The sequence below is a fragment of the Polypterus senegalus genome, chromosome 2 (assembly GCF_016835505.1).
Source record: "Polypterus senegalus isolate Bchr_013 chromosome 2, ASM1683550v1, whole genome shotgun sequence".
Classification (NCBI taxonomy): Eukaryota; Metazoa; Chordata; class Cladistia; order Polypteriformes; family Polypteridae; genus Polypterus; species Polypterus senegalus.
The window spans coordinates 206,603,340-206,891,697 of record NC_053155.1 but is presented as its reverse complement, the minus strand read 5'-3'; the positions used below and the strand labels follow the sequence as shown (position 1 = coordinate 206,891,697).

The following is a 288,358-nucleotide window of genomic DNA, read 5'->3' as shown; positions in this document are numbered from 1 at the left end:
TAAATAAAATGTGTTCCTTTCAGCAATAACAAATCAAATCATTCAGTTGTCTTTGCTCATATGTCATTTTAGAGCTGGACGCCTGGCATCTTTTTTTGGCCACAGGTTCTTTCTGTTTGCTGTGAGGTTCTGTGTTGTGGAGATTCTCAGGATGGATTGCAGGTGCTCATCAGTGAGGCGACTCCTGTGTGCTGTTTTGTTAGTCTTTATCACTGAGAAGAGCTTCTCACACAGATATGTGCTACCAAACATGCACAAGGTTCGAGCCGCATGTAGGCGGACTTTTTTTGTTCTTCAAAGTCACCAAAGCGCCGTGCAAACTCAGTGCGCAGTCGCTCAGTTTATCAGCAAAGTGCGTATTTGGGAACACCGTAGTGACGACTTGGTTTAACATTACTTGGCAACAGGGAAAGTGGGGCAAGGTGAACTGGTGCATTTGTGTCTCCCATAAAAGCAGCTTCACTTGAAATCACTTTGTGATTGTGCACGGGTTAAAGCGTCCGCTGAAGTGTCAGATTCTTATTTAATTATGCTGCTTTCTGTATCTTCTGCATTGCATTCAGGTTACCCTGATGTTTTGTCTCATAGTGCCGTCTTAGATTAAATTCTGTAATTACAGCCACATTAGCTCCACAAATGAGACACACGGGTTCAGTAAACATATACTCAGCCTCCCATCGGTTTTAAAGGCTCTATTTTCAGAATCAACTTTTCTCTTCAGCATCGTGTGAGCTAGCCGCAATAACTTGCAGCATCATAAGCTAGACTTGATTAACGCGGTAAGTGTTGGCAAGGCAGCTGAAGCGCTGCATTATGGGATCTGTAGTTTATTGTGTTACCAGCGCTTCATATACCGGGCTTTAATAACAATAATACAGTATATAAAATGATCTCGGTCGGATATAATTACGCCGGGCGGATGTGGCCCGCGGCCCTTGAGTTTGACACATATGGACTAAATAGAACTTGAAAAGATAGATAGAGTTGACGCGCACTACAGCCTGCATGCCTCAATAAGTCATCCTCCCCTCGCTCTTACTTTTTTACCGTTCATCTAATGAATACACTGAGTATGGCTTTACCAAAACAATCATTGATGGCGAATAAAGTATCCATTATTCGAGTATGTAGATCGGGATATATATATATACATATATATATATATATACCAGCGTTCGCAGCGAGAAGTAGTGTGTTAAAAAGCTAGAAAAGAAAAGGGAACATTTTAAAATAACATAACATGACTGTCAATATACAGTATTTGTTTTGTGAGTGTTACTGAGTGTTGCTGTCATCAAGGATTTGATTATCATTATTTCTTTCAATCAGGTTCGTATTTGTAGGATGTGTTGTGTTCAAGTTACATTCCGTGTTTGTCAATCGTTGTAAAGATGACAGGTTTCATTCATCGATTCGTTTCTTACTGCATCAATAAACAGCTCGTCTTCTTCTTTATCTGAGACCTGACACACTGCATGCACGGGTTTTTACACTGTCTTCCTTTAGCGGGACATTGACTTTTTCCAACGTGTGCTTTGTTTCCGCAGTAGTTGGATTTATGAATATGCTTATATGTATCAGGCGCTTCATATTTTTGCTGCCTTTTCAATTGTGTAATTCGGTTTTGTTCAGCGCTCTTTGGAACTGTTGCTTTTTATCTGTGCACGCGTCAGTTCACGTGAGCCGCTCGGTGTACATGCATCGAAGGTTCCCAGCTGTGCTGGTGCCATCTCGTGCTATGTCCATGGCTGTATTTAATGTTACCTTAGTCCTGGCACTTAAAACTTTCTCTCGCAGTTTCGCTGAGTTTGTGTCAAACACCACCCTGACCATCTCATCTTCCTCTCCATAAGCACAGTCCTTCACCCGTGAATATTTACCTGTGGCAGTTTGCTATTGGATTGCCGCTGACGGACGGCCTTATATGGGCAGGCACTAAATTACAAACGCCAGCGGCAGCCTGTCTATGAACTTAATTTAAAGTGTAGGTTTACATCGTGCTTTGTTTAAGTAGCAGAACTCATGAATATGGTTGTATATGTCACTCGCTCGCTTCTTATTGTTTCGCTGCCTTCTCAATTATATAATGCATGTTTTCTTCAGCACTTTTTGAGGTCTTCCTGGTTTTCTATGTACTGCGTGATTACGTGGGAGGCGTGATGATGTCACACGAAACTCCGCCCCATGGCGTTGAAGCTCATCTCCATTACAGTAAATGGAGAAAAACTGCTTCCAGTTATGACCATTACGCGTAGAATTTCGATATAAAACCTGCCCAACTTTTGTAAGGAAGCTGTAAGGAATGAACCTGCCAAATTTCAGCCTTCCACCCACACGGGAAGTTGGAGAATTAGTGGTGAGTGAGTGAGTGAGTGAGTGAGTGAGTGAGGGCTTTGCCTTTTATTAGTATAGATGTATGTATATGTATATATATGTTTATATATGTGTGTATGTATGTATGTATGTATGTATGTATGTATGTGTGTGTGTGTGTATATGTATGTGTATATATGTATATGTATATATGTGTATATGTATAGATATGTATATATATATATATATATATATATATGTTTATGTGTGTGTGTGTAAATATATATATATATATATATATATATAATGACAACAACACTCATCACTCACAACAGTGACAAAACAATTACATTGACAATCATGATACGTTATTTTCAAAATGTTTCCTTTTCTTTTCATTGCTTCTTTAACACACTACTTCTCCATGTAAACGCTGGTATTTTGCTAGTATATATATATATATATATATAGATATAGATATATATATAGATATATATAGATATATATATATAGATAGATATATATATATATAGATATGACAACAACACTCATATCAATGACAAAACAATTACATTAACAATCATCTTACGTTATTTTTAAAATATTTCCTTTTCTTTTTCATAACTTCTTTAACACACTACTTCTCCGCTGCAAAGCGCGGATATTCTGCCATATATATATATATATATATATAGATATATAGATATATATATATATATATATATAGATATATATATATATATATATATAGATATATATATATATATATATATAGATATATATATATATATGCCAGCAACACTCATGACAATGACAACACAATTACATTGACAGTCATGTTACGTTATTTTCAAAATGTTTCCTTTTCTTTTCATTACTTCTTTAACACACTCCTTCTCCGCTGTGAAGCTGGTATTTTGAGATATATATATATATATATATATATATATATATATATATATATATATATATATATAGATAGATAGATATGACAACAACACTCATATCGATGACAAAACAATCATGTTACATTATTTTAAAAATTTTTCCTTTTCTTTTTCATAACTTCTTTAACACACTCCTTCTCCGCTGTGAAGCGCGGGTATTTTGAGATATATATATATATATATATATATAGATATAGATATAGATAGATAGATATGACAACAACACTCATATCGATGACAAAACAATCATGTTACATTATTTTAAAAATTTTTCCTTTTCTTTTTCATAACTTCTTTAACACACTCCTTCTCCGCTGTGAAGCGCGGGTATTCTGCTAGTGTGTGTAATAAATATATATATATATATATATATATATATATATATATTAAAGTTGATTCATCCATTTCTTCAGCATCTCATCTCACTCATCTCACTATTATTTTTAGATTTTTTTTATGGCCCAATTTAGATCCAGAAATCTGTTGAAATTGAAAATATTACAAGGGCATAGTTATACAGTCCAGTACAACGTGACTTTGTGGGAATTGGGAATAGCATGCCTTTTCTATGTTTTATTTTATCTTGCATAGAATAGCAATGATACTGTGATAAACTGGCCAGTTTTCACTACAATCAGTGATCAGTAAATTGGCTAATCACAAGAACAGATTTTTTTTTCCATCAGCTGTTTTAAGCTTTCCAGTAATTTGGTTGTAATGCGCCTTTACGTGAGGTATTACAGTAGTTGAGATAGTGCACATTTCTGTTGCTTGTGAAAGTTCAACAGCTCACATTTCCAATTAGAAAAAGAAGAGATAAAGAACAATTAGAAGTTGGTACTTGCTAAACAATAGACTTAACAACCTGTTTATCCATTTTACTTGTAAACTTGTTAAGTGTGTTAGCCTTTTATCTTCTTGATAAACATCTTATTAACATTTAATTGATTTGCAGCTTTTTAAGGGTTTGTACTGTTTTATTATTTGTTTTCATGTGTCATAAAGTATAAGCTTTTGTAAAAAAAAACCAATAAATGCATAATTGAAGTGGTAATCCATATTTATAATTACACCTCAAGAATTTGGTATGTCTGGCCAGCAGGCTTCAAAAAAAATAGTAATTAAATGAAAAAAACACCTGTATAACTACAGTAAATGTATATTTTAACAGTAAAAAAGATGTAGTACAATTTTTTAAAAGGGATTAAAATATAATTGCATGTATATTTACAGTTTTTTTTACAGTGTTTAACTGCAGATATCAATTAATTGCATCAATGTATGAGAATATATTTTTATGTTGGACAAATGGCGAAAACTACTTTTTTTTTTTTAATTATAGCAAGCATTATTTCAGATAAGTATATTGCAGAAGAAATTAAACATATGACAGCTTGTAAATATGAGAAGCATTTTATTTTCTTCAATGTCATATGTATATTTTCTGTACATATTTTATTAGTTTAAAAAGTATGTATTTTAAACAAATTTTATTTATTTTAGTACTACAGAATTTCATTTTGTCAGTGAAAAATTAACAGGTAATGCCTGTAGTCTATTCTTTAATATAGAACATAAGGCTCCACCACATCTGGTTATGCAGGAGGTTAGTGTACATGTTTTTTAAACAGACAAGGGGTATCCAGTCAAATAATATTGGAGATTGGTATCAGCCCTAAAAAAACAGATTGGAAAAAAGTATCAATTACGGGAATTGTTTTTTGTTGTTGTTCTTTTATTGAAGACTTTTTAAACTCTGCCATTATTTAATTTAGTCAGTTAGATTTAAGATAAGATTTAAAATAGTATCTCAAAGTCATATGATTTAATTATTTAATCCATCCATTCTTCCACCCGTTCATTTTCATATCTGGCTTTTTCCATGGCGTAAATTATCGCTTAATGGATTAAAAGTTAACTATAGCCTTATTTCTATTTTATGAGTATGCATTATCCATTATACATTTGAGGGAATGACAACCAGCATAAACAATAACAGTTACTGCCTGTGAAAACTGTACCCTGGACCCTGGATACATGGGATTGCAGCAGTAACTTCTGTGCCACTGTGCTACCTACCTAGTTGTTACAGTATGTTGAAAATAAAAAAAAAAAACTCTCTTCATACCAGTTTTCTTCACTTTTTTAAAAGGATATGAGAAAATCTTCTTTTTTCTGGAGCAACTCCAAGGTACATTACAAACCAGGATAATGTTTTTACAGAATATCATGAAAGAAGCAGCCAGGTATGTAAGCTCTTCTTTATTATATGATTACATTTTCATTGCTAATACTGTATATACAGTGCTGTAAAATGTTACTCCCATCTAATCTTTAGACAAAATGTTGCATTAGATGAAGGGAACCCGAGTAAACATGTAACACAGTTTCAAAGTTGCTAAGATGTGTATTTAGGTAATAAAGAGATCCAACACCTGCATTTACCATAAGAAACGGTAATCGTCCCCTTAGCTACTTACTCAACACAAGGTCAGAGTTACTTGATAATGAATTTCAGCTGCCTGAACACAGCCAGGCTTTATTACTGCCAGAGTTGTTAAATCTAAACGTTATATTGACTGTTCCAATGAGAGTTAAATAGTCACCACAAATTTTCTAGATGAACACTGTTTCTGAATCAAAGGAAATTCCAGAGAAAATGAGGGAAAAAAGGTGTTGAAATTTACAGATGAATGACTATCTGTAAGACTCAAGGTGAGGCGTTTTCTCCAAATGGAGAACATTTAGAGCAGTGGTAAATCTTCCCAGGAAAAATAACCTCTAGCACATTAATAACTCATGCAGGAATTCACAGAGGATTCCAAAAGAACATCAAAAGAGCTCAGACCTGACTGTCCTTGGCTAAGGTTTGTGGTGATGACTCCACAATGAGAGAAGAAGTAAAAATGGGAGTAATGGGAAAGCAGCAGAGCAAAAACTTCTGCTGTCCATGAGTAACAACAGTACTCATGTCATATTTGCAAAAAACACTTGGGTGATCCTCGAGCCTTTTGGAGTAATGTTCAATGGACAGACGATCTAAAAGTAAATTGAATTACACAGGTCCAAATATCTAAAACAGTGTTCCAAACATAGGGGTCATCATATGCTGTGGGGATGCTTTGGTGTCACAAAACCGGACCCATGAGTTCATCGCTTTACCAAAATATTCTTAAGGAGAATGTCTGGTCATCTGTCCATAGCCTGAAGCTGAAGTTTAACTGAATTATATAGCAGGACTGTGACCTAAAACACAAATGCAAGTCTACAACTGAATTGCTCAAAAGAAAGAAAATTTAAGTTTTGAACCAAATAGGGAGCGGTCCACACAACCTGAGAAGAGACTCCCCAACTTCCCATTTTGTCTGAATTATATACGTTTTTCAAAGAGTGGGCTAAAATCCTTTAACACTGATGTGAAAAACTGGTATCAAGTTATAGGAAGTGCTTAGTTGTAAATATAGGTTCTAAAGGTGCTGCAACCAATTATTGAAACAATGAAGGCAATTACTTTTTTATTGTTGGAAGTATTTGATAATGTTGTTTTTTTAATAAACAATTAACCATTTACAAACTGTACTGTGTGTTTTCTTAGGTTCTATTTTTCTAATATTGTAATGCCAGGCTGAAGAGAGGCAGAAAGTAAAGGCAATTTGAAAGTAAAGTGGTAGCCGCAATGGATAGATGCAGACACAATAGAACATGTTTCTGATCGCTAGTGGGTAGTTCAAATACGCATAGCAGAGCATTCTGCCGTTAGTCTAGTTGAAGCCAAGGTTAAATGAACATGGATGCTCCAATGTGGAAATGCAGCATTGTTAAACAACGGGCTGTAGTGAGAATTCTTTGGGCAGAGGGAGTAAAACCTGCCTTTTGATTTACCCTCGTATATACGAGGGATCAAGAAGACAAAATCGTAGTCAGTAAACATCCAAACTGAAAGTTAAAACTAAATAAAATGCTTGTACCAGAATGTGAAACAAGGTCAAAGTCAAGTAGAGAGCAAGTTTCTTTCACCATTAAGCAACCTAAAAATACACAAGCAATTGTTATAGTATGATTATCTGGAATCTCAGATACAGACATGCTGTGTGAACCCATTAACATGTCCCTGACAACCAGCTGCTGCTTGTGGCCACTGGATGGCAAATATAGTAGAGCACATACCAAAACAAAAGCAATATTGCAGTATATATTAAAACAAGAAATTAAACAAAATAAACTTATTCAGAATCAACGTTATACCAAAGACAACTAACTTAAAATGTTATTTGAAATTAAAAAAAATAATAATCAGGAATCGGAACCAGAAAGAATTTACAGAGGCAGGAATAAAAATGTAAACAAATGCCAATCATGGCTTATATTGCATTTTGTTTAACGGTCTGAGGTTATTCATTGTGTAAAATATGCAAAAAAAGCAGATAATAGGAAGGGGCAAAAACTTTTTCACAGCAAGGTACGTTCAGAAAGCTTACCAGGCTAAAATTAATTAAACACCTTAATTTAACATTGTCTTGACTACTCTTCACATGGGCTGTGAACTTAGGAAGGGTCACAAAGAGGACCAGAAGGCTACCTTATATCTGCACCTGAAAATATATGAAATGCTAAGAAAATAAAAGTGGGTTGTATTAAATACTCCTGTAATCAGCTACTTGCGCTGTGATTGTGAGCATCTTAACAGCAAAGTTTAATAGTACCTCAACAGCAGTTTGTGTGAAGGTGGTGAGAGTGATGAAGTGGTGTGAAAGTAAAAGCAAAGCAAAAAGGATTCAGAACTGAACTGCCATTCATTTCAATGTTTAAAGACATTAGTGGTAAAAATTATGCATTGTCACAGTTTTTTTGTCTGGTTTCTGTTATTCATTTATAACAATAATGTAGGAGTTAAGGAACCACTAGCTTTGTTAATAAAAATATGAATTGCAAAATATGCATTTGAAGTAAATGATGTCAAAAGAGTTAATCATGAAGAGCCACAGGAGATGCAGATACTCAAAACATCCAAATCTGTAAATGTGCCCAACAACACCAGTAGAACAACAGACATGGCTGCACAGCATCCACCTTCTGACTGCACATCTAAATGAATAACTAAATACAGCTGTACCACATGCACTTCAGAACAGGTAATTCACCTGAAGCCAAGCATGTTCAGGCCCTGTCAGTATTTGGATGAGAGATCATCTAGGGTTGCTGCTCTAAGAGGTGTTGCTGTGCCCAGTAGGGGGTGCTTACCCTGTGGTCTGAATGTGGATCCAATCTCTGGATGAGATGTAAAATCGAGGTCCTCACTGTCTGTGGTCATAAAAGCTCCCTGGGCATCCTTCGTAAAGAGTAGGCTGTATCCCGATGTCCAGGCTAAATTGCCCACCACAGCCTAGTCATTTTGGCCTCATAATCATCCACTGTCTCTAATTGACTATCTCTAACCACTTCACCACCTAACAGCTAATGGCGGTGAGTGTACGAGCGCAAAAATGGCTGCTGTCCCATCATCCAGGTGGATGCTACACATTAGTCTGTGGTTGAAGTGGCTGTCCATTCATTGAAGTGCTTTGTGTAGTGAGGAAAATGTAAAGAATTATTATTATTAAAGTAAGTTAACATTGCTGTCTAAATAGAAATGCAAACATACGATGCAAGAATATTGCTGCAGCATTTTAAAACATAGTATACACATAGACAACAATGCTTCTCTAAACTCTGTTTATTGTTGTTCTGTCATTGAGTGATGCAGCAGTCAAAATGGCAGAAAAATATTGTATCAGACAGAAGCACATATCCATCACATGGAGCCAAGTAGCTCCATTGGTGTACGTTTGTGTGTGTCTTCTGCCACCATGCTCATTACAATGTACAAATCAATCATTACCCTTCATTTATATTGTCCTGCTGAATTGATGACAGCTACTTTAGCTTTTTTATTTTCTCCCCGTGTCAAGTCTTTTCAGTTTCTTTTGCTCTTTCTGTAAAACACCAGAGTTTTAAAGTGTACAGATTGGAGGAATTAATAGCGGGTGTTTTAGGAATAAACCCTGTAGGCTTAGCCTTTTCAGTGGTGGTGTTCAGTACAAGCTTTCTAAACAAGATTTCCCCTGACATATTCTCGTTTCGAGAACCACGTATGGCCCTGCAGGACTACAGTTGGACGGAAAGGGTGAAATGCAAAGGGCTGGGAGTAATCGATTAGAGGCAAACCAATTACTTTATGTGCTAGTTTAAAAGCAATCATGTCATTAAAATTGTTTTTCCCTTTATAAAGGGAAAGCCCGAATATTTTTCAGTAATCAAAATCTTTTCTGGCTCCCCTAAACTCATTACTGGAACAGCAAACAAGTCATTTACAAAACCAATTATTAATTATATATTAATATTAGTGATATTGCTATGGTTAACATCTTTTTTTTGTCTTTTTTTTTCTCTATTCAGGTTTAAAAAGAAAGTCCTGATAGAGCAGTTGGAAGGTTTCTTGGAAGAAGTCCACCAGCGGTACAGTCAAATAAACCATGTGGGAAATACTAAATAAGTGACTTGTGTAACGCTTCACTCACTGCATTTTTGTAGCAGTACGATTATTTCTGTTAAATTCCACTGTAAGAATCTACCACAGCCTGAATTCAATGTCCACCTCTATAGAATCCTATGGTCGCATTTTACTCCTATATATATTATTTATCCATGAGTTTACTCTTTACCTGTTGGAAAAGTTTATGAGGAAACTTGTGCAAAGCAAAAAATGCAAGCCATTATTAAGATTACTTAAGTTGTATATGGTTATATTTTTATTGATGTATGTAGCTCTAATCTCTAAATGATGGAAAAATTTAAACAAACTTAGAAGATTGTACCAATAGTCAGGAAAATAGTTGTACAGGTATGTGGAACTGAATAGATTATTCAAGTGCATCAGGCCAACATACACTTTTGTGAACAGCGACAGTTTCTCAACTGAAGTCTAAGCATTCTCTATTCTTGTGCAGTCTAAGTGCGGCAGTTGTGGGGCCATTGTCTAATTTTTGCTGAGTGTCCATCAGGTTAGTGTCAGCATTGTAACAAAAAAAAAATATATATATATATATATATATATATGTATGTGTGTGTGTGTGTGTGTGTGTGTGTGTGTGTGTGTATGTATGTATATATATATATATATATATATATATATATATATATATATATATATATATATATATATATATATATATATATGTGTATGTGTATATATATATATATGTGTATGTATATCTATATATCTGTATGTGTGTGTGTGTGTGTATATATGTAATCATTTTTATTAGAGCCTGGCAGCAGTTTTGTTTATTTTTTATCTGGTTTAACAGTTCTTTTGAAAGGACTACATATTTAATGTTATGCCAGAGCCCCTCGGGTTTTACTGATGTGGCCAAAATAATCTTTTCTACTGACAGTGACCTTTGTCTTAAAACTTTGTAATTAGTGAGCAACAGGAGAAAATTGTTACACAGTTATTTAAAGGTATTTTGAATATATTGTAAAACTGTAAATAACATTTTGGAAACTATTTAAATAAGGAAACATCATTTTGTAATTATTTACATCAATAAAGCCTCTATTTTATACCTTGTATATATATTCGCCTAATATTCATAATGAGAATGTATTTTATAAGATTAATATAAGTATGTTACAGATTCATCCAGTGAACTTGTATGTATATTATACTGTACAATAATATATTTTATACTCTGAGAATTTTAAATGTACAAAAAGTAATTTTTCAAATTCTGGATGCTTCCTTTTGAGTGACCTGTATGTTTGGAGACTTTTTTTCTATTGCCAGTTACATATTTTCATATTCAGTGTCAGATAAATAATTTATTGCACTTTTCTTGCACTCATTTTAAAGTAGAACAGTAGTGCGAACTACAGCTTAGCAGCTTGCGAGGTAACTGTCTGTGTGGCGTGTGCATGTTCTTCCCATGTCTCCAAGTATTTTTCTCCTATTTTCCTCCCACACCCCAAACATGTACATGTTAACTTAACTGGTGTAATTGAGAGTAGGTGTGCCATGCAGTCGCTCCCACCCAGCGTCACTTATTGCACTGAGAGAGGCTTCAGCACTCTGTGACCCAGAGCTAGGTCGAATCGGAAAGCAGATGGAAGTATTTGGTGAAATAAGCCTTTTACATCTATTTAATTATTCGAAATATGCAACTTAGAACACCATGTTGTTTTAAATGCTTGCCATATTGCACATTTTTCTCTTTTTCTTAGGTTTAATAATTGTACAATTATAATTACTTGGCCAACAGAAGATAATTATTAAACTGAATCAATTGTGAACTTTATTTGCTAGGAGTTTCAAGAGAATATCCAAAAATTAAGCAAAAAACATTTGTCACTTTTTCTTCCTAGTGACACCTGTAAAGTTTCTCCATTGAAAAGCGGTTACAAAATATAACCCAAGCATTTGTACACATAAATCTGTTTAAGGAAAAATAGGTAACAGTTGTACCCCAGATGGCACCAGATATTCCGGTCCAAAAAAGGCTTTTGTTTGTTTGTTTTAAAATATAGACTATAAAATTAAAATAATGAAACTTGTCAACACAACTAACACTACCTAAAAGTCTTTGTCTCTTCCTAAAATGTAGCTGGCTTATCCATTAGCACACCCACAGTGATCCACTTTTCTTAATTTTCATGTACTTTCTTCTGCATCTCTGTTATACTGTTTCTTTAAATATGCTGTTACTGGGTCAGATATTTCATACAGGCTTGCTAAAGGAGTGTTAATCTGTGACATTTGGATATTTTCTGGTTGTTCCAGATGTTATCACAAGACCATCTAGTAAAATACCACTGCTGACTATTTTATTGAATTCTATAAGAAGAGACCCATGATGTAATCTTAGCAGGCAGTAAGAAGCATCTAGAAGGTGGTGTAATGACTTGTTTCAGCGAGTGCCCTAAAAGTAATTTTTAAAGGGGAAGTGGGCCAAAGTTGGGAGCAGTGTTGCCGCACCCACCATATGACAACCCACCTGGATTGGGAACTGACTACCTGGAAAAGCATCAGCTTTAGTTTCCATGACCACTCCTATGTAGCAGTACTGGGGTCCTGCTGACTAGGATATAGAACAGGTAAGTAATACTTGGCATGCCTGGCTCTTTCAGAGGTCTAGAGACCAAGAATGTTTTGTATCGCCCAAGATACTTTCTAGAATTGGGAAACTCAACCCTCCAAGATTGGACACTTCTAAAATAAGTGTGATCTCAGAAGTGGTCCTTGGAGCAAACTGTACTTGAGCTGTAGATGGCCAATACTGTATTAGGCTGTATTTTACACCAGCTCATTGAATTACATGAGCTACTGTCAAGGTAGAAGTTTGACCAGACTTTAAAATCTGGTCGACGCACTGTGATTAATTTAGCAAGTGTGATATGTTAATGTGTGTTCAAGTGAATATTAAAAGTATTTAATGATAGCACTAAATGAAATATAGACCAAAATTGTAATTTAGGTAATATGTATCAAATACAGCATAAACTCCTTACCAGTCCTTTGGAAAAATTACTTTAAATAATACCATAGTTTCTTTATATTTGAGAAGTGCCTCTTTTGTAGAAATTTTAATTTTTCATCTTTTTTTAATCCTATATGCTTAAAAGGCATTGCTGGAGCCATAGAGAATAGTCAGTTTTCGGCTAATTCAGACTATTGACAGGGCCTGAATTTTAACATAACTAGTGGTAACAGTTCTAACCTGATGTTCTGTCTTCTCAGTCTGGTCTCACCAGTGACTTAAATGTTGATGAAATTCCTTCTTGTTTTACAAAAATCTGAATCAACTGCTTCTGGCAAAAAAACAATCCCTCAGTCGTGGCACTCAAAATACTCAGCCATTCCTGTTAATTTTAGTTTAGAAGTTTTTCCAGGTGTCTTCTAATGGCAGTCCCTCATCATACACTTAACAATTGTCACCAAGTGTCCTACATGTAATATTTGTAGTAGATACATTTTATTGGTGCAACAATTAATTACTGCATTCTGTTATTCAAAACTGGGCAGTCAAACATTTTGTACTGAAACAATATTAAAGCTCATTTTTCTACTACATAATATAAGTGACGTTTTAGTAAAATGGAAGTAATCCCACTAAAACTGGTTAAAACCATCATCCTGGCACCCTGAAGAGCCACACATCTCTATTTTTTATTATTGATAATTTTAAATAAAAGCAAATAATAATCCATACATTCACATGAAATGTAACAAAAACAAACTTTCAACCCCCACCCAAAAGAAAGAGAAGAAAGCCAGCCAAAAAAGCAAATCTTTAAAAGCAGCAAGGAAGGAAGAGTATTCTTTTCTCAAATATGGAACCTTATTCTAAAATATTACTGATTAGATCCTGCCATATTTTTAAAAAATTTTGAACAGATCCTCTGAATGAGAATTACATTTTTTCCAAGTTCAAATAGTACAGAGCATTAATTACCTACTGACTTAAAAGCAGTGTAGTGGAATTCTTCCAGATGAGCAAGATAAGTTTATGTGCTAATAGTGAAGTAAAGGGAATTACAGTTTGTTTGTTCATCTCCACTTTAAGCCCATCTGTGAATACACCAAACACAGCTGTAAATGGATTAGGAGTGACTGTGACACCAAGGCTGTCTGATAGAAATTCAAATTTTTTTGTCCAAAATGACGTTCATTTGGTGCACGCTCAAAACATGTGACCCTGTGAGGCTGGGTCTAGATTGCAACATTCACAGGTTGAATATTGCCCTGGAAACATTATGGATAGTTTTAGTGGAGATAAATGCGCTCGATAGAAAAGTTGAATAATTGAGTTTTTTGCACAAATGGGGCTAGAGTGAATTCTGTGTATGGCTGCCTTCCACTGCTTTTATGACATATTAAATTAAAGTGCCTTTCCCCATTGTACCTGGGATCTTTAAAAAGAGGGGACTTTAAAATGTTTTTATAAATTGTTGAGATGCTATCTGATTCTTCAAGACTGATCAATATTTCGTCTAAAATAGAAATAGGTAGAAAGTGAGGAAAATTAGGCAGGTTCTGTTTAGCAAAGTTTCTAGCTCGAAAATAGTGGAAAAATTGTGTCAATGAGATGTTAATTTTGAAGCTTAATTGTTTGTAGGATACAAAAACATTATCTGTGTACAAGTTTCTAAATGTTTTAATCCCTGAAATTTTCCAAACATGAAATACTTGTGTATGTTTGCTAGGGTGGAAAAACAGTGGTTGTCGTGTAGAGGTGCAACAGATAAGAGCCTCTTTGTCTTAGTGCTTCCTACATTGGTTCCATATTCTGAATGAATGAAGGACAATTGAATTATTAGAGTATTGATGATAATTTGTATTTACTGGGGCACAGAACAGGGAATATAAAGAAGTATTGCAAGATTTTATTGCAGGCTTGTACATGTTCATCAATTTGTGTCGATGTCCAGGTGTTTATGGCCTATATATTTGCTACCCAGTAATAAAATTGAAAGTTAGGTAGTGCAGTGTCCTCTTCTGATTTAGGTCATTGTAGACTTGCACTTTGGATGTGTGGATGTTTAGAATTCCAAATAAATGAGGTTATGAACGTTATGAGAACATTCATCTTAACAGTGTTGATTCTCCCTGCTAACGTGAGATGGAGGGTGGACCGTCTATTCAGATCTTGTTTAATTTTTTTCATGCAGGCAGCAAAATTTTGTTGAAAAAGAGCTTTATATTCACTTGTGATATTTATCCACTAGATATTTAAGCTGATATGTTAAGATAAATGGGAAGGTGTCCAGTCTAGTATTATGTGCTAGAGAGTTGGAAAAATCACACTTTTATTCAAATCAATTTTGAGTCCAGATATCTTTTGAAATTCTGCTAGTGCTTTTAGGACTGCTGCCATTGAATTTTGTGGGTCAGTTATATATCATATCATCTGCTTATGTGATATTTTCAGTTCAAGTCCTTCTCTGAAAATCCCCTTTATCTTTGATGCAATTCAAAAATAAACAGCCAGTGGCTGAAGGAAGCACATTCTCATGCCTTCTAGTTAGAACTTTGTATCTTAACGTTATTATTCAAGAGTGAGGTGGGTCTGAATGATGCACATTGTAGTAAGTCCTTATTTTAGTAGAATTTTATTGTCTTTAGCTTCTGTAAACATTGCTATTAATAGTGGAGCTAACTTATTTTATTTGTATTTTTTTTGTAAAATTCCACTGAGTCTTCATCAGGGCCAGCCACTTTCCCACTTTGGAGTTTATAGGGTCTAGTAATTCTGAGAGTGTCAGAGGTTTATCCAGTTCCTCAGCACTGAGAGTATCTAACTGTGTTATCTGTAATGAGTCAAAAAAAAAAAACTCATTACATTTTGTCTTATCTTCTTTAGACTGGGCAGAATATAAGGACTTATAATACTCAATGTTCATATTAATGATGATGCGGTTTAAAGATGGGCTGTTTCATTTCGTTAGTAGTCAAGAGGTTAAATTCTGATTGCAGAGCCTGTCTTTTCCTATAAAGAGCCTCATTTGGAGACTTGGTATAGTCTAGATCTATTCTGGTAATTTTGCAGATTAGCTCAGATGGCTCCTTGGTTTTCAATTTATTTTTGTGAGAAAAATATGTAATAATCTGCCCTCTTAAAATTGCCTTCAGAGTTTCCCAAAGTATGCCTGCAGAGACCTCAGCGGATGCATCTGTCTCCAGAAAATAATCAGTTTGTTTGGATATGAATTCTGTGCAATGCTAATCAGCTAATGACAGGGGGTTAAGCACTTTGAGCTACTGTTTGTATGAAAATGTGCTATATAAATAAATGTTGTTGTTGTTGTTGTTAAGACACCAGTTACAAGATGAGTGTGTAGGACATTGTAAGTTAAGCTCCATGATCAGAGGGATGTGATAAGAGATAACAGTAGCATCATAATTACACGATTTGATAATGAGCAAAAAATTATTGTCTATAAAGAATTAATCAATTCTTGAGTAATGATGAACTTGTGAGAAAAAGGAATATGCTCTTGGGTTAGGATTTAAGTTCTGATCCATTACAAACTGCTTACAGTAGACCCCCTCAAAGTCACTTCAGAGTTCGCGGCCTCAGTCGTTCACAGATTTTTCCTTAGAACCTAACTAATAATAATTGTTAGCGGAAACCGCAAATATCCTCCGCAATTTTTGTGGCTTCTTTCGTGGCAATACCTTACTGTAGGGAGAACAGGAAGCAACTGTAGAGGAAAATGCGGCTTGGAATGGTGAAAGTAGCCAATAGAATTTGAAGCTCAACTCCCAGCAATCCCTGCAGTGGCTCCGATTGGTCTTCTGCTGAGGGTGCAGGGGCTGTTGGGGTCAAAGAATGTCAGTGCGGCTTTTAAAAAGGGGGCCGGTGACCAAAAGCAAAAAAAGTTTTTGTAATTTGTGTTTCAAGTCTGTCTGTCTGCCTTCTGTTGGGTTACCTGTACTTATTCGTTTTGCCCTGGATCATTTTGTGGTTGGCATCTGGATTGTCTGACATCTGCCTGTGTACATTGGACTGTAAGTGGATTCATGGCCATCTTGCGAAGAAAGTAGCGCTCCTGAACCCGTCCCCCGTCTTCACCATTTCAGGAACTAACGGTAGGACTATCTTTACATTCCCATTTAACGTGCGGATCTCTGGACTATCTATTTTCATCATTACATTTCATCTGTTGCTGTTTTTCATGATTTGCTGTTTGTTTTGTTTGTGCTTTGTTGAATGAAGGGGAACAGGGGTGGTATTGTTTTCATTTATTTAATTTGTTTTCATTACATTCTTTATTTGCTGTTTGATTAGGCCTACTGGTTTGCTTTGTTTTTGTCTCTGTTTATGAGTGTGTGCAGGTCGGGCCAAGGCTGGGTGCATCCCTGGAATCTCCACCACCGGACTGCTACAGCGTTATTCATTTCTCCTTGCTGCTGATTGACTGCTGCCCTGTGACGCATCTCCAGCTGAGTGTTCGTGTGTTTTCCGGTTTGTTCTTCTTAACCCTGAAACCTCTGCAACCGGCTATAGTCATTTCCAAGTGCCATTTGCGAGCACGTAGGAGCTGAGTGTACTCGGCAACATACATTCATTGAATGCTGCAACTGGCTATAGTCAGTTCCCAGTGCAATTTACCAGCATGCCGGAGCTGATCAGTCAGTGCCGTACATTCGTTGAGCAGCCAGCTCATGACCACTGACGCTGCCTGCAGCACTGCAGCCTCACTGTCCCTGGGATTCAGCCGCTGCTCTAGACTAGCCTGCAGGCATCAGTGTTTATTTCTGTGTGCTTGCATTCAGCCAGTTTAAGCGCAGTTGACTTGGTGATTTACTGAATTTCATCAATGGTGTCAGTTGCCCCTTATTGTTCCAGTAGTTTTTTAAATTGTTTTTATAGTTCATTGGCAGTGTGTAAAATGATCAGTGTTGCAGTAATTGTGATGGTCTTTGCTTGAAAAACAATGTGTTCCATTAAAATTTCACTTTTTCTTTGTGAATTGTGACGTTTACTTAAAAAGTGCAGCAAAAAAGTATTTGGCGCCCAGGGATACATTAACCCCCAAGTATGTGGCAGTTTAAGGGTTAAAGCCCCAGGATGCCTTTGAAACACCCTGCACCTTCTAAGACTTCTGGCAATGAAAACACACTTGCATGAATTGCAGTGCATATAGCGGTAACATCGGTATATTACATCCTAGCACTGCGGGAGACATACCAGTACATTATACAGGTTAACCTTTAAATTCTTTTTTTTAGGTAATGTATTAAGCTGAGTTTGAAATTAAAGAGTTTTGGGGGCATATTTAGTGTTTAAATTATAAAAAGAGGTATTTTTTGTAACCACATCCAAAATTTGCAGTTTTGCAGTTTACTCTAGGAACGTAACCCCGCAAATTTTGGGGGTGTACTGTAATTATTTTTGTAGTATTAGATATTATGCAGGTCACGATTTAAAACAATTAAAAGTCTCTGGCCATTATAATTTTTGAATGTTCACATTAGGAACAGATGTGAATACATTTTGGATGAAATCTCTATCATCCACGTTACTTACAAAAACATTCATCAGAATCACTTTAATATTAAATAAATTGCCCATTACCTCGACATATTGCCTTTTAGTATCACATTATGTCTGACAGTACAAATGAGATAGTTTTGTGTATTAAGATTCCCACACGTCTAGTTTTCTTTGTATAGATGGAATGAAAAATTTGGCCAATCCAATCTCTTTGTAGCTGAAACTGGACCTTACTTATCATGTTGAGTCTCCTGTAAAAATATTATCTTGGCATTTAAACCTGTTAAGTGATTGAATGCTTTTTTCTGTTTAATTCCTGATTGAGACCTTTGTCATTTCAGCTCACGAAGTTCACTGTTTAGTCATAAAAACCTTGCTTCTGAACTTTTGTTGACATTTTGTACTCTTATGGAATTACATTTTTACATATGATAGCTTTGACCTGATATCCTATTATTGCAGAGTGTTATGGCTATGAAGCCTATTTTTGTGTTTGTGTTGGCATTAACGGTTATTGGAGTAGAAAGAATAAATTAGAAATAGCAAAGTTATCTTTCTTTATCTACACAACCCCCCACCCCTTTTTTTGCCTTTATGAGTGGGGCAGACCACAGACTAGTCCTCTAACATACTAAAATGAACCCCCTGCAGTGGTGTAGAAAAGTTAATATTGAGGTGTCTTTTGAAAGTACAGTCTCAATACAATAAACATAGGGAATGATGTTAAACAGAGACTGAGTTAATTTATAATAGCACATTTCTAATACAATAAGCTAAGACTGTGAAATGGTAAAAAAAACTGTAAATAGCCAGCTACTTTGTAGTTACCAAAAAGTACATATATTCAATGAAAGAAATTTCAATATAATGTAATAATTGAAGTTACAAAAAGGGAAAGGTAGCTGAAAAGAAAACAGAATGTATAGTTATTGCAAATGTCACATAACAAATGTTCCAAGAAGAGGCTTCTTTGCCTTGTCAGAACGTTGAATGACTCATGATTGTGTTTCAAAATGATGTTTGGATCGGTCTGCTTAGCTTTCTCTGCTTTGTTCAGAGAGCTAAAATGTAAAACTGACTTTAAATATTCACTTTTAATTTGCCCGGGCACAAGATGCTGTATCCAAAATCAGTACGGCATAGACACTGTTTAATACTGTAGTATGTGGCGAGTTTAGCAGCTGTTGTAAGAGAAGAATCTAGGAGAATATGAATGTGGTTATTTTCATATATAATCTCTTCCTTCTATCTAAGAAGGGACATGAAGTTTTGTTTGGCCTGTAGTTTGTCGAAATAGACAATAAGGTTTCTCAGTTTTGAGGCATTTGATCCACATATAGGTAGGCTGCTGAGATTTCAGTGTACGATTTGAAGTCTTCTTGTGTTATCTTGGAGAATAGCTCAGCTGTGAATTTCACTGGGTTTGGACTATCACATTTTTCAGGGAGACCTTTGATTCTGATGTTGTTCCTTCTATAACTTACCAGCACAGCCAGTTTGTTATCGAACACTTTGCATTCTGATTTTGCAGCCATTGCCTTTTCGTCAGCTATTTGAATACAAGTCATAAATATTTCTTTAACATCTTCAAGCGGAACAGCAAGTACTCTTAATTTTACTCTCTAACTTTATTTTCTTGTATTTTTTTTCATCAATTTTTCCTAGAATTTCTGTAAAGACTGTAGTAAGCTAATTACTTAAATGTTTCTCCAGGTCTTTTATATCTTGATGTTGTTTCTTGTTCTTCTTGTTTATATCCATTATTTCTTTATTTATATCCTTGTTTATATCACTGTTTATATTATGTATGTTCCAGAGTGCAGCAATCATTTCTACACATCTCTAAATGTAGCAGGCAACTGTCCTACATAACAAGTTGCAGGCAAAACAGAAATACTGCTTGCAGCTGTATATGTAAAAACAAAAATATAAAAAATAATAATACATAGGAATAGGCATTAACTAAGCTTATTGTATGCACAGGTTTGTACTCACCTGTGAGACCAGTGCTTGTTGTTGAATTACAGTCTTCACAAATCCATTAATATAGATATGGCATATACACTTTGCTGGCTAGAGTAATAATCAAAGCCCAGTTGTTATCCATGATAGACATGTACTGTATTACTTCTTAGAATTGCAGTTTTGAGCACCGTGCCTTATGCAGTATAGTCTGCTCTGCACGTAGTTTATTATTCTATTTTTGAATATCCCAATAAAAACTAATTTTACATCATTGCTTCTGCATAAAGTTTAAAAATAACCAAATGAAGTCAAACTATAAAATATTGTGTAAAAAAGTGTAATCAAAATTTATTTACAAATATATACAATATATCCTATTGTCCATATTCCTTAGTTGCCAAAATAAATAATGTTTTAGAATTTCACACCAACAGTCCATTAATTTTGTTACAATGATGGTTGTGCTTCACAATCTGGATTCCACTGGATTTTGAACCCTCCCAATAAAGAGAATAGAACCTGCAGGGAAATGACAATGTTAATATATAAAATATTCTGATATTTTAACTGTGTTTTAGCAAGTAGTATTATCTGCTACTTGGTTTACCACTTGAAAAGTAAAATATAACGTACTAGGGCAACATATAATGTATGTAGTTGTTTCCTTAAGTTTTTACATTCTGCTTTAATGCATTATAAAGTGTTGTCTTCAGTCACTGAACAAGTCTGGGGGCTCAGTGAAACCATTTAAAGTCCTGAAAATCATCATTAATCAGGCAGTGTGGTGTTGTAGTTAGGAACTGGGCTGTAAGCCACAAGGCTTCTGATTCAGTGTCTGCCACTGGATTGTAGGTAACGCTAAACAAGTCATTTAACCTTCCTGTGCTTTGAATATTAAAATGCGGACAAATTTACAGTAACTGATAAGCTTTCCAGTCTGGGTATTTATTTTTACAAACATGTCACTAAAGTAGTTCTCTGAATTTTGGCCTGCATAGCATGTGTATACAGTATGTGCACTGTACACATTACTGTGTCTACTCAGCATGGTGTTAGTGTGATACAAGCACAGATACAGTGAAGTCAGTTTACTTCAAATGTCTTGTTCTCGTAAGTGTTAGGTTTTTTTTGTATACTTTGTATGCATTTGCCTATATTAAACACATTTCCTTTCTGAGTTTATCGTAAGCATTATTTTGAAAAGTTAGTTGTCATTATTTACCAATGCTTTTATTTATACGTATTTTTTAACATTTTTACACATTACTTTATAAACAGGAATGCCTGATGTCATATTAAATGGTATACAGTATCTGGCATCCTGTCATTCAAATGCACTTCTGTTTTCTGATTTACACATGAAAGCATGTTATTTCAAATAAAGTGCCAAAACAGTTATAAAAACAAAAGCATGTTTTCACCAAAACATATAAAACTTTAAAAATGTAAAAAACATAATGATGAATTATTTTATGGTACTGTGTACTTTTTAACAAGGTATGAATTATAAAATGATACTCCCAAAATTTTGCTTTTTTTTTTGTACTAGTTTTTACTTTATTTTTTTCTTCTAGCATCCTAATATTGATTTTAATTTGATCAAAGTGTTTTCCCTTCATGTCTGGCAGTTTAGTTCAGGTGACTGATCTGAGCATTTAAAGTATCTTAACTCACACTTTCTGTTTCATGGAATATCCATGTAATGTGTTTTAAAGATAAACTTGGGCTTTGCAAAGGCTATTGTTGGTTGGTCTACTTTTTGGTTATTATTATTCTTATTTCAGTGTATTATATAGTTTAGTTTGCAGTGTTTTTTTTTTTTGGTAAACTACGAGGGAGCCCAAATGTGTAGTTTCTAAGCTAAAATATTTCTTAATTCAAAATGTGTCAGAATACACTTTAAAAGGGTAGTTCATCCATCCAACCCGCTATATCCTAACACAGGGTCACGGGGGTCTGGGTAGTTCATTGTTATCCAATTACATGCTTCAGCGTTACTGTCATTTAAGGCTACACATTGGTAATGTTTGGGAGCAAATGTGATTTTACAAGTTCAAATGCAGGATCCTTATTTACTTCATTTGTGGAAATTTCAGTGAAAGCAAAAATCAATCTAAGTGTACTCTTTAACAGCTTTTACTTCAGTATTTTCAGATTGTTGCAGCATACATTATATAACGTCCCATAAAATATAGGGCGCTGTTGCAAGGCTGAAAATTATACAAACACACATTGTTCATTGGTATTAAAAATTCAAGCAAACAGACAGTATTTTTTAAAAATCCCAGTACATTACTTAAAGTTGCTTTATTTATATCACCTTGCTCCCATCTCTTGTCTTTGATTTTCTATAAGTATATGCGATAATTCAACTTTTCTTTCACACTAATGGACTTCAGTTGGCTTAACTGTATCCAGTCAGCCTTCAAAGACTAGAGTTACAAATTCAGCAGTTACATTTTTACTGAACTGAATGATGCTGTTGTAGTGCTGATAGATCAGTGAATTACAGTTTCTCCCACGTATTTCTTAAGATATTATTATACATCCACAACTGATCTCCTTACACTACACATCGAGGCTTCCTTCTACTACTGAATAGGCATAAAATATTTACAAACTACAAAGTATATTAAGAACTCACCTGTACTTGCATGTCTCAAAAGGAAGAAGAATGGTCGATCTGCTTTAAATAAAGGAGCCCTTGATCTTTTTAATAACACCATGGCTGCAAGCAGTACCAGAAATAAATGTAAGTTCTAATTCATAATCAAAATACTACTGTATAATATCTGTCTTTGAAACATAATACAGACTCTAAATGCTTATGTGTTATTCAGCTCTTCTTAATAAAACAAAATATATTTTGGATGTTACTGTTAGATACCAATTTAAAATCTCCCTAAATCTCTTCAAATCCACCTTCCATTTGCTAAAACAGGGTAGAACAGGTTTAGGGCTACAGGGAGTTGGAGCATATCCTTACAGAACTGGGCACAAGTCACAATCCCAACAACTCACATCTAACATGTACATCTTTGGCAGGTGGATAGAAAGTCCCCAAAGACATTGACCAGGTTGGTATTTTTTTTTTAGTATAGTCTATAGCTCATCATGGCTTGTTCACATTATATTATTCAAAACTTGTGGCCCAATGAGCCTGGAGATCGATTGCAATGTTCACAGGTTGGATCTTGCCTTGGAAACATTTTGGACAATTTTAAACAAGACAGATGTGCTCGATAAAAGATTTTAAGTTGAATAATTGTATGCTTTGCGCATATGGAGCTAGAGTGAATTCTGTGCATGGCTGCCTTCACCCCTTTTCTGAAATGTTTAAGAGATCCTTTTCCCACTGTATTCTGGGATCTTTGAAAGGAAGGGACTTTTAAACTGTGTTTTTATATACAGTTATCCCTCGCTACATCGTGCTTCAACTTTCGCGGCTTCACTCTATTGCAGATTTTAAATGTAAGCATATCTAAATATATATCACAGATTTTTCCCTGGTTCGCGGATTTCTGCGGACAGTGGGTCTTTTAATTTATGGTACATGCTTCTTCAGTTTGTTTGCCCAGTTGATTTCATACAAGGGACACTATTGGCGGATGGCTTAGAAGCTACCCACTCAGAGCATGTATTAAATATTAACTAAAACTCCTCAATGATATAAGATATGCTTCCCGCGCGGTGCTTGATTGTTTGCTTTTCTCTCTCTCTGACATTCTCTGCCTGACGGAGGGGGTGTGAGCAGAGGGGCTGTTTGCACAGAGGCTGTTTGCTTAGAAGATACGGATGCTCCTCTAAAAAATGCCACCTTCGGCATACTTAAAAGCCCAAAAGCACGTATTGATTTTTTGACTGTTTGCTTTTCTGTTGCGCTCTCTCTCTCTGACATTCTCTGCTCCTGACACGCATTCTTTGAAGAGGAAGATATGTTTGCATTCTTATAATTGTGAGAAAGAACCGTCATCTCTGTCCTGTCATGGAGCACAGTTTAAACTTGCTCCAGAACAGAAGTAGGTGGGAGGTGAGGAAAATTGGGCAGATTTTGTTGAACAAAGTTTCTAATTTGGAAATAGTGGAGGAATTGTGTTGATGGAAAATTTAATTTGAAGTGTAATTGTTTATAGGATGCAAAGACGTTATCTATGTACAAATCTCTTAAGTGATTTAATCCTGTATGTTTTCCAAACATGAAATACTGTGTACGTTTGACAGGGTGGAAGAAGGTGGTTACATGCAGAAATGCCACAAATAAAAGCTTCTCTGTCTTGAAGTACTTCCCTCATTGGTTCCATATTCTGAGTGATGAAGCACAATTGGTTTGTTAGTATATGATAACTTGTATTTACTGGGGTACAAAGCAAGGAATATAAAGACGTACTGCAGGATTTTACTTCTATTGCGGACCAAGCCTGTGTGTGTTCATCTGCTTGTTGCAATGTCCAGGTTTTTTTATAGCTTGTATATTTGCTGCCCATTAATCAAACTGAAAGTTAGGTAGAGCCATGGTACCTTCTGCCTTGGGTCTTTGTAGGGCCGTCCTTTGGACGCGTGGATATTTTGAATTCCAAATAAGAGGTTATGATTGAATCTAACTTCTTAAAAAAGGATTTGTTTATGTATATGGGAATGTTTTGAAAAGGAAACAGAAGCTTACAAAAGATATTCATCTTGACAATGTTAATTCTCCCAGCTAAAGTTAGATGAAAGGTAGACTAAGCAAGTCTTGCTTAGGTTTTTCCATGCAGATAGCAAAATCTTCTTGATAAAGATTACTTGTGATGTTTACCCTTAGGTATTTAAACTGATATGTGATGATAAAAGCGAAGGTGTCCAATCTAATATTGTGTGCTAGAGAGTTCACTGGAAAGAGCACACCTTTATTCAAATTAATTTTAAGTCCAGAAATCTTTTGAAATTCTGTTAGTGCTGTTAGGACTGCAGGTGCAGCATTTTGTGGATCTGATATATATAGTACCATATCATCTGCACATAGTGATATTTTCTGTTCAAGTCCTTCTCTTATAATCCCATTTATTTCATAAGCATTTAAAAAGTGAACTGCCAGTGACTCAATGGCAATTGCAAATAGCAGTGGTGACAGGGGGCATCCTTGTCTAGTACCACATTCTAGTTTGAAGTAGTCTGAAATAATGTTGTTAATACAAACTGAACCTTCTGGACTGGTATATAGTAGTCTGGTCCATACATATATATTCCGACCAAACCCAAATTTCACCAATGTAGTGAAAACGTAGTCCAGTTCATCCATATGAAATGCTTTTTCTGCATGCAACGATAATATCATCTCCGAGAGCTAAATTAATTGAACATTTTTTTATAAAATCCGGCAGGGTAGTTATCAGAGCCTGCTGTTTTCTCACTCTGAAGTGAGTTTATAGCATCTAGTAATTCTGAGAGTGCAAGAGGTTTATCCAGTTCCTCCGCACTGAGAGTATCTAGTTGTGGTATCTGTAATGCATCCAAAAACACATTAGGTTGTGTCTTGTCTTCTTTAATCTAAGTAGAATATAAGGACTTATAGTGGTCTCTAAATGCATGTATTATATTTTTATTTTAATGATTTTGTCTCCATCTGTGTTGGTAATTACTGGTATTGCATTGCGAACTATCTGCTAATGGATTTGTTGAGCTAAGATCTTATTAGTCTTCTCTTTGTGTTCATAATAATGATGTGATTTAAAAATGAGTTGTTCTGTTTCTGTTGTTGTCGAGAGGTTGAGTTTTAAATGCAAAACCTGTCTTTTCCTATAAAGTGCCTAATTTGGAAACATGGCATATTCTTGATCTATTCTGGTAATTTCACTCATTAACTCTGATGCCTTCTTGGTTTCTGATTTATTTTTGTGGGAGAGATATGAAATAATCTGCCCTCTTAAGAAAGCCTTTAGAGTTTCCCAGAGTATTCCTGAGAGACCTCTGAGGATGTATTTGTCTCTCAAAAAAAAAAAAATCCATTTGCTTGGATATAAATGCAGTAAAGTTCTCGCCTGCTAATAAAAGTGGGTTAAATTGGCAGCTGCAAGATGAGTATGTGGGGCATCATGATTTGAGCTCCATGGTCAAAGGGGCGTGGTTAGAGATAACAATAGCGTTGTACTTGCAAGATTTAATGGTGGGCAAGAAATTGTTATCTATAAAGAAGTAATCAATTCTTGAGTAACAGTGATGTACTGGTGAGAAAAAGGAATACGCTCTTTTTGGGTTTAGAAATCTCCAGGTGTCTGATAAGCTGTGATCAATTAAAAACTGTATAATTGTGTTTGCAGTGTTAGATGATGCAGGAGACCTATCCAGGTCTGGATTTAAAACACAATTAAAGTCTCCAGCCATTATAATTTTATGAGTGTTCACATTAGGAATGGCAGCAAATACATTTTCGATGAAGTTCCTGTCATCCACATTGGGTGCATAGATATTTAGCAAAATCACTTTACATTTAAATAAATTACCCATAATGATCACATATTGCCCTATAGAATCAGATACTACATCTGATACTACAAATGAAATTGTTCTATGTATAAGAATTTCCATACCTTTAGTTTTCTTTGTAGAGCTGGAATGGAATATTTGTCCATTCCAATCTCTGTGCAAGGAAACTGATCCTTGCATAATAGTTGGGTCACCTATTAAGCGTACTATTGTAGAGTTTAGACATGTTAGGTGTGAGAATACTTTTTCTCTTTAATTCTTGAATGAGACCTTTAACATTCTAGCTTACAAAGATATCTGTTTGGTCATGGAGACATTGCTTCTGAACTTTTTTTTAACATTTTGTAGTCTTAAATTAAGCTTTGACCTTAACTTCCAGTTTTTCCAGGAGTTATTGGCATGGAGTCTATTGTTACATTGGCACTTACAATTGTAAGGATTAAAAGGATAGATTAGAAGTAACAGTATGTTTAATTTAGATTGTAATTTGTCAAAACATGCAATGACGCTTTCCGATTTTGAGGTATTCGATCCACATATGTGCGATAAGCTGCTGATACTGTATCTCAGTGTCTGATTTGAAGTCCTTCCCAAGTAATTAAGAGAATAGTTCAACAGTGAATTTTCACTGGGTTTGGGCTTTCACGGTTTTCATGGGAGACCTTCGATTCTGATATATTCTTTCTGTATTCTTCATCCAGTGCTAGTCTGTCTCCAAGCACTTTGCTTTCAGAATTTGCAGAGTTGTTGCTTTTGCGTCAGCAGTAGATGCCAGTTGTTCAGCTATTTCAATACGAGTCGTAAATGTTTGCTTAATGTCTTCAAACTGAGCACCAAGTTTTCTGACTTTATTCTCAGACTTAACTCATTTTCCTGTATTTTCTTCCTCATGTTTTTCTAGCATGCCTTTAAAGGATGCCTCAAAGTGATTACTTAAATGTTTCTCCTGGTCTTTAATATCCTGAAGCAGCTTCTTGTTTCTCTTGTGTATGGCCCTTATGTCTATCCTTATATCATTTGTAACCTTCTTTATATTTAGCTCCTTTAGAGACAAGATCACTGCGGTGATCATTATCTTCTGCTTGGACGGTCTTCTCCATGCTCCGTGGATGCATTAGAAAGCCCAGTTGGAGTTGGTGTTGCTGGCTTGCAGGGGGGTTGTTGACAGCACAGAAAGTAAGTGCCAGGTGCACATATGGACAACCCATGCCTGAACATGGTGTTCGTTATGGACAATCTGTGACGAGCACAGAAGTCCAATAACAAAACACCACGCGGCTTCAGATCAGGGGGCCATTCTTCCCAATCACGCCCTTCCAGGTCTCACTGTCATTGCCCACGTGAGCATTGAAGTCTCCCAGCAGAACGAGGGTCCCCAGAGGTGTGCTCTCTAGCACCCCCCTCCAAGGACTCCAAAAAAGGGTGGGTACTCCAGACTGCAGTTTGGCGCAAACAACAATTAGGACCTGTCCCCCCACCCGGAGGCGGAGGGAGGCTACCCACTCGTCTACTGGGGTGAACCCCAATGAATAGGCTCCAAGTCGGGGAGCAATAAGTATGCCCACCCCCGCTCGATGCCTCGCACCGGGGGCAATTCCATAGGGGTAGCATGTCCAGCCCCTCTTAAGAAGATTGGTTCTAGAGTCCACGCTGTGAGTCGAGGTGAGCACGACTATATCTAGCCGGAATCTTTCGACCTTGCGCACCAGCTCAGGCTCCTTCCCCTTCAGAGAGGTGACATTCCATGTCCCCAGAGCCAGCTTCTGTAACCAAGGATTGGACCACCAAGGTCCCTGCCTTCAGCCACCACCCGACTCACACTGCATCCAACCTCCTTGGCCCCTCCTACAGGTGGTGAGCCCATGGGAAGGGGGTCCCACGTTGCCTCTAGAGGGGGGCCCTGGTGACTCGCGTCCGGGCTAGGGAAAACGCCATCCAAAGTTTTTCTTCGTCATAAGAGGTTTTCTGAACTGCTCTTTGTCCCGTTCCTCACCTAGGACCAGTTTGCCTTGGGTGGCCCTACTAGGGGCATAAAGCCCCCGACAACAGAGCTCCTAGGATCATTGGGACACTCAAACCCCTCAAAAACGATAAGATAGCGGCTCGTGGAGGAGCCTTTCATTAAAATGGTTGTTAATTTAGTCTGTTAAAATGGTTAAGAAAAAATGAAGGAAACGTGTGGAAATATATAAGGAATTAGAATTCTTTCAGAAAAAAGAAGAAAAAAAGTTATTCTATGCTTCAAAGTACATAGTTGGCACCAAATGTAATATACATGGATGAAGATCATATCTTCTGTATTCTGGAAAACATTATGTATGTTTGGAAAACTTAATGGAATTAAGGATTTCATGTGTGTAGAGATTATATGCTAGTGTTATAAAACATAGGGCTACGATTAGTAAATAAAAGATAGTAAACATGTAGCGGCAAAATTGTTTTGTTAAATCAAAATATAACTGGAAGTGTGTGATGACATGTGCATGAGTTTGTTGTGAAGTGGATGGTGTCTTACCCAGGGTTGGTTCCTGCCTAATGCCCATGGCTGATGAGGAAACAATGTGTCAAAGACACTTTCAAGATATTCTAGAACTAAAAGCACCACGAGTATAAAGGTGCTGTCATAATATACTACAATCAACAAGTCACTGTAAAAAAAAAAAAAAAAAAAATTCAAAAATCCAACAAAACAAGATACTAATTCAGATCATTATTTTCACTTTACAAATTTAAATCATATAGCATATTTAATTTTTCAGCACACCCTCAAAAACATTTAATTTAATTTTAAATTGTTACGATTATGTAATAACCTGTAGCAGATGATGCTTTGGTTCCATGTTCTGTTATTTCAATTTCTGCTTCATGTATAGCTTCTGACACGTAAAGGCTGTCTTGTTCTGCAAGACACAGATATGTGTGTGTTGTTTTTTTTTATTTTTTTAAAGAAACAATTAAGTAAATTAAGCAAACCGTTAAATAAAAAATAGTGTACCTGAAATTCCTCCAAAGTCAGCTTTATTGGGATCAAAAAGGTCTTTGATTCCTAGAGCAAATAAGGCTGTCTTTAGGTTGAATTTATTTTTTATTATAAACCTGAGAAGAAAACACATGAAATTCTTAATCATCTTTAATTCCATTTAGTTACAGGCTATCTGTTTTACATGTTATCACTATACACTAATGATATGCAGATTGGAAAATTTTACTGCTCCTGTAACAGCACTAATTTCCCCCTGAACAGCAAGTACTTTTTTAATAAACATTTTAAGGGTTCTACAGTCCTTATTTACAGTTTACACCAACAAAATTGTCTTTGTCTCTATGAAAGTCAGCAGGGTGTGGAGATGGCGCTGCAGGTTTTTTTGTGCGGTCAGAGATCTGGTTGGTAAAGCCAATATGCCATCCGAGAGCTCATTGGGAATGCTTTCCTGAAGGTAGGTCAATGTACAATCCACAGTTTTGGTGGGAACTCTGCCTAGTCAGGTAGAGTAATGAAGGTGGCCAGAGGAGGACTAAACTCTTTCTATCAGTCCTCCAGGCCATAAGAGAGCATCAGAAAGCTAATTCCAGGTTTCAGCCAAATTTAGGTGAGCCTGGCTGTTTAAGTAGATGGCTGCATGCTTCCCAAAGATTCAGGGATGATCTGGAACTGTTGGTCAGCCAATTGGCCATGACTCTGGAAGTAGTCAAGGGCTATGGGCAGGTGAGCTTGGAATTGCGAGTGAAGTGTTAGGCAAGGGCTCACCTGGCAGGGAAGTGGAGAAACAGGAGAGAAATCTGTCAGTATCACTGTTGGGACAGAAGAGCGGAGGAGAAAGGCAGGCCAGGGGCACAGTATTATGTATTGTGGATACAGGTCATGAGGTGGCAAGTGTTTATTGTTTTAACTTTATGTAAACCTGTGCCCTTAATCTGCCTGGAACCCTTTTGTTCAATAAATAAAAACAACCCTTTTGTTCTATAAATAAAAAGCCTTGTGACTTGATTGGGTGGTGTCTGTGGGTCATTTCAAGTCAGGGATTGGCTCACAAGAACCCTCCATTAGTCACATCTCATATATTTTAATCTCCAAATTTAGTTTTTTGAAATTGTGTATTTAGATGTTCGTCAGCTTCTGCTGAATATTATTCTGCAGTGTCAGAATTTATTTACAGCATAAAGTATATTGTACTTGTATTAATAACTCAACAACCTAGGAGGATAACAACCACTCATTTGTTCATCTTACTTTTTTTTTCAAAATATTTCATTAAAAGCAGTTCACTTTAAATATGAGACCACATATAAGTGCAAATGGCAACAATTTAAGTTATTAGAGACTATTGTATTTTTTTATTTGCAATTCAAGATCATCTGCTGTCTGGCTTAAAAAAACCTCAAATCTTAACATTTTTAACAAGATACTGAATTAACATGAAGCAAACAAAAAAAATATCAGACTTTTGTGTGCTAAAGGTCAGGGCAGCATTATCGTTCATAATTTCAAACAGAAGTTAAAGTCAGATTATAATGATGGGCAGAGTGAGTCGTCTGATTAAATAAGGAGTGCAGTCAACAACAGGATTGACATAAAATTAAGAAATTGTTTTGAACAAAAGCCTGTAGCCACTATAGTCCTCTAGGATGAGGATCTTTCACCCAGGAATTAAAGAGCAATGATTTAATAGTGACAAACTAGTTATCAATGCATCATTTAAACACTTTAAAGAAAGGATGTTACATAGTCATCTTTGAAGTATATCCACTAAAGCTTAAAAGTATTTTGACTTTAACATAAGAGTTGAAAAACCTGTCTGTCTCCTAATCCCTTGTCTTCCATTTTTATTTCAGAGATGTAGGCAATTTTGAATCTATCTGAATAATTTCTGAAAGTATGTATGTATGTATATGTAATGTTTTGCAGGTAAGCAAACTGTGTTATAAAGTGATTATTATTACTTATTAGTAACCTGAAAATGCTGTTTTCCCAAGTTAACCATCTTTTCTTTAAACAATTATTGGCTATTGAAAGATTTTTGCCGTCATTATTCAAATGTGCAATTTTCCTCTAAAAGCATGTTCTGTCTTATTAGGTGGTTATATTACCATATCTTAACAACTAGCATGATACCAGAATTGATTTTGCTGCCTTAAAAGGAACTTGTAGTTCATCTTCCTATGCATCTAATACCCCATTTTTATATTTATGAACATCAAATTTTCTCAGATCAAGTAATTGATATTCATTGATTTTATGCAATTGACTGTCCTTTCTTTCTCTCAGGTAGGGGTTGAATTATAATTTTGTTATGTTTTGTTGTTTCTCTTTTTTATTTGTTTTTTTATTTGTTGTATTTGTTCTGCAAATTTTATATGCTTGAATGTAAACTATAAAACTCTGAAATAAAATATTAATAATAAAATAACAATATAGAGACATTTAGTTTAAGAAAAAAGTCAAAATAATACTTTTATGTTTTTTTACCAGATGCTTTATCATATTAACCTCTTATTTGAAGACCAATTGTTAAACAGTTTTCCTCAGTATCTGAAAAGTGAGGCATTTGAATATAATAGATTCACACTAATCTTTCTATTATATAAAAAAACTCCTGGGATGAGACGAGACTTTTTCAGAGAGATTTCACCTCCCAAGAGACAAGACTTTGTGCCAAGAGAGTTAACCACGGCCGGGGCTGGAATTAAAAGACAAAGAGTAGATGACAAAGTAGAATGTTGCAAAGAGGTTCAAAAACATTGGCACGATACACATGCAGAGCAGGTTAGAGATAATGAAAATACTAAAATTCGAAAGTCTCAAAAAAAACGATAGTAAAGATTGCATAAGCACAAACAAATGTAAATTATTACTCTGTGAAATAACAGAGCAGCGAAAGAGATTGAATATATGGACATCAGTGATATGACAGAAGTATGCAGATATTATTCAGATTTAAACTTTTAAGTCAAAGATTTGTAGATAGTCTAATTCGTGTTGCCATCAGGGAAAAGTAGTGTTTCTTCCCAATGAAGAGGCGTATCCGTGAGAATGAAAAGTTTTGTTGTTTGGTGAAAGTGAAATCTATATACGCGAGCGGCAGAGACGCGAAGTGGCTGTTGTGTAGCGCACGTGAGCGGGGGGTGAAGTCCCCAAGTATTTAATGAAAGATGACCTATAAATATATTTTAATTATAAATACATATATTATTTTAAAAAGTAATTGCTTTTTTCTGCTAATGATACTAACCTTGGCAGGAAGACATCCAACTTAATTTTACTCAGGCCACTTGTCCATTGTGAAATTGCTCGCGCTGTGATGCAAGGTTCAATAAGAGCAAGGGAGATTTTCCTATCAGTGGGAAGCACTAAAAACAGACTGACTTCATTTGCAAGAAAGGGAAGCTCCAAGACTGTCAGTCTCTGCTCTGCTGGAGTTTTAAATTGACCTGCAAATGACCAAGAGAAATTTTAGGCTTGCTATCATTAGTGAGTTTTCACATTTCATTTTCATTAATGAGTTTTCACATAGTTTTCTTTTATTAAGGCATTTTCTAAAATACATATGTACTAATGGCATGGTGACGCAGTGGTAGCTTTGCTTCCTTATAGTAAGGAGAACAGGGTTCAAGTTCCAGGTCATCCCTGCATGGTGTTTGCGTGTCTTCCCCGTGGGTTTTTTTTCCAGGTGCTCTGGTTTCCTCCTACAGTCCAAAAACATGCAGGTTTGGTGAATTGGAAATCCTAAATTGTTCCTAGTGTGTGTGTTTCTTCGCCCTGCAATGGACTGGCACCCTGTCTGGGGTTTGTTCCTGCCTTGCACCCTGTGTCAAGTTGTAAAATGACTGACTGTATGTACTGCCAGCTTCTAAAGAAAGATTACATGCACACACAAAACTGGGATGAAGTGAATAACCGGGTTAAGGCAGAAACCTAGTTCCTTTAAAAAACAGTTTACATGTGTAAGGCTACTTATGGAGTCCTTCTTTGGTAAAACACTCCACTGTCAAAAAAATGTGCTAAAAAGATTCAACATCATTAATGGCTTCCATGAATCCAAAAACAAGCATGGAATCTGTGTCTCCTGACATTGTGCTGCTGATCTTAGAACTATGTTCAGTTCATCAACATAGTTATCAATTTTTGAAAAATTCAGACAGATTACATAAGCCTGGAGAAGGAATAATGTGATTGCCCAGACAATTTATCTTTGTGGACGCTTCCACCCTTTTCTCCCTATTGCTGCTAGATGTATGTGCTAAACAAACACAAACGCAAACTAACAGAGTGAAATGAACAAGTGCATCTACGGTATTCTTAACTGCAACCTGGTGAAAGGTTTACATGTCCACATAACCGCGTAACTCACAGAGAAGTTTGTGTGTTAACCCTGTTTCTCAGTGACCAATATCCCATTTTCTCCAACTGGAATAAGGGTATACATGACATTTTATAAACTTAATAACAAATTATTAAACCATATGTGAATGCAATGATTTTATTGAAGAGAGAACTGTTATTAATGAATAACATCCTACTGTGTGTGTCATGACTTCCAAGGTTGTCCTCAAAGGCAGCTTGTGGACTACAGCAAATGTGTTATCCATAGACCTGTCAACTTTTTGAGCTAATTGAAGTGGGACAAGGACAACTGTAACTGAGCTGTTAATGTGTACAAAATTATAAACCTGTTTAAGTACTTTATGGTGATTAAGTCTTTCAGGCATAGTTTCTTAATCAATTGCACTATGTTTGTTTGTATTTTTTAATGTACACATGTATGGCAGAAATGAAAATCTATCCATTTTCTGAACAATTTAGTCCAAAGCACCGAGTATAATGGGACAACCAATCCATTGTTTGGCACTCTCACTGAATGTCACCATTTACCCTAACTTGTAGTTCCTGTGTAGGCTTCACAAGGGCACTGTCCGAGCCTAGATCTTTGCATGGTATCGGTATGCACTTACAGGATCGCAGTATGTTGGCAAACGTTCGTGGATGTAGAGTTTCATAGATAAGCAAAGGTTTTAAGTGTGCAGGACATAGCACTACCTGGGCTAGATGCTTTGCTTGTCTTAAGTATACAGAATACAACACATTCACTAAACTGTAGCATAAATGTTTCTGTGAGCCTTCAAATAAGTATCTGTAGTTTGACCTTTAAAAACAGTGAAATCTACTCCCCTTGTAGTAATGGCTTTAATGGCATTACTTTTATATTAATAAATATATAAATCAGGAGGCCACAACGGCAGGCTTTTACTTCAGCCATCTTTATTCAGAGGCTCCTGTATGTCCTGCTTTTAATTTAAGTCCTTGTTCAACTATACCTATTCATTTTAAGTTCACCCGAGAAGTGCAATGGTAAGTGCAATTAAACAAACCATTTAAGAAATGTCAGGAGTAAACTTCTTAGAAGTTGATAGTAGTGAAAAACCTGCTGCCAATAAACAGCTGTGCAATTTGGTTGTGGGCATATGTTAACAGTTTAGAGTTAGTTATTCTATTTGTACTTCAAAAAAGTCAACACATAAAAAAGAGTACTTTTGTATTATTAATCCTGTATTAAAAGCATTTGTTTTTACCAAAGTTGACTTCTGCTGCTTGGTACATCATTGGAACTTTAATGGTTGATCCATCTGCAGTGATGAAAGGCAGGTTCTGAGTGTTTGTGAAAGAGAACTGTTTCCGCCAAGTACTTTTGAAGTGCAAAGCACTGACTATAGCAATCTGTGCAAGAGCTGAACCTATGTGTTCACAAGATATGACATCTGTTACTTCACCTGCAACGTAAAAATAAAAATACCAAATTAGCTACTAAGCACTTCAGGAAGGAGAAGTACATTTACAATGCATTACTCTGCTTAAACAGAAAATTAGATACTTTTAAGATGTTCTTTAAAATAAAAAATAAATGCCAAGAATAATGTGATTGAAATGAGAACTTTTCTTAATTGATGAAGTGTATTGGTTATTAAGGAATCAAAGTAATTTGTGCCAAAAAGTTTTCTTTATCTAGTATGTTTCCCTCTGAATTGCACAGCAATGAGTCACATCAGTGAAAATGCCACATCACAGACAAAGGCAAAGAGTGCATTCCACTGCATGCAGAGTTCTTCACTTGAACTCCGAGCAAAGACTCACAGCACCCATCCTTTAAAGGCTTGGTTTCATATAAATATTGATCTGAACTGTAAGTAGCTGGTAAACAGCCAACAGAGGACCTGCTTTCTCTTGTTTGGTTGTTACTGTGTAATAAGCTAATGATCAACTATAGTAGGTATTTGGGAGAAAAATAGCCTTGAGTCACAACATTGCAGTTTAGCTCTCTATCACCAAGATCAACACACTCCAGATTGGAAGCAGAATAAAAGCTCAATGCTACACTTCAAAATCTGGAATTGAGACTCCACCCTATAATTTATCATTAATTAGTGTGGATATATATATATATATATATATATATATATATATATATATATATTAATATATATATATTAATATATTGCATTCTGTTTCTTAAAATAAGTGCACTTCAATACCTAATAGCTCTGATATGTAAAATAATGTGGAAACCTTACCTATTTGTTTGAATAATTATTGCCATTGCCAAAAGCAAAACTGACAATTATTTGATTAACATCAATCTATTCCTCTTTTCCCACATCTCCTACAACAGTAGAAGGTAATGTCTAACATAAAGTCACAGAATGACTTAAATTACAAAAGGCAAAGTTCAGTCTGTTAAAATTAGGAATACACTTTAAATAATAAAATAAGTACATGACACTTTAATGAATTAACATGATAATTATTTGTAATGCATTAAAATTTTCAGTGTTCTCCTCATCTTTGTTTCTAAGTAAGTTGCATTAAGGAGTAAGCCATTGTGCGGTCTCTTTCTAATTTTTATGTGATGATGCTTACCTCCAGTATGACTCTTCACCCATTGGTTGATCTGTCTGTGTGTCTGGTCAGGTTGACTGAAATCTGTACGCTGAAGACTACTGTTTGCCCAGGATGACAGCTGCTGAACAAAGGCAGGTGAGATCACAGCATCCCTGTGAATGAAGACAGCAGAGAGCAGTTGTAGGATCCCCGCTTGACTTGAGTTATTCAAGCCATCATACATCTTTTGCAGGTAGTCTAGTACTCTGTGATCTGGTAAAAAAAGAAACTATTACAGTTAATTTAAAGCAATATTTACTAGAGATTGCCTTTATACTTTATCCTAATTTCAATATATTTTGTTGCTGCTCTTCACTTATGGGAAATATTATTAATTGATCAACATGCTGCCAAGTACCTTCCTGTTTTATATCTGTTAAACAAAGAAGTAAAGCATCTTGCCAAACTTGCCAATCAAAAAGTAATACCATACACAATACTCATGTTTTGCTTTATAATAAAAAAGCTCCAAGAATAGACAACAGTAAACTGCTTAGTAACAGTAATCCAAGGGATTCTGACACATACATTACATCAAGAACAAGAAGTATAGAAAGATAATGTGTAAAAGAATAGATCATGTGTAAAAGCTCATTCTTACCATTAATATTATAGCCTAGAACATCTTCCAGCTGTGAGAATGTATTTCGTTTTGCCCCAATTTGTAAAAGCCCCATTGAGACAGAAATCCCAGCTGGAGAAATAATTACATTGGAGTTGTTCTTGGTTTCTTTTAACATTTGATAGAAGTTGATTGCGAATTCTATATTCATTTCTTTAAATTTCTCCTGGAGGTCTCCAGTTGCCTTCTTGAATATGCAGAGGTACAAAATTAGTCTTGTCATAGTTGTTTGCCACATCACAAACCTAATGAATGTTCAAAGTTAATAAGCAGGCAGTCTCTGTAAAAAAAAAAAACAAGAATGTGAATTAAAACCGAGGGCTGAAAATATATTATTTTAAAAGATTATAATGTTAGAAAAAAAAAAACTGCACAACTGTAAACCTTTCTTTGTATTAAATTATTAAAACTAATTAGTATACCATACTGCCCTTCAGAGGACTTAAATTAAGTCATCACCACTGTTTTTCTTCTCTTCATGTTAAAGCAAAATTAGCACTCATGCCCAATATTTAGTAGTTTTATTTCTGAAAATTCTGATCACATTTAGTGTAGCTAATTAGTTAATAATAAATAACAAATGAGCAAATAAAGGTCTTATGGTACCCGGGCCAAAAAAACTGCCTCAAATATAAATGTATAATGAGAAAATATGAAAACAAATGGGTGCTCTCCTGTCATTCCTGAACCCAGAATGAATACCAAGAATACAAATAATTAATAGGGAGGGTTAAACAAAGAAAGGGAAATTATATATTCAAACATTAAGGAAACTAAAACCTGCTGCCCTCTGGACCTACCTAAAAATGTATTCAACACTGACTAAAAAGTAATGTGACCTGCCACCTGGAAGTACCACCCTACAAGGACCTCCTTCTCTTCCACTCAACTGTTATGCCCTTGTTATTCCCCTCTACCCAACCTACCATCTCCAGTGATCTTTACAGAAGGAGTTTTTAAGATCTAGCCAGGGATCATTCATGCACTGGGAATACTTTGTTGAACCCTTGATGCAGTCCTGCTAGATCTCCCTTTGGTGTTTCAGGTGCCCCTGCAGTCCTAAGCCCCAGCTCCCATTTAAATGGACTAGCAGTTTTGCCCAATAATCAGCAGAGTCCCCCATATGCAGTGTGGTGTGGCCCCTGCTGTCTGTACTTTAAGGTATAACCTAGATTCCCTCTACAGGCAGCAAAAAAAAAAATAGAACAAAACTGCACATCATAAAGAAATGACTTGAAGTATGAACTGTCCTTAAAATGAGACTTCAAAAACAATTATGAAAGAAAGTGTTGTATGCTATCAATGAATTCTGTCATGGACAATGAAGGCAAAGCATGTCTGCATTTACTTAGTTTGCCAGTGAGGAAGAGGATGGATGTTATCCTGCAGTATACTGCGCACTAAGTATACATTATAATTAAACAAAAAACAGAACTGCCATGCTATATTGAAGCAAATGCACCGTTTAATTTCCACTGTGCTTTTTTCATTGTTCTATTCATGTTACTGCACAATATGCTTTCTACTTAAAATAATTCTTTACATTTATATATCGCTTTTCTCAGTACTCAAAGCACTTTACATAGAGAGTGGGGAGCTACTTCAACAACCACCAATGTGCAGCATCCACCTGGATGATGCAACAGCAACCATTTTGCACCAGCATGCTTACCACACATTAGCTAATAAGGGGTTAAGGGGTGTGAGAGAGAGGGGATGATTAGGGGGCCAGAATGACTAGGCCATGGAAGGCAATTTAGCCTGGCCATCAGGATACACTCTACTCTTTATGAAGGATGACCAAGGATATTTAATGACAACAGAAAGTCAGGACCTCGGTTTTATGTCTCATCATAAGGATGGTGTCATTTGTACAGTACAGTGTCCCTGTCACTGCACTGGGGCATTGGGACCCACACACAGACCACAGGGTAAGTGCGCTCTGCTGGCCTCGACATCAACTCAAGTACTTTATGTTCACTTCTTATTCTAATTATTAATTTCAATAGAGTTTATTATTTTAAGATGACGTTTGTAAGTGTTCACTATTAAAACTAAAATAGTTTAATCACCAATTCTGTTATTTTCTTATTTTACACTTCTATGTATACCATGTACTTGGCATTATATCTTGGTTTGCTAGCAATAAAAACTGACTGTACATGAGAGGTGCATAACCATGCTTTTGGATTTATGTCATGTGCTGGTTTATTATGGTGGATACCATATAGTTAGGCTGTTTGTATTGATAACTGGACTCCTTATTTTAGAGAATAATTTGATTAACTATTGTCTTTTCTCTTAATGGTTTTTCGTTTCAAAATTAGCATACAATAATCATGTGGACTGCTCAGTACTGTATTAATACTGTTTCAAGTTTTTTAACAGTTCTTAAACAGAAGGAAAACTTTAATACATAGATAAAATTAAAAATAACAAGGTATCCTGCAAAACACAACCTAATATGGTGCACTGTGTGCCTGCTCATTGCAGATTACCTCATTTTAAAAGCTAATTAGAAATAAATGAGAGACACATATTGAAAATTAAATTAAGCAGTAAATGCATTTTTTTTCTCTGTAAGCCTTTAATGGAAAACTGTATTTATATATAGCTGGAAGTATTCTTGCATGAAAAAGTTATCTGTAACTCATCCTGCATCCTATTAGTCAACTAGTAAATTACACAGAATTCACTAAATCACAGTTTTTTAAAGCAAGTGTACCTACAAGCTGCTGTAAGTTCAGAAGGAAGATGACAAACTGTTCAGGAAGGATTTGGAAACTTAATAGCAATTCAGCATTTGGGGGTCACGATTCTGTAAAACAATCAGACCTTCAAACATGATATGCTTTTGATGTAGGTAAACATTAGTATGTTTTATAACTGTACATGTTCTACAATTGTAAGTGAAGCCATCTTTGGGATGATTTGAAAATTAATCCTTATATTCTGTAACCTGCTTTGCTAATTTAAATTTTGGGTTCAAAAACAACTGCCAACTTAAATTTATTTTCAAAGAAAACATATATGCTAACAGATAATCAAATGTCACTGAAATTTTGGGCATCATTGACAAATTTTTTCACTCAGAAATTACTAATTTATGCATACATCTCTTGGTATTTTACAACTGAGGAATTGCCTTCTACATGTAATTTAACCTATAGGGATTTCTTATTTTATTATGCATAGCATTGACTTTTCTCAGATTAGACAGTATAAATATAATTTATTAACTTCATATTAAAAACTGCAAAATATTAATTACCTGCACTTGACCTAACCTAACACAAACTGTTTACAATGCTGGAGTGTTAAAAATGAAGTCCTAGAGAACAAAGCAATGCTGCTTACCTTATGTGCTCCCGCGGTGCAAAGAAGATCTTGTGAAGCTCTGAATCCAGACTTCAATGCCCTACTCTAGTTGAAGGCTTTTTCAGTGAAGTGACACCCCTCCCCATTTGTGCAGGACGCTCCTTGGCCCACTCCAAGCCAAAGTCCCGCCTCTTCTCCAAAAGAATTTGAAAGTCTTGCTTTTCATCCCCAATCTTTGATACAATGTAGTATCTATCAACAAAATTTGTTTATGATTCATACGGATGACTTTACAGTAGTACCTAAAACTTGTCAAACTGTATCAATGCTTGTAATGCATTGTGCTTTATAATATCGAGCATTAATTATCTTGTAAATCATATACTGTAAGTTCAGTCATCAAAACTTGCTTGTTCTGTTCAATACTACTACAAAAGTAACAGGCTGAAAATATGAGTATATGCATGTCAGTCATTGTACACTTCTGTGTATCTATAACTTCACAAAGTGTGAAAATTACAGTATTGACTTGTTTTAATTAATTTGTCACCAGGGCTGAAATATCTTAGCCTGTATATCTGACAAAAAAGAAAAGATGCAGCACTTTATTAAGTACTATAATATTGGGCTTTGGGCTGGCACCCTGTCGCTGTGTTGGCTGGGATTGGCTCCTGCAGACCCCTGTGCCCCTGTAGTTAGGATATAACTGGTTGTATGATGGATGGAGATATATATATATATATATATATATATATATATATATATATATATATAATAAGTGTGGGGAAAAAGGTTTAGATAGTTACAGTTGTTTGTATGGAAAAAGACAAGCAGGTTATGATTAATACAATATCTTTATTAACTCAATAGTATGTCACAATGGCACAGTGCATTTAGGTATATTCTCATAAGTGTTCAAATTGCCTGACTTCATTATTTACACATTCTTGTAGTCTTCTTGCGAAGTAAGGTTGCCTCTCTCTAACTATCTATCTATGTATCATATATATATATATATATATATATACACACATACACACACACACATACAATGCCCATAAAAGGTACAGTGAATTTAAATTGGCATTGATCAACAGAAAAATACTTTTTAAAGCAAAGTGGTCCAAATTAATTGCAAAATATATATATATATATATATATATATATATATATATATATATATATATATATATATATATATATATACAGAATACAGAAGATACTAACTAATGAAACTAAGGAATAATGTATTAATTATTTAGTATTTAAAATCTTTAAGATCCATCCACTTTCTAAACCGCTTATCCAGAGAGAGAGAGAAGGTGGAGTCTATCCCAGTAAACATAATGACTTAAACTGGAGTTTATGAATAAATTCCAAAGTAGTGTGGTAGAGAGTGGCACTTTCAAAACTCGAGTCGATGCTCTTTTACAATGAATGTACAGTTTTCATGTATGCGTGCATTGTTTGGTTCATTCGGAAAATCTATATTGACATTAACATGCCAAAAGCGTCATTTCAGATGAGCTATCAGCTGTAAATGTTGCCGTCTGTTTCACTTTCAACTCTTTTGCAAGAAACTGAATCGGCTCCATTTCAATTACCGTTCGACTAGAAACCTTTCTCTGTTTTTAGGGAATGATTGAGTAATTAATAATCGCAACTTTCAAGACAGTCCGTCGATTTTCAAAGGCAGGTTGCTTACCGCTTAAATGCCCAACCTTCCACCCATCCTCAATATGCGTTTTGCTCAGTCAGAAATCCTAGCGACCGGAGCCTATACCCGGCAGCATTGATCGTGAAGAAGCATCCAACGCAGCGCACATACTCGCATACCTGGTACATTTAGCGCCCAAAAAAGGCATTTAAATACACGAAATCGTTTTAAAGTGGTTCAAGAACGCTCCACAAGAAAAGCATGTCGAGGCTTTGGTGTGTTTGAGATTATGATTACTACATTATTTTCCCAGTACAGTACGTGATGTTTTCTAACGTTAGAAAGTTACTAAAAGGCATTTGACCCGTGCAGTGTTCAGTCTTATTAATACAAGGACTGTAATCTGCTACAGAAAACATTGTACGCATCACTTCTGGCGTTGTTACTCTCACAATTAACAGTCTAGTAAAATGATTTATAAGTGAAAATCGCCTGACGGGTACAAGTCACGTGCCTTTGAAGAGCTGCGTGGGCTTCCCCAGTCTCGCGAGCGCGCGCCGCAAACTCCAATGCCAAATCTGTGGCGGTCGGTCTTTTCTTCAACAGGTATGCCAGTGTCTGTCTTTTTCTTACTGTGTTAATAGTGCAGCGTCCTTGTTTGTCGCTGTCTCTTTCAATGTGCTGCATCACAAAGAGTTTTAGCCGTAAGACGTCGTCTAAAGCGGACAGTTTTCTCTCTGTTATGTACGTTCGACACGATCCTCTCTTGCACTGCTTTGACAAATACCGCCATACTTTGTAATATGCGGGTGCAGAAAATTAGAGGGTTGGAAGTTTACGTCGGGCATCTTACAGTTTTTCTTGACTGATGAGATAAGTTGGTCAGACCCGCTATGCATGTAATCGGGTGCACACACGCCAGATGAACAAATCCACATTTTGTTTTGCACAAGAGTGACCGTTTCACATTGTATGTACGTACGCACGCCCCAAATGCTAATGAATCTTTGCACCACGCTAGGTACACTAGACACCTGATGATAGAAACATCCAATGCAAGTATCCATTAAAGCAATTCATCATACAATTCCCTCAAGTGTTAACACAGATTGGCCTGGTCATGCAATGAATTATCCACTTGCATGTCCTGTGCATTGCACTGCAGTAAGAAACGGGCACCGCCATGTGAAACTGAGCACTGCTTGTGAGGGCCATGCTTAGTGTTTCTCCTCTGATTACCCAATGAATGGTTGTATGTACTACTGTTTGAGGGGATTATGCAGTTTAGCAGCATGTATTTATACTTATGATTGGAGAAGCCAATTAAGCTGTGAAAATTAAGAGTTTAGCAAAACACCTCATGGTTTTGCATGTTGTGTTATTGACTGTTGTTTTGACCACTGTGTTTAAGCAAACACTGTAATTCCAAAAAAAACAAAAAGAAACAGAACACCAGAATAGTTAAAGAAAGCATGAAGACCACCATGATAAAATGACAACTGAGGAAACATAAGAGTAACTGTATTTTATTTAACAAAGGCAACTTCTATGTGACACGTAAATTGTATAATTCAATTATATTGACAGTACCTTACAAAAATATCAAGACCCATGACTAGTTCTTCAATTTGTACAGAATAAAAAAAAATCCTGAAGTGAAATTTTGTGCTTTGTCATATTTTATTTCAAACTGCTGAAACTCAGATATTTAACAAGACATTGTTTTATTTTACAAAAACATATTTGAAGAGGAAAAATATTGTGTTTGTATAAGTATTCGATGTATTGGAAACTCTTAAGTTTACACAAATTAAAAAAATTGTACCCTCCAGAAATGACCATCTATCTGCTGCAGCCAGGGGTTACATGGGAGTCCACTTGTCCTGGTCCAGCTGCTCAAGTCCTCAACAAGGAGGATCCTGTGAGCCGGATCACCCTCATGAGGAGAATTGCGCCACATGGCCGCAGTGCTGTAACTGATACTCCCTCACAATGCAGGTAATGTGTGCCTCATTTGGGACTCTATTAGCAACTGCCCGTTTGACACAAAGTCCAACCAACTGTACCCAAGGATTCTCTAAAGAGACAGGGTACCAAAGGAGTCCAGTCTTCGTCTCAGGTCACTGGATAGTGTCCATGTCTCACAATCATATAGCAAGACAGGAAGCACTAGCACTCTAGAGACTTGGACCGTCGTCCTTTTGCATAGATATTGGGAGTACCACACACCCCTTTCCAGTGACCCCATGACCCCCCAGCCTCTCCCAATCCATCTACTGACTTCATAGGAAGAGTCACCAGAGACATGAATTTCGCTGCCAAGGGAAGCAAACCTCTCAACACGGTCGACAATCTCTCTGCAAACAGACACACTGCTGATGGCTGTGCCCAAGAGGTCATTAAAGGCCTGGATCTTGATTTTTATCCAGGATACTCGCAAGCCCAGACACTCAGACTCTTCACTCAGTCTCTCAAGCGCCCCAGTCAGAGCCTCCATTGACTCCGCGTCAACAACCTGTGCAGGAGCTATTGACATAGTACTAGGCTGAGGCATCTGAGGCCTTATATGAGCCAGCTGCAGCATCAGGGATCCCTGTGCCCTTAGGCTCAACATACAATAAGAAGACAATAAGTAATACAATTTGAAGACAGAAAATAATGAATAACAAAAAAGAAAATACTAATTAGAATATATTATATAAAAAGATCAAAAATAGAAACTGTTTCAATAAAAAAACAACAATACCCAGGAATTAACAGTAAAGAACCTAAAGCCAAGAACAGGGCCCTAGTCAACAATGACACACCAGGTTTCATTTAATTTTAGTATAGATTCATGTACATATTCATACTCATTCACACAGGAAAAATTTTGAAAGGATATCCTCATAATAAACTGGAGCTCACTTATGGTCTGTAAATCCTGTCTGTTAGTTCAGCATAAATTGTGCTTCTTCACTAGTAGCTGTGTGTCAGAATAGACATTACCTAAATAAAAAAATGCAAGTATTCTACAATGTTCTTAAATTATTTAAACACCATAAAGTATTAATATTTTTGGGTAAGCATTTAAATTAACATTCATTTATTTATTAAACCAGCTTGACCAATTTAGATAAGATTAGATAAACTTTATTAGTTCCAAAGGGGAAATTTTGATGTATACAGCAGCAGAAACCTAAAAAAAAAAAGGATACAGACTCGGAGAAGAAATGATGCATTTCCATACATCAAAAGACCTGAGTCTCCTTGAGAAGTGCAGTCTGCTCTCGCCCAATTTGATCAATATCACTGTGTTGTCAAACCAGTTTGTTTTGTTTGTTTTTTATGTGTACACCCATGTATTTTAAGCTCTGCACCACTTCCATGTCCTGTCCCTGGATGGTGACTGGTCTCAGTGTCTGCTTGGCTCGCCTGAAGTCCACCATTAGCTCATTTGTCTTGCTGATGTTGAGTTGCAAGTGGTTCTCCCTGCACCACAACATAAAGTCCTCAACAACCATCCTTCACTCTGACTTATCTCCATTATTAATTCAACCTGTGATGGAGAAGTTATCTGATAATTTCTGTAGGTGGCAAGTGCTGGTACTGTACTGGATGTTTTGTCGTGTAGAGGGTAAACAGGAAGGGAAACAGGACACTTCCCCAAGGTGCTCCAGTATTACACACTACCATTTGTGACAGTTCCTGAGCCTCACAAACTGCTGTCTGTAGGTCAGATAGCACATGATTCATGAGACTGTGGGAGCTTGAAGATGCAAAGCCTTGAGATTTTTCCCCTGTCAATGAGGCAGAATGGTGTTAAAGGCACTGGACATAATCACTGAACATTATTCTGACTGTGGTGCCGGCTTTGTCCAAGTGGGAGTAGGTTTAGCGGAGCATGTAGATGAGAGCATCCTTCATACCTATATGTATCTGATAGTCAAAGTGCAGAAGATTCAGATGTTCTAAAAGCTGATGTTGTAGCAGCTTCAACATGTAGCCTCTCAAAGGTCTTCATGATGTTTGAAGTAAAAGCAACTGGTCTGACGTCCTTGAGATCACTTTAATTCCCTTTCATTGGCACTGGGACCACATGGGATGTTTTTCCACAGCTGTGGAACCATCTGCAAATTCAGGGAAAGGGAGAACAAGTACTGAATGACCCTGCAGAGATGGCTGGCACATTTTTCAGTACCCTGAGGCCGATTCCATTCAGCACTGAAGCCTTGTTTATGCAGAATTTTTCCAGCTCTCTTCACAGGGAATCTGAACCCTAAACACAACATAGAAATCCTCTAGATGATGTATTGTGCCACTGCAGGGCACACTCATATATACATCTGTGCTAACATGTACTGACTAGTCCACAATGGTAGCTTTAAAAGGCCCCTAACATTATTCCAGATTTCTGGGTGTTATTGCTTTGTAGTGTTTCTAATTTTTTTGTGAGTTTCCTTTAGGGGTGTTCTTCCCATATTTCAAAGAAGTGCAGCAAACTTGATCGATAATTCAAAATTTGCCAAATGAAAATGAGCATGCCTTGCAGTGGAGAGCCATCCTATGATGGGCTTATTGCTCCATAGAGGATGCAGGAAAAGACTCTCTGACTTTCCACTAGTCTTTCCAGGATAAGCAGATCAGAATGAAAGCGATTAGGAAGTATGAAGCAGAACAAACACTAGTGACTGCCAGAATTTATATTAAAATGACAAACAATACCGTATAAAGTAAAATTTTCAAAAAAAGTAACTATTACGCACAATGTTTGAACATTTAAGATTATATCAGAATAGATTTATAAAACGCTGTCTGTCAGGATAGGAAACAGAAGAACTACTGTAAGTCAAACGTCAAAACTGATATGACTTTATCATAATACTACTCTTAAGTAGTTTTGGTCTCCTCATTATCCTGTGCTGTGAGGTTCTAAAAGTTTGTGGTGGTTTATTACTGTAGTCCAATTGTTATCATGCAGGTTTCCTGGACACAATATATAGAAGTAAATGTTGACTTCTAAAAATGTTACGTAAGCTGCAGAGTGAGAGGAAAAAAAAGAAAATATTCAAATTAAACCATGGCATCACAGAGCTGCTAATAAACCTATCCTGCGTAAAAAAAACAAAAAAATGAGTACCTGAAGAAAAACAATTTTGGTTATGGATCCTTGACGATAAAAAGAAATGTAATATATTAAGGTTTCATAGTGTAACATGCTAAATGGTCAAAGGAGGTAAATGTTTGACGATCCTGTCATAATGATACATCATGTAACACTTAACATCAGAAGTAGGAACCAGTGCTGTAGAAATGTCCTGAAATGTTCAGATTTTGATCTTTTTAGTTTTTGATTTATAACGTTAATTGCCTGCGGTGGGCTGGCGCCCTGCCTGGGGTTTGTTTCATGCTTTGCACCCTGTGTTGGCTGGGATTGGCTCCAGCAGACCCCCGTGACCCTGTGGTTAAGTTATACCGGGTTGGATAATGGATGGATGGACATTTATTGCTTTTGTTATTGAATTGCAATAGAAGAATTTACATTAAAATGCCAGACAGTTTATAAACTTTTCCTTTTTTCAGGCAGAAAGATATTCAATAATTAAAGTCAGTCATTTAATTAAACAGATTTTTAAAGCCAAGTACACTTTTGTGCTATGCTGTAATTTAAACTATTGTCCTTGTCCATTTACCAGAAACATTCTTTTAATTGTTTTTATCACAGTTGGAATTCCTCAATGAAACAATAATACTATAGTATGTAACATCTTCATTTACCCTGGTTATTTGCTTCTAATTAAGCTACCCAGGGAAGGAAAAATGAAATTACTCAGAAAGCACATATGAGGATACCTGATTCCAGTCTGCCTTCAAAAGTTTAGCCTGGGAAAGGCTGCAATACTAAATCTGAATTCCTGTGCATATTTAGGCTCTCACAATATTTATCATAAGATTGGCAGCATAGACGAGCATACATCAGAGAGGTGCTACAAAGCTTTAATTAAAGAGAACATTTCCTCATTTATTGTTCAAGCCCACTGACATTGAATGGAATGTTTATGGTGGTGCTTTTTATCGAGTACCCCTTTAATTATAAAATACCTGAACTTCATTAAAGAAGCAGACAAAATCTTTGTTCAAACTGTCAGTGTTGACAGTGCTAAGTCATTTTGACTAGATTTTGTTGTGCAAGTGTTATTAACATACAGACATTTATTGTTCATCCTAGTGGATGGTAAAAGAATGTATTCTGTATGAACATGTATTGAAATGCACAGCATTGCATACCAATGCCATTACTAGTTAGCTAAAAAATACCTGTTTGTCAGAGAGAGAGAGTTAGATTCAAATCCTCCCTGAACAGGATTATGGGATGAGTTGAAGACAGAGCTCAGTTTGTATTTTGAAAAAATTGGTTTCTGAATTGAGAAACATAACTCAAAGTTAGCAATTTTTGCTTTGAATATTTTTACTTTTGAATTTGGTTGTTGTAAAACGTTGCTCACATGAATAATCAAAATGATCTGGAAAGAAAGATCTCTGTGTAATGAATGCACTAGAAGGTAACAGGAGCATCAACGAATGTAGAGAGAATCAAAAACCAACGAGGATCAAGAAACAGGGTCACATCAAAAGACTTGAATCATTGTCACTGCACCATCAAAGCGGCAGAAAGAGCCTCAAGAAGGCTGTGCCTCAGGAGAGGAGACATAGGGTCAGCATAGCTAGCAGTCTGGACACACCCTGGGGTCTTATCAAGCCAGGTGGAGGTCACCAGGAGGAGACTGAATGATGTTGAAAGACCGAAAACACTCAATGATCCTAAGAGCATCACTGATGAAATGTCAATACTGAGTCATCAGTTGAGGTACTGTATAATCCCAGTCAGAAAACAGAAAGTAATTCATAATCAGGAATGTAATACAAGCATTAAATTTTAAATTGTTTGACAAATCCACTAACTTTGAAAAACAGTGTGTGTAACGATGACCTTTATACCATTCTGGTAATAAAGTCACACATTGCACATTCCTAGTCAACAGGCTGGCAACACTATATCACAAATAGACATAAATTGTAAGCACCCATAAAACATACACAAATTTCATAAATAACATCTTCAAAAATATCTTACATAAATCAAAAACTGATCTGACAATTAAATTCCTTCCTATTAAACCCACCGAACAATACCTCCATTGTTTTCAGAAGCCAAGAAAATGGCTATAAAAATTTAAAATTTTGTTAAATTTTTCAAGGATGAATATGAGCCCTGCTGTTATTGTAAAAGATCCAATTTTGGCTAAACAGCATTTCTTTTGGGTAACCAGTAGATTCCATAATGTTTTTTCATGTGCAGTGCTCTACATTTACTGCAATGCATTTTTTTTTCAGAAAAGACATACAGGTGTTCATATGAGAGCACTGCCAATATGGTCTTTGCTTTTTATGGCAGCATTGTTCTTAGGAGGAAACCAACCCTTGGCATGGCACCAGCTGATTGATTGATTGATTGATAGACAGATAGATAGAAATGTTGGAAGTTTGAAAATTATACTAGGGAATGAGGAATTTGCCATATTTAGTCAGTTACTAATATAACTAAATTAGTGAAATAGCTACTTAACTGTCTGTTAGTCCGATAAACAAATTATTCAAATGTAATTTTTTCATTATGTTTATATTATTGGCTATCATAAACTATTTCTATAGATTAATATGACATAAACTACATAAAATACAGTGGGAATCAGAAAATCCATATGTGCTAACATTTACCTGTAAAATGGCCTGGACATTTTTTGTTAATAGAGTTGGAATGTTATAAATAGCCTCAAAATAATAAAAAAAATACATGATTCACTCTAGGTGTTAAAACCTGGTATTTTATTGCACCATGTACAAACACTTGAGAACTTTTAAAACTATTTATATAAATATACATGAGATTTGTGTTTGCACTTAATGGCAAAATCAGTGTTTTTTTTTAAATAATTCATTAAATGAGATGTGTAGCTTTTATTCTTTGCCAGCTATATTTACTCTTAATTCTTATGTCATTAGTCAAAAGACTTTCAAAACCTTAACATATAAACTAAGAATATTAATAGTAAGACAGATTTAATTGTGACAAGTATTAAGCAGTACATGTGTTTTTTTAACGTGCCCCAGCATAATGCTGTCTGGCATCCACAAGATGGCTGCAATGTTCGATGAATAAAGGCAACAAGAAGCACAAAGAAAGAACAATGTAAAGGGTAGAACAGACCTGTGGCCTCATGTATAACACTGTGTGTAGAATTCACACTAAAAATGGCATACAGGCCAAAATACAAATTTGTGTATTCGCAAAATAATCCAGGTGCATAAAACTGTGTGTACTCCAAGTTCCACGCACTTCCCCTTTATAATCCTAATGAACGTGAAATTTAATGCACATGCACGTGAAAAGCCCCACCCTGACTCCTCCCAGAATTTTGCATATTTTTAATATGCAAATCAATATAAATAACACCTTCCATTAAAAGACAATGGCAAATTCACGTAGAAAAATGAAGAATTTCATCAGATGCAAAGTGGAGGCAAGGAAAAATGTACTATTTGTTGGCTTAAGCAGTGGTATAAGCAAGAAAAGGAAGTTATGGAGTGATACAGCCTGGCAGAGACACTCGAAAGTTCAAGCTCAGAAATTCACAAGTTCCCACAATAAAAAAGAAGCGATCAGATATCAAAGTCGATGTGAAAAGTCGAATCGCAGCTCACCATCTGTTTAATATTGTCTCTGAAACAGAATACAAACACTGACCCCCGCGTGCTGATGGCATGACTCCATGCGGTGATGATGCTGCTGTGCCCAGCACATCTTCAGACGCTCGCTGCCTCGGAAATCACTGGGTGACCATCTGGCTGTATGCTGACGTACACTGTTCTGGAGTCACAAAATCTAATACTGGATGCTGTAAGAGATGTGGCAAATGAACTAAGGAATATAAGGGCTATACTTATGTGGGCACAATTTAAATGAATTGGTTAAAGTGGCGGTTCTCAACCTGTGGTGCGCGAAGTAACAAAAAAAGGGGAGCGAAGATGTGAAAAAAGAAAACAAGAATCGAAAATATGAAAAATACATCTATTGAAACCAAAACAAATTAACTTAAACTACATTCTGATACTAGAAAAATAAATATAAAGTTATATAAATGTTGATAAAAGTTAAGTAGGTATAATAAAACTTGTAGCGGTGTTTCAGCAGGAAAAATATACTGTAGGAATACATTTTATTAAGGTTTCAAAAAAACATTAGGGGGGCGCGATTAAAACTGTTATGAAAACTTGGGTTGCAAATACTTAAAGGTTGAGAAACGCTGGGTTAAAAAATAAATGCTGCATCTGATTACCCGTTTTTACATGCCGCTAATTGCATTCAAACGAAGTTGTAACACTGTCCGATTTGGCTGATCATTAGGTGGGTCATGTTCATCATGCCACATCTCTTCAAGTACGGGCAAGCCATGATTATGTGGCACATTAAGCAGGATGCTATATGCCTGCACAATGCGACACACTTTCTGTGGACTATAGACCAGTACATTAATAGAGTGAAAATGCATTCTATTTACATAAGCAAATTCATTCTCTGATAGCGGCTTTCTAGTGTAGCATCGGTGCAGAGTGATGCAGCAGAATGGTTCACTTCTCTTTACATGGCTATTTGAGGTGACTCGAAAAAGAAAAGAAAGAACTGCTTGCCTTTTGCCACACTATTTGGAAAAAGCAACTGCGACTGCATAGAGCTGCAGTTTTTATAGGTTCTCCAGTTATATATGATGTAATGCCATCTCGTTGTTTTGGTGATTCATCCCTGGCTGATGTAACTTGTCCAGCGTCATTGCAATAGCAATGTACATGCAGCTGACCACTCCGATTACATTTGGAAAACCGGACATTGCTGCAAATTGCTCTTTGATTTTTCTCAGTTCAAGCACAGTGTAAGGAAATCTTATATATCTGGATGACAAGTGGATAACACCATCCTATACAGCTGGCATGGTGCGACTTGTTGATATTTGTAAAATAGCCGATCAATAAGCAAGTTCACGCTAAAAATCTGAGAGTAGATAAAACTTGCAAAGGAGCAGGTAGAGCACAGTTCCTCAAAGTCTGCCTTTGTAAAGCCAGCACCAGTTCAGAACACAGTTCCAAGAGGATAGCTCTTGGAAATCGAAATCAACTTAAAAGCCAGTCATCATCTATAAATATGCACTCTCTTCTAATTCTTCCATTTACAATGTCTTCTAACAATGCTAAAGCAGCTATGGTAGTTGAAATAGTTTGGCCATTCCATGCACCATTATATTGTTACAGAATGATTACAATCAAATTAATTAAATTTGTAAACGATATACAATTAATTTTGGTGTATTTGACAAATCTTAAGTCATTGATGCGAATATGAAAAAGAAAAGTAAATGACACAGAAACTGACACAGCACTGCTTTGCCATCAGTTTGCAAAATTGAGCAGAAACGTGTACGCAAGGTAGAGAGGTTACAGTGAAAATTTATGTGGCTTTACACCAAGTTTAGTTTTTATACATCTCAAAGTGTGCAAGGAAACGGGTGTACGTAACATTTTTGTATGTACACAAAGTTTAATCATGAGGCCCCTGGGCATTGCATGGCCTGTGGTCTGGTTATGTCTGGCACATGGAAGGTGCGGACGGCATGTACTTGCCTGGGTGTGTGAGTCTGCATCACAGCTAGATACGACAGTGCAGATGCAGATCAAAATTGATACTTAAGGGACATTGCGGGAGTTTGATCAGAAAGGATAGTATATGAAAGGGACAGACTACAGGCGAATGCATCATTGAGAGGGGTGGTACAGAGAGTGTTCTGGTTATATTGACCTATTGTTAATCTACATCAGGGGTGCCCAAGACGACAATCGCGATCGACCGGTAGATCACAAAGGTAGTGCAGGTAGATCACGTTGCATTCAAAAAAAAAAAAATTATATTATATATCCTCCCTATGGCATTTGCCACTTGATTGACATACAGGGTGGCCAGTCTTAGATCTCTTTTCTTCTAACACATTGGTCATCCCGCATGCACGATCAAACGTGCGAGCTACTCCAAAACTCCGGCTGTGATCTAGTTAGCCTTCCAATTTATATCGGCTATATGTGGAATTGGAAGAAGATTTTTTTCTCACAATGTTACAATCAAAGTGCGCTTGTCTGATCTGTCAATCTATCATTGCTATTCCAAAGAAGGAAAATGTGGAAAGGCACTTTCGAACTGTTCATAAAAACTACGAAACTGACTTCCTTCCGAAAAGCGATCTGAGAAAGGAGAGGGAACTAAAATCGCAGTTAATTGGACAGCCGTCATTTTTTTACTCGGCTGAATTCAAAAGGAAAGGCAGACACACCAAGGCATCGTTCTAGGTGAGTCACTCAAGCATAAGAAGTCCTGCCAAGAGCTACCTCCTTGACTGCATTATTCGACTCTACTTATTTATGCGAGTCAGCCTTTTCCTACAGAAAGATTATTAAATCTAAATAATGTAGTGACCATAAATGTATTGAATTCTTATTGTGCCGTAAAGGTTATTCAGTTATGCAAGGTACAACAACATACATTTTATATATATATATAAACTGCTCAAAAAAATTAAAGGAACACTTTGAAAACACATCAGATCTCAATGGGAAAAAGAAATCCTCCTGGATATCTATACTGATATAGACTGGGTAATGTGTTAGGAACGAAAGGATGCCACATCGTTTGATGGAAATGAAAATGATCAACCTACAGAGCCCTGAAGTCAAAGACGCCCCAAAAATCAGAGTGAAAAAATTATGTGGCAGGCTAGTCCATTTTGCCAAAATTTAATTGCAGCAACTCAAAATTGTACGCAGCACTTTGTATGGCCCCTGTGTTCTTGTATACATGCCTGACAACATCGGTGCATGCTTCTAATGAGATGACAGATGGTGTTGTGGGGGATCTCCTCCCAGATCTGGACCAGGGCATCACTGAGCTCCTGGACAGTCTGAGGTGCAACCTGGTGGCATTGGATGGACCAAAACAAAATGTCCCAGAGGTGTTCTATTGGATTTAGGTCAGGAAAGTGTGGTGGCCAGTCAATGGTATCAATTCCTTCATCCTCCAGGAACTGCCTGCATACTCTCACCACATGAGGCCAGGAATTGTCGTGCACCTGGAGCCATTGTACCAGCATAGGGTCTGACAATGGGTCCAAGGATTTCATCCTGATACCTAATGGCAGCCAAGGTGCCTTTGTCAAGCCTGTAGCGGTCTGTGTGACCTTCCATGGATATGCCTCTCCAGACAATCATTAACCCACCACCAAACTGCTCATGCTGAATGATGTTACAGGCAGCATAATGTTCTCCATGGCTTCTCCAGACCCTTTCACTTCTGTCACGTGCTCAGGGTGAACCTGCTCTCATCTGTAAAAGCACAGGGCACCAGTGGTGCATCTGCCAATTCTGGTATTCTATGGCGAATGCCAATCGAGCTGCATGCTGCTGGGCAGTGAGCTCAGGGCCCATTAGAGGACATGGGGCCCTTGGGTCACCCTCATGAAGTCTTTCTGGTTGTTTGGTCAGAGACATTCACACCAGTGGCCTGCTGGAGGTCATTTTGTAGGGCTCTGGCAGTGCTCATCCTGTTCCTCCTTGCCCAAAGGAGCAGATACTGGTCCTGCTGATGGGTTATGGACCTTCTATGACCCTCTCCAGCTCTCCTAGAATCTGCTCCATGCCCTTGAGACTGTGCAGGGAGACACAGCAAACCTTCTGGCAATGACACGTATTGATGTGCCATCCTGGAGAAGTTGGACTACCTGTGCAACCTCTGTAGGATCCAGGTATCGCCTCATGCTACCAGTAGTGACACTGACTGTAGCCAAATGCAAAACTAGTGAAGAAACAGTCAGAAAAGATGAGGAGGGAAAAATGTCAGTGGCCTCCACCTGTTAAACCATTCCTGTTTTGGGGGTCATCTCATTGTTGCCCCTCTAGTGCATCTGTTGTTAATTTCATTAACACCACAGCAGCTGAAACTGATTAACTTTATGCTATACTCTGATTAAAAAGTGTTCCTTTAATTCTTTTAAGCAGTGTGTGTGTGTATATATATATATATATATATATATAATGTAGGTAGATCACTTCGACCTGGTCATTTTAAAAGTAGCTTGCAAGCCGAAAAATTGTGGGCACCCTGATCTATATCCTGTCCACATTTTGTGCAGACACAACAAAAATGAGCAGTAAAAAACTAAAAGTTGATGCAGAAAACAGATCATTCAACAAATCCTGGACTCCTAAGTATTTTTTCATGGAGGTTAACAGTAAATCAGTTTGTTTGGTATGCAAAGAGTACATTGCTACATTTAAAGACTATAACTTGAACCATTACTTCGAGACCAAGCATGCCGAAAAATGCAAAAATTTACCTGAAGAGGAGAAGGTGAGGACTACAGAGAAATTTTTAGCTAAACTAAAAAAAAAACAGCAAAGTCTTTTTAGAAAGCATCATACAGGAAAGGAAGGAAGGAAGAGTAAAATCCAATTACATACTGTATTACCTCACAAAATTGACAAAAGAAGCAAATCACTTTCTGATGGAGAATTTGTTAAAGAGTGCTTATTGGAGTCAGCAGCAATCCTCTGCCCAGAGAAGATGGATGCGAATGGTTACAAGATGGATTAAGGAAATTACAGAGATTGTGTTAGTATAACTGAAATGCATGGTAGAAAATATTGGCTTCTTCTCCTTGACCTTGGATGAGAGTTATGATGTTCATGACACAGTGCAGCTGCTGATTTTTGTGAAAGGAGTAATGAAAGACTTTGAAATGACAGAGGAACTGGCTTCTATGCAGTCAGTGAAATGGAAAACAACTGGCAAGAATTTATTTACTGAAGTCAGTACGTGCATGCAAAAGTTAAGACTGCAGTGGGAAAAGTTTGTTGGTGTGACAATTGATGGTTCTCCTAAGTTGTCAGATAGAAATGTTGGACTTTTAAAAAGGATACAGGAAAAAGTGGCTGAGATTAACCCAGCCCTAAAACTCATATTTTTACATTGTGTTACTGACCAAGAAGTGTTATGTAAATCAGTGCTGAAAATTAATGATGTGCTTGATGTTGTAATAAATACTATAAATTTCATCATCGCTAGGGCATTTAATCGCAGATTTTTTGTTAGACTGTTAAAAGCGCAGGAGACTCATCACGCTGATCTGGGCTACCACACAGCTGTCAGGCGGCAAGCTTGGGCAAAGTCCTCAAACAGGTCTGGGATCTAAAATCAGACATTCTGAAGTTTTGACAAATGAAAGGCAAATCCATCCCTGAACTAAGCAGCATTGAGTGACTATCAGATTTAACATTTGCTGTTGATGTGACTACAGTTGTGAATGAACTAAATACAAAATTGAAAGTCAGATGTCTTTTTGCACATGATATGCACAGCCTAGTCAAGGCCTTCAGGAGGAAGCTGCTGCAAATTGAGAGGAGCACATTGACACACCTAACCACACTAAAAGGGAGAAATCTATCTGCTGGTCAGCATAACAGATATGCAACCATGTTCCAGACACTGCATGGTGGTGATTTGAAGACTTCAAAGCAGTTGAAACTGAAATGTTCGCAGTCTCGTCTCCTTTCACAGGTGTTGTGGACAGTGCCCCAGTGAGATAAAATTTGAACTTATAGACTTGCAGTCTGATGCATTCCTGGCAGAACAATTCAAGTCAGTGCCATTACTGACACACTTTAACGTACTAGTAGAAGCTCATCAAAGATTTAATTCTTCCCACTAAGTTGTCAAAGGTACAGATACAGTAAAATACTTTATCAGTGATTAATGCAATAAAATATATTTCTTATTTTGTTTTTTATTTTACACATTTAGGTATTGTAGATTGTGTTAGAAAGCATGCTATAGTGTGTGTATGTTCCATGGTTAAATAAATCAAACAGAATCTGTGAATATGTGGTCTGTATTAATTTTATTATGGTGAAAAAAGAAATGTACTGTACTGTAACAGTTGACAGCATGTGTTTGTCTCTCGTCAACAAGCTGGTTTTCTCATGTGGCCCCCCATAAAAAATAGTAACCTTCCTTTGGGCTAGAATATCCTGTGAACAAAGGCAACAAAATGCACAAAGAAAGTGGGTCGTAAAGGCTAGCATATACCGTTCCTGAATGCATGACATGATCGAAACTGATGGAACTTACCATTGTAATATTATGCCTGTTTTATTAAACAGCCTTTTTGCTATGCTAGGTTTATATATACATAGATTAATACATATAAATTGTGTTATGTTTAAAATGTAAAGAGACAACTAATAATATTTTGACACTAAGTATTCATTTATTTATTTGAAAGCTGAGAGCTGATCTGATTTCCCTCTGGTGAATTTAAAAAAAAACAAACATATCTGAAATCCAACAAGGATAATATTTAACTACATTGGCTGTGAGTGTAGTAACACTTTTATTTTAATACATTTAAATTTGTTAGATTTCACTGTGTAATATTCTAGAATTCACAAAAAAAATAGGAATGCATTGCTTCTCAATGTTCGATATTGTCAGAAAAATTAGTATTACGTTCATACGCCTGGTACCATTGAAGCTCAGAAGGTTTTTAACACGGTTTCAATGGGCTTAAGTTAAAGCTGGTGCCAGTCACCTCTCCCACTAGCTTTTTGAGTATGAGCTACAAATGTTTGTCCCCATGGAGATTTCCACTTAACTTTGATAGATTTGCCATCGCTGTAACCCCTATTAGCTTTGGGTTTAGACTCAATAGATAGTTCAGCCCTGCAGTACTATCCAGGAATGTTAGTATCTATCCTTCATTATGTTCATATCTGCACATTTGTTTGCTTCTTTCTCTTTCCCATAATTTATACCATATTCACCTTTACTTCATCTGAATTATTTCATTGTAACAAGGAACTGACAAAATGCCTTATGTTTTAGTCCTGATAACAGTATTGAATGTTTACATCTGTATGACTAGTGATTGGTACACAGCATTGCCAAGGAAAGTAAAAACAAACTAATAGTTTTATCCTAAGTAATAATAGTAGGAGGTAATAAAAGCTCAATAACTTAATGTGAATAAACTAAACCTTCAAAATACAATTTAATAATTCTGTGTATACCAGTGGTCCCCAGACACCTAGGGACCCACTGTGGCTACAGGTTTTTATGCCAACTAATCTCACAATCAGTAATAATAGTTTATCTGATTTATTTAGCTAGTCCTTTTTTCTCTTCTCTTATTCTACATTCAGAAAAGTATAGTGGTATAATTTGTACATTTTAAGGCATTTAGAAACATTTCTGTTTTTGCTATAGCTTTATATGCCTCTTTCTCTTTTGTTGTTTTCCTATTGTTTTGTTTATTTACAGTTATTTACAGTAATAAAGTGATCAACACGCACACCCCAGTGCCACAGCACCAATCACCCTTAAGTCCAGGCCCTCAACAATTCCTTTCTTCTTCTCCTGACTGCCTCCACTCCTCTCCTCCGAGCTCTGTCTTTCTCCTCTCTCGACTCCAGCCATTGTACAAAGGGAGGCGGCCACTTAAATACACACCCGGATGTGCTCCAGGTGCTTCCTAACACTCTTCTGCCGGCACTCCCCTGTGTGGTGGAAGTGCCGGCTGCGCACCCAGAAGTACTCCGGGTTTCCCTGGGCCTCTTCCCCCCCGGCACTTACAGGTGTGGCGGAAGTGCTGAGGTCCAGGGCTCCAAAGGCAGTGGGGCGCCCCCTGGCAGTGACCACAGGCCCCTACAGGGTTGAGCTTCAAAGCTCTGTACCCGTGGCCCCCAAAGCAACCAAGGCGGCCGCCCCCTCACGGTCTGGAGGAGGCGCAAGTCCTCTTCCGGTCCTCCTTGGCGTCCCAGCTGGGTACCACCCCCAGCCGCTCGCCACAACATATATTACTGCCTATTGCATTTCATTAAAAAAAAAAAAATTTACCAAACTTAGTTTTGTACTTTCTATATTGGCTCTAATCCATAGTAACTGGGAAATAACAGACCACTTAATTAAGCTAGGAGTCCGATTAAAAACGGAAGAAAAAATTGAAACGTGGAACAAAAAATTCTTTAGACACAGTGGGTCCCCAGGGCTGAGTTTGGGAACCACTGGTCTATAATACTAAATATAATTCCCAACCATCAGTATTAAAAACTAGAACATGAATCACAAATAAAGAAACATAACTCGGAACAAAGTAAATTCTATAAATGATAAATTCCAAAGGAGGTTGCAAAGGTCAAGGTACAAATCATAACATAATTCTTGAGTAATGCTTAATGGTGTTACATTCCTTTTAAGTTTGCCACCATCACTGAATATGTAATTAATTTTTAACTGATATGATAAATTACACTAAAAATGGGTGCAGATAGGAATAAGTAGCAGCTAAACTAAATCACAATTTATGTCTAAATTAATAAATAAAATCTTAGTGGAATAAGCTTAACTAGAGCCTACACAAATCTTTAACCAAGAAAAGGTAGGAGAAAGACCAAACTTATTTAATGATCATTAGTAGAGCCCAAACCAAAATCTGAAATTATTGCGACACTGTCTATGTTTTCTACAACATTTAGTTAGTGTAACTGTACTATAGGTTTATTAGATGTGATGTAGTGGTACAAAGTTTTAGCTGGCAGAAGTTAGTTTCATGCTGTATACATCAAACCAACAGTTGTTTTTAGTAGTTTATCATTTAGTTTGCCTTTGCCCTTCCTTCATAGCCATATTTTACAGTTTACACAATGCAGACTTTTTGTTTAAAAAAAAAAAATGCTTGCAGATACTTGAAGACTTATATTGTAAAGCAAAGATTACTTATGCATTTGTCAAATCTTCACAAACTATTTATTATAAATAAAGTGACAGAAAAGCATTAAATAGTTTTTTTAAGATGTCATCTTACTAAGTTAAATGTTTGAAAGAAAGATACTTTGTAAAATAAAACTATCCATTTTCTAAACATGATTTTTCTATTATAAGGTTGCAGAATCTGGTGCCAGTCACACAAGACTTTGCACTAACCGTAAAGTAAGTCCATCACAGAGTATGCTGTTGCATTAGGGAGTGTATATGTGTGTCCCACACTTATTAATACTGGGCCAATTTAGACTCACCAGTTGAACTAAGATGCCTATAATTGGAATATGAGAGGATATCAGAGAAATTCCGCAGACAGTGATTGGATTGAGTAGTGGATTCAGGGTAAATGCAGCTAAGAGGAGGTAGTAGCAACACAGTACTATAATAATAGGTAAATTGATTATTTTAATAAAGGTTACAAACATAAATTATATTACAAAAGCACCAGTAAGGTTTGTATTTAATTACCTGTTTACATGGCTTGTTCTAAATAAATAATTTCAAAGTTACTCGAAAAGCAACATCTACCCATTAAAAATAATGTTTGTAAATGAATACATGCTATTTTAAACTAGAAACATATATGGCTAATGGTAGCTAATTTGCAGAACCTTTACTGCTGTCTTGTCTCATTCTTTCAAATCCTCAAAGGCAGCTTAAAAAATAAACTCTCTAAAATACCGTACATAACAAATCAAAATTCACAGTGAAAACTGAGCAGAAATGCACCTCTGTTTAAGCAGATGATGTTGGCAACCTGGAAGAAACTGTTTGGTTATGTTGTAGTAGTTCATCAAAATGAAATGTGTAGAAAATAACATTTCATCCAATTACGAATGTTTACATTTACAGCACAAGAAAGATGTTTGTAAGATATGTTTTATTAATAAATAAATAAATAAATAAAAAGACCTGGCATGTTTGGACAATAATTTTGTAGCCTTCTGATTTATTTATCAGAATGGAATCTCTTTCAATGCATCCTTATGTTTGCTTGTTTGGATTCACATTACAGTATTTTAGTCTAAGAACACAATGCACACATTTTTGATTAAAACACATAACATACATACAGTATTATCATATATTCTTCTTAAACAGGTGTTGAAGCCAAATATCCAAAGTGCTGGATTCTAAACACAAGTATTCACTATTGACTTGTTCTGTGACATGGAGAAAGTTAAATAATCCATAGGTGCTAACTGTAGAATTGTACAAATTTGTACTATGCATTTGAAATAAAATGTCCAGTAAAGAAGTCAGTATGTTTTCTATAATTGTTTGATGTAATTTCTGTTATAAAAATATTAATTTGTTCATTTCTGATTTTTTTGTTAAAAGTTGCAGAATATTTGCTGTACTTATGTGAACAAAATTAAACACTATATCACTTTTGTTTTGTTTCATTGTGTTTGCCTAGGGTGCAATAGTAGAGATAGTTAGCACCTCAGCCTTACATGGATGTAAATCCCTTGTCTGGTCATTGTCTGTATGGATTTTGCATGTTCTCCTAATATCTCTTATGAGTATTACAGTTGTCCTCCCACATTCTAAGAAGACATGCATCATATGTTAATTTGGTAGCTCTAAAGCGTGGTTGTTTGGTGCCAGTAGGTCTTGTGATGAGCTGGTGTTCTGTTCAGGACTTTTTTACTGTCTTGCCTCACAATGTTTTTAAAATGTGTCTCTAGCATCCCACATCTAGCCGTGAATTGGATTAAAAGATTTTGAGCATCCATCCATTATCCAACCCGCTATATCCTAACTACAGGGTCACAGGGGTCTGCTGGAGCCAATCCCAGCCAACACAGGGTGCAAGGCAGGAACAAACCCCGGGCAGGACGCCAGCCTACCGCAGGGCACACGCACACACTAGGGACAATTTAGGATCGCCAATGCACCTAACCTGCATGTCTTTGGACTGAGAGGAAACCCACACAGACACGGGGAGAACATGCAAACTCCACGCAGGGAGGATTTTGAGCATGTTATGCTATACTTGTGCTCACTATTTGAAAATTATTAATAGCTCAAGAATGATACATTATGAGAACAGAGCATAATGTGATATAATGGTTAGTGCTGCTGCTGCTTCAGACTTTCAGACGTCTGGTTTCAAATCCTGCCCGAGTCACTGTCTGTATGAAATCTACCTGTTTTCCCATTGTTCACTTGGGTCTTTCCTGCATACTCCACAATGCAGTAATGTGCATGTTGGGTTAATCAGCTTCTCAACATCTTCCCAGTAAGGAGCATGAATCTGCTCTGTCGTGGACTGACATCCTGTCTAGGGTTGGTTTGTGTCTTACACCCATTGCAGCCAAGTTAGGTTTCACATTCCCATGATCATTTATTGAGGAAGACCGCACATTAATCAGTATAATCACAATAATCAGTAAAATTAATGCAATTGTATTTATAAATCACTTTGAATCAACACTATATCTTCTAATAAGTTAAGATGTATGAACAAGAAGTCATATAAGATTTGTGGTTCTTGCAGAAAGACCATAAATATCTGCATCACATGTAAATACCAGCTGCCTGATTTTAACTTTGCACAACCAAGTATGCAAAGTCTTTATACTTTTTTCTCTAACCTCCAGTGCCCTATTTGCACTGGGAAAAAAGGGCAGTCAGCAAGGATTAAACTTATCCTAATTAACTGCAAAGGGTTGTGATATTTGCTCAATGCACAGTAGCGTGCTGCCAGGTACACAGAGGTAACCCAATCTGGATTAGTGGTGAGGGCATGTGCTGTCGGTGTCAGATGTGACCAGTTGCATCACTTGGTGACAGCTTGTTTAAAATGGGATATACTGCCAAACGTTAAGGAGATGAAATAGCTTCCCCAAAGAAATTTTTATGACAAGAATGTTTGAGTTAGCACTGTGGGAAACTTAATTTGGAGCACAAATTTTTCAAGCATATGTCCTGTAAAATCTGAATGGCCAAAAAAGCTAGTATTTTTTTTTTTCTTTTTATTTACATTTTCTTATGAGAAAAATATCAACAAATTAACAACAACAACATTTATTAATATAGCACATTTTCATACAAATAATGCAGCTCAAAGTGCTTTATCAAAATTAGATAATCAAAAAATCAAAGAAGTTGTATTTTGTTCATTTTTGGAACACTGAACCTTGTGATAAATTGGTAACCTGCCTTGGGATTAGTAGACATTGGGCCTCCTGTGACCATAAAATAGTTTGAGTGGTTTTGGACATACTGTATTTTATCTGTTATGTAGTACTGCATCATTATATAATAAAATGCTTATTTTCTAAAAGCTAAAATAGAATTTTTACAAATCACGGCAGAGTATTTGATACTAACTTGAATCTACTACCCCTCTTAGGGCATAGGCTGCTTAAAAGAGTCCTCCCACCATCTCTGTCCTGGGTTCTTCTTCCAGCTGGTTCAATACAGTGTTTTAATGTCTGCCAGCAAGTCTCGGCATGAGGTATCATGTCTTGTCCTTAGGATTTCAGGTGAGGCTTGCCTGGTGATATTTGTAGTGGGGTTGCAGAATGTATGGAATAATTCATCCCCAGTGTCTCCTCTTTATCACTTCTTCTACTGTCTGCTGATTTATCCTTTGACACAGATCTTCACATCATCTTCTATGTCTCTGCTCCATTGGGCAGGACTGATGTGATGTTAGTGTTAAAACACTTTGGCCTTAATGCAGAAAATTAGTTCCCTAGAGTTCCAGATGTTCTTTAGTTGTTTAATGGCTGCTCTTTGTTCACTCGTACTCACCTTAACATTGATGTCTGTACCTGCCTGTGCGTTGAAGAAACTACCCACATATGAGAATTCTTCGACCGCTTCTATCACCTCACCCTACAGAGCGACTGACTCATTGTTGGCATTGAGTATATTAGTCTATATCTTGTGAATGTTAAGGTCAACTGTGCAGATTTGACTTCTACAGTATTGGTCTTCTCATGCATCTAATGACACATGTGGGACATAAACGCCAAAGTCAAGTTCATCTAGTTGCATCCAAGGTGTCCATTGGATTCTATTCTTCTTCTGTGCTGCGGACATTTTCATAATCTTGTCAGTCATGAGAAGGAAGAGGAATGGTGACGGGACCACCTGCCTAACTCAGGCCCTTAAATCAAATGCACTACTGAGCCATCCTTCATGGACTACCATACAGGTCAATTCCTCATATGAGTGCCACATGATGTCGACAAGCTTCACTGGTATATCATAATTCTGGAGAAGCTTTCAAAGGACTGTTGAGTTGACAATGTCAAAGCCCTTTTCATAGTCAACAAAGCAGATATAGAGTAGGTAATTCGGTTCCATTAGCTGATCAATAATAATGTGCAGCATGGCTGCCTGGTCTGTGCAGGATCTGCCTCTGCCGAATCCTTCTTGATAATTGCAAAGCTAAGTGCCTATTTCTGAATTGGTTCAATTGAAAACGTACCCAGAGATGCACAGAACTGTAATCCCTCCTATAAATCACACAGTTACTTAAAATCCGCTATCCATTTCCTTTGCTGTTGGGTATCTCCTGTTACTGGTTTTCCTTCCCTGCATTTCATTGGTCTCTCTGGCTTACTATACTTCTCTAAAAACATATTTATAATGTTACATAATTTATGCAAATTCCTTATCTTTCTGCTTCTGTTGCTAGACCATTGATGAAACTTGTTATTCCCAATACCTTTCTTTGCTGCTCTGTTCATTTCTCCATATTTGTTTTGTGCTTTTACCTTCCCTAATCTTGTTTACAGCTGCTTTCATTTCTTTATGTTGGTTAATCTTTTGTTGTGCCTGCTAAAATCCACTCTTCATGTTGGAACTCGCCACAGCCAATCTCAAGCCTGTGGGGGATTTTGATAACATGATTGGAAGGTGATGAAATGTCATAGGCTTTATGATATGAATGAAAATGGCAAATATTTACAGATTTGTGTGCTCTCAACAATGTGGTTATTGGTGGCAGTATTTCCTGCATAGGATGATGTGCAAGTGAGGAGGCAGACAAACATTGCATTTGACCATCATCTTTTCAAAATGGCTAAGATATAACACAGGACTTTTAAGGGATCCACAGAAGATGGAGGAATGCAAAATAGCCTTGAACAACAAGTTCCAAATCCTGCAGGAAGTGGTGGAAAAAGAGACTCTAGAAAACTGATGGATAAACATAAAAAGATGGTAATAGTATCATGACTAGAAGTATTACACCATAAGAAACGCAGTAGTTGATAGTTCTGTCTAATTTAGGGTCTTGGATTGCCAGTTTTAACCTGATAAAACACTATAACAGGGAGCACTTGAACACCGCCACTCACAATAGTGCAATTTAAAAGTGCAAGTGTTATTAACTGTGGGATGATGCAGGAGTCTGCACAGGAAATGCACATTAATATGTAGGAGAGTGTATATATTTGTAACCCCATATATAAGAGCTTCTCATCCTGTACTCTGAATTAAATACCAGGTCGAAGCACTACAAACATACACCACTACCACTGTAATAGTAAGCAGTAGTGCTTATAAGTAATTATACCGTAACTGTTATTTCCACTTTGAATACCTTTACAGACATATACTGTATGCTCTGTATCTACTATATAAATTGTAACACTCTTGTAATGGTCCTTCTACCCAGTATAGTATGATATACCAAGACATATAAGGACAGATGGCTTACTAATGTCATACACAGAACAAACAGTAAATATCAAATAGTAATAAAATAAGAAAACCTATAATCTCTAGGAGCTTAGTCATTTGTTTCAAACCCCTGTGTATTAAGTAAGCGTTCCACCAAGTGTCATCTTCCTCCTTAGTCTCTCTCTCTCAAACATGGGCTTTTTCCTCCCATAAGGCAAGCATTTGTCCAACTCACCTCTTAACACCAGTGAGGTTCAGTGAGTCTGTGGGCTTAAGATATGTCTAACCCCCTGATACTAAAGTAGAGTTCTCTCCTGATGCAGCTGTTGTCCATGCGTTATTGATCCACACGGCCACTTTTGGTACCTTAGTACTCATGATGGTAAATTAGGTCTAACTCTCCCAGTCTGGGAGCATGTGTTGGCCTCTGTCAGCAATTGTTTTTCTAGTTCTTTGCCAGCACTCAGTAACCTTGCTCTCTTTTTCTGAGGACAGCAACTGCTAAGTCACCTATCTTCTAACATCCTGATTTCATGTCAATTCTGACATCAGTTGCAGGCCTCATCTCATTCTCTAGCTCCCAGGTGCTAAAGAATTATTTTTGTTTCCTGCCTTTTTATCAATATGTTTCTTCGATTCTTGGATTTCCTGGTTTTGACGCCTGCAGTTATTTTAAGTACTGTTTTGGCTGGTGTGGATTTAAATTCACATTATTCATTTTGCTCCATTTTTTATTTTACTTTGCTTTTCTTATTTAAATTGTGCAATCCATTAAAAAATCTTTAAATATAAAAGAAACAGTTTGTCCTTGGACTAGAGGTTTTATAATTTTCCTATTCTTCTTTAGTGGACATTTTGAACTTTAAAAGCCTTTGCCAGATTTTTGAGCCTGTGCAGGGTGCAAGCCTGCCATTTGAGTTTGGGGCTAGGCTGCCTGAGGCTCCTTTATTGCAGACCTCTGCAGAGAGCATGTCTGGATTTTGTTTGTTGTACCTGCAACTCCCTTTTTGATATTTTCGAGTGGCAGGATAAAAACAGCAGATGCGTACACTGGCACTGTTAAGGGGTACACTTGATCAACAACAATGTTTAGAAATTCTGCTTGCATTAATGAAGACAATGTGTGCCACCAACGCCCATATTTTGTGACATGTCTGGTAGAATCCAAAGACTAGTATGATTTTTGCATATTCTGGTGCTCTCATTAGTTTTAGTCAGCAGGAATGGGTATATTTACTTTAGATGCTATTTCCCACTATGCCAATGTCTAGAGTAGGAGCTGTTTAGCTTATTACAAGTGCACACACATATCTGTTTCACTTACAGGAGTAGGGTATAATATGTGTTGTGTTTCATTATACATTTTTGTATACTTTTATTGCACTCATGGCTGTTCTTTTAGACATTTCCTTGCATGTGGAGGAGGTGCCATCTTCTGTTGTGGATGTATCGAGAACCAATGTCTGTTAAATAGTCTGATGTGTTTTAGAAATACATTTAATTTTATCCTCTTCATATTTCACATTTTTGCTTTGTTATTTTTGATTTCAGCTTTGAAACTTTGTTAAAAAAAAATGGTTATCTTTTTCTTTGAGTGGAATCATTTGGAGTGCATATTCAGGAGTCCAGTGTCCATTTGTTATTTAACTAACCACATAGTGAATTACTCCCCAACTCTTACTGTGACTCAGGTTCACCAAACGACGGGTTATGTATAGCAGTGTACATGAGCTTCAATGTGCAGTAGAAACTAGGGCTGTCATCTGATTTTAAACTGTAATATTCTTTATGTCGGGTTTCCATGTTCTTCTAGGATGTCTGTGTTTCTGCCAGTGGTCTGGTTTTCTTCCCACATCTCAAGACACTTGTGATTTGATTGCCTGATCTGTTCATTGGCCAACACTGATTATGTATGCTGCGTTATTTGTGTTATTTTATGATTGACATATCAACGGTGATTATATGCATTTATAATTTACTCGTTATCCGATTTTTCTTGTAATTATCAATATAGTTTTTAGAATGTTGCTGTTGACTTTCAATGCATTACTTATTGGTCCTCATCAACATAGGTGTTTATTGCACTACTGATCCTACTCTCTGGAAGACATGCAAGTATGAATTTTATTTTATTATTTTGCACATGACAATAAATTTCAGCTTGAACTAGAAATACCTAATTAGATGAAATTATTATAAATTACTACCGTGTTCTTATTGTTGTTTCACTGTTTGAGATTACAAGTGTTTAAATAAACTGACGCTTCGTTAACATATTTATAAAAGTACTGAAATATGGATATAGTTGTATTATGCTATTTAACATTCATTCATGTATTAATGTCTAGTATAACCAACAGTTTCCAGATTGTACCAATATTTTCTGACCTAAACCAACTGCTATTTTCTTCAAAACATTTGGGTTGATAAAAAAACTCACATTCTCAAATATTTTGTTTGTAGAAAAACACAACCCTGTAAGGCTCAACTTTCAAAAACCACTTGCTTCTTGTAATGGGAATGAGCGCCCTCTTGAGGAATATATTGGAACTTTGCAATGGAGATTCTTCATTTTATATGTAGAACATGTCACTAACACAAACCCGAGGACTTGCACCCATAATATCTTTAGCAAAATAAAATTTTCTGTAAATTGAAAAGACTGACAATTATTAAAAATTGTATGAATGAAAAAAATCCTCTTGATAAATAGGAAAAATTAGTTATTACAATAAAACAGTAAAACTAAATGGTTCTGTAAGTTCTACAATGAATTCATGCATTAGGACAAACCTAACAGTCATCTAGTTTTTACCAAGCCCTAAAATTATATAAATCTAAATTCAGGAGGCAAACTATACATAACAGATTTGTCTTTGTCCTTATTTTTTCAATATATCCATCTAGGAAAGGTTAGATGGCAAATTCCAAACAATCAGAAGTCCATCCCTCTGCAGTGAGAAGAGTTATCGGTATTTACAAATGGAGATCTTTCAAGACAGTTTATAGTTTTCCCAAGAGTGTGCATTGCAGCCTGTTATCATTCATAATTTTGGTGCATCTTTATTCTACTTAATAAATTGTTATCTTAAGTATTTGTATTTTCCTTTATAGATGTTCACCCTCACCATATTCAGTTTATTTTCATTTTGTTAGTATATTCTGTTTTGAGACATTAAGTTAATTTCATCATTTTGAATTTTGGTGTACCACAACACCATGTTGTTTTTAGGGGGTGCCAACATTTTGTGTTCTTGTCTTAAAGATATGAGTTCTGTCAGGGAATGTGGTCCTGGAAGTAATGCTCAATGACATCGTCAGCATGACAGTATATAAACTGATGTCAGCAGTAAGTCTTTGTCTAAGATTGTGGATTTAAAACTAAAAACATATTATGCGTGCTTTGCTTTCTAAAACCTCAGTATTCTGACTTTTTTGCTTTGTTTCTTTTGTTATTATTTCAGTGTTACACATTTAGCTCTGTTGCAAGGTAAATTGTCCTTATCTTTACAACCCTTGCTAGTCTTTTTATTATGATTTTTTGGACCAGTTTCAGAGCTCTATCACTTACTTTGGGAGTTTTGGAGTTTTAGATTATGATTCTAGCATTTATCTTTGATTTCATCTATCACGTTAAGTTTTAATTTTTCTGTTGCAGTTTGGCCACTATTTTGCTTTTCATGATCATTGCCATTTTTAGGTCTCCTGTCTCTTTTGTTAGGGGCATGTTCTTGGAGGCCATAATCTCTAGATAAGGAAGCTATGGGTTAAAAGATTGACCGATTGATCATTTCCTTATCCAAGCTTTGGATAACAAAACTATTTTTCAAATCACTTACTATTGCCTCTTTTCTTCATTTGGCTTTGAATTTTACTCAAATAAATTTTGATTATGTATTTTGTCCACTGCTTTGGATTTGACGCATGTATCTCCTGGTTTTGAGCCTTCTGTCTCTGGACATCTGATACCCGGTTGCCTCTCAAATTCTTGTCAGTTTGCTGACATGACATTTCCATCTCCTGGGGCTTCGTGTATAAAAGGTGCGTATGCACAAAAATGTTGCGTACTCCCGTTTCCACGTTCAAATCGCAATGTATAAAACTTTTTATAAATTTTTTTTTAACCTTGGTGTAAAGCCACACACATTTTCATGGTAGCTCAAACCCTGGCATACGCAAGTTCTCTGCTCGGTTTTGCAAACTGGCGGCACCCAGCGTCAAAGTAGTGCTACTGTTCCTGTGTGGTTTCCCTTTCTTTTTAGATCCACATCCCCGACGTGGCTTTATCGAATACACTGAAATTAACCGCATATTGTTTATTAGTTTAATGCATCTGATTGTAATTAACCTGTAACAATATGATGGTCCACGGATTGGCCAAACTATTCCAAATACCATAGCTGCTTTAGCGTTGTTACCCTCACTGCACCTTCTTCTTCTACTTTCAGCTGCTCCTGTTAGAGATTGCCACAGCGGATCATCTTTTTCCATATTACTCTCACTGCACCACTTGGAGCAGCTGATCGGAAGGAGAATTATTGGTATACAGCATCAAGCACACGCTGCCTCAGCTATGCTGTCTATTGAACTGCTGTCATCTGATAAACGCTTCAGAGCCTTTCCTGCAGGGACCTCGCGGTTCAGAAACAGTTTCATCCTAAGACCTATAAACGCACTCAATCAGTCCATCAAGTGCTCCTGGTAGAACTGTTTGTACTTATAAGTACAATCACCTCACTGTAAACTTGCGATACAGTTATAATATTGCACAACCTGCACCACTTTATAAAGTGTGTATTTACATATGATGACAATATCATTTTTAAGATGAAATGCAGCAAAGTATGTTTATTACATTATACACATAAAATATTAACATCATTTAAATAATCTGTATTGTTAATAATTAAACCTGTGAGGACACTGTATCGCAGCGCTAGCAACGAGCTGGCGTCCAGCTTGTTCCTGCCTCACACTGTATTCTTGCTGGGGCTAGCGCAACACTGGAAGGATAGATGAATAGAATAATTGTATTATGTATTATGTACTATGCAGATATTTCAATGTTGCTTAAAAGTTTTGAAGAATCAGCGTTCTAAGCTTACAGATGGTTTAACGTCTATTACAGAGCGGATTGCGTGGCGATTGGGTATTTGGAGAAAGAAAAGGAAGGACAGGAATTGGGGGTTAGTACATTTGAAAGAGACAGTACTGCTACAATAAATTATTTCATCGAAGGTCGTGCACGGCGCCCTAAGCATCTTGCGTGAGACAGGAACAATCTGTGGACGAGGCGCCAGCTTGTCACTATCACTGCGCCAACGTGTATCCATTAGGGATGTAAAGGTATTGTATATACCGTCGTACTGCAATAGCAATTTTTTTTGATACTACCGTGGTCGCATGACTCGATAAAACGGTAGGTCTTCTGAGAAAAGTTTGCTCAGGCGAATGAGCCTCAAGCAAGCAGAGTGCATCTCAATCACCACAGATGGGTGGACTTCACGAGCTACTCAGAGCTATGTTACCATCACAGCACATGCTATTACAAGTGAATGGGAGATAAAAACTTTTGTCCTACAGACACGGGTACTCTTTGAGTCACACACTGGACACAACATAGGCGAGGTGTTAAAATCTGCTGTTTCAGAGTGGGAGCTTGACATGATTTACAACAATCACAAGGGCATCGCTGTGGTTACTGACAACGCAAGAAACATGGGTGTAGCGGTGAAAGAGGCTGGTCTGTCCCCACATCTAAAGTGTTTTGCTCACACCTTAAACCTTGCGTCCCAGGCAGGTTTTAAGGTAAACCATGTCAGTCATCTGCTTGGCAGAGTGAGGCGTGTAGCAGCGTTTTTTCACAGCAGTTCAACTGCAACAGCTGTGCTGACCTCCAAGCAGCAAATGTTAAACCTGTCAGTACATAAACTGATAATGGATGTAGTAACTAGGTGGAACAGCTCACTTGACATGATTAAGCGCTACCTGGAGCAACAACAGGCAATAGCTGCAGTCCTACTGATTTCTGAAGTCAGGAGCAATGCACGTGAAATAAACACTCTAGACGCAGCTGACATCGCAGATGCTGAGGACATTGTTAAACTTCTCACATCCTTGAAAAAATCAACCACTGTGCCGTGCGACAAATCTCGACCAACAATCTCTCTTATCATGCCTCTCAAACACATGATTCAAGTGAGCATGGCACCGTGCGATGTAGACTCAAACACCATCTCTCAAATGAAGGCAGCAATACTGAATGATTTGGCAGACCATTACCAAGGGGAGCAAGCAGAGTTTCTGTATGAGAACAGTGCGTTGGACCCCCGGTTCCGGGCCCTCCCCCATCTGAATAACAGCAAAAGGGATGAAATTTTCAACAGGCTCAAGTTAAAAGAAACACAGATGCAGAACCAGGTATTTGTTTAAAAATACTTTGTGTGTGTGACTTTTTTTAGAGTTCCCAATATTTACAAAAATTACCTGTGCGTGTCTAACATTTAAAATTTTTGTAACTCTGCTTGCTTCTGCAGAACCCTAGTGAAGAGGAAGGTGCAGCACCAGGCAGCCATGAACATGTAGCTGGACACTCAAAAACTGACCTGCCACAAAAAGCACATGCTGTGGGAGGTGTCTCTCCTCCATCCAAAAAGACTGCTCTTGAAGATCTCCTTGGGGATTCTTTTAGTCAAGGGGAACACAGCACACTGCTCAGATTGATGCAGACATTGACTTGTACCGCATAGAGACCTCTATCTCACTCATGGCTTGTCCTCTCGAGTGGTGGAAAGACAATGCACAACGTTACCCACTGCTGTCAACCTTGGCCAAGTCATATCTCTCTGTCCCAGCAACCTCAGTCCCAAGTGAGAGAGTTTTTTTCTGTTGCAGGGGACATTGTAAATGCCCAGAGATCCCAGCTTTTACCAGATAATGTTGATCTGCTAATTTTCCTTAAAAAAAAAACCCTGTCTCTGTCTGAATAAGTGAGTGTGTGAGTGAATGAGGTGAGTGTTCTCAAATACTCATTCAGCACATGGGCTAGCTGCAATAAGTAGGCTGCTATTTTTATTTTTTCTGAGTTTTCAAGAATACTAAATTGAAACTTTATTTTTTTACATGGTTTAATAATTTTTTGTTATTAAAATTGAAAAATTGAAGTTCCTGTTTCAAAGTTTACAGATAGATGGCTAATTTGTATGCCATTGATATGTTCAGTGTTCATGTAAACTGTTTAATAAACACTTCTGGCACTTTTTTCGAGTCTCTTCATTAGTTTTGTTTTTCCTGTAAATGATTCAATAAATACCGTACCGTGTCATTCATACCGAGGTATTACCGTACCGTGAAGTTTTGATACCGTTACATCCCTAGTATCCATGTTTAATAACATGCTTTAACTCCTATCATCATGAAAATTATATCAAGTATACATCTCAGTATTTGTCCTGTTGGAGGAAGAGAAAGCCCATTTAAGAAGCACGTAGTGATTCACACACACAGAGCACATAGAAGGTCAAATACAAAACAAAGCATTTAATGTGCTACTTTAGTTACGATGGTATTTGAGAATCTAGTAAATTAAATGACTTAAAGATGAAGTTTATGATGTTCTACTTTAATGACAAAATAAACTACGTGATTAAAGTGCAAATTTCGAAATTAAAGTTGGCATTTTGAAATTTTTTCTCACTGTGTCCCTATTGTTTTTTTTTCTTTCTCTGTACCCTAATAAGCTTTCATATGACACTCAGATGGTGGACCACAACTCACCTTTTCACAGCGACTTTGATATCTGACAACTTCTTTTTTATTTCGGGCACTCTGTGACTTTGTGAACTTGAGCTTTCGAGTTTCTCCGACACTCTGTGTCACTCGATCAACTTCCTTTTGTTGATTACACCACTGTTTAAACCAACAAAAATTTTTTCCTTGCCTCCACTTGGTATTCACTGAAATTCTTCTATTTTCCCTCTTGCTTTTGCCATTGTCTTTTCACAGAAGGCTGAGCTTAAAGGCTATTTATATTGATTTGCATATTCAAAGAGGCGTAATTCTGGGAGGAGTTGGGGTGGGGCAGCAGACGTGCGCATGTGCATTACTTTTCACGCTAACCAGGATTTACATAGCTGAAGAACATGGAAGTTGGCATTCACACAGATTTATGCAACTGGATTTTTTTGTCCGTACGAACATTTCCACTTTTGTCCATACGCCATGTTATAGTGTGAATTCTACGCATGGCGTTATGCATGAGGCTCCTGGTCTTTTCTTCACTTGCCCACATCTGTTGGTAGCATATGGTCAATTCACTCAAAGTTCAGACTTCATCATCCTCAAAGAAGTCACAAAGAATCCTAAAACCTATGAGTACATCCAAGGAAACACACTTATATAGTACATATGTTTTGAATATAAAGTGCATTTTACACTACTGTTACAGATGGAATGAGATTAATTTGTATACTGTAATCATGAGGATGCCAGGGAAGAGTTTTTCCAAAAATGTAATATCTGCAGATTTGTGACTGAAGTTTTTGGATACCTATATCCAAAGCTTATCTATAGCTTGGATAAGGAAATGATTTCTTGGTCAAACATTTAACCTGTAGCTTCCTTATTTAAAGGTTATGAAAGGCCTTTTCACCATTTGCGAGGGATGGGGAGGCGGTTCTTGCCCCAGTTCTACAACAAGTGCCTTTTTATTTGCATTTTGTGTTTTCTAGCAGACACATTTTCAGCAGTAAATATATCTAAACTAAAACAAACTGTTCTATTTCCGTTTTACCTAAAAACTCCTGCAACAGTACGACTGTATCCTAATTAAAACAACTGAAACATATATCAGGAAATAACTTTACACATTATAGGTTTAGTCAGTTTTCCTAAACTGTTCAACACAACCTCTTCACCTAATGCCCTGCCCATCATAGCCCCAGCACAGTGGACCTTTCTCTGTTATAAAGAGTAGACTTAACAGAAATGCTGAAATAAAATTGCACTGCCTTCCTTTGCATCCCAGGAAGATTGTTTTTGAGCGGCCGAGCTAATCTGCAGCTCTCCATTAAACCAACATCTGACCATCTTTCTTTCTGAGTTTCATATGATAATAAGTAAATCAAAGAGGAGCACTAAGCTGACCCCAGTCTGAGATCTATATTCCAAGCTTAAGCTTTATGCTAGTGATTCAGATTTAGAGAAGGGCACTTCGGCATTTAAACTCTTATGCTAGAAGGAGTCATTCTTTCCCCTACAAAATGGCAGCAGATGTGGCAAAGATCAGAGGAAGGCAACACTGCATCATAGCACTCTACTGCAAAAATACCTCATTTGAAACTGATACCTAACTCCATACAGCACTGCACATGATCCTTAAAGGCTGTGTATTGTGCCTTACTTAGCGCTAGGTAGCTAGTATACAGCAAGCTAAAGACATGGCTTCTTGTATTTGATTGGTACTGTATAACAACTTTTTGATTAACTATGTTAGATAAACTGTTACCCATTTTAACTAGTGATGCTCTGATCGAGCAACTTCTAATTGAGATCGGACGATTGTCACTCCATATGACTCAATCATTGATTGATAAATTAAAATTTTTTTTTCATGAACCTACTTTTGTAAGCTTTGTACTAATTTATTTGTAGTGCTCCTTTATGCAAAGTACTACAGGAATTGCACATGTCATTTTGCTGCTGAAGTTCTTGTAAACGGAGAGCAGCTAGGCAGACGTTAGGAGAGAGTCAAGGCAGGAATGTTAGCTTTTACACTAAAGTAAGTGGAGTAATAAATTGTGAAAATCGAATCTGCACAGACACCCGGAGCATGGTGAGAAACAACGAGTGTAAGAAAAGAGAGGTGCATCTAAGGTAGAAATTAAAATGAGAATAAATTCATTTAGTTCTGTTGTTAAAAATGAGTACTTCTTGTGTTACTGTGGATGGGGAGGGAGCTTGTGTTTAGTATAACAGATCACATTTTTAATTAGAAAAAGAACCTATAAAGAATAATTTCCTCTGGAAAAAAAGCCTATAAAATTTCCATCCATCCATCCATCCATCCATCCATTATCCAACCCGCTATATCCTAACTACAGGGTCACGGGGGTCTGCTGGAGCCAATCCCAGCCAACACAGGGCACAAGGCAGGAAACAAACACCGGGCAGGGCGCCAGCCCACCGCAGGCATATAAAATTTATTTTTTGTTAATAGAAAATGAACAGGTTGCTTTACACCTTTAACAAAGAACATAAGGCTTCTACATGGCTGGTTATGCAGGAGCTGAATGTAAAAAAAAATAAATAGTAAAGTATAAAATAAACAAATTGTAATCAGTATTGCAATTGGCCAGCTTGAATATCATGAGACCGGTGATTGTTATCGGCCCTAAAGAAATCTGTTTGGAGCATCCCTAGTTTGAACTCATTTGGAGACAAAAGCCTCAAGTTGCAACTTAACAGTGTTGTCGTTAGTCACCCACGGCTGTGCTTTTGAGCAAGTGAGTTGTGGCATATAAACTGCTAAGAGCAAAAGCACTAAACAGAAAAGTGTGTAAAGTCAAGAATCTCAAGAAAACCTCTAAAGTAGAAGATTTTTGTTAAAAGATGTTTGAGTACATCATCTGTCCTGTGTCGCACCTTTTGTTTTTTACACTGCATTAATCCCCGAGGGGAAATTTCCTTTTCACTTGACCTTTTAAGTTGACATATAAGCAGCTATCATATTTCTATAATCTTGTGTTTATCAATAAATATTATTCTAATCCTTACAATTAATGTGATTTATTTACACTCATATAAAGTCTGTTGGCCAGAACACATATCTACAGAGAAAGGGAAGGAAAATAAAAGGAAATCTTACTAAAATGTCTTATTTCTTGTATGCATCATCAAAAGCAAAACTGGTAATTGATTAATCGGTTGCTTTATGGGTGGCATGGTGGCGCAGTGGGTAGTGCTGCTGCCTCGCAGTAAGGAGACCCGGGTTCGCTTCCCGGGTTCTCCCTGCGTGGAGTTTGAATGTTCTTTCTGTCTGTGTGGGTTTCCTTTCAGGTGCTCCTGTTTCCTCCCACAGTCCAAAGATATGCAATTCAGGTGCATTAGTGATCCTAAATTGTCCTGTGTGTGTGTGTGTGTGTGTTTCCTGCTGTGCGCCCTGTGTTGGCTGGGATTGGCTCCAGCAGACCCCTATGACCCTGTAGTTAGGATATAGCAGGTTGGATAATGGATGGATGGTTGCTTCATTAATACCACTCAATCCAGTTTCCCTTCTTCTCTGTCTTCAATGTTATCTCTGCATCAGTGTGGATTTTTCCTCCCACTCACCCACACATGTAAGTGTTATGGTACTGGCCCTGTGTGAGAGTGGGTGAGTGTGATGGATGGTCAATGTGTCAAGGATTGCTTCCTTTCTTTTAGCTAATGCCGCCAGATAGATTATGGCCGTTTTGAGAATGATGCATTATGTTCTATAATGTGTAAATCTTTATTTTAGAAGAGTTTTTAGTCCCTCTCTTTTGCTTATTCAGCATTCAAAAATCCAATACAGGAGCCTATAAAATTGTTTATTCTATTTCAAATCTGTGACATAAGCAAGAAATACATTCTTTAAAGAAACAAGTGGCTTTTATTGCCACACAGTTAATTCCATCTACTGTACACATGAATAAAACAATTGTATATACACAAGGAAAAAAAAGCACAACAGAGCAACAATACATTACGTACAAGATAAGCACATACGAATATGAGGTGACATCTTTCATGAGCACTGCTTCTAAAGTTCTGATGCCACTCAGATTATCTCAATACCAGTAGCAATGTAAACGCCCGTGGAATGCACAATTGGGAATGGTTCTCGTGTTTTACTTTGATAATAGTTAAGGTCTTATTTTTGTTCATGTGACAGTTTTGTACTTAAGTTGCCTCCACCAATACTGTGTTTATGTTATGAAGTGACTATTTATTATGAATATTTATTTTGAATCTTTTCAGACACCATTTTGGGTTTTTACAGGCGTTGCTATTTTGTCCACCAGTTACTGGGTCATTTCAGTGGTTGCCAGGCCGGGCTTGGAAGTCACGATCCTCACAGTCATCATGCAGTGGGTTTAAAAGTCAGCCTTTAGTATTTTTCCTCATCCAAGATTGATCATTCTGTTTTTTTCAAAAAAGCTGATATGGCTATTGACTCGCACTTGTGTTTTGAGTTTGATTTCCTTATTTTGGGTTTGGCTGTAGTGCAGCAGATCTCTCAGTTTTTGATCATTTTTTTTCCTTGTTACCTTTCAAATATCCTTGCTAGTCGTCTAACATTAACAGTTTATTCATCCATCCATTATCCAACCCACTATATCCTAACTACAGGGTCATGGGGGGTCTGCTGGAGCCAATCCCAGCCAACACAGGGCACAAGGCAGGAAACAAACCTTGGGCAGGGCGCCAGCCCACCGCAGAGCACACACACCCACACACCAAGCACAAACTAGGGACAATTTATGATCACCAGTGCACCTAACCTGCATGTCTTTGGACAGTGGGAGGAAACCGGAGCACCCAGAGGAAACCCACGCAGGCACAGGGAGAACATGCAAACTCCACACAGGGAGGACTACTGCGAGGCAGCAGCGCGACCCACTGCGCCACCGTGCCGCCCTTAACAGTTTACTGTATTTCAGTCTTAAAATATTAATATGAATCCATTGATGTTTTTGAGGCCACTTCTTCCAATAGAGGTTCGTGAAGTGCAACAGTCTAGTCTGGCAGCAATGAGTATCAAGTCTTAAACTCCCCCAAGCTATCGCACTTCACACATCCAGACACACTCACTTATACAGGACCAATTTAATATTTCCAATCAGTGACCATTCACACACATAGTGCTTAGAATTTGGATTTTGAGTTGTGAACTATACTGTACAGTACGCAGTAAACACTGCTGTGGATTTTATTGACAGTTTTTTTGTATTTAAAATGCACAACTTATATTTTACAAACAAGTAAGATATACCCCCCCAGTTACCCAACTGATGCATTGTAATGGTGCACATCGTGAAAGGTTGATTATGGAGGAATATTTCGGACAAAATGAAATAAATAAATAAATGCGTAAATAAATAAAAGTACTGTGAAATGTGAGCATAAATAAATAAATGTGTCATGAAATGACAGCCTTAATAAATAAATATGTCATGAAATGAGAGCATAAATAAATAAATGTGTCACGAAATATGTTTTTTGTTGCTTATTTATTTATTTCATTTTGTCCGTAACATTCCTGCAAACCGTCATGAAATACGGCTTGAAATAAAACTGTCACTTTCACTCATCAAAGTTGAGAGGGTGGGCTCTAACACGCCCTCTAGTTACTGATTGGTGAATCGATAGCACAAGAATTAATTAGAAAAATGCTTACTACTGCAGATGAAATGGATTCTGCCGAAGATATTACGTATTTCAGAGAGAGAATTGAAGATTTATCGGAAGAAATTACAATGTTGGCGGCCCTTTTAGAATTGTAGTATAGTATTTGACCCTTGTTTTACGAGTAGAAAGTCAGTTGCATATTCGCAGCTACTTTTTCAAACAACTGTACAGCTCTGATCAGTGGTAAAGTTGTTCAGTTCAAAATATTAGGTGGAGCTGCTTTGGGCATTCCATGTCAAAGTACCTAAACTAATACAGCCATTGCAGCTTACCGTATATCAAACTGGCTCATTCGTCTTGTGATCGTCTTCTCTGATACATCATACAGATCTGCAATCTGTTGTACTTTTAAACCGCATAACAGAAGGTGTTCTATTGACTCAGCTGGAATGTCAAAGGATGGACGTCCAGAGCAGGGAACTGCATCACCTGAACTGGAGTGTAGTAGTCTGTTCCACCTGTTCTTCGATAATTTCAAAAACAGTTTCATCTATATCGGAGTCTAAAAGGGCCGCCAACATTGTAATTTCTTCCGATAAATCTTCAATTCTCTCTCTGAAATACGTAATATCTTCGGCAGAATCCATTTCATCGGCAGTAGTAAGCATTTTTCTAATTAATTCTTGTGCTATCGATTCACCAATCAGTAACTAGAGGGCGTGTTAGAGCCCACCCTCTCAACTTTGATGAGTGAAAGTGACAGTTTTATTTCAAGCCGTATTTCATGACGGTTTGCAGGAATGTTACGGACAAAATGAAATAAATAAATAAGCAACGAAAAACATATTTCGTGACACATTTATTTATTTATGCTCTCATTTCATGACATATTTATTTATTAAGGCTGTCATTTCATGACACATTTATTTATTTATGCTCACATTTCACAGTACTTTTATTTATTTACGCATTTATTTATTTATTTATTTATTTCATTTTGTCCGAAATATTCCTCCATAGTTGATAGCAGGACATCTCTAACAACAAAGACACCACAAAATATCTGAAAATATTAAGCCTATTTTTTTAAAGATCATCAGACAAGGTAATAATGCTGCGGAAGCGTAACCATTCTATCTGCTTCAGTTATACTCTCTTCTTGTTCAGTATTTACAGGAAATCTTTTAATTGTCTGTACTAAGTATACTTCTATTCAAAGGCATAAGTAATCATTATTATTTTGTAAAGTTATGACAAATTAGAAAGGTTTTCTGGAATATCTGGTGAAATAATGGAACAAAATACAAAGTCATTTGATATAATGCTCTTGTGTTTATATGAGTTCTCACAGCTAATGAGTACAGATAGTTTTATAAAGTTTATACTACACATCTCCTTGTTACTTTGAGTCAGCTGTTTCACTATTGAGGATATTCCTATTTAACTACTTCAGTGATTTTTATTTAGAAACCGACTCATACAACAGCCAGTTAGAAATAATTATTCCTCTGTTTTGCTTGATTTTTTGAAAGCCTTACTTAGAAAAGGCAAACTGTGATATGAATAAAAAAATTCCTGCTGACGTGGCAGAACTTGTCTACGGTGTGACTATGAATCCTCCAAGGATCCTAGAAATCTGTCTATGCCATATCAAGTAATAAATACATTTTGCATAGGAAAAAGAATACAGTAAGTGGTATTTGGTAGGTAAGGAAATAAGATAATCACTAAATTTGCTAAAAGACAAAGTTGAGGCTAATGAATATGAAAAAACACAGTTTCATTTTGTATTTCCAAATTGTATAGCTCAGTGTGGAATTCCTCAATCTTTTACACAATCAATTAACACATCAAAATGAACGTAAGCTAACGAGAGATTGTATTTAGTTTGCTGCACACTAGTTTCTTTAAACTGATTTGGTGTTCAAAATACAATTTTAGATGAGGTCAGTTTTCTACCTTAAGCTAACCGTTTGCAGCAGCAAGGCTTCAATTAAGCGTATCTCAGTATGTTTAAACAGTAAAGGTTTCTCTGCTATACTCTTATGTTTTCTGTGTATTTACTAATAATGTATATAATGTAGAGCAAAATACAAAATTCTGGATTAATGGCATTATGTGTTAAGTACCTGTAAAAATGTAATTTCCTAAACTTTCATTTATACACTATATAAAGTTAGTAAAGAAGAAGATTTATTATTCATTTTAATTTGAGTCAAGTTTACACATGGAATGTAATTTGTATAGGTTAATAATTGATGTGTTTTATTTCGTTTCAAACTATCCAGCTCCTGGCCCGTGGTGCTTCAAGTAATCCCGAATCCCTTCCTCAGTTTGCTGTCTGGAGCCTCGCTGGCTTTTGCACATCCAACACAAATTCCAGGTAATGTTGCTAATTCTTGCAGGCATCTTTTATAAAAGAGCAGCACTTTTGTTGGAAAGGCTAAACAAAGGCAGCTGCAAAAATGCAAACTCATAAGGGTGATGCTACTGGAACAGGTGGACATTCGGCATCACATACAGCCGATACCTGATACATACTTTCCAAAAATGAAGATGGTAAAGCCTTGAGTAGTACATACATGTCAGATAACTTAGATATAAAACTCCAGTTCAAGGTCCTCCTGTGGTAAATTTGCGGAAATTGTCGTGATATAAGAAAGAGGTAGTGTCTGTCTTTTTGGAGTGTCTATGGTCTTTGGGATGGCGTTGTGTGACTGAAGTGGTCAGCTTGTGCTGGTAAACGCTAGCAGGCCACAGGTCTCTGGAAGAAGATGAGGCATGCAGGATGTCAGTGAGGGACGGGAGTGAACCACATGACAACTGAGAAAAAGAAGGGACTGGATTCTTCATCATGGACTGTAAACGAGCCTGACTGGGAAGAGTTTTACTGGAGTATGTCTGGCAAATCTTTTCGGAGGAAGACCTACAGCCCTGGAAAGGATCACCTAGCCTGGAATAGCCAGATACCACTGTCATATCAGAGCTTCTCATCTTCAATCCAGTGTCCACATCTGTCTCATCTGCATCATCCAGGTCATCAGTGAAGACACTGAACGAAATGTTCCTGTCTGAAACTGCTCGGGAAAGCACTGAGGATGTGAACGAGGAGGAGTCAACGGCAGATGGCAAACAGTAAAGGGATCGACTACGTTGTGCTGACAGTGATGTTTCAGAAGAGCTACTGCTTCTGCGACTGGTGCTGTCACCTTGGCAGTAACTTGATAGGTCCTGCTGAGAATGCCTTAGGTGCTGTCGAGATCGCGAAGAAGTGGTTCCTCCCTTCTGATAACGTCTGTTGCGATATGACACTGGTCCTCGGCCGTGGTGAATGCACACAAGAGGTGAACTTAATGAGGACTCTTGCTCCAGATTGTACTGTGAGACTGTGTGCCTTCGGTGAAAGTTCCTGGATGGCTTTCTGACCTACAATGACAGAATTCAATAATTTTCATCAGAATGTGATTCACCTACTTCCCAAAAATATTTTTTATTTTGCATATTTTTTACATTCAAATCATTATCAGCTCACCAAATAACAAAAGTGACTGCGATGCACATGGAATTATACTGTGGAGGTTAAAATGTTAAAAATGGCATGCATTTATTAATAAATGTAGACATGGATAAATAGGTAGAACAGAAGATACCAACAAGAAAATAAAATTCTACTGTCATTCCTGCCTTAACTATTATAGGTCTTGAATCCCATTCTGGCTACTGAGGGGGCTTGCCCACGTGCTCACCTGACAAATACACTTTACCAAAGTACTCACCTTCTCCATTACTGTCACTCTCTCTGCTTTCACTCTCAACACTGGCTTATTCCTCCCAGTGCTTGAGATTTCACACCAAACTCTCCTTTCTGAGCACTGAGATACCTCTAAATCTGTTTCTTACATCACTTTTAGTCAGGTTCTGGCTACCCTATCTTTGCTACAGGAACTCCAGCCTAGAGCTCTGGGTGAAGCATCTGCACAGATAGATTGGACTCAAAGCGCTGTGCTGCATGACTTCAAAAAATGATGGTGGCTCCGTGCCCCACATGTTGGAACTCAGTAAAAAATGATAAATGTAGATATCTATTTTTACTTACTGCTAGTTTGTGACCATTTGTTTTATTTTGTTGGTGGTTACTGTACTATCTGTGTCTGTTGTTGCTTGATGTCTGGTGGTGCAGTGGTTTGCACTGCTTCCTCACAGTTCAGGCCACATTTCTGACCACATAGCTGGCAGAAGTTTCCCTAGCCCTCATGGACATTTAAAAGACCATTACACCAGTATAATCCACTCAAAACTAGTTCAGTTCCTCCTTTCCCATTGACCTCAATGCATTTTGCAGAGTTTGATGAAGTTCTAGTGTCTTTCCGCAATTTCAACAAACCTGTGGCAAAGCAGACTGCACAGGTTTCACTCATCACTACTTAAAATATGTACAATTTACTAATATACTATTATTCCCTTAGGGTTTTTGCCAAAAATACAAGCATGTCTCCCTTTTGTTACTCTTTCAAAAACATTTCAAAAGAATTCTCAGTATGAGTTGTTTGAATTTTGTATCTGACAATGCATTAGTGACATATCGGGGCGGCACGGTGGCGCAGTGGTAGCGCTGCTGCCTCGCAGTTAGGAGACCCGGGTTCGCTTCCCGGGTCCTCCCTGCATGGAGTTTGCATGTTCTCCCCGTGTCTGCGTGGGTTTCCTCCGGGCGCTCCGGTTTCCTCACACAGTCCAAAGACATGCACGTTAGGTGGACTGGCGATTCTAAATTGGCTTGGTGTGTGGGTGTGTTTGTGTGTGTCCTGCGGTGGGTTGGCACCCTGCCCGGGATTGGTTCCTGCCTTGTGCCCTGTGTTGGCTGGGATTGGCTCCAGCAGATCCCCGTGACCCTGTTCGGATTCAGCGGGTTGGAAAATGGATGGATGGATTAGTGACATATCACTGCAACAGCATGGATCAAAAACTACTGTGACTTACAGCAATTCTTCCTCAAGTTGTTTCAGGATTGCACTTTTTGTATCTTATTTCAGTTATTTATCCTGCAGGGATGTTTCAGAAAATATTACTTTTAAAATAGCGAAACAGTGGGTGAACCAGAGACACTGTAGCATAATTCTACCCACAACATGGCTTCAGAGAAGTTACCTGCAGTTCACTGCCTCCCATATGCTGATGTCTTGCTAAGTAAGCTTTGGATAGGGGAGTCAAGTAATGGGGCTTATACTCCAATATACGTATGACCATTTTTTATTTTGACCTCCAAAAAGTAGCATAATCCTGTTACTAAAAAATTACATTAGCTTTCTGGAGGTCCCTCTGAAAACTCCTTAACATCCTCCTTGTGTGGTTTTCATTAGATACAATATGGCCAAGTTTATCTAAGCTATGACCATCTCTAAAGTCTGTCTTACTGGTAATATTTTTTTTGTGCTTCTGGTCATTATCCTTTCTAAAAACAAAGTACTGACGTCACTCTTTTTGGAGTGCTGAGCTGAGAATTGTGTGCTGTTTCTGTGTAATTTTTGTTGCAAGTTGAATTAAATGAAGATGTTTGCTGCAAAAAAAAAAGCTATACGCATATTTTTTATTAAAACTTGAAATATACTTTGCATAATGGAAAAACAAAAGGTAAAATTTATAAATAATGGGATTCTTGGAGTTAAATGTTTATTGCAAATATATTGCTTTAACATTATCATATGCAAATAAAGATGAGGTACTTACTCATACATGTATTATTTGTAATTAATATGAATTAATTTAATACATTAAGCACAGTTTATTTTTAATGAACATAGCCAATAGTTATATAGTCCCTTGCTTGTCTCTTTTGTTTTCTACTTTCCAGAAGCGTATGTGTAATCCCAGCACAACAAACAGTGGGGATTAACTTTATGTAGTCTACATTCCACAATGTACTCTTATAATTTTAATAAAACAGGCTTCTAGTACACCTCAGCATTAAACAATATGTGAGAAGATGCTATTCTGATACAAAGGTGAGAACTGTTAATCCCTTTAATTTTGAAACTGCATGCCTTTACAGGTCCTAAAGTTTCAAGGCACTCTGCCACTAGTTGTTATAAAAAGCTTATTACTGGTACGTTAATGCCAGCAGAGGGCAAGCAAGAGTCAGGTTAGTGGCATGTAAAGAAGTCCACTATTATAAAAGGCATTTAATTACAAGTACCGTTTCTTTATAAATTGTATTTTAAGTATATACGTATAATAATATGAATGTAGCTGTACCAAGGCAAAATGACTCCAGTAGTTAAGATGCATATTTAAAAGTATCAAGGCTACAGTACTTCAACCCTGGCTATGCAAAAATTCTTGTGGCTTAAAATTAAACTTTGCACTGTTTGTCTTTTACTTTTAAATAAGCAAAATGTTCTAAGTATTATTGCTTAAAAATGCAAGCATTTCAGTAAAACAAATTCCCAAAAGATTACAGCTTTGCAAAACAAAGCCTCACATTATTGCATACCTCATGCTGTGAAGCATCACCACTTAACACTTGTCTCTGTTCTTATGAAATATTTCAAGGTAAGAACTTACCACTGAAGCAATGAAATTTAAATACGTGTTTAACAGAAAACTTAAAGAATGGAAAGTAATCATTATGGCATTTCACTATTGTTAGCGATTATTTTTATTCTGAGGCGGGAGACCTTAAATCAGAATTTGCTGAAAGTTAAGACATCTTCCTCAAAAGACCTTTTCCACCAGCATTACTCCCCAATGTTTCTTGTCATGATGGCACCACCAGGGATCAAGACCACAAGTTACAAAAAAGCATACACAATACAGTTGGGCCTGTAATGAGCCTGCCTCTAAAAAAACATCACCTACATAGCTTCTCCAACATGTTCAGATGAACATTTCACTGATGTTTTTTCCTTCCCCTTCAAATAATCTGTAAAGTAACGAAATATTAAATTGTGGTGACTATAACTTAAGTTACTAAGCCTCAGAAGCACTTCACATCCTGGTGCATCCAGTCTCCTGTATGGATTCTGTTATTTAAAATTACTGCATAATTGTGTTACATTGCTGCATAGATTGTAATATTAACCCAAACCTCAAAGCATGTCTTGTTACTGTACTGCACAACGAAATGTGTCCACTTTGATATACTCAAACAAAGCTCCATCTTGTCTCTACCCATATTTAAAAAAAATTAACCTAATACAGACTCCACTTTGAGAAGTTGTATCTTAGCCCTCTGTTGGGTATGCAAGTATGGTGATCCATATATAGCTTACGAAATAAAGTTTGGATTTGCAAGGCAAGTATGAACATTTTAGACATCAATGATGAAAACATGAAGAGTCTGGTAGCACTTCACGTTGCACAACATGGTCTATGTGTCTCAATCCCATTTTCCTGTTTTGTTACCTTTACTGTACATCTCAACTGTAACCATGTTGATGGATTTGCAATAGTGCTCACTATGTAAAGTACTATATAAGCAAACATATTTTGGGATTTAGTTGCTTAATTTTTTTAATGTATTTCTCAAACAGCAAACATTTTTATAAGGCAAATAATGTTTCTAGCTTGTAGAAGATATGGTTTTCAACACTACAACTTGAATGAAGACATACAGAAATTAACAAATTTAAGACGTTCAGTAGCTCTTATGCTTACCGCTCAGTTCAGTAATAGAACACAGCACAGGCTCACATGTGACAGCTTATTGCTTAAAATCCAAAAACAACCAGCCATGTCTACCAATGCACACAGTTTTGTAGATAGCTGCCACAGATAGATACTTTATTAATCCCAAGGGGAAATTTACATTCTCCAGTAGCAGCATACTGATAAAAACAATATTAAATTAAAGATTGATAACAATGAAAGTATAACAGACAGGCAATAATTTTGTATAATATTAACATTTACCCCCCTGGGTGGAATTGAAGAATCGCATAGTGTGGGGGAGGAAATACCTGGGAGTGCAGCTGGATGATAAATTGGACTGGACTGCCAATACTGATGCGCTGTGTAAGAGAGGACAGAGATGACTAGACTTCCTTAGAAGGCAGGTGTCTTTTAACATCTGCAATAAGATGCCGCAGACGTTCTATCAGGCTGTTGTGTGTGTGTATATATATATATATATATACATATATATATATATATACATATATATACATATATATATATATATATATATACATATATATACACATACATACAAAGATACAAAAATACAAAGATACACACAGGTATATATATATGTGTATATAAATGTATGTGTCTAAATGTGTGTGTATAGCTTTGGTCACTGAGTGCAAGGGAAAAATAATAAAATATAGTCTATAACTTATTAAACAGTAAAACATTAACGTTTTAAGAAGTACAGGTACATTGAGCACTACTGGAGTGGTTGCGGGTAAACTATATTTTAAAGACGGTATAACACAACAGGTAAGTAGTACTAACAGCAGCTAAAATGTATATGGATCATCTCTCGGTAGTAGATCCCTTTTGAAAGGCGCTAATCAACAGCTGTGGTATAGAAATTATATTTTCTATGTGAACGTCCAAATTTCTTCCTGTGGTAATAATATTAGTTTGCCGCGGTCTAGAAAAGGGATCCCGTGTTTGCAGTTGTCTGGGCTACAGCTCAGGGGAAGGAGTAAAAAATTAAAAGTGCTTACTTTCATTTAAGGCAGAAGCGCAGTCAGCGTCTCAAACGCCGGCACAGCTACGCGAGCGCCGGTTAAACTACATTTTAAAGACGGTATAACACAACAGGTAAGTAGTACTAACAGCAGCTAAAATGTATATGGATCATCTCTCGGTAGTAGATCCCTTTTGAAAGGCGCTACACAACGGCTGTGGTATAGAAATTACATTTTCTATGTAAACTTCCAAATTTCTGCCTCTGGTAATGTGCCTTACCGGCATTACCAGCAATTAAAGAAAATTAGTTTTATGTCCTCTGCAGTGTTAAGAGATAAAGGCTTTGGTTTGGGATAAAAGGAAAAAAGGTGTAAAGAAGGGAAAGTTGCCTTTTTCTTTTATATAGTATAGAGAGATGTGTTCGCTGATGATATGATCGCCTTTTGGGGACAGTCGCGGTGGGTCTTGTGTAGACTGGTGAGACGTCCCTGCCATTAATCGGCTATGATGACACTGTCAGTCCTCCACTCGTATGCGTGTCTTCATAATCCGAGCTGACGACCTCATAATCGTATACGTGCAAAAGAAAGTGCGAATCGCCTTAATATTAGTTTGCTGCGGTGTTGAAAAGGGGTCCCGTGTTTGCACTTGTTTGGGCTATAGCTCAGGGGGAGGATGAAAAAAATTAAAAGTGCTCACTTTGACTTAAGGCAGAAGCGCAGTCAGCATCTCAAAGGCCGGCACAGCTATGCGCGCACACCGGCTGCTCGACTTTTACTGGGCAGGAGACCCCAGTTTTTGCAGACACGTTCACGATATCAAAAGTCTCAGCGCTCTTTGGAGGTCATTTATATATATATATACAGTATATATATATATATATAGCAAAATACCTGTGCCTCGCAGCGGAGAAGTAGTGTGTTAAAGAAGTAATGAAAAGAAAAGGAAACATTTTAATAATAACGTAACATAATTGACATTGTCATGAGTGTTGCTGTCATATATATGCCTGCCTAAATAAGTCACCCTCGCTCTTACTTTTTACCGTTCATTTAATCATGGCTTGTGGCGGAAAAATTATAAAATGGAAGGAGGATTACACTGAGTATGGCTTTACCAAAACAATTATTGATGGCGAATCAATTATTCATAAAGCTTGAATTGGTGATCTGTTTTCTGTGTTAACCTCATATTTTTCATACTTCTTCTCAAACCAAGGTGCGAGGGTAAAATGAATCAGGAAGCGCTGATCAATGTAATCGGTGTACCAGGAAATCATGCATTGACAAAAGTTCCCCTTTGCTTGTAATGCAAAGTGTGATTAAATGCATGATTTTTAGCGTTATGGAGCACATGCATCGAAGCTTCTCAGCTGTGCTTGTGCTAAGAAAAAAACATTTTAAAAATAGCGTAACACGATTGTCAATGTAACCTTTTGTTAGTAGTGCCTGGAGGATTCAGTGTGGAGAAACTCTAGAGAGAGCGTGTGTATTAACTTGTGGATTTTTCTGTGAGTATTTGGTGGCAGTGTGATGAAGTTGCTTCGGAAGACGGTGTTAGCCGGAGCTCAGCTCAGAGCGAAATGAGGTAAATGGGAGGGGAGATGATGACGTGACTTCCCCACCCACCTTAACTGTCAATCCCCCACAAACACAGTCTCTCGGAATTTGCATAAGCACACCCCTTCACCTGCAATTTTAATCTAGTTACAAAGTGATCAAAACCCTCGTTTATATCCTGCGTCCTCTCATTAAACTTGTATCCCGCATTACCCGTGGGCATGTGAAACGCCAGCGGTAGCCTGTCTATGAACTTAATTTAAAGTTTAGGTTTACACCGTGCTTTCTTTCCGAAGTAGCAGCACTCATGAATATGGTTGTATATGTCACTCGCTTCGCTTCTTATTGTTTCACTGCCTTCTCAATTATATAATGCATGTTTTCTTCAGCGCTTTTTGGAGCTCTTCCTGGTTTTCTACGCACTGCGTTGACAGTCAGTTCACGTGATTACGTGGGAGGCGTGATGATGTCACACGAAACTCTGCCCCCCACGGCTTTCGAGCTCAACTCCATTACAGTAAATGGAGAAAAATACCTTCCAGTTATGACCATTATGCGTAGAATTTCGAAATGAAACCTGCCCAACTTTTGTAAGTAAGCTGTAAGGAATGAGACTGCCAAATTTCAGCCTTCTACCCACACGGGAACTTGGAGAATTAGTGATGAGTCAGTCAGTGAGGGCTTTGCCTTTTATTAGTATAGATACGTTTATTTTTTGATCCCTTATTTACATTTTACTTATGTGATCTCTCCATTTCTTACATTTAGCTTAACAAAAAATTTTGAAAGTTTTCTTTCTTGTAAACATATTGCAATGCTTCTGAGCCCTTTTTTTAGACCGTCCCCAACACCAAACCACTATTGACGCATCTGTCGAGGACTGCTTATCCATTGCCGAGGCAACCACAGGTTTGCAGCACCACAAAGGCAATTGCAAGTTCGCAGCCTCCCCGAATAATGCATCTGTCACCCGATGGATGATGCAGGATACATTATAACCTGGCCCCATCCCTGTTCATTTACTGTGTCTGTGTATAGGGAAGTGGTAGCTCCCATTTGAATAAATAACCTTGCTGTTCTTGTTTGGATTGCAATAATACTGGTTTTCCTGAAGCCCTTCAACTCAGTCTCTTCTTTAGGGTGCAAGACAGTGGCTCACGCATTACAATATGTAAGCTTGTTTGATAATAGCCATCACCAGCATTAACATATGAAACACAGTAAAGGTCAAGGCAGAAGAAGCACTAGAAGGCACTAGACATCGCCAAACTGCACCAATGCAAGTTTACCTGTCTATCAATATTCAGAACTTGAGTATTCCACTACAGGATTGAAAATTAAAAGATTCAACATGAGACACACTCTATCAAAAACCCACACCCTTACTCATACAACACCAATTTAGCCACCATTATATTTACTTGAGTGACAATGTGTTGCATGTTTGTCAGACATGCAAGTAATAGTTTATCTGTACTCTTTATGAATGACCTGAAATTTGATTGTGGGAAGAATCCAGATTTCCAGAAGAGAACCCACAAGAATGTGACATTTCTACACAACTTTTAAATATAAGCTTCTAACATGACAAAGCAGCAGTCTTTTTACTATCCCAAAACATAAGTCAATGCTGTTAACTTTTTATCTAGGAAATACTTTCTGTATTCTGTTCAAAAATGCCTAACAGAAAAGGTTTTTTTTTCCCTCAGTACTTACTAATTTAAATTTTTTAAAAAGTAGTTTTTTTTGTCTCCAAAAGACATTTCTAAAGACACATTTTTCTTTTCTTGTAAACATTTCATTTTAGGGTCAAAGACCATTTATTACAAGCTACACATGTATCTGTTTAATTGAGAAGAGGTACAGAAGGATGGGTTTGTTACAATGTTTGCAAAAGTTTGACCATGAAGAGAGTTAACATCAGATAGACAACAGGTAGGAGAAACACACAGGGGTCAGAAATACCAGGAAGACAGTCAGAAAATAATCATCAAAGGCAGAAAAGCAAAACATAGAAACTGTGGTCAAAACTTATTTTTAGCAAAAGGATTCAACACTATATTGTATTATTTACCCCTACCTTTTACTAAAATCTTTGTTATTTCATAGGGAACCCAAAGTATGACATGAAGCAATGTCTTTTATAATGAAGCTAAGGATGATATCACTGGTCGCAAACCGCATGAATGGCAGCAGAGGTCATTGATACTAGCAATATGGCAGTCCCAACGAAACCCAACTCATGAAATGGTAGCAACTTCAAAAGAAAAACACAAAATGGGGACAGTGGTAGAAAACAATAAATGGCAAAAAATGACATAGCCAACATAAATATATAAAAATAAATATAATAAAAAAAGAAAAATAAACAGCATATGTGCCCACACTAGAAAAATGTAAAACTCTAAATGCCAAACAGAGATTTGTAACAGCAGAGTTTTATTAAAATCTGCAAAACTTATTTTTTTCTTCTAGGTAAAGACACCTATCATCCATCCATCCATTTCCCAACCTGCTATATCTTAACACAGGATCATGGGGTTCTGCTGGAGCCAATCCCAGCCAGCACAGGGGGCAAGGCAGGAAGAAATCCCGGGCAGGGCACCAGCCCAGAGCAAGACACACACACCCACGCACCAAGCACACACTAGGGACAATTTAGGATCGCCAAGGCACCTAACCTGCATGTCTTTGGACTGTGGGATGAAACCCTGAGAAAACCCACGCAGACACAGGGAGAACATGCAAACTCCACACAGGGAGGACATGGGAAGCAAACCCAGGTCTCCTTACTGTGAGGCAGCAGCGCTACCACTGCACCACCATGCTGCCCGACACTTATCAGTCACCTACCCAATCATTTTTATGATTGTCTTTAAGCAAACAAATCTTTACTTTATGAGTTTTAGTCAAACAAATTTACATTTTATGGAAATGTTATTTTCAGAGTAATACTATAATATTGTACATCTGATTGTATTGCAGTTATGCAGTTTTATTTTTTATTACTTTGTGAAAACATCACATTTTTGGCTTCCTAATGTTTAGTTACATCTGCCAAAGAAGACAGATCAGAAAACAGATTTTAGCTGTTCCCCTTGGCCTAGATCTTAAGGCTGTGGTTTCTTACTATCACGTGGTATGCCTTGCCTGTTATACACTAAATTGTCAAACAGAGAGAGAGACACACAAAACCAGTTTAGTGTAATTGAGTCTTAGTTTACTACAGAATATGTGGAGCTTGTTCTTCGGATTAACATACACTTATGATGGATAAATAGTCATTACGCAAGGAGAGAATTTAAAAACAGGCCTGCACTATAATTTAGCATGGAGTTATGTCACTACTGTTTGCATGTACATAAAAAATGTATATATTTTTATTGCATGTAATGTCACTGGCTTAAAATGTAGCTCTTATAACAATAAGGCAGTGACTTTTCTTGGTTAACTTTTATGCCACTCAAAGTACTAAACTTCAATGATAATTTCATAAGGCTCGGGGAGAATCTGGTTGCATATTCAGTCTGAATGAACACAAATTCCTAATGGACCACCAGTGGAAAAAAAATCCTTTTTTTTTTTTTTTTTTTTTACACTGTTTTGTATTTTTTTTCTTTTATCAAGCTATCCTGTCAATCATTTATGAAATCTGAGACTCAAAGTTTAGAATTCCATTCTGCCTAAACAATTAAAAGAATAAACTCTTAAACCGGAGAGGTCAAACTCGTGAGTAAAAAGAGCAAGCACCCCACAGACAATCCCAGCAGGGTTGGAGACACGCTGGTTCTTAATCAGTGCAGCATTTGAGTTTGCATACCATGACAAACTGCATTCCTGATGAAATGTTCAGTACTGGCAGAGATTCACTCATTAAAGATGCCATTAAGCCTCCAAAATTTAAAACAGGTAACAGTCTGGCAGCTATGATCTCTGCCAGTCAGTTAAGTGCATTGAAGAAGCAACAGCCAGAGACTACCTGCTCGTGAAATGCATTGCTTTCCAAAGCACACCTCATCTAATTTCCTGGAATCCCCGCAATTTACTCCCATGCTTCATTTTATATATAAAGTTCCTATTTTGATGACGCTCTGCAAAATTAAAGGTTTGCAGCACAGCACCACCAATCATTGTCTTTCAGTTGCTGTATGGATAAAACAGTCTAATTAGTTGCATTTTATGATAATTGTACTTTAGGTAGCAGGTTTCATTATGAATTCCATTTTCTAGAACTGGCAGCACAACACAAGTTATTGTACATATTGTTTAGATCAGAGAACAAGTAGCTTTATTTTATTTTCTTAGAAGCTAAAAGTTTCATACTGTAAAGATCAGGTGAAGTTGAATGTTACTAGATAAAGTGTACTAAGGTTAAACTTTATAAGTAAAAATAAATCAGCCATTTTCACATAGCCAACAAACTGGCCTTCTGCTGTTAAAAAGGTAAGGGCATCTGGAGTCAGGACTATTTATAATCACTAGATTGAGTTTAACTCACAAGATGTTCTTTGTTTTAACTTCAATATTGCATTGGACACAATTAAAAATCATTTAAGAAAAAAAACAAGCTATACTGTGTGGGGTATGGGCAGAACAATACCATAGAGGTTTGCACTTCACCACCATGGCCCCAGCATCCTAGGCTTGAACTCTACACCTGGTTATTGTCCATGTCAAGTTTGTATGTTTTCCTTTAGGTACTTCAGATCTCCTCACATTCCAAAATGTGCACGTGTTAGGTTTAATGCCTTTTCTGTCTTGACTCAGTGTGCATGCCTGTGTGTGTGAGTGTGTGTGAGTGAGACTTCCTGCCTTGCACCTAGTGATATTCTCTGGCTCCCTATGATGCTGTATTGGATTAAGTCAGCTTGTTAACACACACAGCACTCCAAGCTTGTCAATATAAAATGCACTGCATCTAAATTAATTTTTCTTCATTAACCTGATCAAAGCTAAATATGAATTTTCTAACACAGCAGATTCTCTGGTCTAAAGTAGCTTTTAGTTACCACACAATTTCTGAATCTGCTTTATCTAATATATAGTTGCAGCAAGGCTGGACCTATTTCAGCAGCAACAAGCACAAGGTAAAAATGAGCACCACTCCACCTCACTATACACTAATGCACATTTACCAGTTATCAAATATTCTTTCATTTGTATAATTAATTTTTTGTCCATTCACTATGTCAAAAATTCAGAAGTACTGCTATGCTATATATTAATGGTAATATCACATTTGTAGACATTTGTGCACATTTTCCCAGCTCAGATGAGACAACCAAGAAACAACTGGATTGTTAACACATAAGAAGTTTAACCTACTGATGCTGTTCTCTGCTGGATGCTGTTATCAGCATTTTTTGTCATCATTTTGCCCCCCGGCCCCTACATTCTGCTAGTCAAAGCTTGGCATTTTTCAGATGCTTAATTCACAAAGGAAGGACAAAGCTGCTAAACACTGCTATACGAGCTAACAAAGGCCGTCCCTGTGCATTGGTGACAAGCTGTTCATGCTTAACAGGAAGCACACTAATTTACAGCCAACATACCAGGCACAGTCAATAATGAGAGTACCAGCAAGATCGGGTGGATCTTCAGTAAATCTGTAATATGATAAAATATCTGTAAAGCATAAAAAATAGGATTAGTAAGGTAAGGTGACAAACAATACATGTGGGTTTTCATCAAGCAGGAAAAATTGTACAGTAGTCCCCCATTAACACTCTCTGAAAGCTATGAAGTTGTATTCTTATTTTTTTCTACGTACGCACAAAAAAATTCAACATTTTCTTTGTCTTCAAATTAATGGGTGCAGTGCCCTATAGTATTATGCTAAACAAAGGTTGTCTGCTGCCACAAAAGAAACAATAATTTTATATGAGTTTTTTTACATTTTCCTAGTGTATTATGATATTAACAGTACCCTAATATATATATATATATATATATATATATATATATATATATATATATATATATATATATATATATATATATACTAATAAAAGGCAAAGCCCTCACTCACTGACTCACTGACTCACTCACTGACTCATCACTAATTCTCCAACTTCCCGTGTAGGTAGAAGGCTGAAATTTGGCAGGCTCATTCCTTACACCTTACTTACAAAAGTTGGGCAGGTTTCATTTCGAAATTCTACGCCTAATGGTCATAACTGGAAGGTATTTTTCTCCATTAACTGTAATGGAGTTGAGCTGGAATGGCGTGGGGGGGAGTTTGTGTGACATCATCACGCCTCCCCGTAATCCGTGAACTGATTGTCAACGCAGTGCGTAGAAAACCAGGAAGACCTCCAAAAAGCGCTTAAGAAAACATGCATTATATAATTGAGAAGACAGCGAAAAACAATAAGAAGCGAGCGAGTGACATATACTACCATATTCATGACTGCTGCTACCTCGGAAAGAAAGCAAAGTGTAAACCTAAACTTTAAATTAAGTTCATAGACAGGCTACGCTGGCGTTTCACATGCCCACAGGTAATGCGGGATACAAGTTTAATGAGAGGGCGGGATATAAGCGAGTTTTGATCACTTTGTAACTAAGTTAAAATTGTAGGTGAAGGGGTGTGCTTATGCAAATTCCGAGACTGTGTTTGTGGGGATTGACGGATAAAGGCGGTGGGGAGTCCGTCATCATATCCCCTCCCATTTACCTCATTTCGCTCTGAGCTGAGCTCCGCGCCGCCGTCTTCCGAAGCAACTTTGTCACACTGCCACCAAATACTCCCAGAAAAATCCACAAGTTAATACACACGCTGTCTCTAGAGTTTCTACACACTGAATCCTCCAGGCACTACTTACAAAAGGTTACATTGACAATCGTGTTACGTTATTTTTAAAATCTTTCCTTTTCTTAGCACAAGCACAGCTGAGAAGCTTGATGCATGTGCTCCATAAGCGTTAAAAATAATGCATTTAATCACACTTTGCATTACAAGCAAAGGGAGCTTTTGTCAATGCATGATTTCCTGGTACACGGATTACATTGATCAGTGCATCGATTCATTTTACCCTCGCACCACCTTAGTTTGAGAAGAAGTATGAAAAAATATGAGGTTAACACAGAAAAACAGATCACCAATTCAAGCTTTATGAATAATCGATTAAGCCATCAATAATTGTTTTGGTAAAGCCATCCTCCTTCCATTTTATAATTTTTCCGCCACTAGCCATGATTAAATGAACGGTAAATAAAGTAAGAGCAAAGCGAGGGTGACTTATTTAGGCAGGCATATATATGACAGCAACACTCATGACAATGTCAATCATGTTACGTTATTATTAAAATGTTTCCTTTTCTTTTCATTACTTCTTTAACACACTACTTCTCGCTCGTAGCGGGTATTTTGCTATATATAATATATGAATGACCTCCAAAGATCGCTGAGACTTTTGATATCATGAACGAGTCTGCAAAAACTGTGGTCTCCTACCCAGCAAAAGTCGAGCAGCCAGCGCGTGCATAGCTGTGCCGGCCTTTGAGATGCTGACTGCGCTTCTGCCTTAAGTCAAAGTGAGCACTTTTAATTTTTTTCATCCTCCCCCTGCGCTATAGCCCAGACAAGTGCAAACACGGGACCCCTTTTCTACACCGCAGCAAACTAATATTAAGGCGATTCGCACTTTCTTTTGCACGTATACGATTATGAGATTGTCAGCTCGGATTATGAAGACACGCATACAGTGGAGGACTGACAGTGCCATCACAGCCGATTAATGGCGGGGCGTCTCACCAGTCTACACAAGACCCACCCAAGACTGTCCCAAAAGGCGATCATAGCGTCAGCGAACACATCTCTCTATACTATATAAAAGAAAAGGCAACTTTCCTTTCTTTACACCTTTTTTCCTTTTATCCCAAACCAAAGCCTTTCTCTCTTAACACTGCAGAAGACACAAAACTAATTTTCTTGAAATGCCGGTAAGGCACATTACCAGAGGCACAAATTTGAGCGTTCACATAGAAAATGTAATTTCTATACCACAGCCGTCGTGTAGCGCCTTTCAAAAGGGATCAACTACCGAGAGATGATCCATATACATTTTAGCTGCTGTTAGTTACTTACCTGTTGTGTTACACCGTCTTTAAAATGTAGTTTACCCAACCACTCCAGTAGTGCTCAATGTACCTGTACTTCTTAAAAGCGTTAATGTTTTACTGTTTAATAACTTATAGACTATATTTTGTTATTTTTCCCTTGCACTCAGTGACCAAAGCTATACACACACATATAGACACATACAAACATACACACAAGTATATGTATGTGTATATATATTCATGTATGTATATATATGTATATATATATATATATATATATATATATATATATATATACACACACACACACCCCATCTACATTTTATATATATATGTATATATATATACATATACACATACACACACACACACATACATACATACACACATATATATAATTTGTGTGTGTGTATGTATGTGTGTGTATATATGATGTAGATAGGTATGTATATATATAAGTGTATATGTAGATATGTATATAGATATGAAGATATGTATGTGTACTGTATATATATGTATATATATATATATGTATGTGTGTGTGTGTGTGTATATGACAGCAACAATCAAGCTGTGAGAAAGCGGTAAAAGGAGGCGTGTCAGGCGTGTGCTACATTTTCTGATGCAGCTAGATGAAAAAACTTTGTGACGCTGCCGCCAAATACACAAAACAATTACTTTGACAATCATGTTACGTTATTTTCAAAATGTTTCCTTTTCTTTCTCTTTCCTTCTTTAACACACTACTTCTCTGCTGCCAATATATATATATATATATATATATATATATATATATAGATATAGATAGATAGATAGATATGAGAACAACACTCATATCAATGACAAAACAATTACATTAACAATCATGTTACGTTATTTTTAAAATTTTTCCTTTTCTTTTTCGTACCTTCTTTAACACACTACTTCTCCGCTGCAAAGCGCGGGTATTCTGCTAGTATATAATAAAAGGCAAAGCCCTCACTCACTCACTCATCACTAATTCTCGAACTTCCCATGTAGGTAGAAGGCTGACATTTGGCAGGCTTATTACTTACAGCTTACTTACAAAAGTTAAGCAGGTTTCATTTCGAAATTCTACACGTAGAAGGCTGTCCCCATCTTCACGAAATTTGGTAGGCGGCATCCCTGCACTAACTGAAACCGATGTGTGTACTTATTTCAGTGGTATGACGCCACTGTCGGCCGCCATATTGAACTTTCCAACGTCACTAATTCTCCAACTTCCCGTGTAGGTAGAAGGCTGAAATTTGGCAGGCTCATTCCTTACAGCTTACTTACAGAAGTTAAGCAGGTTTCATTTCGAAATTCTATGCGTAACGGTCATAATGGTCGACAACGTCCGCCATGTTGAACTTTCTTATTTATGGCCCCATCTTCACGAAATTTGTTAGGTGGCTTCCCTGCGCTAACTGAAACCAATGTATGTACTTATTTCGGTGGTATGATGCCACTGTCAGCCACTATATTGAACTTTTCAACGGTCTTTGTTACTTATGGGCCCATCTTCAAGAAATTTGGTACGTGGGTTCCTAACGCTAACTGAATCCTACTTAGGCACATATATACGTCCATAGCCTGCAGCTCGGTCTCCGTGTGAGGCGGCATTGGGTCCCCTATCCCCACGCCTTCCATGTTGTTGGCTGCCTGCCTATATCGCTCCGGCCTCTACATTCCCTTCCTTACTTCGCCACGGGATTCACGTCTCCCTGCTGATAACTACAGCCTTTTTATTTAATCCACGGCTTCTCTGCTGTTTTACTGTTCGTTTATTACGATTATAGTTATTGTGTAGGTATTTTAGACTTACTTTACATTGTTCAGGTACCCATTTCCTTTATCATTCCAACCATACCCCCGTTAACATGTCCATCGAAGTGATCACCATCGATCAAAGAACTGTCACTTACCAAGTGGTTTCCATGCCCACCTGCCATTTCCATTCTCTTTGTTACATATTGCACGGCCATATCAGGCTCACTCTTGATATCCAGAGGAACATTGTGTCTTATGTATTGAAAGACTGGGACAGGTTCAAGGTGTGGACTGATGACGGTACAGGAGATAATTATACTACACAGGAGCACTATAAGAGTGAAATGCTTAAGCCCTTCACCTATGGTTCTGCATGTGAGTTGATGGCTGCCGCTGAATTGTTCGGTTGTCGCTTTCAAGTGTACCGAAATGGCCAAATATTTTACGCCTTTCGACAACCGCCAATGCCTCTTAAACATCTTAGATTCACAGGTGATGATTTCAGTAGTGGACACTTTGATGTTTATGAATGTTTAAACTCTCAAAAGCTGGATGTGAAGTTATCGATGAAACCGGTTGTATGCTTACAACGCTTGACAGATGCCGAATGTCACTTCAACACAACAAGTCCTGCAAATATTGTCGTAATTGAAACAAACCATGAAACTCAAACCGATTATGTCAGCAGCAATCCAAGCTGTGAGATTTCAGACAAGATTGCTTTTCACATGGCCAACTGTACGTTGCATGCTTAAGAGTAAGCTTAGCGCACAGCTTGGTCATATTACAACCGCAGGGCTGAACTCACAATGTGGTATACAAAGAGATCCTTAACAAATAATTATTGGTATATTTTCCCTCAGTTTAAAAAGTTTTAATTTTCTTAATAAAAATTTTAAGGCAGTACTTCACCGCTGCGAAGCGTGGGTATTTTGCTAGTATATATATATAATTCATGACAACATTTATTGATGTTCACAATTTTAACACAGAATACAGACATTGTTATAATGATGAGTTTGCTTATCTTGACATTTGTATAGTTGAAATGCGTAACACTAGAATTACCAGAGCCTACGAAAAAACTCGTAAATCCATCCCACCTTAAATCGCTTCTTAAAATCGTTCACAGCTCTCCACCAGCGTCTTTTGTCATCTAAATGTGCTGATAAAAATCAGGCTGCAAGCAGCCGGCTATTCCATCCCCCTACCGACTTAGAACGTGCACAAACTTCTCTCAGCTCATGCCTTGATTGATTTTCTGGGAGTGAAGTGGAGTTTTAGAGTGAAAATAATAGATTGTTGTTTGGAACACACGCATTTCATGTCTGTTCCGTTTCTACAGTAATCTGTGTAAACACATTGTTAAAACAGAAACGTTTTTTATATTCTACTAGTAGATAACAAAATGTAGGTATAAACTATATAATGTATGAAGTTTGAAGTATCACACAAATACTTTCACAAAAGCTACAAATCTAACACAGCAATTGCGCTTTTATTCAAAAATATAACTGCAGAAACAAAAAGCCGCCTTAACATGCGACATTGACACCCTTTTATTATGACTGCCTCCGTGGCGCAATAGCATCAGCTGCCGCCTGGGAATCAAAAGGTCGCGAGTTCGATCCTGTACCACTCCGTTTTGATAAGTAAACTGGTCTTAGTCTTAGTGATTTCTTCTAAACGTCGAATGTTATTTATTTGGCACGGACATGTCTGCATGCACTTTTTGTGGCATTACACACATTTTTTGAGCATGTCAGTGCCTATTAAATAACATTCGACGTTTTGAAGAAATCATTTTATGACACGATTTACCTTTATTTATTTACTTACTTCCTAAAGCCTAAAGTCACAAGTAATGTGCAGAGGGCATGCTCAAAACTGTGTGTAATGCCACTAAAGTGCCTGCTGACACTTTAGTATGCAAGCAATGGTATGTGCATTTTTGCTCCGATGTAGAAGGGAGCTGAGTTTACCTCTGTTACAGCGCGTCTATGTGAAAACAGCAGCGTCAGATGAAGGGGTGGTGTGTGTTTGGGCTCGTGAACGCAGCTGAGATAATAAAACTGACAAAAAAAAAAAAACCAAAGCTAACCTTTACAAGTATCATAAATCACACCGGCTGTTACAGACTGAAATCAAATGTATGTTTTTAGTCTAAAATAGTAAAACCAAGAGCAGTTTACTTCTCAAAACGGAGTGGTGCAGGATCGAACTCGCGACCTTTTGATTCCCAGTCGGCAGCTGATTCTATTGCGCTACGGAGGCAGTCATAATAAATGGGTGTCAATGTCGCATGTTAAGGCGGCTTTTTGTTTCTGCAGTTATATTTTTGAATAAAAGTGTAATTGCTATGTTAGATTTGTAGCTTTTGTGAAAGTATTTGTGTGATACTTCAGGCTTCATACATTATATAGTTTATGCCTACATTTTGTCATCTACTAGTAGAATATAAAAAACGTTTCTGTTTTAACAATGTGTTTACACAGATTACTGTAGAAACGGAACAGACATGAAATGCGTGTGTTCCAAACAACAATCTATTATTTCCACTCTAAAACTCCACTTCACTCCCAGAAAATCAATCAAGGCATGAGCTGGGAGAAGTTTGTGCACGTTCTAAGTCGGTGGGGGGATGGAATAGCCGGCTGCTTGCAGCCTGATTTTATCAGCACATTTAGATGACAAAAGACGCTGGAGGAGAGCTGTGAACGATTTTAAGAAGCGATTTAAGGTGGGACGGATTTACGAGTTTTTTCGTAGGCTCTGGTAATTCTAGTGTTAATTAACAGTTGTAATTTAGGACTGGACAAATAACATTAAAAGTATTCAGATGAAATCCAGATTAAAAAACAAAGACCACAGAAAGCTCATGTGAACAAAGAAAGAAAGTGTAAACTTCAAACAGAATTTAATCAGGTCCATGATGCAGGACTAGTAACACTACGCCACTATGCTGAGCCGCATTACAATGTAACTTTACACTCTCGAACCCACCTAATCCAAGTAAGCGTCATGGGGAGCCAAGCCTATACTGGCAAAAGACAGGAACCATTCCTGGATGGGGCGCCAGTCCATTGCAGTGAACAAACACTAACGCTCACACACACACTCAAAGAGGGACACATGGCAATTAACCTAATCTTTGTGGAAGTGAGAGGAAAACTAGAGTATCCAAAAGAAAAACCCATGCAGACAGAGAAAGAATATGCAAAATGCTAACGATGGTATTCATACATTTTAAGGCACTTTCCTCTGCTCTGATAAAATATCTATTAGCAAACAGTACTAATACATTTTATTTAATATACAAAATGTTTGTGAAGCTCTCAAATCTAAAATATCAGCAATAATTACTCACTACTGCCCAGTCTTCAATGTGAAATATTATCATTATTTTTTTAGACATACCAAACCAAGTTTGTGATTAGTTTGTAACATGAGACATATACTGTATACTTCACTTTAATACTGAAATTCATCTCCTTTTCATGCCATTTGAACAATATGTCACTGAAAAAAAATGCTTTGATAATAAGACTAAAAAAAATCCTGTCATCTTTCAGAACTATGTTGTGCAAAAACCACACAATAATCTTTTTAGTCTTGGCCTACCTGCATGAGTGCAAGAAATAGAAGTCTAGAAGGTGCTAAGAAATTTTTACTAGTTTGTGGTAGATAACATGAATCTACACCAATATACATACATCTATTTTCTATTGCCTCTAGTTGTATAAAAGTCTGTCTTTATTTACATGTAAACATGAAGATCTGTTATCTTGTTCCTCAAGTATCTCTCAATAATGGAAGTTTGTTGGAAACTGACCAGAAATTTATGAAAATGCTAACGGATACTAATCAACTGGCTACATTACAAGTTAGCTGCGATTATAACTTTATTGTAATAACAATCTTGTATAAAAATCATCTATTTTTAATGTACTAATATGTTTTCGGTAACACAGCAAGACATGAAGGAGAGTGATGCCTCATATTTTCATTCTATCTTACATTTTAGCATTTTACAGATCCAATAGTAGGTGATGCAGTGAAAAGTTCTGACACGTCACAGACCCATGTCTGGACTTTGAATGCCATAGCTGGAGGTTGTCTCTGTAGTTACCCCTGATTCCCACCCACTACCCCAAAGATATGCAGTTTAGCTTGACTGGCTATTCTAAATTGGCCCAGTCCATGGCTGTTTCCTGGTTTGCTCCTAGTACTTCTCGGATAGACTTGGTCTCTACAATCCTGATATTGTGGAAAATATTAAAATCCTGTAGATTTCACGTAGTTTACCTCCAACTCCATCCTTTCTGTACTTGGATACTCTTTACCTTAAATATCATACAACAGCAGTTTGATTAATTAGCTGTGTTACTAGGCTTCCTTGTGGGAATTTTGCAAGACGATCACCCTTGGTTATAGTGCCTTCAGTTAGTCAGGTATATCATAAGTACTATGTAACAAAATGCTTTTCTGTATGCAATATTTATAGGGCTTTTACTAAAGTCTAATATTATTGTCAGACAATGTGGTGTAGCAATTAAGGCTTTGTACCTAGCACTTAAAACCTTTTGTCTATAGGTTCAAAACTGCTACTGACACTGTGTGGCCATTAGCAAGTCACTTCACCTGCTTGTTCTCTAATTGGGAAAACAAAAGAAATGGAGCCAATTGTTTTTCAAATTTCGCCTTAGAAAAAGGCATCAGTCAAATAATCTATATATATAATTGACTAAGTCGCCCGACCATGGTATACGCACGACAGAGCCCCGCCTGCCAACTCTAACCGTCCTCCCGTGTCATGGGATATGCACGACAGAGCCCTGCCCACCAACTCTAACCCTCCTTCCGCGTCCATCCTCGCTCTCAAGGCATGCGCACTGCCTTCTCATGTGCACGCCCCCAACACCTCACCAAACACATGTTTATACGCTGCATACAGCGATTCTCATCCGCGACAAACATGCTTCTTCTTAGATGGTCCTGCAGGAACAGGGAGAACCTTTATCTACAAAACCCTGATTCATACCATCAGAGCTAGGAATTTCTTGGCAACCTTCTGCAGTACGCTTACAAAATAAAGCAAACTCTACATGCAGTGAAAATTTACTTCTCCAGCTAGATTCCATGCTCAGAACCATCAAACCCTTCGCTAAATCATACAAACACATGCATGAAATAGCTCAGTCCAATCCAACAGCATCTGTACGAATGCTTTTCGAGGAAAACCCTAGGCAGGATTTACGACGATACAATGAAATGTCACACCAATGTTGCAGCAATTTTTGTTGGAGAAGATGGCGAACCGCCTGCCGAAAGGGACATTTGCATCTGTCCCATAGGCAACTCCTGTAAACAGATTTCCACGCTCAATATGAATTGCGATCCTATGGTTTACCCACTTTTATTCCCTTCCGGAGACATTGGCTGGCACAAAGATTTACAACATGTTCATGATAAAAGAACCACCAAGCAAAGAAAGCTTACTCAATGCCAATTTTACGCGTACAGATTAGCAATGAGGAATACATTTAGTATTTTGCACTCCAGCGGCGAACTATTCCAACAGTACGTCATACATGCGTATGTTAAAACAGAGGGCGCGCGTCTCAACTATCTCAGATTATATCAACAAGATTTGCGTGTGGAAAAATACAAAGGACTGTCAGACGCACTGCAAGCAAACGCTGAAAATAACAACGTACGTGTAGGCAAAATGATCATATTACCGTCCACATTTCCAGGAAGTTCAAGATACATGCAACAAAGCTAGTAGGATGCCATGGCCATAGTACCTAAATTCGGACAGCCTCATTTATTTATCACTTTCACATGTAATCCTGCTTGGCCGGAAATTCTACATGCACTGTCGGATACCCAAAGACCAGAGCACAGACCTGATATTGTAGTACGAGTCTTTTGGATTAAGCTGCAGGAATTACTTAGAGACATTCTACAACAACATCTTTTTCAGGTTTTTATTGATTATATTTACGTAATCGAATTTCAGAAGCGTGGCCTTTCTCATACCCACATGCTGTTTACTCTTCACAATAATTCTAACAACCAGTCTTCAGCTACGGTCAGTTGTACGTGACTTTTCCTAGGGTTAGATCTTTCGACTCATTATCTATCGTCACCACCAAATCACCTATTCACAACTGCGTCTTTCAAGAAGTATTTATTTCTTCTTGATTTCTGAATTCTTTTCTCACCGTTTTTCATTTCTTTTCTTACACCACTGTATGCTACGGCGGGCTTCGGCTACTAATAATATAATATTAGGTCACTGGATCTGCTTACTCCTGAACATTCTATATACAACTGCATATGAGCAAAACAGTCCTGCTTTTCCTAGTGACCTGTCGTTTGTTGATTTTACAGGGAAGTGCAATGTTCTGAACTGAAACAGGTTATCAGTAGGCATAATGTGAAATGTAAGTATATATTATTATCACAATTATAGGTTTACAATTTTCACTTTTTATGTTGTTTTAATTTTGTTGTCATAAGAATTTCTTTTTTTGTTTTTCATCCGTTGCATAGTCAAGCTTGTATTTTTTGCCATAGCAATAGGCAAAAAATCATTCTAACACTGAATCAATTTTTACCTTAACTTATTACCAACAGAAATTTCACTTACAGGCTGCACATTAAGTGAATGAATATGTATAGAATTTTGGTGAGCTGGGGTGGGGTGGCATCACTGTTCAAAGGTTATAGTGTGTTTGCTAAACACTGTGCTTTGCATCTTCCTTGAGCTTCACTGAGCGTTCACTTTCCTTTTCATCCCTTTCCTGGTTGAAACCGAATAACAATGCTAGTGACATTTAAGCTAAACAGTATCCATGCTAAATGTGATTACATATGCTTTTTCCTGTCCAGGACACTGTCTCTTCTTAAATTGACTGTTCATCCTGATTGTTAGTGCTGCTGCTAATCTTTTCTGCTGCATCGTTTGCTTGCATAAATCTACCTCTAAGCATTGCGCAGAGCATCTGAGTTAGCATAATATTAATAAATGTTGACAAAAAATAAAAAAAGGTGTTGGCTAAGTTCCTTTCTTCTGTAACTTAACAAAATTTCAATCAAATCACTCAAAGCATATCTGACATTTTGAGGTATTTACAGTATATTTTTATTTTGGGGTTGGGGGATTTACCCCTAAATACTGGTTTATCAAAATGCCCTTTCTTAATGGATACCTACTGACCTATATGTACAATCCTGCCAAATGTCATCTTTTTAACTAATTGGAAAAGTGTTTTTATTGAGGTGTGAGTGATTGAGAGAGTCAATCAATCAACTTTGTATATATATATATATATATATATATATATATATATATATATATATATACACTTCGCTCACGCTTCGCTCGCCAACCCCGTGTTTTGTTTACCGGATATACAATACAATACAATTTATTTTTTGTATAGCCCAAAATCTCACAAGAAGTGCTACAATGGACTTTAACAGGCCCTGACTCCTGACAGCCTGAACAGAATAAATCCTCGATACAGTATAAAAATAAAAATTCTAGAATTACGGAGTAGAATTTCACATTAGATGATATCATATAATATGATATTAGGCAGGCAATATAAAATTTAAATAGATTGTTATTTTCTTGGGAATTGTTACATATGCATTATTTTCACTTTTACCTTAAAAATGTTTGTAAAAACAATACTTGTCCTTTATTTTCAGCCCCGTGCGTGATTACATCTCTTCCTCGCCAGATATATAATGTTGTGCGCGTTGTGAAGGGGAGGTGTGGCTGAAGTACACTAAGGATATGCTGTCGCATCATCTGTCTTCCTGCTGTTGGTAAGCTGCTCGTTTTGCTTGTCTCTTGTTGTTGTTTTAAGAGCTGGGAGCACATGCTTGTCTGACAGATGCAATCCAACAACTGCTAGGGTTAGATGTCTGTGGACTTGTTTTAAATGATGGCTCACTGGCTGGTCTCGTGTGATGTTCTAAAAACAATATTTGTCCCTTTATTTACGGCCCCGGGCGTGGTTAAATTCTTTCTTGCAGAACATATAACACTGCTTGCTCGCGGCGGGGATGGGGGCTGCCATCGTGCTGCCCTTCGATCTTTTTAAAGCCTGTACAGCCCCTGTCCTTTTTCCTACTTAGTGTTTCTGCTGCTCGCGTTGTGATCGCTACTCCGTCATCATAAATATACACATGACCGAATTGTGTTTTCTTTGAAATTAAACTTGTTGCTTTAACTGTTGCGGGTCCACATATTTTCATAGTGTATGTTCCATTATTGTGTAAATCTAGGTTTTGTACATTGAATGATGTGCACTGAGACACCTGTATCTGTGTGTGCTGCTTCCCTTTACATCACTTGTTCTGGGCTGATTATCACTTTCCTTATTTTCTAAGTTTTCACCTAGATTATTGTTTTTCTTTTTAGCATTTTTTTCTCTCAAACGCTTTTGGGTCTCTTTTCTCCGCGCTTTTCTTTCCTCTTCGTTTAGTCGTCAACGTTTCATTTCTACCCTATTCATTTCATTTCTACCGTATTGTTCTTATACACTTTATATGCACTGAGAGCCCTGGAGCTGTGTGTGCTGCGTGACTGCCTTTACACTACTGATTTGTTGATATTACTTGTAAGTAGGGCGTGTCTTACAAGAATCTCGTTCTATGTTCCCATGAGACGCACCATGGCAAGTTTCTTTCGTCTCGCAGGTCTTTTAAATGTCTTCCGAGAAGATCACGTATAGTAGCCTTGCTTTTGCTTTCCAGGACAGGATTTATATATATATATATATATATATATATATATATATATATATATATATATATATATATATATATATATATATATATATATATATACAGTAGGACCTCGGTTCACGACCATAATTCGTTCCAAAACTCTGGTCGTAAACCGATTTGGTCGTGAACCGAAGCAACTTCCCCCCACAGGATTGTATGTAAATACAATTAATCCGTTCCAGACCATACAAACTGTATGTAAATATATATATTTTTTAAGTTTTTAAGCACAAATATAGTTAATTAAACCATAGAATGCACAGCATAATAGTAAACTAAATGTAAAAATATTGAATAACACTGAGAAAACCTTGAACAACAGAGAAAACTAACACTGCAGTAGTTTGCGCTATAGCGTTATCAACCGCCGGCTAAAAGCACTTTTTAAATGAGTTTTAAGCACAGGGAAAAAAATTAACATTTGAAAAAATCCGTAATTTAATAAACCACCAAGAAAAATAACATTGCAACAATGCACGCTACGAACAGATCGCTGGAAACAGAAGTGAAAACAAAATCAAGCCCAGTGCATTCTTTAACTGCCTTCCTACCTTAATGCGTCCAGCTCTCTCTCGCCTGCCTGTGTGTGCATGCGCCTCTCTCGCGCTGCCTGTGTGCGCGTGCGCGTGCGCTCTCTCTCGCGCTGCCTGTGTGTGTGTGTGTGTGTGTGTGTGTGTGCGCGTGTGTGTCTGTATGTCACGCTCTCTCGCTCTCTCTATTGCTCTCTCTCTCGTGCTCGCTGCACAGGAAATGCACGGTGAGAGACTGAACTTGTACAAATCGAAAGGGAAACTGGCTTGCTTGTATACTGAGTGTGTGGTCGTGAACCGAGGCAAAAGTTTGGCGAACTTATTGGTCGTAAACCGAGTTTTACGTGTAACGAGACGTTCGTGAACCAAGGTATACCAGTAACGGCACACTGCACGATCGTGCATTATCATGCAGTGAATACACTTCACTTGAGCTGTTATAGTTTTCATACTCTTTCTCTGTATGTTTACCATTCGTTTGCTCAGAGGTTCCTGAACAGCTCTTATTTTCTCCACCCTAGCGGCCCGCTTCTTCTCTTCTTTCGTCAACATTTTTTCAAGTTAAAACTGATTAAGTCAGTGTTTGTGTTGCAATTACTTAGTATGTTTTGTTTAATTTTTCACTTAAGCTGGCACTTAAGTCTTTAATCTGTCTCAAGAATGATTTAAGATATGAAGAGGTAGGGGAAGTGACAGCAAAGGTGGTAGGAAATGAGAACGGCGCCTGTACACATGCGCCGCACGGCCACCCTGCTAGCTGCTGCCAAGAGTTGATTCTATAGTAAAATAAAATAAAAATAAAAAGAGGAGTAACCTTGGATGTCAATCATCACACCGAAAGCAGATAGTAGACGTCACATAGTATATGTGTACAAAATTTCAGGTCAATAGTTCAAACAGTTTGTGAGCTACAGGTGATTAAAAATCCTGGACAGACAAACAAACAGACATGGTAGTGTATTATATAAGAAGATATATATATATATGTGTATATATGTGTGTGTATGTATATATATATGAGTTGGGAACATATCCTACCCGGATGGGAAGCCCCGAGTGGACAGAAAGGCTTCCCAAATGAACGAACGGACATTCCAACCAATGCAGAAGATGGTTCCCTACACTGGTGTGAAGCCCCAGATAAGTGGACAGCTGTCCTGACCGGAAATATGTGTAGCACCATCCCTGGCCAGGATAGAACAGGAGGTCCAGGAAGGACTGTCTCTGTGGGATGTTTATTCCCCCCAGTCGCTAGATAACAGCAGCCCTCAATATTGGCACCCATTCAGGAACCAGCAGGGAATGCTGGGAATTGTAGTCCAGCTGCAGGGAGATGTACTCCTTGTTATGTGGGACTTGACTCGGAAGTACTTCCAACAGGCAACAGCCCTGGCACCTGAAGTACTCCTTGGTCCTCAATGAAAGGGACCATACTGCCTTATCCAGGCAACCCGGAGCTGGGAAGAAGGAAGGCAACACTCAACTGAAGAAGAGTAGTGTGATGGAGAGAGAGAGAAAGGAAGGAGAGATGACTTATTGTATTTTTGCTTGTGTATACAAGGTATTTGTGTATTAAACACCCTTTATTTGAATCTGGGACTGTTTTGAGTGGAAAGGCTACAGGAACCAGTAAAACAGGACAGCAGGGAGCAGTTCACCCCCGTATAAGAGGTGCCAGTGTCACTCATATAGTGTCCCAGTTTGGACACCCATAGGGCTGTATGGGAGTTGGAATCCGGAAGTGTAGCCCTGTAGGAGTCCCTGGCAGATGATAGAGGGCATTGCCAGGGGAGGATCCATCTGGTTTTCTTATGACTCAGAAGTTGCTTCCAACTAGCCATGTCACATCACCAGAAGTGCCCCCAAGTCCAATATAAAAGGAGCCCACTGCCACACATGGATGAGCCAGAATTGGAAGACAGTGGGCCATACTCTTGGAGGAGAGAAGAGAAAACTGTAATTGGATTGAGCTGGCTGGATTAAAAATCCTAAAATTTACACCCAAAGTTGTGTTGTGTCTTGTTTTTCTAGGGTTTGGGGGCTAGGTGAACTTGACAGATTTATATGAACATGTGTGCTCTGCATAGTTTAAGGAGTTATGCAGTGCCTCTGTTCATATTGGAAAAATCAGTACATACTACAGTGATTGCAATAATAAAGAAGACCTCTCACACTGAACAAGGTTCAAAGTTCTGACCACTGTTCATACAGTGCAAACTTCACCACATTCTCAAAAAACAGTTGGAAGGTTAGAAATCATGACAAATATGGGTTTAAAACTGCATAGTGACTGGCTGGCTTTCAAATTGTGAATTTCCCCTTGGGATTAATAAAGTATCTATCTATCTATCTATCTATCTATCTATCTATCTATCTATCTATCTATCTATCTATCTATCTATCTATCTGTCTATCTAAATTTAAAATTGTATGGGCACTCATGCTCATTCTTCCTGTTTTATGGATTAATAATATACATTTTTATCAGCAGATTATGTAAGTGCTGTATGTACATTTCATTAAGCTATTTCTTTATTTTAATGGTCACTCTCATGGGAAAACTTTCGCTACAGACCAAGCAGCTAGAAAGCATTAGGCAGAAAAAAAATGATATGATACTAGAAGAATCCATAGTGCCTTTAATATATGGAGAGAGATTTTACTACAGAGTTAAAAAAGGCCCTGCTGGTAACGCTTAGACTTAGTACTGTGCAATAACCATGGATAACTTTACCCTCCTTGTATTATAAATATATATATTTTTACATAGTAGTGTTTGTTGTATACATGTCAGGTACAAAAATGCTGAAATACTCAGAATTAGTTTTAAACTGTGGTCCTGTAGAAATCATAAAATCTATTGTGGAATAAGAGGCCTCCCACTTGTACAAATGGGAATTTCCACTTTTTTCCTGCATACCCCCTTTTAATGTTTCTTCCCAGGTCAGCTATTTTTTTTTTTTTTTTAAAACTTCATTCTGCTTTGAGAACATCTGAAAAAGCTATAAGCAGAAAAGCAAGAACAATATACTGCAAAAGTATTTTTACTTGTGCTTAGAGAAAAATTTAAATTCATGGTTTACAACTACATTACTCTCTAACAAATTGTGCATGTAAAAGCAATGCCGTTTACTGTACTGAAAAACCTATCGCACCGTAAATATGAATATCAATGCTAAAATTCACATTGACTATTAAAAAATATGTCTAAACATTAGATGCTTTGTCATATGTAATTAGAACTTTTAAAATCTTTATGAAATTATTTGTAACTGGTCTTCATTATGTGGCTAAATGTTTCTAGCTTGTAAGAGATTAGTTACCAATTTGTACATTTTTATAATATAATTTGAATAAATAACAGCATGCTTACTTTTCTCAGAAAAAGTGTGGTTTAGCAAGAGGTCTGAAATTCCTAATTAAACTGTCCATTGGTCCATCCATTTTCTTTAACTACCTTTGTGACCTGTGGGGTCAGTTATGCTAGCATTATCAACATTTAACAAAAAAAGGTAAATTAAGTTTCATATGTATTTAAATTTAAATGTTTTGGCAGTTTTTATGATAACATTGTATATAATCAGCCTAGTTGTCAAGGCTGAAGTCAGACTTTTTCATTATATGTATTCATCCATCCATCCATTATCCAACCCGCTATATCCTAACTACAGGGTCACAGGGGTCTCCTGTAGCCAATCCCAGCCAACACGGCGCGCAAGGCAGGAAACAAACCCCGGGCATGGCACCAACCCACCGCATATATGTATTCAGTGGATTCAAAAAAAGAATTCTGGCCTCCCACTTCACTTTTTTCACATTTAGTTATGTTGCAGCCTTGTGGTAAAATAGTTTAAATTCATTTTTTGCCACAATAAGCAACACTCAATACTCTAGAAAGACAAAGCAAAAACAGGATTTTATAACTTTTTGAAAATTTATATGGGGAAAAATATAACAAATGATTTAAGAGAAGACTGCAAAATAGCAAAATGTAAAGGGATTGAACACTTATTAAATAAACTGTACAAGCAGTATTCATTAGTCATCATGGATGTGCATCTACTGTATGTGTGTGCTTACTGTATGCAGTTGAGTATGGTATGACGGATGAAAGTGCTGTATTTTTAAAATGCAAGCTATAATTCTGCCTTATAAAAGTAAATTGTACACTTAGTGACCACTTTATATCATTCACCTGCCCTTCCTAATTAAATCAGTGACCACACCAGTGATAGAAGGTAGACTGGTACCACTTGCTTATGTGTGTGTGTGTGTACTTCAGAAGGGGATCCAGGTAAAGTTAAAGGTTTCAGAGACTTTGAATGTAGCATGGTAATGGACACACATATACTGCATGAGTGTACCAGCAAAAGCAGCGCTGCTGCCATTTTCATGTACAACAAAGCCACTGATATATTGAAAATAGACCATCACCCAGGAATCATCTAGCCAGTGGTGGCCCTGCACTTGGAGGGCAACCACTGTTGGAAGGTGTCAACAGAGTCAAGCAAAACTTGGCTACAGAATGGGGACAGTTTGCAAATCAGAAAGTAAACCCATTCCAACATTCTTAAGAATTGGTGCATCATAACCAATGACTGCAGATGTAACTACAGATGCCCATGGCTTTCAGTGGAAAAATAAAAAGCATTTACAATAGGTCAATGTTTACAAATACTTTAAAATTAGGAAGGTATCTCATGCATCTTAATCATCCCTGTTTATCTAGACTGATGTCTACCCCATGACTCCATAGATCCTTCCATGCAAATGTCATCAATAGAGGCTAATGTTTGCTATAGAATTTTATATAGAATATAGTGCACACTGTGGATCCCTTGACTTGAGTAGAATACTGTTTGAATTCCACAAGAAATATGAGACTGTTTTGTATCCATGGGCAAATGGCCTTTGGGGTGGAGTGGTGGCTCTGAGGCTAGAGATCTGGACTGGCAATCAGAAGGTTGCCGGTTCGAATCCCGTATATGCCAAAAGGGATTCTGCTCTGTTGGGCCCTTGAGCAAGGCCCTTAACCTACAATTGCTGAGCGCTTTGAGTAGTGAGAAAAGCGCTATATAAATGCAAAGAATTATTATTATTTCAGTTGAATATGGACGCATGACACAAGACAGATTAAGCTAGTTTCTGATTGCATTACAATAAATGGTATTTGCATTGTGCAACCTGCCACTTCTAAGAATATTGTGAAAAGAGAACTATGGAGGATAGAGGCCGTACATTTAGTAGGAAAAAAACGAATATCTAAAGTTTATGGGACAAAAACAAGATGGAGATGTTAACTTCCAGGAAGAAAGGCTTAAAAGGGTTCATCAGTCAGTCATTATCCAACCCGCTACTTCGTAACACAGAGTCACGGGGCTCTGCTGGAGCCAATCCCAGTAACACAGGGCGCAAGGCAGGAACAAATCCCGGGCAGGGCACCAGCCCACCACAGACCTTAAAAGGGTGTAATAGTTTAAATATCTAAGATCAATAATAACAGAGACATCGTGCAATTTTCAGAAATAAACCACAGAATGCATTCCAATTGGAAAAACAGGTATTGGGAGAAGTTTACATGATTGAAGATGTACTGGTGGTGGATTTTAGGAGGCCCAGGCCCCTCATGGACCCCGTGATCATCAGAGGTGACTGTGTGCAGAGGGTACAGACCTATAAATACCTGGGAGTGCAGCTGGATGATAAATTGGACTGGACTGCCAATACTGATGCTCTGTGTAAGAAAGGTCAGAGCCGACTACACTTCCTTAGAAGGTTGGCGTCCTTCAACATCTGCAATAAGATGCTGCAGATGTTCTACCAGACGGTTGTGGCGAGCGCCCTCTTCTATGCGTTGGTGTGCTGGGGAGGCAGCATAAAGAAGAAGGACGCCTCACACCTGGACAAACTTGTGAGGAAGGCAGGCTTTACGGGCACTGAGCAGGCTTCTGTCAATAATTGAAAATCCACTACATCCACTGAATAGGATCATCTCCAGACAGAGGAGCAGCCTCAGCGAAAGAATGCTGTCAACGTCCTGCTCCACTGACAGACTGAGGAGATCGTTCTTACCCCACACTATGCGACTCTTCAATTCCACCCAGGGGGGTCAACGTTAATATTATACAAAATTATTGTCTGTCTGTTATACTTTCATTGTTATCAATCTTTAATTTAATATTGTTTTTTGTATCAGTATGCTGCTGCTAGATTATGTGAATTTCCCCTTGGGATTAATAAAGCTATCTATCTATCTATCTATCTATCTATCTATCTATCTATCTATCTATCTATCTATCTATCTATCTATCTATCTATCTATCTATCTGTCTGTCTGCAAGAGTGAAGGGTAAAGTGTATAAAACAGTAGTCAGACTAGCGCTGTTGTATGGATCCGAAACCTGGGTGATTAAAAAGGTGAATGAAAGGAAAATACATGCTAAAGAAATGAGAATACTGAAATGTATCGAACGACTAAGCTAGATAAGATTGGGGATGAGAGAATCAAAGTTATAGTTAAGTTGGGGAAATTTCTAATAAAATACAGGAAGGAAGGCTCATATGATACAAGCATGTAATAAGAAGAGAGATGAACAATTTGATGAGGTCTGGAAGGAGGAGAAGAGAATAATCAAAGAGAAAGTGGATGGACTATGTGAAAGATAATCTAAGGGAGAAAGAGCTATCAGGCAAGGATAAAACAGATGATAAAATAGTTGATAAAGTAGATCCAGTAACATTCTTTTGGCTTAAGGCCGGGTTTATACTTAATGCACCGCAACGTGTGCTCTGGCAGACACTACAGCTAAGCAAACGGTTTACTGTTTACTGTTTATACTTCTGCACATACTAAAAAAATCTGGAAGATTACAGCAGGGGGCAGTGGGGATATCATCATGGTGAGAAAACATTTTGGTTTCCCTATGTTGTGAATTTTCTGAAACATTCATTAAATTCCCAGGACACCTTGCCACAATATCTCTGAAAAGTATGGCTGTTTAATGATTACATCTATCAATCCAAGGATGTGCCTATTCCAGCATGCATTGGGTGTGAGGCAGAAACAATCCCTGGATGGGGCATCAACTCATCGTAAGGTTAAGCACACACATACACTAGTATTATTTTAGCATCACCATATTCCCAAAACCGCATATCTTTGGAAGGAAACTGGAGCACACTGTGGGAACCCACCAGGAAAACATGCAAACAACAGGAACAGAAGGGATATGACTTCCTGCGAGGCAGCAGCCCTACTGCTTTGCCACCATGCCGCCCCTACACATGTAATTATTAACAGTATGGATTATTTAAATGAAGTTAATGACTTATCTTTAAAATGTAACATACATGCATTAATGCATTTCATTATGAAAGTGATATCAAGTATACAGTAAATCTAAGGATTTTAAATGTCCAGAGAGCTGGAATATCATACAGTATATTTAATGTATTCTGTGTGGCAATTGCTGCCTGCCGCCGCTGTCAGTTCAGGCAGAAGCCACATAAGCACGTAGTGATTAACAACTGGGTCGGTTTTAAGATGACATTTACGACTGTCTACTTTAATGACAAAATAAACTACGAGATTAAACCTGAAATTTCCACATTAATCACAAAAGAGAACTTTTTTTGTGAATTCTCTGTAGCTCAAATACACTATCGTACATTCTAATACTGTTGCATCATTATGATGGGGAATATGCGACACTAGAATATAAAAGCACCACAAATGCATTTGTATGTCGGCGTTTTGCTTCACCACATCAAACCGTTCATCAAACGTTCAAGCACGCACATTCAACCTGTAGGGTATGCAAAGTGTCTTGCTATCACAGTTGATAGTAAACAGAGACTCTGATGTCACGTTCCAACTTAAACACACTGCACCCTCTGATTTTTTGCTGTTACTGCAACTCGTGTTAATTCCTGAGGACGTGCTCAAAGAACATGTCAGATGAATGCTAGGAACACATGGCAGCCATGATGCGTTCTGAGTGTGAAGTATAAACCGGTCCTAAGGGTGAATCACATACTTGGGGACATCAGTGAAAATTAAGGGGATGTACTTTAAAACTGAAGCCAGGAAGCACTTCTTTAAGAATTGTGGGACTCTGGGACAAACTACCAAGACATGTAATTTCAGAAGAAACCTCAACAACCTTTAAGAAATATCTGGATGAGGTATTGGGACAGCTTAGCCATTAGCTAAACAGATGGGTTTGACAGACTGAGTGGTCTCCTCTCCTTTGTTAAAATTGTTATGTTTTTATTGTACAATAGATGAGAATGAGGACTGCTCAAACATAGTGATTCCACATTAAATTGGGAAAGGCTTTGGAAGAAGAAGATTCTAATAATTACCTGCAGAAGAATTCGGTTTCCATCGTAGTCCACAGTTTGCCATCTGACATCACTAATAGGGGTGCAAGGATTGGGCAACATAGGAACAAGCTCACCGATACTCTTTACTCGAAATTCAACAATTGCATACTCAGTAGGAGTAGGATATTGGCCTTTCGGGAGCCTCTTCAGAGAAAGTTGTATTTCTGTGTCTATGTTGGAGTAGACAATAAAGAAACAGAAGTCTCCCTTCTTTTGGGATACACTCCTTTTGAGAATAAGCTGATACATTTTTACCATGTCCAAAAAGTTATTGTGGCTGCAGTAAATAGTGAAACGAACAATCTCCTTTCCATAGTGTACCTGCCGGATTGCCCATAAAGGAGTGCCAGAGGACAAAATAAAGTAATCTTGATTGCAAGCCATGTAGGGCAGCATGTGACCATTGACACTCTCAGTGTGGTGGTACTGCCATGGTGGCTTTTGAAGAGACTGGTGTAGTTTTAGGATCTGCTGCTCTCCATAGTCCTCTTGCAAAAACAAGATGACAGCCAGCGCAGGCTGAATCACAATTTCATATCTGGATTTTTTGGGTTTCTTCCAGTAGCCCCTTTCAGATACTCGAAAGAGTTTTAGGTCAGGGTGGATCCAAGCCAATATACTATCAATGGCTTTTTGCAGCACTTGCCCATTTCCCAAATCGGTGATTATGTGAACACTAACCAGAAAGGGGTCCTGTATATCACTCATGGACAGTTCACCTGTAAATGAAGGGGAAAAAAAAGATTATTTGCATGATCAGCTCCTTGTGGAAGCTGTACAGGGCTATTTTACTGCTTGCTTGCAACTCTTTACTAACGCCAAAGGCGAAACCTGACTATTCATATTATATTTTGCACAACCTGTTGCACAATACAGCATATCAAGGATATGTATCTAGATAAAAATTCACATAGAGGCAAAAATGTGAAAACTACATCCAGTGTGTTTATACAGTAAATGATTACAATATGCAAGCTTTCGAGGCAACTCAGGCCCCTTCTTCAGGCAAGATGCTTTACATGGTAAGCTTTTCTGTCCTCCAATCCAGCCTCTCCAGCACAAGGTTAGGGATTTAGAATGGCTTCTTCATTATATCACAGCACTAAACCTATTCTGTCTACTCCATTTATATCCAGAGTTAGACTTGCTGAAATACTAAATGTAATTATAATATGCCATTTCCTTGGAAGTGTTCATTAAAAAGAAAACAAGATAAAACATGCCATTAGCCTTGATATGCAGGCAGTTTCTGATAAAATATTGCAAGATGTGGAAGTGGGGCTCATTCAGTTAAAGATCCCAAGGAGCTATTTTTATGGGTTTTTTTTCCTAGAGTAAAGGCTAAACCAGAACTGTCCTTAAATGATTAACGGATTTACTATGTAGAAGCTCTCAGTGGAGTGTTAATAAGCTTCTAATCTGTAAATCTGACACTTTCCTGTCCTACAACACATTCTATGCTATTTTACAAACCCAGCTAAAAAAGGAAGGGTCTTTAAGCAGACGTTGGACAAAATTAGTAAATTTCTACAGGATTTATCAATCATTGATTTGATCTTCACATCCCATTATCATAGTGTGCCGAGGTAAGTGTTTATTTCAAATTCAGGGCAGTTTGACTCAGTCCTTCACAATATGCAATACAGAAACAATCATCCAATTGTAACATGCACCATTAAATCAAGCTGCATGCGAGAATGCATATTTTTACTATACATTTTTCATCATATAATCAAAAAATAAGCAATATGGAGCATGTTTAATTTGAAATTAGTCTAATCAAGCTCTAGGGAAATAAGCTTGATGCAGTAGGCAAACAGTTGGGTCAAACAGTTAATTAGTTAATCTTCAAAGCACAGGGCGAAGAAGCAAATCCCACTTGAGGAGGTTCACTGTAAGGCTACCATTCAATCTAAACCACATGCACTCTAACTGGTATCAAATGAGTTTGGTGATACTGTTCCCAAAGAATGATTTTCTACTAATCAGAAAAGACACTATATACTAAAACTACATGTGACTTTTTCTAGGATAACTTCATATTCATAGTTTTAACACGGTGCAAAATTCAATATAGTATGGGCTAGGAGACAAAACTTCATTCTCTCAAAGAATGTAATGAAGAAGCAGACTCAGTAATAAAATGTCAGTTACAGTATACCCTACAGTTAAAAAACTCTACAAACACACAGATATTTTAGGTTCCAAATTGCACATTCTGAGAACGTGTTGTTAATTTTGCAGAAGACAGGATAACCATAGATTTAGGACAAATGTAGTATATTTATTTGGATTAACCATAGCATTCCCAGCACATGGTTTCCAGAATCAGTAAAATGCAAATAACAGCTGAATTTTTGTGAATTTCCCCTTGGGATTAATAAAGTATCTATCTATCTATCTATCTATCTATCTATCTATCTATCTATCTATCTATCTATCTATCTATCTATCTAATTATTCTGAGATTTAATGGTAAATGGACTGTTAAAGCACTGATGCATAAAGCTGGGTCTGCTAAGAATTTGATGGGTGTAAGTTTTAAATATCAAATCTGCAATTAAAAGCACTGACTGATATATTTGTTGTTTTAATAGGTGGACCTTTTTTAAAAAGTAATTTTACGTACCAAATTCTATGAACTTTTCAGCCCATCTCGGTATATAACCTAGATTGCATTGCAAGACCAAATCCATGTCAAATTCAAGATAACCTTAAAGTTCAGTATTTTTTCAAGGCAAACTTATTATTTTACAGTAATGTGTTCCATATATAATTGTGTTCTGAAGTGAAGCATTTTTATACATTTTAAAAATACCTTGTCTGTTTGTGCAGCTTACAGTGGGACTAATGAGGATATGGGGCCAAAGGTGACCACACAAGAGTTTCATTGTACTCTGTACAAATAGCAATCAATCAGTAAATGCATGGGGAGAACATGCAAAACTTATCCAGACCCTGTTGCTGTGAGGCAGAAATAACAGCTCTGTGCTATGTGCAGAAGCCAGTATAAAGTGAGTGCTCTGAAGGCAGCTGCGGCAGCACCAAGCATCAGGGGGTGAAGGTGCAGACTGCAGAAATGGTTCTTGCTCAGCCTGTAAACTATCACCTTGTCTGGAGGCTCTTTTAGGCATGTCTCATATGATATTTTAGTAACATTTTAGTAGAAAAATGCCGACTGAGATTGTACTCCTGATGCATAGCCGACAATGAAGATCAGGGGAAACAATGACATATTGGTGAGTTGGTGGGAACATGTGTCACTGTATGGTTTTGAAACAGCCACTGAAATAATGAAATAAATGCAATAAAGTGACTTTTTCAATTATTATTTCCAAGTTGTCTAAAGAACACAATTCACTTCTGGAAATCAACATTCAGTGTCGGCAGCGGTGCATGGTGATGACTTTCTGAGGTGTATCCATGTATCTGGCGCTGAACAATGACACGGAAGAAGAGAATTGGCAGAGTGAATTGCACTGTCTCATTTTAAAAATGGCTGAATGTCATAACAATGTTTGCTTTGTGCCTTTCTTTCCTTCTGAAATTGACATGGATATGCTGTTTTCACATATATTTGCAATCTCAAGACACAGATCAATACTCTGTAACATTTGTAGCTTGAAAAATTAATGTATTTGGTAAGTTTTAAGGCTTTTTTATTAACCTTTGTATCCATTTTCAACACTGTAAGCTGCAAGAACAAACAAGGACATTTTTTAAAGTTATACAAATGCTTTACTTTAGAACAATGTTTAATGTGGCAAATTAATATATTCCATGATTGTAAAGAAATAACTTTGACTTGAAAAATACCAAACTTATTTTTTAAGTAAACTTTAGCTAATAGAAAAGTGACATTGCACTGAACTTCTGGACAGAACCTGCGTATTTTAACTCCATCATTTATTTGGCACTGTTTTTGGACTCTTTTGTCTTTATTTTTTTTATGTAGTTGTTTATGTTTTTTAACCATTTTACTAGAGATGTTTTCTCAGTGCCATTTTGCAGTATTGTATCTTTATTGTCACTGCCATTTTATGTTGATCCTTGCATTGTCTCAGCAATATTGTCTGCTGTCACTATGCCTGTTGCCAGTGATGTGATATTGAAGTCATGTGTCATAGAGCAGATAGAACAAGCTAATTAAATAGATAGACAGATAGATAGATGATTTATACACACACACATACACCCACACACCAGAATGACTAAAAAAAAAGGAAAACATCAGACTTGACAGTCATTGTCATAGTGAGGGATTATGCAGGTGTATTGCTGTTAGTATAAAGGAGCCCCAGTAGCTTTTTTTGACAAACTGAATAATTAATTGGCTGAAAGTAATTAGTGTTGGTTTATTAGAGGCTGGATGTGCAGCATTGTTTATAATGGCATTCAGTTTTGTATTAATTCTCCCCTTTGCTACTACCTCCAGTGAGTCCAGAGGGTGTCTCATAACTGAGCCTGCCATTTTAATTAGCATGTTGATTCAGTGGGCCTCTCTTGAAATCATGTTACCAGCCAGCACACCACAGAGTAGAAAATCACAGAGTAAAAAAAGAATATGTGAAGGATATCATTACCCACAATAAAGGACTGCAGTCTTCAAAGAAAAAAGTCTGCTATGCCATTTCTTATATATTTCTGTGTTACAAGACCAGTCCAACCTGTTATTGATGTGGACCCCCAAGTACTTGTAGGAGTGCACCACCTCTACATCCAGTCCCTGAACAGTGACCAGACATAGAGGATCTTTGGTGCGGTGAATTTCAATAGCCACTTCCTTGGTTTTGTTGATGTTTATTTGCAGACAATTCTTTCTGCACCAGAAAGGATTCCACTTGACTCCTATACTCTTGTCTTATCCCCCTTATGGGTACACCACATAAGTGCACAATCTTCTGAGAATTTCTGACATAACCTGATGTAATATTTATAGTCACAGGTGTACATAGTAAAGAGAAAAGGAGACAGGACTGTTCCTTGTGATGCTCCAGTGTTGCTCACATCCATATCATATATACAGTCCTTGAATTTCACAAACTGGAGTCTGCCCAACAGATTGTCCATTATCCAGGACACCATAGGCTCATCTACCTGTATATCTGTAAGCTTACACCTTAACAGGGATGGCTGGATGGTATTAAAACACTGTAGCAAACAAAAAACATAATCCTCACAGTGCCATCAGTTTTGTCCAGGTGAAAATGTGTTTTGCGGAGCACATAGATAATTGCACAATTCACTCCAATCTTTGTCCAATAGGCAAACTGCAGTGGGTCCACGTGGTCACCACAATAGGAGTCATATAGTCCAGGACCATCCTCTGAAAGGTTTTCATGATGTGATGTCTAAGTGCCACTGGTCTGTAGTCATTAGGTGAATGGAATCCTACCTTTTTAGGAACAGGAACAATGGATGTTTTCCACAGAGGTTGCACTTTCTAGAGCCTTAAGGACACATTATATAGGTGATAGAGGATACCACAAAGTTAGTCAGCACAGGCCTTAAAAACTCAAGGACTGACTCTCTCTGGTCCTGTGGATCTTTCTGTATGCAGCTTCCTCAGTTTTCTCCTTATTTTGTCTTCAGTTATGGACAGCCCATACTGATGATCCGAGGTGTACTTATCATTGGCCATTCCAGTAAATGTATTAGGAGTTATTAATGGAAAGCAATGTATTGTCTTTGAGGGTTCTACAGTGTCAACTCCTAAGTTCATTTTGTCTTTGATGCAGTGACTGGGTCCCTCAATATCATCCACATGTGACTCACACATCATTTGCCCGAATGTCATTTCTAAGAGCCATTTCAGCATCCATGCTCCACTTCCTCACTATACTGGTGTTAACACATTGCCATCTAATAATAGACTTGTAGCTAGGAAGAAATAGGAATCAGGTTGTGGTCATATTTGTCCAAAAGTGACACAGTAATTTACACTTAAAAAATGTTTTTAATATCTGAATAGAGCAGATCAGGCTTGTTATTTTCTCAAATTGAACAAAACACACACTGATAGAAGTTTGTCATGGTTCCTTCCAAAGTCATATGGTTGAATTCACCACATATAACAATGTAAAATGAGTTATCATTAACCTCCTTAGTGTTAGACACGAGTGTCACTCGGGCAATGGTATAGGCGCAGCTCGCATAAGACCAGAGGTTTACTCAGGCTGTAGAAGTACCAACAGAGTTAGTGCCGAGCATTACTTGAACAATGATATAGGTGTGCTCAGGCAACAGTGTAAATGTGCCTTCTCCTAGCCTCAAAATGGCGTCTTGTAAGAAAAGTCTCTCAGCAGTGATGACGAAGTGAATCTGTCTTCAGGAATTTAAATTGAAAAGGTCAGTGAAACCAAAAGTGATTCTGGTGAATCCAAAAGTGGCACTTATGTCACTCACACTAGATAGATAGATAGATAGATAGACTGTTTATCTTTATGATTATTATCTGTATCATTATTATACTTTTTACACTTCTGACTTTGTACTTTTAGTGTTTTACACATTTTAAAGTAGAAAGATGAGATTTAATAAAAAATTAATTTTTCAATCCAAAATATGTAATGCTTTTTACATATTTTTTGAGAAACAATGTAACGCTAAGGAGGTTAAACTGCTGGTGACAGATTGAATCATTTCCATTGCTGAGTACCCAATTGCAGAAGGAGGGATATAAACATTAGTAAGAATGTCTCCTTGAATAAGATGAAGTCAGTCCAGTATTAAAACAGTGTCAGGTATATCAGGTTTACGTCTGCTCTCCATAAAACATAAAATGCCACTGTACATGTGTTCTCCATGACTCTCTATAACAGTAGACAGTTCATCTATATTATCTGACAGCAATCAAATATCTCCCACTACAATGGATGGCAGACTAGTTCTAAATTCTTTTCGCCTTGGTTTTATTGTCATGCCAGCACATAATCCTCTCCAACTTCACTGAAACAGCTCTTGAGGTACAATGAAATTGAGCTGTTTAGGTGCTCGCAATCTCAGCCTAAGTAGCTGATTATAGGAGTATTTAATACAACCCACTTTTATTTCTCAGTGTCTTTTATGTCTCCAGGTGTTCCAAACATAAAGTAGCCTTCAGGTCCTCTTCACAACCCCTACTAAGTAAGATGCAGCCCATCTGAAGTGCAGTCAAGACAATTTGGCACCTGGGTTTGCATTGAGGCAGATCATCAGTAAATTGAAAATTCATTTATCCAAGTTCTAGTGGCTGCTAGCATGAAACCTTATCAAATCTAATCTTAATAAAGACTAGTAACTAGGAAAACAAGTTCAAAAATAAAAAGAAACAACAGAGAGAACATGGAGTGTCTGTAGAAAGGGTGCTAGTATGCACATGCTATAAAATATGGGGACATCCTTTACTTACTGTTCAAACTTTGGGTTCTTATTTATTCAGTCAGTCATTACCCAACCCACTATATCCTAATACAGGGTCACGGGGGTCTGCTGGAGCCAATCAGGGTGCAAAGCAGGAACAAATCCCCGGGCAAGGTGCCAGCCCACTGCAGGGAACACACACACACACATACCAAGCACACACGCCAGGAACCATTTAAGATCGCCAGTGCACCTAACCTGCATGTCTTTGGACTGTGGGAGGAAACCCACACAGACAAGGGGAGAACCCATGGGTTCTTATTATTAACATAAGAATTTTAGCAACAGTTAGTGTCCCACTAATCAATTTAGTATCAAAATGTTTCTTTTGAATGTTTGGTTAGATTAACAATTCTGGTACAGTATTTGGTGTTTTGATTCTTGTTTGTTTCTGTAGCTGTGATGGTGTGGGTCTGCTCCATGCTCCCTCTTCCATTTTGGGAGCCTCTTGAGCTGATGAGCTAAGCAAATGAGGACAAACACACCAAGCAAGGGGATGGTGAAAAGTGCACAGTGCTTTTAACTAAATAAATCAAAACAAAAGTTTTCAAAAAGTGCAGTGTTCCTCTTATAATAAATAAATAATTCATAAAAACAAAGTGCAAATACATAAATCTATTAAAATGAGGTTAAAACTCAGGGAGGAAACTATATTTTTATCAGTCAGCCTGCCTTGGTGCCTCTTTAAAAATTGGACTCCTCTTCAGCTTGCCCTCTCCGGACTGAGGAGAAGTCCTCCAGCAGGTGGAGACAACCTTCTTCTCCTGGCCTGTGTCCCCATTGCCCAATCCTACAGCATCTATGGGGAGCCAACCGTGCCCTGCTTCGTGCCCACCTCAGCTTTTCCAGTCTCCACCTTGCAAAAGCACGCTTTGTCCTCTCATCACTGCCGATCCGTTGGCTCCTCATTGGCGAAAGCACACTCCTGAGCCTTGTGGCCACTCCTGCTACTTAGGCATTTAACAGGAGTGATTCCTAAGCCCTCTCCTGAGCGCCAGCCACATGTTCCTTCCTGGGGCTCCACACCCGTTTGCCTGTTTCCTCTCATTACAGCTGCTCACTCTCTCACACTCCTGTCTCTCTTCTTCCTTTCTTTAAACTCCCTTCTCTCTTCTTCTTTTTTTTCCTTCTGCTCTTCTTCTTTTCCTTTTTTCCCCTCTTGCACTCGTGCTTTCCTTCTTAAAACGGGGACGTGGCACATCTACGACAATCAGCAGCTCACAGTGCCAGTTAGGGTCACGGGCGATCCTGCACCTGTACAATAAGTGCAGGGCCACCCACTCCCACATCATGCATGAGAACTGCTCTCGCAACACTACCATGCCCCCTAGCATTTAACAACCCCCACCCCAAACACGCAAGACGGCAATTATTTATTTAAAAGATGCCAATCAGCTGCGGACTTCAGTTTACCACAGTGGCTTTTCGTACTCTTGCTGGTTTAGCATTTATAATCTACTACACTCATTTAATCCTTCCAAGTAATGGTCTTTTCCTCCATTCTTTGGCCACTTGCTCTCTTCCATTATTCAGATCATAAGAAAGGTTTGGACCATATCATGAGAATTCCTTGAATGGAAGTTGTGTTAGCTAATATCATGCAGCTTCAAAATGCACAAAAAAATCTAAGCCAAAAGATTACCATGAACATTTTGCATATTTTTGATGAGGTTGTTGCTCTGAGAGTTGAACTAAAAAAATTAAGTTAAGGTAAGAACTTTCTAATGTAAAATCATCTTTAACAGCATAAGGTTAAGGTTACTGGAGCACCAAAGACATTTAAGAGGTTTATGCCTTTATTGTGGTAACTCTAGATATGGTTTTACTAAATGCCCTAAATTGGAAAGAAAACAAATGAACCTTCCATATGTTGGGGTTGTATTGTCTAAAAAATAATTTAACAGTGTCCATTAAATTTAGCAATGTATGCGATTACCAAGCAAGGATTGATTTTGTGTCTGCAAATTTTTTACCTAAAAATTCTATTTTATATTTTCTGATGTTTAGATTTCTCAGATTTGTTATTTCTTACATTTTTTTGAGATTTTTACCAGCCATACACTACCGGTCAAAAGTTTTAGAACACCTCACTCTTTCCAGTTCTTCTCCAAATTTAACAAGTTGAAATGTAATGAATGACTTAAAATGATGAAAAGGTAAGCAGTAAACTACCAGGTGTTTAAATTTAAAGTATAGTTTAGCAAAAGTTGAAAAAAAATTAAAAATCAGAATATTACAAATGAGCCTTCTTCAGGGAACAACTAACAGATGTTCTGAAGCAATTAAAGCAAATTAAGCCTTGTGGGATGAACGAAACAATTTGCACAAGTGTCCCAATTTATGCTGATTGCTTAAAATCCCCCCATACCTGTCATAAAACAGAGTTGGAATGAACCGTGTTACTATACCCTCTGAAGTTCTAGTTGGACAATATTACACTGTAGAAAGTTGTAAATTCAAGTGATAATGGCAAGAAAACAGCAATTGACAAATGAAATGAGACAATTTTATTACCCTTAAAAGCGTAGGTCTTTCAATTAGAGAAATTACAAAAAAACAATCAAAGTGTCAGTGAATACAGCGTCCTACACAATCCAAAGACAATTGGAAACTGGAAAAAAACTCTGATAGGAAGAGATCTGTCAGACCCAAAGTTAGAACACAGTCAGGAGACAAGTTTCTGAGGGTCACCAGCTAGGCGCCTCACAGCACAACAACTTCAAGCACAGCTTAACTGTGTTCGTAAAAAACAAGTCTCAGTTTCAACTGTGAAGTGGAGACTTTGTGCTGCAGGTTTGACAGGGTGGGTGGCAGTAAGAAAGTCATTCCTTAAAGGACAAACAGGACCTTGAAATACTGGCTGTGCACTACTGCAGACTGGACAAAATCTTCTCTTCATAGTAGAAACTGAGACTTGCTTTTTTATGAGTGACTTCCGGTTCATTCCAGCTTTTGACACTTGAGCCTTGTGAACTACCAATGGTCATGGCTAGAGCTGCAGCTTTGTTTGTACCTACTCACAGGTGTTAATAAGATGGCATCTTTAGCAGCATCAGAGCCTTCACCAGCACACTTAATTGACAAAGTGGGTAGCCGGAGTGGCATCTGGAAATGCTTTGATTTTGTGCCAAATAGGGACAGAAAACCACAAAATACATGATTTATTTGATGTATTATTTCTACACATTTTGCTAGCAGATTCATTATAATTAATAATAATAATCCAAACTGTGCCTGTATACCTACAGTATGTCAAACTAGATGTTACAGATCAGGCAAGTGATATACATCAGGACATTTGCTTAAATTAAAATTTAAAAATAAAAATATCTTAAAAATGTTTACATTAGCAGTGCAATATAATTATGTGCTGAAACATGTATTTATGCTCGGTAGCTAGACAAATTGAGTGATTAGCACGGCTTTATGTATTAAGTCAGTGGCTGGGACTGAATCAGCAGCAACTTGGTCCCTGTGATTGTTCATTACAATTAGTCAATAACTCCAAGTATTACATTTACAAAGTATTTAAGGCAAACAAATTTAGGTAAGTTGTTTTGGTAACGTCACACAATTTACAGAGCTGAATGTCTCAATAAGATGGTCTCTAACATAAGCACTCACTGCAATCCTGAAAACTAAAATATCTTAAAATGTTAAGGACAAGCAAATGAAAAAGTCCCATAGTTTGTGGCAATCTTGTTAAAAAAGAATAACCTGTGGCTGTACAGAACACAGAAGGCTGTATTATTTAATGGATTTATCTGCTGACAAGCCTGCCTATTTTACAGACACTGCTGACCCCAAGTGCCAGCAGTAAATGGCAGCACATTTACAGAATATACAACACTTGCAATTATATTGTATTAGAATAGGATTTCTTAAGCTAATAGTGTTCATTTCGGCATGCTCTATTTACTGTAAACTAATTGAATTGGTGCAATAAAGCTGTCCACACATCTGCAAATAATAACAGCTCTTATTGCCTTACATTTCACAAGAAATACAATCTAAGTGACTAGCAGAGAACTGCAAAGTGCAGCCACACAGCACAAAAGAGGAACGCCAGGGCCGTGCAGAAGAAACAAACCCCAATAGTTCCTATTTCTGATTTTAGCTTCCTGTGCTATAGTTAGGCTAATGCCTTTTCCTAAAGCAGAGATTAGTGATCTAATAGGAGACATAATCCCCACATTGTGATGAAACCTCACAGCCGCAAGAAGGCTGTAGAGCTCAAGTTGCTGTTTTCAGCTCTGCTTAGATTGCTCATTCACATTTATAATACAGTACTTCACACTTGGAAAGTTACAAATACAGGAAACTGTCTGTAATCATTAGAAACTGGAAACAAAAGAAACATGTCAATGCAGGACACACAGACAAAAAAGTAATATCGGGGCATAGTGCCCTTGTGATGATTCCCCACAACCTGAATCATCCCAAGGGAACTACAAGTACTAAAAATGGTGTGGTCATTATTTTTAGAAAACACACAGAGGTTGTTGTTAAAATATCATCAGATGTCATGATTTCTGGGTTTGGGTAATGTAATTATACATTTTTTCCTAGGAGCCAAATTATTATTGTATTGTATTTGGATTTCAGCTAATGCCATTTTGGATATATTGCAAGCATGCTGTTTATTGTTGTCATGATTACTGTTGGTCATGTAATCACTAACCATATGATGTGTGATGTCGTCTAAGGATGCCTACATAAGATGCTGTGTGTGTTTAGCCTACTTTCAAGTATTTGAGTAACAAACTTTATTACTTTATCATCATATTTGCCTGTTGAGGTTTTGACCCATTTAGCTAAACTTACTGATTTTGTGTATTGGTTTTTATTTTGTTACTATTGCTCTCTTTTGACATCTGCTTTGGTCGCCTTTTGGCCATTTTTAAACTGTCATTTTCAGGACAAATGTCTGTTTTGTTCATCCAGGCTCTTCATCACTTGTTAGGAATTGTTTATTTCAAACTGGCCTGGGCTGTCTTAACCACGTCTTAGTAACAGCAAAGTACTCACTTGTTACCACCTATCTCACTCTCTCCTGCCAATGGTTTGATAGTTTAATCCTTGGCTCGTATTTCTTTATTTGATTTTTTAGGTGTTTTAAAATATTAATTTGTTATTAAACACATATTTGTTGTTGGTTTTGTGAATATTATTTCACTCATTATTTTATATTATCATATGAAATATGGTATTATTATGGTTTCAGTATTGTTCCGTCCTGTGTTTCTTGTTGCAGTTGAGCGACTGCCCCCACCCCATTTTGAGTGATTAGCAGGGTGTAAGCTGGCTACGTATCATTAGTTATTGTATTTTGTCTCAAATCCTTGGATTTCTTTTGCTTCATATACACTTGTTTTTGATATTTCTGGTTTTGATCTCTCTGTCCTTGCTTTTGGTTTTTATTTTAGATTTTTGATTTGAATTTCATTTGCTTTGTAGTTTTTTGAGGCTTCTTTTTTGTATTTCTGAAATTAATTTTTGTTCAACTGGGCTGTCTAATGGTTCTAATGATCAATATACGCCTGTCAGACTTCCATAGCCCACATGTTCCTCAAAAGGCCTCTTCTTCACAGTAAGGAATCTTACACTGCCACGTAATAGCCTGAACTCTATGTAACCACTGGCCCACCATCCATACTGTCACACGGTCTTTGAGAACAAAGTTGGCCACTCCTGTCACTTCCTTTTTAGCCTGCCTACCAATATCCTGAGGTGTCCACTGCAGGTTTGTAGCCTGCGCCATTCTCAGTATGTTGCTCTGATGTCCCTAAAAGTTCTCCTTGTCAGAGACATACTTTTTATACAGTTTGCATGTTTATCCATGGTTTCACACGTTTTGTTGGTTTTGTCCCATTTTATGCAAGTTTTTATATTTTATTTTGGTTACGGGACTTTTGCGAATATGTTAATTGCCATGTTCAAAGTCATTTTTGTGTAGCAATAGGGACCATTTGTTGTAGCAATGGTGCTCATTACAATCATATGAATACCAAGCAGTGTGATATTGTCAGCTTGTGCCTATTTAAAGCAGTGGTTAAGCTCATTACTCTCCAAGTTTATCAGCAAAGTACCTCCCAGTACTTTTTTGTTTATTTAAAGATATTTTTTGATTACACCCTCTCTTTTTTCTGCTTCATCTTCTGGTTTCTGCACTGGCTTTTAGTACTCTGGTCTCTATCTAGGATTCCTGGTTGCTGATTTTTTGGCCCATCTTTCTGGTTTTTATTTTCTGATTTTCTCATTTCAATTATTTCAGCACCAGAAATAATAAGAGCTGTAACCCATAGCTGACTCCTACTTTGCCACACCAGTACACAAATACCTCTCCTTTTGCCAAGACATTTTGTGTGAAATTCTCCTCTGCTCAGTTGACTGCAGTGATGAGTATGTCATCAAAAAATGGACATTGATAGAAAGACTGTTAATGATAAGAATACAACAAAAAAGGAGATTGAGATTAAAGTCAGCTTTCTTAAAAAGAAAAGAACATCCTGTGTGCCAGATGCTACATGGTAAAGTTTAACAGTATTAAGCAAATCAAGGGAGTATAGGATAAAAACATAAAGCCTACTTACTGCCAGCAGAAGACATGGGGCTACAATCAGACCTGCAGTAATGAAAGAGAAAAAAAATAACAGGCAGATTTTAGTAGTTATTAAAAAGAATTAAAACAAATACACAAACCTCCAACACAGTACACAAACATAAGTCCTACAGTTTACTGAGACTCGTGTAACTGATCATATGTACACACAACTACATATTGCTTACCTAAGAATATAATGCATTACTATTATGTGTGTATAAACCAGGCATGTCAAACTCACTACCATTGGTGGGCCACTTTGACTGCTATATGTGCGTCAGCAGGCCACACTGTAACAAATACTATTATACAAAGTTACTGTAGCTTTCTTTCCAATACTGAAAACTTTAAAAAATTTAACACTTAAACTTTAAAGAAAAGCAATTTATTTCCATACAATCTCTGTACAACAGTGTACAATTAGAGTTTTAGCCTCTTAGCTAGGTCCTTATATAGGAGTCTTACAGTATGAGACTTATTTCTTTTGTCCAGACACTTGGCATCTCTTGTTAGTAACCAGTTCGTCAATATCAGGCTTGAAATCTTGTGCAGCTGCAACTTTTATGAGGGATGAAAGGTGCTCGACAGTAAATCTTGAGTGATGTGGGGTTTTGGTAGCTTTCATTAACGAAAACAATTGTCATAAAGTTAAGTGCTTCCGAACATAGACAGTACTCTCGATGCCAACTTACGGATCTGCACATACGAGGGTGGAAAGTAAGCATACAAGCCTGGCACACCAACTTCATTATATTTTGCCTTCAGAATAGAATCTGACTGCAGTTCAATCATTTCCATTTGGATATTCTCAGGCACATTGAAAACGTTGTCAGAGTATGGAGCTGTAAACAGCGCAAAGTCCTGTTCATGTGAACTGAAATCGCGAAAATGCTCACTGAATTCATTACTCAGTAATTCAAGTTGCAAATCCTCCAAAAATCTAATTTTACTTTACTAAGTTTACTTCAAAGTTTATATTGTAAAATAAGCCGATATGCAAAAAGCCCCCGACCTACACTAATTTTACAAACTCAAAATCACAAACAATTGTTAATAAGCAACTCACCAACATCTCGCATCCACTTCAGATCTTCAGCTGTAGTCTGCACTAACTGTTTGTTACAATACTATCACAAAATTACATAAAACTACAGCAAAAAAACATCCATCCTCTTCCGCTTATCCGAGATTGGGTTGCAGGGGCAACAGCTTGAGCAGAGATGCCCAGACTTCCCTCTCCCCAGCCACTTCTACTAGCTCTCCCAGGGGAATCCTGAGGCGTTCCCAGGGTAGCCGAGAGACATAGTCCCTCCAGTGTGTCCTGGGTCTTCCCCTCACCAGGGAGGCATCCAGGAGGCATCCTGATCGATGCCTGAGCCACCTCATCTGAATCCTCTCGATGCGGAGGAGCAGTTCCTCTCGGATGACTGAGCTTCTCACCCTATCTTTAAGGGTGTAGCGACCCCGACTGAGTGATGGTCAACTCTCAGACTGATGGTTTATGAATTTTATTATTGTTTCTATGACCTTGTTCCATAAACACACCGTAAGAACTATAAAAGGCAAAGTACAAAATAAAAAGCATCTAAATAACTTAACATAAACATTCGTAACCTTGGTTTTACATATAACACAGTGAAATTAATACCTTGTTCACTTTTCTGTGAGGTGCTTGATTGTTAACCCCATATGTCACCATTTTCCTTTCCTATTCCCGGCAAAACTGCACAATTAATTATGCAAACTAAAGACACCCAATAACTTTTCAAAATAAAAGTCACGCAAATGCTGTGATTCAAGCCCAGCTGAAGCATCGTGTGTCCTTTACAAAGGGAAAGCCCAGACACTCTGCGGAGGAAACTCATTTCAGCCGCTTGTATTCACAATCTCGTTCTTTCGGTCACTACCCAAAGCTCATGACCATAGGGTAGGAACGTAGATTGACCGGTAAATTGAGAGCTTTGCCTAATGGCTCAGCTCCATTTTCACCACGAAAGACCGATCCGCCTGACGATCTCCCGCTCCATTACATGAAAATATGCAAGCTATTACTACTCATGAAGGTCAGTTCTGCCCAGTGCCCAGTCTCAGCAGCCAAGCCAGTAGTGTAGCCCGTCAGGCTGCTGCAGCCTAGCACTTCAGTTGTGACATCGCGGCTAAATTAACTTTGGTCAAGGGGGGGCTGTGTCATGCCTAGGATATTGAGGAACTGACGCCACAGCTGAAACTGTACTAGCAGATGATGTTTCCAGTACCGTAATGCCATGGGAAAATGCGCTTTTGTCAGATGGCGGAAGAAAGTAAAGTCAATAAGTAACGCCGAAGATGCAGAATGATTCAATCACAAATGACAGTAATCATTTTGTACAAGTTTAGTGCTAACTGGGATCTGTCATGCGGGCTGCACAGATTTCTGTTGAGGGCCGCATGTGGCCCACGGGCTGCGTGCTTGACATGCCTGGTATAAGGGATGCTCCAATCAGGTTTTTAAGGCCAATATTGATCACTGATCTCATGTCATTTGTTTGGCTGATTCCAAGTTTTTTTTCTTTATCCATTTAAAAAACTTTTTATCCTAAGATCCTGCATAACCAGTCACATAGAAACCATTTGTCCTATATTAAAGTGTATTTTTATAATTAAACTATACACCATATGTGATAGCTGTTCATTTTCTATTAACAAAATTAAATTTTGAAGGCTTATTATTCAATGACAATATAAATACTACAATTATACAAAGTTTCCTTAAAATACATAAAAAATAAAATACAAAAATATTTATCCATAATACATATGGCATAACACAAAATCAAATGCTTCTCATATATATATAAATAAAGAAATAATAAGAGAAGTATACAGTAAAATGCAGCTCACTGAAGAGCCTGTACTGTGCAATTAAATTAAAAGGTATACAATAAAAATAGATATAAAATATCAAAAGGTGCAGAAATTGGTATAATATTTGTTAAATATTAAGTAATATTTAAAAATATAAATAATAGATGACTATTTTACAATTTTGAGGAATGAGAGACAAGATGAACATTAGTTATTTTTGTTGCCTGGGAAATGAATCCGTTTCTTAGTCTTTCTGTTCTTGATTTGAGGACTTGAGATCTTAACTATTTAAACTGGCTGTAGAAAGGGTGAGATGATTCTTTCATGATCTTGGCTACCTTGGTAGTGCGCCTGTTTGTACAGGTCCTGTAGGGATGGTATTGATATCTCCATGATGTTTGCAGCCAAGTGCACCACTCTGCAGCAGTTTTAACAGCCAAGTGATAGGAGGTCTTCATGACTTTTTTTAACACTGTGAATTTCTTCCGTTATTTGAGATGATACAGACATTGTGTTCTCTTTCTCACCAGAATGTCTGTGTGTGTGAACCATTTCATATTAAAGAATCTTTTTTTCTGTTATCAGTGTCAAAAAAGCAAAACGTAATCATCTAAGGTCTATGGTTCAATGGTGTATGAGAATAAAATGTGAAAACATCCAAGGAGGTAACCTGTAATATCTCATATTTCTTTTGACAGAAAGCACCTAGATGATCCACAACCTTTTAGGAAAGTGTTATATGAATAGATGAGATAAAAGTGGAACTTTCTAAGCAACATGGATCCTCTGTACATATTGTAAAGAAAACAGCCTTCCAGAGTCTGAGCATCATACCACCAAAACAAAACTGGTAATATAATGATGTGGGGAGGTGTTGCTTCCTCAGGACCTGGATGACATGGCATACATCAAGGAAACATGAATTCTACTCTGTATAAGAAAATATTTGAGGAGAATATTATGGTGGTAGCAGGGGCTGAGCTGAAGCTGTTACACAGCTAGTTAATGCACCAAGACAGTAATCCAAAACAAAATAAGTCCATATCAGCATAACTGAAAAGAAACAACATTAAAGTTTAGGACTGGGCTAATCAAAGGAAATGAAAGTTGGGAGTATGCCACAACACGACAAATCACCCAAGTGATCTGCAAGCAAGAAAAGCCTTCTCCACAGCAGTGTAAGAGACTGACATTTCATTGCATGACAGGTATGGTTGTAGTCATTTTTAGAAATACGTTTACCGGTGGCACAGCCAATTATTGAGTATAAGTGGTGTCAATAAGCTTGAGATAGGTTTGTTCATTCAACAAATGACATAACTAAAAACATGTTATTTGTTCTCTTAGGTGCCCTTTACCTAATAATAGATTTGTCTGTAGACGTGCAATGACAGAAGCTTCCAGGAAGCGGGAGAATACTTTTATACAACATTATGCACTAAATCGTAAGATAAATTTTTTTCATATCAAAGATGTTTTCATTTTAATATATAACATGTTTCAATGAGAGGGAACTTAAATTGGAAATCACAAGATGGTTTGTTCAAATCACTTCCATCATGAAATGCCTTATACAGGCTGAAGATTGATTGCATTGGAAGAATTTTTTGTAATGTGAAAACTTTGACATAACGAGAGATGCCATGAGAGGATTATTGCAGTTAGAGAGGACTGTACTGTCTGCCCATACCTATAACCCAAATTAAAGCAATCCATTGTGAAAAACCGCTGCATACTTACACATTACTCAGAACGGCTTCTGCTGAGGTTGGCTCTCTGTGAGTCTAGAATCGAGTTACTAGACTTAGGTTTGTGCTTAAATAAATAATATCCTTCCCCAAAGCACTGCCCTTGCATACAGTCTTGTTCTGCTAAAACATTTACAAAGAAAGGAACCAAGCTTTCTCTAAACCTAAACTGAACTAAGAAGGTTTTAGCATGAATGAAATGATGGATGGAAGGAATCAAAACTTTGAAGTGAGACTGCTCGTTTTATGTTGCAAACTAGAATTGTGTCAGACAAGTTAAAAGCATAAGAACAAAATGATTCACAAACAAGAGGCGATCATTCAGCCAATCAAGATAATGGCTAAACTAATCCAGCAACTTATAACAATTACTATAATAAATTCATGTTGACAAAGTATACATTTCCTGGGCAACAACTAGGTTGTGCTTCTGGCTGCCAAAGCAATTTCCATTTATTCTCTGCTTGCAAGATGGCATGCAATCAAGAATTACCTAAAGATAAGGAATGACATTCTTGTTCATCAGTAGAAGCTGCTAGCTAAGCAGACTGTACTGCATTTCTTATTGGTATAGCAGGTACGGCCTTCTATGATTCCTGTATTAATGTTTTTATTTTGGGCATCGGATATATAAAAACTAAACTAGGGTTAGGAAATTAATCAATAAATGAAAGAGATATCTCTGTAGCATTCCAGCCGGACTTTATTCAGACGATGCACTCAATAATCATGACGAATGGACCATGGTGGGATATTCCAACATATTTATTCACAAATTACCATAGATACATCGTAAGAGCTGTTCGCCTTCCAGCTAGATGCTAATTTAAAGAAAAAATGTAAAACGATAACTTTTTCATTAACCTTTTTCTGGCGAGCAAACAGTAACAGTTCGAACTTCCTTCCCGGAAGTTGCCCGTTCCCCATTTCAAAATAAGAGTCTAATGAACATAACGTATAATTTGTTCAGGGATCTAAAAAAAAAAAAAATCAAATAGAACAAATAATCTGGGTCATTTAAACTCCCACCAAATCATTAGTGTTTCAAATATCATAACATCATAACCATAGGAAGAGAGAACACAAATGATTTCCTAATACAAAGAATGACCAACCAACAAAAGCATAGTATGCAAGGAATGAACTAGTCATTTTCCAATAATAAGACTAATTTTTGCACTGGCCGTTCAAGCACTGACCGCTTGATGAGACGTTCACCATTTTTGCCAGGTTTCCTGTCACCTAGACATAGCTTTACTCTCCTAACCAGTCCATCTCTGTCCATCGTAGTTTCTATGACTCTGCCCAACCTCCATTCATTTCTGGGTAAGTCTTCATCCTTCATTATGACTATATCTCCTGTCTGCAGGTTTCTCTTTGGGGTGTGCCAGCGTTGTCTGAAGGCAATGTTGGTCAAATACTCTTTGCGCCAACGGCTCCAGAACTGCTTGGCCAAGTATTGTACTTGGCGCCATCTCTTTCTCTCGTACATATCTTCCCTTATGAACTTGCCGGGGGGAGGAAGGGTAATGGTAGACTTCAGGGTAAGTAAGTGGTTTGGTGTCAGTGGCTCAAGACTTTTGGGATCGTGTAGGTTTTCAACAGTGAGAGGACGACTGTTAACTATCGTCATTGCTTCATAAAAGAATGCTCGGAGTGCAGCATCAGATAGGTTTCCAGGTGAGAGTGCGAGGGTCGCGTTGAGAACACTCCTGACTGTTCTAATTTGATGCTCCCACACTCCACCAACATGACTTGAACCAGGAGCATTTAGGATGAAGTCACACTGCTTCTTAGAAAGGAAGCTCGTCAGTTTATCACCATCTAGTTCCGTGAGGGCTTCCTCTAGTTTATTCTTGGCTCCTAGGAAGTTACTGCCTAGGTCAGCTTTGATCTGGCGCACGGCTCCACGTATAGCAATGAAGCAGCACAGTCCAATTATGAATGAGTCTGTAGATAGGTCCTCGAGCATTTCAATATGGATGGCTCTAGAGGAGAAGCAGGTGAAAAGGAGACCGTATCGTTTTCGCACACTACGTCCTTGCTTGCTATAGAAGGGTCCAAAGCAATCCATTCCACAGTAGGTAAAGGGTGGAGATGGATTTACTTGCTCTGGAGGGAGATCAGCCATTTTCTGTTCTTCTGTCCGTCTCCGAAGCTTTCGACAAACTACACATTGGCAAAGATAAGATGCAACCGTCCTACCAATTCCTGGTATCCAGTAACCCCTTGTCCTGATCGCACTGAGAGTCATCCCCTTGCCTTGATGCTTGACTTCTTCATGATAGTATGCTATGATCATCCTTGTAGCATGATGTTCCTTTGGAATGATGGTAGGGTGTTTGACTGAGAGAGGAAGATTTGAATCACGGAGTCGACCTCCCACCTTAATCACACTATCGTTGTCCAAGAAGGGGTTGAGGCGATGTAGCTGGTTATGAGGTGGCAGCTGACAACCTTTCTTCAACAGCCGCACTTCCTCCGAGTATGTTTGTCTCTGCAGATCTTTGATGATGAGGCGCTCTGCTTCTTCTCTTTCCTGCACTGTAGAGAGACCATTTGACTTATCCTTGTTGATTCTTCGAAGAATGCGAGCCACTGCACAAACGACACGAGTCCAGGACGAGAACCTTGTCAGACGATTGGCAAGAGAGTCTTTTTCTCTAGTTTCCGTTTTTAGAGTCCGTGTTTCTTTAACTTCTGGATCTCCGACTGACAGTTCCGGAGCCACCTCTTCTGAGAGGTCAACTCCCTTTTCCCATAGAAATGCAGGGCCGGTAAACCAGTTCAATGATATTAGCTCATTGACGAAACAACCTGTAGAAGCACGATCTGCAGGATTCTGGTCGGTAGGGACATATCTCCATTGCCTTTGATTCGTGTAGAGATGTATCTTCTGGATATGGTTGGCTACAAATGTGTGAAAACATCGAGCCTCGTTATTGATGTACCCTAGTACAACCTTGGAATCGGTCCAAAAATGCTCTTCAATGTCCGCATATCCAAGTTCTTCCTTCAAAACATTGCTGGTTTTCACAGAGATGACTGCAGCCGTCAACTCTAATCTTGGGATCGTGGTGACCTTTGTTGGGGCGACACGAGATTTGGCCATGACTAGTGCACAGTGGATGTCTCCTTCTTCAATGCTAAGCCTCAGATATGAACACTGTCCATAGCCGGTTGTGCTTGCGTCTGAGAAGTGATGTAACTCACGTTTGATAACCTTTCCGAAATCTGCTGGTGCATAACTTCGGGGTATATTTATCCTCTCCAAGTTGTTGAGGTCGTTTTTCCATTTCTCCCACCGTGGGCGAAGTTCGTTGGTGAGAGGGTCGTCCCAACCTGTTCCATGGCAGTACATCTGCTGCAGCACTTCCTTTCCAATGAGCAAAAAAGGGGCTACGAGATCCAAGGGATCGTACAGGGATGCAACAATGGACAATATGCCTCGACGTGTTGCAGGCTGTTCCTTAAGATTGTTGCTGATCTTTAGGCTGTCTGATTCAACATGCTATTGGATACCCAACGCTCTCTCCGAAGGTAAGTTGTCAAAGGTAAGGTTGAGGTCTTTAATGTCTGATGCACTTTCAGTTGCTGGTATGCTTTCCAGGACAGCTTTGTCATTGGACACAAACTTGTGGAGCCCAAGACCACCCAGGGCACAAAGTCTTCTGGCTTCTTCTGCCAACTTAATAGCCTTCTCTGAGCTGTCTGTACTTGTGACTCCATCGTCGACATAGAAATTTCTCAGAATGAACTGAGAGCCTAATGGGTATCGGTCTTTATTTTCTGTAGCCAAATGCTTCAATCCGTAGTTCGCACAACCAGGCGATGAGGCTGCGCCAAAGATATGCACCCTCATACAGTATTCTTGGAGCTGTGCACCGAGATCTCCTTTCTTCCACCAAAGGAAGCGCAGGTAATCCTGATCCAACTTCCTCACATAAAATTGATGAAACATAGCCTGTTCCTTGACTTTGATTTTTTTAATATTATTTTTGGCAAGATGAAAGATAGGCTTGATTGTTTTGGTTTTCACCCCTGCTTTGTTTTCAGCTACATTAAATCTCCGGACCCTTCCCATTTCTTCCTGTACAACCTTGAGTGCGTCAGAACACAACCTGCCTTTCTTGTACAGTATATAGCAATTTGCATAACAGATTTTATGCAAAAGCCTTGATGTTTTGTTTCTACTTTATTTTCCAGAAAACTGCATATTTACAGTCACAAATAGTATTAACTTTAATCATCCACATCTTACAATTTGCCATCTTAAAGCCTTTCACTTTCACATTAGGACTATGCACCACAATTTATGGCACTTTATCCTAATTATTGATATACAGAATGTTGACTGCTCTTCTAAACAACTGGAACATATGAGACTATTAAAATAAAAAAATATTTTTCCAGGTGCCTTGAGATGCGCACTCTCCAAGGTTAGTCTTCAACACCTGTGACCCTGAGTTGGATTAGGTAGGTTGAAGAATGTTCTGTTGTTAATAGTAGTTGGAGTGTCACTGCCACGTGCATAAACCTTACTTAGTTTCATACTGTGTATTTTTAGACGCAAATAACAAAGAAATTCTTATTTTTAACAAGTGCATACTCTGGTCCTGAATTACAAGTGTGATGAGTCTGAGACCTTGTTCAATGACTTGTACTGGCAAAGCTGAACAGTCGGCATTTTGACATTATTTAATTGTTTTGTCCACTAACACTGTAATAAAGCAAAATGAAACTGAATTTAGCCAGGTCCACCTTAAGTCTATTCAGGGTTACACAGAATCATCCATTCATTCTATCAGTCATACCCATTTTCTAACTGTCTTATCTAGTTCAGGGTTGTGGAGAGCTAATGCCTATAGTGGTGGGACTGGATATGCAGCAGAAACCACATTTGACACAAACTTGCAGGTATGGAGCCAATTTCAAGTTATCATGAAACAATAAATCAGAGGGATTTCGACATATAGTTTAGAAACAATGATATGATAATCATTAATTATTTCATTTATCTTAGATAAATGTATATACTAAATGTATTGACATTTCACTTTTAGTAATTGATCAATAACAATAATACTAATACTTCTTCAAAATTAAGAATGGAGATTATCGTACAACATTATCTTTTTTAATATTTTATTTTCAAAAACCAGAACAATGCAATAGCATTCTATTAATCAAACAAATTATAGCATACTAGATGCAACTATTTATTTCGAATTAAATAAAATAAAAGCAAATGAAAAATAATAAACAAAAGAAACCAAAGCAGAATGAGATTCAACTCCCACCAAAAGAATGAGAAACAGAATAAAGACACAGGTAAAAAAAAAAATGATAAAACAATTAATAACATAAGTTAAACGCAGGCCCCGCATACTTTTTCTAAAATAATATTAACAAATACTTGCCATGTTTAAAGAAAGGTTTTGGACATATCATTTACATTTTTTTCTAATTTGAGATAATATAGCACATTGCTTGCCCACTTAGTTATAGAAGGTGGGTTAGGATTCTTTCAGTTGAGTGAGGTAAGTCTGCATGCCAGTAGTGGGCATGAGTTCTCTGGAAAGGGGTGTGTGGTGGTCCCAATATCTATGCAAAAAGACGAAGGTCCAAGTGTTTAGAGTCCAGGTGCTTCTTGTCTTGCTATATGGTTGCGAGGCATGGACACTATCCAGTGACCTGAGACAAAGACTGGACTTCTTTGGTACTGTGTCTCTCTAGAAAATCCTTGGGTACCACTGGTTTGACTTTGTGTCGAATGAGCGGCTGCTCATGGAGCCCTGAATGAGGCACATGACCTGCATTGAGATGGAGCATTGGTTACAGCACTACAGCCATGTGGCATGATTCCCAGAGGGTGATCTGGCTCGCAAGATCCTCATTGTTGAGGACCCAAGAAGCTGGACCAGGCCAAGGGGACACCTATGTAACACCTGGCTGCGGCAGGTAGAGGGTCATTTCCGGAGGGTGGGACTAGACCACGTATCTGCCTTGGGAGTTACCAACCAGGATCCTGAGCTGATTTGTCATGTGGTGTGTGCAGCAACACACTGTGCCAGTGGATACTCCCCAACCTGACCTGACCTGGTCAGATCAAGGCATAAACAATTTCATAATGCAATAGTATATTACTGTTTTTTTTTTCCTTTTTTGTAGTGCATTGTTTTTCATCCCTTTTCTTTGATACCTCCACAATTACTTAGTACATGCTGGAAACTATGCCCAGCTCTAACAATGTTTGTGGAGCGTGGAGGAAAAAAATATCTGTTGCTCTGTTCTGTAATAAAAAAGCTACTCCTGTACGAGCCAGTATATTCTATATTGGGCCATGTTTTCCCAAAATGATTACAGAAACATACTACCCGATGTTGTGAAGAAAAAAACTAGCTGTTAGAAAATATCAGATAATTTGTAACTCATCATGGGTTTAGTGAAATGTGTGAGTACACCTTGGTTCCATGATTGACTGAAAAATGTGTTGTAAAACTATGCTTGTTTATGAAAGCAACAAAATAGATACACAGCTAATAAAATATGTCTCATTATTTGAAACATTATTTTTATTCTTAGTTTGACTGTAATTAGTCTTCACATATTTTCATATCACTTTTACCGTGCCACAATGTCTGATGTCACTCTATTTTAGTCCCTTTTCTAGATAACTGATGACCACTGAAAAGTTAAAATACTGTTATCTATCCAAAGTAACATAAAATGATACAGTAATATGTTGTTTTTGCAAAAATAATAATAAAGAAACACACAGAAAAAGGAAAAGATCTGTTTATAGAAAACACTTGGTACATTATGGAAGGAGGTGTCTGTGTGAACATAAAAAAACATTAAGTAGTCAATGACAGAAGGAAAGGCAATGCATAACAGAACCAAAAATGTCTGGGGAAGGTAAAAAAAGGTCGTAAAAAATTATTTACCTGAACAGACAATTCTAAGCATGTGGAAAATTTGTCAAGAGAATAGGAAAAGCACGCAACACAGCAAGGGTGAGGAACTCAAGTACAAATTCAAACAATGTGTCTGCAAGTCCATATCATGCAGAAAGGCCAATGTGATATGGATGAAGCAGCATGAATGTCAAATGAGTTCAAGTTGCTAAGTCATGATTATTGAAGAAGAAACAGGATATAAGAAAGAGTTTTCAAGATGTTTATTTCAGCAAAACACAAGCGGAGGTAATTTATTTGGGTACTGAGGAGTATAGATCATATGTGCATGATTAGTTCAGTGCATAACTTATTCTTCTATACATAACCAGCACCACTCTCACAGACAGCAATTATTCCATGTATCCTGTGAACACTATGAACAGCTTCCGCACATAATATGCTTGAGGAAGGCTGGACAGGGCACTAGTTCATTGCAGAAAACATGGGTATGAAACATGAAAGTTGATTGCATATGCTTACTTGGATGTTACCTTTGAAAAACAATGTGTGATCTTTTATTCTTCTGCTAGCACTTGCAGCTGTAACCATTAGCACTCCTGCTTCTCATGAATAGTTAAATGCACTCTTTTCTAAATAGTTAAGTTCATCAGAAAAATGGAGTATGTCTCTGAGTGAAGAGTGAAGTGTTCAGATATCTTTTATATATCATGTCCTGATATTATTCAAAGTACTTTTCATATTTACACTTCCTAGTCCATTGATGTAAACTACCTACATCAGTTCCACATGTGTAGGGCTCCTACAGTAATTTTTCCAAACATGACATTATATGTATTAGATGTTCAAACATTTTTATAAATGTACCCACGGGGCTGTGGTCATCTTTGTAAAATACCAATGGAACCACAGATAAAAACACACTGTGCACATATTACCACGGTGCCTTGAAATGTTTTGAAATAGTATGTCATTATTTTTCTCCAATACAGTCACATGCCTGCTCTCTTTGTTCTTGTACAACCCCATTTCCAAAAACAAGCAGGGACAGGATGTAAAATATACAGTGGTGTAAAAAACTATTTGCCCCCTTCCTGATTTCTTATTCTTTTGCATGTTTGTCACACAAAATGTTTCTGATCATCAAACACATTTAACCATTAGTCAAATATAACACAAGTAAACACAAAATGCAGTTTTAAATGATGGTTTTATTATTTAGGAGAAAAAATCCAAACCTACATGGCCCTGTGTGAAAAAGTAATTGCCCCCTGAACCTAATAACTGGTTGGGCCACCCTTAGCAGCAATAACTGCAATCAAGCGTTTGCGATAACTTGCAATGAGTCTTTTACAGCGCTCTGGAGGAATTTTGGCCCACTCATCTTTGCAGAATTGTTGTAATTCAGCTTTACTTGAGGGTTTTCTAGCATGAACCGACTTTTTAAGGTCATGCCATAGCATCTCAATTGGATTCAGGTCAGGACTTTGACTAGGCCACTCCAAAGTCTTCATTTTGTTTTTCTTCAGCCATTCAGAGGTGGATTTGCTGGTGTGTTTTGGGTCATTGTCCTGTTGCAGCACCCAAGATCGCTTCAGCTTGAGTTGACGAACAGATGGCTGGACATTCTCCTTCAGGATTTTTTGGTAGACAGTAGAATTCATGGTTCCATTTATCACAGCAAGCCTTCCAGGTCCTGAAGCAGCAAAACAACCCCAGACCATCACACTACCACCACCATATTTTACTGTTGGTATGATGTTCTTTTTCTGAAATGCTGTGTTCCTTTTACGCCAGATGTAACGGGACATTTGCCTTCCGAAAAGTTCCAATCAGTCCACAAGGTATTTTCCCAAAAGTCTTGGCAATCATTGAGATGTTTCTTAGCAAAATTGAGACGAGCCCTAATGTTCTTTTTGCTTAACAGTGGTTTGCGTCTTGGAAATCTGCCATGCAGGCCGTTTTTGCCCAGTCTCTTTCTTATGGTGGAGTCATGAACACTGACCTTAATTGAGGCAAGTGAGGCCTGCAGTTCTTTAGACGTTGTCCTGGGGTCTTTTGTGACTTCTCGGATGAGTCGTCTCTGCGCTCTTGGGGTAATTTTGGTCGGCCGGCCACTCCTGGGAAGGTTCACCACTATTCCATGTTTTTGCCATTTGTGGATAATGGCTCTCACTTTGGTTCGCTGGAGTCCCAAAGCTTTAGAAATGGCTTTATAACCTTTACCAGACTGATAGATCTCAATTACTTCTGTTCTCATTTGTTCCTGAATTTCTTTGGATCTTGGCATGATGTCTAGCTTTTGAGGTGCTTTTGGTCTACTTCTCTGTGTCAGGCAGCTCCTATTTAAGTGATTTCTTGATTGAAACAGGTGTGGCAGTAATCAGGCCTGGGGTGGCTACGAAATTGAACTCAGGTGTGATACACCACAGTTAGGTTATTTTTAACAAGGGGCAATTACTTTTCACACAGGGCCATGTAGGTTTGGATTTTTTCTCCCTAAATAATAAAAACCATCATTTAAAAACTGCATTTTGTGTTTACTTGTGTTATATTTGACTAATGGTTAAATGTGTTTGATGATCAGAAACATTTTGTGTGACAAACATGCAAAAGAATAGGAAATCAGGAAGGGGGCAAATAGTTTTTCACACCACTGTATATAAAAATAGTGATTAGAAAATACTCCTTTACTCATATTTAATTGAAAACAGTCAAAGGCAATATTTGTAAAGTTTAAACTACTAAATTTTATTGATTTTGGTAAATAAACAATCATTATAAATGTGAAACCTACAACAATTTCCAAAAACGTTGGGACAGTAGTGTGTTTACCAACTGTGTTATAATACCTTTCCTTTTAATAAAATTCAACAATCATTAAATTGCTCATTAAACAATTCAGTTTGGAACTAAAGATACCAATTGTTGTAATGCTGAAAATATTTCTTGTTCATTGTTGCTTGTTGCAGTACTTCAGCTGCTCAACAGGCCTAGGCCTCCTTTGGCATATTTTGTGCTTCATATTGCACCACATTAGCTCAATAGGCAGGCAGGTCTAGCATCCACATTCCCGACTGTGAAGTCATATTGTTGTAATATAAGCTGAATGTAGCATGGCAGTGTCTCTGAAAAAGACGTCTAGATGGCAGCATAATTTGCTCCAAAATACCTATACAGTATATCCTTTAGCATTAAAGGTGACTTCGTAAGTTTAGCAATTCATGGGCATACGGATGGGAACTGGCACACCATAAAATGACAGAAGGTGGTTTTTGAACTTGGTTGTTGATAACACAGGAGGATCCTTATCCTTTTTGGCAGGGAGGACACAGTGTTCATTTTCTCTAAAATTAAGTTGAAAGGTGGACTTGTCAGACCACAGCACACATGTCCACTTTGCCTCAGTTCATCTTAGACAAGGTTTAGCCCAAAGAAGTCACTGGCATTTCTGGATGTTGAATGATGTATGGCTTGTGCAGTCATTAGTATTAGTTTTATTTTGTAGATGTGGTGACAAACTGTTTTTACTGACTATGGTTGTCTAAGTACCACCAACCCGATGTGTTACATTCATTACAGAAGAGTGTTAGTTTATTATGCAGTTCTGTGCCCTTTATACACACTAATTTCACAGACTGTTTTTCTAAACTGTCAATTATTTGCTCACCAAGTTTAGCACACAATGATGAGCCTCAACCCATCCTTGTGTGTTAATGCCAGAGCCTTTCAGGGATGCTTCTTTTATACACAATCATGATAGCATCTCCTGTTACCTAATGTTTGTTTAAAACAGGATTTTTTAACACATTCTAAAGGTACATAATGGCCTGTCCCAACTTTTGTGGAATATTGTAATTGGATTAGCTTACAGTTGTGCTTGAAGATTTGTGAACCCCTTTGAATTTTCTATATTTCTACATAAATATGACCTAAAACATCATCAGATTTTCACTCAAGTCCTAAAAGTAGATAAAGAGAAACAAGTTAAACAAATGAGACAAAAATATTATACCTGGTCATTTATTTATTGAGGAAAATGATCGAATATTACATATTTATGAGTGGCAAAAGTATGTGAACCTCTAGGATTAGCAGTTAGTTTGAAGGTGAAATTAGAGTCAGGTGTTTTCAATCAAAGGCATGACAATCAGGTGTGAGTGGGCACCCTGTGGTATTTAAAGAGCAGGGATCTATCAAAGTCTGCTCTTCACAACACGTTTGTGAAAGTATATCATGGCACGAACAAAGGAGATTTCTGAGGACCTCAGAAAAAGAGCTTATGATGCTCATCAGGCTGGAAAAGGTTACAAAACCATCTGTAAAGAGTTTGGACTCCACCAATCCATAGTCAGACAGATTGTGTACAAATGGAGGAAATTCAAGACATTTGCCTCCCTAGGAGTGGTCAACCAACAAAGATCACTCCAAGAGCAAGGTGTGTAATAGTCGGCGAGGTCACAAAGGACCCCAGGGTAACCTCTAAGCAACTGGAGGCCTCTCTCACATTGGTTAATGTTCATGTTCATGAGTCCACCATCAGGAGAACACTGAACAACAATGGTGTGCATGGCAGGGTTGCAAGGAGAAAGCCACTGCTCTCCAAAAAAAGCATTGCTACTTGTTTGCAGTTTGCTAAAGATCACGTGGACAAACCTGAAGGCTATTGGAAGAATGTTTTGTGGACGGATGAGACCAAAATAGAACTTTTGGGTTTAAATGAAAAGCGTTATGTTTGGAGAAAGGAAAACCGTGCATTCCAGCATAAGAACCTTATCCCATCTGTGAAACGTGGTGGTGGTAGTATCATGGTTTGGGCCTGTTTTACTGCATCTGGGCCAGGACAGCTTGCCTTAATTGATGGAACAATTCAGGACATCTGTCCATGAACTGAACCTCATGAGAAGCTAGGTCATGCAGCAAGACAACAACCCTAAGCACACAAGTCGTTCTACCAAAGAATGGTTAAAGAAGAATAAAGTTAATGTTTTGGAATGGCCAAGTCAAAGTCCTGACCTTAATCCAATGAAAATGTTGTGGAAGGACCTAAGCGAGCAGTTAATGTGAGGAAACCCACCAACACCCCAGAGTTGAAGCTGTTCTGTACGGAGGAATGGGCTAAAATTCCTCCAAGCTGGTGTGCAGGAATGATCAAAAGTTACCGGAAATGTTTATTTGCAGTTATTGCTGCAAAAGGGGGTCACACCAGATACTGAAGGCAAAGGTTCACATAGTTTTGCCACTCACAAATATGTAATATTCGATCATTTTCCTTAATAAATAAATGACCAAGTATAATATTTTTGTCTCATTTGTTTAACTGGTTTCTCTTTATCTACTTTTAGGACTTATGTGAAAACCTGATGATGTTTAGGTCATGTTTATGCAGAAATATACAAAATTCTAAAGGGTTCACAAACTTTCAAGCACCACTGTATATGTACAATTTTATTTTAGTTTTGCGAGGTAAAAATATTACCTGTCTTCTCTTTGTACTGTTTTCAATTAAATATAAGTAAAAGAGAATTTATAAATCTCTGCTTTCTGTTTTTATTTTATTTTATTGGTCTGACAGATGGCACTCAGCATTGCAGGATCATCATATATACTTGAATCACAGCAAAATCACAATTTATAATATAAGGAAAAGTACAAAGCATGTAAATTCAACACTAGTTCAAAACAATACCAGATAAATAAATGATTTATTATTTAGTAGCCACTGAAACACTGCACAAAGGCATTTTTCAATAAAAACCTGAATATAGTGTCACACACGTGTGCAAAGGAGGCAGCTGAAGGGCTTAGAGAGGACTGATTATACATCTGCCAGGAGGGGGCGGGGTACGCTGACGCTCTTTCTAAGTTCCCTACAGGTCTTTCCCGGGAAATCCCACCAGGAGCCACCACCTCAAAGCGGGACACATCATTTCCGGTCCCGGCCCCGAGGATGACGTCACTCCCGCCCTTGCTCTGGGAGGCAGTTCTGTTTTGGACTCTGTCGTGTAAACTTGTCTTACATGAATCATTTGCTTTTGCAGCCAGGAAACTGCATTAAACGGGTGGCTGCCCCAAACCTTGCCATGCCTCGTGTCTCTTCTTATTACAGTAGTAACTTTTTTGATCACAACTTATGCAGAATGCTTGTTTCTTTAATTACTGAGCAGCTAAAACAGTTACTGCAACTCAAAGAGATATGTAATCAGGGAATTAAGCTTAGAATATAAGCAAGTATAGTTTTACATTAGGCTTTTTATACATTGACAGATTATTGAAGTTACTGTGAAAAAATTTTAGATTCTCCTGAAACAATATAGAACAGAGTCTAATTTTAGGTGAAAATAAAATGTATATACATCTATTTTGCCTAAACAAAAATGAGACCAATAACTGAAACAACAATCAATTTTCAGTCAGTTTGTTAGCCTATGTTACAAACATGTCAAATGTTCACTAAAATTGCTAGTTCTTCTCAACATTTTGGCATATTTCAAGTTCAGGTTTAATGAACATGTTTATTGCACTTATTTTAATGTCCAGTTTACTATCAAATGCTATGAAATGGTGCTGGCAAACAAGCAGAATGGTCACAGCCCTAGGTATCTTGGATATGAATTATGTATCTCCTACAGTATATGGTTATACCGATAATGATGCTGCGGACTACTGGGGGCACCTGTGACTATACTCTTTTTTATTTTATTGATTTAATTAGAAGTAAATAACAATTCATACAATCAAATCAGTCTTAACAAAACCAAAATTCATTGCTCACCCAAAAGAAATGGAGGAGAGACAGCCAACAAAGCAAATATTTGAAAGCAGCAAGTAAGGAGGTGTCTCCTTTTCCCCAATATAGAAGCTTATTCTAAAATGTTACTGATTAGATCCTGCCACATTTTAAAAAAGGTTTGAAAAGATCCTCTGAGTGAGAATATGATTTTTTCCAATTTCAAATAGTATAGGACATCAGTTACCTACTGACTTACATGTCTACGTGTCTACATGCTAGTAGTGAGGTAAAGACAATTCGTTTGTCCTTCATCACTTTAAGCCCATCTGGGAGTACACCAAACACGGGTGTTAATGGGTTAGCAGTGATTGTGACACCCTGCCTATCCGATAGGCATTCAAAGATTTTTGTCCAAAATAATCTTAATTTGGTACATGCCCAAAATATGTGACCCAGTGAGGTTGGAGCCAGATTGCAACATTCACAGGTTGAATCTTACTCTGGAAACATTTTAGTTTTAATTGAGATAAATGCATTTGTTAGAAGATTATAATTTGAGTAATTGAGTGCTGTGCACAAATGGAACTAGAGTGTATTCTGTGCATGGCTGCCTTCCACTCCTTTTCTGAAATACTAAGTGAAAGATCCTTTTCCCCATTATACCCTGGGATCTTTGAAGGGAAGTGTCTTTAAAATGTTTTTATAAATTGTACTTATGCTATCTGATTCTTTAAGACTGATCAATATTTCTTCTGAAATAGAAATAGGTAGAAAGTGAGGAAAATTGAGCAGGTTCCGTTTAGCCAAGTTTCTAGCTTGAAAATAGTGGAAAACTTGTGTTGATGAGATGTTAAAGTTGAAGCTTAATTGCTCGTAGGATGCAAAAACATTATCTATGTACAAGTCTCTATATGTTTTAATCTCAGACATTTTCCAAATCTTAAATACTATGCATATTTGAGAGGGTGAAAAAGAGTGGTTGTCATATATTTTCTTAAAGTGCTTCCTACATTGGTTCCATATTCTGAGTGAATGAAGGGCAATTGGATTATTAGTGTATTGGAGATAGTTTGTATTTACTGGAGCATGGAGCAGGGTATATAAAGAACTACTGCATGATTTTAATTCTATTGTAGACCATTCTTGTGTATGTTTGTCAATTTGTGTCTTTATTTTTTTATGGTCTTCAGGTCTTTATGGCCTGTATATTTGTAACCCAGAAATAAAACTGAAAGTTAGGTAGTGCCACACCCTTTTCTGCTTCAGGTCGTGGTAGAGTTGTACTTTGACTGCATTGATGTTTCAAATTCCAAATAAATTAGGTTATGATTGAAATTAATTTCTTAAAAAAAGATTTGTTAATATATTTGGGATGGTTTGAAATAGAAAAAGAAGCTTGGGAAGGACATTCATCTTAACAGTGTTGATTCTCCCTGCTAATGTGAGATGGAGGGTGGACCGTCTATTCACATCTTGTTTAATTTTTACCATGCAGACAGCAAATTTTTAGTGAAAAACAGCTTTATATTTACTTGTGATATTTACCCCTAGATATTTAAACTGATCTGATAAGATAAATGGGAAAGTGTCCAGTCTAATATTGTGTGCTAGAGAGTTTACTGGGAAAAACACACTTTTATTTAAATTAATTTTGAACCCAGATACCTTTTGAAAAACTGCTAGTGCTTTTAGGACTGTTAGCACAGAATGTTGTGGGTCTGATATACAGTATATAATACCATATCATCTGCATAATACAGTAATCCCTTGCTATATTGCGCTTCAACTTTCGCGGCTTCACTCTATCGCGGATTTTATATGTAAGCATATCTAAATATATAATGTGGATTTTTCGCTGCTTCGCGGGTTCTGAGGACAATGGGTCTTTTTACTTCCTGTACATGCTTCCTCAGTTGGTTTGCCCAGTTGATTTCATACAAGGGACACTATTGGCAGATGACTGAGAAGCTAACCAATCAGAGCACGCAGTTAAGTTCCTGTGTGTTGAATGGCTCAGCGACGGAGTGCTGAATTTGATTCCGTGGCGTTAACCAGGAAGTCTCGTCTCGCTCATTCAGCATCAACGTGTTTCGTTGTGTAAAGAGTTAACTTTTGTGCTCTTCTGTGTTTATTTTTGTGTGTAGTCAAGCCCTTCATTATGGCTCCAAAACGATCTGCTTCTGCTACTGCTTCAGGGGCCATGCCCAAGCGCAAACGGAAGATGTTAATGATTGCCGAAAAGGTAAACGTTTTGGATATGTTGAAGGAAGGGAAAAGCTACACCGCTGTAGGACGCCATTACAGCATCAATGAGGCTACGAGTCGTTTTATTTAAAAAGTAGGAAAGGAATATAAGATCTAGAGCCGCAGTGTCCTTTTAAACAGGGTGCAAAACAAGTTGTAAGTGGATGTAATAAGGCAGTAGTCAGGATGGAATCTGCTTTAGGGATTTGGATTGAAGTCTGCTGGAAGAAGAACAACGGCGGTGCTACACAGTTGCCTGAAGAGGCTTCTTTAGAAGGGCTGTAACGCTCTCCTTTGTTGTGCAGTAAAATTAAACTCATCGTTATTGGACAAGTTATCGTGTCATTGTTGGTGAGTAACTATAATTAATTTTCTACTTACAGTACTTAGTACATGTACGTACGTTTATTGTCACTGTACACACATTTACTATATACAATTTTTCTTGCATTGTATGTATTTATTGCTGGTGGCCTGTCTATCGTAATGGCTGTAACATATGTGATATCGGAGACACTCGATATCTTTAAAATAATATTTAGGTTTTACTGTATATAAACAGTGTGTTTACATACATAATTTCAATTAATCTTACCTAATATCTAAGAGAATACAAAAGGTTTATGCTGTATAACTGTGCAGGGAATATTTATAAACAGTGTGGGAGAGTTTATAAGGGCTTAAAATATATAAAAATAACCATACAAACATGTGGTTTCTACTTCGCGGATTTTCACCTATCGCTGGGGGGTCTGGAACGCAACCCCCGCGATCGAGGAGGGATTACTGTATTGATATTTTCTGTTCAAGTCCTTCTCTGAATGTCCCCTTTATCTTTGATGCTTTTCAAAAGTAAACTCAATGGCGGCTGCAAAGAGCAATGGTGATAGGGGACATCCTTGTTGAGTACCTCGTACTAGTTTGGAGTAGTCCAAAATAATGTTGTTGATACGAACTGAGGCTCTGGACTAGTATTGATTAGTTATGCACATATGTTTAGGCCGAACCCGAATGTGTGCAATGTAGTGAACAGGGAGTCCCATTCAACCATGTCAAATGCTTTTTCTGCATCCAAAGATAGCAGAATGACACTGGTCAGTTGCTACACAGCTCACTGTGAAGAGCTGTGTTGTAAAAACTTGAAACATTGGTCTTCTGATTTCAAAATGGACATAGACATTTGTTATAAGAAAATAGGGCTTCCATCAGAGAATGATATAGCAGATTATGGCAGAAATGTTTACATGTCTTTATAGTTTAGGACTGCTGTACCTGATTTATACCCTTTTTACCTCATAGATAAACAGACAGAAATAGATTTACAAGTTAGGAGCCTGAGATTTTTCCTCAATTCTAAATTTAGCTGGTGTCACGCACGTGCGCATGGGAACCAGCTGAAGGGCCTAAACACTAGTAATTCTACGCCAGGCCAGGGGGTGGCAGAGTGTACTGACAATCTCTCTCAGTCCCTTGCAGACCTTTCCCGGGAAATCCCGCCTGTTGCTGGCCCCAAGGATGACGTCACTTCCAGGCACAAGGACACCACTCCCAGTTCCGGCATACATGACGTCACTTCCCTTCCAGCCCTTTAAAACTGCCATCTTGCCTCAGTACAGGCAGTTCTGTTCTGGACTCCGAACTAAGCACATCGTGCTATTTACAACTACTTTTGCAGCCGATTCATTTATACGGGTGGCTGCCCCAAATCTTTATGATGTCTCCGACTCATTCTTATCACACTGGTTTACTCAAATAAAAAGAAACAAAAAAGACTGTGCAAATAGTAATAAAAGGTAAAGTACCACTTCCGGTTAACGTAAATAGCCCAAAAGTTGATAGAAATCTACGTTTTGTACCTAATACTTTTATGCAAAATTTGGTTGATCTAAGTGAAAACGTACTAAAGTTATTGTGTTTACATACACACACACACAGACATAATTCCAGAAATGGCACTTTTGGACTCGGGGAGGTCTAAAACGTTGGGATTCATCAAAATCTCAAAATTGAATTTTTGGACAAATACAATACTTTCCCTATACTTTGTATAAGAGAAAGTAAAAAAACAGACTCAACTAAAACTTAAAGCACCAACCAACATAAATTGTATGATATAAAAATCTAAAAGTAAGACTAACCTTAAAAGGCAATCTGCTACAGGATTTGCTCTGTGTAAACAAAGTTGACGAATGGATTAAAAGCTGTACATGAAGAAAAAGTGAGTGGTAATGCCCAGTATATGTTTGGTTACTATTACTGACTTATGCAGACATAGAGCTTTACCAGAATTTTTCTTCTCCACCAAACCCCATAATAAAGCACTGAGGTTCAAAGTAAAAAGAACTTCATGAGCTTTTTTTTTCTGTGAATATCTCTTATTTGTCTTCTGCTTAATCCTTCCTCCTCCTCAGTATTGGAATGCTTTAATACAGTAGCTATCAGTAGAAAAAGAATAAAATTAAGTGCTTTTTAAGAAACAGGCTACTAATCTTTAGTTCCTGTGGTTGTCAGGTTTAATATTAACAAAGGCTAGCTACTCCATATGCTGCAAATGCTTCTGTTTAAGATCTAGAAGACAATAAACCTAAATGGTCATATGTTACTCTGTATTTGTTGAATGTGAGGCAAATAGTTTGAAAGTCTACAATATGATCATGAACTAACAAGAATGAAGAGTGTTTTTCCAATATGTACAGTCACCTTAAACCCTCAACTTCACTGTCTGAGTACTGAAATACATGCCCAACAGATTATCAGAACAGTATAAAAAAGAATAAAAATGATATGTGCTTAATACAGTACAAGTGAAGAAATATAACCAAAGCCGCAATAACACTTATTGACATGTTCCAACACCGAATAAAATTTTCATAGAGTCACTGGTGTCACTTGCTGTCGAGGTATGATTTGAACCTCTTGTTGCCACAAACCTACAGTGAATTAAGCTTACAGTGTCAGGTAAAGTAGATTAAGCAGTGCAAATTAAAGAATGGGTGTTAAATGTACCATCCTATAGTGCCCTGAGACTTAAGGAAACAAAACTGTAACAAAAAAACTTTAAATTGAGACAACCTTTGTCCTGCATTTACTATACACTACGTGCTTTAACTCAATAAATTGTAATACACATTTTCAATTATTTTCTATTAGATTGCAGATTTATCAGTGCTCATCAATAATATCAATATACTGGTAATTCATTGCTAGACAGAAATTACACACAAGTAAGTATTCTGAACATGTAACCTGTGGACCTTCATACTGTCATATTCAATGGTTTCAGGCTATAAACTGTATTTGTAACTCGGCAAAATGAATAAAGGAGTAACAGATTTCCATCTTATCTGAATTCAAAAATTTGTATGTTTTTTAACACATTGAAAGCCACATTTGTTTCTAACAGGTTAACACAGCAAAAGAGTCGAAAATTTACTTTAGACCCACTGAAAACTGTATAGTACCTCATGAATCTGGGTAAAGTAATACCAAAAACAGACTATAGTATATTGTGGGCTAATGGCAAGGGCTGCCTTTTCTGGGTATATGATAACATCTGACAGCTCCTTAGAATAAAGAGGATAAAGATGTAAGTAAGGGATCATGGCAGAAACTAGAAGTCAAAAGCAGTCCAACAGAATCCAGCCTTAATCAAAGAAGGCAGAAAGATTGTCTTAGCTCATAAGTAGATGGACAAGGGGATTATCTGTGAGCCAGTGATTAAGTTCTAGGAGCAAGTAAAAATAAACACACAACCTCACTATGCAGTCATCCAACAAATGAGCAGCTCTTTAGGCCAAAGCACATGCCAGATTGAAATCTTCTGCAAGGCTTGCGTCCAGACCACGGTCTAGCAGTTGAGTCAGTGTAAAAATGGCAATATAGTAGTCTGACTTATGCTTGAATGCACTATCAAGCTTTTGAGAATTACACCTTTCCTGATACACTCTGTATTCTAGGGTTTTTAAACACCACACTTGAGTTTAATTCTTGCTATAGGTAATTAACCCATTTTCCTATTTTCATTTATAATTATTATTATTTGGGTTTTCACGGTGCTGCCTTGCAGTAGGGAGACCAATGTTAGCACCCCAGGTCTTCTTCATGTGGAGTTTGCATGTTCTCCCTGTGTCTGCATTGTTTTCCTTCTACAGTACGCAGACAAGCAGGATAGGTGGATTGGCAAAGCTAAACTGGCCATGGTGTAGGCATGCATGTGTGTGTGTTCAGCCTGCAACAGGATGGTGCAATGTCCAGTGATTGTTCCTTCGTTGGGTCCTATGTTTGCTGGGTTAGGCTCCAGTTCCCCCATTACCCTGCTCAGGATTAAGCCAGCTTCAAAAATGGTATGGTATGGTATTATTTTTGGCTATTTAGTATTTTGGCTAACTTTTTAATTAAATATTGTGTACTGTATTGTTTGTTAGTATTTTACAATCCTGGAAGGCAAAGGAAGGAGGCGAACATGAGAATCATAGTTTAAACTGGTAAAGAGTATATATTCTCAGACCTCTTTAATCCAACCTAGGGTCACTGTGGCTCTTAAGTCTATTTTAGCCGTATCAGATCCAAATCAGAGCACAGCCTTAAAAACAGGTTAGCAGTTCATTATGTGGCACACTTATGCATAGACCTATGCTCATGTTGGGTTAATTTGGAATCACCAGTTAACCTAAGCAGCACATCTTTGGGTATTTGGGAAAACAACTACTGTAGCTGGAGAAAAACCTGTGCAGACAAGGGGAGAACATGCGTGACCAGAAATTGAACTTAGGATGCCAGATCTGTGTGGCAGCAGCACAAACCATATTTAAAATACACCAAGCTGCCATTTGACAGCTACTGTTTTCTGCAAGACATAATACAGAAAAAGTATATAGCACATAGTTAAATATTAATACTCTAATTTACACAGTAAAAACACATTTTAAATTTTAAAATGAATGATCTTAAAGATAAAGACCATCACCATACAATGTATACATATACTGTATACATAACAATAACATGAAAAAGAGTTCAATAAATGATAGAAAAATGAAGCAAGAATGGAACATGGAAATCACATTCAAAAGATACCTTCCACCTTTAAATGAAACCATTTACACAGGAAAACTGCCTCATAGTTTCATAAGAGTGGAAACTGTGTTTGAATCTCTGTCAGTTGTCTATATGAAGTACAGTATATGCATTCTGCCTAAGTCTGTGAGGTTCTCTTTTTCACTCCTACATCCCAGAAACATGCAAATTAGTTTGGCTGGTGACCCTAAACTGTCTCTGCATTAGTGTTTGTGGCTTTGTGTGTGACTGTGTCCTGTGATGACTGACTGGTACCTTGTCCTCAGTTGTATCCTGTCTTACACACAATGTTGCCAGGATAGGCTCCAGCTGACTCAGCTTGAACTGCATTAAGTAGGTTGCTGAAATGGATGCTCCAAGCGGTACACAAGTTTGCAAGTCTACAAGACTCAACTGATGAGAGGGACAATCAAGTGCAGTGCCCATTGCCAGCACCTTAATGTTTTATGGGTATTCACTTTGAAACTTTATTTACAAGAAGTGTTCAGAGTAGCACTCAGGCATCAGTCAAGTAGAGGCTTTGTGACAATAAACTCAAATGCCTAGAGATGAGATAAATGGGCTGAAATGTAGGATAAATAGGTAATGCTATTTGTAACATGTCAGTTGCTGTATATAGGTATTGAATTATTATTATTTCAGTAGCATCTGACTAATATCTGCATATGCTGTATCACAAATATGTTATATTTCGATGAATGGCCACAGATAATGTGAAGAATGTGATAGTTTTATATGCTGGCAGTAGTGTCGCATTCTGTCACGAAGGAGCAGATAAAGCGCGATCCGATGGTGACAGTGCTCCCAGTCCGCAAAGGCTATGGCCCAACAGCGTGGAAGAGTCTCAACTATCACCTTCGCGAGTGTCGCTCTAGGCGCCAGCAGCACTTGGCACAAAAACCTACAATGGGAGTTAAATCTGCTCTCTCGGGGCATTGAGGGCCTTGCACGCCAGGCAGAGAAAATCCTCCGGCGACCCGTTTCCGAACAGAGCTTGTCTGTCACCGGTGTCGCGAGTCGCCAGCAGCAGTTGTCTAACAAAAACGGGAAAAGTCGAACGGGCACGCTCACTCACCCGCCGGTTTCAGCTCCCGAGTCCGCGCACTCATCTTCAGTTGAGTTCTTTTCCATGCTAAAGGACAGAATGCTGCCTTGGTGTCTATTGCACTCCGCAGGCATCTCACTGTGTGCACGTGTGTGATTGTGTGTGTGCGTGCGTGTGTGTGTGTGTGAGAGAGAGAGAGAGAGAGAGACGGGGGTTTGGGGGATGGAAGCACTGCCTCTAGTCTCGCCGTGGCTGTCAAGTGAAGCCTATTCTTCTAAATATATTTTTCGTTTAAGGTGTTCAGTTTCATGTTCTCTCTTTTGGATTATTTTCATTCTCATCTGTTTTAAACGTATGAACTAGAACGATTCAAATACCTATACCGTTGATGTGTAAGTGTATTATATATTAGTAATATGTTATACTTTTTCTCAAAAACACCCTGTTTACATGTACTGGCAACTCTATATTGTGCCAGTATAAGTATACCGTCTCTGTGTTGAGTGTGCCATGGACTGCTGCTTTATTAGACTGGCTCATGCACTAACCAAGTGCTGCAGGTATAAAGGTTAGAAAATCAAGAAATACATTGTCTTGTGTTTTTCACTTAATAAAAATGTCTTCTAAAAATTATTATATGGTATTATTAGTTTCCCATATAAATTTTACAGATAGATTATGTACACTAGCGATTAAACATTTGGGACACCCATGCAAAAGTTCATGTTTTGGATAGAAATTCATTGTGTGCTTTATAAAGGTACTATTAAATTATTTTAAAAATAAAGCCAAGAGATTGCTAATGGCTATTTATGCTTGAAATGACTGATTTTTAAATTATTGTTCACACTTGATGGTAAAGCTCCATTTTCAGCGACCATTCCATCAGTGTCCTAATGGTAAACTCCTTTAGCTCATCCTTAATTATGGTTGTGTTTAAATTGGTTATTAGAGAAGCCTTTATATTTGTGCTCTAGCACAGCTGAAACCTGTTACTTAATTTACAACAACTAGTCTAGTTAGATTCATTCCTCAAGACAATAGTGGATGTGTTTGTAGGAATTCTTCAGTTTATTTTCAATCTTTGGCATAAAATTACCTTCATTTTGCAAAACAAAAACAGACTGACATGTTTCTGGAGAAATGCCAGTACTTTACAGCCAATTTAAGTCAATCTATTTGCTTTATTGAACAGGATAGCTGTTTAATATGTTCTAACACAATTACAAAAGTTTCTTATACTGTATAACCCCATTAACATTTATACTTGAATAATTAAGGATAAAGCAAGAGAGTTTACCATTAGGACACTGGAATAATGGCTGCTGAAAATGGGGTTTTGAAGTCATATGTGAATAATAAATTATAAATCAGTCATTTCAAGCAGCAATGACCATTTTTGACATTGATAATGTCATGTCTGTAGTTCTAAATCAGTTTAATTGTATCTTGATAAAAACAGAGTTAAATTCTACCTCAACACAAAACATTTCTGGGTGATTCCAAACCTTTGAATGCTAGTGTATACAGTATTAATGATTATAATGTTAAAGTGCGCAGTCAGCAGTCACACTTGCTTTGAAGCTCAAAGTGGTCTTTTGGTTTAGGAAGTGCTTTGAAATATTTGATTTAAATTGATTTGAACTATAATATTGTATTTTACTGTAACAAGTATATAAATATAAATTGAAAGAAAATTGCAAAACTTGTGTTTTGTATTAGGTTTTGAAAGGTATTATATAAAATAAAGATGGATTAGTAAATAATAATGTAACCAACTGTCCCCCTTGACCCTGAATTGGTTTAAGAATATTGTTATGTAATGTTAAGTAGTTTATATTAAGTACTCAGTAAGTTAGATCCTTCCTGTTTTGGTGGATAAATTTAATGTCTCCAGATGTAATCCCCTGGGTTAAGGCCAGTAGGACAAGAAAAGGAAGTGGCTTTAAATAATGTCTACTTAGCAAAGCCTGAACAAGTCAAGTTGCATTAGATCTTATTTGAGTGTGTGCAAACACTGCCTAATTACTCCTCCTAAAACTCTGGTATGTGCAAACACTTAGATGTTAATTTGTGTCTTTCATTTTGTCTGAGGTCACAAGCACTTAAGCAAACTTGAGACTAAACACAGATCACAGTTTATGATGTGACCTTTTAATCTCACTGAAAACACTCCATTTCACAAAAATTCTAGATCAGTCCAGTAAAACTGTACATTTCTCACCTGCTCTTTAATTCTAGATTTCACTAACTGGGGCAATGCTTTTGAAAAATTCTGGCCATAAATATACTGAAGAAGTGCATCACAGTATTACAGCAGTTAGAGCCTCTGTCTCTGAGCTTCAGGACTCTGAACTCGAATCCAGGCTGGCCACTGTCTGTGTAAACTTTTGTATTTTGTCCTTATGTCTGTGTGAGTTTTCCTCCTGCATCCCAAAAACATGCACATTAGACAACTTGGACTCAGTTTAAATAAGTGTGCGTATTTGTCATTGGGCCTTATGGTGAATCAGCACACTTTCTAATCCTATTTCCTTTATATGATCATTATATTTGTAAAACTGTGCAATATTTATTTAATGCAGAAATGTGTGGAGTATGCATATTTTTTTCATGGGTGTGTAAACTTTTTCTAGGTACTCTGGTTGTCATCCCCATGTTCCAAAGGTGTATGTGCTATGTCAGGTAGCACCTTTGAATTCTGTCAGTATGGGAATGTCCAGCCTCCATTTTGGTTTGATTCTAAATTTCAGCGATTTTCAGCATAGAGTTTAGATCCTACAACTCTTAATTGAAATATGCAGGTTTAGATGGTTAGATTAAGAAATTTAAACAGGAAATAAATGTATGTAAAATAAAATTACAATTGTATATAGATTGTACCTATCAATATACCCTCCTAGACCCTGTACATTGAGGAAAAGAGATGTGTTTACATACAGTGTAGACATTTGACCTCAAAGTGCATCTCGTCTCCACTCCTGATCATAATTGTTATGGACAAGATGTCAAGGCACAGCTATGGTTTGGAGGTATAGAGTCTGGAAACACAAAGATGGCATCTCAGTTGTTTGCAGACGATGATGACTTCTTGTTCTCATCATAATGTAATGTCTGGTGCATATTGAAACGGTTCATGTCTGACTCTGATGCAGCTGGGATAATAGTTAGCCCCTCCAAATCTGTAGTCAGGCCAGATAAAAGTGGCTTGTTCTCAACATGTAAGGAATTGTTGGCTATGCCAAATGGAGCAGTTCCAGTACAAAGTGATATTTTACACACATGAGGGTAGAAGTGATTGTGTGATTAGCCAACAACTCAGTACTGCAACAGGAGCCTTGAATTACCTGACTGTCCACAGGGAAAAGGAAGCCAAGTCCCCAAATTAAGCTGTCAATTTACAGGTATATTCCCATCTTCACCTATGGTTACACACTCCTAATAGTGATTGTAAAAATGAGGTCATGAGTAAAAGTGGCTGAAATAAAGCCCCATCCTTGAAATTTCTGGGCTCACTACCCATGACAGGGTGAGGATCTCAGGAAATGCATGAGGACTTAAGATCATATAAGGTGCTTCTCCTGTCCAAAGGATGCAAGATGAGATAAACTAGACATGTAATTACGATATTCTCTGGGTGACTCCACCGAGATATGTATAGAGCAGGAACTACAAGGATACAGACAGAAATATCCAGGACCCACTGGGAGGATTTTACTGTATGTCATTTTCTCTGAGTTTCAAAGAGGAGCTGAAAGAAGCTGCTGAGAACAGACTGAGTGACTTGGTCACTCCACCACACTGCCACCACAGCCCACTTCTGCATAAGGGATGAAATATTAGTGAAGTGAAAATAAAATATTCCTCATAATTCATGATGAAGACAGATTCTAGAAAGTACTTTTTTACTTGGAATGTGTTGTGTCTTCATGCCACATTAGCTGCATTCTATCCATCCATCTTTGCATTTTCTGAATCTGCTTTTTCAGTTCAGGGTTGCAGTGAGCTGCAGCCTGTCCAAGGAGCAGTAACCAAAGGCAGCAACATACTCACAAATACATCAATAGTCATTCACATCCATCCAATTCAGATTAACCAGACTAATTCATACTTATTTGGGTAAAGGACTGAACTACAGTATTTAGAGAAAATCAATGCCGACACAGAGAGAACATACATGTGAACACATGTAAAGTTTCCATAAATGCTAGGAACTACATATTTCTTCCCAAAGAGAGTCACAAAAGTATGGAATATGTTAATGGTAGTGTAGTGGGTAGATATTGTAGTAATTTTCAAATCTCAAATTGGTGATCTTTTGTTAGAGTTAGGTAAGGTGAATTGGAATTGTGTATTTTAGGCTAAATGACTAATTGTAAAACCTTGTCAAATATTTGGATTTTCTAAGTGGAGAAGGAAATAGTGTCAACACTGAGTGTTTAATAAAACTAATTTAAGGGTAATAATTGCAAAAAAGGTTATATTGCATAATAACCTACTTATTAGTATAGGTGGCCTCACAACGGAATGAATTAGAAGTTCAGACCACCCAGCCAGAAAAACATCAAGGTTAACTGGTTTGCAGTGTGAAGGAAATGAAAGAGTATTTTATTGTACATAAAAATGATTAATGGCTACATGGGGAAGAAATGCTGTGAGGTATGAAAGCTTCCAAAAACACGGATCAGCTTACCACACTGGACATCATCCAGCCTTTAAGCACAGGCATCTGGAAAAAAGGATTCCCAGATTACTGACTTTAATGACATTGAAGCGGACACACTCCTAATAATGCATAATATTTTATTAATTGCCTGCAATAGGTACATTACATTAGTAATGTTTGCTAATGTTTAACTTATTTAATGGGTGCTTTTATCCAAGTTAGCTTACTAATTATATTTCCTAAAACAATAACATTAATTGCCATTACTACCGCAGCTGAACGGAATGTGATTCGGCGATGCTTAATATAAATAAAGCATTAATCAAAAAATGCAAAATAAGGACTACAATAATAATTGGAATTCAAATAACACCCCATAAACAATTTAACAAAGTGAACTTCCACACTGTGTATCATATTAGTCTAGAGCAAACAATTTGGTCAAGGTCAGTTGTGGGAAATGCACAATCAGCCTTGTGGATCACGTTGCTTTACTACTTATTTGTATAAGGTAGTCTTCATGATGCAACTCACTTCACTGAAGCTTTGTTTTACTCAGGACCTTTTATTGTGAACACTAAGATAATGTGCTTTATCCCAACATTCATTTTTTAACCTATTTTTTCTATTATGCTGTAGGTTCATGGAGAAATAACAAGGCAGGGCACACAAATCCACACAAAGTGTACAGCAGCAACATTACCATTTATTTATATAGCACATTTTCATACAAATAATGTAGCTCAAAGTGCTTTACATGATGAAGAAAGAGAAAAAAGACAAAGTAAGAATTAAAATAAGAGAACACAAATTAACATAGAATAAAAGTAAGGTCTGATGTCCAGGGAGGACAGATAAAACAAAAAAAAACTCCAGATGGCTGGAGAAAAAATAAAATCTGCAGGGGTTCCAGGCCATGAGACTGCCCAGCCCCCTCTAAGCATTCTACGTAATATAAATGATCAGTCCTTTACTCTTCATACACCAGAACTGCGTCACACTAGGTAAAACTTAGACATGGATATGGGGCAGTGATCACCATGAAGGACTTATACAAAACAGGAACAGTAAAGACAGCATGAAATCATGTGTACCACAAATAAAAATATTCCATTTATTGATAACGATATTAATAAATGCTCTGCGACCGATTTAATGAGTCACTACTTAGATCTGGTCCTATAACTTTGAAATGGGCCTTATGTGCTATGCCACAATGCATGACTAGTGTATGCTTGTTGAGCAATAACATATTTAAAAGAGCACTGGATAACTGCAGAAGGTGAAACCCGTTAAAATAATGGGAAACGATAAAATAGAATTTCATTTTCAACTGTCCACAATAAATTTTGTCTAAAACAGACAGAAATAGATACTGTAAGTAACCATATGAACATAATGAAACAAAATGTGCATGTTGATTTTTATTTTCATAAAATTACATGAACATTGAATTGTAATTTCTTTTAATTACAGAAAAAAAAGAAAATTATTACCACAGCGGGTAATTTATTTTTTATTTAAGAGAACAACTGCTCATTGCTGCTATTGCACTGACCAAGTGTCATTCTTGCCGTCTATCTAGGATGTTGCCATTTTTAATTCAACATTATCCTCATCTGCATCCATCTCTCAGGTTAAGCAATATAGGCCTTTGAGGTGCGTCTGTGCTTAAAATAAATTTAAACTGCATAATTTACACTTTGCGCATGTTTGATTAGTAGAGATGACAGCTTTGATTAGTTCAGTTAGTTTAGTTACTGCAATGTTCACTTTTGAAACTCCATACCCTACTTTCTCTTCTGTTCTTTTTCCAATTTTCTGTGGTGCCGATCTGTGTCACCACCACCTGATCAAAGCACCGTGATGTCCCTACATTGATGGATTAAAGGCCAGAAGTCCACATGACCTTCATCATCAAGTTCTTCCATGAGAAGCCTGAAAACCACGAGGACTGATTGAGGTCATTTATGTTAGGTAGAATGCCTAGAGGGGGCTGGGTGATCTTGTGGCCTCGGAACCCCTGCAGATTTTGGTTTTTTTTTCTCCAGCCGTCTGGAGTTTTTATTTTTTTTTTTTTCTGTCCTTCCTGACTATTGGACCTTACTTTTAGTCTGTATTAATTAGCATTCCTTAATTCTGTTTTCTTATTTATTTTGTCTTTTGTCTCTTTCTTCATTATGTAAAGCACTTTGAGCTACATCATTTGTATGAAAATGTGCTATAGAAATAAATTCTGTTGTTATTTTTATTTATTGTGTCCATAAAAATTACTTATGAATGTTTTGAAATCCTGACTCAACAGTACGAGAAAACACCCACATATGATAGACCTTTCAGCTAATCTTGATGTCTAGCTATACAAGACATTGAGCTTTTTGGGGTTCCTTCCTATCTTTTGGCTCTCTCTAGACCAGAAAAACCCTCATTTTCAGATGATTTTTGGACCATATTTTGTGTTGGAAATTACACCCTTACAATAAAAAGTAAACAAATAGATGTCTTCAGCAAAAATTGTTAGAATTACTTGACGTTTTACGTGCCACATAATCTGGCTTCAGGGGATCACTCCTTAATGGGAGACGAGGGGACAAAGTTACTGCCTTTCACAAAATTAGATTGTCATTTTATGTTATTTCAAGGTTGCTGATCATGAATATGGTCATATTTTTGATATTTGTTTCTTTACCAGTGGTCGAAGAAGGTTAAATATAAAAAATTTCAAATATTACATGAAGGATTGTTTTAGATTGGGTAAATGCTACATGGGTTGGACTGGCATCCTGACCAGAGGAGGGGGTGGTTCCTTACCTGGACCGGAGGCTCCGAGTAGGCAGATGGGAATCACGACCAGGAGAAAGGAAAGAGTCAGACCCAAAAGTAACAGCCAGAGGGATGGATGGATAGCCCATCAGAAATGGGCTGATGCCTGTCTCTTCGGGATGCCCGTCCAACACATGTAGCATTTACAACTGTTAAAAGGTTACTGATTACAAATATAATGTTATTCTTGATTTTTTTTCTATTACAATCAGAATATTTAGACTTTAAACATTTCAATTCAAGCACACATTTTAAAATTTCAAATATTTGATACAACCACTATTATTTATCATGTACTTGTAGCTCATGTAGTAAATCATTACATTTCTTATGAAAACCACAAAATAGGGAGTCTTGCGGTAATTCAAACTTTTATTTTCTTAAAAGTTCAATTTTATTATAATCTTTTATTGAATTTATTAAAAGTATAACATTCCATACAATCAAGTCAAAACTTAACAAAACTAAATTCAAATCAACCCCCACTTATGAGATAGAGAGGAAGACTAACCACCAGAGTAAAACAACTGACAGAAGTAAAGAGAGAAAGGAGTCTTTTCCCCCTAATATAAATGATTATTCTAAAATATTATTGATTAGGTCGTGCTAGGTTTTAAAAAAGTTTTGAACAGATCCTCTAAGTGAGAATTAGATTTTTTCCACTTTCAAATAGTATATAACATCAGTTACCCACTGACTTAAAAGAGGTGGGCTAGGATTCTTCCAGTTGAGCAAGATAAATTTATGTGCTAATAGTGAAGTAAAGGTAATCACAGTTTGTTTGTCCTTCTCCAATTTAATCCCATCTGGGAGTACACCAAACACAGCTGTTAGTGGGTTAGGAGGGAGTGTGACACTAAGGCTGCCTGATAAGCATTCAAAAAGTTTGTCCAGAATGATGTTAATTTGGAACACACCCAAAAGATGTGGACTAGTAAGGCTGGAGCCTGATTGCAACATTCACAGTTTGGAGCTTGCCTTGGAAACATTTTAGACAATTTTAAACGAGATAGATGTGCTCGATAAAAGATTTTGAGTTGAATATTTGAGTGCTTTGCAAATATGGAGCTAGAGTGAATTCTATGCATGGCTGCCTTCCACTCTGTTTCTGAAATGTTGAGTAAGTGATCCTTTTCCCACTGTACTCTGGGATCTTTAAAAGGAAGTGACTTTAAAATGTTTTTATATATTATAGAAACGCTTTCCCCAAGACTGATCAGTATCTCTTCTGGAATAGAAATAGGTGGGATCTGAGTAAAATTGGGAAGATCTCATTTAGAAAAATTTCTAATTTGGAGAACAATTGTGTTGATGGGAGACTAAATTTGGAGTGTAATTTTTCATAGGATATGAAGACATTATTTATATATAAATCTCTAAATAATTTAATCCTGTATCTTTTCCAAACGTTAAAAAAAAAAGTTTGAGCGGGTGGAAAAAGGTGGTTATCCTGTAGAGGTGCCACAAATAAAATATTCCCTAACTTGAAGTGCTTCCTACATTGGTTCCATATTCTGAGTGAATGAAGGACAATTGGGTTGTTGTATATTGACGATACCTTGTGTTTACTGGTGTGTAAAGCAAGGAACATAAAGAAATACTGCAGGATTTTATTTCTATTGCAGACCAAGCTAGCGTGTGTGTTCATCTGTTTGTGTCAATGTCCAAGTTTTTACAGCTTGTATGTTTGCCGCACAGTAATAAAATTGAAAAATAGGTAGAGCCTTCTGAATGTGTGGTTTTTTGAATTCCAAATAAATGAGGTTATGATTGAATCTAATTTCTTAAAAAAAGAATTGTTAATGTATGTGGGAGAATATTCATCTTGACAATGTTAATTCTCCCTGCTAAAGTAAGATGGAGGGTAGACCATTTATGCACATCTTTTTTAATTCTGTCCATGCAAACAGCAAAATGTTTTTGAAAAAAAGCTTTATATTTACTTGTGAAGTTGAACCCTAGGTATTTAAACTGATCTGAAATGATAAAAGGGAAGGTGTCCAATTTAGTGTTTGTTGGCAGAGAATTCACTGGAAAAAGCACACTTTTGTTCAAATTAATTTTGAGTCAAGATATCTTCTGAAATTCTGCTAGTACATTTAGGGCTGTAGGCACAGAATTTTGTGGGTTTTATATATACAGTAGCATATCGCCTGCATATAATTATATTTTCTGTTCAAGTCCTTCTCTGAAAATCCCCTTTATCTCTGATGTAGAAAGTGAACAGCCAATGCAAGGGGCATTCTTGTCTAGTACTTCATTCAAGTTTGAAGTAGTCTGAAATAATGTTGTTAATACAAACTGAAACTTCTGGACTGGTATACAGTAGTTTGATCCATGCTCAAATGTTCTGGCCAAACCTAAATTTATGCAAAGTGGTGAACAGGTAATCCCATTAAACCATATCAAATGCTTTTTCTGTATCCAAACATATTATTTATTATTTATGGGTGAATATATTACATTAAATAGGTGTCGAAGATTGGAAGCTAAATGTCTACCTTTAATTCCTGCAGAGACCTCTGAGGATGTATTTGTTTCTAAAAAGAAACTGATTTGTTTTGATATAAATTCTGTACAGTTCTCGTCTGCTAATAGAAGTGGGTTAAGACACCAGCTGCGAGATGAGTATGTGGGGCATAGTGATGTGAGCTCCATGATCAGAGGGACATGGGTGGAGATACCAAAAATGTTGTATTTACAAGGTTTAATTGTAGGCAAGAATTTGTTATCTATAAAGAAATAATCAATTCTTGAGTAACTATGATGTACTTGTGAGAAGAAGGAATATGCTGTTAAGTGTGGATTTAGTAATCTCTATGGGTATGATAAGTTATGATCAATTAACAACTGTGTGATTAGTTTTGCAGTGTTAGATATTGTCACCCCTGTACCTGAAGACCTATCCAGGTCTGGATTTAAAACACACGTAAAGTCTCTGGCCATTATAATTTTGTGAGTCTTCAAGTTAGGAATGGATGCAAATATGTTTTGGATGAAGTCTCTGTCATCCAAATTGGGTACGTAGATATTTATCAAAATCAGTTTACAATTAAATAAATTATCCATAATCATCACATATTGTCCTTCAGGATCTGATACCACAAATGAAATTGTTCTGTGAATTAAGATTCCCACACCTCTAGTTTTCTTTGTATAGCTGGAGTGGAATATTTGGCCAGTCCAGTCTCTTTGCAACCAAAACTGATCCTTGTTGATTAAGCGTGTCTCCAGTAAAAATACTATCTTGGCATTTAAACCTGTTAGGGAAGAGAATACTTTCTTCCTCTTTAGTTCATAATTGAGACCTTTGACATTCCAGCTCACAAAGTTTACTGTTTGGTTGTAAAGACATTGCTTCTGATCTTTGGTTGTCACTTTATAATCTTAAATTAAGATTGTACATTATTACATATGATAGAAGCACAGAAATGACTCCCTGGCTCCAATGTTTTGGCATTTGTTTTGTTCCCAACATGTAGGGAAACTCTAGAATTTGAAGCTCCCAATAAATACCATAGGCAAGAGAGATTAGGAAAGAAATTGATGGTGTGCAATCGAGAAGGCCAAGTTCTAAACTCCTTCAACTGTTATTGGAATGCAAAAGTCAAGTGTTTGCAGATGTCATTTGGTAAGTTGCCTAATTTAAAGACCAGTTTTTTGTCATTTGACAAATAAACTTTAGAGATGATAATCACCCTAAAATGTACATCAGTCATCAGTACATCGCCATCTACAGAAATTTTCAGATGACTCATCCATCATAGGCTGCATTAGTAGTAGAGACGAGTCAGAGTGCAGGAAGATTTTGGAAGACTTTGTCTTTTGATGCAACCTGCAACTCAATATCAGCAAGATAAAAGATCTGCTGGTGGACTCCCGGGGCCTCATGTATGAACAGTGTGTACGCACAGAAATGTTGCGTAAGAACTTTTCCACATTCAAATCGCAATGTATAAAACTTACACTTGGCGTAAAGCAACGCACGTTTCCACGATACCTCATACCTTGTCGTACGCAAGTTCTCTGCTCGGTTTTGCAGACTGGCGGCACCCAGCGTCAAAGCACTGCTACTGTTCCTGTGTGGTTACTCTTTATTTTCCTGATGCGGCTTTATAAATACACTGAAACTAACCACATATTGTTTATTAGTGTAATGCATCTGATTGTAATTAACTTGTAACAATATAATGGCCCAGGGAATAGCCATAGTATTTTAAATACCATAACTGCTTTAGCGTTGTTACTCTCACTGCACCTTCTTCTTCTTCTTCTTTTTCTTCTTTCAGCTGGTCCCTTTAAGGGTTGCCACAGCGGATCATCTTTTTCCATATTACTCTTACTGCACCACTCGGAGTATTTATATCACTGTATCTGAGTGGGGAATCACAGCAGCAGCTGATCGGAAAGAGAATTATCGGTATACAGCATCAAGCACATGCTGCCTCAGCCACGGTAAAAAACGTTTCAAAGCCTTTCCTGTACGGATCTCGCGGTTCAGAAACAGTTTCATCCCAAGAACTATAAACGCACTCAATCAATTGCTCCTTGTAGAACTGTGAGTACTTATAAGTACAATTACCCGACTGTAAACTTGCACTACAGTTATAATATTACACAACCTGCGCCACTTTATAAAGCGCGTATTTACATGACGATATCATTTGTAAGATGAAATGCAGCAAAATATTTTGATTATATTATACAGATAAAACTTTAACTTCATTTAAATAATCTGTATTGTTAATAATTAAACATGTGAGGACACGGTGCCACAGCACTTGCATGTTCACGTATTGTTCCTGCCTTGCGCTGTATATTTGCTGAGACTGGTGCGAAACAGGAAGGATAGATGGATAGAATAATTAAACACGTACTATGAAGATATTTCAATGTTCCTTAAAAGTTTTGAAGAATCGTCGTTGCAAGCTTACAGATGGCTTAACGTCTATTACAGAGCTGATTGTGTGGCGATTGGGTATTTGGGGAAAGAAAAGTAAGGACAAGAATTGAAGGTTAGTACATTTGAAAGAGACAGTACTGCTACAATAAATTATTTCATCGTAGGTCACGCATGGCGCAGCAGCATCTTGTATAAGACATGAACAATCACTGCGCCATCGTCTTCTTAATAACATGCTTTCATTCCAATCATCATGAAAATGATATCACGTATACATCTCAGTATTTTAATTATTCAGCGAGCTATAATATCACGAATGTAATGGATTCTGTCCTGTCGGAGAAAGAGAAAGAACGGAAGCTTGTAGTGATTCACACACATAAAGCACATTGAAGATCAAATACAAAACAAAGCATTTAACAGGCTACTTTAGTTACGATGGGATTTGAGAAACTAGTAAATTAAATGATTTTAAGATGAAGTTTATGTTCTACTTTAATGACAAAATAAACTACATGATTAAAGTAAATATTTCGAGATTGAAGTTAAAATTTTGTGCTTTTTTCCTACTCTGTGCCTTTTTTTCTCACTGTACCCTAATAAGCTTCCACATGACACTCAGACAGTGGGCTACGTCTCGCCTTTTCACGGCGACTTTCATATGTGACAACTTCTTTTTTATGTCAGGCACTGTGCAACTCTGTGAACTTGAGCTTTCAAGTTTCTCCAACACGCTATGTCACTCGATCAACTTCCTTTTGTTGATTATACCACTGTTTAAACCAACAAATAGTATGTTTTTCTTTGCCTCCACTTTGTATTCACTGAAATTCTTCTATTTTCCCTCTTGCTTTTGCCATTGCCTTTTCACAGCACGCTGAGCTTAAGGTATATTTATATTGATTTGCATATTCAAAGAGGCATAATTCTGGGAGGAGACGGGGCGGGACAGAAGGCGCGTGCACGTGCATTAGTTTTCACGCTGATCGGGATTTATGGAGCGGAAGAAAGCAGAAGTTAGAGTACGCACAGATTCCTGCATCTGGAATTTTTTGTGCATAAGCACATTTCGGCTTTTGTGCTTATGTCATGTTATAGTGCGAATTCTACGTACGGCATTATACATGAGGCCCCCGGAGTGCCAAGAAGCCTCTTGAGACCAGTCACCATTAAGAGGGAGGATATGGAGGTGGTTTAGAACTACAAGTACCTGAGTGTTCACATAAACAACTAATTGGACTGATCTGACAACATAGTGGCTCTGTATAAGAAGAGCCAGAGCAGGCTGTGTCTGCTAAGAAGACTTGAGTCTTCTGATGTGTGCTGTTGGAAATGTTCTACCAGGCCATAATAGCCAGTGTGGTGTTCTAAGCTGCAGTCTCCTGGGGAAGCAACCTGAGTTCAAGAGATGAACAAACTTCTCAAGAAAGCCCATTTAATCACAGCCCTAACCCTGGACACCCAGGAAGATGTTGTGGGAAAGAGGAAGAAGGCAAAATTGGATGCAATCATGAGAACTCTCCTCCATCCCATCCAAGAGGTGCTCTCTTGGAGCACTTTTATCCACAGGTTCATTCCACTACAGTGTGCTAGCAAGCGTATCTGGGTGTCTTTTCTGCCCACAGCTATCAGGTTTTTCAATGTTTCCACCCGATGTACTCGTTAGATTTACTTTTATGTATTTACTTACTTATCAATTGATTGATTGATTGGCTTTATTATCTGCCCTTTGATTCTGTATCCTTGTTTTTTATGTTTCTGATGCTGTATGCAGTGCATCAGAATTTCCCCTTGAGATTAATAAAGTTTCTCTAATCTAATCTAATCTAATCTAAATCACTAGAGAAATCCCATGCAAACAAGGATAGCTATGCTTAAGGAGAAGTCTGAGAATGAAGTCCACAGTGAGGCATTATACTGTATATATTATGAGATATATTATTTAGCATTAAAGTGATGTCTTGCCTAATATGTTAGTATCTCTAAAGTAATTTATTTTGGGAAAAAGCTTCTGTCAAGTCTAGGGACAGTGGTCACAGATGTGTTGGTGGATCTATGTATAAATTCAAGTATTGATTGAGGCAGAAGACAATTGCAAAGTTATTCCTGGATTGAGCCTATATAACTCATTCCTACCACATGAAGGTTGGACTATAATATATAACATATCAATTCAAAAACATATACTGTATGTATGCATTTTTGTATAATTATTATAAAAATCTACCAGAAGGAGCCAAGCATGATCAGGACAACCTGTCCATCTTCCCTGTCAGTGTGAGCTGTTCCAAGAAAGACAATGAAGGATAAATGCAACTAACTGAACATTTGAGTAAGGAGCAAGGTGATAATATTGTACCAGCACCTTCTTCTATCCATGTTCTGTTACAAAGTCACAGCCTGACAACAACTGACACAAGGCAGGATCTAATCCAAGCCAGATCACATACACTGAAGTGTCTCACTTTCATTCAAGGATGGGAACTGTGGTACGGTATTGATTCCCAGGGTTTCTTTTTTGAATATACCAGTTTAAATATTGAAATGTGTCAAACTGTGTTATCATCTCACATATGAAATATAGTGGATTGATTAAAAATGTAATCAGATATATCTGGTGCACGGATACATGGATTGCAGGCCCCAGTGCACTGTGGCTTTGTATTAGAATGACTATTTTCAGACAACTAATGAATGAATGAATGAATGGGTGGGTGGATTTATGCTCCTCTGCTAATCATCACAATATTTCCTTTTTATTATTCAAATGTAGATTTCTGTTTTAAACCTTATACTTTTATGGAGTAACTTGACCTTTATGTTAGTTGAATTCAAATTGGAGTCTAGTTGTTGTTCTATTATCAGCTCTTATACATTGTGCACATGTTTTTACATTCATAGGGATTTGAATGATTCTGTATTTTTGGGTTTAGAAAAGTTGATTTTATCATAGTCACATCAAGACTGATCTCAGGATCTTCATAGAAAGAAAAGAACAAAGTTTCAAAGATCTGGGTATAAAATATATTTAGTGTTAAATGTTAGGCTAAAAACTTGAAAAGAGAAATACAAATGAGTAAAGAGAAATAGTATGTTTTGTTGCTACTTCTTTGTTGTACGTTTTTGTTCTAAATCGTATATTTAAGATATGTTTACAAAATAGTGAAAATAAGGTTCAACTTCCATGGCTGTGTAACACTGAAATTAAGTCAGTTCATTATATTTTATTAGAAAATGTTGCAAATTATTATGTTTTTATATTCATCTCCTTATAGTCTTACTTGCATACACTTGTTAAAACCTGATAATTATTAAATGAGTTTTAAATTATAGCCTTCAGTTAAGGCCTATTGTTGTTATGCTTGAACTGCCAGAGAAGGAGTAATAATAGAATTAGAAATGTGTCAGGAATGCTTAGTACACGGTGTGCATGTCATACTTTTTAGTAGGAAAATTTAGCATCTCGAAATTTGAACCCAGTCCTCTTATTGTGATGTTTTGCTAGCAGATCATGGTTTTGTGAATAGGTAGCTGACAAGCATTTACAAGAATTATGCTAGTATTATGGAAGATGACACTACATTTGAAGGAGAAAATTATAGGGTGTGAATTTTATAAAGGCATAAATCAACAAATTTTGAAAAACTGAAATAAAAGATCTATAGGCAAAAGTAAATTGACCTGAAGTGAGTGAGAATGCGAGTGTACCCACTCACACGGCCAGTTCTTGCCTTGAGTCCAGTGCTGTATGGTTGTCGAAGGACATGGATAAGTGAGTAAAAACTGAATTAAAGGCTAAAATAAGATTAAATGCGTAAATTTCTGTCTTGAGTTATGCTCACAATGCCAAAATGTATTGTAGACAAATGTAGGTAGACAAGAGTTCAGGACAGCACTTTCCTGTATATTCATGGTTTCTGTTTTTCCTCAGTCATAGCATACCAGTAGCAGACAAACTAAATATAAAAATGCTTAGCATTGCATTATATACATAAGTAAATATATTGTAAGTGTATTAACTGACATGTGTAGGGTAAACCCAGTATGTTAATATTTTCCTGTAAATTATCTTATATTAAGTTATGTTTTAGTCTACAATGGTTAAAGTTACTGCTTCATGGCTCCAGAAAACTGGCTTTATATTTAGTCCTGGTCACTGTCCATATGGAATCTGCACATTCTTCTCATGTCCATGTGGATGCCTTCTAGTAGTCTACATTCTGTACATTCCTAATCTAATAGACATGGAGCGTAAATTTATTTTTGACTCGAAATGGTCCATTATGAGTGGGAATGGATGTGTACACGAGCAAGTGTATTGTGGAATGAATTGGCACCTCATCTAAGGTTGCAGTTCCCCACATCTCTTACTTTCTATCAAGTTGATCCAGTAAATGGAATGTCACAAAAACAACCATAAGACGTTGAGAAGGTTTGGGGCAGCTACCTGTATAATTGTTCCCGGCTGCAAAATTGATTCAGAAGAGTTGTCATGTTTACATAACAGAGTCCAAAACAGAACTGATTCTCTTGACACAAGATGGCAGCTTTAAAGGCCAGTGGAGGAAGTGATGTCATCATTACCGGTACCAGAAGTGACGTCATTGGCTGCCTCATAGCCGGGTGGGATTTCCCTAGAATGGTCTGCAAAAGATCGAGAGGGAAAATTAGTGCACTTTGCCACCCCCCGGTCCAGCGTTGTATCACATGTATTCAAGCCCTTTAGTTGTCTCCTAAACACGTGTGTGTGACAGGAAGCATATACAAATCACATCAGGACTGAAGGACCATCTCTTTACTCTTTTTTTTAACAATTGTACTTCCAACATTAGTTTTCTGATATGAACGTTCTTGTCTTTTATCCTCCATCTACTTGTCTATTTTCAATTTGTTTCTGTTCAAGTTCTTTACTCCCTCTTCTTAATATTATTATCATGTTGTCCTTCTTTCTGTTTGTGCCCACGCTTGGCTGAGTGGTATAGGGATGGCAACATGCAGACCAAATCAAAGGGGCTGAACAGTCAGTGTTTCTTCTCCTTTTTTTAATTTTCTCAATCTGCCAGGGTCTTAAAGTTCCAAGTGATGGTTACACAGGTAAATGATAACATAATATAAAGTACATTAAAAACAGTTTAAGCCAAGGAGGACAGAACTATCCTCCAGTCTACTAAGACACATGAGATTGTTAAGTTCTGGGCTTCACGTTTCTTGGACAAAAGGCAAAGTCAAGTCTGTCCCTGGGTATTCTAGAATGTAACACAGTGCAAGTTTTTGTGTGTGAATGTGGATGATTTAGATACTGCTGCTTTAGTATATTGCCATCTTCTGGTTAAAGATGGTATTAAAGAAATGATGAGTAGGCTGCATCAGTTTTATTCTTTATTTTTTCTTGACTACATGATGATCATTGTGTGTAAGCAAATAAAAAAATAAGTAAAAAAATATGTGGACTAGAATGGAATGGATACGTATCCCATGGGGAAGCCACACAGCAAAATTGTCATTGCTGAGTGAGGAAATGTAGTAGTAGTTGGGACCACATTACTAAGCTATTCCTGAATAGAACTAAGATTAACATTTTTACAGCAACTGAAATCATATTTTTTCATTTGTTATAGAAAAATCCATATTTTTTGCAGCACTAGAATAGTGACTATGGTAGTGACACCTCTTTTTTGATATTCATTACTTAACATAACATAACAGACCTGCTAAATCCAATCCCGTGTTGCAGAATTCAGAGTTTATCCAGGTACCCAAGGTGTGCCAGGCAATCACTGGGTCCACTCGTGGCCATACCCACAGTCGCACGGGCAATTCTGGATTACCCATAACATGCACACCTTCGCGAAAGTGGAAGTAAAACTGGAAAAACGAGAGACATGATAAAAACTTCTTTCAGACAATGAGGAGGTGCAGGAATTGAGCCCAGGGTGATGATACTGTGAGCCACCCCTCACATTTATAAGCATTTAATTTATTGAACATCTTCTTAAAGGACAGTAAGTCACAGTCAATGTATTTCTTTCAGATTCTCCAGTGACAACAAGCTTTCAGTCATACCTTCCATTCTATTATTTCAGTGGAGTGAACATGAAGGGAAAGTCAAGACAATGAAAAGCTGGCTTGTGTAGAGAGGAAATTGCAGCAACATTAAACACACAGAGTGAGGGAATAAAACTAAGCTGAGAGTAAGGAAAATAAAGTACAAATCCCTCCTGCGGCACAGAACTAATATTAGATAGAATGGCAGTGTGTTGACATGTCAGTGAATTAGCCTTTCAGTTGATGTTAGTGCAAGTATTTCATTAAAGTGTGAATAGGCAATGGACTTTACACCCATTTCATTTACTTAATGATTAATGATTATTTTAGACGTCCTTGAGAGGAATGAAGTGAAGATTTCTTTTTCCCTTATTTGTTAAGTAGACGTCAGCATAATTAAAGTTATGAGACATAAAATTGAAACAAGTATTTTATCCCTATGGCAGTAGCGTCAGAGTTCTGTGTGACTGGTAACTCATGGTTGTGAAGGAGCAAAATTTATTTATTTGATTAGGGAGTCTGTATGACATTTTGAAAGCTGAAGCCAGAGAAAAAATTGCTATTGGAAGGATTCGTCCATATTTTAGGAAAGTTGTGGTTAATGCCCAAGGAGAAACCAAGTGTTACGGTTGAAGGGGATAGGAGAGGTTACTGGGTATGTGAGATGCAGTTTTCATTTCTAATAGCTTTTTGGCCATAAATACTGCATTTTTTGCATCTGTTCTTGTGGGCCTCTTAGTGATTTGTTAATCTTACTGATCATGGTAATTCAAAAAAGTTATATTTAGCAGTTGCAGTAAACTGGTTAAGAGAAAGTGCAAGTGAGCATTTGTGTGAGTGTACCTTGTGACAGCTTACTGTTCCATCCAGGGTTCCAACAAGAGCTACCAGGATAGGCTTGTGACGTCCGGCTGTGCTTCGGTGTCTGTTTTAAAATAGGATGTGTACTAAATCCGCATCAGTACAGCATGGACACTCAGTATACCTTTCCCACCATATACTGTATATGTAGTTATTTTGGTATTTACGCTTTTCTGCACATGTAATAACAGTTTTTCTTTTTGAAGAAAATTCACATTTTGGCTTGTTTTTCTCGGGGTAAACATAATGCTAATAATGTTAATGCTAATAAAGGATAAAATAAAGGATGAAAAAAGTCCAAATGGCCAAGCGCATAGAATGTGAGGAAAACACATACTTAGTCCATGAGATTACACACCTACAATATGCTCATTCATCATCATCATTTTGTTTTCTTAAATGAATAAATCAGATTAATTTACACAGCAGTAAAACCTTGGTTTGTGAGTAACTTGGTTTGTGAATGTTTTGCAAGACAACCTAAAATTTTTTATAAATTTTAACTTGATAAATGAGCGAGGTCTTGCAATACGAGTAGTACATATACACTTTGTCTGCCAAGCATCATGTGATCACCACGTGATCTCACTGCGGGATTGTGGGTAATCGTCTCCAATGCTCGGTCTCAGTCGGCGTGCCTCACTCATATAGTCAACATCCATATGAGCGTATACTGTTTACTATAGCATGGTGACCACGTGTGTGTGTGCTGTAACGTGCGAGTCCCTGTCATGCACCCCAAAACACGAGGCTAAGTCTCAGTACTTTAGCAAAACCTGCAGGAAACAGGAACAGCACAGTTATTTATTGTAGCGGGATCTACCGCTCTCCTATGCAGAGACACAGCAATCAGGCAGGGTCGTGACCAGGTTAATGGATAAGTAATACTGTGCTCTTGCATTTATAATGCTCCTTGCATCACCCATCAATGGCAAGCGCTTATAGCATGACCGCAATCTTTTCTGATTCACTTTTACAGCAAACTGCTACAACACTGGGAGCCTGCGGTTGCTTCAGGACACTCTTTCGCGTGTCGTCCCATTGGGAGGGAATCCCAAAAGAGTTTAGAAACCTTACAGCATATAAAGCATTTTTTTTTAAATTTTGTGTCCATGTGTAGTGGCTCTTCAGGCAAAAGCAACTGTCATTGGATAGGTTTCCTTGTTAAAGTCGCAAAAAAAGAAAAAGATTCCCGTGAGCCAACAGATAGCAGTGATTCCGTTAATTAGACTGAAAGTCGTCCTACACAATAACTCTCCTCCTGTCCTCTCTCTCGTCTCCCTCACACCAACCACGATTCTTTTCAAAGGTAAAGTGCAGAATTATTTGTTTCACGTGTTTTTACTTTATATTTTGTGTTAATCATTTTTATATTAATATTTTTTGGTTGTAGAACGAGTCATCTGAGTTTCCATTATTTCTTATGGGGAAATTCATTTTGATATATGAGTGCTTTGGATTGCAAGCACATTTCTGGAATGAATTATGCTCGCAAACCGAGGCACCACTGTATTTGTAAGTCTAGTCTTTTGTTGTTTAATGTCTCTGTAATAATCTTTTATCATTAATTTCCATCCATCCATTAACCAACCCGCTGAATCCGAACACAGGGTCACGGGGGTCTGCTGGAGCCAATCCCAGCCAACACAGGGCACAAGGCAGGAACTAATCCTGGGCAGGGTGCCAACCCACCGCAGGACACACACAAACACACCCATACACCAAGCACACACTAGGGCCAATTTAGAATCGCCATTCCACCTAACCAGCATGTCTTTGGACTGTGGGGGGAAACCGGAGCGCCCGGAGGAAACCCACGCAGACACGGGGAGAACATGCAAACTCCTATCATTAATTTATGAAACAGTATTTTACATAAGTCACAGTTAAAGCTGACTACTTGTTCATAAAAGAGGAAAAAAAGTAAGAAGGATAATACTGAGAAATAAAGATCAAACTTATTTTATATAGTTTATATTTTTTTTTTTATATAATTTTGATCTGTATGACTCTAAAAAGGCCCTATAGGACTGTGTGTGGGTGTGTATATGTGCTCAGTGGCTAACTGCCAACCAATCCAGTGTAGATTTCCATCTTGCTTCCAGTACTACTGACATTGCTGATCTGGACAAGGAGGCTAGAAAAGTGATGGATGAATGGATATTTTTTCTTTTGGAGTTCAAAAACTACTCAAAGACCATATGGAGAGGCAGAGCTGGAGAACAAAATAAGTTGTGTGTTGGAAAAGAGTTGATACACCTAAGGTCATCATTCCTCTTTTGTTTCAAAAAATGGCAGCACAACTTTTAAGACTATTGCAATATGAAACACCTCATACTGCACAGATATGAATATATTATGAAAGCATTTTCTGTTTTATTGCATATATAGTTGTTTTTTCTTCACATTTTACTTATGCTTTATACTATGTTTACTTTGGGAGGCAAGCTCGTAGATAATGTACCATTTAGGCAACTGTTTTTTAGGTATGTTTGCAATACTGTGAAAAGCACCTACTGTGGTTGTTTTATCTTTCTGTCTGCATGAAAAAACTCAGCTCCCACTGAACCAATTTTGTTGGTTCTTTAAGGAAATTTGTAAGGAAAATGCATTTTTTACTGACTTGTCTTAGATAAGATGTGCTGTACAAATTTTTGAAAATTTAAAATCCACTGAAAAGCATTGGCAAATTTGTAAACTTGTTTATCTTAAAACAGAGACGCAATCTGTCCAACCACAATTATGGATTCGTTTGCTGTTTCAAATTTACCTTGAGAGAGGTCACATGAATTTAATATTTTGCGCATTTTCCTCTTTACTCATCTAATTGCCAAAATGGCAATGAAACAGATCCCCAATACAAGTTAATCAAACACCAGCTCAAGTCTCCTGCTGTTTGAGGTAAGTTAACCATAAAACAAAAAAAAGTAAATGTAAGAGGAAAGGAATTACATGTTCCTATCTCTGTGAGCACATTGTGTCTTTGTGGACCAGGAGAAAGCATATGACAGGGTTCCTCGAGAGAAGCTGTGGTATTGTATGAGGAAGTCGGGAGTGGCAGAGAAGTAGGTAAGAGTTGTACAGGATATGTACAAGGGAAGTGTGACCGTGGTGAGGTCTGCGGTAGGAGTGACGGATACATTCAGGGTGGAGGTGGGATTACATCAGGGATCGGTTCTGAGCCCTTTCTTATTTGCATTGATGATGGACAGGTTGACAGATGAGATTAGACAGGAGTCCCTGTGGACTATGATGTTTGCTGATGGCATTGTGATCTGTAGCGATATTAGGGAGCAAATTGAGGACAGGTGGAGATATGCTGTAGAGAAGAGAGGAATGAAGGTCAGTAGGGACAAGACAGAATACATGTGTGTAAATGAGAGGGAGGTCAGTGGAATGGTGAGGATGCAGGGAGCAGAGTTGGTGAAGGTGGATGAGTTTAAATACTTGGGATCAACAGTACAGAGTAATGAGGATTGTGGAAGAGAGGTGAAAAAGAGAGTGCAGGCAGAGTGGAATGAGTGGAGAAGAGTGTCAGGAGTAATTTGTGACAAACGGGTATCAGCAAGAGTGAAAGAGAAGGTCTACAGGACGTTGGTGAGACCAGCTATGTTATATGGGTTGGAGACAGTGGCACTGACCAGAAAGCAGGAGACAGAGCTAGAGGTGGCAGAGTTAAAGATGCTAAGATTTGCATTGGGTGTGACAAGGATGGATAGGATTAGGAATGAGTACATTAGAGGGTCAGCTCAAGTTGGATGGTTGGGAGACAAAGTTAGAGAGGCGAGATTGCGTTGGTTTGGACATGTGCAGAGAAGAGATGCTGAGTATATTGGGAGAAGGATGCTAAGGATAGTGCTGCCAGGGAAGAGGAAAAGAGGAAGACCTAAGAGAAGGTTTACTGATGTGGTGAGAGAAGACATGCAGGTCCAACAAGAACAAGATGCAGAGGATAGAAACATATGGAAGAAGATGATCTGCTGTGGGAACTCCTAACGGGAGCAGCCGAGAAAAGAAGAAGAAGATCTCTGTGAGCACAAAATGAGCAAATACTGTATGTACTCAGTATTTCTCTGACACAGTAGTTTATCACCAAAGTACCTATCATCTGAAATAGCAGCCAACAATTTTACCTTCAAATCTCTTCAACAGAGATTTTAACTCTCCATCTGGTAGTTCTTTTAACAAATGTCATGGTTAGGAAATTTGAATTACAATTAGTTTGAGACCTGGCAACTGACAATAGAATATCAATTGTCACAAAACGACCAAAAGACATTGGGAAGGTTTGGGGCAGCCATCCATATAATTTTTCCCAGCTGCAAAACTTATTAATAACAACAGACATGTTCACATGAATGAATCCAAAACAAAACTGATTAACTGGAAGCAAGATGACAGCTTTAAAGGCCAGTAGAGGAAGTGATGTCATCGGAGCAGGAAGTGACATCGTTGGCTGCCCCAGAACAAGGCGGGATTTCCCGAGAATGGTCTGCAAGGGATTGAGAGAGAGAATTAGTACACTATGCCACCTCCTGGTCCGGCATGGAATTACATCTATTCAGGCCCTTTAGTTGTCCACTAAACATATATGTGTGACACAATATACACCATTTTTACTTTGTGTTGAAATTGGAATCTGCTGTCTCTGAAAGCTGTTTAGCTTTTAAATTACATTTTGAACTATGGTACATGACACTGTAGTGTGCTGTTAAAATATGTTTGAATGTAGTCTACTAATGCATGTAATTGCATTCCTTTATCTGTTTTTTCTGAATATAACTCATCACAAAAATATTTAATAAACAAGAACATGTTAACTTTTTACTTACTTGATGGAGTAAGTACAACAATTAAAATCATGCATACATTTGCTAACCTGTTTTTATTTTTTAATGAGTAAAAATCATTTTGGTGCAGTTTACATATTATTATTACTTTACTCGCACAAACAGAAAGCAGATGAGTGAGGTTTCTGTTGATTGCTCCATAACACTTTGATTCATTGGGGTAGATTGCCACCTGTTGGGCAGTCTTGGAACTGTCTTTTAGTCAGTAAGAACTGCACCAAGTGAATAATAAAGTCAGCTCCATAAACATCATCAGCACTTCATTACTGGGAAGTTCTGCACATACTGTAACATGTGATCCAGAATAACAAAAGTCCAAAACTTTCGGAAGGACCTGCAGAACAAACAGAAGAGGGCTTCAGGTCTAAGGATAAGGAGGAAGTCAAGCAGGTATAGGTACAGCTTTAGAATAAGAAGTAGTATAGGAACAAGTTGGAGTGAAAGTATTAACTGAACAGCACTGGGGGTGTGAACTGGAGTGGGAAAAAGGACATCGCAGTTCAGTAATCAGAAGGTGGTTGGACAGTGCCAATCTGTGTTTTTTAACAGATTTAACTCTCGCTCGCCAAGAAGATTATTTTGTGTACCTATGTCCTCACCCCACTGCATTTCCCCTAAGAGGACACCATCCTTGTCATCTGAGCCCTAACTCCCCTTCCTGCTCTGCCTGCCCCAACTGATCACGTGAGACGTGCTCTATAGAAGCTCTGCCCTGCCAAAGCTGCCAGCCTGGATAGCACTATCCAGAGGGCACTCAAGATATGTGCTAAAAGGTTCTTTGAAGTGTCTCAGACCATATCCTCTCTATGATTTATTATCCTGGAACATTTTTAGCCATCATCTTATACCACAACAGTGTACTGAGAGGCATCCTCAGCCTTTATAATGTGTCCTTTCTTCATGCTCGACTTCAATTTTGTTATTTTTAAGAAAAACATTGGCAAAGGGAAAAAAACACCCAAAGCATATTTCTGTGATTGATTAATTTATATAAACTCTGATGCAGAACAATAGTTGTTTACTCCCAGTACCTTTTCTTAGCTCAGTCAAAGGATTCCTTTCCATCTTTTCAGTGATGTCTTCCCTTAGAGGAGGAAGTCAGTCAATTAAAAATGAAAACACTTATGGCATGAAGTATGCTCTATTCAGATGTGATACCTGAGCTATTTAATAAAGGACCATTCTGACATGCTCAGGGTCATTCATTCATTTTGTTTTTGATCCCATTTAGTCCAATAGAGGGTTGTGGGAGTCCCATCTTGGCAGTACTGGGCGCAAGGCAACAACCAGATCTATGAGAAGTTCCAGTCTGTTGCACTCCACACTTACACTCCCACAGCAGGCCAGTTTACAGTGACCAGTTGTCTTATGTATTTAGGACAAGAAAAAACAGGCACACAGAAAGAACACATACTCTCCGCACAGACATTACCCAGGCCAGCAGTTGAACCAATCACTTTGACCTGCTCAGGGTTATAAATAATAAAATGCAGGATGGGTATTGTGGAATGTAACTGCTAGGATGTCTGGAAATTAAGAATTAACAGACAGTAAATGGGCATTGACTATGAAACATTTTTGGAAGGGGCTTCATTAACAAAGACAACTAAGTGGAACATCATAAGGGTTTGCTGGCAGTGAACTCAGAGGAAGGAGAAGATCAGAAACTAGAAGCTTTGGTTCAAAATGCATGCTATTGGATTTGGGCAAACTGAAGTAGACAAACAGGTCCAACATACCCAACTCTTTTAGCCGTTTTTTTTTTTTTCAATATGTACCAGCATATCCTGGTACTACTGGACTCGTACAGAAGCCTAGTCCATCCCTCTGTACATTCATACAAACTCATTAACAGTTTTCTGTCAGTGGTGTAATTTGTTAAACTAAGATGTACATCTCATGGATGCAAATGGAAACCTGGAAATTGAAAAGTTCTAGTATTAGACAACTTGTGCATGTGTTGTGACCTGTAGGGACATCTCAGACCACAAACCCCAGACATAACCACATAGACACAAGTCCTAGGTTCAACAAAATGTTTATTTTAAAGAAATGTCTTACACAGGATCTTCCATTATAAACAATTCTTCTTTATCTTTCGTTTCCTACCTTCTTCTGTACTCCTTCCAAGGCAAACAAACCACTCCCAACTCCAGTTTGCCTGAATGATGCAAAGCAGCTTCCAAGAGTACTTATGAGCCACATTATTGCACCCAGGAAGCACTTCTGGGTAAGACTGAATCGTCTTAAAGGTTGGAATCTACCTCCATGAAGTTGTTCATGGTGACTATCAAGAAACGCAGCAGCCCTGTGGGTGTGCACATGAGAGATCAACCAGAGAGGTGCTGCAGTCTATCATGTTGGGAGAGCCTGTGTCCCCAGGAGGCAGACACCTTCCATCCTTCCATTGTAAAGACCTCCTGACCAGGTAAGGAGCCATTGTTCCCAGCCGGGACACTGTTTTTGTGCATACTCTGGGGTTTTGACACATATGGAATCAATTCTTGGTGCTTTTTTCACATGTTGCATTGAAATTTAACAGATGATTTTCTTTATTCACGTGATGCTGTTTTGAAGGTCACGACTTCAATCACTGCACTGAAGATGTAGTGGATGCTACGCAATAAATATGCCAGGGTTCCCGCTACATGTTATCTTTCAGCACATAAAACAATCTCAAGAGATCTTTAGTGTTACTTACCTTATATTAATCGGAAATAGGCCCTAGTGATAGGATTTCAGTTTTGGGTTTGACTTTGCTATGCCTCGACTTGCCTGGAGTATTGTCTTGTTTTTTTTTGCTATTGGGAATGCCAGGTTTTTAATTATCATTAACTTGTTGTTAATGTACAGCCAACCACCCCATTCTTCCATTTATCATTCCCTTTCTTTTATTTTTTGGCCATACTACTTGTCTTTATGCCCATCTTCCATCTTCAGATTTAAAGACTCCTACCAGAAGGCAGCCATATCATCCTATAGTTCATTTGTGATTAAAACATGTCCTAGCTTCATGTGAGAATTCTCTGAATCTTTCTAACCAGACTAGTTGGTTAATCGGGTGCTCCAAGAATTGCTATTCCTCTAGTAGCCAAGGTTTACCCACATTTGATTCTGAATTGGTTTTAATTTGAATATTGTTGCTTGTCTTTAGATGTGATTTGTGCTCATCATTTTTTTCTTTGTAAAGGCACATTGAACCCTGGCACATCCATGCTCCTTTTGTGTAGTGCCAGTACTTGATCTTCTGGAACCTGCACAAAGTAGGTGAGGTAAAGGAATCCACAAGAGGGCAGTAGAACAACTTTTTAGCTGGGAGCTCACAAGAGGATTTAAAAAAATGATACCAAAGCACTGATGGTATCTTCTTAGCTCATATACTCAACATTCGAAAGATAAAATGTGCCAGAATCTTATTTATGTAACATAATCTTCTCAAATCAACCTAATCTAATTCAGAGTTCTTAGGTCCTGGAGGTGGACGGCATGGTGGCGCAGTGGTAGCGCTGCTGCCGCGCAGCTAGGAGACCCGGGTTTGCCTCCCGGGTCCTCCCCACGTGGAGCTTGCATGTTCTCCCCGTTTCTGCATGGGTTTCCTCCGGGCTCTCCGGTTTCCTCCCACAGTCCAAAGACATGCAGGTTAGGTGGATTGGCAATTCTAAATTGACCCTAGTATGTGCTTGGTGTGTGGGTGTGTTTGTGTGTGTCCTGCGGTGGATTGGCACCCAACCCTAGATTGGTTCCTACCTTGTGCCCTGTGTTGGCTGGGATTGGCTCCAGCAGACCCCCATGACCCTGTAGTTAGGATTCAGCGGGTTGGAAAATGGATGGATGGTTGGATGGATAGGTCCTGGAGTAGGTACCGACCCTGGACAGTGTGCAAGTTCATCACAGGACATAGCAGAGGGGGGAAATTCAGTAGAGAATATTTTATGCTGTTAGTTACAGAGCCTAGAGCCTACTATGGGAAAGAAAAATCAAAAAGAGTAGAAAAAGGGTTCCTGTGACAGTTACACAACCGTAGCACAGCAGCAGCAGATTGAGAGGCAAATTTTTGACTTTAAAATACTGCTTATGTTATACAAAGCCTTAAATAATCTCGCTCCATCTAAGATTTCAGAATGCCTCTCACCTTACACTCCAAATCGTAACCTTAGATCTTTAAATGAGTGTCTGCTTATAATTTCAAGAGCTAAACATAAAAGAAGTGGTGAGGCAGCCCTCTGCTGTTATGCATCTAAAATCTGGAATAGTTTACCAATGGAAATTCACCAGGCTAATATGGTGGAACACTTTAAAAAAAACTGCTAAAAGCCCATTATTTTAACATGGCTTTCTCATAGCTTCATTTTAGTGTAACCCTGTTTTCTGGATATGCATTTAATTATATTTTTTTTTATCATGGCCCTCCCGTCCATACTAACCTCTACTCTCTCTTCTGTTCTTTTTCTGGTTTTCTGTGGTGCTGATCTGCACCACCACCACCTAATCAAAGCACCATGCAGTCCTTACATTGATGGATTAAAGGCCAGAAGTCCACATGACCATCATCATCAAGTTCTTCCATGAGAAGCCTAAAAACCACGAGGACTGATTGAGGTCATTTATGTCAGGTAGAATGCCTAGAGGGGGCTGGGTGGTCTCGTGGCCTCGGAACCCCTGCGGATTTTTTTTTTTCTCCAGCCTTCTGGAGTTTTTTTTTTGTTCTGTCCTCCTGGCCACCGGACCTTACTTTATTCTTTGTTACTTAGCTCTTTGAGGGCTGAAAATTTTTTCCAAGAAACTAAGTTTTTTGAAAAGCACTCAATGTACTAGTTTCACACATAAAACATCTGTTGCTACGTGCTGTGGCTGCTGTTGGCGCCTGTTCGGCATCTCTTGCAGCAGTGGCTGCACAGGGGCAGCTTAATGGCCAGCAGGAATGCATGGCGCACCGGCTACCTCTCTGTCTTTGAGCAGCAGGTTGGCGACAGTCGCAGTGTGATGCAATCTGGTTTGTACCTCTCATCATCACAAGTGGTGGTTCTCCTAGGCCAGGGGTCCTCAATCCCAGTCCTGGAGAGCCGCAGTGGCTGCAGGTTTTTGTTCTGACCTGGTTGCTTAATTAGAAAGCAATTCTTGCCAATAAAGCACTAACAAGCTATGAAATTAAATTAACTCTGCTATGTCAAGTCATTCCCATATCCTAGATTTTCTTTCCCTTTCTATCATGCAAATGATTTGAAGGCTAAAATGGACGAGTAATTCTCAGTCCTTCACTTTTTTCTCTTCATTTTTCTTCCAAGTATTTAATTAAACCCAATAGTGCAGATAAATACACACAGGTGTAAATGTAAATAAGCTAAATGGAGAAATGCTGCTCTCTCTTGTCATTTACATGTTATTGATAATAAGGAGCAATTAAAATAGCTGTTTAAGACAAAATTAAGCAATAAGTGCTTTTTGTTAAGCAACTGGGTTGGAGCAAAAACCTGCAGCCACTGTGGCTCTCCAGGACCGTGATTGAGGATCCCTGTCCTAGGTGAACGCTGCTGTCTATGTGTTCAGCACCAAGATTAGCTGGGGACCAATAGGCTGATGCTGGTACCTCACTTTCATTTTCGATATATATCTCCAGATCACTTGCATCAAACTCAGACTCCGAAAAGTCAGAGTGCGATTCAGTGATAATACGTAAAATGTCCATGGAGTATTTTGCTTTGCACATATGCTTTAGTATTTCCAGATGTTTGCTCTTCACTTCTCATGTACGCGCAGGGAATCAAGGTCAAATCAACAAAGCTATATAACTTTCCTTCAAGCAAAGTGAGTCGAACTAAAAAGTAAGGTCGAATTTTGTCGCAATTTACAGCTGATTACCATCCTTTACCCCTGAATTTCAACAAAAGTCAACATCAGCCCTAAAAGAGTTAACATTGCCTAATCTTATTTTTATATTTTTCCTTCTTCATCTTGTAAAGCACTTTGGGCTACAACATTTGTATGAAAACATACTATATAAGTGTTGGTGTTGTTTTTGAGAATACATTAATTAGTAAGTGCGCATTGCAGATGATTTGTGTGCTGTACATTTGTGACCCTCCTAGACCCTCACCAAGTTGTAGTAATCGCCTTCTGCTCCTGGCTAATGAGCCTGGCAAGAAGACAAAGATGAATGGTAGACAGAAGGGCATGTATGAGGTGGTAGGGTTATCTAACATAGAACCAGTTCAGACAGATAGGCAGTGCAGTCCTTAGAACTCCTGCCTCATGGATTCAGTGTTCTGGGTTCAGATCTGTTACCCTGTTGCTGCCAATGAGGCATTAGCACACTTCCTATGAGTTCACGTGTTTTATCCAAAAAACACAAACTGTAGGTTTGTGTATTGTCATAGGATGATCGATTTCTTTCTTTCATATTTATCTTCTAGATTTTTACGTAGAAGCAATTCTAGGTCAAATTTTATTGTAACTGCTCTTTTGGAACTGGCCAAGGGTAGTCAGTGGCAATACAGTATATGTAGCAAGTACAAAGTACAGAAATGTCAATGTTTTGTCAGACACATGAAAGAACATTTGTTTACCTATTAAGAGCAACATCCATCTAAAAGAACAAAATCCGGGGTTATCTTTCCAACCCAGGCGGCCTTTCCAGCTATATTTACTCTGTGGAGCCAGCTGTGCTCTGAACAGCCTTTCCTTCAAAAATCAATGGCAAGTAGGGGAAGACCTGAGTTTATTATGACAATTCTTTATTTTCTTGCTTCTGTTGCTGAATATATAAATCATTTCTAGATACACTTGAACAAGAGAGATTTTTTTTGTTTTGCTTTATTATTGCACATGCAGGGTTTTCTTTTTTTATTGTGGAAATAACCAGAAAACTAACTCCAAATCAATAGTTGAATGCTAGGAGGATTAGGAGCATGTAACATTGGCTTCCAGAAACTGGACTGTTAGGCCTTTATTCAAAAAACAAACAAAAGGAAATAGTTCATTTAACAGTTGTGGACGTGGCCCGGACACAGACAGGCAGACATGTGGTAAGTCACCACCACACATTTATTCACAACTATGTACAATATTTACAAGTGCACAAACCCCCCAAAGTCCTGGCCACAACACCTTTCTTCAGGCCGCCTCCACACTCTCCTCTTCTGCCTTGTCCTGCCTCCACCCGACTCCAGCCTCGAATGAAGGGAGGCAGCCCCTTTTATCCGCACCCGGATGTGCTCCAGGTGCTCCCCAGCAATCTCCCGCTGACACGCCCCAGTGTGGCAGAAGTGCCGGCTGTTCTCCCGGAAGCTCTCCTGGTGTCCCTGCTTCTCTTCCCCCCAACACTTCCTGGTGTGGCGGAAGTGCTGAGTTTCAGGGTTCCCAAGGCATTGGGGCGCCTCCTGGCAGGCCCCTACAGGGTTGGACTTCCAAGCCGTCTACCCGTGGCCTCCAAAACAACCCCTACGACCCGGGGCGGGCGTAGACCCTCTTTCAGTCCTTCAGGGCGTCCCGGCCAGGTCGTCGCCCCTGGCATCCCTGACACAGTCAATTTTAACTCAATAGATCAGATGATAGCCACTTTGCCCCGTTTCCTCATCCGGTCATTTCCTAAAATACTCAATAAAGCATCAGCATCTGAACTGCAATGGCAGTGATGTGAACTGGTGATGGCTAAATGGTGTTGTGAGTTGTGATAAGAATTAGACCAAGACATCATAAAGATTTGGGGCAGCCACGCATATATTGTTTTCCTAGCTGCAAAAGTTGATTTTTTAGTAGCACGATGTGCATAGTACAGAGTACACATCAGAACTGATTAAGTGGAGGTAAGATGGCAGTTTTAAGGGCTAGAAAAGGAAATGATGTCATCAATGCCGGAACTGGAAGTGATGTCATCAGAGGCGCCGGAACCTGGTAGGATTTCCCGGGAATGGTCTGTAAGATACTGACAGAAACAGTCAGCACACTCCGCCACCCCCTGGTCTGATGTAGTATTACAGTTACTCAAGCCCTTTAGCTGCCTTCAACCTTGAACATGATGATAACTTTAATGTACTGTACTTTAGTGCAACTGCCTAAAGTGTAGAATCTTACAAATTATGTTTAATGCAGCATTAAACAGGAAGGTTACCTCTTTAGTGGGCTCAACATACACTTACCAGTACCAAGGATGACACTGTGTTTATATGCACTGTTAGAGCAAAAACATCTTCAGTAATAAGCCTGAATTGTCCTCCATCACTCCCTACAGAAACCCACACAACACCAAAATGCATGGTTCATACTGTACAAACGCTCTGCCTAGAATAGCCCATGTAAATTAATTAAACATTGGTGCAAAATTATTCTTAAATTATTTTCATAGTTTGAAATTGACATATCTTATAGTTTAACTAGCAGATTACCCAGTGGCTTCGCTCACTGAGTGGAAGGGAAAAATTTGTGGCTCTCATTAGGCAATGGCATTAATGACCCAATTTTATGATAGATTTGCCCCCGCATTTTAAATGTCGGCATAAAGCCAGACTCCTCGGTAGCAGCCGTGGTGCCAAACGATGTCATCTGAATAGATGAATTGTATTTCCTAATGTTCTGTAGAAAGTGAGTTGAATGTGGATTTGCACCAGAAATAAGAGACAACAACGGTTCAGATGGATGGCTTAAAGGTGTTAATTTCACCTTGCTGTCTGAACAACACATCCCACGTGATTCAAATGTAACCCTCTGTGCTTGGCAGTACTCATACACGATGTCCATTTCTCCTATTGTAACTTTTGGATGTAGGCAATAATTTTTTTCAATGTTATAATTCAATCCCTCCACATACAGACCCTGACGCTTGTGTGACGTGGTAGCCTGTGAATGCTGCAGACGTCGAATTCGATTCTGTACAGCACGTTGTTCGGGTGTTTGTGAGGCTCTCATTCGTGATTGTCGTATACGTTGATCAGCGAGCATGCGAGACTTCTCTTTCAATCTGCTTCTGTCTCACTTTATCTGTGTAACCTGACTTTTGTGGTCATACGTAATTTCCATTTCAAATGCAAGTGCACGAGTGTATTATAATATGTTCTGTGGTCATACGTAATTTCCGTTTCAAACGCGAAAAGAATTTTATATATATAGATATAGTGAAATATGTGTTACCTGGAAGTCATGAATCTGTTGAGTTTGATACTTGCGCCCTGAGAATCAACATCCCTCCTGTTGTAAAAATTAAAGAAAACATATTTCAAAGCCACTGTGTTAAGTGCAATATAATGCAAATATATGATTCATTAAAGAGGACTAAAAACAGGAAATGAACTAACAGTACATAAGAGAATAGACTGAGTTGGTGAATAAGTATTGAAGACAGAAAATGAAAGAAAAGGAATAAAGACAGGAATGGCTGATGTTCAAACATGAGCTGCTGTTTATCTGTTGTGTGTATTACAGGAGTGGACCCTGAGAATGGACGAATGGATCTTCTTAGGAACAAGCTGCAGTCATAGTTCTTTTATTATTCAAGAACCTTGTTTTTGCACTTCATGGCCTCCTCTCACAAATTCTTCTGAGGTCTTCTCTATTTCATTTACAAAAATATAACTATTAATGTTGTAAGTTTGCTTCGCTCATAAAAATAAAAGAACACCTGATAAGAAAATACGTGGAAATGTTTTTCACTTTATTTTTAATGAGCTGACATATGCCCCGGTTTTTCACAACTTTAATGAAATAAAAGCAAAAAAGCCATAGTGGTTTTTTTTTTTGGTTTTTTTTACAATAATCAGTTAATACAGGCTAATTTATCAAACTTAGATAATTAAAGAAAATGATATAATTCAGTAGTTTTTCTTGTCCAAGTTCCTGTCTAAGTCTACTGAATATTTTAAAGATAATTAAAAAAAAATGTGTACAGAACATGTGCCACTTTAGCAAATTATTTCTTTCAGATATGAATACTGGTATTAAAGAAACTGATCAAATGTTAAATTGAGTATTATTTGTATTTTATTGCAAAGTATATATTCACATGTATAACAGGAAAAGTACACTTATAACTAAAGGTAAAATATTAAAGTTCTTCCTATGAACACAACGTTCCTATTTTTAATCATTCTCAGGTTCAAGTAATTGAATGTTTCGGTTAAAAGCAAATTAGAATGATATTAGCCACTTTCATTTTACAAATATGGTTGTTTCCAAAAATAACATTTAATAATGAATAATATATTTAGCCATATGTGTTCTTGCTTGAAATATAATGGGTATTTCCCCAATAAAAACAATTATTATTTTCACAGCAAAATGATTCACACGGTTCCAAAAAAAACGAACTTATTAACAATAAGCAAATAAATGTGCTGTTTTACTTTGTAAGCCAACACAATACAAGGCTGCCATTACAGATATTACAGACAGCACAGTAGTTAGCCCTGTTGCTTAAGGGACCAGCTGAACTCAGTTCAACTCAATGCCCCATTAGTGTTTGTTTCGAGTCTGCAGGTTCTCCCCATGTCTGGGTTGTTTTTTTTCCTCCCTGGGTCCTTCATGTATCCTCCCACATCTCAGGCAGACTGGAGATTTCTTATTAAAATGGGTGCTTGGCATTGAGGGTTGTATCCTGCCTTGCAACCACTGCTGGCAAGACCCGAAATCAGAGTGCATTTGAAAGTTATGTATTTTAAAAATCAATTTAATAAGCCTTCTTCCAAATTTTAAATCCTCATGATTAAGTATGTAATTATGTCAATTTATTTATAACTAGGTGTCAACAGTATATACAGTAGTTTAGAAATGCAGTATATTCAGCAAAACAAACAGTACTTTAAATAAATGTTAAATTGTGTAACAGAGTTAGGGTAAGAATTTGTTGCAAGAGCTGCAGTTGTACAATATCTCAGGTTAAAATCTGAGGACTGCGAACTGCAACATTTTAGATTGAAGTCCTAGGAGGTAACAACTTAAGGTAGTTACAGTGAGAACCATTTCCTTTACAATATCCTCCAGTAACACAGACACAGAACAAGTTTAACATACCATTTTTCTAAGTATTATTTTAAGCTTGAGCGTGGTGCGTGCGGCAATGTGCTGTATTAGCGCATGTTCCCAACATCTCCTCTCCTTCAGCAACACAGCTCCAAAAAAAAAAAAAAACAAATTACAACAAGTGATCAAAGTGCTGGCCAGGCCATTCATGTCAATGCATTTTTCACAATAAAGTCATGTTCTGTGTGTAGTGATGGTAGTTACAGTGTTCCGTAGTTCTGCGATTTAAAAAATCTATTAAAAATCCAAATTCAAGTTTAAAAAATAAAAAATGCATACAATAATTGCCCTATTACTTCTGAGACATCCTGTAGAATCTACAGGAAGGCATGGGGGCTGAAATAACACACACCAATGGTGACAAAATGGAAAACTGTGACAATGTGGCAGCAATGGTAACAGAATGAACAAGCAACAATTAATAAAGACCCTTCTGTCCATGTAAAAGTCATCTTAGGTGACATTCCTTCAGACAAAAATTGTAAAGAAAGGCTTATATCTCAACCTGGGATTCTTCATCAAACTACTGTAAATGATTTAGCATGGGTACACAATATAAAAACACTGAGTTTCCAGTTTATTATGTACATCTGTTTGGTAGTGTGCTGGGTCTCCTTTGGCCTTCAGAGCAGCACGAGTTCATATGGGCATAGATTGTACAAGATGCTGGGTGCATTTTTCAGAAATGCAGTACCATGTCCAAATTATTGTGTTGTGCAATAGCTGAAAATGATCCACACAGTCATCCTTTCTTCTTAAAGATGCTTGATAGGTCTAAGATCTGGGAACAGTGCATACAACTGAAACCCTAACCCTCACTGTCATATTCCCAGAACCATTCTAAGGTACAAGGATAAACTTGGTCACCAACAATATTTAGATGCACTTTGCTATTTCGATTTTTTTTCAGTGGGTATCGGGTGCCCAAATGCGTGTCAGAAACAAAATCTCCTACACCAACGGCGAGCTGTCCCTTTAAGCATACCGAGTCACCAGAAAGAGCGATGTAAAGAGCAAAGGATTCATTCTGGCTTCGGTGCCAGAGTCATAAAATAAATATTATTGAAATGTATGTAATTTTCTTTCAACATTGAAACTTTACACTTACGTAAATTCTGAACAAATTGTTTTTTAATTGGCAATGTCCACCATTCAGACTTCTGTATATCAAGTCTCCGTTTAAAGAACAGTGACATATACAAGGGGTGATAACTTTATTTATTAACTGATTACACTTTGACTTTTAGGGTGGCACGGTGGCGCAGCTGCCTCGCAGTTAGGAGGCCTGGGCTCGCTTCCTGGGTCCTCCCTGCATGGAGTTTGCATGTTCTCTCCGTGTCTGTGTGGATTTCCTCTGAGTGCTCCGGTTTCCTCCCACAGTCCAAAGACATGCAGGTTAGGTGCATTGGCGATCCTAAATTGTCCCTAGTGGGTGGGTGTGTGTGCCCTGTGGTGGGCTGATGTCCTGCCCGGGGTTTGTTCCTGCCTTGTGCTCTGTGCTGGCTGGGATTGGCTCCAGCAGACCCCCGTGACCCTGTAGTTAGGATATACTGTAGTGAGTTGGACAATGACTGACTGGCTGACTGACTTTGACTTTTATACAAATACAGGAAGGAATGATCCAGAAGGAATGGGGTTTTACACTCTCTCATATCTCGCTCGAACGTGATCTTCTACTCTTGTGCTAATCAATGCTTCACCGCGCCACTCCTTTCCATCAGTTAAATCGGTGTTTCCCAGACTCAGTCCTGGGGACCCCCTGTGGCTGCAGGTTTTTGTTCCAACCAGCTTCTGTTTTTAATTGGACTCCTGGGTTAATTAAGTGATGTGTTATTTCCCAAGTTCTGTGGTTAGGGAACAATATAGAAATTAGAAAACTACGTTTGCTAAAAAGAATATTAAAATGTACCAAGCAGTTATATAGGAATAATGTATCTTTTTTTCTTTTTAACAGTATTTTCATCTTCATTTTCATTCTACTTTCCAAGGTGTTGTAATTGTTTAATTAATCCATTATTTACTAATTAGTGGGTCTGACTCTAAAGTAGTTGCAGCCTTTGGTTATTCAGTGTTGTTTGCCTGGGTGTCTGATCTGCTTGTTTTAAATTGTCATTATTAAGATACAACGAAGGGGGAAAACTGCACAGAGAAAGGGCAAAGTATAATGAAATCAACAAAAGAGAGTTAAGCATTTAAATCTATAGCAAAAGCAGAAATATGTATAAATGTCTTTTAAATGTAAAAATCATGCTGTTATCCTTTTCTGAATGTCGAATAAATTAGAAAATACAAGCTAATTAAATGAGATCAGAGTTATCGGGTGTAGTCACCGATTAGGAATCTGGTTGGAACAAAAACCTGGCACCCACGGGGGGGATCCCCAGGACCGAGTTTGGGAAACACTGAGTTAAAGCATAGGGAAAAAGCACGATATACGTATATAATGAATACATAGAAGGTAAGCTACACAAAGTGAGAGAAAAAAAACAGTTTAAATAGTTTTGAAGCTAACGACATCACAAATCCCAGTGGGCTAAAACGACGATGGGTCCGGCGGCAGACCTCCTCATCTCCGCTGGACAGCTAATTGGAGTGCAGATTTTTGTCACTTGGTTTGCTTAACTCGAGTCAGATAACCCTCCCCTAACCTTAATCTTAACCATAGCGTAACAAGGTTTTATCACTGACGTATAATATAAAATGACAAACTCCTCGATAGAGTGGAGCTCCGGAGGTCCGCTACTTGATTCTATTCAGAAAACGACAGCGACTTCACATTGAGCGTTTGCAGTCACCTGTTAAAAGTGGCGTTTACTTTCTTTACGTCACACAGACTACATATGCGCGTCACGTGCTTTTGTTTCCCGTCGCGCCTCCCCTATGATTGGCTGACGTTTGGGTTGGTCGACCTGACGTTTTTTGTACGATTGGTCGAAATGTTGGCGTCGCCTCTACCAGCGCCCACTTGCCGCGTTAGCCCCGCCTCTTCCAACACGGCTTTTTTTTTTCGGGAATTGTAAGTGGGAGGGCGCCACGATGATGCCGGTATTGTGACAGACCTCCAACGTCTGAGAAAGACTTTAAAGCCGTGAAGGGGACATTGGGCACTACACGGTGTCATCACGGCAGATAAGTCATCTTACTAGGGAATGGCCGCATCGGACAGGGTCATGTTGGGGCCTTTGGTTGGCGCAATTGACCAGGGAACCAGTTCCACAAGGTTCTTGGTGAGTCATTCGTGTTGCACGAGAGGCATGGCGATCGGTTTTGGATCGTTTCCTTTCCTTTTGTGACCGCGTGCTTGTGCTTGTGTTTGTGTGGAGAGTATTTGTGAACGACTGAATGTGGTGCGTTGTGCTTGGACTGATTATACGAGACACGGTGGTAATAGAACAGCGCCAACGCAACGTGGAAGTGGTTGTCAAATAAAACGCGGGATGGATGGCTATTCTGTCAACAATTGAAAGATGGCTTTAAAGGTGTCAGTTCAGACTAAAACTTAACGTGATGTATTGATATTGAAGTAAATTGGCTATCTCGCAAACGCCCTTCACAATATCTGCCAGAAGACGTGGTGCCGACTCGAGTTTGCTGAAGGTCAGAGCAAGACGTAAAACACAGACATTCCAGATATCCATATACACGCGATAAAACTATAATCTGAGAAAAGACTGTGTCAGAAAAGCAAACATATATGAAAATATGAAGGAGTTGCAAGTGAAGGATGATAGAGAATATGTTCTGCAGTTCACATTCACCTTCAAGCATAAACTCTGAGTGAACCTCACAACAAAATAGCATAGAGAAGAGAGGGTTCTGTGCGCTTAGATGCCAATCAAACATACCATTCAGAATCAAAACGTTAGATGTCGCAAACTGCGACTCAGTAATTAAAAAGCCGAATTAAAATGTCTTTTTAGTTACAAACTAGTTAACTTCCAGATGTCCTATGTTCTATTGATAATTGTTTTGAGCAAATACTGAAATTGTGGGAATAAAGCCACAGGCAAACTTACAATATCAGTCTAATTAATTTTGTAATTATACGTATTACAGAGACGGAGCAAGCAATATACTCCAGTATCTAATCAGACCCATAAACTCTAAGCAAAAGACATAAACACTACAAAAAACTCGGTAGGTACAGCCATTAACTGAGATTTATATACCGGTATGTATTTTCCAACCCACTTATCTATTCCTGGTCACTGGATGCATGAACCTGTAATGGTAGCATCAGGTGTAAGGCAGGAACCAACCCTGGATGGGATGACAGTCTATCTCAGAGGACCTTCACACAGATTTGTGCTGGCCCAATTTTGATTTACCAGATAACCCAAATAGACAAGTGACCCAATTCAAACCCAGAACTCTGGAGCAGTGAGGTAGCAATGCTAACACCTGCACCACCACCACCACCACCACCCCAGTGGAGAGTGATACATTGTAAAAACAGTAACAAGCTAAAATGAGAGAAGCTGTAGAATGACAAGCAAATAGTAAGTAGTATGTATAAATGTTGCACTGCTTTGTGAAGACTTTCAATCCATTTCACTTTTTATTTTATCAAATTCTGATACCTGAAAATGTTTTCATAATGACATTCAACAATTTCAATCTGAAACAATAATCATGGAAACTATAAAAAGTAATTTAGAATTATGATGATGATAAATCATATTCCTTGTTGCACAAGTGTTTGGTGGGTCAAGATGACATTCACCGTTATTCTTTGCTGTATTTCACTAGGCATGTTTGCAAGAAAACAGCCAATAATAGAAAACTGAACAATTTTTACCCTTTTCCATTTGTTATGTTTTTGAGGATGGATTAGGATTGGAATTCCCTTAGAGGAGAGGAATGAAGGTCAGTAGGAAACAAGACAGAATACATGTGTGTGAATGAGAGGGAAGTCAGTGGAATGGTGAGGATGCAGGGAGTAGAGTTGGCAAAGGTGGGTGAGTTTAAATACTTGGGATCAACAGTACAGAGTAATGGGGATTGTGGAAGAGAGGTGAAAAAGAGAGTGCAGGCAGGGTGGAATGGGTGGAGAAGAGTGTCAGGAGTAATTTGTGACAGACAGGTATCAGCAAGAGTGAAGGGGAAGGTCTACAGGACAGTAGTGAGACCAGCTATGTTATATGTGTTAGAGACAGTGGCACTGATCAGAAAGCAGGAGACAGAGCTAGAGGTAGCAGAGTTAAAGATGCTAAGATTTGCACTGGGTGTGACGAGGATGGATAGGATTAGAAATGAGGACATTAGAGGGACAGCTAAAGTTGGATGGTTGGGAGACAAAGTCAGAGAGGTGAGATTGCATTGGTTTGGATATGTGCAGAGGAGAGATGCTGGGTATATTGGGAGAAGGATGTTAAGGATAGAGCTGCCAGGGAAGAGGAAAAGAGGAAGTCCTAAGAGAAAGTTTATGGATATGGTGAGAGAGGATATGCAGGTGATGGGTGTAACAGAACAGGATGCAGAGGACAGAAAGATATGGAAGAAGATGATCTGCTATGGCAACCCCTAATGGGAGCAGCCGAAAGAAGAAGTGATATTGGTACTAGTAATCACTTGATATAAGACAACTCTTAGATCTGACAATAGATCTGTCAGTGAAGCTCTCTAAACTAAAATGAGATTGAGCAGTGAAAAGACGTATTGAAAGCAGTGACCCAGAACTGAGGATTTCAGAAAAGGCAGACTAGACAGTGGGGGTAAAGTACGCATAGCTGAGATAAGAAACAAGCAGACAAAGTATAATCATAACAAGCAAATGAACAGTTAAAAGAAATGTCAAAACTTTCACTTGTTTTCATCTGCCTACTGAAAAGATTAAAGTTGGTTTATAAAGGAACAGGACTATCCTCTTTTACTTTTTTTCTGTTTTTATTTATTTTTTTCTTTCTTTTTAATTTTCCTTCTTTATAGTCAGGACCTAAGTGTGTGTGTTCATTTGTTTATTTACTTACTTAACTACCTATTTGTGAATTATTTATTTAAAGAGCTTCTGTAAAAGCCAGATTTCCCCCCCGGAGACAAATAAAATTCTGCCTATCATTTTAGCTTTGCACTTGCTTGAAGTTCTTTGAGTTTACCATTTGGGGGTGACACATATAAGTGTCGGACTGAATAAATTGGTATTTCGTATTCTAAATTAATGCACCATTCAGTAAGAGTAGGATGCTTTTTCCTATGTAAAAAGAAAGACATTGTACTTTTCAATGTATTATATTAAATTTCATGATAAGTATTTCAAACTTGATAATGACGTAATGCAAACTTTAAGTATTTTTGTAACCACCTCATTTAGAAGGTTTATAACACACCAGGAAATTATTTTGTGCAGCATTATGATCCAACGTACTAGTGCAAAAGAAATACTTTGGCTGGCATTTACATTCAATAATACAAGTGGCACTCATGTGCAGGTATTTAGTGCTGATGTCTTACTCCTCAAAAAAGGCCAGATGCTTTGCCACTTCTTTTGCCATGTGAGGTTTTTTTTTTCTGGGTACTCTTTGACTTTTCTGTACCACATGTGTGCAGATTAGGGCAAATGGTGAGCAACATTTTTTCTGTCAGGTGTACTGTATGAGTGTGTCCTACCTGGCACCCACTGCTACCGGGACAGCATCCAATACCCTCACTTTCTAGTGACACTGGGTAAGACTTTCAGATTGCTACCTCATTTGATAGTCCTTACTAATGAATTTGTCAGTGAAGTAAAGGTAATGTAATCCAGGATACAACAGTTATGGATAACACACAATGTAAAAACACTAAGGAGATTCAGATTTATTATACACTGAGATAAACTGTGCACTGTCCATCAGTATTGTGCTTCATCAAGAAACTTGCTTGTCTTTATTTCTGAAACACTTGGGCTTAAAAAATCTGGATAAGTTGGCATAATGTATAATGCAACTGCTTCTCAGGTCCAGATGGCATGTACACATCATTCCTGTGTTTGGGTTTGCTTCTCTCATTCCTCAAAGACTTGCATGTTAGGTTAACTGGTGATTCTAAGCTGGCTGTGTGTGGGAGTGAGCGGGGCCCAGTGATGGACTGCTTTTTGCCGGTGATCATTGCTGTCCGAACAGGCTGTCTTCTCCTAAGACCCTAAATAGGACAAGTGTTATTCAAGACATTGGATTTGATATTCCTAAGTAGCAAGAACTGGAGTGTAGTTAAAATTTAACTTTTTGTTTGGTTTAAATAAACTTTCAGACCCGGATGTCAAGAGATCCTACTGTTCTTTTTTTTTTTTCTTTTTCTTTATTTCGCCTTATACAATTTGTCATATTAGGAATTTGTTAGTTTTCACATACTGCTTTGGGTCAGAGCGCAGGGTCAGCCATTGTACAGTGCCCCTGGAGTTTTCACATACCGCTTTGGGTCAGAGCGCAGGGTCAGCCATTGTACAGTGCCCCTGGAGCAATTGAAGGTTAAGGGCCTTCCTCAAGGGCCCAGCAGAGTAGGATTTCATTTGGCAGTGACAGGGGTTCGAACCGGCAACCTTCGGAGTACCAGTGCAGATCCTTAGCCTCAGAGCCACCACTTTTTTTTATTTTGTTTTTAGAAGAGTTTCCTTTTTTAACTTCAGTGGTTTAGTTCCTTTCAGAGTTTACTTATTATTATTGTTATTATTATTTTTTTATGTTATTAATGCTGAAATATTTAGTTCATTCAGCCCTTTGGATTTGAGCAGGTACTAATTTACTTTCAGCAGTGGTAGCGGTGCTGCCTCGCAGTAAGGAGACCCAGGTTCACTTACCGGGTCCTCCCTGCATGGAGTTTGCATGTTCTCCCCGTGCCTGTGTGGGTCTCCTCCGTGTGCTCCGGTTTCCTCTCACAGTCCAAAGACATGCAGGTTAGGTGCATTGGCGATCCTAAATTGTCCCTAGTGTGTGCTTGGTGTGTGGGTGTGTGTGTGCCCTGTGGTGGGCTGGTGCTGTGCCCAGGTTTGTTCCTGCCTTGCATCCTGTGCTGGCTGGGATCCAGCAGACCCCCGTGACCCTGTGTTAGGATGTAGCGGGTTGGACAATGACTAACTAATTCACTTTCACCTCTGTACCCTCAAAACACACACACTATGAATCACTCTTTGCTAGAGAACTAACATTAAGTGTCACAGAAATGATCCATCCCTTCTAGAGAACAGTGATCATATGGTTGATAGTTAGAATTTTTCCTAGAATTTGTTTCTTTTTCCAGTTAAGCAGCACATATTTGGCACGAAGCTGAAATAATTATCATAGTAGCATTTGATAACTAATGTCGGAAAGTGGGCAGGCTTCCCTTTCCAGTATGATTGTGCAATGTCTGCTACGTTAGCAGTTTTACCTGCAGTAAAAGAAATGTTATCCCCTCGCTGTGTTTTTAAAAGGAGAGAATAGGCTTGGTAAGACATGGTGTTCAGTATGCCAAGACTTCTTTACTGCCCTCATCTGATGCAGACTCCTGCCAAGTTACATTAAGTCACCACGCTGGCTGTATGATTCCAAAGTACATCTGATTGTTGTGTGATTCAGCACGGTATTTAGGGTATGCAACTGTTTAGAAGATAGTTGATACACCAAATACTATGTTAGGCGTCACACACAGAAATGTTAAGGTCAGAGATGGACGAATCACATGCTGGAAACTTAAGAGCTTAAGGTTTAACACCCTTTACTGGTATGGACACTTGAGTATCTTAAAGGTTAACTGGAGTGCTTCATAAGAGAAATGTGACAGTGAATTCCATGTTATATGTCACGTATTAGGTTGTTATTGTATATTAGTTTTTGAACTAACTTGCTGCTTTCTTAAAAAGATTTCAAAATAAATTGTAATCCAGGGTCACCAGCAGTCATGTTCTGGCAGCATTGGGCGCAAAGCAGTCCTTTGAAGGACACCCATGCACATATTCTTATTCACACTGGCGACAATGTAGCATCATGAGTTTGCCTACCATGCAGGTGTTTGCGGATGCTGGAGGAAAACCAGCATCTTGTGTTTCAAGGCATCGTGTGTTAAAGTATTCTTGTTTGCATTGTGAACAAGCCTTGTGATACACTTCCTCAGAAAGGAGCTATATAAAATAATGCATTTTTTTAATTGAGAAATGAAGAACAACACTTTACATTTACATTTTGCTAATATACTGTATAATAAACACTTCTCAAAAATCTAAGAAGTACAGGAGCCTAGCACATGTCTGTTCGACCCTCCAAGGATATGCCTCCCCAGACCATCACTGACCCCCTGCCAAACTAGTCATGCTGGATGATGTTTCAGGCTGCATAACTTTCACCAAAGCATCTCCAGACTCAGAGTTTGAACCTGCTGTCATCTGTGAAGAGAACGCCGTGTCAGTGGCAGAACTGCCAATTCTTGTATTTTCTGACAAATGGCAATGGAGCTGCATGGTGATGATCTATGAGCACATGTCCTACTAGAAGACATCAGGCTTTCATGCCAGCCTCATGGAGTCTGTTTCTGGCAGTTTGATCAGAAACATACACACCAGTAACCAGCTGGAGGTCATTTTGAATGGCTCTGGCAGTGCTCCCCCGTTTCTCTTCACACAAAGGAGCAGAAACCGGTCCTGCTGCTGGGTTGATGCCCATCTACAGCCCTGACCAGTTCTGCTTGTGTAATGGCCCATCTCCTGGTATCTCCTCCATGCTCTTGAGACTGTGTTGGGAGACATGGTAAACCTTCTTGTGAAGGCATGTATGGATGTGCCATCCTGGAGGAGCTGGACTACCTATGCAACCAGAATCAGCTGCAGGTACTGCCTCATGCTACCAGTAATAACAAGGACACTATTATACCACACAACTATAACAGAGACAGTCAGGAAGGATAGGGAAAGGGCCATTGTATGTAGCCACCATTTGCAGAACTGTTCCCTTTTTTTGGGGATTGTCTTTCTGTTGTTAGTTTCATTTACATCAAAGCATGTAAAGTTGATTCACAATCGCTTACACCTCCTAACTGGACAGGTTGATATCCCTGAAGCTTAACTGACTTGGTGTTAGATTACGATGATTAATTGTTTCCTTAATTTTTTTTGAGCAGTGTATATAAAATTAGTATATTTTAATTTCAAAATTGGAAGTTCTGAGCAACCCACATTATGTCAGACATTCACCACTTGGACTTCTGTCTGATACAATGCATCTCCATTTAAAAATAGTGGTGCATACAAAGTATGGTAATCTGCTAAACTAATTGTGTAACACATTAGGTCAGGTTGGGGGCATGCTTTGCCACACCCATCACATGACAAAACAGCTCAGGATCCCGGTTGGCAACCCACCAGGCAGACACACGGTCTAGTCCAGGGGTGGGCAAAGTCATTCCTGGAGGGCTGCAGTGTCTGCAGGTTTTTGTTCCAACCCAATGGCCTAATAAGGAGGAACACTTATTACTCAAGTAACACTTCTGCTTCATTTTTAATTGTCTTGCTCATTAAGATTGTGAACGCTTATTTTAGTCTTAAACAGCTGTATTCTTGGTTTTTAATTGCTCCTTATTAGCAATAAGATGCAAATTACAAAGGAAAGCAGCAGTTCTCCATTTAGCTTGTTACCATTTATACCTGTGTGTATTTATCGTGCACTGTTTGGTTTAATTGAATACTTGGAATGAAAGTGAAGAGAAAAAAGTGAAGGATTGAGAAATACTCACTTCAAATCATTTGGATGATATCCTTAGAAAGAAAAAAAAAATCTGAGACTTGAGAATGACCTGACATGGCAGAGTTAAAGCACTAACAAGCCATGAAATGTGATTATTAGCAAGGATTGTTTTCTAATTAAGAAACTGGGTTGGATCAAAAACCTGCAGCCACTGTGGCCCTCCAGGACTGACTTTGCCCACCCCTGGTCTAGTCCCACCCTCTGGAAATGACTACCTATCTGTCGCACCCGGGCATTATATGGGCATCCCCTTGGCTCGGTTCAGCCGCTCAGGTCCTCAACAATGACCATCATGTGAAATGGATCACCCTGTGGGTATTGCGCCACATGGCTGTAGTACTGTAACTGGTGCTCCCTCGCAATGCAAGTAATGTGCCTCATTCGGGACACTGTGAGTAACCGCTTGTTCGACACAAAGTCAAACCAACGGTACCCAAGGATTCTCCAAAGAGACAAAGTACGAAAGGAGTCTAGTTTTCATCTCAGGTCACTGGATAGTGTCAATGTCTTATAACATATAGGAAATTAGGAAGTACCAGAGCTCTAAAGACTTGGAGCTTTGTCCTTTTGCAAAGATATCAGGAGTGCCACACACTCCTTTTCAGCGACCTCATGACCTCCTGTACTCTCCCAACCCGTCTCCTGACTTCATAGGAATAGTCACCAGGGACACAAATGTTGCTGCCACAGTAAGTAAACCTCTCAACCAGTTCGACACTCTCTCCGCAAACAGACACACTGCTGATGGCTGTACCCAAGAGGTCATTAACACATTAGGCCTCTATTTATTATGACAAATCATGTTTCTGTGATATATCCAGTTAAATTAATGTTTGATTGCCATATTATAACACTTCTTTTGTAATGCATATTTTTGCAACAAATAAAGTATTGGAAAGGGAAAAAAATCCTGGGCTTGACTGAAAGTGACTGCAGGTGGGGGCCCTAAGTTGATCTGAACCAGAGTTTTTGAGTCAGAAGAAGAGTTTAAGAAAAAGACTCGGTGGCATGAGGAAGATGATAGGGTTAAATGAGAGGAGACTGTAGCTAAGATAGGCATGCCTTTATGTGCTTTTAGGGTAATGAGCATGTAGGCTGAGGTACCCTGAGAATACGATCTGTCACTTGAATAGATAGACCCATACAGGCAGCAGCATTTTTAAGAATATATGTTTGTCAAATGAAAGAGGATCATTTAGTCCATGAGGCTAGCTGATAACTAAGGGCTCGTTTATACTTCACGCTCAAAACGCATATGAGCCTGTATCATGGCTGCCACGCGTTCCCAGCGTTCATTTGACGCGTCCTCTGAGCAGGTTCTCAGAAATTAACGTGAAGTTTGCGCGAGTTGCAGTACCAGCAAAAAGTCAAGGGGGGCGCAGTATGCTAAAAGTTGTAATGCGACGTCAGAAACTCTGGTTACTATGTACATGTGACAGAAAGCCGCTTTGAGGATCCTAAGAGATTGGTGTGCATGCTTCGATGTTTGATGAATGGTTCGATTTGGTGAAGCAAAATGCCGACATACAGATGCATTCATGGTGCTTTTATATTCAAGCGTTGTATATTCCCGTTCGTAATGACACGATACATTTTAAAAGTCTCACATACCGTCTTTTGTGCTGTCTTTTTTTTCTAGGGCTTCCTCCGGTCCTGACAGCAGCGGCAAACAGCAATAGATCGCCACACTGAGCACATTAAATGTATGATATTACAATCTCTGCACATTTAGAATCCTTAGATTTATACTTGATATCACTTTCATGATGACATGTATTAAAGTATGTATGTTACATTTTCGGTAACAAAAATCGGTAATTTCGTTTAAATAATGAATACTGTTAATAAATCCGGGGCACAGTATGCGCCAGCCACTTCGCGTCTCTGCTGAACATATGCTAAGGAGATGCGGTCGGATCAGCTGCTGGCTTGCTGCTGCTGCCAAGCTGCGTGTTCTGCTTGTCACACTGCACATCGATCATTTAAAAGCCTGTACAGCAGCTGTCGTTTTGTCTCACTGCCTTGTCTTGTGGGACGTTAAAGTGGCTCTGAAAAAATCACATATTGTTCCCCTCCAAGCCTTCCAAGATTTGACTGATTTTGAATTGAAAAGTTGCTGGTGGAACAACAGGTTCCTAGTTAGCCCTTTTTGTTGTAGTTTAAAATCTCTTTGTGTATATTTCCATGAGCCAAGTCTCCCTGCTTTCACATGTCTCAGGTCCGCTCTAAATGAACTGTTGACCGAAAGGAATTGCACTTGCCCCTTGCTAGCTTTCCACAGACCTACTCTTTTTTGTCAGGTACCCCAAGGTAAATCACTTGTGTAGCTGCAAAGCTTATCACATACAGTACAGTGTGGTCTTTCAAAAGTGAAACACCTAAGACTAGCTTCACCACTTGAAAACCTTTAGATGACACAATGTTAAAATACTGATTGAGTAAAAGTGGGTACTTGACTCCGATTTTGAAAATACCTTTTAAGGAAATTTTGAGTCAAAATGGGTCTTCTGGTTAACAAGAGCATACTTTTTATACTTGTGCAATATGTAATGTTATTACTGAGTACTATGAACTGATGTTCAATTGCAGTTGTTTATTTAGAGAAATTCAAAATGTTGAAATTCTGGAAATGTACTTGTTGTGTAATAAGATTTGAGAGTGTGTACTATACAGCATGAGTCAAATTCACTTTTGTGAGTTTTGTAAAAATGGTGGTTATTATTGGTAGCCATTCATTTTTCTCATGTATTTTTTTTCAGAATGCTTACCCTATTTTACTTAAACCCGCTGTTTATTTGTAACTCATGTTTTTATGGGAAAACATTTTTAAATGGCATGTACTGTTTTTGATTGCCTTAAAGCTTTTTATATTCTCCATATTTCACATGTGGATGAATTATTGTTTTCATGAAAAAAAAAATTAACTTTAGGCTTTCAATGGGGAAAAAAAAACATCTTTTGATTTCCCTAGAACATGTTTTCAGCATTTTTGGAAAGACCTGTCATCTAGGTGTTTTTACGGTGCATCCAGAAAGTATTCACAGCCCATCACTTTTTCACATTTTGTTATGTTACAACCTTATTCCAAAATGGATTAAATTCATTTTTTTCCTCAGAATTCTACACACAACACCCCATAATGACAACATGAAAAAAGTTTACTTGAGGTTTTTGCAAATTTATTAAAAATGAAAAAATTGAGAAAGCACATGTACATAAATATTCACAGCCTTTGCCATGAAGCTCAAAATTGAGCTCAGGTGTATCCCCTGCCCTGTTTCCCCTGATCATCCTTGAGATGTTTCTGCAGCTTAATTGGAGTCCACCTGTGGTAAATTCAGTTGATTGGACATGATTTGGAAAGGCACACACCTGTCTATATAAGGTCCCACAGTTGACAGTTCATGTCAGAGAACAAACCAAGCATGAAGTCAAAGGAATTGTCTGTAAACCTCCGAGACAGGATTGTCTTGAGGCACAAATCTGGGGAAGGTTACAGAAAAATTTCTGCTGCTTTGAAGGTCCCAATGAGCACAGTGGCCTCCATCATTCGTAAGTGGAAGAAGTTCGAAACCACCAGGACTCTTCCTAGAGCTGGCCGGCCATCTAAACTGAGCGATCGGGGGAGAAGGACCTTAGTCAGGGAGGTGACCAAGAACCCGATGGTCACTCTGTTGGAGCTCCAGAGGTCCTCTGTGGAGAGAGGAAACTTTCCAGAAGGACAACTATCTCTGCAGCAATCCACCAATCAGGCCTGTATGACAGAGTGGCCAGACGGAAGCCACTCCTTAGCAAAAGGCACATGGCAGCCTGCCTGGAGTTTGCCAAAAGGCACCTGAAGGACGAAGACCATGGAGCGGCTGCTGCTTCACCACCTGAGGCCACAGGCCTGCCACGCTCTCGACCCTCTGCAGTTCACATACCAGGAGAAGGTGGGAGTGGAGGATGCCATCATCTATATGCTACACCGATCCCTCTCCCACTTGGACAGAGGCAGTGGTGCTGTCAGAATTATGTTTTTGAACTTCTCTAGCGCCTTCAACACCATCCAACCTCTGCTCCTTAGGGACAAGCTGACTGAGATGGGAGTAGATTCATACCTGGTGGCATGGATCGTGGACTATCTTACAGACAGACCTCAGTGTGTGCGTCTCAGGAACTGCAGGTCTGACATTGTAATCAGCAACACAGGAGCGCCGCAGGGGACTGTACTTTCTCCGGTCCTGTTCAGCCTTTATACATTGGACTTCTAATACAACTCAGAGTCCTGCCACGTGCAAAAGTTTGCTGACGACACTGCTATCGTGGGCTTATCAGGAGTGGGCAGGAGGAGGAGAATAGGAACCTAATCAAGGACTTTGTTAAATGGTGCGACTCAAACCATCTACAACTGAACACCAGCAAAACCAAGGAGCTGGTGGTGGATTTTAGGAGGCCCAGGACCTTCACGGACCCCGTGATCATCAGAGGTGACTGTGTACAGAGGGTACAGACCTATAAATACCTGGGAGTGCAGCTGGGTGATAAATTGGACTGGACTGCCAATACTGATGCTCTGTGCAAGAGAGGACAGAGGCGATTATACTTCCTTAGAAGGCTGGCGTCCTTCAACATCTGCAATAAGATGCTGCAGATGTTCTATCAGACGGTTGTGGCGAGTGCTTTCTTCTACGCGGTGGTGTGCTGGGGAGGCAGCATAAACAAGAAGGATGCCTCACACCTGGACAAACTGGAGAGGAAGGCAGGCTGTATTGTAGACATGGAGCTGGACAGTTTGACATCCGTGGCAGAGCGACGGGCACTGAGCAGGCTCCTGTCAATCATGGAGAATCCACTGCATCCACTAAACAGTGTCATCTCCAGGCAGAGGAGTAGCTTCAGTGACAGACTGAGGAAATCATTCCTCCCCCACACTATGCGACTCTTCAATTCCACCCGGGGGGGTAAACGTTAACATTATACACTTATTGTCTGTTATACCTGCACTTTTATCACTCTTTAATTTAATTTATATTTTTTTATCATCAGTATGCTGCGGCTGGAGTATGTGAATTTCCCCTTGGGATTAATAAAGCATTCATCCATCCATCCTACCGTCCCGTGAGACATTGATTTTTGCAAGTCACGCCCTACTAACAACCATTTTCAAACAAAGCAATGGTCATCTAACCAAGCATTGGAATGCTTTTGGCAGACACACTTCCTGTGCTCTCAGCTTACGCCCGGGGCTGGAAAAAGACAAAGTAGGACGTCGTAAAGAATTCAAAAACATTGGCGCGATACACATGCAGAGCAGGTTAGAAATAATGGAAGTAGGAAAATTCGAAAATCTAAAAAAATGATAGTAAAGATTGCATTAGCGCAAAGAAATGGAAAATATTAATTGGTGAAATAATGGGACAGCGAAAAGAGCTCGAATAGTGTTTGAGGATGTCTGGGGGAGAAGAGAGACAAGGCAGTGAGGCAAAACGACAGTTGCTATAAGGTTTTTAAATGTTCGAAGCAGCACAAGAAATGCAGATCACGCGGCACATCAGCATCAGCAAGCCAGTAGCTGATCGAGCAATGAGGATATATTTGTTTCCCATTGTATCACCATTTAAGAGTGGTTTTGGAGGAGTGACCGTGTCTTCTTGGAGTGTGATCAGCCCCCTTCTTCATAACGGTGCATAGCGCTGGCGGGGAGGTGTCGGAAGGGGTTGGCGAGTGAAGTGAGCAGGGGGCAAAGCCCCCTAGTGCTAACTTGTGGACAAGTTGCACTCTTTAGTATTAAGAGTTGACTATAGGACTGGGTGAATACTTAGTATGCAGCTTTGAGCCATACCACTGCCATCCCATTGTTCAGAAGGACCCAACATTTGGCTAATGCCTTTAGGACTTCAAAAGAAAGACTTTTTTATGAAATTGAAATTTAAGTCAAACCTTAGGCTTTGAGCATTTAAAGTTCACAATTTTCAAAAGCAACAGAGGAATAACATCTTGCATGTATTTTGTTAAATTAACACCATGAATTGTACTTGTGTTGTAAATATGAAGACAGTCAAGTGCATGTCACATCAGATTTTTAGATTTAAAAAGGCCATCTTCTGGTCCATTCATTTTAAAGTGCAGCTCATTTTTTCAAATGAACTTCAGTGAACATTGTACTTCAAAAAGATAAGGCCCATAAAGAAGACAAAAAATATGTATTTGAATTGCCGTTTTGAACTGTCTTCTTAGTCATTCCTGGCTGTTTTGGGTGTAACCAGTTTGGCCTTTGCTCCATCTAATGATTTTTTTTTCTTGTTAAACATGATGTGGCTGGTGACCTTTAAACAGACAAAGAGAAGAAAATAATCTTTTTGCCATGGTTAAATGTTGTCTTTTTAATGTTTATCTTCTTTTGCTATTGACTGCCTGTTTTAGTATATAAAAATATTTGTTAAAGGTATAAATGCAAAAAGTTAGTTTTAAAAACAGCTTTAAATGGTAGAATACAAGGAGTAAATACAGTATTAAAGAATTAATTGAAAAGGAACAACACACATACTATAGATAACTTTGTGGAGAAAAACCAAATCATTTGAATTGAATGTTATGAAGAGACCACTGTTTTGTTCTTTTTCTTTGTTTTTGTTCTTTTTACATAAGCTAACATGGCACACTGAAATAATCAAGTTACAAAGTTTCTATTAAAATTGGATATAATAGTGTTAAATCTTACATCTCATCACATGTTCTCTTGTATTTTGTGCATTTGTTCCATTTGGTGTGGAGATGTGGTAAATTATTTAAAACAAACAGAGCTCACAGATAATGGAATTCAGTGTTCTCCCTAGCGTCTTTTAGCCGGGCGCTCCGGCTAATTTAGTTGAGCACCCAGCTGTCATTTCGCATGACATTGTGAGATGACAGCCGCAGATCTGCAGGCACAGGCAGATCTAATGATCTTCAGAGATGGCAAGGGACGAGCGGGCAGGTGAACAAATACTGCTAAAGCTAATAGCGGGTGTCGAGGCGGAGCAGAGTTCACAAGCAAAGAGTAGGAGGAGATGGGGTTTCGAGAGCGGGCTGTACATGGTAATAGCGGGGGTGTAGCAGCTTAATAAAGTTGCAAGGAGTATGGAGAGGTGGGCGGGCGAGAGGGGGCTGTACATGCTAATAGCGGGAGCGGATCGGCAGTTCACAAGCAAAGAGGATGTGGAGGTGGGCAGGCAAGAGGAGGTCTGATAAAATAAAAAAAAAAGTCTAGTGAAACCAGCCTGTCAGATATCAGAAAAAAGGCGTCAGGAAGTGATATCTCTGTTCACAGCGTCAGCGCAGTCTGTATAGTGCAGCTGAGCGTACAGCAGCTCTCTTCTTGTAAAGTACATTGCAAACCAATATATGCACATACAGTTGTTTAAGCATTAGGTGTGTTCTGTGTGCAAAAATCCTTGTAGTACTCACTGTGGTTCCTGTTTAAAGTGACCCCATCTGCCGTTCTTATATTTGCTCATATTTGCACCTACGTCCATATTGCAAAAAGTGTGCAGAAACCCTTGCAGAACACACTGTGTCCTGAGCAAAAGTTTTGTCACTGAATTGCTTAGGGTTTTGTACGGAAGCGTATTAGGGCCATGGTGAAGAAAAAAAAAATACAGACAATGTGAAGAAAAAAAACTATATGTCCAAAATAAAGTTGAGATGTTGACTTTATTCTTGACATTTCCACTTTAATCTTGACGCTTATGACGAGAATAAAGTCGACATGTTGCTACATAACTTATGACGGGGGTTTGAGAAAATCTAGTAAATTAAACATTCATTTTAAGATGAAGTTTAGTTTACGATGTTCTACTTTAATGACAAACTACGAGAATAAAGTCAACATGACGAATTTAATCTCGAAAACAGAAAAGTTTTTCAGTATTCTGTGTGATGAAACCACAGATAACTCAGATGTAAAACAATTAATTATTTACATTAAATATGTTTGCCAGGTCACTAAAGAGGTCAGAGTTAGTTTTGTATCAACCTGCAATATGATTGACGGCAAAGCGGAGACTATAACCAACACTGAGTGAGACTATGGATACTCTAGGCTTGAAAACTGCTAATCTGGTTGGACTAGGGTCAGATTGAGCGGCTGTTATGATTGCGAAACAAAAAGGTGTGGCAAAACTGCTTAGAGATAAAACATCTGGACTCTTGGTCAACTGCCACTGTGTAAAAACACCGATTGGCCCTTGCAAGTGCCCAAGCAGCAGCTGCTGTACCTTATTTAACAAAACTGAACATCTTAAGGAACCTATTCTATTTCTTCCAGAATTCGTCAGTTAGGATGGCTTGTTTAACAGAAATTCAAAATATTCTGAACATTCCTCAGATTAAGCTGAATATGACCAGTGACACTAGATGGCTGTCTGATGACTTTGCAGTACAGTACAGTCACTACGACAGTGTACGAGTGATCTCCTTGGAGGGACCAGATCCTGGGAACTTTGATTATGGGAAAGCTTCAGACAACTGGGCCTCTAGGAAGAAAAGAAGAATAAATATTTAACTGAAGACACCTTCTGCATATGCAAGTTGGCTTTGAAGAATATTTAAAAATTTTTCTTCATTAGGTTTCCTATACTTTTTTTCATTGTTTTCATTTTTCTTCCTGACAGTGACAATACTTGTGCCTCTTGGTTTATGTCCTAACAATTGTTATTTAAAATTTTTGTTAGGATTGCAGGATCCTGAAGTGGATACTTCTTAAATTTAATAAAAATATTCTTTCACAAGTGTCAAACCTTAAAAAAGAAAGTCATATTGAGCTTTGGAAAATAATTAATAATAATTAACTAATACAAATAGTGCACATTTAATTTTCCACATCACCAAATTTCCCCGTCCTGCCCCACCCGGCTACTTTTTCTTGCCACCCGGCTGGAAAACATTTCTGGGGAGAACACTGGAATGCTTTTCTAAATGGTTACCCTGTTAAGCCACTGCTGTTTTTATACTTATTTTCCTCCTTTTCTTAACTGTTCTCTGCTTGAAACTACCTTTTTCTCTTTCTTTTCTTTTACAAAGTTGAATCTTTATTCATCATCCAGTCATTTACATAAAAAGGAAATCCGGAAACCATGGATATTGGTTATGTGAATCCAATGTGCAGTATTAAATCAGTTTTCCAGCAACTGTCTCTCAGGGTCTTCATTTAGTTTTTCTTTACCACTCGTCATCTAGGGTCTTCACTCCGGGAACACCTACATTGCATAAATGCTACTACTTTGATGACACTTAAGATGGACCTAACCACAATAACTAACAGATCACTTAATGCTTCATGGTTCTGTTTTCAGTCACATTTCTTCTTTGCTAACTATTGCTGGCTGGAATTTTTTTAAGCAATCTTTGGGCAATTTCACCATCCTTTCCTGTAATGTATTGAACCCAAAGTTCATAACTTAGTATTTTATCTTACTACTAGTGACTCTCAATTGGGTCCTTTTTGAGTAAAATGTGTATTTGTGGTCTCTAATGAATTAATGCTGCCTTCAGAACTGTTTCCTGCTTTATATCCCTTACTAGTAGGATAGATTTTAGCACCTGCATTCTTAATCCAGATCCAAATGAGTATTGTAATGAAAAGATGTATAGGGTGTCCTTTCCTGGGATGGCTTTATAATCTGTGGTGGATTATTCGTGAACCTGCAACACTCCTAGCCATTGGGACATACAGACTAGCCCTCCTGTGTCCCCAAATTACACCTTGTGTGAAGAAAGAGCCTGAGCTGCATTGAAAGCTTGTATGTTGTGATCTTCTCAGCTAATAAAAGGTGTCATTTTGCTTCACTTCTCATTGTCACTAGATTACATATTTTAAACAAGTTTATGAATCCATGTGACAACTTGGGCTTTTCCAGTATCTTACTGCACCTTCAACGGCTATCAACAATTGGGTACGCGGTTTAAAAAGCATTTAAGTCATTGCAGGTGATGAGGGCAACAGTTAATTGCTGGTGCCAGTTGTGTCAGCTCATATAATGATTTCTTCTTCCATGGAAGCAGTGTCATAAATGCTTATAAATTAAGTAATCCTACTCCCGTGAGTGTCATTAAATAGGGGAAGTATGTAAGTCACTGCATGCTCCTTTATTACTCCTGTAATTGTACAGATGAGAGGAACTAATGGCCTTGCTGTAATCTTATTACATGCAATCCACTACTCTAAAATAGATACCCAACCTTTCCTGGCTTAGTTTATATTACTCCTAATGGCTCTGCTTCCAAAGTCTTAACGCTGACACACTACTGACCCCTAATTGTGATTCTACTGGATTGTGGCTTAAGTGGATTTAACCCGCTTTACTGATATGCCCTTCTTTACCAGCTGGAGAGAGATGTAAAGGACAGTTCTTCTTTGGCTTTGGATTGCATTTACAAATGTAAGATGTGTTAGCTTTGTGTTCTAAAGTCAAGCAGACACTTTGTCAATTATTGTGCCTTTTACATCCTTGTAGGCAGGAGTTTTAAGGGCTCATATAGTTTACTGTTAGTTTGGACATCTTCTGCTACTTCATTTAAACTGGTGCCCAGAGTGTAAATCCTGTGCCTTGTGGAGCTTGCATGTTCTTCCTGTGTCTTTGTGAGTTTTCCTCCCACATCCTAAAAAAGCGCATGTGAAGTTAATTAAAGACTGAATTTGTGTCCTGTTATGAACTGGCGCCCTATCCATGGTAGTTTCCCACACTGCTACCAGTACTGTTGAGATAGGTCTCATAATGTTATGGAGATATTATCATCATATTAGAAAACTGCTGAATGTTAGTTCATTGTTAAAAATAATGTCAAAACGTCAAGCAAAGCAACTGGTGAGCACTATAGCTTACATCTTAATTTTTCTTAAGTTAGGCATTGCGTACATGTATTTAGCAAAGGACAATACTGTACATGTGTATGCATCATGAGATTGATGCCAAGGGCCCAAATACACAACAGTAGTGGCTTTATTAAATATAAACAAAGGATGGATAAAAGCAGGACAAATACAAAATACTAAAGTAAAGCAGAAGAGAGACACTTCTTTTTGACTTCTTTAGACCCATCCCAACTACTTTACAACCTCTGTCTATAGAGAGAGGTGAGTATTCCATTTGTAGATCTCAAAAGAAAAATACTCCTGTCTCTGACCGCCCATCTCAACTACTGGGCTGTTTAGGGTGGTTCATCGTAAGGCTGCTTTAAGCCCATTTCCAGGGCACATTTCTTTTACTAAGATGAGTTATACGTTCCTAGTTATAGAAGTGGATACCATATTATTTAGTCATATTTATATTTAATTGTGTATGTGTTACTTTTTATTTATGATTGTTTTTGTTGTTTTTTTTGTGGTATATATTTATGAGCCACATCAAACACACATTTTTTTCAACATTATTATAGGGAGTAGAGGTTTTTCCGACTCTGATTATGTTTAATACCAAACACTGAGTCCACTGGTAAATGCAGAAATATACACAGCTGACTATATGCCATTCTGCATTGTTTGCCTATGCAACGGGCCCATGCTGGCTTTTTAAGCAGACATTACAATAAAGGTCAATAAAAGCCATATCGCAATATTTGTTGATCAAGCTAACCTTAAGTGCAAGTTAAGTACATTATGTCCAATTCTTAATTTAGCTGAAGCTCACAAAGGTTGCAAAGATTTAAAAAGAAAGAAAGAAAGAAATACTTGCTAAAATCTTTTACAGCAGTAGGATACATTGGTGGCTTTATAAATAAAAATCTTAACCTTTGCCCAAAAACCAACTAACCGACATCTTCATTTTAATTATAATGTGATTTTTTTTTTTTTTTTTATTCTTACATTGACTATCTGTTTTCTTCTGGACTTGGGATGCAGTGATTTGATTTGGACTGAAATGGATTTTATTGTTGTTATGCTTGCAAATATATCTGTGTATTGCAGATATAAGCAGCACTGAGTGGGTAAAACAGGGCATATAATCCCAATCGTGTTCCCTGGTGTTTCTGTTCATTGGTTTCTTCAACTTGGTATGAGCTCTGACAAGAATGTCCAAAGAATATTGAGGGATGGGGGCTATGATAAATAATCCGGATGAAAAAATGTGAACATTACTTTTACAATATGATGACTTGCTAAGCATCCTTTAGGCACTTTGCAATCATTGGCTCTCACATTATACTAACTGTATATACAATATCATGCCAAAGCAGAGGAGAGGTTTGTGAAACACAACTGTGTTGTTCTAGCCATTTCATAAGGTAGTATCAATAAGCTTCTGGAAAACTCAAAATTCTACTTTTTATTCTTCAGATGTTATTTGTATTTGTTGTAATATTATACAGTGTTTTCATAAGATGTTCTATCCAGACAGCTAGCTTTAAAAGTAATCTGTTGGGTAGCCTAAGACATGACACCCTTTGCCACAATACTATACTATTTTTTTTTAATGGTAATTATGTGGTAAAAATAAAATTTTTGAAGACTGCATTATTCATCTAAAAGCAGTCTTTCACTTATGCTTCCTAAAATGGCAGTCTGCTCTGAGTTAAAAGTAGAAGAAGCAAAAAAAAAGGATACTCCAGTAGAATTAGTGGAAAGTGAATTAATCCGTTCGCAGACCCTTAACAATACCCATTTTGATAAACTTAAACAGCAAATACACATAATTTAAATTAAAGTAACAGAATTAAGTGCTCTAAATAATAAAATATGAAAACAATAAAAATACATCAATACTGTGTAATAAAATGAAAATTGCATTTACTGTACCTTAATAAGGAGTAGTGATGTCAAGTGTGGATGCCATGGTTAATAGATAGGGACTATATATGTACAACCAAACACACCAAAAATAAAGTGAAAGAGCATTGAAAAAACATGAGCGTAACGCAAAAAATGTTTTAACAGCAAGAGCGCAAGATGACTTTTAGCGGACAACAGATGATATTTATGCTTGCTGTGTAAGCACCATCTGTTAATGCATTTTTTCACTGCACATGCAGTTCAAACCTAGAAGTAGTATACGAATTAGAAATATCTACCCAGCAAAATCAAGTTATGGTTCCATCAAGATGGCTTCTTTATTCTTAGGATAGTCTTAAAATGCTGTATATTCACTACAGTGTATGTTTTGTATCTTTTTTCCCTTTATTATCATTTGTATTATTCTCCATTTATTTTCTTTTAAGGTTTTCAATGCTAAAACCGCAGAATTACTGAGCCACCATCAAGTAGAAATAAAGCAGAAGTTTCCTAAAGAAGGGTATGTAATTGTACTTTGAAATATAACCTAATTTGTATTGTACAAAAACATAATTCTATATAAAATATAGTTTTTATACTTGTGCTAGGATTGAACTACTATTTCCATTATACTGATAAACTGTGTGTGCAAACTACAAAGCATGTTTTTGTTTTTGCGGTTTAAATTCCTTGACTTGTATTAAGTGATTCACAGTATTTTTATACATTTCATGTTTAACAAGACTATTTAGGAATAATAAATGTACAATTCAAATTAACTTGATCCATTAAGATAGATTTACTGAAGGCTTTGTTTAAAAGCCTTATAGGAAAGTAAGTGCATGTAGTGTATATTTCTATCCATCATAATGTGATTCATGCATCCATGACCTCACAAGGTACAGTCGCACACATCCAGCATGCACTTCAAGGAACAGTTTAAAATCATCAGTTTCTTATAACACACTTGTCTTTGAGTTCTAGTCGGAAAACCCATTTATACTTGGGAAGTACATGCAAAGTCACATAAACAGTGATATTGCCAAAACTCATGTCCAGGACTTTGAAGCTGTGAGGTAACAATGCCAATCCCTCTGCTACCATACTACCCTTAATGCACTCTACATGCATTTCTTTTAAATTCAACTTGTGTATATATAAATATTATGACCACTTTATTTAGAAAGTATGACTGCCTTACATGCATATGATCTGTAAGCCAAATTAACAGATATTCATGACATAACATACATTTATTTAATCCAATTACTCCAGGGTTGCAGTGAGCAGCACCGAGTAGCAAGGCAGGAAAGGGTGCCATACACATCACAGGGCCCACCTTCACACTTGTTGAAGAGACTTCACAAAGACAATGACCAAATGCAGGATTTAAATCCAGAAAGCTAGATCCATGAGGCAACAATGTTAACTATAGTGTCACCATGCTGATAAGCAGATATTGATATCCTTTCTTTATTACATTTTAATTTTTAGATGATACAAAGTCATGAGTCAGATGTTAGTTTTACTGCTTGCATTGAGGGCAGGCTGGAAAGGGTGTCAGCACATTGCTGGGCCCACTTCTGAGTTGAGTCACATATTAAACTAATCTGCATATCTTGCGAATGTGGCTGCAAATCCCAAGTACCCAGAACAAAAACAATGGAGTTACTGGGAAACTTTCAGACTACTTGCAGACAAAGCCAATACAAAGAAATCAAACCCAGGATGTTAGATCTGTGAACCATTAGCGTTGCCCACTGTTCCACCATGCCATCCCCATTTCAAACATTCGTGTCATGCATATCTGCCATTGTCAAAACATGAACAATTTTTAAGCTGCCTCACCTTTTTTCTTTGCATCTAATAATTTACGTTAAATCATTTTGTAATTGCGTTATCTTGACATTAGTACATTAATATGAAGGGAAACATATGACTGAAAATAATTTTAGATGCTTGCTTTTTATGCTGAGGACCTTACTAACTTGTAGGGTCCACATCCTGAGAAACAACTTTCTTTGCTAGTTTTCAAAATTAGGTAACTTTTTAAAATTCCATGATTTATGTCTGTTTTTACCTACATATATTTGATACTTGGTATAGAGTTTTTATAAAATTGAGAATTTTTTTCTTGTGTTTGTCTTCATTTTAATGTCACAGTTTGAAAAAAAAAAACATTGAATTGTTTTAGAATATTAACTGTTTATATTTTATATTTTGTTTTCAAATAAGATGGGTTGAACAAGATCCAAAGGAGATTTTGCAGTCCGTTTATGAGTGCATGGAAAAGACCTGTGAGAAGCTTTCCCAGCTTGGCATTGATATTGCTAATATTAAGGGTAAGTTCCCACTTGTCTGGAAAAGGCTCACATTTATTATTTATTTATTTTTATTATGTTGAATAACATCTGCGCACAACTAACAAAAATTTTAATATGAGACAATTTTGTCTATGTTTTCACAGATTCATTTTTTACTTACATGATAATGTATTCTTCACAGATTTCATATTTTGAACAAAAAAAGCTTTTCTTTTTGTTTAAATTAATTGTAATATATGCATGGCAAACTTGACAAGTACATACATACAGTATGTTTACTGAAATAAAATGAATTATGTGACAATATTTCTTTTTTTTTTTTAAAATCCAGTAATTGTTTTGTACTTTTATTTTGTGCTACGTAATAAAAGAGAACTGTGTAAGGCATTTTGACAGATTTCCGTATTTCTCTTTCATTTTGTTTTATAATAAAGCTGTTGGAGTCAGCAATCAAAGAGAAACAACAGTTGTCTGGGACAAAATGACTGGTGATCCTCTTTATAATGCAATTGGTAAGACAATGTAATTATGTATATTTTCAGAAAACAAGTGCAAAAGTATTACTTTAGGGTTCAATAGCAGAAAAAAGACAAATTAAGCACTGTATAGACTTAGTTTCCTTTCATTTATTTTAAAAGAATTGTCAAAACCTAAGCAATATATTGATCCAATAACAGAAAACATGTTTCATATATGTCTGGATTAAATTAATGCACAATTTAGTATGGAAGAAATTTGTCAAATTCAGAGATATGGAAAATATTCCAAATCTGGAAACTTTACAACATCAGCAGCATCATCAGAATCTTATGTATATTCTCCAAAGAGGAGCTCATCATTTTCAGCCATGCTATCATAAACTTTTAGCTAACTTTAGCCAGTCTCTTGGCTAACTAAATTGGCCTTTTCAAACCATCTTTGAAAAGACTAGCACTCATAAGGAGACATGTGACACTTGGAAAGTTTGTGTCTGGAAGTCAGTATATTTTTTTATGTTTTCGTTGCTGTTCACAAAACCACTAGCAGCATTGGTGTCACTATGAGAGAAGGTTCAATAAGCCTTGCAATATATTTGAGGTGTTTTATTGAAATGCATTTCTATACTTGGAAGAGTTACCCAATTCACAATTAAGAACTGTTGTGCTGGTGATGTATTGTCCTTTGTGGTTGCAGAAGGTTTCACAGTGGCCAGTCATGCAAACACGGAGCAGTCTATTTTATGAATGAGTTTTTACACCAACGAGAGAGAGAGAGAAACACTATTGGCTGGAGTTGGTGTATCAAAGCTATTATGCTTTGACCAAGTGGAAGTTATTAATCTGGGGCCATTTTGCCTTTTGCCCATAATTATTTCCAGTGCTGATTTAAATAAATAATCTAATTGTGTGTGTATTTGTGTCACTGTATGCATCCTGCACTGGCTTTTCTTCTGAAGTTTATTCATTTCATTAAAACAGTTAATGTGGCACACTAGCTTCAATTTTATGTAGTGAAACAACAGTTTTAAATGTGTGAGCTTTGGGAGTGAAGTAGGCCTAGATAAATTTAGGCAATGGTTAATAATAATAATAATAATAACTAGGGCTGAGTTAACGCGTTATTGTGTTAACACATTAATTAATTTACACCGACAATTATTTTATCGCACATTCATGCAGTTTTTGTTATTATTTTGAAAGCCTCAGTCTCGCTATCGATCGATAGAGATCAATGATCTTGTTACAGCTCTTTTTGATACGCTTTTGCTAGAAGGAAAGTTAGCTTTGCTGATTCAACTTCTATTCCCTGCGCGTGCATGAGTAGTGAAGAGCAAACAGCTTTTAAAATGGCATATGGAGAGACACCAAAGTGAATGCTCAAAGCAAAACGTTTTTCGTATTATCGCTGAATCAGTCTCTGATTTGTCGGACTCTGATTTTGATGCAAGTGATCTAGTGATGTAGATTGATAATGAAAGTGAGGTACCGGCAATAACTGATCGGTCCCCAGCTAATTGTGTTGCTGAACACGTTCGTGTAGCTGATGCACCTATGGCAACGTTTGCCTGGGAGGACAGACACAATGACAGGAGGTACAAACCATATTGTGTCTCACTGCAACTGTCTCACATGTGCACCTGTCTCACAAAGACAGCCAGGCAGTCAGCCCACCGTGCATTCCTGCTGGCTGTCGAGGCACTGCTGCTGCAAACAGGCGCCAATAGCAGGCAAAACAGGCAGCGACCGACATTTTATGTTAATTTATGTGTGAAACCATTGCTTTGTGCGCTTTTCAGAAAACTGTTTTTTTTTTTTTTTGGAAAAAATATTAGCCCTCAAAGAGTTGCTACTGAACATAGACTGTTTATGCTGCTCCCTGATAAAAGAAAATGTTTCTGCTGGTACCTGTTCAGATAAAAAAGAAAACAGATTTAGAAATGTTAGCTAGCTGTTGCTCAGAAGGTGCCTGTTATAATATTATGATCGTGGCTCTGGTCTCTGAGGGTAACTTGTTTTTCTGTAACAAACTAGATAAAATGTTAATGCCCTGGCAGTGGCAAATACCTTTTGTTTTATATTTGATTTGATCACATTAATGTTTAAGTTGAGATTTACAAGAAATATTTTAACTGCTACTATGTAAAGGGAATACTGCTTTTACAAAGCATCTTATTTGTTTAAAGCAATACACTACCTTTGTGTTCACTATTGAATTTTGTGCATAACAATGTGATTGTTGTGATTGTCTGTGATTAATTGCGATTAATCGCAGTTAAAAAAGTGTAATCGTTGCCCAGCACTAATAATAATACATTTTATTTATACAAAGGTACCTTTCTAAGCACTCAGGGACACCGAACAAACAATAAATAAAAACACACATTATAAACAGAACTTAAAGCACCAGAAAATACAGAAAGTATAAAAAGTTAAAACCAAACAAAGCCATTGCAATAATTGAGAAAAAGCCATTTTGAACAGATGGGTTTTAAGTTTACATTTGAAAGTTGAGAATGATTCAATATTTCTAAGCTCAATAGGTAATAAGTTCCAGAGCTTGGGAGCAGAACGGCTGAATGCTCTGCTCCCAGTGGTGGTTAGAAGAGTGAGAAGGACAGTAAGGTGGATGGATGAGGAGGATCTAAGTTTACGGGAGGGAATGGCAACATGAAGAAGGTTGGACAGATATGGAGGGACGAAGTTATGAATGGCCTTAAATGTTAATAGAAGAATTTAAAAATCAATTTGAAACTTAATCGGGAGCAGATGAATCTGCTGCAAGACCGGAATAATATGGTGAATAGATGGGGTTTTGATGTGAGCAGCAGAATTCTGGAACAGCTGAAGCTTATATAGAGATTTATTAGAGAGACCAAAGAGGAGCGAATTGCAATAGTCCAGACGAGAAGTAACAAGACTGTGAACAAGGATGGCAGTGATATGGGGAGTGAGGGAGGGGCGGATGTGATTAATATTCCATAGGTGGAAGTAAGCAGACTGGGTGACGTTATTAATGTAAGATTGGAAAGCTAGAGTACTATCAAGGATGACACCCAGACTCTTGACCGGAGGTGAAAAGGGAAACAAAGGAGTTATGAATAAGAAGTTAAAGATTATCGGCTTTGGATAACGTTGATTTTGTACCAATGAGGAGAACATCAGTTTTGTCACTGTTTAATTTAAAAAAATTTGAAGAAAACCAGGATTTAATTTCATCAATGCAGTCAATAAACGAAGATGGTGGAAAAGAAGAGGTGGGTTTACTAGCAAGGTGGAGCTGGGTGTCATCAGCATAACAGTGAAAATTAATGTTATATTTACAAAAGAATTAATTAAAGACATATTTGAATTTTATCTACTTGCTCTAAAGTTTTTTCAGGAAAAGAAGGTATTTTATAAAATGATAATGACCAGGGGCCTCATGTCTAACGCTGTGCGTAGAACTCGCACTATAACATGGCGTAAGCACAAAAGCCGAAATGTGTTTACGCACAGAAAAATCCAGATGCAGGAATCTGTGCGTACTCCAACTTCCACGTTCTTCCGCTACATAAATCATGATCAGCGTGAAAACTAACGCTCGTGCACGCGCTTTATGTTACGCCCCAAATCCTCCCAGAATTACGCCTATTTGAATATGCAAATCAATATAAATCGCCCTTAAGCGCAGCCTTCTGTGAAAAGACAATGGGAAAAGCACGGGGGAAAATATAAGAATTTCAGCGAATACCAAGTGGAGGCAAATGAAAAACATACTATTTGTTCAAATAAACCGTGGTATAATCAACAAAAGGAAGTTGATCGAGTGACATAGCGTGTTGGAGAAACTTGAAAGCTCACATTCACAAATCGCATAGTGCCGGAAATAAAAAAGAAGTCACATATCAAAGTCGCCGTGAAAAGCCGAGTTGTAAGCCCACTGTCTGAGTGTCATATGAAAGCTTATTAGGGTACAGAGAAAATAGGCACACAGTGAGGAAAAAGCACGAAATGTCAACTTCAATCTCGACATTTCCACTTTAATCACGTAGTTTATTTTGTCATTAAAGTAGAACATCATAAACTTCATCTTAAAATCGTTTAATTAACCAGTTTCTCAAATCACATCGTAATTAAAGTAGCACGTTAAATGCTTTGTTTTGTATTTGATCTTCTATGTGCTCTATGTGTGTGAATCACTACTTGCTTTTAAACCGGCTCTCTTCCTCCAACTGGACACAGAATCAATTACATTCGTAATATTACAGTTCTCTGAATAACTAAAATACTGAGATGTATACGTGATATCATTTTCATGATGATAGGAGTTAAAGCACGTTATTAAACATGTGTTTCACTTGATGAAATAATTTATTGCAGCAGTACAATCAGGGGCGGCTCTAGGCTTGTGGTGGCACTGGGCAGAGGAAGAATCGGTGGCTCCTTCGCCCGCCGTCAGTAAGGTAGCTTATGCACAGCGTCCATTGCGGATACTGCATATCCGCCTCGTGCTCATGACACAAGCATTTAACTTTTGCCGAAATTTGTAGCTGTGTTTTTAGCTGTGTTGTTATTTTCTCTTTCTGTTTTATATTCAATATATATTGGCATAGCCGTCACTGCAGTCAGTGCATTTCTTTCCCCAAGTAACCGATCGCCATACAATCAGCTGTGTAATAGAAGTTAATCCATCTGTAAGCTTAGCGCCGATTCTTCAAAACGTTTAAGAACATTGAAATATCTTCGTAGTACATGTTTAATTATTCTATCCTTAACGACACTCCCAGTGAAGAATATAGATTATTTAAATGAAGTTAAAGTTTTATCTGTATAATTTAATAAACATATTTTGCTGAATTTCACCTTATAAATGATATCGTTTCTGTTTCTGAACCGCGAGGTCCGTACAGGAAAGACTTTAAAACATTTTGCAGTGGCTGAGACAGCGTGTCCTTGAAGCTGTATACCGATAATTCCCTTTCCGATCAGCTGCTGCTGTGATTCACACTCAGATACAGTGATATAAATACTCTGAGTGGTGCAGTGAGAGAAATATTGAAAAAGATGATCCGCTGTGGCAACTCCTAACAAGAGGAGCTGAAAGAAGAAGAAGAAGTGAGAGTAACAACGCTAAAGCAGTTATGGTATTTAGAATACTATGGCTGTTCCCTCTACCATTATATTGTTACAAGTTAATTACAATCAGATGCATTACACTAATAAACAATATGCGGTTAGTTTCGGTGTATTTATAAAGCCGCGTCAGGAAAATAAGGTGTAACCACACAGGAACAGTAGCACTGCTTTGACGCTGGGTGCCGCCAGTCTGCAAAACCGAGCGGAGAACTTGCGTACGACAAGGTATGAGGTACCGTGGAAAAGTGCGTGGATTTAACCCAAGTCTAGGTTTTATACATCGCGATTTGAACGTGGAAAAGTTCATAAGCAACGTTTCTGTGCGTACGCACCGTTTATACATGAGGCCCCAGGAGTTTTACTAATTGTCCCGTCTATCCTTAGGGCCAGGAGAATTATTATGTCAGTTTACATCTTTTTTTTTTGTGCCTATTAAAGACACTGTGAAAAAAAATATTTTTTTTTCTCTTTCATAACTTATAGTATGGCTTGACCTCAGAACACAGTCCACAGTAGAGAGGCTCATAAACAGAACTCCTGGTAAAAATAAGAACCATCTTAAGGTGAGTATTGAAATAAAATGGTTACGTTTATCATAAATTGTGTTTCTGGATGGGACCTTATGGATTAGTTGGCAGGTTCATGTCCAGTGAAATCATCTTGTTGTGGATACAGTCAGGTTTTTATACATGTACAAAATACACTGGTATTCAGTGTTCTAATGAAGAGTTATCATTTACAAGGTCATTTCATTTGGGAAAATCTGTAACTAACACAAATTTTAAATAAATCATATGTATTTAAAACAATCTCAAGTTTCTCATGTTACATAATTCATTTGTTGGGTATCCAGTCATATGCTAAAAATGTCCTAAGTGCATGTATTTTTTCCTAAAATATTGTTAAATAAATATTTACAGAATGGGTGTGAGCTTTTGAATGAAGATCTGCCTCTCCCCTTCATTCACTGGTCAAGAGTCCTATCTTCACTTCAACAGCTCTATCCTACTTGAACACGCTTGCTGTTTATGCACTACTCAGATGTTTTGAAAGTATTTAACCATCTGTGTTTTTCTTTTGTGGTTTTTTTTCTGCCTGCTTTCACTCTACCAAATATATTTTATTACATTTATTACATAAGTAACAATTTTAATGTTATTTATTTATGCAACCTAAAGCATAGGACAGGCCTTCCCATCAGTACCTATTTTAGTGCTGTAAAATTGAGATGGCTGATGGACAATGTGGAAGAAGTAAGAAGAGCTATTTCCAGCGGTCGTGCAATGTTTGGAACAATTGATTCCTGGCTTATATGGGTAAGAATTTGTATTTTGATTGTTTAGGAATTGCCTCTCCATGTTTTAACTCCTTTCCTTGTGTATTTTGGTAATGGGGCATGATGGGATTTCTAGTTGAGAGGGGAATGTAGTAGATCCAGTGAAGGGTAGCTGTACCTTTTCACTGCAGTAGAATTTTGTATTTCTTCCATAATCATTGAGAGCTGCACTTACGAAGGGACAGTATACTATACAAAATCGTTTAAGTATATTGACCCAAAATCCATTTAAAAGTCTATTCTGGAATTCATAGCCAAACAATTGATCAGCATTCTTTAGAAAATAGATATAAATGACAGGATTTAAAAGGCATGAAATACATGTGATTTCCATTCCAAATGATAAAGTTAGCATTATGATTGTGACCAGGTGGAAGGTCAAAACCAGCAAAACACCTTGTAATATAGTATTCTAATCATATATTTATTTAATTAATATTTTAAAATATATTTTGAGTTATTTTAATTCATAAATCGTTAAGCATTCTAAATTCCAAACATCTTCAAAAATTAAACAAAACAGAATGGAAAATATAATTAATAAAATACTAGACCAAGTTTGCTAAACCAATAATGAAAAAGCAAAAAACAATAGCTAAATTCAAACCCAGGAACTTAAGATGAAACTCTTAAGGAAAAGTACACTTGTAAAAAGTAGGATTTTGGGTAAAAGGGGAATTTTGGGGGAAAAAAGGGAGCCAAAGAAGTTATCTAATGCCACAGTGCTCCGTGACCTATGGCAACATAAACAGGTCTCATAGGTTAGCACCTGAGAAGTCCTGTTGGAAACTGACAAGGGTAGAATTATAAATAATACAAAATATGAAGACAAAGTACAAACAGAGGAGCAAGGGTCAATAACCAAATTAACATATTAAAAAAATAAGTAACAAAAACACAGTCTTAATACTTGATTGAACTCCAAAGAGTCTTTTATGTTGTGTTTCAGCAGTATGTTCAGTTGCATATGTTTTTAAAGAATTTGTAGTTCTCAGCTAGAAAGGATTTTGTGATCACAATGATTTCACATGTATTGTTAATGTTTCAAAGTTTATATTAAAGAGAAAATGTACATTTGTTGAATATATGATTATTTTTGGGAAAATCCATGTATAAGACACTGTAATAATTCACTATATAAAAACATTGACAACATTCATTTAAAGAATCTTGAACTAAGTTTGCATTCTTAATATTTTTGCTGTCTGCAGAGCTTAACTGGTGGAAAGAATGGGGGTGTTCACTGTACAGATGTGACCAATGCCAGTAGGACCATGCTCTTTAACATTAATACATTGGACTGGGACCCTGAACTCTGCCAGTAAGTTAATGATATTTGTCATTTTAGTTTTTTTATTACTTTATTTTCAATTTGAAAAGAATGTAAATAGCGTAAGAGTGCATTTATTGCAGGTATCACAATAGGCACATTTACTGCCACACTTTTTTTTCATTTCAGTAAGACTTGTAATTAACAAGCAGACAAAACTAGCAGAACTTTATGTGATATCAAGTCATGTATGCCATTTAAGTGTTACTGTTTGTAGGGGCTATTAAAGGTGCAGTTTTATCTGGAAAATGTTAGGTAAAAAGAGGAACCTAATCAAATAAGTTTTATATAAGATGTATGTGTTGAAAATACTGTTAATAATAATTGAAGAAAAAGAGTAAATGATAAGAATATTGAAAGATAATGATGGCATATAGAAGGATCTTCGAGTTTACTTTCAGAATTAACTATAAAAAGGCAAAATATGCTGCATGTCTTACTAGTTGGAGGGGCTTGTAGTTATGATAATTCCACTATTAAAATGAAAATTTCTAATTAATTTCTACTAGATCCATTATAGTGTGACCTGTAAGCCTGATGCTTTAACATGTACTGTATAATTGTATATAATTGTCTAGAGATTAAACGGTTTTCCTCATGATATATATACTGTATTTAATGTCTGTAGAAGTTGCCTTTTAAGCAAATGTTACTTTTTATTCTTTAAAACCATTTGTTTATTTTACAGTATTTTATTTCACATATTCTTATTATTTTTGTATTTTATATACACTGTTGCTCTTTGTATTTCATAGGTTCTTTGACATTCCGATGAAGATTCTTCCCAAAGTAAGGAGTTCATCAGAAATTTATGGTTTAATGGTAAGTGCTTTTATTTTTTAAGATATTTGTTGACATTATGGAAGTAAAAAAATGGCTCTTTTAAGCAATGCAATTCACGTAAATGTGTATCATGGCAAAGCTACCATTAGCAGTCAGTCCAGACACTTTCTCAATTGCAAGAAAAAGCAGATTTTGTTTTATTTCCAGGTAAAGTCGTATAGTGTAACATTTCCGAATTTGCTTGTAGCAGTTCAGGGTTGATTGGATGTAGTGCAACAACCACACAGGGGACTAGTTCTAAACTACCAATTAACCTAAAATACATGTGATGGATGTGAGAGGAAAACTTGAGTATCCAAAGAAAAACTCATGTAGACAAGGAGAACATGCAAATGTCCACACAGGCATGGTCCAGGCTGAGATTAGGCCCCAGGAGACTGGAGCTGTGAGGTATACTGTTAAGCATTGTAACACATGGGCACCACTGTGTGCTGTGGTTCATAACTAAACACCTCAACGTTATTTATTAGCATTCCAAGATGACTGGTTGGTAACTTGGTAACTGAGGCAACTACTGTAAGTGTCATCTCTTAGACTTCCATACCAGCCTAACAAACATGAAACTATGCATAGTGGCTTGAGAATTCATGAAAACACTGGTTGATGAGAAACTCCTTTTTTATCTACTGTGGAACATCTTAGTCAGGAGCAATAGCTACTACTGTTGCTGCAGTCATATGCTATTAAAAAAATTTTTATAACCTAACTAGAAAGTAAGGGAAAATGAACCCCTTCCAAAAAAAGCAAGCATTTTTTTGTCTGACACATGTATTTATGTATTGATGTATTTGTGTACATCAATTAAAGAAGGAAGGTGTTTTTATTCCTTGGTTGTGATGAAGTTTCAAAAACCTTTAATTGTTTACTGTAAATGTGTCCCTCATTTGTACAACTGAGCACTTGGTGGGATTTTTATTGTTATAACTCTAAATTGGATCATTAATTTACAAAGAATAGAGATATTAAATAAATATATAATTAATCACATTAATTTTCATGATTACCTGACTGTTGTCTGAAACTCTCATCAACTAAGCGGTACTATAATAGCTGATTTACACAGTAGTTTTCTTTTTGAAATATAGTGCAAATCTAGTTCATACTTTATTAGGCCAGAAAATGCCTAATTGTCTTTTTCCTTTTTGTCAACATGTTTTGAAAATTTCACAAGCAACAGTGTTGTATAAAAATTCTTGAAGACTAAGGATGATAAAATATAGGCACAAGGAAGTAAATTGATATAGATGGTATTTTCTTTGGCAAACAACTAGTATTACTGTTTTGACATTTTTGTAAACTCTGTCCATTGTTTCTGAGCTGTGCCCTTGAACCTACCCAGTAAATATGAATGAATTGTGTTCAGCAAAATCGTAGAAAGAAATTTAGTCTTTAAAAATACTTGTTCCATTAGAGTGTTGGAATTGTTCATTTTAGATAATACACCCCAACACAAATTGCAATATAACTTTTGCTATTGTCAATGTACAGTGGTGCCTTGACTTACGAGTTTATTTCATTCTGTGATGGAGCTCGTAACTCAAATTACTCGTATGTCAAATCAATTTTCCCCATTGAAATGAATTGAAATGCCATTAATCCATTCCGGACCCCGAAAAAACACCACAATTTTTTTGTTACATGTTTTTAAATAAGACACATATACTTATAAATAACGAATATTGCCTGCAATGTTCTGTAATAAACTGGTTTTATTAAGTATAATGTACAGTAATCCCTCCTCGATCGCGGGGGTTGCGTTCCAGACCCCTCCGCGATAGGTGAAAATCCGCGAAGTAGAAACCATATGTTTTTGTATGGTTATTTTTATATATTTTAAGCCCTTATAAACTCTCCCAAACTGTTTATAAATATTCCCCGCATAGTTATACAGCATAAACCCTTTGTATTCTCTTAGTTATTAGGTAAGATTCATTGAAATTATGTATGTAAACACACTGTTTATATACAGTAAAACCTAAATATTATTTTAAAGATATTGAGTGTCTCCGATATCACATATGTTACAGCTATTACGATAGACAGGCCACCAGCAATAAATACGTACAATGCAAGAAAAATTGTATACAGTAAATGTGTGTACAGTGACACTAAACGTATGTACATGTACTAAGTAGTGTAAATAGAAAATTAATTATGGTTACTCACCAACACACCAACAATGACACGTTGACTTGTGCGATAACGATGAGTTTAGTTTTACTGCACAACAAAGGAGAGCATTACAGCTAAAGTAGCCTGTTCAGGTGACTGTGTAGCACCGCCGTTGTTCTTCTTCAATCCAAATCCCTAAAGCAGATTCCATCCAGACTACTGCCTTATTACATCCACTTACAACTCATTTTGCACCCTGGTTAAAAGGACACTGTGGCCGTAGATCTTATATTCCTTTCCTACTTTTTAAATAAAAAGAATCATAGCCTTATTGATGCTGTAATGGCGTCCTACAGCAGTGTAGCTTTTCCCTTCCTTCAACATATCCAAAACGTTTACCTTTTCGGCAATCGTTAACATCTTCCGTTGGTGCTTGGGAACGGCCCCTGAAGCAGTAGCAGGAGCAGATCGTTTTGGAGCCATAATGAAGGACTTGACTATGCACAAAGATAAACACAAAAGTTAACTCTTTACACAGCGAAACACGTTGATGCTGAATGAGCAAGACGAGACTTCCTGGTTAACGCCACAGAATCGAATTCAGTGCTCCGTTGCTGAGCCATTCAGCACACAGGAACTTAACTGCGTGCTCTGCTTGGTTACCTTCTCAGCCATCTGCCAATAGCGTCTGTATGAAATCAACTGGGCAAACCAACTGAGGTAGCATGTACAGGAAGTAAAAAGACCCATTGTCCACAGAACCCGCAAAGCAGCGAAAAATTTGCGTTATATATTTAGATATGCTTACATATAAAATCCGCGATAGAGTGAAGCCGCGAAAGTCGAAGCGCGATATAGCGAGGGATTACTGTACAGCATTTACCTTGGAGATCAGACGACTTGAAGATGCTGATGAAGGTGGAGGAGAAAGGCTGAACTGAATAACTGAATCTTATTCGCTGATTTTTGCCCTTTTCGCCACACCTTCCTTACTTTCATCTGCAGGTGTTTTTGATAAAATCCTGCCAATGAGGTGTGTTTCATCTTCCCTTTCATAATGTTTCTGAAATGAGTTAGGCAAGTGTCATTAAATAGCGCTGTTGCACGCCCAGTTGCAAGTTTTTCTGTGTATTTCTTTTGAATAAATTCTGAAGGTTTCTCCCACATTCTCAACATTTCCTTTCCTCTGCCTCTTCCGCGTCACCTATTTCCTGCAAAACCTCCATGTGCTGCTGCGACAGTAGCTCCTTTATCTCCTCCACTGTCAGTTCGAGTGCTCCTTTATGAGCTCGTTGATGTCACCTTAATCCATGTCTAAGCCCATGGACTTGCCGAGGGATACAATCTCCTCCACCACTGCCGCTTCGGGTTCGAGTTTTTCAAAGTCCGTTTCAGACACACGCTCAGGCCACAGCTTCTTTTACGCAGTGGTCAAGGTCCTCTTTGTAACACCCTGCCAGGCCATATTGATAATTCTGAGGCATATCACAATGTTATAGTGGTCCTTCCAGAACTCTCGAAGGGTGAAGTTTGTGCTCTCCCGTCACCTCAAAGCAGCGGTGGAACAGGTGCTTAGTGAAGAGCTTCTTGAAATTAGAAATCTCCTGCTGGTCCATGGACTGCAGGATAGGGGTGGTGTTGGGTGGAAGGTAGAGAACCTTTATAAACTTGAACTCTTCGAGGATGTCACCTTCGAGGTTAGGTGGGTGAGCAGGCGCATTGTCCAGGATGAGAAGGGCTTGCAGGGGTAGATTATTTTTCTGGAGATATTTCATAACGTCAGAACCAAAGACCAAATTCAACCACTTCACAAAGAACTGCCTGATGACCCACGCCCTCAGGTTTGCCCTCTATATAACCTGCAGTTTTTCTTTCAGAATTTTATGTGACTTAAAGGCTCTGTGGTTTTCCGAATGATAAACGAGCAGCGGGTTAATCTTGCAGTCGCTGCTCGCATTGGCGCACAGTGGCCTGGCATCCTCTTCTCCTCTGCTGTTATACAAGTCCTCCTTGGCATCTTCTTTCAGAAGAGTCCTTTCTCATCGCAATTGAAGACTTGCTGGGGAGGATGTATCCTTCGGCTGCTATAATTCCGCCAAAAGTTTTGAGGTAATCCTCAGCTGCCTTCATATCCATGCTCGCTGCCTCACCATGCCTGACAACGGAGTGAATGCCGGTCTTCTTTTTTTAAAATTCTTGAACCAGTCCCGACTGGCTTTAAATGGCTCGCCTGATGCCTCGTCCGTCAAAGTGCCTGGGGTCTGCTGCAGCAAATTAGCGTAAATAGCTCGTTCCTTCTCGCACATTATAGCCTCCGTTGCGGTATCTCCTGCAAGCTGCTTCTCCGTCAACCACACCATCAGCAGCTTCGCCATATTTTCATGGATAGATGTCGGCTGTTTAGAAATTATTTTAACACCCTTGGCTGGCGTTTATAGCCTTTATTGAGTCCTTCTGCTTCAGTATGGTGCAGATTGTAGAAGTTCTACGCTCGTACTGCTTCGCCAATTCGACTACACGCACACTTTGGTCATGTTTTTTGATACTTTCTTTAATTCAATGCACATCATCCGCTTCTTCTTCTCAGCACTGTCCTTCACACTCACTTTCTTAAGACCCATAGTTGGAAATACGAAGTTTTGCAAAATAACTGCAAGCACATATGTGAGCATAAGACTGATGCTTCCACTGCGAGCTAACCACTTAAAGTGAACTAGTGAGACATGGAATGCTGGGCGGATGTTGCGGCGTTCATTGTGGTGTTCGCTGTGCCAACTAGTGGTGGGGTATCTGAAGCTGGCTCTTAACCTGAATTTTAGCTCTCAATTCAAAGCAAAAAATCGCCCAAGAGACGGCTCGTATCTCAAAAAACTCGTTAGTTTGGACACTCTTAAAGTCAAGGTACCACTGTATAGTGTTTATTGACATCCTTATTTGCTCATTCTCTCTCTCGGTGCAATGCCTTTAACCCGAGAGTACCTTTTTATTCACAATCTACAAATATGTAGAGACAATGCATATATGTTATTTGGACAATAAGCTAACACTCTACTTGGCAAAATGAAATAGGAGAAAAAAAAATTAAGATTTTCTTCGACTGTTCATTCGTGAAAATTGGTCTTATATGCTTGCCACAGATCATAAATGAAATACAGTTGATGGGTATATGTAGACAGAAGAAAAGAAGGTTCTTTTTATTTAACTTGGATGTATTTTTGCCTCTTGCTTTTCAAGCTATAGATTGATCAATGACAACCTAGAAAACCCAGATATCTAGGCTTTAATGAGCAGTGGTAATAATCCATCAACTTCTTTGTTGTCCATGGATTTACACTGCATTGTGTTATAATCTTTTTGAGTGATACAGTGAAATGCATGGTTCATGCCAATACCATTGGGCAGACAAGGTTTCAAAACCTGTTTAAGTAGGCACAGAAAGGCTATGGTGTTTTTTGTTTTTCTTCTTTTAATTTATACTTCATTTGTTCCCTTTATTCGTACCTCTCTGTGTTCTTTATTTGTTTCAATAAAAAGCACATTGTTTATAGTTTTTAGTCTCTTTGGCTTTATTCAAGTTTGGGGAAACATGAAGAACACACCATAGTATGCAGAGTAGAAAAGGTAGCAATACTACTTGTAAATAGATGAGATCAATTTTCTAGTTAGTGTTCACAATAAGAAAGGCTAGTGAACCATGCTTTAAGATGAAATTTCACAAACGTTTTAGAAAACATTTATAAATAAATGCATATGAAAAACCAAATAAGTTGTGTTTTTTCTGTAGTCACATATAGCAGTTGTTTTCTCCCTGTAAACAATCTGTAAGAGGTTTCAGTCCCAAAGTTGTAGGGGTGATGTTCTAGTTTAGCTAGTGGTCCTTGAACTTCTTCTTTATCACTTTTTTTGCTGACTTTTAGAAAATTTGCTCTAGTCTGGTGAGTAGTAGCCTTTTTCAGCCTTTTTCACCTGTGGCTTGTACAGTAGTTCTTCACCCTACTTAAAACCAAACAGTGCATTTCCAATTATTTACCATTTCTACTTGGTTTTATGAACATGACAAAGTTTATGCTATTGCACTAAATAAAATCCAGTATGGCTATATTTCCAATTCCTTATTTTCAATTCTCAAAATTTAGGGTGACCATCCGGCTACAGAAATTTCAAAGAAATGTCTATTTTTAATGTTTTCTCACTCACCATTGTATTTTTTCCTTGAGTGATTTCAAATCATGCAAAAATGAGAGATCCACTTTTTTCCTAATTTTTTTGTCAAAAATACCCATTGGAAGTGGCTTTGCACAAAAAACATTAATTGGTCATTCTTCACTGGTCTTAACATAATTCAAAAACTCAAATGCATACTGAAAAAAATGTTTAAAATTTTGGCACTGTTCAAAAGTTTTTTGAGGGCCAATCATTGTGCCTGAGAACCTTCTGCAAGCTTCCTCATTAATGGTTATTTCTGTAAGTTGAAACCAAGCAACAGATTAATATATTGGTGAGAGAGACAACCTTAACACATATATCTTAGAATATACAGGTAAAATTCTGTTACAACGAACTCCCAGGGACCTAAAAAATATTTTGTTGTAACGAGATTCTGTATGTGTTCCTATAGTGCTTTCTTTAACTTGTATCCAGGCGTTTGTAATCATTTCAATAGCTTCTTTCGCATTCATTTTAATCAACCTCCTGCCTACAAGTTATGCTGACGAGAATTTTTCTCAGCATTTCCTTGCAATGATACACGTTCAGGATGCGAATGATGCCCAAATCCAATGGTTAAAGTGCTGCCGTACAATTGGGTGAGAGGAATTCAATGCGAACATTATCAAAATGTAGAAGCATGTTGTGGGCAGCACAGTTATCAATCAGGAGCTGAATCATTATTTCTTCTTCATATTGTGAGTTTTCTGAACTCTTCGAGACAGTTTCCTAGTTGGGGGAGTTCCCAAGAGAGTATACAAACCTCACATTTTTTTGAATGCGTGCCGCGTTAATAGGAATGTTTCTTGAACGAGCATCACTGAACCACATAAAAATGACATTTTTGATGTCTTCAAATGCAGCAGTTCACATACATTTGCAACCCGAGATTTTTCTACTTTTTTTGCTGTCTTTCAAGAAAGATGACAATGTCGATGACGAAATTCCGAAATCACTGGCAACGTCTTTTTTTCTATTTATTTTCAATCGAGAGCTGTAAAAAATGTAAGTTTTTTTTTTCCTAATATTGAACTGTTATCGTTTTTACGTGTCTGCCGTTTGTATAGGAGAGTGACAGTGAGTTAAATTCCAATGGATGTTTTTTCAAATGTTGATGAGCAATAAGCAAAGGGTATCACTGAAAACTGCAGAAAACAAAAAAGGAAAAAAAAAAAAAACAGTACGAGGAAAGTTCAAAGAAAGAAATAAAATTACAGTGTTTCTGTTTGGGGATCGTTGTGCACAACTGAGCTGTGGCCAGAGAACTAGCTGCTCTGTGGATGATTCATTCCGGCATTTCAAGGTCTTTTGTGCACTTTGTTGTAATGAAAGTATCTGCTGAATGTACTTCATAGTAACAAGATTTCTATAGACTTGTGTCATATGGGGAAGCTGTCGGGACCATAAAAATACCTCGTTATAATGAAAATTTCGTTGTAAAGATATTCGTTGTAATGGAATTTTACCTGTAGTATACTTTTGAGCACCATACTGATCACTGATAACTTGTTTTTTCTTAACACAATGGATTGGGCACAAAAATCGTAATGGATAACACTTTGAAAACTATGACCTACTAAAAATACCTACTAACCAAACAGTTTTGGAGAAGTTATTAATGGGCTTAAAAGAAATCTGGATTCATCTCCATAACTTACAATCAATTGGAATATTATTACAGTATTTAACTATTATACATGTTTTTATATAGGCCATCAAAATGGAGCATTTTCAAAATTTTAGAGCTCAGTAATTATGTAATGTTTGTATATTAGTAATTAGCACCAATGAGCATGCATCAACCAGTAAATCAATATAATACCTACCTCTTGCACAGATCATAGAAGTAATTACCCAGAAGCACAAATATCTTGGATTCTTCATGTTCATGTTACATTGTATATCCATCCATCCATCCATTTTCAAACCCGCTGAATCCTAACTACAGGGTCACGGGGGTCTGCTGGAGCCAATCCCAGCCAACACAGGGCACAAGGCAGGAACCAATCCTGGGCAGGGTACCAACCCACCGCAGGACACACACAAACACACCCACACACCAAGCACACACTAGGGCCAATTTAGAATCACCAATCCACCTAACCTGCATGTCTTTGGATTGTGGGAGGAAACCGGAGCGCCCGGAGGAAACCCACGCAGACACGGGAGAACATGCAAACTCCACGCAGGGAGGACCCGGGAAGCGAACCCGGGTCTCCTAACTGCAAGGCAGCAGCACTACCACCGCGCCACTGTGCCGCCCTACATTGTATATGTGCTGGAAAAAAGTTTATGACATAAGCCATACACAAGAGAGAATCCTCTAAACTATATCATCACACCAGATATTAGAGAAAGGACACAGAGAGAAACATAGCATCAGCTTGATGTCTGCCAAGCTAAAAATACTGCATTCGTCAGCATTACTAAAATGCTCATGTTTCCTTTCCATTTTCAAATGACAGCGTTATGTTTGCATTTAAAGAGCTCTAGTATTTTGACATGATTCCATTATTTATGGATAGGAAGGCAGTGTGGCATAGTCACTAAGGATTTGAACCTCAAACCCTGAAGTTGTGGGTCCAAATCCTGCTGCTGACTCTGTGTGACTTTACCTGCCTGTGCTGCAACTGGGAAAGAAAAAAAACAAAGAACTATAACCAATTGTATCTCACGTGTGGTTAAGTCACCTTGGTTAAAGGCATCAGCCAAATAAGAAATAATAATAATATGGACTGCATTCATGGAAAAGTTTATTGTTGCTGTACATTGAGCACTGGGTGTTGTTATTTTTAAATCATCAATTTTGAAGGGTGCTCAGTCCCAAAACCAGTTACAGGTTTGATTTTATAAACTTCTACTTAATAATATATTACTTTTAAATTGTCTTTTGGAAATGTACTGCTAGTGTTTTATTTGGTTTGCATGATTTCCCCATGTACAAGTGTTTGAAAATGAAAGCAAACTTTGGTGAAGGTTAGACAGCCTCTAACATTTCCACAAGTAATGCAGGACATTACCTTGTGGTATTAAAGCAGATCTACATGCTTGCTTTTGTGCTTGTAACACATTTTAATTTTGCACATCACCTTTTTTTTAAGTATTCACTACCTGTATATGTAAAAACACTAATGTTTATGGGTTCTGTTTTGTGTTTATGATAAGGATGATTTTCATTTGTAATTTCTTAGTGAAGTATTATTTACACTGCCTTTGTTCATCTCCTTTAACAATAAAACATATTTTCAAATTCATTATACTTAATTCTTCTACATTTAATTAAAATGTAGACTGTGGCTGTTGACTCTTACTTTGTATATTTCTATATTTTGTTTAATTTGTGTGAATAAGCTCCTGTTTAAAACAGTGATGGCGTCTTTGCAGTTTTCATATTCTTTTTTATTTTTTTCCAATAAACTTCATCATTTCTTCTGAGGTTTGTGGCACTAAGTGTGGAACTATCACAGTTGGAAGTATATTGTTGTTTTTAAAAATTTTTTCTGGATAAGATTCAATTTAGAAATGTGTTCTGTAGGTTTCTTTTGAGTACACTCTGAAGGAGAATAAGCTTATTATATACTGTAATATATTGCAGTTTTCTGTGGTATAGTAGTTTTGAAAAAAAGCCAAAGATGATTCTTATTATTTTCTGATCATAGTATTTTTAAATAGTTCACAGTTGTACTGCTTGTTTTTAAAGAAATTATTAGAACTTCCTTATGGCTTAAGTTTACCTTTTAGTTATTTACTTGTACCTAGCATTTAAACTTTGTGCCTGCATAGTAGACAAAAAATAAAATTAAAAAGTAAGTTTGTACTTGCAGTTTAAGTTATTATGATAAGGAGATAATAATATGATGCATACATTATTCATTCATTAATTTTACTAAACCTGCTTGATTAAGATTTAGGCTCATGGGAGTATCGGACAGAAACTTAACCCTGGATGGGGTGCTGGCCCATGTTAGGACTCTTGCACATGTGCACAGATGCAGCTGGGAATCGCAAATTAACCTGTCATGCAGCATGGAAGGAACCAGATTGCTGGGAGGGAACCCATGAAGGCATGGGAAAATTATACAAACTCCAATCCACACAGATGACACTTAGATGGAATTTGACCCCATGCTTCAAGAGTTGTAAGACAGCAGCTCTAAGTACTGTGAAACTGTGTTGTCCTGAAGAAAGCAGTGTTCATACGTAAGGGAAGTGTTACAAAAGGAATGCTGGAGAACGTTTGCGTAATTGTATTATATCAGCATTCTGGCTAACAGCTAAAGTTAATAAAGTGTGTTTTTCCACTTGGTTAATTTAACTATTTTTTTTTAGTTTGTTTGCAGTACAACACGGCACAGTTACTTAGCAATTTACATTATTAGAAAGGATTTACCACTTGATATTTTGGAAAAAGTCTTCTTACTAATTGAAAATAAGTGCAAAATCACTTGGGTTGAGTAGTAAGCATATCCAGTCGTTTTTCTACCTTCTACCAATTTTTCAGTATTGCACCTCTAAGACAATCTGCATTAAGTTACTCTAACATCTTTACCTATGTAAAAGTGTGTGGTTTGCATTGGTTTGAGAAATTGTGATAATGTGAATTCCAAAATTAAAATAAGGCTAAAGAAAGCTTCCACTATTGTATTCAGTCACCATAAAAATGTGTGGAAATGCTTACTAATGAAAATAGATCTTATAAATGTTGACATATATATATGTATGTATGTATGTATGTATGTATGTGTGTGTGTGTGTGTGTGTGTGTGTGTGTGTATATATATATATATATAAAAGCAACATACCAAAATTATTAGAGAGCTTTTTTTCTTCACCAAACTCTTTTTGAAATTGAACCTGTATGTGTTCAATGTATTTTAAGTTTATAAGAAATAAATATTGTTATGAATACGTTTTATAGATATATGGGGCAAAATCTGCATTAGGAAAACTAATATGGCTAAATAGTGTTTTCATGAAGTTAAAAATTATTGCTAAAGTTCATTAGAAAATATCTAAATAAGATTAATGTAAAACAGTAGACCGAATCCAAAGAAAAATGTAATTGAAAGGTAAGAAATGGTATTGGAACAAAATGAAAACCAAAAATGCTGTTACATTAGTTTTCTCTGGCTCCAAAAAATGATTTGTGTGACTCCGAAATTATTTATTTGACTGAGATATATAGTTTTAAAAGGTTTTTTTCCCTATCAGAAATCGGGATCCCTAACTGGAGTGCCTATTTCTGGGGTGAGTAGTGCTAAAAAAAAAATTAAAAGTAAACCAGTCTGTATTAATAAGCAGAAATTTCTTACAATGTGTGTTTTAGGAATATTTACTGTAAATCTAAAGGAATAGCTTGACTTTAAGATTAGACAGATTATTTACAGTTACTTTTCCTAAACATGCCCCTTTGGCAGTTGCCGCTCCTCTTCTTGTGTCTTAGACCATCTGATTAATAAATTAAACTTTAGAATTAATTCTCACTCTTGTTTGTTGTTTTTTGTTTCTATCAAAGTGTCAGTTATGTCTGAATTATTTGCCAGTGTACTTTAAGGGAAATAAAATTGACCTGTTAGAAGTAATGAAAATGTGTTGCACTTCTATCCGTTTGCTCCACTGATATTCCAAGCCATTCTGTGACAGTGTGTGGGAGAATTTCTGCTGTTGATGGTCAACTAATAAGGAGATAGATCTCGATAATTTTGTGTGCAATATCTAGTCACCAAATTCTTAAGGATATTATGTCACAAACTTGTGGATTATACTTTACAGTGTTTGGGAGACCAATCTGCTGCTCTAGTTGGACAGATGTGCTTTCAAGATGGACTGGCCAAAAATACGTAAGTTGCACTTTTATTTTTCATTACTTATAATTGAGTTTGTCTATTAAGAACAATCATATATTTATTGTATCATTTAGATCAGTTCTGTTTTGGGAAAGATAGTTGACAGTAAAGAATAAAAATATGTCAAATTCATTAATGTCAAATCTGCATCATTTGTTAAATTTACAGATAAAAAACTTGTTGTGAGCTATTTTTTACAATGGTAATTCACATGTAAAGACATGTGGCTAAAAATGAAATCTTTCACAACATAGTAAAAATATTTCTTCCTTCATTGCTCTATGTTTTTATATATGAGACAAATGTTGGGTTTGTTGGGGTTTCATGTTGGAAAACCTCATTTAATCGGCTTAGGTGAAATTTGAAGCAATTAGAAGAATAAGGTGGGGGAAAACACATTGTTGAACATCGTGTTCTCCAGTTGGTTGGAGGGTGGTTCAGCTTATGACAACCATCTCATGGTGGTCTTTTATTATGTTGTGTGGATGAGTCAAAGTCAGGGGCAGAGCACGTGTTACGTCTTTGGTTCCCCTCCTTATACGTATTCCTCCATTTTAGGAACAGAGCCACAGATCTTAAAGTCCTTCATGTGCCTTTAAAGTAGCCCCCATAAAAACTCTCCATGCTTGTGTCACAAAGACACAAAGCTATATATTTTTTAAACAGTTCTGTGCAGCTGTAATACTACATTTTGTTTGATGCAGCACTCTTCAATAGCTGTGTCATATTTTATTTATAAAACAGCTGCACACAAAGTTCAGCATAGACCATGCAAATAAAACACATACAATTGTGAAATTAAGATCAATAATTGTTCCATGTAATTATAGCATTGAGAAGAGAAAAAACAGCTGGAGAAAATACACTCCTTGTTTAGGGTCTTCATGTTTTCATTTTAGATTTGAAAAAATATCCACTGCATTTTAAGTGCACTTAACACAACAAAAACATTTAACACATGTTGCCAGTTTCTGAGAGCTCAACTTAATCTGTTGAAGGCTGTTTGACATGACTTTGTGTGTTTTTCCATAGTTTAGGGCTGCTGGACAAAACAGAATGCAATTAAATCTTTAGTACCTTTTCTTTTTACAGTCTTTGTATTATTCTTTTAGTATTGGGATTAACAAAATAACATCTCAACAAATCCTGACACCTAGCAGGGTACCCAAATCTTTTTACATTTTTTAGTTCATCAAATAAATCTTTAACATGTACATTAACCTTATCATAAAATATCATTGTTTTAGTTTGTTTGGTATTGAAGTTGTGTTTACCCGTTTTTACTTCCAATGTCAACTAAACATGCCATTTGGCCAGGGGTGTCCAGACATTTGTATGGGTCTGTGTGCTTTATCTTGCAGTTTAGTGCAGTAATATACTAACAAATAATTCATACTTTTATCAGAATCAGAATTCACTTTATTAGCCAGGTACACTAATGTGTACTAGGAATTTGTCTTGATAGTATTGATGTAACATACAAGGAGAACATAGAATACAAAAGATGAATATAACAATTTATATTTCATCTTATTTCGTAGTGGGGCTCTATAAAAGTTGTTTGTAACTTTTAAATGTATTATGCATCAATACTGTTTTGCAGCCCAGAAATACCTGATTTCAGAATTAAACTAGTTCCATTTGTATTGGTCCATTTTCATTTTATCTTGTTTTTCTGTTATTTACAAGATGTTTTACGTATTGGTGATTATTTGCATTTTCTCATTAAAGTAACTGCGATCACGCAGTCACACAGACTGAATATGTGTAGAAACTGCATGCTGATTATTTTGAAGTTTTTTATCTTACCAAGTTTACTCTAGTGACTAATTTATAATACTGCTACTGACATGTTGTGGTGGTGAGCCTGAAAGGATGAACTAAGGCAAAATGAAAGAATTAAGCATTTTGTGGTACTCTGGACCTGTTGCTAAGAATTAATAATTTGCAGTGGGGAAATAAACAAATACAGTTCCCATGTGCCAAGTAAGGAAGTAATTACAGAAAAAACGTATAGTGTATTTAATTTAATTTGGAAAAAATGGTGCCAAATGACATACACACAAGTATAAATTTCAGTATACCTTTTTGTATTTATTTACTAAAAATGCCTTTTTTAAATAATTAAAGCTTAAAAAGATTCTCCTATGAAGAGCTGTGTCTCTTTCTCTTTAAGATATGGAACTGGCTGTTTCCTGCTTTATAATACTGGCCAAAAGGTTAGTTTTCTCTAGTTTTGTAAATTTACAGTGCTGTGATTGATATTTATCTTAATTTTAAAAGCTTCGGTGTGTTGAGTTGATCCACCCATTTAGCGAACCTGCATTTCTTTTTACTTATAAGAAAAATGTACACTGCCTAATTTTTTTCTCCTTCCTACAATTTTTTTCACAATTTGTTATACTAAAACATTAATTTACAGGATTAAATTTGTTAAAACAATAGTTATTGCTAGATTTAAAATGTCATATGCATGCCCTTAACAAATATATGCCACAGTGATCTTATTGTGCTGCAAGTCTTTTATAATAAGACCTTAAATTAAAGTTACGCATGTGGATTTAGTGTTGTGTGCATAGTTTTAGCAAAAGTGTTCCAGCTAGTCTAGTTGGATGGATGTCATTGTGAATAGTAGTTTGTTTAGTCTCGCCATAACCCATACATTTTGTACATTGTGTTATAAAGCTATGTAGTATGTTGTTCGTAAGGTATATTCTATGGAAGAAAACCATGTTTCCCCGTAAATTATAAACTAAACTAGTTTTGATTTTACGTTAATGAATGATGCTTCTGTTTAACATTTGCCCTTTTTATTACGTAATTTAGCCAGTTATGTCTGAGCACGGTCTTCTGACAACTGTAGCATATAAACTTGGCAGAGACAAACCTGCTTTCTATGCTTTAGAGGTGAGTTGTAATATTTAACTTTTGTCAACAGAATTTTGATATGTCTGTTAACTAGAATACACATCGATTATTTTTGTACAAACAGAATAGACTTTGAAATGTTTTATATAAAAGCCTTTATTTATATAAGCCAATTGTTAATTATTTTATATACAGAATAATAAGGTATTATATATGTAACAAATTTTATATGATTTTTATTTTATTTTATATCTTAAAAGTCCACTTTGAAAATGAGATATAATCTGTGTTTTTCATACGTATTATCTTAACAGGGAAATGGTTGAGGGAAAGTTTTTGCATTTTGCTCTTGTAATTCCAGCTCCTCCTGTACCTGTTTTCTTTAAGTTAACATTTTTGTGGCCAACAAAGACATTTTTTTTCCCTATCACTCTGTATTAGGCAAAAATACAATGATTCTGATTTATGAAAACCCTGTGTGAACGTTACCCGAGAGCAGACAGGCAGACATGTTGTTTTCCATCACCACACGTTTATTTACAACTATTATTTACATTTCAAAGTGCACACAAACCCCAAGTCCCCCAAAGTCCTGGCCACACAATGCCTCCACTCTTCAGGCCGCCTCCACTCTCCTCTGCTTAGTCCTTCTTCCACCCGACTCCAGCCTTGAATGAAGGGAGGCGACCCCTATTATCCTCACCTGGATATGCTCCAGGTGCTCCCCGGCAATCACCGGCGGAAGTGCCGGCTGTACTCCTGGAAGCATTCCGGGTGTCCCTGCTCCTCTTCCCCCCCAGCACTTCCTGGTGTGGCGGAAGTACTGAGGTTCAGGGTTCCCAAGGCATCGGGGTGCCCCCTGGCGGTGACCACGGGCCCCTACAGGGTTGGGCTTCCAAGACCCCATGTGATCCCAGATGAGCGCACGCCCTCTTCCGGTCCCTCACGGTGTCCCGGCTGGGTCGTCGCCCCTGGCATCCCTGACACCTGTTAGAAAATGACCACCTTCATTAAAAATTTAAGCAAATTTAAATTCCCCATTATAGCATAATGTCAAAGGATTCATAATTAAAAATCCCCTTAGTTTGTTAATGAAGCAATGGTATAAGTGTAGAGATCACCCAACTATGCCTATTCATTCCCCAGATGTCATTTATACTTACATACTTGCTATTCAAGTTTAAAAGGCAGGAATTCACAATTTAAATTCAGTTCTACAATGAGCAAAAATAAAGATGTTAATCTAAATTTAAATCCAGTGGGGAACAGATTTTAGGAATCCATGCTTTTCTTACAAACAATACACAATTATAGTCACCTTTTATATGTAACCTTAGTGGTTAAGATCTGTTTAACTAACATGTGCTTTATAATAAAATTCAATAGCTTACCTAAGGTGCTTTTACACCACAGGAATTTTTTCAGGAACAATGGAGTTTTTCCATTCCATATTGTAGCATTCCCACCACAGGAACTTGGGCCATTAGTAGTTCCTGGTAGTTTGGAGGAGGTGTACTTCACGAGGTGTACTTTTTGTTCAACCAGGAACTATCACAGGTGGAGCTGACTGGTTAACAACATGCATTGGTGCCAAATAAAAATTCTGTTAGTAGTTTGGATGTTGGAGATGTTGGTGAAGATGGAGCTCTGCACTTTGCACCGCATCAACTTCATAGCCTCCATACACTTCATTAAAGCAAGGCAGAGCTGGGTCCCGCTGCTGTGAACTACTGAACGCACCACACTTTGCACTGCATCACTTTTCTTTACACATCACATATTTTGTATAAATGTTACAGTTACAGTTGTGTGATGGAAACACAACAACAAAAAGTAGCCAAGGACCACAAGTGGGCCATGGTCTGCATTTTACAGGAACTTGTTGCTTCCTGAGAATAAAGTTCCTGCAGTGGGAGATCACCTTTTGCATGTGTTACATAAATAATAGTTCACATGTAACCTCATAGGTTAAGCGCTGTTCTTTAGTGTGTGTTTCAGAATAAATCCCCAGAGGCTAGGAAGCTTAATTTAATGTGTTTAATTCATTTAATGCAAGCCAAAAATATTAAAGATTACTCGCCAATTATGAATATACATTCTGTGAACCTCAGCGGCAGAGTTTCCAGCATTTGCCCACTGGAGAAAAAGGTTAAACCTTTTCAGCATTACAGTAATGCTAATAGTAACAGAGTGAATGTTTTCATGTGGTTTACAATAATTAACAATTTATTAACTCGAAAACTCAAAATTACATCCAGTAACAGAAATAAGATAATTACAAATATACAATATATGGTGGATAATGGCTAAGAACACAGGCATGTGATCTGGGAGATTGCTCTAGAATTTTCCCAATTGCCCTTGGGTTCCAACTTTCTTCTATTCTGTTGTACAGCCTGAGGCAAGTTACTGGAGCAATTTTGGAGCAGCAACTGAAAATAAAGACTGTGATACAATTATGTAAACCTCTGCAGATCAATAAGATGGAATGAGACATGACTCTGTGACTTCTGTAAATGTGCAGCTGATATATAAGTCTCAAATTATTGTAAATGTCAGAAAGCGTTAAAGCAGGTGTGCAGTGTACTCTTGTTCCCAAGAAAGGGCTGAAGGCTAAACTGAACTGTGGCTTATCTCTTGAGATTCTTTTCTTTTCAGAGTACAATTATTTAATTGTCAGGCTCCCATGGTGGTTTATCTGAAGGCAATGACTGCTGTTATCCCTTTTGATGGAAACTAGTTATCTCACTCTTTAATGCATAGAGAAAGTTACTATTGATGAAGTGCAACAGGAATTTGTACTCTTTCATTCATGGTTAGTCAATTGATAAAAAATATTCTCTTGTCCATACATGCTCCAATATCCTACAGTATCTACATTGCTGCTGTGTGGCAAATAAAATATTTATATATATCTTTGTCAGAAAATTTAAGTTAATTTGGTACATAAACACATTCTTAATTACAAAAATGTCTTTCTTTGATCTTTACAGCTTACCATATCCCTAAAGGAATTATTAAATTCACAGATGCACCCAGGCAACACCACTATTTCTATTTGTAATAAATAAATCCGAGTAAACTGCTTGAAACTAGCTAGAAAAACTTCACTCTTCATCATTACCTGAATATTCTAACAGTTTTGAAAAAGTGGATACATGCAAAGTTTAACGGTGCCATTGCCAAATTAAATTATGCCTGGAGCTATGCATAAAACAACCTTGACAAAGCCTATTTCTTCTTTTCCTTGCTTCGTCCAAACATGCAGTTAAATTCAGGTGTAAGAAACTATTAAAAGTTATTAAACTAAAAAAAGTCAACTGAAGTGCTGTAGTTTGTTTACTTTGAAAACTGGAACCTGAAATTTCAGAATTTCAGCCTTGCTATGTGTAACTGTCAGGATATGTGTATCTGTGAGCCATTTGGCAGTTATCTTCATTGTCAAATGGTAAAGCTTTTATACTCAAACAATACTATGACAGATTATTGACATGATTTATGTGTCACATTATTCACAGGTTTAGGTGTCATATGCTGCAGGCCTTGCTCCCGTTGAGATCCTAAAATAAGGCCTACTTCCTTGTTTTTTGGTCAGCAGTCCAACTAATGAATTCTTAACATATACATCCTTGGTAATTGTAGCTTTGTAACATAACATTCTCAAACCTGCTTAATCCAATTCAGGTTCATGGGAAGCTGAAACATCCTGGTAGTTCTGACTACATGGCAGGAAACGGCCATGGACTGGGTGCCAATCCATAACTGGGCCCATGCTCTATGATAGCGTTTAAAAGTTTTTTTTTTTAATAATTGTTTTAACTGTTTTCAGACAGGCTAGATAAAAAATCACAACTTCCACTTCTTTCTAATTAATTACTGTTGCACTTGCATGATCAGTGTTCACTATAACCAAGATATATGCAAGAAGGGCACTAACAGTCCCAAAGAACTTAAAGTGGATACACAAAATTTGAAAACGAGAAGTCTGAAGATGCAGTAAGGTTGACCCACACTCTCATAGGAGTGTAAACATTTCAAAGAAGAGGAAAATGCTCAGTTTATTGAATCTGTTAACTTTGGTAATAGACAAGATGTCCGAATATTATATTATCATCTGCTTCTACACTCTAACAACAAGACTATGAGTGTACATTTCATTAGTGTCTTCAGGTCTTCAGGTGAATGAGTTAATATTAGCTGGGAGTCTTTCAACTTTATTCATGGCATTGAGAGTTTTCATGTCCTGGATTAGGAGTCAGTGGTGAATTTAGGTATGGGCGGATACCCAGGCTGGCATTTTGCTGGGCATGTGCTCTGTAAATTCCACAGAATGTACACCGCATGCTCCAGACACTGAGGGGTGGTGTGTCTCTCTCCTAAACACCACCCAGGGCTGCACATGGGCTTCGATTGGCACTGTTAGGAGTCCATGTAACCATCTCTAGATAAGGAAATACCTTTTACTCCAGAGACGCTCTGGTGAAGTTTATGTCTTTTGTATATTGCAGTGACCAGAATTATACAGATAACTTTGTAACTTTTGAAATGAAGGTTACTCACACATATCTACTAAAGTCCTGCAAGATGAAAAGTCATACTTGCACAGTCCAGCAAATATGTACATTTTATCTGTAAGCTGTAGAGTGCATGACTTGCTTGCTACTTGATGAGCCTTTCGTCTAAACCTAAATATTTTTCATAATTTTTCAGGGATCAGTTGCGATAGCGGGTGCAGTAGTATGTTGGTTGAAAGACAATCTGGGTATTATACAGTCTGCAGGAGATGTTGGTAAGTGCCGGGCCAGTTTCTTTGTGTATATACAGTAATTCATTGATGCAAATATATAATGATAATGTAAAATGATCAGTCTGTTATTAAATTTGCTTTACTGTATATAATAAACTATTAGGATAACGGATCATTTTCACTGCTTTCTGCTCTGTTCTGTTAAGACTGAATGACTACTAAAGTATGCACTAAACAAAAGTGGTTTTGTAGTTGTTAGCGTTAAACTCAAAATTACGTACATAACTGTAATAAATTCAGTTTTACCAATTAATGGATACTGCAGAATAATTATTTTATATCTTGCTGAAGTGAATGATTTTACTGATAAAATTAATTTTTAGTTCTATCTGTTATGACCTCTAGCTACTTAAAACTTTTATCTCTAGAGTATTTTCTCTTGTGATCTGAATCATCCGTATGGATCCAAGATTGGAGATACTTTAACTTTTTTTCTTCTTTTTTTGATTATGTATTGGGTTTAGTCACATGGAATGTCAGTCTTTTTTTATCATGATTTCATCTTCTATTTCTTTTTCATTTGTCTTTGTCTCCTTCCAAATTTCAACCCATTGAAGAACAGTATCTTTTCTTATCCTTATTTACTAAGTGATCATTAACACTAAGTTGTGTTTTAATATAGCATCAGGATTTGACAAAGTTATAAACTCATTGGTCTAATGAGATGTTCCGAGTTGGCTCCACATTCCCTTGTTGTTACTGGTAGCCTCTTCAACCCGAAACCATCATTAATATACCCAAGGATGAGCCAGGGGACACAAGTCAGGGAACACACAGTCTGCAAGGGATTGATGCAAAGTGTCAAGTGCTTTTATTTAAAGCAAACAAACTGTAGTGTTCCTAAAATGCAGTGTAGATCCTTCAAATTATATATAATCAATAAAATAACATGAAACATGAAGGTTAAGATGTTCCATAAGTAATCCAATAAAATAGAGTTTAAAATAAAATCACAAGCTCCAATGCCTTTTCTAAAATCTAGTGTCTCCTCAGCTGATCCCATCAGAACTTTGCAGTGAGAGGAGACACCAGATGACAGGTTTAATCCTGGGTTTGGACTTCCATAGCCAGTCCTCTCCACGTCTGTAGGACACAATTCTGAATTCCACTTATGTCTTCCTCAGCCAATCTTTTGGCATTTAAAGGGAGACACCTGACAATGGGACTGCTCCTACTCCCCTGTGTAGCTCAATAGCAGCACCCCCTCCTAAGCCCCACACACTCGTGCACCAGCCTGCCACTTACTTCCCTGGCCACCTGCCTACTTTCTTCCCAGCATGGACACTCCTAATCTTGCCGCTTTCTCACATCCTGAACCTCCATTTCTTTTCTCTCTTTATTTCTTGTTTCTTTTCTTTTTTCCCTCCTCTGCCATACGGGCTCCCTTTATAGTCTTGATTAAGCGCAAGTGCTGTCTTCCACCGGCTCTGAGGTGTGAATGAAACACTTGACTGACCTGCTTGTATTTGCACATGAATGCGCGATCAAACAAGCACCCCAGTCATCCTCGAGGAGACGTGGGCATGGTCACACAAACATCTGCACCTGCTTGGAGCCTTCATGCTTCAGGACTCCAGATTATTTAAAACTTTTTGCTTCACCACGGAGCCCTTATCACACCAGCATATAGCGTTTGCAGATTTTGACTATTAACCAACCTTAAAAATGAGTTTCAGACTACCAAAAAAGTGAGTGTATTGCTTTATCACATGCTCCACATGTTGTGTAAATAAAATGGTTTCTCTATACTTTCCTAGCATGTTGTGCCACTGCAAGTTTCACACATCTGATTATATTTTCTGTGCTTTTTCCATTGCAGAAAAGTTAGCAGCATTAGTAGGCACTTCATATGGCTGTTATTTTGTGCCAGCTTTCTCTGGCTTGTATGCTCCTTACTGGGAACCAAGTGCCAGAGGGTAAGTTACAGTTGCTCTCACCCTGGCATTTTGTTAGCTAAACATGATTACCTGGTAATGTTAATCTTTGTCAGTGTGCTTATAGTATGAAATAAATACTAAAAATGCATCTTTATTTAACTGAGGATAAAAAAAGACTTCACATGATGAAATAAGAATGTTTCATAATTCTGTTACTAAATACTCACTGTTTGTATGACTGCAATTTGAACTTCAAAAAATTCAAACTGGGGTGAGTATAGTCCTTAGCTGTAGTTCTAAGATTTGATTAACAGATCTTGCCATGTTTGAAAAAAAAAATTTGGACAGATCCTCAACTGTAAATGAGAATTTATGTTTGTCCAATTTTAAATAGTATAGAACATCAGTTACCCACTGACTTATAACCAGTGGGCAGGGATTCTTCCATTTGAGCAAGATAAGTCTATGTGCTAGTAGTGTGGTAAAGGCAGTTACAATCCGTTTGTCCTTCTCTACTTTAAGCCCATCCAGCTCTTAATGGGCTGGGAATGACTGTGACACCATGGCTGTCTGATAGACATTCAAAGATTTTTTTTTAATCAAATCTTAGATTCAGCATTTATATTGGGGGGAAAAGGGACATCCTTCTTTCTTTGTTGTTGTTAAAGATTTGCTCATGCTGTTGGCTCTGTTCTCTTCCTCTCAGGCGGGAGTTGAATTATGGTTTGTTATGTTTGACATGATTGAATGGAATGTTGTTTCCTTTAAGTAAAACTAGTAAAATTTAACTGTAGTTCTTACCTTCCATTAGTTATACATTGTATGGTATTATTAATTTCCAAATGTCCAGTTGCAGTGACAATAAAAAATATCAAGCACTGACTTTTATTTCAAAGTAATACATTTCATTTATATTATTATTGTTGTGTTTTATGAGTATGTCATAATAGTTCTAAAAACATGATTTCAATATGTAGTGGATAGTACACTTACTACTTTATCTTTTTTTAATTGAGGTTTTTGCCATTGATTAGACCAGACAGAGTTTTTTTTACCACCTTCTAGATTAACTGTAAAAGACATAGCTATGCTGATGCTCAAGTATATTCCATCCTAATTACAGACTGAATATCTGGCTAAAAGGTGCACACAACTGTGAGGCCTATAAGAGACCTGTGGCAACTCTGGAACAATTATAGTCTTCCATGGTTGTGTTGAGAGAAGATACACATGCTATAATTGCCTGCTGCATAACAAATCTGGACTTCACTGAAGTATGGAAAGTTGTTATGAAGAAGGGAGAAAATGTATCATGTTGACTATAATGTGAAAAATGCATGTGAGAAGCCCTGAGAGAAGGAAACAAGTCTTTGGTTTGATGAGACTAAAGTTAACCTTTTCATTAGCACTTCTGTTAGTGTTTGGCACATTCATTGTACTGTTCGTGATTTCGAGAAACAGTGCTACGAGCATGAAGCATAACGATTTCATCATCATGCTACTTAGATTCTGCATGTAAAACATGAAATACATAAAGAAAAAGGGCAAAAGGGATGTGGCAAAATACAAAGAAAGCATGGGCTGAGACTGATGCAGTTTGTATGAAACCTGGGAATTAGGAGCTGATTTATTTTTTTACCAGGACATTGACACAGTGACCCAAATGATGCAGCCAAAGAGAATCCTGAGGCTGAAAATCAGTATTCTGGAGCAGCAGTCTTCAAGATGTTACCAAGTTCTGTTATGCTTCAATCCCCAACCAACTTTAGAGAGCATCAGGACATGTACAGAGACAATCAACAAAGATTTCTTTATCTAGGTGTGCTAGGACTTATTTCAAATATATAGGACTATAATTTCTGGCAAAATTTCTACCTAATAGTGACTTGAACAGGGATCGCAACCTTAACAGTCAGTCATTCTACATTGTTATTTCTAATTTAATTTAGAAGGATCTACACAGTGTCATTTGTACTTTGTCACTGTTGAACTCATTTGGTGTTACTTACTGTATAATTCCAGTGTAATGCAATACAACCAAGAGGTATACAGTATAGCCTTTATTCTGGATTATATAGGATGTCATTTTTTTAATTATGCCAGAAACTATTCCTTGTACACTAATATATTAAATGTAAATATAATCTGGTATTGTATCTCTTCTTTGCAAAAAAAAAAATTATGAAAGATTATTGTAGAAGATAATTATTGTAAAAACAGCTATACAATACATGTTTAAAATGCAAGTGGCACTTAATTTTTGGAATTAGTTTTGTTTCCTGTGTTCTCCATAGTTAACTTGACTGGTCCATTTTTTTTGCCTTAGAATCATCTGTGGCCTAACTCAGTTTACAAATCGAAGCCACCTAGCCTTTGCAGCTTTGGAAGCAGTCTGCTTTCAGACACGGGAGGTGAGCATTTTTTCAGTTAAATGTAATTTTAAACTTTCTTCTCCTATAAATCTCTTTCAGTTTAATTAATGCACATATATGCATGACATAATCCATATATTCTGTAAAGTTTGATTCTGCAGTTACTGTTGAGTTATTATAAATCATCCTCACACCTTCATCTGCAGTCAGTTTCTTTTTAATTTCCAAGAAACTTGATTATACCAGGAGACAATTGTGAATACCTTTGGATAGCTACTTATTTTTCTATTTAAATGGAGGAAGAAGCAGGATCACGCTATATAATTCTATAGGGTTTGAATTGCCTTTTGTTTTATACAGGTGCTAGAAAGTTTGTGAACCTTTTAGATTTTTCTCTGTATCTGCAAAAATATGACCTAAAAGTTATCAGATTTTTACACAAGTCCTGGTTTTCAATAAAGGGAGACCAATTAAACAAATGACACAAAAATTGCTGATATAGTATACTCATTTATTAATTGAGGAAAATCATCCAATGTTACATATTGTGTGAAAAAGTATGTGAAACACTAGGATTATTAATTCATTTGACATGAAGTCATGTGTTTCAATCATTGGAATGAGTGTGCGAGGCATGGCCTCATTTTAAAAAAGCATAAATCTTCATTATGAAAATGTGATCTTCACCAGACAAGTTTGTAGAAGTGTGTCATGATCAAAAGAGATTTCTGACAACCTCTGGAAAAAAAGTTGTTGATGCTCAACAGGCTGCATAAGGTTACTGAATCATTTTAAAGAGTTTAAACTCCACCTCAGTCTCACTGTCAGGCAGAATGTGTACAAATGGAAAAAATTAAACACCATTGTTACCCTCCCCAGGAGTGGTTGACCATTAAAGATAATTCAAGAGCAAAACATTTAATATTCAAGGATCTAAAGGCCTCTATTGCATTGGCTAATATAAGCCAGAAGGCTGTTGGAAGAATATTCTGTGTATGGAGGAGTCAAAAACAGAACCTTTTTGGCTTAAATGAGAAGCACTATGTTTGATGAAAAGCAAACATTGCATTCCAGCTTAAAAACCTTAGCCCATTTGTGAAACATTGTGGTGAGAATATCATGGTTTAGGGTTTCTTTGCTGCCTATGGAACATGACAACTTGCATTTATTGATGGAACTATGAACTCCCTTAACTGAAGCTAAAGAGAAAGTGCATCATGCAGAAGGACAACACACAAGTAATTCTACCTAATGATAGTTAAAGCAGAAGAAATGTAATGTTTTTGAATTGCAGAGTTAATATACTGACCTTAAAATATAGAAGTGTTGTAGAATGGCCTCAATCAAACCGGTCATTCAAGGAAGCCCTCCAGTGTCCCAGAGTTTAAGCAGTTATGTAAAGAGGAATGGACTATGATTCCTACAAGCCAATGTGAAGGGCTCATCAGCAGTTACCAGAAATGTCACACCAGTTATTGAAAGTAAAGATTCACATACTTTTTCGCATACAAAAATGTAATGTTGGATCATTTTCCCCAATAATTAAATAGAAAAAGTATAATGTTTTTGTGTCATTTGTTTAGGTCATATTTTTGCAGATGCAGAGAAAATTCTAAAAGGTTCAAAAACTTTCTATCACCTGTATAAAACAAAAAACAATTCAAACCCTATACAATTATATAGTGTTAACCTCAAACCTAACCAATATTTTATGTAAAGTACTGCAACAGGTCAAAATGACCAAGATTGTGATTTAGAATGATGCCAATAACATAACATTATATGAAGAATATTATATCTTATTTATTTACTTTATATCTTGGTATTACTCTTGTTTAACTTCCAGCATAAATGTACACTTTTTGATGTGCACAACTCAATATTCCTTGTATATACAGGCAGGCTTTAATTGTCCTGTGGACAATTTTAAACCAATTTCATATGAAATTGGAACCTTCACTAAGTATGTTTGTTAATGGGGAAAAAATGGAAAATATACATATTGCTTATTTTACAGAAACATGTTTCAAACCTATACATAAAAAGACAATGAAGAAACATTGCTGTAATCTCAAAACACAAATAACTTAAATTAAACATAACTACTACACATTTTGTAAATATGTTGACTTATCCTACAGTTTATCTCATCTCTTGTTGAGTTGGAAAAGGCATAATGATGTTATGGAAACCCATTACTAACTGATGATTGTGGGATGCATGCTACCTCTAGTCTGCTCCTCACAGCAACTATTGTATGTTCACAGAGACAGCACAGCTTGGATATGCACTGTAGTAACTAGTTTTCTCCATTCATGTGTAAAAAATGAAAGTTGCTAGATGAAAATTAACTGAAAAAAGTCTAAATTAGCGTAAGCCACTCTAATTCAGGGTGCTCATAAGAAAGGTAATGATTTACTTCATGAGGTAAAGGTACATAATTAACAAGAATAATTGCCTCAGATATTTAAAATATTAAAATGTGTGCTTCAATTAAACTTTTTAAATTCTAAATATACTCTATTATAATAGAAACTTGTCATGTTCACCCTCTGATAGAGGTCCATAGAGAGCTAGATTCCCAGTAAAGGATCCAAAATCACAAATAACATTATATTTGTAATAACTGTCCTTGAAATAGTCTAAAACAACATTCCACATGCTTATTTTTAAAAATTGTCAATTTTAACCTTCTATAGTTACTTTTATAGGACTAGAACCACTATTACAAAAAATATGATAATATCAGTAAAATCAAAATAGCACAAAACATTCCACATGCCTATATTACCAATACCCAGTTTTTGTGAAGTTTCTTGAAAAGAAGTAACTTTGACACTTTGTATCCCATTAGGGGAGTACTTTCCTTTATAGGGGGAACCCCAAAAAGCTTTATATCTTACATAACAAGACCTGAAGATGTGTTGAATGGTGTATCATATGTGGGAGTTTTCTTGTATTGGTGAGTCAAGGACTGCCGAGCAAAAAGAACAGATGTGGTTCCAAAGCATTCAGCTGAAAAGACAAATTTGGGGGTTTAATGCGTATCTGTGAAATTGCTGTTAACTCAACATGGGTCTAACCCAAGACATGCCTGTATATCTCCTAAAATGTGGCTGGCACAGTGTAACATTGTAATTAGCATTGCTTCCTCAAGGCAGAGCCCAGCCAACACACTGTTTGTGTGGAGTTGTTCAGTTTAGTTTACATTAATTTCTTCATAAATTATTAAGATGTGTATATTAGGATGGCTGGTAAAAGTGATTTATGTTAGAGTGTGTGCCTTGTACTCGGTGATGGTGGGGTAGGCCACAGCCCTCTGTAGAACTGTATTTAGAATAACTAGATTTTGAAATTTATGGAATACTGTAATGTACAAGTGTAAGTTAATAAAATTGAAGTTTATGGCTCCATTTTCCTTATTTTTGTTAATGCAAATTTGGAAGTTTAAATGAGCTATTTATCATTTAATGGTTTTCATTGTATTTTTATACAGATATTTCTTGATCTTTACTTTGGATCTTGACATCTTTTGTCTTAACTTAATTTAGACACAGTTAAGTTCAAATAAATACAACACAACACGTCATTTTCCCTGTAGATATTTTGTCCTAAATTGTTTGTCCACACTAGATGTCAAAACATAATTGTCAAACAGTCCTAACTCTGTATATTTTCCTGTTTGCACTTTATGTAGAACTATTCTTTCATGTCATTCTACTTAAAAACAGTTTATTCTTTGACTGGTTGGATGAAAACTATCCAACAGTGCAAACACAGGGAGACCATAGACACAAAACTTTACGGAATCCTTCACCAAGATACAGTTTGATAATGAAAGGCATTGTTTTGCCTCTTTCCTATCTCATATTTTCCCAGTAATTATTGTTACCTAGAATGTAGTCTTTTCAAGGATGCCTATCTTTTGTTCCAACATGCTGTTTAAATTCCAACGTTTACAATTTCCAGTGTCTTGACTTTGCAGTGTTTATCAATAAAACCAAAGATCAGTCTTTTAAGGTAACAAGTATTGACTCTACTTTTATGTGAGACTTTGCGTTTTCCTTATTACCGGTAGTTTAAGAAGAAAAAAACCATAAAAGACATTGGCGCCATCACTACTTTTCAATAAAAATCTGAAGTAATACACACAATGTGCAGAGTTTTTGCTTTGTTTCAGTTGAGCTGAGCAACTCAGTAATTTTATAAAATGAATGATTTTTATTAGTTATCTAATTTCTTTTAAAATAAAACACCAAAGTAATTTTCTGTTTTCATAGCAGAGTGTTACTTATTCTGGTTTTCAGTTTCAAAGATTAGACTTAAAAATGTTTAAATAATACCAAATAAACATATCTTTTGTTCTGTGACATATTTCAGATTTTAGATGCCATGAACAGAGACAGTGGAATCCCACTTGCTCAGCTTCAGGTGGATGGAGGGATGACCAGCAATAAACTGTTGATGCAGCTTCAGGCTGACATTCTGTGCATCCCAGTAGGTGAGCGCTACATCCTTCCCCATTCTTTTTTAATCTGGGTGTCCATTTCTTGTTTGCATTTATTTATTTATTTAGCTGACACTTGTATATACAAAGTGACTTACAAATAGCAAGTGTACAGTTGTAGTACTGGCAGGTTAATTAACATTTAAAAGGTTAGTCAGTGAGAAAACCTGGTTTTCCCACAAGCAAAGATATTTCTTTCATCTTAATTGGACTAATAGTTTTAAAATACAATTAAGTTTTAAAGATAAACACTAGTCATAATTAGCAAAAAGTCAAAGATGCTAGAGCATTATAGCTGATGAGTGTATGATCTATGTAAACAGCTTCTGCCTAGCCGTTTCTTTTGCACATTTCAATATCGTAATCTAGAACTCCCTGGCCTTGTAAAAGTGTGTCTTCTCCTTCTAAGTTAGCACAGACTTGGTGAGATTTTTTTTATTAAGTCTCTGAATTTTCATTTCCATAATTTTGGTCTTAAAATTCAACTTTAATGTATTGAGGTGGTGGTACTACAGAACATACAATTGTTCACAATACATTTTTTGATCATTGATAACAATGTATATGAACTGTTTCCTCCTAAAATCTACTATCAGCTTGGTTTTAGAAGTATTGACCAGTTGATAAGCATCATAATCTTGCCCTTTCACAGTTTCATCATTGCTAGTGAGTGACCTTTTAAGTTTTTTGTATCAAAAAAAAAAAAAAACTGATGACACCAAACTTGTTAGGCTATTAATTGAAAGTACAAAGGTTGTCTTTATATGACAGTTAATAGATTAATCCATTAATGGAGGGTAATGCCTTTGTATTAAACATTTGATTTTACTATATGGTTAATTAGATGTTTTTAATGTTTGCTAAATTTGAGTTCATTGAATGCAGTGAAACCATCTATGCCAGAGACTACTGCTCTTGGAGCGGCTATGGCAGCTGGAGCAGCTGAGGGTGTGAGAGTTTGGAGCCTGGACCCAAAGGATTTAACTGCTGTAACATGTGAAAGATTTGAGCCTCAGATCAATCCTGAAGGTATGCTCTAAATCATAGTCATTTTTTTGAATTTTAAATTAAGAAATGAAAATAGCAATAAAAGAATTGTCTTTGTTTTCTTTTTGATTATTTAAAACTGTCTTTGTATTATATTATTAGAATACAGAATTTAGCTGATTGTCATATTTTACATACTTATTATGTACATTTTCATTATCAAGTATCCCATTCTAAATCATTAAACATTTACAAAGTATTGCATTTAATACCCATCTCTGCTGATTTGGTAGTCTTTTTGCAAGTAAATTCACTATTCAGTCAGATATGAAATGCTGTGTGTTTAAAGGTATGGGATATACTGTATATGAGGTCACTGTTGACTTTTTACTTGGTTTGCAAAAAATTATTAAAGATAAACTGCATTTTTTTTTGGAAATAAAGACAAAAGTAAACGTATTAAAAAAGTATTACTTCACTATGAATGCAATTCTACCAAAAATGGCATTCTAGGCTGAGCAGTTTATACATTTTTATATTTTAAACAATCGGTTAAGGTGAAAGGTTTGTGTTGCTCACAACTCGGACAATTCGGGTAGCTTTGTTTTGTCAGAGATGTCCGAGTTGTAATTCAGAGTTTCTGACTCGACAACTAGAATTTACTGTTTGTATGAGAGCATGTGAACACAGCAACAGAAAACACCATTTGTCGAACAGTGATAAAAGATGAGATTCAGTAATCTTAATGCAAATGTGTATTATCTGGTAACAAGCACTGGTTAGTACTAGTTGTGTTTGGTGATTATGATGATAGTCTGAAAGCCTGGATGGTTATCTGCAATATCTGTTTTTTTTTTCCCTTTTAAGTGAAATTATGGGAGATTTTTGTCTAAACATTGAATCAACTTTACACTTGACAATAGCCCAATTCTCTCTTTTTTTAATAGAAAAAATATATACGCAATACAGTAGAGTCTCGCTTATCCTACCTTCGCTTATCCAACATTCTGTATTATCCGACGTCCCACCGCAAAAAAAAAACAAAACAAAAAAAAAAATATGCATCAATCGGCAACAAGAACTGCAAGTTGCGAGCGTGAGCGTAGTCTGTTTTTTGTTGCTTCCGACTCTGTCGCAGCTAATTACAGTGGAACCTCGGTTTGCGAGCATAATTCATTCTGGAAATCTGCTTGCAGTCTAAAGCACTCGTACAGTATATCAATGCGAATTTCTCCATAAGAAATAATGGAAACTCAGATGATTCGTTCCACAACCCAAAACTATTCATATAAAAATGATTAATACAAAATATAAAGTAAAAATACATAAAACAAATTAACCTGCACTTTACCTTTGTAAAGAATCATGGCTGGTGTGAGTGAGTTTCTAAACTCTTGTGGGATTCCACCCAACGGGATGACATGCGGAGGAGCATCCCAAAGTAATCACAGTCTCCCAGCGCTGTAGCAGTTCGATGTAAAAGCCAATCCAAAAAGATCGCGGACATGCTATAAGCGCCTGCCGTTGATGGGTGATACAAGGAACAAAGGACATTATAAATGCGCTGGGCTCAGTATTACTTTCCCCCCGACTATGCCTGACTGCTGTGTCTGTGTATAGGAGAATGAAAGATCCTGCTACATTAAATAACCTCCCTGTTGCTGTTTCAAGGTTAATAAAGCTGGTGTTGCTAAAAGTACTGAGACTCAGCTTCGAGTTTTCGGGTGCAAGACGGGGATTCGCACGTCACAGCACAAACACACACACGCAGTCACAATGCTGTAGTAGACAGTATGCGCTTGTACAGCTGTTGACTATATTAGTGACGGAGTTAAGGCTCTAGAAACTGCAATTAATTATTGAGCAACAAGAAGAAGCTACAGGAATCGACATAATGAAGCTGCAAAGATGGCGAGACTTCACAGTGAAGAAACGGCACTCATCAGGAAAGCAGACTAAGATCAAAAATGTCTTTAAATCATCACAGGACTGAACTTTTTAAGTACAGTACATACTGTATTTAACGTCAGACAGTTATTTAACTGTAAATTAATTTTTTCAGTTAATTTTTTTCTGTTGTTTTGTTGTAAAACATGATTATTAGGTTCGTAATGTGTAAAATTATAACATAGTTTGACGTTTAATAGGTTTTTTTTCCTAACACCTGCCATTAATCCAACATTTTCGCTTATTCGACATTCGGCCGGCCCGTTTATGTCTGATAAGCGAGACTCTACTGTATTTGCTAAACATTAAATAGTCAACACCCTTTTTAAGCTGACTGAAACGTTGATATAGTTTTTAAAAACAGTGATCAAATACGGTCATTAACAGTGACAATTTAATAAGCCTTCTTTTTACTAACTCTCTACAAAAGTCTTTTAAGATATGAACTTCATTTATTTCATTTTTCATTAAAAAATGCTTTTTTGTTGTATATTTTGAAATCGGCTATTTATTTCCTTTTCTCAAAACCTGCAGTCTAACATACATATTTGTAAATGGTTGATTTGAAGATGCACATATTTTAATTAAATAATGTTTATTTTAATTTTCAACATTTGAATAACTAGATACAGTAAAATTGTATTTTTAAAATGATTTAATCAAAGATACACCATCAGAAAATATATGGGAGAAATTGGAATTTTTAATAACTTTCAATTTTATAAAGAAATGGTTAAGATATGTATTAATCTGTGAATGTGGATGATCTTTTCCTATGGGTTTAATTAGTGCCTTTCTAAATACTGTAATACAATAACAGTTTAACAGTTTGTATTAATGCTGTGAGCTTAAAACTTACTGAGCATCACCATCATGCAAAAATGGTTTTCAAAAGAAATATTACTATTCAGATTCTTTTCCTGAATTGTTTACACTGTTTTAATTTTTAATGTTGCATATTTCATTACCAGCCGAGCATACCCTACTTGTGAATACATTCAATCGATACAGTTAAGAGCAGTAGATGACCAATGTCTTGTAATGCATGCAATTCCAATAGTCTGTTAATTCACTTTTTTAATATGCTTGCTATACAGAGAGTGAACTTCGGTATGCTCGTTGGAAAAAGGCCGTGCTAAAGGCAATGGACTGGGAGACCAGTGAGCCCTTGTCTAATGGCAATGGTAAGTCTCTTGCACTTTGTAATGAAAATTATTTTTTGTCACTGTTCTTATCATTTACTGCACATAGCTTTGCCTTTGAAAATGAACAAAAAGAAAGCATTCTATTAAAAAAGATCATTTGGCTGAAATCCTGATTATTTTAGTTATTAAAATATCTACAAAATGTAATATTGCTTCAGAATATTTGAGTGGTATAATAAAACATGTCTGCCCATTTTTCCAAAGTAAAATATGTTCATTCAAAATAGCAAATAACTTAAATGTTCAGTAAATATGAGTTCAGGACACCCAAGTGTGTGTGATTTATAATCAGGTTTTGAAGATATTAGCTAATGACTTTATTTTGAGCTATTAGAAAATAAACAACTAACATTGCACAAGACCCACTTTTTTGGCTATCTGTTGCTAATAAGTTGTTTAGTTAGAGGCTAATTACAGAAACGTATAATGTCATATTGTAGGCAGTGTTGTGCAGCACACTGCAGCTTTGTGATTTCTTTAATTGGTACATGGACAGTACCTAGTAGTGAGTTAGTATCACCCTCACAACAGCCCAAATTTACCAAAGCATGGATTCAATACGTTTCCAAAGGTGTCACAGAGGGATGCTGGTCCATGCTAATTTCAGTCTGTCCTTTAGTTGTTCAAAGTTAGCAAGGAGTAATTTATTGTTCTAACAGACTTTATTGAATTCATCTATGTTGACTATGGAGGTTGTTATTTAATATGAATTTTCACTGTCATATTTCTGAAACCAAGCCTTGTGGCATAAAGCATTATTCTGCTGATTAGGCCCATTTGTAGGATGCAGTGCTCCATGGTTGGCAATGAAGTTCAGATATCCCATGATACTTAAATGTTGCTCACAACATACCCACTTCCTTCACACTGTCAACAGCAACTTGCATTTATTTGTAACACCCAGCAGGATGGATTAATTGCGTTCTCTCTGTATTCTCATTCTCTCAAAAGCAAGTATCTACAGTAATAAGAATTTTATCCAGCCAGCTGATATTTTTACAGTACTGCAGTGTCCAGTGTGCATGTTCCTTAACTCTCTTTAATCCACATATCGTGAATTCTAATATGTACAGTCATGGCCGAAATTGTCAGCACCCCTGGAGTATTCTTAGAAAATGCACCATTTCTCCCAGAAAATTATTGCAATTACAAATGTTTTGGTATACACGTTTATTTCCTTTATGTGCATTGAAACAATACAAAATACAGAGAAAAAAAAGCCAAATTTGACATGTCACACAGAACTCCAAAAATGGGCAGGACAAAATTATTGGCACCTTTTTAAAATTGTGGGTAAATCGTTTTATTTCAAGCATATGATGCTCGTTTGAACTCACCTGTGGCAAGAAACAGGTGCTGGCAATATAGCAATCACACCTGAAGCCAGTTAAAATGGAGAAAAGTTGACTCAACCTTTCTGTTGTGTGTCTGAGTGTGCCACACTAAGCATGGAGAACAGAAAGAAGAGCAGAGAATTGTCTGAGGACTTGAGAACAAAAATTGTGGAACAAATATCAACAATCTCAAGGCTACAAGTGCATCTCCAGAGATCTTCATGTTCCTTTGTCCACTGTACGCAACATAATCAAGAAGTTCACAACACATGGCACTGTAGCTAATTTCCCTGGACGTGGACGGAAGAGAAAAATTGATAAAAGACTGCAACAAAGGATAGTCCAAATGGTGGATAAACAGCCCAATCAACTTCAAAACATATTCAAGCTGTTCTGCAGACTCAGGGTGCAACAGTGTCAGCTCGAACTATCCGTCAACATCTGAACAAAATGAAACGCTATGGCAGGAGAGCCAGAAGGACCCCACTGCTGACACAGAAACATAAAAAAATCAGACTGGAGTTTGCCAAAATGTACTTGAGGAAGCCAAAATTCTTCCGGGTGAATGTCTTGTGGACAGATGAGACCAAGGTAGAGCTTTTTGGTAAAGCTCATCATTCTACTGTTTACAGAAAACAGAATGAGGCCTGCGAAGAAAAGAACATAGTACCTACAGTCAAACATGGTGGAGGTTTCAAGATGTTTTGGGGATGTTTTGCTGCCTCTGGCACTGGATATCTTGACTGTGTGCAGGGCATCATGAAATCTGAAGACTACCAAAAGATATTGGGGAGCAATGTAGGGCCCAGTGTCAGAAAGCTGGGTCTGTGTCAGAGGTCATGGGTGTTCCAGCAGGACAATGACCCCAAACATACCTCTAAAAGCACCCAGAAATGGTTGAAGACAAAGCGCTGGATAGCTCTGAAGTGGCCAGCAATGAGTCCGGATCTAAATCCGATTGAACACTTATGGAGAGATCTCAAAATTGCTGTTGGGAGAAGGCGTCCTTCAAATCTGAGAGACCTTGAGCAGTTTGCAAAAGAAGTGTGGTCAGAAATTCCAGTTGAGAGGTGTCACAAGTTTTTTTGTTGATGGTTTTAGGAAGCGCTTGATTTCAGTTATTTTTTCCAAAGGGCATGCAACCAGATATTAAGTTGAGGGTGCCAATAATTTTGTCCAGCCTGGTTTTTGAGTTTTGTGTGAAATGATGTCAGATTTGGCTTTTTTTCTTTGTTTTTTTTGTGTTGTTCCAATGCTCATAAAGGAAATAAACATGTGTATACCAAAACATTTGTAATTGCAACAATTCTCTGGAAGAAATGGTGTATTATCTAGGAAAATTCCAGGGGTACCGATAATTTTGGCCATGACTGTATCTCTCAACACAGTTCTTATGTTATCCTTTAAGATTACTGGCTGAAGCCCATCTCTTAAACTGCACTTTTTATGTTAGTTTCTGTTTGCTCATGTCATCAATAGTCTTACTATTTTTCATACACTGTAGTTTTAAGAAAATCCATAAAGAGGGGGCAAGCAACTCTTAAAAATACAGGTTTAAACCAGACAAGAGTTGATATCCTATTGTGCACAAAAAGGAAATAATTTAGACTGAAGTTAACAAACACAAAATGGAAGCTCAAGAACAAAAAAGTCTAAAGTCACAAATGTGTAGAAATGGACAAAAGCAATAAAGTTGAATGGCAGAAATATACAGTATTTTGGTTTGACTACAATAATAAATAGAAGACATGAGTTGGGTTTCTATCAGCCTTACTCCCTTACATATATCTTTGTTGTTTTCATTCACAATGTTGAAAGACACATTTCACTTTTATGTTTGTAATATTTTTTTCTATTAAACATCTCAATTTTGGACATTAGCTTATTAAAGTGTATGAAGAACAGTAATACAACTATGTGAATGTTATGGTGTAGTGTACTACATATATTAAAGTTTTATAACCTCTGTTCAAATAATAGCTATATTCCATCACACACAAAAACATGTCATCCAAGATTAAACACTGACTTCATTTCCTTTGCCATGACTTCATAAACACAAGTATTTTTCCCTCGCTGTACATTTTGCTGCACTGTATTTATATATTAATAAATGAATTTACTTCTTTTTAGCAATGATAATTTTCAGCTTGTTCTGTTTAGACAGTGATTCCAGACATACCTTAAAAATGCATGTTATTTTTTCTTACAATTGTTAACAGTAATTTTTCAATGATTACTTGCTAAATTAAACAACTAATTTTGTTGGTTGATTTTGATTTAACTTGATTAATGGCTGACTATTTATTAATAACCGACAAGGACATCCTATTTTGATTATAACAAATTAAACAGAAAGGTTTTGTTTTTGATTAATATAAATTTTCACCAAAGCAGGTTCTTTGTTTATGTAGAATCATTTATCATTGGTAATTTTAGAAATTGAATACTTAATTTAAAAAATTAGAGATTGACCAAATATGTTATTTTCAGTTTCAGCCAAAACTGAAAGCATGCAGAAACTTTTAACAATGCTTAACAACTGAAACACATGCCTCATTTTAAAAATTTGGCATTTCATGTGCTAAGGCATATTATATATCTTTGCAATTAAAACTAAAAACCTTACATGGCATGCGCCTGAATATACTTGGTTTTTAGTGTTACACGGGTGAAAAAAGAATATATGGCTTTTATTAACCCATTGGAAAGAAAGCAAGCCTCAGAGTTGACCTGCACTACATTTTATATTGTAATCTGTGGTTTCCAACTTCAAATCATTCCCGTAGATGAAGAACACCGTACACAGGTTACAACAGGCGTCTTCTCTACAGGTTGCATTTTTTCTCCCAAGATTAAAGGTATTACAAAACCAAATGCACACAGAGCTACTACATTAGCATGGTAGACTCCTTGTTTGTTGCTGTTGCCTCGTGGATCCAGTGTCTTTGATGTGAACCTCTCTCTTGGTTTTTGTCAGTGTAGAGTTTGCACATTCTCCCAGTGCCTGTGTGGGTATTCCTTTGGGTCTGTGTGGTTTTCTCCCACAATTCAAAGATGTGCTTGTTAGTTCAAAAGAAAATTTAAAAAGGGCCACATGTGGGCATGTACTTGAATGGAGTTTTGCAAAAGACTGGTGCCCTTGCTAAGGCTGGTTCCTGCTCTGTACTCTGCCACCAAGATATTCTCTAGCCCTGTGTAATGATTAAAAGGATTTGAGAATGCTATGTTACGTGTACTTTCCTTTAAAAGCTCAAAACACTGCCTATTTTTAAAAGTATTGTGTAACTGAAAGATTTGCAAAACAGCATGCAGATAGCAAAATACAAAACATCACACAACATAGGAAATAATTTAAATAAATTTACAATTGAAGTAAAAAGATATTCACAGGTTTGGGAGGCATAACAGTGCTGTTGTTCTAGAGTTCTCGGTTTGAATTCTGGGTAAGACACTTTGTGCACGGATCTTGTACATTCTCTCTGTGTTTGCGGGGGCATTGTTTGCTTAATCAGATATACAAGATAGGCCATGGTGGCTCAAAATTACTTTTCTTTTAACTGCATCTTGGAAATGTTTAGACCCTTTGTGAACTTAAACTTGGATTAAAGGAATACTCCACACAAAAATCATATTTTTTAATATGCTACCCCATGAAGGTTGCAGTGACTGATTGACCAACACTGGATAGCAGCAAACAATATCAAAAATATCCATGAAAAAATCTTACATTACTTGTGTTGCATAATCCACATGTCAAGTCATCTAGTCATATACTCATCATGTGCAAAATGCATGGATTTTCTGCTAAAATATTGTTAAATCAGTACCTTTGGAAAATAAACATAGTCCATAAACAGGAAGCCCTTTCATATGGAGACCGTGCTTTTTAAATAGAAGACCTGTCCCCCCCCTTCATACACTGGTCAACTGACTTGTATTTAACCTGTAATATTCAATTTATACACTTTCTAAAACCTATTGTTGAAAGCTCAGATGTAAGAGTTTCTTTATTTGTAAAATCTTAATGCTAGTATATTCATTTGTTTCAAACACTAACTATAGTACAACTCTTTCCAGGCTATTGAAATTTTTCGCTTATACTCTATACTTTAATTTTAAAAATGATTAGGACTAAGTGAAAACACAATTCCAGCTCTTGATTAATGTCAACATGTTGCAAGTTTAGGACGAACTTTAAAATCCACCTTTTGACATGTAAAGCCATAAATGGCCCAGGTCCCATTTATAATACAGAACATATTAATGTTGATACTCCACACTATACATTACAGTCTCAAGGCAGAGGCCTGCTTAAAATTCTCATCATAAATACAATTTTTGTATTTAGTAGAGTTTTACCTATATGACCCTTAAACTTGTTTAATCTTCGTAACAATACATACTTTTAGACTGAGTATTTAAATCATGGCATGTTTTAGTTGTTGCTAAGGCTGTTCATGTTAATTTTACTTACTGCTTTTGTACGTTTTGGTAATTATTAATTCCACTACTTTTTAGTATCCTGGAGTCAATATTATGGTCCTTTATGCTGCTGTTTGTCAGTTTCTGCTACTGCTGTGATATGTTGTTGAGTGCATCCAACTGTGGACAGTTGCATCTGGGAGGGTACAATACCTGCCTTAAAGCCAGTGTGGTGATTTATGAACAGGAATCTGTTCTAGTTTTGATCTTTGACATTTTACATTATATTTAATGTAATAATCACATGATTTTGTACCTCTCAAAGCAACTGCATAAACAGAATATTGCTGTTTTACTTGCAGCAATAATTAATATAAATTTAAAAACAGTTCGGGGCTCAGTGACAAACCTTTTTCCTTGTTTAACCCACTCACCAAAAATCTTAGACCAACTCTCAGTGATTAATTATGTAAAAAAGTCTGAATTAGCGTAAGCCAAAAACCCTAATTTGTGATGTTCATAAGAATGTAATGATTTACTTCATGAGATAGAAGTACTTAATGAACGAAAATATTTATGTCAAATGTTTGAAATATTAAAATGTGTGTTTCAGTTTAAAGGTTTAAAGCATAAATGTTCTCAATTGCAATACAATACAATCCCTCTTAACCGGTCACCTCAGGACTGGACCCATGGCCAGTTGGCGTTTTAGCCGGTTAATCCGACGCATACCTGTTTTCATGTAGAAAAATATTTCTAAGGTATGTACTGACCTCTTCGACGTTCCTGAAGAAACCATATCCTCAAAGCTTCATCCACGGGTTTTTTTTTCTCGTACAACGACTGGACAGTGTGGTGTAGTGGGTCCACAGCTCAGGTCATAAAGGCCACTTTTTAAATAAATAATCACCACACTTGTGACTTAGCGAGAGGGCGTGTTATGTGTGACCGATTGTTCCCGGGGAATTTGTGATGCTGAAGAAAGCGGTCGCTCCAGCTGAGCAATCACAGAGGTGGAGTGACCGGTATTGAAGACGACTAGCCGTCAAAAGGCAGCGGCAGCCATGAAGGCTTTGGGCTGGTTTAGCCCCAGCGTGAGCGCCCTGGCCGCTGGGGAAAGAACCCAAGTCTCGGTCCAGATGGAGCCCAACATAGCCAGGGGTCGGAAGGCTACCAGGCCAGTGTGGAAGGCAGCTGCACCTGCAGGTTGGGCAACTCCCCTGTTGCGAAGCACGATGGGAGAAGCAGGGGAGCCGCCAGGTAGAAAGAAGAAGGCAATGTGCTTTGGATTTTAAGAGACCACTTCCAGCCATTGTTTTAACCTCGTTTGCGTTGTTTTTAAAGGACTTATTTTTTTACTAATGGATTTTAACCACTAATTCACTCGTTTTAATGGATTATTTATTTAAAGAAGTCTTTTGATACACTGCACTTTATTTAATTTGAACACTGTTTTGTTTGCTGGTTTTAAAATACCTCTCACCTTCCAGGAATTTTTATTTTAACAGGCCAGTTAATCTGTTGGCTGGATAATGCACGGCTAGTTAAGAGGGATTGTACTGTAGTCATTTTTCGACCTATTATTGAGGTCAATAGAGACTTAGATCCCTAGTAAAGGATAAAAAAAAACCCATTATTTTTGTAATCACGAACCTTGGAATAATCTAAAATGATACCCCACATGATTATGCTTTAAATTTGTAATTGTTACATTTCTAAGAGAGGCTCTTAGATGGCTAAGACCAACAGTAAAGAATCAAATATTGAAAATATTATCATGTTCATGATCAGCAAGCTCAAAATAGTGTGAAACGATGCTCTGCTTTGACCTCTTGTATCCCATTAGGGGGTTAATCCCTGAAGTCTGTTGATATGGCATATGCACAACTTCGAATTCTTCTGATCATTTTTTCCGAAGACACCTATTGATTTATCCTTTATCATAAAGATGTAATTTTCTGCACAAAATAAAGTCCAAAGATTACCCAGACATAAGGGCTTTCCAGATCTCAAGGGTCCAAATAGCAAGGAATCCTGAAAAGCTCCAACGTCTTGCATAACTAGACATTGATGAGTCAAATGGGATATCATGTGGGATTTTCTCAGGAGTCAGGAGATACCAGACAAAAAAAAACTGAAATGACTTCAAGTGTTGAACACAAAACCTGTATTAACCATTCCACAAACAAAATAACAATTATGTTACAACACAAAACTCCCAGACAACAAATGCATTGCCAAACCAAAGCTGAGAATTGACTAAGTAGGGTGCATGATGAAATTCATGAAGGTTTGGGGCAGCCACCCGTATAATGTATCCTGGCTGCAAATGTAGAAATTTTTAAAGAGTTGTTGACAAGACAGGAAGTGACATCGTCTTTAAGGCTGGAACCAGAAGTGATGTCCTCGGGACTGGAAGTGACATCATTTGGCGCTTTTCCACTGCATAGTACGGCACGACACGGTTCAGTTCAGCTCACTTTTGGGGGGTTTTCCACTGGGAACAGTACCTGGTCCTTTTTTTAGTACCACCTCAGCCGAGGTTCCAAGCGCCGAACCGTTACCAAAACGTGACGTGTAAACCCTGCTGGTCACTGATTGGCCGGAGAAAATCATCATTACTGCGTCACTGGCTATTCTTTTCTTTAAAGGTACACACACGCGGAAGTTTGTGTCCCGTCTCTCCATCGCTGGACGGAGTTTGTTGCATAAGTGGATGAATGTTTCTTCAGACATTCGAAAGTTCTCCGGCCACTGAGTGTTTGTAAAACCGGGAACAATCACATCCCACCACTCTGAAGCACGGTTAAATGTCCAAACAGATGGTGTGTTGCGGCGACTTTTTTGCAAAATGTGGAAGATCTGTAATATACAGAATCAGCATTTTAATGTTACACTGGCAGTTAAGTTCATTTTATGCTTTGCAACAGTGATAAAAGTTAGCTAGTGATGTGCTTTTTTTAGATTCTTACCCTTGCGCGTCGTCGAGCTAAAGTGTTGTCGTTGTCTGCGTGTTGTTGTAAAAGTTCCACGGTGTCACGGCAGTAGAGGCGGCGCAACTATAACAACACGTGAATAATCCCGGCCACTCTAAAGCGGTACTAAACTGCAGTCGAAACGCAAACCGAGCCGAACTGAGCCGAACCAAGGTGAGCTGTACTGAACCGTGCTGTGCCGTACTATACAGTGGAAAAGCGCCTATTGAGGGTGCCGGAACCTGGTTGGATTTCTCGGGAATGGTCTGCACGTAACTAAGAAAGACAGTCAATACACTCTGCCACCCCCGGTCGGTGGTGGTATTACAATTACTAAGGCCATCAGCTGCCTCCTACTCGCATGTGTGTGATAACGCTCAACTCTCTTTTGTTGTTGTCCTATTGTTTTGGGTTTTTTTTTTGTGCAGTTTGCACCCTTCGCTGTATCATAATAATGATAATTAAAGAAAACAGAGCTGACAGCCAGGTAAACAACACTGAATGATGAAAGGCTGCAGTAAATTTAGCATCAGATCCACTAATTAGTAGATAATAGCTTAAACTGTCAGAACACCTGATAAAGCAGAATGAAAATCAGGATGAAATTGTGAAAAGTTAAAAAAAAAAATTAAAATAAAAAAATAAAACTACCCCCTTATAAGTGCTTAGTACATATTAATATAAATGTACCAGTTTTGTTATTTATCCATTGACTCCAAAACACAGAAACTGGGAAATATCCGCTCACTTAATTGGGCTAGGAGTCCAATTAAAAACAGAAGTTGGCTGGAACAAAAACTTGCAGCCACAGTGGGTCCCCAGGACTGTGACTGGGAAGCACTGGTATAGGGTATATCTAAATTTTGTGTGGATTCAAAGTTCAAGGCTTTTAAATTATTTGCTGTGAGCAGTGACTTGTCACATTTATAATTACCATCCACTAAAAGAAATTCTGTTTCTTATTATTTTTCACTCCTTTTCCATCCTACCTCACTATAACATTGAAGTAACAGTTGAAGATGTATAATTCAGGTTTTATTGATAAACACAGTTAAGTGTTATCACCACTTAAATTGCAGTATTATTATAGTTGTTTCCAAATTATATATCCTTATGGTAACATACAAAAAAACTAAGTGAGAGCTCTGTCCCCTGAGAATGCGAGTAAGAGTACTATCATCAGACTTCAGGGCATACTGAAATATGAAGAAAATGAATTGAGAACAATGCCTAAGAACTCAACTCATTTTAAAGTCTGGGATATTTGCAATCTGCAGATATCTGACAATTTTTCCTGTATTGAGCTTGTCAAATTTGAGAACCTGAACCATTACTCTTAAAAATAGAAAAATACAGAATGCTGAATGGAAAATGAAATACACAGTGAAGAAGTATAAGAAAATCAGCAACAGCGGTCAATTTCTGGCCCCAGTATAGCAGAGCTTGTGTTGAATGATTTTAATAAACAAAATCAGCTATTCTGACTTTCTAGCAATTAGATGCCGTCTCAATACACAATGTGCCAAAAACGATTGAATTATTTGGCAGATTCTCTTGATTAATTTGAACTATTCAGACTGAAAAATAAGATGATGTAGTTTCCCAATTTAAAAGGGATTTAGAAGAATGAAAAAGAAGAATAGTACACCGGCAGCATGAAGACAGTGGGCCAGTAATTGGAGCAAGATGGCGCAATCCGCTGTTGTGCCAACAACCAACTCGTGTATTGAGTTGCAGGCCTTGTTTATAGCCACATGGATACAGAAATGGGAAACATGAAGTTAAGCTAAACCATCAGATGTCCATGCTCTGACACTTCTTTATTCCAGACTTCACCTGACAAGGAATTTGCACAGCAAATTGTCAGATTATTTTCCTTTTTCATTTAATATTACCACAATTGCAGGCTCACAAGGCTGTAAGTGAAAATGTTCTTTTTAATATAGAAACTGAAAAGAATTTTGGTCAATTTCTAATACATTTAGACACCATTTATAAAATCTCTGGATAAAAAAAACTAATATTTATAACATTTGTTTTCCCGTTTAAAAAGAAAAAAAAGTTAATAATAATAAGTTCACTTGTAGAACGTAAATAGGACCTCGAAGGTTTAAGTCACATTGATTGCAGTGCTTGTCTGGCACTTGTATGCCAAAAATAAACTGCTTATAAAGCACAAATCCAAAGCTCAGAGACCACTGTATATTTTAAATTTCCAAAATAAAATATAAGCTTACCTATAAAATAATAAATATATGCTGGTTTAACTGAATCATGTAATATTTGATTCTATATTTAGAGCAGCTGACTTCTTTCTTTCAACATCTACCGTATAGGCAGGTGAGCTGGATACATAAGGATGATTTCAGCATCTATAATGTTTTCTTCAACTCTAAATTCACAAGCGTACGTTTTATTTAATTTCATACAGGAATAGTAAAAGAAATAAGAGTCAGTTGAGCTTTGTCTGCCACAAGTCCATATAATGGCCATTATTGATAATATCTAATGACTGCTGTTGATGAGTTGATTTAAATTTATTCTTTTTTTTCTTTTTCTTGCTTATGTGGGACCCTCTGCTGGATGACTTCAGGTGAAACTAGTATCTTCAGTAGTCTTCCTTTGGGTTTTTATATACTGGGTAGTATATTAATGTTAATTGGAGCAAAGTGCATATCAGGTTAGTTATTGTCCCAGCTGTTACTGTCCATTTAACTACTGCATGGCACTTCATGTCTTTCATTCAGCTATTAGACTATGCCACACGTGCCTTTCTGTCAGTGTTGTAGATTCACTTGGTCCTTTACATGTTCACTGTTTCAATGTAATGCTCTTTAAACTGGGAAAAATGCATCAGATACTCTGCATGAGATGAGTTACTAGTAAATAAATGATCTCTAGTTTATTTTAAATGAGTACTGATTGTTTCTGGGTTTAAAAAGTACCAATTGTATTTATTAGAAATAAGAATGGCACAGTCAGCTGACTTAATAAGTTACACAAGTTCACATTTCAAAAATTTCTGGGTTGGGTAACAAATGTGAAGAATCTGTCTGCATTTGATTCCCTAGTTTAATGTATTAAATAGTATCAAGTTTCTTTTACTCGTCGCAGATTTAGTGTAATATGTAGGTCTATTGAAAGAATATTAGTGTGTAGATGAATGAGTAGTCCTTTGGAAAGACAGCCTTATTGTTCTGCCTAACTACAGGTTTAAGAGGTACCCTCTATAGTTTAGACTAGAGAAATAAGGAATACACATCTGGTGTATGACATCATGAAAGGTACCATTTCCCCTTGGGATTAATAAAGTATCTATCTATCTATGTGTCAACTACTTGGAACTGCAGTAATCTTAACCAAGGTCCCAGAATGAAACATAGCTAATGGTCCACTTCTCTCACAGTAAAGGCAGGGAGTCAAAATGGACATGGCTTTCCAATGCTTTCAACCAGCTTCACCTTCCTGCTCTGCAGTCCCAAGAAAACATTCTTCTCCTTCCTCACTTTGCAGAAGCCTTAAGTTTATTTCATTCTTTATCTTTCTAGTATCAAGAGGTAATCAGTATTGCATATTAAATAGAGATGACACGTAGTTGTGTCATTTTTAAATTCTGCTTGGTGGACTGATGAATAAAAGCAAAATTCCTAACACTTGGATTGGAATTATGATATCTTTTAAATGTTACATACAGTAGCAGTTGTTAGACTTAATCAAACTATATTCAAATATGATATTTCTAAATCAAGAGATTTAATTTTTGATTATTCATACTAACATTCATTAATCGAATGCTGTCATGAATGAATTGACTCAGAAGAAATTGTTTTTTAAATTAATGTTATCGTAATAATGATGCATTTTTATTTATATGTTCTCTACATACTATGAGTTACTGGGCAATTGTAAACTTAAAATGAATGTGGCACCTTCCAGTGGTCTTTTATAAAATTTTTATGCAGGCAAACTGTGGAATATTAGAGTAGTAATTGACCTTGACGCCCCTGAACCAAATTATAGATGGACAGGTATATTAGAATCTGGACCGTAGCATACCCAATATGCTTATATACATGGATATACATCCCTGCCAAAATCAAACCAAGAGATATCCTTATCAGAACTTATTCAACCTTTATTTCAAAACTGAAATCTGTACAAAGAAGGTGAAAATAATTTGAAACTGTTTAGTGAAAAATGAAAAACAAAAATCATACAAAAACCTGGTTGCATTAGTGTGCACACCTCCTAAACTAAATTTAGTTGAAGCACCTTTTGATTTTTTGCAGTATTCAGTATTTTATTTGGAGTTAGAGATTTTTGCCCACTCTTCCTTGCAAAAAATTCCAGATTTGTCAGTTTATGAGGGCATCACCAGTGCACAGCTCTCTTTAGGTCACCCCACAGATTTTCAGATGGGTTAAGGTCTGGGCTCGAGCTGGGCCCATTTCAGAACATTGTTCCTCCTTTGATGAAGCCATTACTTTATTGATTTCGATGTATGCTTTGGGTCATTATCATGCTGAAACGTGAAGTTCTTCGTCATCTTCCTAGCAGATGCTTGAAGGTTTTGTGCCAAAACAGACTGATGGAGTTATTCATTATACCATCCACCTTGATTAAAGCCCTAGCTCCATTCTTCACTGTTGCTATGGTGTTCTATTGATGGATGTGCTGTGTTATGTTTGCACTAAACACACCTTTTGGAACTATGGCCAAATAGTTCGACCTTGGTTTCATCAGACCATAATACATTTTCAACATGGTTGTGGAAAATTGGGTATACCTTTTATTGCAAAGTTTAGCTGGGATAGGTTGTTTTTCTTTGTGAGAAAAGGCTTTCGTCTTGCTACCCTAAACCCACAACCCAGACATATAAAGACTATGACTGATTGTTATCATGAGGGAACAACCAGCACTTGCCAGGAAATCTTGCAGCTCCTTTAATGTTGCTGTAGGCCTCTTGGAGGCCGTCCCTGGCCAGTTTTCTCCTTGTCTCCTAATCAGTCTTAAAGGACGTCCTGATCTTGGTTGAGTCACTGTTGAGCTATATATTCTCCAGTTCTTGATGACTGTCTTCACCATGCTCCATGGGATGTTTAATGCTTTGGATACTTTTTGTACCTCTGTCCTAATTGATACCTTTCAGTGATGAGATCTTGTTCATGTTTGAAAAGCTCTTTGTGGACCAGGACGTTTGGAGTATTTTGCAACCAAGAGGACATCAGAATAATTCAACAGGAAAAGCCAAACTTTATCTGAGCTCAATCAGAGCCACTCTAATTGATGTCAGGTGTATACTAACTACTATTTGAGATAAGACTTACTATGATTGATTGATTGATTCTGAATGCGCCCACTTCCTTGGTTATTAAAATGTGTGCACACTTTTGCAACCAGGTTTTTTCACTAAAGAGTTTTTGATTTGTTTTCACCTTCTTTGCATAAATTGCAATTTTGCAATAAAGGCTGGATAAATTCTAACAGGATTTGTCTTGGTTTAATTTTTTATTACACAAAATCTGCCATTTTGGCAGGTGTGTGTAGACTTTTTAGATCCACTGTAAGTAACATTACTATAAAGCGCTGTCCTTTTAGACTGATTCTTCTCTTCACTTTTTTGTAAGTATTGAACAACTATGAATTGTAATAAACAGGTTTAAGAATGTTACTGTATGGTGTCTTCTGAATAAATACTTTTGTTGATATATATTAAGAATTTAAATGCTAGGTATTTATTACTTAAGTTATTGATGATTTTGAGGCAAGAACTAAACAAAGAAACAATTTTTACAGGTTTTACAGTATAGTGAGCCCCTCTCACTAGTCCACTTTCTAAAACTAAGTTCGCTTCCCAAGAGATTTCAATGTTCTCGGATTTAACTGAATTGGATATCATCTTATGGTTTTAGGTTTCTAGGACCTTATTGTCATGTGTATAGAGTACTGTGAAATTGTACTTGAATTCTCTAACCAACATAATGCACAACTCAACTCTCTGCTGCCATGATTACTGAGTATTCCTACTTTACCTTGAAGCTTATATGTAGTTCTTAAGATAATAAAAAAAGTTTTATTTATGTTGATTAAGAAAGATTAAACAAAAATACAGAAAATCATTCATCCATTTTATACAAATGTAAACATAAATTGAAAAAAAAAAATAAAAATATATATATGTATATAAATATATAAATGACTGATTTAATGCACTGGTGCATTTAAAGTGTCACAGTGGAAGCAATTCAAAGTGAAGGTACAGTATTGTGAAGATATGCCAAAAAAAAAACTTCCACAGCAACTCTAAAATCAAGCTGCTAAAAGACATAAATCAGCTTGCCTTATGAAATATCTAAAACCTTGATTTTCCCTTGGAGCACAGCTCTGAGAATCATTTAATAGGATAAAATCTATAGCACCAGCCTTTGGAGATGAACAGCTGGTTATCAGGAGCACTGAGAAGTCAGTAGCGATTCTCAGAAGACTGTATTTCACTGGTGTCTGAGTAACAAAAATACTTTTACAGAATGTTTACAGGAATGGTAAGAAAAAGTAGCTAAAATATGTATGGGAACTGTGTAATATAATGCATGAATGGTGCTAAATGCAAATAAATCTTTTTGAAAAAGTACTTCATCGGTTTTGAAAGCACACAGGACAGGTGCAGATTAAGGCTTCACCAATGAGATTTGTAGAACTTGAAGCTATTAGCCAAAGAAGCAATGGCTTTAGAAACAGGGAAGTGAAGACCTTATCAAGCAGTGTTTGTTTTTATGTGTATGTCTATGAGCACACACATACTTTTTTTCTTACTATATATTGTGTAATGTCCTTTTTAACACATACAGTATAAGTACTGATTTGATGTTTGGGTATTCAGAGTCAAGTGAGCACCTTACAACTTTATGTTCTTTCCTCTTGCATCTCATTGCTTAAAAATTATTTGTTGAACTGTGTAACCTGCTTGGAGTCGATTCACTTTGTTTGTGGTGCATGCTCAGTACTGGCTAAGGTCTGCATGATACAGTATGTGTACATTTGTGTATTTTTTTTATCTAACATGTGGTAGTGTAGAGTGAGATTAAACAGGCTTGCTGTGGAGTTGGACACAACCTTTATTTATGTGGCAAAATATTGAAAGCCACTCTTTATGATATTAAAAGGAAAAAAAAAGTTCAGTCTTTTTTGATAACCAAGAAGAAAAAAGCAATTCATGTCTATGTTTATTTTATTAATGATAGTTGCTGAAAGACTAAAAATATTAGCTTAATAAAAGAAGTGATGGATTTTGAATTTCATTGGACTGTTAAAAATTGTTAATGGTTTTGGTGAATGAGTGTGCACTGTGATTGCATGTTTTAAGATACCATTACTTTACTTTTGATACTTCTAATGTACAGTATCTTGTATTATATACATGAATATTGTAAACCTACAGCCTCTCAACTACTACACTGAAAAACCAGGTCTTTAAAATAGTGTTTGTTTTATAAAATTTTTGGATATTGTTTTTTTTATTTATTTTTGACCTTATTTTTTGCAGTATCATTGAGTCACCACTTTGTGAAGGGTTTTCTGACAGTCACCAGCATTTTGTGCATTTTTTTTAATGGGTTGATTGCCAGCAATGCCTGTTGTGGACCCGATGATCTCACAGTGATGTGATACATGACATTATTACATCGACATTAGGCATTCGTTACATTGAATCTTGTGTTTAGTTTAGTTCTGGCCTTTGGTTATCGTAGTCTGCATGCTTCCTGACCTTTTTTTTTTTTTACTTCCCCACCACTACAACTATAAAAAATATACTGAATTAGTCTTGCTCATTTTCAAACAATTGTAACAGTTCCTTTGTATAGTCACTGTAAGCTAATGCTGTTAGATCTTTAATTATTTTAAGTATAAATGATCTCTTATAACCCTAATAACACTCAGGCTTATAATTTTTTTATATATTTTTACTCATTCTTTCATTTGTCAACTGCTTATCTGAAGCTGGGTTGAGGAGGCAACAGTCTTAGCAGTGAGACCACTATATCCCTTTCCCATGCCATACTTGCCAAATTATACTGTGGGATCCAAAGTTGTTTCCAGGCCATGGTTTTCCTTGGGGTCTCCTCCCAGCTGACAGTATCCATAAAACCTACACAGGGAGGCATCCAGGAGGCTTCTGTATCAGATGCCCAAACCACCTCAACTGGCTCATCTTGATGTGGTGGGTCAGCAGCTCTATTCCAAGCCACTCCTGGATCCTTGTGCTCCTTACCCAATTTTTAAGGGAGGGCCCAGCCACCCTGCAGAGAAAGCTCATTTTGGCCGTTTGTACCCACAATGTCATATACGGTCAATATCCAAAGCTCATGACCACAGGTTAGGGTAGGGATGTAGATCGATTGGTAAATTGAGAGTTTTGCCTTCTGACTCAGTTCTTTCTTCACCACTGCCACCAATATGTCTGTCAAACTCACCATCTCTTTTAGTTTCATCATATTTAAACATGGCCCTCTGTTTCACTTAGAGAATGCCATATCAGTGACTTCCCTCACTCATGTTCCAACTATTAAAGGCAGTGCTAAGCTATCAAGGCTTCAAGTTATAAACCCCTGCTTTACTTGGAGGCTCTTCTTTCCAATACCATCACCCACTGCTATATATACTGCTCCATGGGGGTTTTAATCTTTTCATACAGTCATTTCCTAAAGATACCCAGTCATACACTATTTCAACTAATCAACATAAAAGGATCACAGTGAAAAACCTAAAGTGTTTCCCCTTATTTAAGATATTATTATTTAAATATATATTGCTGAAAAAAAATAAAGGAACACTTTTTAATCAGAGTATAGCATCAAGTCAGTGAAACTTCTGAGATATTGATCTGGTCAGTTAAGTAGCAGAGGGGGCTGTTGATGAGTTTCAGCTGCTTTGGTGTTCATGAAATGAAAAACAGATGCACTAGAGGGGCAACAATGAGATTACCCCCAAAACAGGAATGGAGGCCACTGACATTTTTCCCTCCTTATCTATTCTCACTGTTTTTTTCACTAGTTTTGCATTTGGCTACAGTCCGTGTCACTACTGGTAGCATGAGGCAATACTTGGACCCTACAGAGGTTGCACAGGTAGTCCAACTTTTCCAGGACGGCACATCAATATATGATATTGCCAGAAGGTTTGCTGTGTCTCCTAGCACAGTCTCAAGGGCATGGAGGAGATTCCAGGAGACAGGCAGTTACTCTAGGAGAGCTGGATAGCGCCGTACAAGGTCCTTAACCCATCAGCAGGACCAGTATCTGCTCCATTGGGCAAGTAGGTACAGGAAGAGCACTGTCAGAGCTCTACAAAATGACCTCCAGCAGGCCACTGGTGTGAATGTCTCTGACCAAACAATCAGAAACAGACTTCATGATGGTGGCCTGCGGGCCTGACGTCCTCTAGTGGGCCCTGTGCATATTGGAGCTAGATTGGCATTTGCCATAGAATGCCAGAATTGGCAGTTCCACGACTGGCGCCATTGACTGGCCCCCATTCTCACCTGACCTTAAACAATAGAACATCTCTGGGACATTATGTTTTGGTCCATACGACGCCGCCAGGTTGCACCTCAGACTGTCCAGGAGTTCAGTGATGCCCTGGTCTAGATCTGGGGGAGATCCCCCAGGACACGATCTGTTGTCTCATTAGGAGTATGATTCGACGTTGTCAGGCATGCATACAAGCGCGTGGGGGCAATATCATCTGCTGAGTACGATTTGGAGTTGCTGCAGTGAAATTTCGGCAAAATGGACTAGCCTAATGCATCATTTTTTAACTTTGATTTTTGGGGTGTCTTTGAATTCAGCCCTCTGTAGGTTGAATGAGGTGGCATCCTTTCGTTCCTAACACATTACCCAGTCCATATCAGTATAGATATCCAGCAGGATTTTTCCCATTGATATCTGATGCATTTTCAAAGTGTTCCTTTAATTTTTTTGAGCATTTTACCTAGTCACAATAAACCATTATCCCAAGAAGGAGCAGTCCACTTTGCATGAAAACCCATTATACAAACGGTCAGAATGAATAAGAAATAAGTACAGAAACAAAGGAAATGTTACATTTTTTGGTTAGTCTACAAGAGTTTTATAGTATCAGGTTAAACCCCTATGGTTAGTAGTATAATATAGCGTGGTATGAAGTCATGCATGTCTAATAATTTTTAATTGCAAGTGACATAAAACACTATGCAGATAATCACCTAGGGAGGCAATGGCCTATAGAGATCATACATTAACTTCTCATTGGTGCTCCATACTTGCCAAACATGTTGCAGAAAAAACAGGTTTTTGTATACCAGGAATGGCTGGTGAAACCACTTGGGCATTGCCATAATATATCAGCTTGGTGTGGTCTGGCAACCCACACAGAGGTGCTAGATGTTGTCAACAGATTTATTGCTGATTGGTCAAACCGTAGAGGTGGCTGGCTATTCCAGGCCACATCATGACATCTGCTTGTTAAAAATGCCATCTATATTACACAATTGCCTCTTTCATTTCTTTGAGCTTATCCAGTGGTCATCAACATTTATCGATGTGTATGACATAAGTTCAGACACTGTTTGCAGTGGTGAGCTGTCAGTAGCAGATGCTGTGAATGGAGTCCCATTACTGATTTGTCAGCCCATGATCCAAGGCATTAAGTGTGATCCATAGGAGAATTTTTATGGTTGGTGAAAATCCCTGACCTCTTTAGAGTTATAATTACACCCAGAAAAATGAGTGAAAAACGTTGAACTGTTTTCATTAAGAAAAAATGTTGTGTGTAGCAGAAACTTGTAATTGCCAAAACATCAAAATAAATACAGTAGGAAAAGAATGTAGTGTGTCCACTGCTGTACTGATGCAGATTTAGTACACGTTCTTAGTGCCCATTAATGTCATGCTCCCTTCTTCCCTCACTTCTGAACAAGATCCTGAGATACTTAAATTCCTCCACTTGAGATTAATGACCTCAGAACAAGAACCTCAGACTTGGAGGTGCTGATCCTCAGGCACCTGCAAGTTTCTGGACATTTCTGGGGGGAATGGCCCTAGCCATCGATCCAAATCGATCCCGCTCCAGGGTACAGGCCTCGGTGTAACGCTCATTCCTTCGACGATAAACACAAATCCGTCCATCACCCCTGGTGAGACAAAACCGTGACTCATCAGTAAAGAGCACTTTTTGCCACTCCTGTCTGGTCCAGCGAAGGTGGGTTTGTGCCCATAGGCGGCGTTGTTGCTGGTGATGTCTGGTAAGGACCTGCCTTACAACAGGCCTACAAGCCCTCAGTCCAGCCTATTGCGGACAGTCTGAGCACTGATGGAGGGATTGTGTGTTCCTGGTGTGACTCGGGCAGTTGTTGTGGCCATCCTGTACCTGTCACGCAGGTGTGATATTCGGATGTACCGATCCTGTGCAGGTGTTGTTACACGTGGTCTTCCACTGCGAGTATGATCAGCTGTCCTTCCTGTAGCGCTGTCTTAGGCGTCTCACAGTGCGGACATGGCAATTTATTGCCCTAGCCATATCAGCAGTCCTCATGCCTCCCTGCAGCATGCCTAATGCACGTTCACGCAGATGAGCAGGGACCCTGGGCATCTTTCTTTGGGTGTTTTTCACAGTCGGTAGACAAGTCTCTTTAGTGTCCTGTGTTTTTAGAACTGTGACCTTAAATGCCTACTTTCTGTAAGCTGTTAAGGTCTTAACGACCATTCCACAGGTGCATGTTAATTAATTGATTATGGTTAATTGAACATGCATGTATATGTATATATATATATATATGTATGTGTATATATATATATATATATGTATGTGTATATATATATATATGTATATGTGTGTGTGTGTGTGTGTGTGTATGTGTATGTATGTGTATATATTATGTATATAATCTGTCCATATTAAGCAACTTCACATACATTTATAAATAGTGGTTGTGTCTAATTCTACAGCCTGCTCATATCTGTGTTGTGTGCTTTTGAAGGTATTGCTACAATTCTGGGGATAGTCACGTGATGCACTAAGTCTATGATGCACTTACACTGTAGTTGTACATTTACTTAATTTTTTAAAAAATGGACTGAAATCCCTAATTCCTGTAAATAAAAAAAAACACTTCAGTTCCTTTTCCATGATTTACTCTTATAATATATAAACATGTGAATTGTATAGTAAAATGTATTTAATTGCCACAAGGGCATGTATACTAAATTTTGAAAGTGATTTTGACCTGTTAATCCCATTTCAGGGTCATATTTATAAATATGCATACATGAAAATCCCCAAATTCATAGCAAAGCCTTTAAATGTGTACATGGGTGTCTGCATTATTGGTGTTTGTACATTTAAAAATTTAAGGTGAATGTCTCACATGTCTTAATTGATAATAATGTGCATTTCCTTTTTGTTGTTTCCACTTCATGCAGGCTTTCATAAATAAGTGTTAATGACACATTGTTTGTATACAGCCCGTCATCAGACCCACAAAGACCTACCTTCCCTTCAGCACACGATGGAGCCTTTTGACAGATAAATCCATTCCATGTTTACGGATCACCAGTGCTACTTTACAGACTTGAGCAATGTCTGCCTTGAGCACACAGTACTAGGCCAAGAATCATATGACAGAGATAAGAAATGAGACAAATATACTGGATGAGCACATGTGAGAGCTCGACTGCTGGAGTTCAGAATTAGACACGATTAACAAGAATCCAGACTGTGAATTGAACACAGAATGAAATAACACACCTACATATGCAAAAAAAATATATATATATATATCATGTACTGCCACTTGTTATTTCGTGAATCACTTTGTATTAGGTTTTCCAGCCTTTAATAATTTTAATATGTAATTTAATGAACTGTGTCATATATGGCTACAGTGTAAAAAAAAATATACCCCCAGGTCCTTTTATTATCATGAAAGATCACATTATTGAATCTGTTTCACTTTCTGGAAAACTGGTTTTGTTGTAATTATGATTTATGATTTCTTATAAACAAGTGCAAAGCTCAGATCTTTAAAATAATTTAAATATTTATTGATAATTATTTTTTCTAAATTAATTTTGTTTGATTTAGTCCATTGATTTTTTTTAAACTTATTTAATTTTTTTTTTTTATTAAATGTATTGTTGACTTTTTTAATTAAGTAATATTCTCAATGTTTGGACTTTGTGAAAAGTGATACATACAATGAACTTTGATTAACACAGAAAATGAATTGTATTTCAGATTATCGCAAGCTTTCTAAGTATTTTTAAAACTTCAACATGATGGACTTCATTCTTCATTTACAGTGCACAGTATATTTATTTTCAAAGGCCAACCACTGAGTGTGCTAAATGAACGACTAATCTGTGGCTGAGCAAGACTCTCCACAGCTGCTTGTAAGAAACTTGTGAAGGTCAGTCCTGAGAAAAGCAAAATGTGTTTTCGTAGGCTGTGTGTTGCCACACAATGATCTCAAGGGATACGGTGAAAGATGAGGTTAATAAAGGAAACTACAGTTGGTGGATGGAGCATTGAAAGAAATAATAAATAATGTCTTCTGATATATTTGTGAAATATGTTTTTGATTCTGTTTATGCAATTGTGTTGTTCAGTTCAGATATGTGCTACTTTCTGGCTTGGGTTTAGGATGATAACTCTGTGAAATTTGTATTGGGTAGTCCCTTTCTGCTTCATGCATCAGCTACTGAACAGTTAGACAACAACACAAACCTAGCAGGAGGCACATGTGTACAACACACATGTATGTTAGTTTTACTATGCAGTTCAAACTGTAGACACTATATTGTATTTCAGATCTGGGGTTTCCCAAAAACACTACCACCTGCTTTACATAACATTCTTAAAACCACATAATCTGGTATTGCAGGGGACCAAAGCAGGACAGGGCCCGGCCATGGTGCATGACTATTCACACACATACATAAGTGCAGAATAACCTGATAGGGGAGCGACACTGCAACACCAGGGAAAAAAAAACTGACCTAGATAGACACAGGGAGAGAACATGCTAACTGCACATGGGGAACAACCAGGAGGAGGACGTGTACATTTTGTCATTATGTTGTCTTCATATTAAATGGTTCTTTTTCCCATGATAACATGTCCACATTTTTAATACTCCATTGATAATATTATTGACATAAAATTACTTCATAGAAACCTTCATCCAGTTTTTACAGTGAAGCTGACAAAAGTTCACTAATAAGGTCTTCCTAACTCAGCCACATTCAAAGTGGAGACAATTCTGTTTCAGTGTGCTTTGATTTGCATCTTCTTTGACAGTCACTTCCAGTCTGTGCACTTGGATAGCTAACTTCATCAATGTCTTGCATGTTAGAAAAGAGTTTAGTTTTTGGTGCCTTTTGCATCTCCAACTTGTCTGATGGTTTGAAACAGCAATGGCTACAGGCAGTGAATAAATTGTGCCGAGTTACAGTGCAAGTGTTCCTGGTTTAATAGTTCTTTTTTTTTATATACCAATAAGAGCTAATGAGTCATTTTCTTGTCATGTTAATATTATCTTCCAGGGAAATGCTACTTCTTCGTCATTTACTATCAGTTAGTTGTGCTAAGGAGAAATGAGTTTGGCTCTAGGAATGGAAGTTTGGGTTTTGATGTTGCTAACTGTCCAAACTAAGCCATCGTGTGTGTAGTTCCCCCTGGTTGAGACTCTGTAAATGTGACAGTCAGGGTTATCTTAATGTATGGGCACAATGGTCACTTGCCGGGGGCCTTAGGAGCATAGGGGTCCACAATGTTTCTGTTTTGCTATCAAAACAGAGGCCCCGGCGCACTATTTTGCCCGGGGCCTATGATGCTGTTAAGAGGGCCGTGGTGACAATACTACTACTACTACTAACTACGGTTACAAGACCTCTCCTGCCTCACTTGTATTTCAAGAGAATCCACTTCTGAAGCCAAACATGTTCTGCTATTCATTTTTAGGAGGTCTGTCAAGTCTTGTCACTAGGCTGTTGTTACAATACAATGATCTGTTTGCAAGATCTTTATCTTGGACACTCCGGAGTCCTGAGGCCACCATACCTCTACCTCATAAGCTGAACATTCTCAAGGGGTCTGAGGCCAGCCTTTGTAAGTCTGAATGTGTTACTTCAGGACCGGCACCACGAAACTTTCAGTGTCTGCCTCATAATTTTGTCATTACAATCAGGAGACAGTCACACCACTGGCATGAATAGTTGGACAGTGCCACCCAGTGCAAATACCTTCCAGCTCATTCATTTTCTAACTAGTTAGCTTATAACAGAAGAGCTGTCGATGAAGAAAACATCTGTTACCACACTTTCAAAATGCTAAACTCATACTTTTCTGTCTCGGTAGTTTGGACCTGAACAGCAGACTAGTAAATGTGGAGAGAATGACCAGAGCAGAAAGTGCTTTTGGTTTTATTTGTGGTAAGCTTTGTCTCCCTGTGTTAGCTGAAGCAAGTTCAGAAAGTGAAAGAATAGATAAATCATGGCACTATCTACTGATTTCCACACTCCATGCCTTCAAGAATTGAGCTTCGGAAATAAATATCTATATGGCTTCCCTCTGTGGTCGGCATATGTCACAGTGCTTTACAAATCATTTCTACAGTGGGCACACTAGCTGGCAAAGTGATGTGAGGCAGAAACTGAACTGGCTGTTTTGTGGGTAAAGTCTGCTAGGACATCCAAACTGTGGAGAAAAGTGTAAGGTAAGTTTTAAAAAATGGAAACAATATCATCAATAAAATCATTGTAATTTTTAGCTTGTGATTTACAGACTAGATTCCTAAATTAATTTGGCTTTTGTATGCTGCATAAGAAAAATAATCTCATACGTGACATCAACTAATTGAGCGATGTAGTCAAAAGGACTTGCTGACTACATTTCTGTAAAGTACGGAGATGCTTCCTTTACTTGGTCTAAAGCATTCCAGATATACTGTATTTTGGGCGGTCAATGAGAGTTATGGGCAAATCAAAAGAAAATATGTAACAGGCCAAAGTGGAAGAGTTAATTCCTTGGACACAGCAAGTTACGCCTGCCACCATTTTGCTGCGCCGGTGTGCACTGGCGTACATCTGACAGAGTGACAGTGAGGAGACTCTCTCTGGTCTCCTATGAATTAGCAGGTGTGCATGCCAAATATGATTACAGTATTCAGTTTTGCCATTCTTACTTTTATTATAAAAAGTGATTTTACATTTGGATGTTGTATAATTTCATCTAATGATTAAAGGGCCTGCTGCTGTGTAATCTTGTGTTATCATTTGTGCACTAAAGAAAATGCAAAACATTGTTACTTTGGTTAAAACTTGAAAACAGATGTTAAAAAAAAAAAAACTTAGTGTCTTGGAAGGAGATTCGTGTTTTGAATAAGAAATTAAAAATGTTCTGCAGCTTTATACCTTGAGAAAAGTTTTAACATTCATTTTGGAAGTTTGTCTGGAGATGACCTGTGTATCCCTGTTTATGTGGTGGTCCTGATAATGTGATCACTGCAGTGATGTGAGGAAGATTAATAAAATATGACAGTATTTTCAGCAGATTTGTAATTTAAACTTCAACAATATGAAGTTGTAAACAAATAAAATTGGTGACAAACACTTTACAGATTAGGGCTGTATTTGTATTTGTGTACTGACATTTTTTTCTCCCCCGAAATACCTTTTTAATTTTTGGTTTTGTTGATGCTGAATGGTGATGGAATCAGCATGGAAAATCATTTTCTGAAAGCCACATATAATACGGAGAGAACATGCAGATACCATACATGGCATGACTCAAACTGCCCGCTGCATGTCTAGTAACCACCATGTGGCTGGTATTTGCTGTTCAGAGTGAGGCTAGCAAACAAATGAACAAAAATGATTTCCTACATAAAAACCTCTTCTTTCTGTGCTTATTTGAAACTGGGACATCATACTGCTGCCTTCATTTTCACAATGTGAAAGGAGCACATGTAAGGCTAACTAGGTGGTGTTTATACTTGGTGCTGTCAGGCAGGCCTACTCAACGGTGGGTGAAGGTCAAGAAGCCGATTAGCCCCATAATGCCTTGTGCTTGATGCATTCCTGATATTGATCTGCTTTCTTTTTTATTTTTGAAATTACTGTAGTAACCTTTAAGGAAGCAAACAGAACTGGACTTTTTGGACCTGTTTTGGCTTTTGCTGCCTAGCCTTGACTGGTAAGAGCCAGAAGTGCCAATGCCTGATTTAAACAAAAGGCAGCCCTCACTTTAATATTCAGAACAAGGGGCTATGATCTTTAAGTCACACTGCTAAACTGCAATATTCAGATGAACACACACATACTGTATACACACATACATAATTTAACACTGTAGCACCTGGCATGAAAATACTGTCACCTAGTATAAAAATAATATTTTACTAGATAAGAAACTACATTAAGCAAATAATGGAAAATTGGAAAAAAATTCCTAAGTAGACAGAGTTGAACATTGTTATGAGCATTTTAACAATGAGGTAAATTACTGGTGGAAGGTTATTACATATTTAGCACAACATTTCATATGGGCCCTGCATCATTGGCCCTTAATTTAAAAACAGCACTCTTACCACTACCCATATGCCGCACATGATGTGATTTTATGCTTACGCGTTATGTATGATTCTCAACTTGACGGTGAAAGAGCAACAATCAGTTGAATGTTAACATGCCTGTTTTATCAAACTTTTGTCAGTTTCTTTCAGCTTGTACTTAATACTTTTTCATGAGTAAATGTTATGCCCCACTCTTTCATCTTTGTACTTTTAAGGGCAGTCAACTCTGAATGCACACAGCTAACAGCATATATGATATGTGTGGATTGCTCAAAGAACCTCCCAGTTTCTAGTGAATAAAAACATGGAATACAGGAGACAAGTCGGTCCGTCCTTCATTAACAGCCATGTTTCCCTGATATATTCAGGTTTCAGGTCAGGTCAGGTTGGGAAGTTTGCACTGGTATAGCACGTTGCTGCACCCACCACACAACGAAACAGCTTGGAATCCTGGTTGGCAACCCCCCAGGCAGGCACGTGGTCCAGTCTCACCCCCTGAAAATGACCTTCTATTTGCCACAGCCATGTGTTAGGTGGGCATCCCCTTGGCCTGGTCCAGCCGCTCAGGTCTTCAACAATGAGCTGGATCTCCCTCGGGGAATCGCGCCACATGGCTGTAGTGCTGTAACCAACGCTTCCTCACAATGCAGGTAATGTGCCTCATTCGGGACTCCATGAGCAGCCGCTCATTCGACACAAAGTCAAACCAGCAGTACCCAAGGATTATCTGAAGAGACACAGAACCACAGGAGTCCAGTCTTCATCTCTGGTCACTGGATAGCGTCCATGTCTCGCAACCATATAGCAAGATAGGAAACACCTTGAAAATGGAAGAGCACAAGAGCAGGGCTTTTTAGAAGTAATCAGTGACTGTTTTTTAACACAGTGTATTAAAGCACCAACACGAGGTGAAGCTGGTCTGGAATTAGTATTTTGTAATAATCAGGATAGAGTTGAGGATGTAGAAGTGATTGAACCACCAGGGTCAAGCAACCATAATATAATTCAATGCTCAGTGTTTCATTAAGAATGCAGATACAAACACTAACATTGTTAAGTTGAACTTTGGTGGGGAAATTTTGAGCATATGCGACAAAGTCTAAGTAGGATACACTGGGATAATCTGTTAAGTGTGGAGACAGTCGAGGAGCAGTGGAATAAGTTTAAAAATGTTTTACATGTAATGCAGGACAGAGACCTACCTAAATTTGGAATTAATAGGAAACTAAAAAAAACTCCATGGTGGATTAATAAACATTTAAAAAAGAAGCTGCAAATGAAAAAAACCCTTTATAAGACTAATGACTGCAAAGTGAATCATAGAGTGTATGAGAACATGAGGGCAACCATTAAGAAGGATATCAGGGAGGCTAAAAGACAGTTGGAGAGGAATATAGCAGATAAGGTGAAAGATGACCCTATGACTATGACAGGGGTGGGCAAAGTCAGTCCTGGAGGGCCGCAGTGGCTGCGGGTTTTTGTTTCAACCCAGTTGCTTAATTAGAAAACAATCCTTGCTAATAATTACATTTCATGGCTTGTTAGTACTTTAACTCTGCTATGTCAAGTCATTCTCATATCCTAGATTTTTTTTCCATTCTAAGGATATCATCCAAATACTTTGAAGTGTAAAACGGATGGGTAATTCTCAGTCCTTCACCTTTTTCTCTTCTCTTTCCTTCCAAGTATTTAATTAAACCAAATAGTGCACGATAAAT

General features: G+C 37.4%; 5 protein-coding genes and 1 long non-coding RNA gene across 8 annotated transcripts in view; 4 read left to right on the top strand and 2 right to left on the bottom strand.

The window, feature by feature from the left end:
* The window catches only part of ints6 (integrator complex subunit 6), a 64,857-nt gene extending 54,527 nt beyond the window's left edge, over positions 1-10,330 (top strand). The window contains exons 17-18 of the mRNA XM_039745220.1: positions 5,413-5,506; positions 9,696-10,330. Of these exons, the coding sequence (XP_039601154.1) occupies positions 5,413-5,506; positions 9,696-9,792 (191 nt within the window). The 3' untranslated portion in view covers positions 9,793-10,330. The remainder of the gene's footprint in view (positions 1-5,412; positions 5,507-9,695) is intronic.
* Positions 10,331-20,578: 10,248 nt separating this feature from the next.
* On the bottom strand, positions 20,579-40,893 carry serpine3 (serpin peptidase inhibitor, clade E (nexin, plasminogen activator inhibitor type 1), member 3). Its single transcript, XM_039745219.1, has 9 exons — positions 40,630-40,893; positions 37,252-37,552; positions 36,630-36,863; positions 35,288-35,485; positions 32,950-33,148; positions 29,715-29,815; positions 29,533-29,619; positions 22,902-22,985; positions 20,579-20,776 (listed from the first exon to the last, which is right to left on the bottom strand). Exons 2-9 carry the CDS (start codon positions 37,508-37,510, stop codon positions 20,724-20,726), a joined length of 1,215 nt encoding a protein of 404 aa, XP_039601153.1. The 5' UTR covers positions 37,511-37,552; positions 40,630-40,893; the 3' UTR covers positions 20,579-20,723.
* A 30,398-nt stretch (positions 40,894-71,291) lies between these two features.
* On the top strand, positions 71,292-72,598 carry LOC120524452 (E3 SUMO-protein ligase ZBED1-like). Its single transcript, XM_039746305.1, has 2 exons — positions 71,292-72,260; positions 72,377-72,598. The coding sequence occupies exons 1-2, from the start codon at positions 71,292-71,294 to the stop codon at positions 72,587-72,589; spliced, it is 1,182 nt and encodes a 393-aa protein (XP_039602239.1). The 3' UTR covers positions 72,590-72,598.
* An 8,878-nt stretch (positions 72,599-81,476) lies between these two features.
* On the bottom strand, positions 81,477-157,723 carry LOC120523677 (protein FAM124A). Its single transcript, XM_039745218.1, has 4 exons — positions 157,601-157,723; positions 130,953-130,984; positions 116,938-117,677; positions 81,477-82,634 (listed from the first exon to the last, which is right to left on the bottom strand). The coding sequence occupies exons 1-4, from the start codon at positions 157,702-157,704 to the stop codon at positions 81,822-81,824; spliced, it is 1,689 nt and encodes a 562-aa protein (XP_039601152.1). The 5' UTR covers positions 157,705-157,723; the 3' UTR covers positions 81,477-81,821.
* On the top strand, positions 139,379-185,275 carry LOC120523678. Its single transcript, XR_005632680.1, has 3 exons — positions 139,379-139,474; positions 139,969-140,031; positions 183,850-185,275. It is a non-coding gene; the product is annotated as an uncharacterized LOC120523678 (long non-coding RNA).
* A 10,443-nt stretch (positions 185,276-195,718) lies between these two features.
* gk (glycerol kinase) lies at positions 195,719-285,683 on the top strand. Of its 3 annotated transcripts, XM_039745215.1 has the most exons (21): positions 195,719-195,952; positions 216,587-216,660; positions 218,376-218,482; positions 218,899-218,976; positions 224,542-224,621; positions 225,237-225,374; positions 226,606-226,715; positions 227,480-227,546; positions 233,597-233,614; positions 239,097-239,132; positions 239,658-239,725; positions 241,908-241,950; positions 242,558-242,638; positions 247,310-247,388; positions 249,226-249,322; positions 251,610-251,694; positions 256,036-256,156; positions 257,048-257,191; positions 260,194-260,280; positions 271,629-271,715; positions 281,491-285,683. In XM_039745215.1, the coding sequence occupies exons 1-21, from the start codon at positions 195,875-195,877 to the stop codon at positions 281,502-281,504; spliced, it is 1,692 nt and encodes a 563-aa protein (XP_039601149.1). In that variant the 5' UTR covers positions 195,719-195,874; the 3' UTR covers positions 281,505-285,683. The 3 variants fall into 3 exon arrangements, with proteins under 3 accessions (XP_039601149.1, XP_039601150.1, XP_039601151.1); XM_039745216.1 differs by lacking the exon at positions 233,597-233,614 and having other exon boundaries at positions 195,720-195,952; XM_039745217.1 differs by lacking the exon at positions 271,629-271,715 and having other exon boundaries at positions 195,720-195,952.
* The last annotated feature ends 2,675 nt before the right edge of the window (positions 285,684-288,358 follow it).

Excerpts from the sequence above, each read along its gene's own strand:
- LOC120524452 (XM_039746305.1), top strand. The coding sequence starts at position 71,292 with ATGAGCCTCAAGCAAGCAGAGTGCATCTCAATCACCACAGATGGGTGG. Across the intron at positions 72,261-72,376 it reads AAACACAGATGCAGAACCAG|AACCCTAGTGAAGAGGAAGG; the intron begins GTATTTGTTTAA and ends TTGCTTCTGCAG.
- gk (XM_039745215.1), top strand. The coding sequence starts at position 195,875 with ATGGCCGCATCGGACAGGGTCATGTTGGGGCCTTTGGTTGGCGCAATT. Across the intron at positions 242,639-247,309 it reads CTGCTTTCTATGCTTTAGAG|GGATCAGTTGCGATAGCGGG; the intron begins GTGAGTTGTAAT and ends ATAATTTTTCAG. Across the intron at positions 247,389-249,225 it reads ACAGTCTGCAGGAGATGTTG|AAAAGTTAGCAGCATTAGTA; the intron begins GTAAGTGCCGGG and ends TTTCCATTGCAG.
- serpine3 (XM_039745219.1), bottom strand. The coding sequence starts at position 37,510 with ATGTGGCAAACAACTATGACAAGACTAATTTTGTACCTCTGCATATTC. Across the intron at positions 36,864-37,251 it reads TCTAGGCTATAATATTAATG|ATCACAGAGTACTAGACTAC; the intron begins GTAAGAATGAGC and ends TTTTTTTACCAG. Across the intron at positions 20,777-22,901 it reads TTTGAGACATGCAAGTACAG|GTTCTATTCTCTTTATTGGG; the intron begins GTGAGTTCTTAA and ends ATTTCCCTGCAG.
- LOC120523677 (XM_039745218.1), bottom strand. The coding sequence starts at position 157,704 with ATGCCTGCGGAGTGCAATAGACACCAAGGCAGCATTCTGTCCTTTAGC. Across the intron at positions 130,985-157,600 it reads TCGGGAGCTGAAACCGGCGG|GTCTGATTGTAGCCCCATGT; the intron begins GTGAGTGAGCGT and ends TCATTACTGCAG. Across the intron at positions 117,678-130,952 it reads CCCCATGTCTTCTGCTGGCA|GTGAACTGTCCATGAGTGAT; the intron begins GTAAGTAGGCTT and ends CTTCATTTACAG.